Raw genomic sequence first — 233,748 nt, 5'->3', positions numbered from 1 at the left:
CGCACACGCATTAACTATTGATGTACCTGCCAAAGCTGATATCAAACTTGCGTCCCTGAACTGTTGTATAGTGGGTTAAGCAAGGGGAGTTTCTATAGCCTAGTAGTGCATTGTGCGCCGCAAGCTTGAAAGAAAAAAAAGGGATATGAATAGGGGCCTGTGCCGCAGTAGAGCTTTATGTCTAACAACTCTGCATTGAATACTTAACCCTCGTGCTGCCTTCGGGTCACATGACCCAAAGGTTCATAACGAACCATCATTGTGTTTACCCAATTTTACCCAATACAAAACCAAATAAAAATACTTTTCTTTTAACCTTCGCAATGTGGGGGGTCTGAGACAGCCCGACGGTTAAAAGAAAATGCTTCACTTTGTTTTTGTATGCGGTAAAGTTGTCGCAATACGACGGTGGGTCACAATGACTGATGGGTCAGAACGACCCGAGGAGAACACAAGGGTTAATATTGAAATTTAGACAAGACCAAATTCTCATATGAATATATTTCAATGTAAATTAAAATTCAGGTTGCTCAAATTCGAGTCAAAAAATGTGATCTTAAAAAATTCCAGCCAAAAGAATTGAGCCTATCAAATTCGAGCCGAAAAAAATCGATCCAAAATAATTCGAGCCTATCAAATTCGAGCCGGAAAATGTAGATCTTAAAAAATTCAGATTGTAACATCCGGGATACCAAGGATAGGTAGAGCAATCGAGCTTTAATGCAATATTTGATCACATCAGACTCACCGAAGCATGGTGGTTTTCCCTGGTAGTGATCATGCGTTTTCTCTTCTCTATTACTCCATTGCTCTACCTATCCTTGGTATCCCGGATGTTACAATCTGAATTTTTTAAGCTCTAAATTTTTCGTCTCGAATTTGATAGGCTCAAATTATTTTGGATCGATTTTTTTTCAGCACCCACAGCCTTCGGAGTACTATACATTCAACGAATCCGTCCGACTCCGTTTGTCTGTCTGTCTGTAATGGAATCGGAGTAGTAGCGTATAGGCTATTTCTGCCTTTTAACCATCGATAGGTAGGCCTACCCTTGCATCTGTCAATTTCTAGCTAGCTATTTTAATTTGCAGGAATTCGGCCACCTCTTCCAACTTCGTGTGGTTTCTCCTTCTGAACAGGCGACATTTTCGTCACAATCTCTTCAATACTTATCACCATACTGTGTTTGCGCTAAAATAGAATTCGTATGGAACGCCGAGTTAGTCAAAATTAAATAAATAAATAGGTAAATAAATAGATAAATACATACATAAATAAATATGGCTATGAAATCAATTCTGAAATTATTGTTCTGTAGAGCACTTATCTGCCCAAGTACCTCTACAAAATCTACAATGTGTGCCAGAATAATACATCCTGACAAGCCATGCTGATCAATTTGATCTATAAGGCCAGCATGCGATCTCTGACACGACTAATGTCTTCCATCATCTATCGAATCTAGGTGTCCCTATCTGCCTTCGATCTTGTGTGCAGCTGCGTTGGTCTGAAGATAACCACGCCCCTCTCGTTTGCATGTGAGATCGGAAATAAATACAGCACAGAAATAAATGTGGTGTAGCAATATATGTGGAAATAAATGTGGTGTGGAAAAGTCTCATAAAATAAATAAATGTGGCATTAGGAAATAAAAGTCCCATGAAATAAATACATTTTGTCTTTACAAAAACGTCATTTTGAAATAAATAAATGTATTTATTTATTGATGTCGGTAAATGGATTTAGCTATATAATTATATAATGCTATATTTATATATTTATTGCCATCTTTTTTTTTTTTTCAGAATTGTTTTCATAGCCATATTTATTTATGTATTTATTTATTTATTTACATATTTAATTTTGACTAACTCGGCGTTCCATACTTCACAAGGCATTTTGTAGAAGAATAGGTAAAGCTAGTTTGGTTTATTCTCAAAAGTCCGATTTATTCTTGAAATGTCAAGTTTTTCTCAACATGTCGACTTTGTTCTCGAAATGGTATTTTCAACTTTATTCTCGAAATGGTATTTTCAACTTTATTCTCGAAAAAGTATTTCAACTTTATTCTCGTCATGTTGACTTTATTTTCGACATTTCGACTTTATTCTCGAAAAAGTATTTCGACTTTATTCTCGAAAAAGTATTTCAACTTTATTCTCGTCATTGACTTTATTCTCGACATGCAAAAAATAAATATTTTTTTTTCCTCCTTAATCTTTTTCCCCTTATTGTCTCCCAATTGTCAATTGTCCCCCTCTTCTCTCCCTAATGCTCCGTCGTACCACGCACTCCTTTATTGGGTTTACAAACTTTGTGTCCCTGCGGATTAGCCCAACAGTTTCCCATCAATTGCCTCCTTCTTAATTCCAAAGGCATTAAAACAAATCTGAATCCATTACAGTAACTGTTATATTACGATAAAATGTTATAGTTACAACATAAGTATAAAAAAGTTAAAACAACAACACGTGAAACAAAGAATGCTTGGGAAGTTGGTGTACCCCACTATTACCTCTCGACCACTAATTGTAAAACTGCTTGCCATACACTATCATAACGGTGGCGATGTTGAGCTACTAGTAGCACATCCCTGAGCGCTTACACAAGTGTAAAGAGCTACGAAGAAGAACCGAAAGCGGTGTGGTAGCGAGTTTAGAGCGCTGGTAAGGGTTTTGGATCTTCGAGAGCCTTGGCAAACTCATAGGGAGTAGAAAACATGGCGTTTAATCTTACCGTAAACTCTAGCAACCCTCCTATAGGTGAGTATGGTTATTAGACTGTATAGTGTACAGTACTGGTCGATTTAATGTCTATGCATGTAAAAACGTTTCAATCTCAATTCAATAACATCACCTACTGACTGTCATTAGCCTAGCTTGCCATCGTGGCACATTTGCTGTAAGTCAGAACTGCTGAAGCTTGCTCGCAGGCAGTAAAAAAATCATGCAATTTCAGCACTCACTTGGGTGGATGCTGTCTATTAACGGATGAATTAGTTACTTAAAATGGTGGGTATCAAAACACAGGAATCAATGTTTAACGACAAGGCTTGCCGGCTAACCCGATAGCTCCAACATTGCGTGTGGCTAGCTTAATTAGCGAGTCAAACAGCACCATCGTGTGTATCTGCCTGGTATAACTGGCTGATGCAAGCAACGTGAAAGTAGCAGTTAGCGTATGACTACCTAGGTGTTTTTACCTTAGTACTTTATGTTCTGTGCCAGCTATTACAAAAAGCTAAACGAAACCCTTCTTCAACAACAACAACAGTTATTTACTCGCCCAACACGTTTTATCAGTTTTCATAAAGTCCTACATAAGTTTTCTACTTTCACTTTGAACCTATTGAAAACGTTGGTCCATTTCACGTGTAGATATCCTTAAATTAGGTTTTGTTATTATTGAAGTCAAATATAACCCTATGTCTTTTTTATTTACTGGTACACCCCCCCCCCCCCCCCCCCCCCAATGGCGCTGCCTAGAAGGCATGACACTTGATAGAGGTGTTGCTTCCCTCCTACCCTGCAGGGGCACTGTTGACAGCTGAGCACGTCAAAGGCATCATGAACGTGTCTGTGACAGAGGGCAAAGAGACCAAACTCCACATTTCAGAGTGAGTGGGTTCATAAAAAAATTACAAAATAATAATGTTTCTCCTGGTAGTGTGATCCTCTGTAGGTAGCATCTTCCAATTGATTAGCAGCTGGCTGAGGGTTTGCTTTGAGAGGGCTAATGGAACCCCCCCAACCCCCTCTCCTTCTCTCCCCTCCATCTCTCCAGTTTAGTCCAGTTCAGTGATGCTAACTCCATCATGCGCTACCTGGCCCGTGCAGCCCCCAGCATGGGCCTGTATGGCTCCAACGTAATGGAGCACACTGAGGTAACTGTCTACTGTAGACTATCAGAAACTTACTTCTCTACCATCAAGTTCAAGGGTTATGGCTTACATGCCTAGTAGCCTATCTCTATAAAAGCACCATATAAGCATAGTACAGTATTAGGATTTCCACAAATTTCCGTGCACGTGTGTTCTAATGCCTGCCTGTTTGTGTCTGTGTGTGTTTTCAGGTGGACCACTGGCTGGAGTTCGGTGCCAGCCGTGTGTGTGGTCAGTCTAGTCTAGCAGTAGCCCTAGCTGAGCTGGACAAGGCCTTGGCACTGCGGACCTTCCTGGTGGGGCACAGCCTCACTCTGGCAGACCTGAGTGTGTGGGCATCACTTAAAGGTCTGTGTAGATGAGTTTGCGTTTCTATATTTACGCAGTGCTGCATCACGACGGCGAAAGGGCTGTCTCGACTGCTCATGCTCTCTATTGTCTTCTCTCTCTCTCCTTTTCTCTTTCTGCGCCCTCCCTCTTCCAGGTAATGCTGAGTGGCAGAGCCAGGTTAAGTCGTTCTCTCATGTGAGACGCTGGTTCTACTTCCTGGGATCTCAGGAGCCTTTTTCCTCTGTGGGAAACAAGTGGGCCAGCAGCAAGCTCCCCACATGCTGCTCTGTGAGTACACTATTCGCCCCCCCCCCCTGAGTTAATTGAGGTAAAGATCCATTTAGCTGGAGAAAGAAAGGACATCTCCCTAGATAGAGATACAAATCCCTGATTTGAGAGTTTAGTTGGGACAGGGCTTTCATTTTTTCATGTTGAAAAACGAGGAGGGAACGAGTCTGACAGACTTGGCCAACGTGTGTGAGGGGGGAGGGTCCGCAAGTGATTATTCAACTGCGTGGGTAACGTCATCTACACTCGTGTGTCTAGCTCGGGTGTTTCACAAAGGGAGTGATTGACTGCTAATATTAATTTATTATTATCTAAAATCTGCATTAAAGTTAAGAATCTAACGATTAAGTTTAATTGGCAGTCGTTGGATAGAACAATGGACCAGTCACTGTATCAGCTCCACAGCAGATAAATACTACTGTGCAATTAGCAAGCATTTTGTAGACAAATGAAAAGTTATTTGCAGTTGCACAAATGCTCCTGTAGGAGTTGGAAAGACGGTAGGTTGGCACATTTCTCCCTTTTAGCAAACAGCTTTGTTTTTTACAACCCCAATTCCCAAAAAGTTGGGACGTTGTGTAAAAAAACAAAACAAAAAACCCAGAATACAATGATTTGCAAATCTCATAAACCCATATGTTATTTACAATAGAACATAGAAAACATATCAAATGTTTAAACTGATGAAGTGTACCATTTTAAGGAAGAAATAAGGTAATTTTGAATTTGATGGCAGCAACATGTCTCAAAAAGGTTGGGACAAGGCCATGTTTACCACTCTGTAGCATCCCCTCTTCTTTTATTAACGGTCTGTATCTGTATGGGAACTGAGGAGACCAGTTGCGGGAGAGGATTATATGTTATATGTATTGTTGTCAGGATATGAGATTTTGGTCATATCACACAGCCCTACTGTGAACTAAAATAGAATCAGAATCAGAAAATAAAACTGCACATTATCAGTAATACATTTAAAATTGGGAAAATGTGAAAAATTGCGTTGCAGGTTGATTTAAGGTGTGCGCCCCAACATTTTCTGCCTGTGCCCCAATTTTTTTTAGTTAGGGGCTAAAGTGCTCCTAGTAAAATGTTAGTCTGGAGCCCTGTGGGACATAACTTTTTAGTTCCACTTAGAAGAACTAAAAAGTACTCATGTAGTTCAGGACTAGTTGTAATCTCCTACTTGTTGTAGGAGTTCTGTTGATGCAGAGTACCCCCCCCCCCCCCCCCCCCCCCTGACCTCCTTGCTGTGTGTTGCCCAGTCGGAGGAGAGGGAGAAAAAGCAGGACCTGGGGAAGTTTGTGGAGCTGCCTGGAGCTGAGATGGGCAAGGTGGTGGTTCGTTTCCCCCCAGAGGCCAGTGGGTGAGGCGCTACTGCAGTTTGCATGTGTACACTCACACTCAGAGTAAAAAAAACAACAACTAAAAATATAATTTTCTTTATATAATATGTATGAAAATCTTTTCAGTCTGCTACATATTATGTTCTCCACCCTATGTTCTGTCGCAGATACCTGCACATTGGCCATGCTAAGGCAGCCCTGCTCAACCAGCACTACCAGGTCACCTTCAAAGGCAAACTCATCATGCGCTTTGACGATACCAACCCCGAGAAGGAGAAGGAAGACTTTGAGAAGGTGGTGCATGGAGAGGAATGCTGACACACTAGATTGCTTGTAGATGTTTATCACGACTAACGATACCAGTTTTACTCATGCAATACTTTGTTCGTCCAGGGTCTAAATGTGTCTTTCTTCCTCCTTTCATTCTTTCATTCTTTCTGTCCTTCTCTCCCCTCCCTCCCTCCCTCCCTCCCTCCCTCCCTCCCTCCCTCCGTCTCTCTCTCTGTCTCTCTCTCTCCCCCTTCCTTCCTTCCTTCCTTCCTTCCAGGTAATCCTGGAGGATGTGTCCCAGCTCCAGATCAAGCCAGACCAGTTCACCTACACCAGTGACCATTTCCCAAAGATCCAGAACATGGCCGAGAAGCTGCTGAAGGAGGGCAAGGCCTACATAGATGACACGCCCCCAGAGCAGATGAAGCAGGAGAGGGAGCAGCGTGTGGAGTCCAAACACCGCAGCAACTGTAAGCAGGGGGGGGCGATGGCGTGTGTCTGTTTGTGAGGGCGAGAGAACTGTGTTTGCAGGAGATAGAATAAGAAAGTGTGTGTGAGAGAGAGGGAGGAACCGATCGAGGTATTTGAGAGAGGTGGGGCAGGGTATGTATAGAATCCCGTGGCGCAAAATGACTGTCTAAAGCATGGATCTTAAACTGGTGGCCCACAGGCCACTTCCGGTCCGCGGAATATATATATATATATATATATATATATTTTTTTACAAATATAAATCTTTAAAAATTTATATTATAATTTTATATTATATTTTCGGCATTATGTAGTGGGGAGGGGGGCCGGAAGTGGCCCGCAGGCTGGAAGTTTGGGATGGCTGGTCTAAAGGATCCATCCCCCACACACACCTTCCTCTCTCCTCGTCCCCAACCCTCACACCTATCTCCCCCCTCTCCCCCAGCGGTGGAGCAGAACCTGAAGATGTGGGAGGAGATGAAGGCAGGTACAGAGTACGGACAGAGATGCTGCATGAGGGCCAAGATCGACATGTCCTCCAACAATGGCTGCATGAGGGACCCCACTCTGTACCGCTGCAAGAACACCCCCCACCCCCGTACAGGAAGCACCTACAGGTGAGGTGGGGAGGTGAGTGTGGGGTGGGGGGATAGGGAATGGGTGAGGGTGGAGGAGGGGTTAGGAGGTAGATAATCAGAATAAAAGAATAAAAATAAAAAGTACAAAAATATAAAATTTACAATAAGATACAAAACCAAATTCTAAGAGCGTCTGCGTCTAATAGCGTCTGCGTCTAATAGCGTCTGCTAAATGACTACATGTAAATTCTAAATATAGCTGCAAGCAGCAATGGCGGATTCCTCCTTCAAAATGGCAAAATGTTGTCAAATTGACATAATAGATAGTTACACTGGGATTACCCAGAAGACTTGAAAATGTAATTTCTGTCAGAATAAAAAAAATTAAAATGTTTATACCTCTGACTGGATTAGAACCCACCACCCTTCGCACATCAGCACTGCGTCTCATCCTACTAAGCCATTCACAGACTTAAACATTTATTAGTTCAGTTTTTGTATCAGAAAATAAGACATCTCTCCAATGGAAAGCATTGTCAGATTTGGTTAAAGTTCAAACAGCTGTAATTTAGTCCTATTTATATATGGGACAAAAAAAACGGGACAACGGGATGACTGGGTTGCTGCTGTAAAGGATAAATTACTCGTACTGCTTTTAAAAAGGTTGTTTGGGGTGCCATAACTTGTCATGGAAGGGGATTTCAAGGTCATCCACTCAAAACGTAACGTTAGCCTACTACTCTTTAGCCGGCCCAAACAAGTGTGTGCGGCGTGCCTGTTGTTTTGTTTCCGGTCTAGCTAGATCCGGTGTGGTGTTGTAGTTTTTCTAACGTCAGTAGTTGTTGCAACCTTTGCAACAGCATGTGAAAAAAACAACCAAGTTTGCTAGGCCAAAAAGAATGTTAATCTCGCGATAAAAAATTTTACGCCGTTAAAATGGGTTTGCGTTAACGGCGGTTAAAAAGCTTGCGTACGCAGGTTTTCACGCACACTTTGTGATGTATAAAGATTTACTTGACGTGAGAATGTGCGGGCTGTCACAGAAAGTTTTGAGCAGACGTGAGAATGTGCGGACCGTCCGCAAAGTCTTGTCTGGCTCTGTAACGTGGCGAATTCTAACTGAAAAGTGCCGAAACTCACCAAACATTACAAAATAAAGTTTCCACTACTACGTTTATGACGTTGACTATTCAAAAAACATAAAAATAAAAGTTTGATCATTAATGTGGATGATCACATCAAAATGCCAAAACCCAAAACGGGAAATGCTATGTAGCCTTCTGTTTAATCCGCCACCACTTAATAACATGTTAAACTTGAGGGTGTCAAACGAACGACAAAATCACTCAGGAAATGCATGTCACGCTAACCCTATAGCTGCCATGCTGTTACGATGCGCCACCACTCGTTTCTTCATTAAAAGTTTTACATCGGACCATTTCTTCTTAATTTCTGCCATGGTCCGGTTTTCTTAAGTAAGTAAAATGTATTTATAAAGCACACTCACAACACAGCAAGGCTGACCGAGGTGCCGAACAAAAGCACAAAAACAGTCATCCAAATACATTTTAAAAAACACTATAAAATACACAGTAAAACTAAATACAAAACAGTCAACAACAGAAAAACAAGGAACAGCACAACTCAAGTGGTGGGAACCCACATCATTTATGGCCCTATAATAATAATAATAATGATTTTATTTGTAATGCACTTTACATTTAGCTAAATCTCAAAGTGCTACAGGTTAAAAACAAGAAAGGGCGCAAATAGTGACAGTTTTCCACTCCGCAGACTTTCTTTTGTCGCTAATACCTGATGACAGACCGACAAACAGGACACATTTTCTCGCCTCCACCTCTGTTGTCAGAACCTCGATCTCACAGTCACCGTATTTCTTCGAATAAACGCTGCAGCGTTTATTAAATAACGTTCATTTTTGGGGCAGCGTTTATTTTAGGGTGGCGTTTATTCGAAGAAATACGGTAATTCAGACAAAGAAATTACCTCAGGAGCGCATTTATAGTCCATCTGCATATTCATTTATGGGAGGAGGCAAGGCGGGGTCAGTGGCTCGTTCACGTGCGGTCAATCTCACGTTGATTGTGATTTATAAAGGAAAGGTGCGCAGGACCTGGTGTACGACCGGTTTTATACATGTGAATATTTCTGTGCGTAGGTACTTTTCGAGTTTTGGCCGTACGCCATCTTCTGGTATGAAAGCTGCGCAATCCTTTATACATGAGGCCCCAGAACTGGGAATGTCTCAATTGGATGAGATGTTGTGCTGGTAAACAAAGGGTTTAACCAGTCAAAGGCAAACATTTTTTTGACAGAACGGTTTCTAGTCTTCCGGTCAAACCTCCAATTGTAAAACATAGCAATGAGTGTTTATTTGAGCCCATAACAACACTCCGATCATCTATTTAGAGTCAGGTGGCTGAGCGGTGAGGGAATCGGGCTAGTAATGTGTCCTTGGGCAAGGCACTTCACCCTACTTGCCTCGGGGGAATGTCCCTGTACTTACTGTAAGTCGCTTTGGATAAGAGCGTCTGCTAAATGTAAATGTTTAGCGAGACTGTGTAAACCACTGCAAAACAAGCCAGGTTCACCACAGTAGCTAGCTACTTGTAGTCTACGCATGGTAGAGATAACTCTAATGGTTAACTCTAATGAAGTATATTGATTGTTCAGGTGGATCCCTTTCCTGTTGCGCAAATTCATTTCAGTAACCTAAGCCAGGACACATCGCCACTGATGCTAGGCATGATTTAAAATTCCCTTCCATGACAAGTTATGGCACCCCAAACAACCTTTTAAAAAAAACTATGAGTAAGCTATTCTTTACAGCAGCAACCCAGTCATCCCGTTGTCCCATTTTTATAGGAAAAGTACAAGACAATATGGCTATTCATAAAACTCTCAACAGTTGATGTGTAGCAGAGGCTGACTTGCAACCTCATGCTCTTGAGTTTGAATCTCCATTCAGCCTGTCGTTGGTCAACATGAAGTAATTTTGCTCTCTTGTTGTCCAACTCTTGATCTTCTACAATGTACATTTTTATAATATTTTTCAATTTTGCGGAGGAACCCGCATCGCTGCTTGCAGCTATATTTTAGATTATAACCCCCCTCCCCTGTCTCTAGAGTGTACCCCACCTACGACTTTGCGTGCCCCATTGTGGACAGCGTGGAGGGGGTGACCCATGCCCTGAGGACCACGGAGTATCACGACAGAGACGACCAGTTCTACTGGATGATCGAAGCCCTGGGCATCAGGAAACCCTACATCTGGGAGTACGCCAGGCTCAACCTCAACAACACCGTGCTCTCCAAGAGGAAGCTCACCTGGTTCGTGGACCAGGGCTACGTGGACGGATGGTGAGGAAAGCATGGAAGCTGCTGGGGGCGGAGGGAGGGATGGAATGAGAGGAGAGGGAGGGGGCGATGGGATGGTGAAGTGGATGGATACATTTAGAGAGGGAGGGTAGGTCAGTAAGAACTCATAGGGGAGGGAGGCAGGGATGCCTGGATGGAAATAGAAGGAAATGGCTGGATGGAGGGAAGAAAAGAGAATTGGATGGAGGAAGAAGGGATGGATGGAGGGAATAAATAACACAGTAAACATGTAGTTATTATTTTTGAGGATGATAATGATGAAGGGTGATGCTGACCTTGTGTGATCTCTAGGGACGACCCCCGGTTCCCCACCGTTAGAGGAGTCCTCCGCAGGGGCATGACCGTCGAGGGCCTCAAACAGTTCATTGCAGCCCAGGTGTGTGTGTGTGCCTGACTGTGATCTTTACACCCATTTGAAGTTCCATAGTAGTAAAGTGTGTATGTTTTCTACTCTTTTCCCTCCCTCCAGGGTGGATCCAGATCAGTAGTCAACATGGAGTGGGATAAGATCTGGGCTTTCAACAAAAAGGTAATGTTCTCATCTCCTCTTTCATTTCTTCCTTCCTTATGGTTAGTGTAGAGTGAAAATCTACAGACTTTCTGCATCCTGTTTATACAAAGAGGCAGGGAGTAAGATGTACAGCTTGCATGGTTTCCCCCCTTCTCTCTTTCTCTCTGCCCCTCCGTCTAACCACTAACTTTTCTAGCTCTTGCTATTCCTCTTTCGTCTGCTTTCTCTAAATTCTCTTTTGTAGTTGGCTCCAGCACCATTTTCTATCCCTTCCAGCACTAATCGATTCTCATGTGCATTTGATTGCCCTTAGCTGAGTTCTTGGGGAAAAACACAGACACATACATACATACATACATACATACATACATACATACATACATACATGCAGAAAATACACACACATAAGCTGTAAGTTGCCACAGAGACTGCCCTCCTTTCAGTCACCACTGCCCTCCAGTCTGCCAGAGCGGCTTCTAGGTCATCCGTCATCATTCTGCTGGACCTTTCTGCAGCGTTTGATACGGTTAACCACCAGATCCTGCTCTCCAGACTTTCTGAGATGGGCATCACTGGCACTGCACTCCAGTGGATCTCATCCTACCTGTCGGGAAGATCCTACCAGGTTTCCTGGGGAGGCAAACTGTCAGGCCCTCGCCAGCTCTCCACTGGTGTCCCACAGGGCTCCGTCCTTGGACCCCTCCTCTTCTCTCTGTACACCACCTCACTTGGACCAATCATCACCTCCCATGGCTTCTCCTACCACTGCTACGCTGACGACACGCAGCTGTACCTGTCGTTCCCCCCGACCGATCTGGGGATCTCAGCTAGGATTGAGGCCTGCCTCACAGACATCTCCGCCTGGATGACCGAGCACCACCTCCAGCTGAACCTCGCCAAAACAGAACTTCTCATCATCCCGGCTAAACCCTCCATCTCCCACGATCTCTCAATCACCCTGGGATCTGCGACGGTGACCCCTTCATCCTCTGCCAGGAACCTTGGGGTTACCATGGACGACGAGCTCTCCCTCACGGCCCACATTGCTGCAGTCTCCCGGTTGTGTAGATTCACCCTCTACAACATCCGGAAGATCAGGAGGTACCTGTCTGAGCACTCCACCCAGCTGCTAGTCCAAGCACTTGTCCTCTCCAAGTTGGACTATTGCAACTCGCTGCTCGCTGGTCTCCCAGCATGTGCAACCCGCCCCCTTCAGAGGATTCAGAACGCAGCGGCCCGCCTGGTCTACAATCTACCCAGACGCTCCTATGTTACCCCGCTCCTCATCTCTCTCCACTAGCTACCTATCATGGCCCGTATCAGATTCAAGACCCTGGTATTGACCTTCCGAGCAGTGAACGGGACTGCACCCGTCTACATCAAGTCTCTCCTGCAGCCTTACACCCCCACCCGTCACCTACGGTCTTCTTCAGACAACCGCCTGGTGGTCCCACCGCTCAAGACCGCCCGGTCCCAACACAAGCTCTTCTCCTGTCTGGCCCCCCAGTGGTGGAATCAACTCCCCACCTCCATCAGAGACACTGACTGTCTCTCCACCTTCAAGAAAAGTCTCAAGACGCACTTGTTCCGGGAGTACAACGGTACTTAGGAATGGTTCGCTTGACCCGATGTTAGTTTCCTCAAGGATCACAATGACTCTTGCTTAGAGACTTGTTGCTCTTGTGGTTAGTGGTAACTGACTTAAATTTTTGTACTCGCTGTGATATATTGTTTTTATTATTGTTGCTTGCTTTTTTCCACAGGTACACTTGCACTTATAGCAGTTCATGTTGTTTAATTGTAACTTGTTTAACTACATGCTCTTATGGTTCTTCCCTTTGGCACTTATTTTGGTTGTTCACAATGTGTGCTTCATGTTTTGGCTACTCGCAATGTTTTGTGGCTATCTCGTTGTTATGATCAGTGACCTATGCACTTTGTAAAGCTCTCTCTTGGAAGTCGCTTTGGATAAAAGCGTCTGCTAAATGAATAAATGTAAATGTAAATAAGCAAGCCTAGAAACACACACACAAAATTCACTGACACAGCTTTCATCCCTCTATTTGTCATGCTGTTCATGCTCCTGTAGGGCTGAATTAGACATGCTGTTCACCCAGTGCTTTGCTTTCACCACCATCCCTAACAGTGCACAATCATTTTAGTTAACCTCCACATACCACTATTAGGGATGCACCTAAATAAATTCTGGGCCAGAAACGAAACAAAAAATTCTGGATGCACTTAACCGAAAGTGACTTTATAAAAGAATAATACTCTTTTTATAAATGTATTAATATAAGACTTTTTAATATTACCGTACCCCCTCTTGAAATTTCCCCTGAGCTCGTTGAAGTTTTTCCACACCGCTGACATGATCGCCTTTGTTTGAAATATTTATGCTCAATCACCTGAGATGAAAATTGATCTAATGGGTGTGTATTATATAAGGCTCATTCACTGATAGTCTGAAAATAGTTTGAGATTAGTCGGTCACATGACCTAGGAGCTATGGAAATTAAAATGTTAAAAATATTGACATAAAAATATGTGAGATGAAAATGGACAAACCAAAGGGACATGTGTCATTGTAATTGGGTCATGTAGAAAGTTAACTTTTGAGTTAGTTTTTATTTTATTTTGATAAAGAGCTATTGATATTTTAATAAAACAACTTGTAACTTGATGGTCCAAACTGCCGTTAGCGGACGTAAGGAAAACTAATAGGGAATATCTGTCAAATATCCAAAATGAAACTAACTTTACTTCAGTCCTGTGATAATGGCAGATCAAACGAGAGTGAAATCTGAGCAGATATTCATGGTCAGGGGCGGATCTAGAAAAATATTCATGGCGTGGCAAGAGGGTGGCAGGAGATTTTGAGGGGTGGCACCCCGTGGCAGAAGTGTCTGAGATAATATTTAATATATATTTTTTTTATAACCTGAGATGAAAATGAACAAAATAAAGGCTGTGTAGCATGCATACGTCTTCAACAGTTTAACATTATTTTTACGATCCTAGTTCATGTTGTTGAAAAGCTATTGACTTTTGAAATTTGTTGATGGTCCCTAAACATACGCATTGTTTAGGCAGCCAAAAGCATTGGCTAAGCGGCCGGTCGTAGCGGTGCTAAACACTGTTTAAAATAACACAATACTGGGCGTCCGAATATCTGTTGAATATCGAACTTCAAACCAACTTTATCACGGTCATCTTTGTTGTTGCTTTCCCAAAGGATTCACGAGTTAACGTTATTAACCTCAATTCAACAGGAAAACTAACGTTGCAACTCCGTTAGCCCTGCACTTTTCTAATTATTCTTAGTCATTACAGTAATAGATAATTGCTTATTCCTCCGGTGTGGTCTGCTGCCTCTCCGTGCCGACGATTGCTTCCTTGAGTTGGAGCCTTCTATGGTCAGTTTGCGCCTTCCTTGTGTCCAAATGAAAGCAACTTCGGTCGGAGGTGTGGGGAGGGTGGATTGAGTTGTCTCGTGCTGCATTTACTTGCTTTCGGATATTAGAAATTCGCTCTCGCAAATGTCCGACTCGGCGGAGTGGGGAGGGTGGTTGGAGTCGTCTAGTGCTGCATTCGCTTGCAGTGGGATATTAGAAATTTGCTCTCACAAATGTCCAATGAGCCACAACTTTGTTTTCAAAGGTGTCAACTGGGGTGGCAAGGCTATTTTTAGGGTGGCAGTTGCCACCCCATGCCACCCTGGTAGATCCGCCCCTGTTCATGGTTCACATTTTCTGCCTATTTTCGACCTCTCTCGGCCAAATTATTTGGTGCATCCCTATGCACCATCCTTCCCTGCTTCCCCTCCAACTGTAATTCCTCTACCTTCCTCCCTTTATTTCCTTTCCTTCCTCCCTCCCACCTTCTTTCTCCTTCCCACCCTTCTTTGCAGTTTCATGTCAACCCCTTTTGTCTGTCAGTGCCATTCATTAATCCCTCCACACATCTGGCTGTATCTGGCTTGGTGATGTCATCAAAAAGCACCGCCCTAGTCAGGGGGTGGGACGACCTATATGTAGGGGAGGAAGTGTTGTAGATGTTCTTCCATCCTGTCTGATCTTGTGTGTCTTGGCTCCTGACCTCTCCTGTGTTTGACATTAAACTGCATCTCACTTTTCTGTTTCCAAGCTGCCAATTAGCTGTATCAAGGTACTCCTCCTCCTCTTTCCCTTCCCTCTCTCATCCTGTCCTCCCTTCATCCTTACTTCAGTGTGCTTCCAATTCTCTTCTCCTTCTCTCTACCTGTCTTACTCCTCCTCTTCTTCTCCTCATACAGCCTACAGTCATTTACCTGCAGTGTCAATGAGGAATCCTTCACTGTTCTCTCTCGTTCTGTCTCTTTCTCTTTGTGTCTGTCTCCTTTTTTATTTCTATCTCTTTCTCTCTTGTCACCTCTCTTTCTCTCTTGTCACCTCTCTTTATCTTCAACATCTCTATCCATCTTCTCTACCTCAGTTTGTCATCCCACCTCCACTCTCACCCCCGGCAGTGTGTACTTCTCTAACTTAAGGAAAGCAGAACGTACAATGTTACAGGCTCTAGACAAGCTTGGACAACTAGAGTTGGAGAGAGGGAGGAGGGAACCGTAAGCCTTTAGCTGTGGATTGTCATTAGAGCAGATTTTTTATGCATGGCTGTAAGTAACAATAATTAAATTGTCTTCGCTCTCTGACCGTCTGTCTGTGTGTCCCTGTGTGTGTGTCCCTTTGTGTCGCTGTGTGTAGGTAATTGATCCAGTGGCCCCCAGATACACGGCACTATCAGGGTCCTATGTGGTTCCTGTCTCCATCCCAGAGGCCCAGGAAGAGATGAAGGAAGTGGCAAAACACCCCAAGGTACCCATCTCTGATAAATATTTAACAATTATTAAATGTTATTATATAGCTGTTGTTATTATAATTATTTTCTTTATCCAAAAATGTTGAAGGTTGGATTGTGACATTAAAGGGGTCATTGAATGCAAAACAGAGTTTACCTTGTCATAGTTGAATAACGACAGTTCCGTGGGTAAAATGGACATACAGTGAACCTCAAAGTCCATTAACACCTCTTTCCTATGCAAATCTCACAATTTGAAACTGCTGCTGTAAAATAGTTGGTTTAAAAAAATCCACCGAGTTGATGTCAACTCGGTGGCTCCACCTTATTTGGCTCTGGTCTGTACCTTTGTCACGCCCCAAAATGTACATACAGCAAATTAATAAGTTATGTTGCTTACAATGCTAATACAAATGTATGTTTAGGCTACGACACTGAAGTGCGAGTATTACAGCTAACAGGTGCTGTTACCTATGTTGTGTCTTTGCTCCGCAGCTTCGCTCGTTGTAAACCAACCAATCAGCCATCAGCTTATCTAAATATTCATGAACATACCATAAAAGGGAGAAAACCTATAGTTTCATTATAGGGCTATTTCACAGGGTTGCATTAGGGCGCATAGAACAGCACCCGGGCCATTTTCAGCCCAACCAATGTTACATACCCTATTCGGAGACCTTAAGGAACAGTGTGAATTACCCTATAAAATCAGTTAGGGGTGGAACGGTACATGTATTCGTATTGAACCGAAACGGTACGGGCGTCACGGTTCGGTGCATGAAATTACACGGAGAATACACTGTATAAAAAATAGAGGTGTTGAAATTAATCGATGCATCGCGATGCGGACATGGACGATGCTGCATCGCGATGCGGACATGGACGATGCTGAATCGCGATGCGGACATGGACGATGCTGCATCGCGATGCGGACATGGACGATGCTGCATCGCGATGCGGACATGGACGATGCTGCATCGCTGCAGTGGCCGACCATAATCGATTATAACGCAATGATGTCGCTTGTTAATTTTCCGGCCGCGGCATAAACATTCAAATGAAACATAACATTCTCAGTAGCCTAGACCTGAGATAGACTCTAGTCTCATCTGGGTCTCATTTACCTGACGTCATTCGTCGCGATTCGCATACGTGCCACAGCAAAATGGCTGAGGGTGGTTGTGAGATTGTCCTTAAAAATGCTCAAAGTTTTAAAAGCTGAGATATGGAACTTCATTTCGGATTTTACCAACAGGCTGGGAAGCACGAACTGGAAACATCGCATGCGATATGGAAAGCCTGTCACACAAATTAAATACGTTGGCAACACTACCAACTTTAGGAATAACGTTAGCCGTTTCCATTCTGAGTTGCTAGCAACAACATCTGCTGCGGAAAATGCAGTCTGTTGTGTTCAGACGTTGTTAAATAAAAAAGATTGTTTATATCTTGTATTTTTGGATGAAAACATAACCATATGAAGTAATATAGACAACTGTATTACAACCCCAATTCCAAAAAAGTTGGGACGTTGTGTGAAATAAAATAAAAAAACTGAATACAATGATTTACAATTCTCATAAACCCATTGTTATTCACAATAGAACATATAAAACATGTAAAATGTTTAAACTGATGAAATGTACCATTTTAAGGAAAAAAATAAGGTAATTTTGAATTTGATGGCAGCAACAAGTCTCAAAAAAGTTGGGACAAGGCCATGTTCACCACTGTGTAGCATCCCCTCTTCTTTTAACAACAGTCTGTATTTGTCTGGGAACTGAGGAGACCAGTTGCTGGAGTTGTGGGAGAGGAATGTTGTCCCTTTTGTGTCTGATACAGGATTATTGCTGCCTAAACGGTCCTGGGTCTTTGTCATATTTTTCGTTTCATGATTCACCAAATGTTTTTAACTGGTGACATTTCTGAACTCCAGGCAGGCCAGTTCAGCACCCGGACTCTTCTATAACGAAGCCATGCAGTTGTAACAGATGCAGGATGTGGTTTAACATTGTCTTCCTAAAATATGCAAGGCCTTCCATGAAAAAGATGTCGCCTGGATGCAAGCAAAGGTTGCTATAAAACCTGTATATACCTTTTGAAGGATTCTAAATCTATGTGTCTATTCCAAAATGTAATGATGGTATCCAATGACACAAATCTGTGTTCTAGAAAGAGTGGTCTGGAGTCGCAGAGGTCCGATAATATCAGCTTTAATGCAGCAGTTGGAAATCAACAAGTACAGAGCTCTGGAGTTGTCTAAGTTTCCCTACCCGCAACAGAGTTTGGGCTGGTTCACGAAGTCCAACTGGCTATCTGTCCCTCCCCAGCATATATTTATACAGTGCAATTGAAACACAAGTATTAAAAAAGGGTTGAGCTTGTTCTCTCGTGCATCAGGGAGTTGTTCTTGCCTACGCGTCCCACCTGCTCGGGTGCCGTCTCCACCCGGTTTCAAGGTTGTTTCTGAAAATGAAGAGATAGAGACACAAAGAACAGCCTGCTTCCCACACCCAGTGTGAGACCCAATGTTTAAGCCTGGGCACACTTCTAAGTTCATAACTTTAATAAGCACAATGCATAACTTTAATAAGCACAATGTATTCTTTACTTTCAGCATTGATGTTGCCTTTCCAGATGTGCAAGCTGACCATTCTATAGGCACTAATGCACCCCCATACCATCAGAAATGCAGGCTTTTGAACTGAGCGCTGATAACAAGCCAGTTGGTCCCTCCTCTTTAGTCCGGAGGATGCAGTGTCCAAGGTTTCCAAAAATTATTTCAAATTTAAATTTGTCTTACCACAGAACAGTTTTCCCACTTTGCCTCAGTCCATTTTAAATTAGCTTTAGTCCAGAGAAGATGGCAGTGATTCTGGGTCATGTTCACGTGTGGGTTCTTCTTTGCATGATAGAGCTTTAACCTGCATTTGTGGATGGCACAGCAAACTGTGTTTACAGACAATGAGTTCTGGAGGTGTTTCTGAGCCCATGCAATGATTTTCATTACAGAATCATGCCTGTTTTTTTATGCAGTGCCTCCTGAGTGCATGCAGATCACAGGCATGCAGAATTTATTTTCCCCCTTGTCCCTTACACATAGAGATTTCTCCAGATTCTCAGAATAATTGTATTATATTATGTACTGTAGATAATGATATATTCAAAGTCTGCAATTTTACGTTGAGGAACATTATTCTGAAATGGTTCCACAATATGTAGATGCAGGTTTTTGCAGATTGGTGAACCTCTGCTCATCTTCTACTTCTGAGAGACTCTGCCTCTCTAAGATGCTCTTTTTATACCCAATCATGTTACTGACCTGGTTGAAATTAACCTAGTTAGTTGCAAAATGTTCCTCCAGCTGTTTATTTTTAGTAACACTTACATTTTCCAGCCTTTTATTGCCCCAGTCCCAACTTTTTTGAGACGTGTTGCTGCCATCAAATTCAAAATTACCTTATTTTTTCCTTAAAATTTTACATTTCATCAGTTTAAACATTTGACATGTTTTATATGTTCTATTGTGAATAACATAATGGGTTTGAGATTTGTAAATCATTGTATTCTATTTTTTATTTTATTTTACACACCGTCCCAACTTTTTGGGAATTGGGGTTGTATATTGTATAACTATGTGTATATTGTATAACTATACAGTATCATAATGCATTCTGTCAAGTCAAATATCCTATATGGCTTTAATAGAAAAATGTATTAGACACATCGTGATGCATCGAGGAATCGAATCGAATCACTGCCATGATAATCGTAATCGAATCGGGAGATCAGTGAAGATTCACACCTTTTAATAAAAAAATAAAAGAAACTTGCGTGCAAATTAATTAATGTAATGCGGAGCTACCGTTAGATACTCGTGTTCTTTAGGGACACCTTATCTGTAGCCCCACCTTAGCTCTGAAGCTCTGAGTCAGAGATGGCTAGCAGCACTAAGGCGACCCACGAGAGATAGAGGACCCGCCGGCCTCTTTAAGATCGCAAGTTTGGGAAATTTCGGTTTCCCATTCAGTTACAGTAGTACAGGCGGGAGAGTGGTGGATAAGACCAGCACTGTGTGTCGGCGTTGTTCAGCAGTTGTGGGGTATGTGAGTGGAAATACATCTAACATGCTAACGCATCTGGCGTGTGCTAAATGACTAAAAATATCCGGCGCCATCACCAAGGTGTGCCAATCACTGGAACGAGACAAAAAAAACTGTCCAACTTCTCCTCCCTACAATGCTTAACCAGCCATTAGATACACATACAAATAGGGCCAAAAAAATCACTGACGCAATCGGAATTTACATGTCATCTTCAATGCTCCCGTATTCACTTGTAGAGGAAACTGGTTTGTTTTGCTTTTCCCTCCGTTGTACCGAACTCTTACCGAACCGTGATGTCTGAACCACGGTATGAACCGAACCGTGACTTCAGTGTACCATTCCATCCCTAAAATCAGTATATGACCCCTTTAAACTAAATTACATTTTTGGGTGACAACACTTTTTTACTAATCTTTACCAGGGGTGCCAATCATCTGTACATAATGACATTCTTCTGTATGTGTGTCTCTCTTTCTCTGTCCTGTGTGTGTGTCCCAGAATACTGAGGTGGGGATGAAGGAGGTGTGGTATGGGCCCAGGGTGCTGGTGGAGGGGGCAGACGCCGAGACCTTCCACGAGGGGGAGACGGTCACCTTCATCAACTGGGGCAACATTGTCATCACCAAGATCCACAAGTAAGACTGTGAAATCAAACTGTCAACTGCATGTCTGCTGATGGGCTATATATACAGATTAGGGTACAAACAATTTGTGATTGAAGGTGATCAGGGGTTAAAGGGGGGGGGATAAGAATAGTTGGGGAGACTGAATTTGTTGAACTGCTCTCCAGAGACGCGAGTGCTAAGGTGTCGTCCATGGAGGCCCGTTTGGACCTGGAAAACCGGGACTACAAGAAGACCACCAAGATCACCTGGCTGGCCGAGGCAGACCGTGCCCCTCTACTGCCCACCGTGTGTGTCAACTACCAACACCTCATCACCAAGCCTGTCCTGGGGAAGGATGATGACTTCAAGGCCTACATTAACCACCAGAGCAAGGTAAGGGGTGTGAATTGATGGGTGTTGATTCAATGTCTCCCCCAATATCTGGATCATGATTTGATCGTGAGAGATGATTTGATGACCTTGTGCTCCACTCCTTTTTTACTCCCCCCTTCCCCCTCTCCTCCTCCCATTCCTCCATCCCAGCTGGAGGAGAAGATGCTGGGAGATCCCTGCCTGAAGAGCCTGAAGAAGGGAGACATCATTCAGCTACAGAGGCGGGGCTTTTACATCTGTGACCAGCCCTATGAACAAGTCAGGTTAGTCCGTCACTTAAGAATGCTCAGCTTGAGTGTGCGCACACACATGGAAGAGACGTTAACTAGACAGAATAGGAATACGTACAAAATCTATGTTATATATTTGACGCGATGGATTGAATTAGAGCAGGACTGGTCAAAGTGAAGTAGAATGAAGATTACGTTTTATAACATTGCAAATTTATTTAATCAACATGTTACAAAATGGATTGTGTCATGTAAGCATGGATATTGTAAATGAAAGGGAAGCCAGAGTTTATGGCCAAAGGTGTAATGACGCAGGAAAATATAAGAAGATGAAGTGTGAAGAGAGAGAACAATGGTCCACATTCCCTTTAATACCCAACCATCATCCGTGAAAAAATTGAAAAAACTTCAAACACAATGAAGTGTGTGAAACCTAAAGTAAAACTTAATTTAGGATATAAGAGGTGGGGACAAGGTGTCTTCCAAGCTACACTTTCGTAGGATAGATAAGAAAATAGATGTGATCTACAACCCCAATTCCCAAAAAGTTGGGACACTGTGCAAAATTTAAATATAAACAGAATGCAATGATTTGAAAATCTCACAAACTCATGTCATTCACAATAGATCATTGAAAACATAAATAGCAATTGTTAATTGCAAACAGGTCAGTAACATGATTGGGTATGTAAAGAGTATGCGTTTTGGGTGCTGGTTCGGAGCCGGGTGCTTAATCTCGAACCAGTTCTTTCTCTTTCGACAGCCTGAGAACCGGCTCCGAACCAGGGAAAATGGTTTGCAAGTAGCACCACATCGGAGCTGGGCTAGAGTGGGAACCAAGTAAAGGCCGATTTTATACTACTCCGTTTTCACGGAGACAGACACAGGGAACGCCCTCTCCAATGTGGAACGCCCTCTCCAAGCCTCTCGGAGAGCTCTACGTGCACCTCCTGATTTTCCTGACTGTCCGTCCGTCATTTTACGGACACCCCTTGGCTGTGATTGGTCCGTATTAAGAACCGCTTGCGTCAGGGGCGGGGTTACCGTGACCAACAAGACGAACAGAATCCTTTGACCACCATTGCTGTACTATTGAGCCTATATTTAACACAAATGTAATAGAGCACTATACAGCAAAAGTTTATAAAATGTTGCGCTGATAATGCCAGTGTTGTCATACTGCTGCGAGTCCAGGGTATTGCGCAATAGCCAAGAACACACGCATCTCAACCTCACGTTCTTATTGTTCTTCGGATTGATAAACAGCCTTTGGACCATATATATATATATATATATAAAGGCCTTTATATATCTATGCTTTAGACCAGGGGTCACTAATTGGCGGACCGCGGTCCGGGTCCGGACCCAGGCGGTTCCCTATCCGGACCCGGACCTATAACCGATATATTATTATGGAATTAATTCATTTTGACTGAACGTTTCCATTTTAACCGGCACATCTTTTTGTTCCAACTAAATGTGGTTTCTATCTTACTTGTCCACGACAAAGGTCCTATCAGGAACTTTAATAACGGTAATCACCATGACAACTCACTCACTGAAAGTTGGTCGCAACCTCTGTGGGTCAGGTTGTGTGTGTCATTCGCAACAACGCAGGCTAATCGATTTCCTAACAGTACCTGTTTCTTCCTTAGCGAAAAACATGGCGTGCTCTAAACCCGGCGAAAAGTTGATTCCAAAAATACCTAATTTCAGACAAGTATGCATTTGTGATGCCGGTGAGGAGCACAAAACCGATGTGTTTAATGAGACGGTTGCCCTTGTCAATAGTGGTAGCTAATGGCTAATGTGAAACGTCACTATCATGGCCGTGGGAACTAGGAGTCCTGTAGCACCCCCTGACAGCACGAGAATTTCCAATGATATGACTTGAAAATTCACCACCGCGGCACAGCCCAGCCCCGCAGTAGCGGACTGGCCATCGGGAGCACCGGGAGAAGAATAACAATGGAAAACCAGGCTAAGAAACGTAAGGGTGGGGCTGAAAAATTGAGACAAAATTGGTCTCGCATGCTACGTGCGCTTGCATTAAGTATCCTAGCGTTCTCACGAACTAGCATCACATCAAACAGAATGTGCATGACCTATTTTTACTCCCAGTCCGTCCCTACCGCCCTGCAACATTAAGAACCCCCCCCCCCCCCCCCCCCCCATGGACACTTTGAACTAAATTACCCCCAGAACTCTGAGGTAAGGGCCAGAAAAATAAACCATAATTGTTCCGGACCCTGGACTGAATGGACATTTGGTTGGTGGACCTTTTGGGTTTCTAATTGAGTACCCCTGCTTTAGACGGTCTCTGCTTTGTGTTTGGCACTGCCGCGCTAGCGTTGCTGGGAAAGATGAGACGTATACAGTGACGTTATGATGTGGCTCTGTGGTAGCTCTCTAGTATAGCCCGTGGAAAAGCAAACCGGTTCATAGAAGGCTCGCAAATTGAACCGGCTCTAGCACCAGCTCCAAACTAGCTCCCGGTTCACTTTGGTGGAAAGGGGGTATTAGAAAGGCAGTCTCTCAGAAGTAGGGATGGGCAGACTTTGAATATCTCACCATCTACAGTCCATAATATAATAAAAAACTATTTAGGAGATTCTGATAATCTGGAGAAATCTCTGTAAGACAAGGGAGAAAATAAATTCTGCAGGCCTGTGATCTTCAGGCACTGCATAAAAAAACAGGCATGATTCTGTAATGGAAATCATTGCATGGGCTCAGAAACGCCATAACTCATTGTCTGTGAACACAGTTTGCCGTGCCATCCACAAATGCAGGTTAATGCTCCATCATGCAAAGAAGAAGCCATATGTGAACATGATCCAGAAACACAGACACTGGGCTAAGCTCATTTAAAATGGACTGAGGCAAAGTGGGAAAACTGTTCTGTGGTCAGATGAATGGAAATTTGAAATTATTTTTGGAAACCATGGACGCTGCATCCTCTGGACCAGTGGTTCCCCACCCTGGTACTCAGGGCACCCTGTCCTGCCTATTTTAGATGTTTCCCTGCTCCAACATACCTGATTCAAATGAATGGGTCGTTATCCAGCTCTGCAGAAGCCTGCTTATGACCATTCATTTGAATCAGGTGTGTTGGAGCAGGGACACATCTAAAAATGGCAGGACAGGGTGCCCTGAGTACCAGGGTTGGGAACCACTGCTCTGGACTAAAGAGGAGTAGGACGGCTTGTTATCAGCGCTCAGTTCAAAAGCCTACATTTCTGATGGTATGGGGGTGCATTAGTGCTTGTAGAATGGGCAACTTGCACATCTGGAAAGGCACCATCAATGCTGAAAGGTAAATACAGGTTTTAGAGCAACATTTGCTTGCGTCCAGGCAACATATTTTTCAGGGAAGGCCTTGTATATTTCTAGCCTGGGTGCCAGCCGAACTTAGCCCCGCCCACAAAAAATGTTGGTTGGGAAGTTGGGTCTGTTGGGGAAAAACTATGTCCGAACGAGCTGTTCGGACCAATCAAAATGTCAGGGCGGGCTTTATACAATGACGGATAGATGATCAACAGTAACGTAATCAACCACGTCACCAAAGAGCACTTGGGTTGAATTCGTTTTCAACAAACATCATACTACGTTGCTCTGATTGGTTGTAGGTCTATCCAATTGAGCGAAGAGGCATTTTTTTCCGGGTTCGGTTGAAACACGCCCCATACTCACAGCCCAACGGAGCGGTATCAGACTCATATTCTGACTAGAATTATGAGTATGACAACGTCAGGCTAGCATATTTCAGGAAGACCATATTAAACCACACCCTGCATCTTTTACAACTGCATGGCTTTGTAATAGAAGAGTCCGGGTGCTGAACTGGCCTGCCTGCAGTCCAGACTTTTCACCAGTTAAAAACATTTGGTGGATCATGAAACAAAAAATATGAAGACCCAGGACCGTTGAGCAGCAAGAATCCTGTATAAGACACAAAAGGGACAACATTGTCTCCCACTGGTCTCCTCAGTACCCAGACATATACAGACTGTTGTTAAAAGAAGAGGAAAAGCCACACAGTGGTAAACATGGCCTTGTCCCAACTTTTTTGAGACCTGTTGCTGCCATCAAATTCTAAATTACCGTACTTTTTCCTTAAAATTGTACATTTCATCATTTGATGTTTTCTATGTTCTATAGTGAATAACACATGGGTTTATGAGATTTGCAAATCATTGTATTCTTTTATTTTATTTTACACAATGTCCCAACTTCTTTGGAATTGGGGTTGTAATACAGAATGTCTGCTGTGTGTCTGTTTTTTCTGTTGGTTGTTGCTCGCTTCAGTCCCCACAGCTGTAAGGAGAGCCCCTGTGTGCTATTCTACATTCCTGATGGACACACCAAGGAGATGCCCACGGCTGGTTCCAAGGACAAGACCAAGGGCCAGGTCTCCTCCACAGTACGTTCCAGAACCCTGTCACTAATACTACACACTGGAGACATCTATCTGGGACAGGACCTCTTGCTGCTAATTGTTTAGGAATAAAACATTTTATGGTTAAAATGTTTGTCTTTCTCAATTTCTATAATATAATATTTGTATAGTCTCTTTCCACATTGGTCTGTATGCTTGTCTTCATATACAGATCCATATCTCTCTCATCTCCATATCTATTTTTATTTCTATATCTCCTCCCATAGCCTGTTTCCAAATCCAAGGCAGCCTCAGCCCCAGCCTCGACCCCGGCCCCAGCCCCAGCCCCAGGGGGAGATGTGTTTTCCAGCATTGTGGCCCAGGGCGAGGCCGTTCGCCTCCTCAAGGCTGCCAAGGCCCCCAAGGAGGAGGTGGACAAGGCCGTACAGCAGCTTCTCACTCTCAAGGTCAACAGATGAACGGATTTCAATACTGCTGTTTTATCTTGATTTGTAAATATTATGTAGACTGGTTAATTAAATTCTTGATAGGTTTTCCTTTGTTTCAGTTCTCATCTTAAGTGACCTTCAGTACAATAAAATCTCTGTCTCCATCTCTTCTACTTTTTCTCTACTCTCCATGAACAGGCCAAGTTCAAGCAGCAGACAGGCCAGGACTACAAGCCTGGCATGGCTGCTCCTCCCAGCTCCAGCCCCGCCCCACCCACCCCTTCCTCAGACTCAGTCTCTTGTCCATTTGCTTGTGTGGTCGAGCAGGCGGAGCTAGTCAGGAAGCTGAAGGCTGAGAAGGCTCCTAAGGTAGCACTTTCTTTGATTGTGTGGATTATTTTGAACCTTACCAGAGGTAAACTGGTGTTACTCTAATTTATATATTATAACTAACCATTCCAACATGACCATTCCCACCCCCATAGGACCAAGTGGATGCCGCAGTCAAGCAGTTGCTAGCTCTCAAAGCCGAGTTCAAACAGCTGACTGGCCAGGAGTACAAACCAGGGATGGCCCCCCCAGCCCCAGCCCCCAGCCCAGCCCCCGCGCAGGCCGTCCCAGTCTCAGGGTCCACAGACCTGTATGAGAGGGTGACTCAGCAAGGGGATCTGGTCAGGAAGCTGAAGACTGAGAAAGCCCAAAAGGTGAGGAAAGGCAGGCAGGCAGGCTATGGTAGCATGGGGGTAGAATAGTCTGCCACCCTATGATCTGTACATCCCATCCATGTTCCTTAGTACTTTTCTATGACCCCCCCCCCCCATCCTTCCTCTTGTCTCTTCTGTTTCCTTCTCTTTATGTTCCTTTCTTCATAAATTGCTACCTTGCTCAATATTTCACAGTTATACAGTTATATAAATACTCACTTTGTCAATGCAATTCTTCCCTATGCTACTTCTGCACTGTACATTTTCTCTGCTTTTTTTATCCTCTTTCCAACATTTTTCATCCTCATCTTTCATTCTCTCTCCATCTTCCTCTTCTCGTTCTTCCCCTCCATTCCCCTCCTCTCTCTCCACCCAGGATCAGGTTGATGCAGCAGTAAAGTTGCTGCTGGCCCTGAAGGCAGAGTACAAGCAGTCCACTGGCCAGGACTACAAGCCTGGAGCTGCCCTTACTTCTGCCCCTAAATCTGCCCCTGTCCAAACTTCCCCTGTCCCTGCAGCAGGCCTGGACGTCTATGAACGTGTGTCTCACCAGGGCGAGCTAGTGAGGAAGCTGAAGGCAGAGAAAGCTCCCAAAGTGAGGCCCCAGTCTATGGCTTTAGAATCCAAATTCTTAATTGTTCTCTGATATTCGTAACTGTATTTTCTTCTTCTCTGGCCTCCTACTCCTCCATCCATACTCCTCTCGTTCTATTTACATCCTCCTTTTTTCCTTACATTTCCCCTTTCATCTTCTCTTTTTGTCTTCCTCTCCTCTTCCTTTCATTCTCCCTCCTCTCCTTTCCTTCCCTCCATCCCCCTCCTCTCTCTCTCTACCCAGGACCAGGTTGATGCAGCAGTAAAGTTGCTGCTGGCTCTGAAGGCAGAGTACAAGCAGGCCACTGGCCAGGACTACAAGCCTGGAGCTGCCCCTACTTCTGCCCCTAAATCTGCCCCTGACCAAACTGCCCCGGCCTCTGCAGCAGGCTTGGGCATCTATGAGCTTGTGTCTCAACAGGGGGAGTTAGTGAGGAAGCTGAAGGCAGAGAAAGCTCCCAAAGTGAGGCCCCAGTACAGCCCAGTATACTACCTTTATACAACCCTGTCCCTGGAGACATTCAGTCCTGCTGTTATCAGCTCCAACTATAATCTAGCCAACTTGATTCTAATAGTTAGGTGTTTTGACAAGCTTAAATAGGTTAGTTATAAGTGGCATCTGAGTAAAAGCTTCAGAAGGATAGCTCTTCAGGAACAGGATTGAAGTGTAAACATACCAGAGAGCAGAAAGGGAACACATTTTTAACACATCGCCTTTCTGGTTATACAGGTCTGTCCCATATGACTTATCCTTTCTATCTCTCGCCTTTTCTCACTTCCTCCCTTCTTCTCTCAGGACCAGGCGGAGGCTGCAGTGAAACAGCTTCTGGCTCTCAAAGCAGAGTACAAACAGCAAACAGGACATGACTACAAACCTGGACTACAAGCTCCAGCAGCCCCTGCTGAGGCTAGTCTCACCCAGTCCGCACAAGGCCCCTCTCCCCAGTGCAAGGAGTTGTTCTCCCAGGTTGCCCAACAGGGGGAGCTAGTGAGGAAGCTGAAATCAGAGAAGGCTCCCAAGGTACAGTGGAGGGCTATGTTGCAAGCTGACCTTTACCGGGGGTGAAAATGTAAATTAAAACAAATAACTGTTCTGATAACGTGACTGAAAATGAATTATTGACAGCCTTTGCCCTCCCCCACACACACTCACAAACACACACATACACAGGACCAGGTGGATGAGGCGGTGAAGACCCTTCTGTCCTTAAAGAACCAGTACAAAGCCCTTACTGGTGAGGACTACAAACCACTGTCGACCACTGGCACACCTGGTGCCGAGGACAAGAACCGCAAAGAGCGTGAAAACAAGACCGAGAAGCAGGGAGGAGGAGGAGGAGGGAAGAAGGGGAAGGGAGACAAGCCCAGTCAGGGGAAGGAGGCATTAATAGGAGGAGGAGCAGGAGAGGGCCAGGCACCCAAGAAACAAACCAGGTGAGACACTAGTGAATGTGAGGAAATCGAGGAAGGGATAGGACCATGGGTTATAAATGCTATTCTAGACTAACATTGTGCTTGCTCTCTCTCTTTCTATAGGTTGGGTCTGGAGGCTAAGAAGGAAGAGAACTTGGCGGACTGGTACTCTCAGGTAAGTGTGTATCTCACTTACGGCCTCACTTTTCAGATCTCCTTGGTGTTTCAACCAAGCCCCTGACCTTTTACCCTTCATCCAATCCCTGAACCATCTCCTTCTCACCTGTCATCTACTTCTTGACCTTTCACCCCTGACCTCTCCGCCCCATCTGACCCCTCACTGTGCTGCAGGTGATCACCAAGGCTGAGATGATCGAGTACTATGACGTGTCTGGCTGCTACGTGCTGAGACCCTGGTCCTTCTCCATCTGGGAGGCCATTAAAGAGTTCTTTGATCGTGAGATCAAGAAGCTGGGTGTGGAGAACTGCTACTTCCCCATGTTTGTCTCCCAGGCCGCTCTTGAGAAGGAGAAGTCCCACATCGAGGACTTTGCACCTGAGGTGAGGAGGATGTTGTGAGAGAATGTGAGTGTGTTTAGAACTTTACTCAACGCTTTCTCTTAATGTTCTTTGTTTTTTAACACTATTTACAGGTTGCCTGGGTAACACGGTCAGGAAAAACCGAGCTAGCTGAGCCCATCGCTGTCCGACCTACCAGCGAGACAGGTCAGACTCTCTCTCTCTCTCTGACACACACACCACTCTTGATTACAGACCCTCATCCAGTCTTTGTCCCCTGCAGCCATGTACCCAGCCTATGCCAAGTGGGTCCAGTCCCACAGAGACCTGCCCATCAAGCTGAATCAGTGGTGCAACGTGGTGGTCAGTACCTGCTCTACTTCCTGCCTGCTCTCTCTACACTCAACGTCTTACGGAGGACACGATGTTTGAAGCAAGCTGTGATTAATGCAAGGGTTCATATTACGCCCACATTCTGACTTATTTTCTCCTTTCTCCAGAGGTGGGAGTTCAAACATCCCCAACCCTTCCTGAGGACCAGGGAGTTCTTGTGGCAGGAGGGACACACAGCGTTCGCCACCAAAGAGGAGGCAGCCGAGGAGGTACAGCTGGCTAGCTGGATGCTAATTACCCTACCACTTCGTGTTTGCCTCTGTTCTTGTATATCTTTACCTTGCTGCTTCTGTGTGTGCGCACCCTATACTCACTTCACCTAATGTTTCCCTCCCTCCCAGGTGTTACAGATCCTGGACCTGTATGCACGGGTGTACGAGGAGCTGATGGCCATCCCAGTAGTGAAAGGCAGAAAAACGGAGAAGGAGAAGTTTGCAGGCGGAGACTATACCACCACTGTGGAGGCCTTTATTTCAGCAAGCGGCAGAGCCATCCAGGTAACATCCCCAGTAGGGACAGCGGGTCGAATCCCACAGCTATACTGTACATGTGACATGCTCTGTGACCTGGAGGGCAGAAAGCTGCTGGCGATAGCGGCTCACACCGTTGAGACGCAGCAAAAGCCGGCAAATTGACCTTCCCACGTTTCTTTGGATCACCTCTCAGCTAAAGTAAAGGAAAGATATGGACACAAACTGCAAGTGTTGGCGTCTAACACAACAACCCAACTATTTAGCTAACTAGCTAACTTTATCTCACTGCGACCAACTGCAAGTGTTGGCGTCTAACACAACAACCCAACTATTTAGCTAACTAGCTAACTTTATCTCACTGCGACCACTGCAGTTGGTCACCTCGATACACAACAAACTATGTCAAACCGATTACATAAAGATGTGTTTTATGGCAGAAAATACCATAATTAATATACATGTGTTTAACTTTACTTGTGCTTAGCTTTGATGAAGTGTTCGCTCCAATATACGTGTATATTTGGACGGCTGCCATTGTATGCCCTCCCCGGAGACAGAGGTAGCATTACATTTAAAGGCACAAATCCACAATCTTCTTCTCTCTATATTTTCTTTATCGGACGGAATTCTGTAGAAACCCAGCCCAGGCTTGTCTCCTCTGCAATTAGTGCATCCGATAGCACAACAACTATCCGGAATTATTCCTAAACAAAAGCAGCAGACTCAACGTAAATGTAGGACTTTATAATGGGTGGCGGGCAACGGAAAGTCTTTTTTGCCCTCCAGGGGGGCGTGTCCCTTGGAATGTGACGTCACGTGAAAACTATGAATAGTCTCCCAATTCATTCTTAACAACGCATGATTTTTCTCCTCCTTGCTTGTCATCTTCTCTTCCTCCTCTCAGGGTGCCACCTCCCATCACCTGGGTCAGAACTTTTCCCGCATGTTTGACATTGTGTTTGAAGATCCTAAGAAGCCCGGGGAGAAGCAGCTGGCCTTCCAGAACTCCTGGGGGATCACCACAAGGACCATCGGCGTTCTTACCATGGTCCACGGAGACAACATGGGTCTGGTGCTGCCACCAAGGGTAGCATGTCTGCAGGTACCCCCTCCCTACACAAACACACGTGGCCTTTTCAACTGAGACTTCAGCCTGATGCTGGGGACAGATCTCACATACAAGAAAACATGCATATGCACCGACACACACACATCCTTTTATGGTGTTGTACACGTTTTCTCTCCCACCTCTTCCAGGTCATCATTATCCCGTGTGGCCTCACAGCCTCCCTCCCCGAGGCAGAGAAGGAGGCTCTCCTGGCCCAGTGTTCCAAGTACCTGGCTCGCCTACAGCAGGCCCAAATCCGCGTCAAGGCCGATCTCAGGGATAACTACTCCCCTGGTTGGAAGTTCAATCACTGGGAGCTCAAGGTAAAAAAAAACGTGGGCTAGAAAGGCACCACACTCAGCTGGTAACTTGGCTCAGGCCTGGTTTAAAATACTTTGAGTAACCTTCTGAAAAATATCAGAACAGATATCAGATAGGAAGAGTACTACTTGGCTCTAGGTCTCTTCCGTAATTCATTTCCCCCTTCATCGTTCATCCTTAAATATGTTTTTCCGTCCATCCATGTTTCTCCCTCTCTCAATGCATTTATACCTTCACTCTACTCCCATCTCTCCCTCTCTCCACTCCTCCTTCCCTCTACTACACCTCGCTCCCTTCCTCTTCTTTCTCCCTCTCTCTCTCACTCCTTCGTTCCTTCCTTCTACGGTCTCAGGGTGTGCCTATCCGACTTGAGGTGGGTCCTAAGGACATGAAGCAGCAGCAGTGTGTGGCGGTGAGGAGAGACACTGGGGACAAGATCACCCTGCCTGAGTCCGAGACGGAGAAGAGGCTCCCCCTGCTGCTGGAGGAGATCCAGAACAACCTGTACACTCGGTAGGGCACACCACACACAAGAAGCTTTTATGTGAATTCACAACACCCATGGGTGCATGTAATGCTGTCCCCTCCACACTGCCAAGCTGCCTGTTGCAGCTGAGATGGAACTGAGCTCTGTCATATTTATTTTTTACCAGTATTTAGCAGGTCATGTCTGAATACTGTCATGTACCAGCCTGCCAAACTTAAGCACGGGGGAGTACTTGTAATGTAGATGTCTAGTCCACTACTACTTTTGCACCTTTCTGACCTGACAAAACACTGTCAGGGGTATTTGGTACATCAGAAAATGCATCAAAAGCATTCATATTTAACTATCTCGCCAGTACACGAGTGTTTGTACATACATTATCAAGTGGGTTGGCAACACTTGTCTTACCCCAAAGGACACCAACGCAGTCATGCCCGGCAATGTACAACCCTTTTTAGGTATTACACCTATTCATTACATGTGCTGTAGATTCTAGCTGTTGCTCAAACTTTGAATGCTTGATACAGTTTGGACAATGGCTGTTTGGGTACTAGGTGGTCAGATTGTACTTATCTGGTAGAACCTCTGGATTTGACAGTGAAAATAAGACTATCTTCACCCACAGCAGCACTTTTGTCAATGGAATATGACACGTTGGTCAGCAGAATTGAGGGCAACAAGTATTTTCTAGTCTCATTCTTGTCCAGTGTTGCCTTTTCCCTTCCTCACACTGAATATCATTTTTCTGTTTTGTTTGTTGTGGTGTTAATAATACATTTGACTTGTGTAAAGCATTTCTAAATACTAGACGCTTCACAGAGTGAACACAAGGTAAAATAATTTAATAAGTACATGTAAAAGCGAGAGGAATGATGAAAATGGAAGGAAGGGATGTTGGATATGATTGGGGAGGGTGTTCCAGAGGGAGGGTGCAGCAACTCGGAAGGCCCTGTCGTGTAGGCCCTGTAGTGTAATTGCATCTGCAGAACTGGTGCATTGGGTAGGGCGTGGTGGAGGAGGAGATGGGAGAGGAAGGGAGGCTGTTTTTGACTTGACAGGTGGTGAGAAGTGTTTTAAAGTGTATCCTATATCTAACTAAGACAGTGGAGGTTGTGGAGGACGGGTGATGTGAGATGATGGAGATTTTAGATGTATTGCAGTTGAGTTTGAGAGACTTCCGTTGCATCTATGAATTCATGTCTGCAAGGTTTTGGAGGAAGGGTAAGTGTCCTTGGGTTTCTTGAAAGGTGCTGTCGAATTAAAGAGTATTTTAATCATTAGCCTAGCTGTGGAAACGGAGGCCATGACGGCAGAGGATTTGTCCAGGATGAAAAGGAGGGGACCAAGAGCTGAACCCCAGGGGACACCATGGGTGACTGGGGTGGTGGGGGATTTGCAGTTGTTTATGGAGATGTATTGATGACTGTCAGAGACATTTTAATTAAGCCAGGAGAAGGGGTTGCTGGTAATGCCAAGGGAGTACTGCATGCTTGTGAGGAGGATGGAATGGTCGATGGTAGCAAATGCAGTGCTAAGATCGGAGCAATTAGAAGTATGAGGATGCTTAGGAAGCCAGAGCCAACATTGTTCTTGGTGATTTTCAGCAGGGAGGTTTCTATGTTGTGTTTGGAGCAGAAGCCGGATTGGAAAGGTTAACTAGAGTAGGGTGTGCAGGGCTCAACATTAACATTTTTTGGCACTGGCCCCACCGGGCCAGTGGGTTTGAAACTTACTGGCCCCAAGACCATTTTTACTGGCCCCCCCTCCAAAAGTTGTAATTTATCATTGTTACAACAAAACCAAAGACTTATAAGTTGTGTTATTCTGTTAACATGTTTAACCATTTATTAAACACATCCTGGATATAAAAAGAACAAAAATGAAATCACATTTCTAGTGATAAAAAATAAAAAGGTAATAGTCAGCAAAACAATTGACTTTTAACCTCAAACGTGACGTGCTCTCTTCCCTGCTGACAGCCATCTCTCTGCACAACTGAAACCTCTGGTCCCTCAATGCTAATATATAAAAGCTTCCATAGCATTTCATCAGTATGATACTAAGTACCCAAGTCGACACCATTCTTCTGCTGCAGTTCAATAGCCTGGGGGAACGAGGCGAACGGCTGGCCCGTCTTAATTACGTGATATGCCGTTGTTATAAGTCGTGCAATAACACGATGGGCATCTACATTTAAATTCCCGACCAGCATAGTCAACGGCCTGGAAGATGGATTGTCAACCATCCGCTTAGCTGTCACGCAAACCAGGTGCTGTCTGCTACTGCTAGCATGGCTGGTCAGGTATTGTTTTCGAAAATTGTCGGTGCCTCTGTAAAATGTAAAAATATCCACTTTTGTCTGCTTTAGACGGGAACATACGACAAACGACAAAGTGCATCTTCGTTCCATAAAAAAGTTGCTTCCGTTTGAGCTCGTAGCTCTACTTTGCTGCCATCTTCACTTTATTGTCTCGCGCCAGTTGTTAAAAAATGTATCGAGATTAGAGAATTACAATTTGACAACCACTCGTCACTCCTCAACTTGATTTGCCAACTGTGCGCCCCACGAGCTGCAAAGTTATTTATGCATTTAGCAGATAGCAAAACATATGAAGGATGTTAACTTTTACAATGCAATTTTTTTTTCCAATCAATAATTTGCAGTGGCCCGATCGGGCCAGTGAGTTGCTAGTTTAACTGTCCCGACGTTACTTTTTACTGGCCCCGGGCCATCGGGCCATCGTTATTGTCGAGCCCTGGTGTGCTTGCTTGCGTCGGTTGCAGACGGGTCCGTTTATTAACTGTAATTTTTACAACTGATATTTCCGTATGTTTTATATAAAAATGCATACTTATTATTTATGAAGATTGCATAGATTTAAAAGCACACATTTGTTGCTGCTCATTTACAATTCAAAATACAAAGTGAAGTGTAGAATGAAACGGTTGTCTTTTCATTTCCCCTGCAAGAGGGAATAGTGATAAGCTATAGCAGCCTCAGTTGAAAAGTTGGATCAAACAAAGATATTGGGCAATCCGGTGTAAAAATGGTCTTAACCTCTATGACACGTCACCTTAGGTTTTTCCCTTCTAGTGATATTTTCAAGCATTTAGCCTACTCATATTGCATTCATTCATTAAGAACCCCCTTTGAAACAAGCTGAACAACCTTTGAAACAAGCAATTGTGTTGTCACCGGCAGTATTTCACATGGAATCGCGATTCAAACAGTACCATCTGCTAACTGAAAATATGCCCCCAATGACGAAAATAAGCTTGACATTTATTAGGGGGAAATGGCTAATTCAAATGAAGTTTGCTGGAAGCGATCATTGTCAGTAACAATGCCAAATGCGACCATTTGGTCTCAGTCTAGAGCCCTGCGTGGAGAAGCTAACCCCGGTAAATTGTGCTACGAGCAAGCTAGCCTAGCTGCTGCTGCTATTTCAATTTCAAGTTTTATTGTCAGGTACACAGAACAACACAAGGTCAGACTGGCCACTGAAATTCTTGGGACAAGACAACGCACGCAACCTAACATAACATAAGTACTAGGAACATAATTACATCTATGATAAGCTCCAATAAAATAGAATAAGATCAAAATAAAATAATAGTAATAAACATCCTAATATACAAAAAAACTTGCTCAAGGAGGTTTGCGGTTAATTACACCCACACACCATATACATTCAATCACAAACACACTCATCGAATGTACTATATACACACACGTTACCTGTTAAACACAAATGTGTGTCTTTCTGTGAAACAGTGCATCTCTTGTGTCTGTGTCCCAGGGCATCAGCTGACCTGAATCAGCACATGGTGGTAGCAGACACAATGGAACAGTTCCAGAAGGACCTGGACCAGGGCAGGGTGAGTGGAGAGAGGAAAGGAGGAACACGCGCTATACATGCTGTAACTCATTTAGCTAATAATGGATTTGACTAATTGATTAATTTTGGGGGTAGGATGTGGCTGTATACTGTGTTAACTAGTTAATTACTAGTTTTAGTTGGTTGATATTATTGCTGATTATCTCTCTTGAAGTACTCCAGAACAAGTAGTCTATGAGACGGGGTTGAAATGTTCTTTCCATCTCTGTAGATTGTCCAAATCCCCTTCTGTGGAGGTATTGAGTGTGAGGACTGGATTAAGAAGACCACAGCTAAGTAAGTCACAGAGAACAACACCAAGTATACCTGTATGTGCAGTATATGCCCCTAAAAAGGTTTAAATCCCCTACTTGCTCAAGGCCTGTTTTCATCTTTACTTTTAATCGCGACGTAGTTAAGGCGACAACGTAGTTAAGGCGGCAGGCGTGTGTTGCTTAGGCGGCCACCTTAACTGAAAAGTGCTGTGGTAAACCCTGAGATAAGATCATGTGTACTGACCACCTGCCTGTCTCTCATCCATCCTCCACGATCCTCTATCTGCCCCAACTTCCTCCCCTTCTCTTTCCTCCTCTGTCTCTTGCCCCCCACATTCCTCCAGGGACCAAGACCTTGAACCCGGGGCCCCCTCAATGGGAGCTAAGAGCCTGTGTATCCCCTTCAATCCCCTGAGGACCCTGCAGCCTGGACAGACCTGCGTCAGCGGCAAGGAGCCCGCAAAGTACTACACCCTTTTTGGACGCAGCTACTGAGGTGGAGGAGAGAGGATTAATGGATGGATGATCTCAATAGGCTCTTGTGGTGTACTTTCCACTTCTATTCTCTTGGTTAAGTTATTTTATATGGATATTGATACAGAAGGGAGTCAGTGTCGGGGTGTCTTGTTTTTTAATCAGCACAAGATTTATGGGGAAATAAAAGTAAATATTAGATTTTTGTTTTCTGTTTCTGGTGAATGAGAGGAAGCAAGGGAAGAAATCCACTAGAGGCTATTGAGACTCACCAATGAGAAAAAAATTATTGTTGCACTCTAGTATTTACTTTTCCCTATGTGTTCGTTAGTCACTTCAATTAAATAATCACCCGGTCTGTCTAGCAAGCAGTAAATGTTTACAGCTTGCCAGAGAGACTGGGGTAACTTACTGTCCTCAATTTTTATAACTGGTGATCTGACCTGTAGCCTCAACCACTTTCACCCTATCCCCTTCTAAATATCTCAGGACCTTCAGAAGGACACAGACACAAAGTTTCCCTGGTGCAAATAAGGTAGAGCCCTAGGCCCTGGTCATATTCAACCATTTCTGTCCTTTCTCTTTTCCATTCAGTCTTCCTTGGGGAAATTACTGCTCCAGGGTAGGTGGATTGGTGATTGGAGTGTCACGGGATGTTTTTATTTTTTGCCTTTTTAGTCAAGGTTTGATCAGACAAATGGTTGGAAGGTGTCTGCGTTATTTAGATTGGGACCTAAACAGAGAATTGTACATCAAGGGAGATTATCCATTGATTTTGGGCCCTTGGCTAGGCTTTATCTGTGTATGAAACTTGATGTTCTCAGTGCCTGTTGTAACAACCCCTTTAGTTTACTGACAACCCTTTGACTGATGTGGGTGGTGTGCACTGGGTAATAGGGACTGTATCTACTTCATCTGAATCCACTTTACTCATAGGAATTCTCCAAACATGTAATTATGTAATATCATAAATTACTGTATATGTTAATATGCTGGACTGTTGAATTCCTCATGGCTTTTCCCTGTGAATTGCAGAACTTGTCTACAAATAAAGGGTATTTGAAAATGCCACTTGTGTGATTGGTAAAGTATGGTTGATTTATATCTAGTGTTAAGAAAAATGTGGAACGTGGATTAAATCGTCAATACAAGCAAATGTTTTCCAAATGGAGCTAATAAATTCAAATTATTTGTGGAATGATTCTTGAAATGGGACCAAACGGGGTGAAATATTAAAAAAATAAAACCTTGTGCTGAGACACATTTAACTTATTTAAACGTAATAAGCTAATCTTTTGGTAACTTTTTTCCCAGTGCCTTTTTCACTTTGCCTTTTGATTTTTAATGCTAAGTAGGCGTACAAGTTGGTAGAACTTGCTAAATTGGCTAAAACAATTTATGTCCGGTTTGATTGTGGTGATCGTGTTAATTGTTGTTTTGTCCTACTTTGTTGGGCTGTAACTGTGCTGTAGGTCTCAATAATCATTATATTCAGGGTTGCCACGGGTCTGGAAAGTAGCTACTTGAAAGTGCTTGAATATACCGAGCAATGAAGAGGTCCTTAAAAGTGCTTGAATTTAGCCTTTTTTTCCGCCAGATTTATCACGCGCTCCCCCAGCTCCTACTGACTAAATCCAAAAATGTTACATAAAAATTATCTTTAATTAGCCAATGGATAGTAAATTGTTCGAGGCAAATAATACGTTTAGCGCAGATTTCAGTGACGCACCGTCGCTTGACTACGAGTTAACATGACTTGCTGCTATGACAATTATACAATTAGTTATTTTGCTGCTGCTCAACAACACAAACGGAGATTTTAAGATTTGTTCAGATTATTCTTGCTCTTCTAATCAGCTCTGCCAACTGCGAAAAAGCCTTCAGAACCCAAAAGAGAATAAAATCAGATGCCCGCAGCAGTCTCACATCCTCACGCCTTTCAGACCTGATCTTCATTTCAACAGAAGGCCCAGAGCTTCAGCAGTATGATCCATCATCAGCTGTGGAGAGGTGGCTGTAGTCAAGTGGCAGAAATACATTTGCTAAATATTACATCCATATGCAACATAAATAATAATTCAGACAGATAATGTAGTCTTGGGAGGAGTTGGAACTTTGAAGTGAAACCCAGAATACGGCTAACAAACAATTTATAAAATAATAATAGAAATAATTAATCTTTGAAAAGTGCTTGAAATGTATCAAAAGAGTGGCAACCCAATATTGCAGTTTATCATGGTACATCGACTTGCACAGACCTCCGACCCTGCTTGCAAATAATCGTCACACAATCCTACCCAACTCCTCCCACTGCAAGTTCAAGCCTCTCTAGCACAGACAGCCGTAGGCCGACGCCACTCAATATCTGAGCGTACTGTCAAAATTTGTTTGGTCGTTCCTCCCTTGCTGCACCTTGGTGTTGTGCCTACCTAGCCGCATAGACGGGACATACCTTGTCTCTCTGTTAGCCCCCGCAAAATGACCGATCAGGGATTGTCAGACGAAGCGGTTGCTGCAGCTTGCAAAGATGGAAACGCCATTACTAAAGTGAGTCATTGGATTTTTTTTTAGCTAACTACTAGACTAGCTAACTTCTCATGAACGAGTCGGCTGCCGAGCAATGGGCCTGCTACTGACACGCTAGCCAAACTTCGAATTCCAGTTGTACTTCAGTGTCCGTTCATAAGTGCATCGTTAAAAGCAAGCTAGCTGACTAGCCCGAGTAGCTAAACCAGAGCAGCTAAATATTAGCTAGCCAGGTAAGAATAGCAAAAGTGAGACCATAGTGAGTTTTTTTACCGCTACCAGCTGTTAGCTGTTATATGTCACGATTAATGCAAACGTTGGGGATGTAGGCAGGGACTCTACTGTATACGAACTAGTTGCTCTGCTTGTTAGTAACTCAACACAAGTGACATTTAGTTTGGACTTCGGTAGGAGGCTCTCCTGATAAGCCCTGCCAACTCTGAAGTTGGAGAGGAAAGGACGGAAGAAATTACTCCTCTCACAGACATAGATGATAGATAACTCCACAGTCACCGTCAGGGACGTCTATTTTCTTTCTTAATATCATGCACTTACTCACCCCTCCCGCTGCACACCCTCTGTGACACAGACAGAGAGTCTGTGTGTGTGTTAAACTACATGGCCAGTAGGCCAGAGGGCAACTCTTTCGCATTATCCCTATATTACTGATGCTTGCCTGAGTATTTAGCCTTGACCAGATGCGTTTCCACTCAACAATACAGTGGTACCTTCAAGTTGGAGCAAAAAAACTCATGGACATTTTAAACATAAACAATGTCCTGCTCTAGATCTGGTCTGAATGAAGAAATGCGAAATATTGATTCACATGATTAGAAATGGCTATTTTGGTGACCTGATCTGGAAGGATCTGTGTGGTTCCAGGATTTTATGATGCAGCAGACCATGCTGAGGGTGAAAGATCCGGTCAAATCCCTGGACTTCTACACCCGGATCCTGGGGATGACGTAAGTAGCACACTGTGGAGTTGGGGATGAAAACGGCAACCTACGTTTACCATTAAACCAAAGGCAAATACCCTGAATAAGTGAAACAATACAAAAGTATATTAGTATAACATAAACAATTATTAATAATTATTGGTGACGTCGTTCAATCTTCCTGTTACTTCCTGTCTCCAGGCTACTGCAGAAGTTTGATTTCCCTTCCATGCGCTTCTCTCTGTTCTTTCTGGGCTATGAGGATAAGAAAGAGATCCCTGCGGATGTGAAGGAGAAGACTGCTTGGACCTTCTCCAGAAGAGCCACCATCGAGCTCACACAGTAAGGGATGGGATTGGTTTAACAATATTATTATTTATGCTGGTTGATGCATCAAAAACTCTGGTTTACAGACTTGTAAATCAGGCCATCAAGACACATTCTTACTCAGGACTTGAAATTAACTTTTTTACTTGGTGGCACTTTGTGCTCCAAACCTTAAAAAGTTAGCAGCACCCACTGAATATTAACCCTCGTGCTGCCTTCGGGTCACATGACCCAAAGGTTCATAACGAACCATCGTTGTGTTTACCCAATTTTACCCAATACAAAAACAAATTAAAATTATTTTCTTTTAACCTTTGCAATGTGGGGGGTCTGAGACAGCCCAACGGTTAAAAGAAAATGCTTCACTTTGTCTTTGTATGCGGTAAATCTGTCGCAATACGACGGTGGGTCACAATGACTGATGGGTCAGAATGACCCGAAGATAACACAAGGGTTAAGGAGCACCACAACAAAAAAAATAATGTTATAGTTGTATTTTGCGCGCTAGTTAACTCCCTGTCACTTGACAACGGAGCGCAGTTACAAGGTGTGACGACGGCTAATATTAACCAGAGCCATTGAAAAAGAGAGTTGCGACACTCCTTGATCTTACCGACACACAATCACGTGGTTCATGTACAGTGAGGGATTTTTTTTGTTGATCCCCTGCTGATTTTGTAAGTTTTCCCACTGACAAAGATATTCAGTCTATCATTTTAATGGTAGGTTTATTTGAACAGTGAGAGACAGAATAACAACTAAAACATATGGAAAAATGCATGTCAAAATTGTTATAAATTGATTTGCATTTTAATGACTGAAATCAATATTTGACCCCTCTGCAAAACATGACTATTGGTGGCAAAACCCTTGTTGGCAATCACAGAGGTCAGACGTTTCTTGTAGTTGCCCACCAGGTTTGCACACATCTCAGGAGGGTTTTTGTCCCAGTCCTCTTTGCAGATCTTCTCCAAGTCATTAAGGTTTCGAGGCTGACGTTTGGCAACTCGAACCTTCAGCTCCCTCCACATATTTTCTATGGGATTAAGGTCTGGAGACTGGCTAGGCCACGCAGTAACTTTCGTGGATGTTTGCATGCGCCACTACCCGGGAACAGTCAGGTAGTAGCGCGTGCCAACATTTATTTTTGTTTCAAAATAAAAATATTATAGGGAAGGCAAAACTTATTTAAATTACATTTCAATGATATCATGGTTACGGTATTTAAATATTTCAGAGATTCCTCTGCATACTACTAGAAGGGGGCACGCGTACCATAGTTTGAGAAGATGTCTGTTGTCTGATGTCTGTTGTTCACAAACCTCAGACTAGACATACACACACAAACATCATTATAGTGGTTGAAATACAGTATCAAATGTACAATTATTAAGCTTCTGCACTTCATTTGATCCCAGAAGACAACAGGGAGATAGCGAATAATGGTTGGCTGCAGCATTTGGATGCACCAATCGGTCTGAGAAGGGAAAGTGGGGGAAGAGAGGACAAGACTGTGAGGAGATTGAGAGTGGCATACCAGGAGCCAATGAGCCAATTCAGTGTCCAAGTGAGCCAAGAGTCAGTGTCGATGTGAGCCAGTGATGAAGACCTGAGGGAGGAGTTAAGAAAACTTGTAGCTCAGACAAGAAGGTTTCAGGCAGCCCTAAAACGTCAGAAAATAATGAATGTGGTCCTATGGGAAAATAAAATGTACCGTATTTTTCAGAAATAAAAATATTTAGAATTCGCGTCTAAAGGTAAATATTATTTAAATCCCGGGCAATAGAAAACATACATTACGCACTTACATACTTTCGTTTTCAAAGTGTGTTACACAACGGCATGCCTATAATCGTGCATTGCTTGGTATCATTGTTCCCTTATCAAGTGCGGCATATATTCCAGTGCGGTTTATACTCAGATTTACAAACACAAACCTCCCATTCTGGTGGGGTGAGGTTAATAGAAAATGTGGCTTATTTTCCGGAAAATACCGTAATGGAAAATACATTTACTGCAATTTTATCAAAAGATCAGATAAAAGCGATCGATATGAAGAGTAAGAGGGGCATGACATGGGGAAGTTACATCCTTCTGTTTTGCTACTGGCTCAAAAGCCTACAAACTGCTTCAGGACATGGAGATATTAGGGGAGGAGTTTGACATGCCAAAGATAGATGGCCTGACCGAGATAGAGGGGCGTGTACGTACTCTGGATGAGATGGCAATCACACCAAGTGTGGAGCTGCACCTGGGAACAGGGTAGCTTTATGGGGACATGACGTTACCTGGCCACACAGGAGAGGCAACACATAGACAAGGTGGAAACAAGTAGTGGCAATTCCAAAAACCTGTGAAGTAAGCATGAGCATTAAAGTTATTAGCTAGCTGCAGTTCTTTTTACTGTGATCATCCACACTTGTGCTGCTGATCTTATCACCTTGTCATTGATCATTTGCATTGATGCAGTACAGTACCTAACAAACTGTGTATGACTGAATTAACCAAGGAACAACCTTGATAAACACAAACTAGCCATGTTATCTAGTTGAAATGGCTACCGTTCATTGTAATCAGATGTATTACCCTATTAAGAGAATTTTAACTTTGTATGCCTAAACTAATTTGACAGTCTAAATGTAAGGCTGCTGACATCTGGTTATGGTACGAGTACTCTAGCTACTGTACAGTGATGGCGTTGCTTATATTAGCTACTGGTACTAGTCTAACAAGCTATTATCTTACAATAAACGTACACTAAAGCTGGATATATGAAATACCACTATTTACTAAATTGATAAGGGGTCCACTAATGTGTTGAAATATTAAAGTGATTTGATAAATTTACCAGCTAACGTGCTTCGGTAACACTGAAAATTAATGCGGTTAAACTTTGGAACTAAGCAACGTTTGCTACTATGGGTCGGCCCTTGACTTGCATTACTTCCACATACCTCGATTACAATGGAAGTGTATGGGAGTGTCGCAACTCTCTTTTTCAATGGCTCTGATATTAACCAAATTATCTCAAATCTGCATTAAAGTTTAGAACTTAAAGATGAAGTTGACGTGGTTATGTAATGTTGGATAGAATGGTGGATCAGTCACTGTATCAGCTCACAGCAAGCTGTGTTAAGAAATTAAAATAGGTTGCACCATACCAATTATCTTCACTTGCACAAATGCTCTCAAATATATTTTGAGATCACACAGACGCAATTTGGGGAGCATCTCAAGCCCTCTAACTAATCTGCTGTCTTATTTTTCTTCTCTCTCCCCTTCCTCTTTCCTTTCTCTAGTAACTGGGGCTCTGAGAATGACGACGGACAGTCGTACCACAACGGTAATTCGGACCCCCGTGGTTTTGGACACATTGGAATTGCCGTGCCCGACGTGTACGCTGCCTGCAAGCTGTTCCAGGAGCAGGGAGTCACCTTCGTAAAGAAGCCTGACGATGGTAATTCGGACGTCTTTGTCAGTCCTGAACCACAAACTAACATTTTCATTCACTGACTTGATGCTTTTATCCAAAGCAGAATAGTGCATATAGAAAGTACAGAAGAAAAGTTATTAGAATTCTGGGGCACAGTTAGAAGTGAGACACTTCGTATCCTAGAATTCAGGAACATACATACAGCATGAGTCTACAAGATTAGACTAGTTATTTTCAGATTCTTTGTTGCAAAAAATCAAATAAAAACACAGATCAACCATATTGAGTAGAATACTTTTTGTAATTGATCATTTGCATTGCAATATTATTTAGTCAAATACTAGGCTTTATCTCTAGCTGCAAAACAAGTTCAATGTATAGTTCAACCAGGTAGCAGAAAGTATCACTATTAGTTGACTAATGCAGTACACAACATGCATCATTACAGGTTGCTTGATGCTAAGCATTTCTCAATAGGTTCATAGTATGACCTGTTGTCAACAAAGGAGGGAATCCTTCAGTCTGAGCATTGTTTACGCTCTCTTTGTCTCTCTTACTCTTGTCTAATCCATTTCTCTCTGCCAGGTAAAATGAAAGGCTTGGCTTTCATTCAGGACCCTGACGGTTACTGGATTGAGATCCTCAGCCCCAACAACATGGTGTCCATCACCTCCTAGACAAACCAGCTCACCAGACCTCTTTACCTCACACAGCCCGACAGATCGAGAGACTGTCACATGGCCTACTAGACAATTCAAGGCAATTGCAAAGAGATCATGAAAACGGCAAGCCTGCTATGGTGAATAACGGAATAACAGAGCTGCATGACACTTGGACTGTGGCCTGGCAGTAAATGGCTATGGAATTGGACAATTAAAAAGCGGTGGGGTAAATAAATAGATACCTATCTGAGTTATAACCCTGGCATTGCATATGTATAGAATGTCTATTTTGTTCTATTTGTACCTTTTCAAAGGTCATCATGCGGTGCCATTAAAGATGGATACCACTGTTAACCTGCCACTTGTATCCATACCTTTTGTGTCTGACAGGTAGTCATAATTATAGACTTTGCTTGCTGGCTGTGAAGGCACAAACGTGTGTGTATGTCAGAGAAAGTAAATTACAACCAAATAGATGATCTTTGAAAGAATGAACCTGAGTGGACTTAAAGCTCGGATGTGTAATCGGTTCCAGATTTATTTGTGTTATACTAGTTGGTCTCTTCACATCCTGATAGAAATCAACATCATTACATTCGGCCCAAATGTAACGATAGGATGTCCTTCCTTGTCTATCAATCTATATTTGCACACCGCCATGCAACATGTTTGCGCGGACAATCACTCGTCATTAATGCGGGTTCCTTGTTATTGTGCAGAGCAAATGTGACAATGGAGGGTGAACCACAGCAACCTTTTGTCCTGAACCACAAATAAATGCAAATACTGTATTAGAAACATCAACAAATATAAAACACGTCTGGATCAACAGCGGTCTAAAAACATAATCAACATAGGCGTTAATTTTCCACGTTGGAGGCAACTGCGGGAGTCAAAGGATATAAAAACCGACGCCATGGTTGCTGCTTTTATTTTGGACAGGTAATTGCATTTGTTTATTTGGACCCAAGAACACTGTTTTGCTAAAATTGACATTTTAATCTATGCTAGATGTTATGTTTGTGTACCTCTCATCTATCAAGAGGCAGGATTGTTAACCTATATCCTTATTTCCTCTAATGTTTTAGGACACTTTCACCAAGTTCCATTTGTATCCAATCTGACTCAGGTAGACTCCAGACCACTCCAAACGTTACAATTTTCATTGTTAACCAAGTGCTGTGTTTCAAGTGTGTTCTGCAAAAGGACAATGACTTAAGTAGAAGGAAAATGTTAACCAAGGGCACATCTGCATGCCAATTCAGACAATGGTTCTTCCAAGTGATCCTCTGAGCAAACAGCCATGATCAATAGAGTCTCAATGCTGACCTGTCTGCAATCAAGTTCCTCTCCTGTGGGTGCAAGTTATCACACTATGAACACTGCAGATTTTGCTTTCTGTCCAGAGGGAGGATTGTAAGGCTGGTTGTCACCCTGCCGCCACCACTCATATGCTAAAAATCTGGAAATGCTGTACGGAATCTCTTTACTTGATTTACATTACATTTTACATTTATTCATTTAGCAGACGCTTTTATCCAAAGCGACTTCCAAGAGAGCTTTACAAAGTGCATAGGTCACTGATCATAACAACGAGATAGCCACAAAAACATTGCGAGTAACCAAAACATGAAGCACACATTGTGAACAACCAAAATAAGTGCCAAAGAGAAGAACCATAAGAGCATGTAGTTAAACATGTTACAATTAAACAACATGAACTGCTATAAGTGCAAGTGTACCTGTGAAAAAAGCAAGCAACAATAATAAAAACAATATATCACAGCGAGTACAAAAATTTAAGTCAGTTACCACTAACCACAAGAGCAACAAGTCTCTAAGCAAGAGTCATTGTGATCCTTGAGGAAACTAACATCGGGTCAAGCGAACCATTCCTGAGTACCGTTGTACTCCCGGAACAAGTGCGTCTTGAGCCTTTTCTTGAAGGTGGAGAGACAGTCAGTGTCTCTGATGGAGGTGGGGAGTTGATTCCACCACTGGGGGGCCAGACAGGAGAAGAGCTTGTGTTGGGACCGGGCGGTCTTGAGCGGTGGGACCACCAGGCGGTTGTCTGAAGAAGACCGTAGGTGACGGGTGGGGGTGTAAGGCTGCAGGAGAGACTTGATGTAGACGGGTGCAGTCCCGTTCACTGCTCGGAAGGTCAATACCAGGGTCTTGAATCTGATACGGGCCATGATAGGTAGCCAGTGGAGAGAGATGAGGAGCGGGGTAACATGGGAGCGTCTGGGTAGATTGTAGACCAGGCGGGCCGCTGCGTTCTGAATCCTCTGAAGAGGGCGGGGAGACCAGCGAGCAGCGAGTTGCAATAGTCCAACTTGGAGAGGACAAGTGCTTGGACTAGCAGCTGGGTGGAGTGCTCAGACAGGTATCTCCTGATCTTCCGGATGTTGTAGAGGGTGAATCTACACGACCGGGAGACCGCAGCAATGTGGGCCGTGAGGGAGAGCTTGTCGTCCATGGTAACCCCAAGGTTCCTGGCAGAGGATGAAGGGGTCACCGTCGCAGATCCCAGGGTGATTGAGAGATCGTGGGAGATGGAGGGTTTAGCCGGGATGATGAGAAGTTCTGTTTTGGCGAGGTTCAGCTGGAGGTGGTGCTCGGTCTGTGGTGGTAAAATTCTAGTGGCACTGTAAATTTGAATAGTCAAGAGATGGCGGTTACAATAAATTTATTTTGCTTGTACAAATCATGAATCAACAAAGTACTTTGTGATCAGTCTAACGAAGGAGGTGCTAGCCACAGGTCGTTCGCCAGAGTGATACAGAACAACCCTAAAACCCTGCCTTATATAAACTTTAGATCAAATGATTCCTCTGAACTCTGTTGATTGGTCAGCACTGCTCAGTGACAGTTTGACTTTATACCAAGTTCCCACAGTTCTTTAATGTGGCCTCTCTCCCCAAACCAGTAGATAGTAAAACCACAGGAGTTCACCAGTCAAATGGTCAACTGTCCTTTGTGTGGGCACTTCAAACAAGTATTTGATTAACCCCACCCAATGCAACAGGAAGGGTCAGAGCAGCAGATCACAATAACAATACAGTTGAATCCACATTGTCTCCAGACCAGCTGTCTCTTCCCCCCAGGTGTCATAAACTGCAAATGGCATCTCTACCAAATGGAGTTGACTCTTCTTAATCAACTTTAGACTTCCGTTCCTCATATATGAAACACACACATTATAACTGTATTCCAAAATTTCCACGACAATTCCACAATTTTTGTTTTTTTTGTTTTACAATAGCATAAACCCAAACAATTAATCAAGAAAAATTAAATTCAAACATTAACATAAGAAATGCTAGTCTCAAGACAAAACCCATTGTACCCCGTACACCACAAAGTCCAGGTTGTCGGAACGGATGCCATCTTCAGTTGGCTTGTAGACAAGCTTCTTTCAGTCAGTGTAGTCGAGTCCAACCAATTTCAAACGACGATCAAATTGCTCAGGGCAACTTTCAACGACACTGCACTTCGCGTACAGCTCGGAAATTTCCTTGGTACTACGCAGAACGCGTATCCTCTGCTTCCGTCTCCAGACAAGGTGCACGCTTGCAATGGTTAGCGTGTATCCACGTTGCTCTCCCCTCCGATCTTAACCGCCGGATCAGTCGTCAGGAGAATCTGGTATGGCCCCGTCCACCTTGGGTTTTACCAGGCGTTTCAGGTCCTTCACCACGATCCAGTCATCTGGTATCAAATCATGCAGCGGCCCAGTCATAGGAATAGCCTCCTTCACCTGCCTGTGAATCTCACACAAAATAGACTCCAAAAAGGTTGCACAGTGATAAACAAGCACATTCTCACAGAGGTCAGTTAAAGGTAACTGACTTCTTGTCGTCTGACTTAGTCTTCAAAGTTCTGTTCTCTCATTCAACTGAAGTGATTAACACAATGTTGAATCCTATCAACACCAAAATAACTTCCATAAACAAGTGTGACCCATTATCATTACATAACCTCAAAGAAAAATCCCATCGAAAAGAATCTAAATTAACAAAAGCTTGATCACTGAGCCCCTGAGAAGTCTAAAACTTCTTCCCATAAACAATCATTAAACAGTATCACTTCTCCAAAAATTGAACTCTACAAAATCCATCTATCAATACCCAAATAGTTTCTCTAACCTTAACTGTGAAGCTTATCGTGTTTAAATTCCTTTTCTCATAATACTTGTCCCACATATGAAGAACTGACAAAAAAATGACTATGCATCCATTACAAATCCTCTTGTATGCTAAAATAATGCATTCTTCTTGATATCACACAAACTGTAGAGGCATGATCTTTCCATGTGTTAACTTAGCAAAATCTCAAGATAAATGTTTTATGCAGACCATACAACCTCCATTTTTATTCTCATATCCTTCCTTTTTCCAAAACGCATTTTCTTGTGGATTAGTCCAAGTTCGAATCTCCATTCCACCATTCCTTTCTCCATCTGTCCGCTGTATTCTGTAATTCTTATCAAATATACTCAAACAAAACAAAATTCTCACTCTGGGTTAAATACAGTCCAATATTTTCAACTCAGCAATATCATATCAAACCCTCACAATCCTATCACAAATCCAAACTACTGAAGCTAAATTCATAAAACCATAAAACCCCATAGTCACTCTCTGTTTGGATCAGTCAGTCATCAGTCAGTCATAAATTCCTAAACGTCATCTCTTCCTCTCTAAGAAGCCTGCGCTCCCCTTAAAGAATCTGTAACAAATGTTGTATCAAGGTCACACAACAATTTTCCTCAAAAGAGTCCTGTAAGCCCAAATTTGTCAAGTTAGGCTCATCCGGACATAGCAACATCATCTCATCACTTCCTGTAAACATACGTATCAAAAACATATTCTAGTTAGTTCATCAATGCATTCAGGCAATCTAGAAACTGCTCCAGCTAGTATCAGCACTAGCATTTTCCCTGTGGAATAATCATAATTGTTAGAGTGAATTCCACATTTGCATACAGCAAGTTGTGTCCCAGATCAAACTAAGAAACTTCCTGTTTCCATACCTTTCCCCAAATCATATGTAACACCAATGATGTATTTAACTATCAGTAAATATTTTAACTCTTTTCCCTTTTATGAATTAACAAGCTTACACTGAAGCAACCAACTTTTGAACCAATTTGTATAAAATAAAACTATTTTAGAAAACAGCCAACTTACGAATAACCTCAACTTTTAGTCTCTTATTATCTTTTCTTCAAAAACCTTTAGGAACAGTTCAAATGAATACCTTTACATTTCAGATTCCCTTTTAATTTTTTTTCTGTATTTAAATTCACCAAATCAACTCTCTCTTTTTCCAAGACATGTAGAAAACCAGCATCACTACCCTAAACCAGAATTTAATCTGTATGATTCCAAAATAAAACATAGACCATAAAATGTTCTTAATGTAACCATTAGCCAAACTTATACCCCATCTATATTTCTATATAGGTTAGATAGGTAGAACTTCATAACTTGCTTTGGCTGCAGTCCAGAACAAGCTACTTCGTTCCAACCATCACACCACAATTTATCAGACTTAATGAGTCTTCCCAAATTATTTCAAAACCAAATTATCATAACCCTCTTTATCAACCAATACCATAATAAAACAACCTCATCACAGCCTAACTGTTTATCCCAAAACATTGTACCATGCCCTTAAGACAAAAGAAAATATAAACTCTCCCTTTTTCTTTTTAATCTTTAAATTCACAATTTAACATAAACCCGTAAAACAAAACCTTATACTTTAACTCCTCAAAAGTTTTATCAAAGCATGTAATGTATACACCTTTGAATATTCCTATATTTACCAGCTATCTCAATTACTCTTTGTTAGTGAATCAACTCAAATAAACCATCGCGCATTTCAAAACTCGAATCAAACAAACAGCGCCCTCTGGAACAAAGCAAAAATTCTCAACCTTTTTTCATTTCTTTTAAACAACACAGATGGTTGGCGTTTACCATCTATTCACTTAATTTTGCTAAAGTATAACTTTTCCAATCCAATTAGAACTAATTTATGAACCAGGGGTCCAATTTCTGCATTTTACTGAGTACCATCACACATCACAGATTTTCCGCTCGTAAATACAAGTTCTGGTCTGAAAGGCTTCTACCTCCCAGTTTGGCTAGAAATTTAGAACAAATGTTAAATCATACATTCGTAAACCACCAAACTTCGAATTCATCTAAACGGACACATCTTTCACCATTAATACTCACATAAGTATGCAGAATTACACCCTCTGGGATCACCTTTGTAAAACTCATCGTAACGGGACTTTTTTTTTGTAGCCCCCACCTTTCCTCGGAATTTCTGAAACTCATTTAACCCTTGTGTTATCTTCGGGTCATTCTGACCCATCAGTCATTGTGACCCACCGTCGTATTGCGACAAATTTACCTCCTACAAAAACAAAGTGAAGCATTTTCTTTTAACTGTCGGGCTGTCTCAGACCCCCCACATTGCAATGGTTAAAAGAAAATAATTGTTATTTGTTTTTGTATTGGGTAAAATTGGGTAAACACAACGGTGGTTTGTTATGAACCTTTGGGTCATGTGACCCAAAGGCAGCACAAGGGTTAAAATGTCCTCAAACAAACAAAAACCTTGTTAGCAAATGTCTCAAAATACTCATCACCCAACATATTTCAAAAATACCCAAATTAATATGTAAATTTGCTTCAAATTTATCTATTTCTCTAAATTTTCGTCTTAGTCAATTTCTCAATTTCCATCTGCGCATGCGTCATGCGGTTACTCATCCTGCATCTCAAATATCAAGCTGCAATTCCTTTACTAGCCTGTACCCGCCTGTCGGTCTGTTAGTTTGTTAGCCAATGTCGTTGCCATAGTTGCAAATTCAACTTCCTGGACTCTCCTTTGTCTCAGGACAGAACAAAATGCACTTCCTCCACGTTTTCACCATTAGCCATTAACCAACAGTCACAGCCTGGATTTTCTTTACAAGTCTATCAACCATTAGTACTATTTCAATTTCCACATAAAAATTAGGCTCCGAAATCTACATATGCACATAATATCACTCGTCAGAGAATGACAGTTTACCCATGTATTAGCATTCTGGTTGGACAAAGCTTCAACTTCAAGTCCATTTAAATAGGTAAATATGAATACCACCAAATCCAACACATTTCAACAAATCATCTCAGCAGCAATAAACACACATATGTAGCACCTTTGCTCTTAACAACAATCGCAATTCAGTCTCTCGAACTAGTTCCCCTTGTATACACTTCAGTCCCTCGGACTGGCTCAATCTTTCTAATCACTTCTTCATAACCCTTTACATATTTCTTTAAACAACAGTAACATCTGTGAACTCCCACAAAATTTAAAATTAAAACCATCGAACATTTCCAGACATAAACAAAAATATTCCTTAAACAACATAACATTTCCGTTTGAACACATAACTTTCTATAAAAGTTTCAATAACCCCGGGATTGTAATTCTTCAAATGAATATCGCTTTTGTTGCCAAAACTGGCCTTTTACCAATTATCCTACCCAAAAACTAAATTTCCAGCGCGTTATTCAATAACGAATCAAGCTCATAATATAGAAAATCGGTCTGTACATAATTTCCAAATCAAGAGTATGGCAACTCACAATATTTTCTTAAGTTTGACAAAGAAACAGAAACACACATCTGTTTTCCAACCAATATACTTCTCAATTCAACGTCAAATTCTCAATAAAATTAGTGATTTTTTGTTTTTGTTTTTTTGCACTCATGTTTGGGCCACTGCACGCAGAATGAGCTTCACTGAAAGAATCAACTTCCGCTAGGCTCAAGCGCATGCACCTCTTTTCAAGTGGAGAATTCAGTCAAAGAATTAACATTAGCATTTTCAAAACAGAATGTCTCCGTCTTCAAAAACAAATGCCTTCTGGCGGTAATCAGACCGATGTAAAGTCTAACATCAAATATATAACGGTTAACACAGAGTTGTAAAACAATATAACAAGTCAATCGTCTCTCCTCTACCAACAGTGTCATAACCGATAAACATTGTACGTCACCATTTCGGAACTCAACTTCCGGTCACGAACCCCTCTGATTTTGCGAGAGTTCGCTCACAATTTCCAGAAAACTTTCAAGTGATGACACATCTCCGGACATTCACGTACATTTTGCTCAAATTCCCACAATTAAAGCACGCATTTTGGATTGACCTAGCAATTCGTGTTGGCCTACATGTTTTTCAACAGCATGTCAACACGCTCTGCATCAGCTTTGACCATAGCCCACAACACCACTTATTCCAAACACAACAGGGACTCAAACCCTTTGTTCCGGAGAGGACTTTAACCTCTCCTTCTTTGAAACGCAGTATATGCAATTGCAAGTCCAAGCACAAGCCTCAATCTTTGCGGGAATCCAAAGCAAATCTATAAAAAACATTCCAGGATCCTACTTTCTTGACTTTTCCTAGATATAACCGGCTGTCAGAAGACATCGGAGTCATAGAGAAATGGCAAATGTCTGACCTCATGTTCATATTCTGTTCTCGCATTCCCGCAAAACCTCATGCGCCTGCGCATCCTGCCGCAACACCCCTGGCTGCGGATGAGGCGAAATTTGTTTGCGGAACAGCCAGAAAATCTCAATCGTGAATCTGTGGGGAAATAGATGAAAAATTCCCCACACTATTCTGTCCTAATATTTCTTTATCCCTCTACCTATCTCCATCCAATCAGAAACAGCTCTCCAATCAGGATAAAATCTATTCTTTTCTCCACTTAAAAAAAAATCGTGTATCTATTTCTCCCCACGAACCTATTTCACAATACAATAAGGTCCTTAAAACAAAACGACCCCACAATCGAAAATCCACATTTATCAATCCATATTTGCATTTGCAATAAACTATCGTTACCATACTTTTGTTTCATGTAATCGATGTTTGGACAGGTCAATTCTGCCTCCAGACCATTCATTTTTTAGAATTACAATCCATAAACGATAACCAACGACGGAAAATAAAGACACAATTACCCCTTTTCTTATCTAAAAACAATTAAATTCCGACTTCACAACTTTCAATGAAAATAACTGCACAATCATAAATTACAAATATTCAAACCGAAAATTAATTAAAATTTTGATTTTTGTAATTTGTATATAGCTTGAATAGTAGACACCATTAGTTACTCATACTTCTTTTAACCTCAAAAAAACATAACTTGCAATTAAAACAAAAAATGAACACGCGTGTTGCAAACTTAAAACCTCTACTTTGAAATTTCACAGGCCTATACTTCCTAACCTTTTTTTTTTCTTAAACACACAGCTGGTTACCAATTTTAATCTTTACCAATTTACTCTTTACCAATTTAATCTTTACCAATCCTCTAAAGTATACTTTTTACCATTTTACTCTTGGGACTCAGAAATCAATACATTTCCTGACCCAATTTCCCAGGGCCTTAAAGACACACAGCACGATATCACGTGTGAATTATTACCCTTTATGCGCTCGTCAGCACATTTCCTGCATGCTTTTTTTGTACGACTCTAACGTAACGGGACCAACGTTCCAACGTTCCCCCAATTTGTACGACTCTAACGTAACGGGACCAACGTTCCAACGTTCTCCCAATTTGTACGACTTGCACGCACAGGACACAGCTCTCCTCCGGTCTCTGCCCTATTACTAACTAAACCGAATTATTGACCATAGTCTAAACAACACACATTTAGACAACTCAAATTACACAGAAGCCAAAAAAGAATATTTACCGGTTCTTTCAGAATCCCGCGTCAGCAAAAGCGCAACCAGTCAAGCACCCCCTCGTATCGGTCCCGCTTTCTCTGAAAATTTTGGATAGAGGTAAAGGCGGCTATGCCGGATTGATCAGATCACCTTTTCTAAGGGAGTCCTTGTCCGTGATACGCTGAGCAGACGAGGATGCCGGATTTCGGCACCAAGTGTGGTGGTAAAATTCTAGTGGCACTGTGTAAATTTGAATAGTCAAGAGATGGCGGTTACAATAAATGTCTTTTGCTTGTACAAATCATGAATCAACAAAGTACTTTGTGATCAGTCTAACGAAGGAGGTGCTAGCCACAGGTCGTTCGCCAGAGTGATACAGAACAACCCTAAAACCCTGCCTTATATAAACTTTAGATCAAATGATTCCTCTGAACTCTGTTGATTGGTCAGCACTGCTCAGTGACAGTTTGACTTTATACCAAGTTCCCACAGTTCTTTAATGTGGCCTCTCTCCCCAAACCAGTAGATAGTAAAACCACAGGAGTTCACCAGTCAAACGGTCAACTGTCCTTTGTGTGGGCACTTCAAACAAGTATTTGATTAACCCCACCCAATGCAACAGGAAGGGTCAGAGCAGCAGATCACAATAACAATACAGTTGAATCCACATTGTCTCCAGACCAGCTGTCTCTTCCCCCCAGGTGTCATAAACTGCAAATGGCATCTCTACCAAATGGAGTTGACTCTTCTTAATCAACTTTAGACTTCCGTTCCTCATATATGAAACACACACATTATAACTGTATTCCAAAATTTCCACGACAGGTCATCCAGGCGGAGATGTCTGTGAGGCATGCCTCAATCCTAGCTGAGATCCCCGGATCGGTCGGGGGGAACGACAGGTACAGCTGCGTGTCGTCAGCGTAGCAGTGGTAGGAGAAGCCATGGGAGGTGATGATTGGTCCAAGTGAGGTGGTGTACAGAGAGAAGAGGAGGGGTCCAAGGACGGAGCCCTGTGGGACACCAGTGGAGATCTGGCGAGGGCCTGACAGTTTGCCTCCCCAGGAAACCTGGTAGGATCTTCCCGACAGGTAGGATGAGATCCACTGGAGTGCAGTGCCAGTGATGCCCATCTCAGAAAGTCTGGCGAGCAGGATCTGGTGGTTAACCGTATCAAACGCTGCAGAAAGGTCCAGCAGAATGATGACGGATGACCTGGAAGCCGCTCTGGCAGACTGGAGGGCAGTGGTGACTGAAAGGAGGGCAGTCTCTGTGGAGTGGCCAGTCTTGAAGCCCGATTGGTTGGGGTCAAGCAGGTTGTTCTGAGAGAGAAAGTTAGACAGTTGGTTAGATACAGAACGTTCAAATGTTTTCGAAAGGAAGGGTAACAGTGATACCGGTCTGTAGTTCTTGATGGGTCTCATACCTCATCGTGTAATTTACTGTAGCATTGCTAGTCATATGTTGATCAGAGTAAGGGTCAAGATGTGGTCTTATTGGTTGTTCATGGGTATAAAGGAAATTGTGAAGCGTAGTTCAGTGGATTCTTCATCTCCTCAGGGCTTCTCCTCAGTACAGTACTACTGTCAGTAGCTGCCTGTCACGAACGTCGAAGTCATCACATTTTTCCTGAAATAACTTGCTCCTTCAAACAAATGCTTCGTAAGTAAAACGTTTAGACTTTTAATTGACAGTATTGACAACACATTAAGAAACGTGTCTTTACTCGAAATATCGTCTCAGTTTTCAATTTGAAGCAGTAAATCTAACACTGTAGAATATCTCCCATGGTATCCTCTCTGGCTCCGCTTAGGCTAAAGACGGATGACGATGATGACGATACATGTATTATTCACCCCAGTAACCCCTTAATCAATTAGATGTGCTTTTAGCTTATGTTGTCATGAATATCTGGCAGTTTTGCAGAAATAAAATCAGTGATTGGAGGCGAAGATATTAAGGCAGGCTTGCTCTGATTGAACCCATAGACTCAAATAACTATAATTCCATTGGTATTGGCACAATTTGGTTAATGTTAATACACTGTTCAGTTTCCCCTCTTCCTTTAAACCATAAGGGAATAGTTTTGGTTGTTTGGCCAATAATGAAACCCCCTACAATGATGTGTCTGGCAGTTTGCACAACCCTTTGTAGGGCTTTGTAGTTGAGGGCAGAGCTGTTGCCGTACCAGGCAACAGCTGCAGCCAGTCAGGATGCTCTCCACAGTGCTGGTGTAGAACCGTGTAAGGATGTGACGGTTCATTCCATACTTCCTCCACCGTCTCAGGAAGAAAAGGCGCTGGTGTGCCTTCTTCACAATGGCCTCGGTGTGAAACGACCTTGTGAGTTCCTCATGGACGTGGACAGCAAGGAACTTGAAGATGTTGACTCTCCACTGATGCCCCATTGATGATGATGAGTCTGTGTTTTCTGTCTTTTCTCCTGAAGTCCACCGCAAGCCCTTTGGTCTTACTGGTGTTGAGGGAGAGGATGTGCTCCTGACACCAGTGTGTCAGAGTGTGCACCTCCTCTCTGTAGGCGGATTCATTGTTGTCGGTGATCAGACCTACCACTGTCGTATCATCAGCAAACTTAACGTTGGTACTGGAGCTACTTGTTGCCACACCAACATGTGTGTACAGGGAGTACAGGGGTGGGCTGAGAACACTGTGTCTCTTAAGTACATGTTAGTACATGTTTATGTTAATGTATTAGGGGTAAACTAAATAAAACATGCTCTGTAAGAAATAATATGAATTAAGCAAGTATAATTGTTTATATCATTTGCCATATGCATCTGCGTACACAAACATCATTAGATGACTCTGGATTACTTTCATAATGTACATTGATCCTCCTTATTGAGCATAGAAAGATACACTGATGAGAGGGCTTCACATATGCTCACAGAACTGCCCCTCAGCCAAGCTAAACCCTCAAGGAAGACAAAGAAAGACTCCCAGGAAAAGTAATTGAGAAAAAAACAGGAAGAAACCCTTGGGAGGAGCAATTCGGTGAGGGATCCCCTCCTCCAGAGACGGTTGGTGACCGAGAGGTGCAGAGTGTAGACCATAGGCTCAACATAGTCATAGATCAAGAGTTTAGAATAAAATGTGCAAATAGATGAAACTCAGATATTCAAGAGTTCCAACTCGGTGCTCTGTAATGTTAGGTTGTACAATGTGGTCCTTTTCTGGTAACACTTTACAGTAACATTACATGGATAATCATGCATTAAAACTTGCATTAATACTTACTTATATATGAACTAATGATGCGTGCTAATCACAAACTAATGAAGGGCAAACCTGAACTATGACTTCATGTGAGAATGATTACCATCTTAATCAAAATCAAATCCGTTTATTGTCACTCAACCATATACTGCGGTTCCAGGCAACATAGCACTATAACAATTATCCTAGATTATCATTTACACATAACGCAAGTTACACAATTGTTACACAACACAATGTACATTATACAGGAGATAAATAAAAGTGGCGTAGTGACATTTAGCTGTCGGTCTATAGTCAGTTACCACTGTTATTAGAGCAGTATAGAATGTGAACTCAGCCTGAGGCAGATAAATACCTGCACCGTATTTATCAGCCTCAGGCTGAGTGTAGGCTATGTATCGTGAGCGATCAAGAGTTCAGAAGTTTGATTGCTTGGAGGAAGAAACTGTCATGTAATCGGCTGATGAGGGTCCTGATGCTGCGATACCACCAACCTGATGGTATATTATTTGTGACAGAAGCCCATGGCTCGGGTGGCTGGAGTCTCTTATGACTTGTCTCCTCCAAACTTTTTTCACACACCGCCAGATGTCCTGAAGGGAGGGAAGTTCACGAACTTAAAGATGAAGTTGACGTTATTTGTTATTTGTTGATTGTCCATTTTGTAATCTTTTAATTGAAACCAGCATGGTTAGACCGTAACAGCCTTAGAGATCGTATTTTTTAAATGAGATCTACTTTCTTTTGAATCCTTCAAAATGTGTCATTAAAATAGCTTGATCACAAAGTTTGTGTTTGTACATGTTGAAATCTTTTCTGACGTTAATATATAGTGTATTCATGAAATACACTGTAGATTTAAAAATGTTGCTGGGCTTAATTTATTACATATTGTACCTGAATTGACCTATAGACATTTCCTGACAGATTACCTTAATTTATTTCTTTATATCACAATATATTATCTCACTCCAACGGCACCCCCCGCCCCCCCTGGAAGGTCAAGTAAAAAATGTTTTTAATATAGTGCCAGATCACAAAATAAGTAATTTAAGGTTACCTTTCCTATAAAACAGGTCTATAGCTTGCTCTTTTATTAAACAAACTAAATGGCCTTATGTTATTTATCTTATTTACACAACGGCATGTCATTTATGTCGTCCCCCCCTGTCGTCGTCCCCAAAGCTGTAAACCTAGGGGAAACACTGAAAATTGTATTGATCTGTTTGCTAACAATATGATAGTTTATTGATGTTTTTTAATTAATCTTCATTGATTAAGGTGTCAACATTAAGCAGCTCTAGCAATAACTTATACTATTTTGTTGGTTGAAATAGAAGAAGTCCATCTCTGCCATCAAAGATGATCTCTTAAACTGCGGTGTGTTTGTGGAATCTGACATATTTTGTTTGTCACCAGGTAATCATGCCCCCACCCTGACGGTGCTGCCCCCCTCCAGTGAGGAACTGTCCAGTAAGAGTACGGCCACGCTGATGTGTCTGGCCAACAAGGGCTTCCCCTCAGACTGGACACTCAGCTGGCAGGTGGACGGGAGCAGCAAGAAGGGCCAGGAGGCCAGCAGGGGGCTCCTGGAGAAGGACGGCCAGTACAGCTGGAGCAGCACCCTGACTCTCACTGCCCAGGAGTGGGCTGGGGGTGACCTGTGAGGCCCACCAGAGCTCCCTGCCTACGGTCACTCACACCCTGAAGAGAGAGCAGTGTTCTGATTAGCCCCAGGCTCACACAGCCCTGTGGAGAGGGGCTGCTTCCTCTGCTGGGACTCTGTTCTGTGCTCAGCCATTCTCTGTCTCCCTGATGGCTCACATGCAGACTAACAGGGAGCTTTGCTAGAGTCCACGTGTCGCTGCTGTTTGTAGACTGAGGTGTTATCAGTGCTAAAGTTGATGTGTTCTGATTTTGGTCACTATTCACTCTCTTAGTTGGCTTTGCTTTGATGCTGGAATGTTGTTATTTTAGTGGACAATAAATATTTCTTGTTGAACTTAAAACTGCTGAATTTTGACTTTATTCATACAAATATTGATTGCAGTAATACAAAAATGGGATTGTACATTGAAAATATCTCATTACAACACACTATTGTTGTCAGATAATGAAAGTAACAACGAATGATAGATTATCAAACATTACTGTTTACTGAAACTACAACTGTAACTGAATGTAGATAGATCCAGATCAAACACCAGTCGGGTTCCATTCATCACTTATATTTATCTTTCATCATGACACAACATACATCTTTACAGGAGAGTTTACCTTTTACCACCATGATAACATGAGATTGTGGTGTTCAAACAGTATGGACATACTCAACCAAAAAAATCTGTAGAACCCTGATGATAATCTATCTTAATCTCCTGGGGCCAAGTGAGCATCTGGTGACAGTGCTGCTCTATTCTGGGAGTATCAGAACCAGCCACCCTGACTATGCAAATCTCAGTTTCACTCCCACAGCTCCCAATGTACAGTTGAACAGTTGAGTCTAAAATACCCTAGACTGGGCCAGGTGTGAGGGGGGCTGGTTTCATTAATATGGGGGGAGAGGAGGGGGGGCTTGTGAGTCATCTAACTCCTGTCTGAGATAAATGTAACACAGGAAGTGGTGACTTCCTCTCAAGTCTTTATGTTAGAGTTCTGACAAGGACCATGTGATCTGATGGGGGGTGGGCTATTAATGGCTGAGTGGTTAGGGGTTCGGGCTATTAATCAGAAGGTTGTTGGTTCGATTCCCGGCCGTGCAAAACGTTGTGTTTGGCCAGACGTTGTGCCAGACGTTGTGTCCTTGGGCAAGGCACTTCATCCTACTTGCCTTGGGGGGAATGTCCCTGTACTTACTGTAAGTCACTCTGGGTAAGAGCATCTGCTAAATGACTAAATGTAAATGTAGAAAACGTGATGACAGCAGTGAAGTGTGTGGTGGTGCCAGATATTAGGTTTCAGTGAGACAGATGACAGAGGTAGAAAGGTATTTGATCATGGTGGGAATAATGATGATAATTAGTGAAGTCACTATGTGATCCTGTACCACTGAATCTAGATGAAGTCCCAGACTGAAGTGTTTTAGCGTCGTAACTGAGGAGTTTAGGAGCTTCTCCAGGTCTCTGGAGGTACCAGGCTAGACGGGGATAATAGCCTCCTGCACCATACACATCATCACTGGTTTTACACTGCAGAGAGACGGTCTGTGCTGGGAGAACAGCTTTCACTGCAGGAGTCTGAGTCACAGTGATCTGTCCTCTGGACTCTGGGTGTGAAAAGAGAACATGAAAGAGAAACCCACAGAGAAACTGTAGTTGAAGAGATGTGTGAACTGAGGCTTGATGTCTCAAAAACCACAGTATGTCTCTCTCTAGTGGTCAGTATGGGTACTTCAGTGTGTGAGTGATTCCAGAACAGTGTAACTCAGACTCCTGCAGTGAAAGCTGTTCTCCTTTAAATCATTAAATCAATGTCTCAAAGACTCCTTATACCACACTCCACAAATGAATGTAGAACAAGTATTTTTCAGGTTCCACTATTGACAGTGACAAGGGGACTCTAGCAAAGCTTCCTGTTAGTCTACATCAGGGGTGGGGAACCTTTTTTCTGCCAAGGGCCATTTGGATATTTATAAAATCATTCAGCATCCTCACAACCTGATGTGTGAATCTGTTCAGCGGTCAGGTGGAGCTGGCCCGGAGGCTCCGGTACATTCTCCCAGATGGCAGGAGGCTGAACAGGACCCTTTCGACAGTAGCGCAGTTGAGGATCAGTGGTGGGTGCTTGGTGGGACCTCTACTGAAGTTGATGACCATCTCCTTCGTTTTTTCCACATAAAGAGAGAGGTTGTTATTCTTACATCACTTGGCCAGTAGGCTCACCTCCTTCCTATAGTTTGTCTCGTAATTGTTGCTGATGAGTCCCACTACAGTTGTGTCATCTGCAAACTTGATGAGGTGATTGGTGCTGTACCTCGGCATGCATTAGCAGGATGAAGAGCAGGGGTCTGAGCACACATCCTTGATGGACCCCTGTGGTCAGCATGATGGTGCTGGATGTGTTGGTGCCGACCCGTACCGCTTGTGGTCTCCCAGTGAAGAAGTCCAGCAGCCAAATGCAGACAAATGTGCACTCCAAGCCGGTCCAGTTTCCAGATAAGCTGCTGAGGGATGATGGTGTTGAATGCTGAACGAAAATCTATGAACAGCATTCTCACATACGACCCCTTAAGGTCCAGGTGTGTGGGGCTGGGTGGAGGGCAGATGATGGTGCATCATCAGTAGAGCGGTTTGTCCCATATGCAAATTGAAGAGGGTCCAGGCAGGGTGGGAGGATGGATTTGATGTGTTGCATGACTAGCCGCTCAAAGCATTTCATGATAATGGAGGTCAGTAAAACCACCTTCACTGACCTCCTGGTCATTGAAGCATGATGGAGGTGACTTCTTTGGCACAGGAATAATGGTGGTGGCTTTGAAGCACGTGGGAACAACAGCCTGACTCAGAGAGGTGTTGAAGATGTCTGTGAGGACATCTTTGAGCTCCTCTGCTCAGTACACAACCAGGTATGTTGTCTGGACCAGCTGACTTGCGGGCATCGATCGTGGAGAGAGATCTTTTCACGCTGTCCGTAGACAGACAAACAATCTGGTGTGTTGTTTTGTGCTTCAATGCGACCAAAGAAGTTATTGAGGTTGTTTAGTGATGTTACCGGGTCTGTGGTGGAGATTTGTAGTCTATGATGGCCTGGATACCCTGCAACAGACTCTGTGTATCTCTGCTGTCTCAGAAATGTCTGGTAATCATTTTAGCGTATTGCTGTTTGGTCTTCCTGAAGTTTCCTGTCAGTCATGGCTTCGGGTTAGCACGGGTGGTGATGGTTTTGTCGTGTGTGATGTGTGACATCATCAGTGTACTTGGTGATGAATGCAGTGACGGTCTCTGTGTACTCCTGGATGTCTGTGTGTTCATTGTAAGTGGCTACCTGCTTGAACATATTCCAGTCTGTGGTGTCAAAACACACACGTACCTGCTTCTGAACCAGTTTGATGACTTTCACCTGTGGTCTGAGAGCCGGTTTCAGCATGACGGTGATGTTGTCAGAGGCAGAAAGGTAGTTGATCATGATAGTGTTGATGATGATGATTAGGAAGGCTGACTAGGATCATTGTGGTATTTTTAAAACATGTTACACTTCTTTAATTACTGTCCAGTAATCTTTCACTATAAAGGATGTTGATCAGCCTGATGAATGTATAAGTCTCTGATGAACACTTAATGTGAATGACAGTCAGTGAAGACATGTTTCAAACATATATATAAAGTTAATGTTTTGTTCTTCAATAAGTCATTTTATAGCTAAACGTTATGAGCTGAAATGTTTTCAAGACTGCTTTGACATGAGGGTGGGATGGTTGACATAATTGGCATCACTGATATATTCAGCTTATTGTAACAAAGACCAGTCAGTGTTCCATGTCACTGTCTCTTCCCTCTCAGCACCTGCAGTAGGTCTCAGCTGTAGCAGTGCAGTCACTGTGCAGTCTGACTGAGGGAGGTTTCTGTACGGCTCTGTATCACTGTGTGAACACCCAGACACTGTTAGGGTAGTGTAAACTCTGACAGTAGTAATCTCCTGCATCTTCAGCCTGGACTCCACTGATGGTCAGAGTGAAGTCACTACGTGATCCTGTACCACTGAATCTAGATGGAGTCCCAGACTGAAGTGTTGTAGCGTAGTAAACAAGGAGTTTGGGAGCTTCTCCAGGTCTCTGGAGGTACCAGGCTAGATGATTATTACCGTGCACAGGACTACTAACTCTACAGGCTATGGAGACTGTTTCTTCTGCAGGAACAGCTTTCACTGTAGGACTCTGAGTCAGAGTGTACTGCCCTCTGGACTCTGGATATGAAAAAGGAAAAACAAATATTAAGGATACATCTTGATAATACAAAGCATACGCATTGCAGAAAACGGTTAACATTAGAGGTAATACTGAAATTGATAAAATTCTGTTACATGACAGAACTTTCTTACCCTGTATGTAGACAGCTAGAGTCCAGATGAAGATGGTGATCAGAGTCATGGTTCTGTTCATAGTTCATGAGTTCTGTTGTCATGAAGGACAGCTCTCAGTCATGAAGTGTTAAACTCACAGGACTATAAACACTCCCAGACCACTGAAGCATGTGCTGCCTATGCAAAATGTCCGCTCTGTACAGACAGACCTTCTTGGACCCACAGAGAAACTGTAGTTCAACAGACTGGTTCATTACTACACTCATTTTACCACAAACCACTCATTATATCACAAACGCAAACACTCATTATGCCACATTCCACAAATGAATGTAAAACAAGTATAAGTGCTTTTCAGGTTCCACTATTGATAGTGACAAGGGCAAAGCTTCCTGTTAGTCTACATGTTATAAATGAGCAGGATAGAGAACAGCTGAGCACAGAACAATTCCTGTAAGTAAAGAGGCTTTAAAGAAAAACTGGCAGAATTAACAAATCATATACTGTAGAAAGTAAATGACAAAATCTGTGTCAGTACTCCTTAAGAACTTCAAGTCATTTTGAAAAGAGTATCCTGAAGCTTGTTAAATATATTGATACAATGATAGTAAGATGTTTTGGTTAGGCTTGTTTCCTGTATCAACAAGGTCATAGATCATGTGTGAGCATTTGTATGGTAATAGTTTACATCCCACTATATTACGGCACAACAGTGACGGCATATTAATAAAGGAAACCAGAGACAAGGCAAGAACAAACTATATTGTGGTGCTCCTTGTATTCTTCGTTCAAAACACACATCAATTCCTGGGGATACATATCTCCGTTCTTCTCTTCCTCCTTTTGTAGCCTCAATCTGGACCTTCAGGGTACAAAAACAGTGATTAGTGCAATCCTTTTCAGCTGGTCACCCTGGCCTTTACTCTGCCTTGCCCCCCAGTAGAGGGCTCAGTAGGCCTGTATAAGTCCTCTGCCCTCTTACATAACCCCCCCACACCTAAAGGGTCTAGCGCCAGCCCCTAACGGTCACAGCGAGACAGCGCGTCCGCATTCCCATGCAACTTGGTTTACAGTACTGTGTCCAAACTTTTGACTGGTACTGTATGCACAACGTCAAACTTGTCAAAAGGCCTGTAATCGCCAGAAACCACCTTGTAACCCTACTGTTGGAGTCCCTCTGTCCCACCACCCACTTTAGGGGGGCGTGGTCCGTGACTAGGCGGAAACTCCTTCCTAAAAGTATTCCAGTGCCCATTTAATAGCTTAAAGGCTTCCCTTTCCACGGCGGCATACTTCCGTTCTCTGTTGGAAAGCATGCGACTGATATACACGACGGGATGCGCCTCCTCTCCCTCACCCTGCGACAGCACTGCCCCTATCCCAGTGTCTGAGGCATCTGGAAACACGGTAAAAAGGCCGTTAAAGTCAGGCATTCTCAACACAGGGTTTGTACACAACAAGGATTTCAGGCTAGTAAAAGCCCATTCCGTAGCGTCTGTCCATACCGCCCATACTGGCTTATAGTCCTTGGTCAGGTCTGTTAGTGGGGTTGCTATGGTAGCATAATTAGGGATGAAGCGCCTGTAATACCCTGTCAGTCCTAGGAAGGCGCGCACTGCCTTCTTTGTGGTTGGTCTCGGCCACTGTCTCACCGCCTCCGTCTTTGCCTTCTGTGGCTGGCGGTCCTCTCGCTGGCCTCTCTCGCCTCCCAGCATTCACCAAAGCTTCGGTGGCACCACATGCGTCAATAGCCTTTACAAGGTTGTCCATGCACTGTGGGTCACTCTGGCTCACCGTTCTGAGCAAACTCGTTGGTAGCTCCCTCAAACACTTTGGCTCACTTTCGATTGCAATAGTCTCGAACACTTTGGCTACTGATTGGGCCAACCCCAACCAGCCTTTAACTAGCTGTGCCAACTGGAAGAGTTGCCCTCGCCGGAGACTCACCCTCTGTATAGGTTCACCCGTGGAATATTTGTGCTGTTCCCGGGGTGTTAGGTGATACCGGGCTAAGATCTCAGTTTTCAGGCGGTGGTAGCCCACCTCAGCGTCCTCACTTCAATCATAATATGCAGCCTGTGCTGGTCCTGTTAGTAAAGGCGCAATCAGCCCTACCCATTCATCACCTGGCCATCCCTCTCTTCGAGCTGTCCTCTTGAACGCTGTGAGGTATGCTTCGATGTCATCCTCACTGGACAGTCTGGGGATGAGGGTGTTCACCCTTGTGGGGGCCCTCCGCGGTTCTGGCCTTTCTCTAGCCATATCATGTTGGATTGTCTCTAATAACAGCGTCTGTTTGGCCGCACACGCCGCCAGCTGGGCCAGGATTGCCTCGCTCATGTTGGTCGGTCTTTCTTCGACCTTATCCGGGGGAACTTGGTTAAAGGCTCAAGACGCACTTGTTCCGGGAGTACAACGGTACTTAGGAATGGTTTGCTGGACCCCATGTTAGGATCACAATGACTCTTGCTTAGAGCCTTGCTGCTCTTGTTGGTTAGTGGTAACTGATTTAAATTGTTGAAATATGTTTTACTGTTGCTTGCTTTTCTACAGGTACACTTGCACTTATAGCGATTCATGTTGTTTAATTGTAACTTGTTTAACTACATGCTCTTGTGGTTCTTCCCTTTGGCACTTATTTTGGTTGTTCACAATATGTGCTTCATGTTTTGGCTACCCGCAATGTTTTTTTGGGGCTATCTTGTTGTTATCAGTGACCTATGCACTTTGTAAAGCTCTCTCTTGGAAGTCGCATTGGATAAAAGCGTCTGCTAAATGAATAAATGTAAATGTAATGTAAATGTAAACACTCGCATTCTCCACCAATGTGAGCGTTTGTATGGTAATAGTTTTCATCCCACTATATTACGGCACAACAGTGACCGCATATTAATAAAGAAAACCAGAGACAAGGCAAAAACGATATTGTGGTGCTCCTTGTATTCTTCATTCAATACACACATCAATTCCTGGGGATGCATATATTAACAGTTCCATCCCCTCGCCCCCTTCTACGTTCTTCTCTTCCTCCTTTTGTAGCCTCAATCCGCACCTTCAGGGTACAAACACAGTGATTAGATCAATCCTTTTCAGCTAGTCACCCTGGCGATGCCTTTACTCCGCAGAGTACACTGACAAGAACAGGTCAGTTCAGGGTCTTTGTTCCTTCTCCCTCTGTCTTGCTGTGTATCTGCTTTTGTAGGCAGAGAGGCTGTTAAGGGAATGAGGTGCAGCGTTGCTGTTCCTCATTGAGCTGAGGAGAGGGAAACTTAGTGGTGGAGGTGGTGTGTCTGGTGCTGAACATGGAGAGCTTGGGTGCTGGGTGGAGGTGGTGTGTCTGGTGCTGAAGGCACCAAGGGAGCTCAGTCTCAGTGAGGTTGCCGCACATATCAACATCTTAACTCATCATGTACTGTCAGTCTCTACTGTCTCCTCACTGTATCAAGCTGGAAGCCTTGTGTCATTTAAATAGAACTAAGTCAAATCTGAAACATGTGTAAGAGGGCAGAGGACTTACACAGGCCTACTACGCCCTCTACTGGGGGATACACTGCAGAGAGACTGTCTGTCCTGGGAGAACAACTGTCACTGCAGGAGTCTGAGTCACAGTGATCTGTCCTCTGGACTCAACAAAAGAGACAACGTAGAGCTTGTTAAACACAATGTTGAACATGACAACATTTGAAATGTTTTGACTTTGAAAAGACATGCATCTGTACATTATACTTAAACACCTTTTTTAGGAATGTCATTGACTTCTTACCCTGAATGAAAAGAGTTAGGATCCACACAACGCTGATAATCAAAGTCATGATTGTTGTGGGTTCTGATGATATGAAGAACAGCTCTCAGTCATGAGCGTAGCGTTGAACTCAGATATAAACACTCCCAGACTACTGAAGCTCATACATTCAGTATGCAAATAAGTCCTGTATCTATTTCAGTTACTGGGGATGTTCCCTGGAGATCTGAACATAATTATGTCCTTCTCCTCAATAGTGTTAAGTATGTCTATACGGATATTAAATGTAACCATGAAAACATTTGTACAAATTAATATATTTGAATAAGAATACAAAGAGTGCTTTGTAATTCATGTCTAATGTATTATAAGTGGATCATTCCTAAATGTGTTGAGAAGTTGAAAGACAGTCAGACATTCAAATTCAAGTCTTTTATTGTCAGATGCACAGAACAACACAAGGTCAGACTGGGCACTGAAATTCTTAGGACAAGACAACGCAAAGCAACCTGGCATAACATAACATATTCCGTATTTTCCGGATTATAAGTCACACTTTTTTTCATAATTTGGCTGGTCCTGCGATTTATAGTCAGGTGCGACTTACATATAAAAATATATTTAAAATGTAAAATGTTTTTAAATGTTAATTCATACTGACTGACATGAACCAACGGATAAGCATTACCGTCTACAGCCGCATTCAATGGATTCAGTGATGTGGAATGAGATCGGGAGCTTGGTGAACTAGCTTACCGGTACCTTGTTGGACTCGCTGGCTGTAGCTGAACAACTGTTAATGTGTTATGTTAACATACCGGACACCTATTCATCCTGTTGTTCTGTGTGCTATTGTGTAGTTGAATAACTTGCCTTTCCAGATTAAATGTCTGTTCTTGGTCTTGGATTTTGTGAAATACATTTATAAATAAATGCAACTTATAGTCCAGTGTGATTTATATATGTTTTCTTCTGAAAATACGGTAAGTACACAGAACATAGTTTGTTAAATATACAAATAATATACAATATTCAATACAGTATACTAAACCTCTAATACACATAATAACCTATACTAACCTTATAAACCTATACTAACCTAAGACAAGTACAATTAGTGCAATATTGTTGATAGTGCAACCAGTAGCTGAAAGTGACAGTATGTAAAGTGACTAGTGAGAAGTGTATCAATGTCCATATCAATGTCCATTCAGAAGCCTGATGACCCTTGGAAAGAAACAGTTGTCCAATCTGCGTGTGCGAGACCGAATGCTGCGGTATCGCCTGCCAGAAAGCAACGGGGTAAAAAGACTGAAGGATGGGTGGTAACAGTCTCTTAGAATCCTGGCAGCTTTTGTGAGGCATCGTGTGTGGTAGGTGTCCTGTAGGGCTGGGAGCTTCCTGCCGATGATGAACTCAGCAGACCGGACCACACTACGTAGGGCCTTGCGGCCCCTGTCTGTGCAGCTCCCATACCACACTGTGATGCGACCAGTCAGTATGCTCTCTATAGTGCATCTGTAAAAGTTAGTGAGGATGACTGAGTCCATGCCAAACTTCTTCAGTCTCCTCAAGAAGAAGAGGCGTTTCCGAGCTGCTTTGACCACCTTGTCCGTGTGAGCAGACCAGGTGAGATCATTGCTGATGTTCACCCCGAGGAACCTGAAGCAGCTCCTCCTGCCGTCTCCTATATTCCACATTTACATTTAGTCATTTAGCAGACACTCTTATCCAAAGCGACTTAAGGCCGATTTATACTACTCCGTTTTCACGGAGACGGACACAGGGAACGCCCTCTCCGATGTGTAACGCCCTCGGAGAGCCCCTCGGAGAGCTCTACGTTGTGGAAGAAATTGCGATTTCCGGTGTGCTTACATTATTCACTAATCAATATAACTAGTCATTGGATACTAGTTAGTATGTTCTCATGTAAGCTTGCTATTAATAAGAGTAGATTGTGTCTATGTGTCAGGGTTAATAGATGTTCGTGATCAGGAGAAAGTACTGGGTAAACGTCCTTTGTCATGACTACAAGGAGAGCGCCAACTATGATCTCTCTAGTCTGAGTGGTCATGTGTTGGGAGCTGTGAATCTCTTCCTCTGAGACTGTTGTAACGTCATTACTGCCTGACTGTCACTATCTATGTTTACATTCCTGTGCCCTATAAAAGATGTTCCTCCGGCTTTCAGAGCTGAGAGAGACATGATTGAGACCTAAGCCTGGTGTTGTGTTGTCATTTATTGTCAGAGGTCTGGTTTTCTCTCCCAATCTGCAGATTGATAAATACGTCTTAAAATCCAGAACTCAACTGAACTTAGTCACTCCGTTTATAAAGAGACGGACAAAAAATTTTCTTCATCATTTAGCGTTGTCGAGCAGGAGGATTACAGAACCAGATCCAGGAGAGACCCACGGCGGCACCAGTATAAAGCAGAACCCGTGGTGGTGGTCCTTTTCCAAAACCCCATTCACGGACTGCTTTATGCTTGGTGCGCCTGCTGTCCCTCTGCGATGCTGGTAACGTGAACAATTTAAGAACTTTTTATTGTGACGTTCAGTTGGGAGCCTGGTCTTAGCAGACCAGAGTCTGCTAGGGCTCAACAGGAGGGAAGATAATATTAGAGTTTTGGTTTAGTAAATTTGGGTCATTAATTGACTTGCTATTTTTACTTTGTCTAGGTCAGAGTTGGCGAACTCTGATAGCGTACAAGAACTCTGGTCAGGTGAAGTATTTAAACAAATATGTAAAACAATCTGTATTCTTGATCTGAGGCAAAGGATCTGTTGACAGAGAATACGGCCCATACTCTTGACCTGGGGAAAGGATCTGTTAACAGAGTGTATGGTTTTATATATACAGACCAGGGGTGAACCAAATGTATGTGTGTTACTTGTAAAAATAATAATAAATAATAAAATAAGAATAATATATATTAGAATCTTGGTTTAGTAAATTTGGGTCATTATTTGACTTGCTATTTTTACTTTGTCTAGGTCAGAGTTGGCGAACTCTGATAGCGTACAAGAACTCTGGTCGCGTGAAGTATTTAAACAAAGATGTAAAACAATCTGTATTCTTGATCTGAGGCAAAGGATCTGTTAACAGAGAATATGGCCCATACTCTTGACCTGGGGAAAGGATCTGTTATTAGAGTGTATGGTTTTATATATACAGACCAGGGGTGAACCAAATGTATATGTTACTTTTAAGATGCATGTTTAAAGTTGTTTTTCTCTTTTAACCAGAGATCTTGTTGGGATTTTTATTTTTGTTTGAATTGTAACTGTATTAAGTGTTGTTTTGAGTTTTACTTAAGACCAGTTGGGTTAGCACAGTTGGTGGGCGGTCATAATGTATTAGGGTCAAAGGCTTTATGCGAGAGACCAACTTTTAAGGGTAAAGTGTTTTAAACGGTACTCTCAGCGCACTTTGCGGCAAAACGGTTGCACATCAAACGCCAGGTCAGAACGTTGCCTCTTGAGCTCACAACTAGGCCTCGTGGCACAACGGTAGCGCGTCTGATTTGGTAGCGTCTTTTACTTACCTGGCAAAATCGAGCTCTGATTGCTTCCTCAGAGTGAGGCATGCCACCAACGCACCTCACCCAAACAGGGACCTGATGCTGCCAGGGTTGAAAAGGTAGACGTCAAGCGGTTAAATCGTCGGGGGCTCTGTGGCGGAATGGATAGCGCATTGGACTTCTAGACAGGGGGAGGAAAAGCCATTAAAAGGGTGTGGGTTCGAGTCCCACCAGAGTCGTTCTCTTTATTCCCCAAACTCCCCGTCGACGGCTCACGGGAAGAGTTATTTGTACGGCCGCTCCTCCTCTTCTTCGTGGGAGTTTTGGCACTCGTCTCCCAGCCTTTCCTTTCATTATCCGGTCCTATTTCTGTAAAGACAGGGTCTCTGTGGCGCAATTGGCTAGCGCGTTCGGCTGTTAACCGAAAGGATGGTGGTTCGAGCCCACCCAGGGACGAGTGTGTTCTTGTTTTCCCCTGTTGTGGGTCTTGCCAGTGTGACAATGAGCTGTACCGCCGTCGGAGCTGGAAAATCTCGGAGAAATACAGTCCTCCGCTCCACCAACTGAGCTGTCAAAAGGTGAGCGAGTGGGAGGCTTTATTTGCGAGGAAGGCCTGCGATGCCCCATTCTCACCCCCGTTCAGATACAAAAGAAGAAAGCCTTTGCTGACGCACCACTCTTTTAAGTCTCTCCCTGGTGGTCTAGTGGCTGGGATTCGGCGCTCTCGCCGCAGGCGGCCTGGTTTCGATTCCCGGTCAGGGAACTTTAAGGTCCAGTGGAAACCTTTGACTAGCTGCGTCCTGCAACGTGGTCCTCATCTTTGACAGCGAGCAGAGGAAGCCAAGCTCTGCCTGGTGGTCTAGTGGCTAGGATTCGGCGCTCTCACCGCTGCGGCCTGGGTTCGATTCCCGGTCAGGGAATCTGTTTTTAGACCGCCATCAGAGTCCAAGAAGCTGGAAAATCTCTTCATTCTGGTGCCTTGAGAGCCTTTGCTGCATGTTGGGCATACCTTTCTAAGGTGGCTTTCGACCCCACCTTAAAGCACCTACTCGAAGAGAAAACAGAAGCCTGAGCCCGTCTGGTCCGATGAAGCAAGGTGCCGTGGCTTAGTTGGTCAAAGCGCCTGTCTAGTAAACAGGCGATCCTGAGTTCAAATCTCAGCGGTGCCTTTTTAGGCGCAGGTGTCAGCTCAATTTTGCATCCTTTGTCTCAAAGTCAGGCGTGCAACGGAGACAAAGGTTGCGCGCCACAAGTCACGCTCTGTGGTTTGAACACACAGCTCACACAGGGACTTGAACGCTGGACCCTTGCTCCTTCCATTGTTTCCTCAAAGTCAGGTACATAAGAGAGACTAATTTGGCCCGCTGCCACGCGGTTTGAACAGCCTTCGCCCGAACAGGGACTTGAACCCCGGACCCTCAGATTAAAAGTCTGATGCTCTGCCGACTGAGCTATCCGGGCTCAGGAGTGGCAGGAAACGCTGAGCTTTTCGTGGAACATCTGCACGTACATCTCCTTCGCCACACAAACCCCGAGGGATCGTATGGCGAATCCCTCGCAAGCATGCCGGTGCACCTTCGACACAAAGAGCCTCTTTGAACAAGTTAGGGATACTTTGACAATGTAAAGGGACAGTTAGGTTTTTACTGACAAACTTGGCATTAAATGATCAGCGAGAGACACAATCAAATACTGAGGGAAAGATAGACTGGCAGCTTATGGATTAACTCGTCTCTCTTAAGCACGAATTGTGATTTTTTTGTTACTTATGAGGTAACGGAGTTGAGGAAATTATTGTATGCGCATTCCCAAAAGAGTAGGGTCTTTGTAGGCGCGTCCCATGATCGAGCGCCGGAGGGCGAGGATAGTTTGGCTTGAAAAAGGCCATATTTGTAGTTCACTACCACATGATATTGTAGTTCTTTTATTCTTCTTTTCTTCGTGCTATGTGATTTTGTGACTATATTCTAAAGTGCTGTGTGATTCTTGCTGCAGTAAATCATAAGAGTTGGCTACATAGCCTACCGTTATGAGATTTGTTACAGATACTTTGTATTCAGATACATTGTAATTCAGTATGGGTAATTTAGCTTCCACTACGAGAACGATAGAGACGTTGTTACCTGCAAACAGTCCAGCCAGATATATGTTTGAGCTACATGGAATTCAAGCAGTGTCAAGCATTGAGAAATGGCATGCGTGGACTAATAATGACCCGACACATTGTTTTCCGTTGGAGGGAACGTTTGACGTAAAAATATTGGAGAGTCTAAAAGCGGTTTTGAAAGACAAGGAAACAAGTGGGAAGTGTAAACAATTTGTCAGCTGGCCAATGTTTATGATATGGTTAACTGAAGCTACTAGACGACGTGGCATTGTCTATCTAGAGAAAATACGGTCAGATCAAGCTAAAACTGATTCTGATAGAGAAGCTAGGAATGAGCCAAAGCGTCTTGAGAGACAGAGACAAGATGAACAGAAAAGTGAGCTAGAACGTTTTGAGCAAGACAAACAAGAGGCTGCTACAATTGAACTAGAGCAGTTTGAGAGACAGAGCATCCGGGAGTCATTGTTAAAACGTGATCAGATTGTTGCTATAGCTGTGGCTATGCAGAGAGCCAGAGATAGGGAAAATGCAGTGTTAGTGGAAGCAGCGGGTCAGGTGCAACCAGCACAGAACCTACAAGAGAAGGTTGAGGTTCATACCACAGAAAATATGATTGGTGAGGTTAGTCAGGAAGGCCTAAGAACAGAAGAAGCACTACTGCTTATGAGGTTGAGGAAAGGGTTCAGGTCAATCAAGCAGAGAGAGCCCCAACCATGAAAGGTCTGTAACTATCAGTTGAACCCCCAGGTATCAATGAACCCTATGTGTGCATATCCACGTCCTGATGTATGACAGCCTATGTACCTTATTGCCCATGGTCAGTGACTGAGCTGAGGGAGCTAAGAAAGGGATTTCCTGACATGAGAGGACTCAGCAACATTTCAAAAAGATTAGCAAATAGTTATCAATGCTATACATACTTTTATTGATTTGAATCAAGGGTTAGAGGTTGCACTCCAGCCCGGTGTGTTGAGAAATAGATTCCTGATGGTGTTTAATGGCAGTAATACCGGAGGGGTGTTGCTTGACTGGAGCAAAGTGTATGATTGCAAACAGAGAAAAGATGAGGATCCTACAGATTATCTGGAAAGACTTACTAGGATTTTTGAAAAACATTCTGGTTTTACAGCAGCTGCATGCCCATGCCCCTTTGTCATGTGTTCATATGTGGATTGCTTCCTGAACTCCAGGTAGAAGTGTGGTTGACTTTTGGTGGAGGCACCAGACTGGATGTTGGAAGTAAGTATCTGAAAACGATTGAATATTCTCTTTGTTTGTGTTAATATATCTTTACATCACCTGGCACTTCTCAGAATATATTTTTTTTCAACAATTATGAAAATTCTGAATCATTGCGTTTCAGAATTTTTGATTGAAAATAAATGTGAAACTCAAAGGTTTTTTCATTATTCACTAAAGTAGCTATTAAAAGGGATCACTCAGGAAGTATTCTTGCTTTTTAAACAACTTAACTAAAGTCTAAAGAAGCTGTGAATTCAGCAGCAATAGGAGGGAGGTTTTTGTACGGGCAGTGATAGGGATTGTTTTACTGTGGTACACATTTGGTGGCGGTACCAGACTGGATGTTGGAAGTAAGTAAACTTGACTTAAATGGATGTAACTTTTTGAGTGTCTGCTTTTTTATAGAAATGTCGAGATTTATTTTTTTTCAGTGTTCACTTCTATTTAGTATTTTATTTTATTGAAACCAGTATGGTTAGACCATTCCAACCTTAGAGATCATACTTTTTTTTTTCTTCATTGATCTACTTTCTATTGAATCCTTTAAAACAGCTTGATCACAAAGTTTCTTGTGTTCTTGCTTTATGTTAAAGCCGTTTGTTCATGGGTGGATTTTCTCATCATTTAACACAATTTGACATGTGGTTTTTGGTTATGTAAGCCCTTTCATTCTTATGTTAATATCTATTTTGTCAATTCATGAAATACACTGTAGATGTAGACATTTTGCCAGGCTCAATTTGTTACATCCTATACCTGAAATGACATTGTCATTTCCTGAAAGAACACCTTCATTTGTTTCCTTATATATCAATATACTAACTCATGTTCATGTATTAAATTGCATTAATCGGTTTGATGACACTATGAAAACTTATTGATGTTTTCAAACTGATCCTAAGGTTCGAGTCGTTGGTTGAAATAGCAGAAGTCCATCTCTGCCGTCAAAGACAATCTCTTAAACTGCTGTGTAGTTGTGGAATCTGACGTATTGTGTTTGTCTCCAGGCAACCGTGCCCTCACCCTCACGGTGCTGCCCCCCTCCAGTGAGGAACTGTCCAGTAAGAGTACGGCCACGCTGATGTGTCTGGCCAACAAGGGCTTCCCCTCAGACTGGACACTCAGCTGGAAGGTGGACGGGAGCAGCAAGAAGGGCCAGGAGGCCAGCAGGGGGCTCCTGGAGAAGGACGGCCAGTACAGCTGGAGCAGCACCCTGACTCTCACTGCCCAGGAGTGGGCCAAGGTGCTGGAGGTGACCTGTGAGGCCCACCAAAGCTCCCAGCCTACGGTCACTCACACCCTGAAGAGAGAGCAGTGTTCTGAGTAGCCCCAGGCTCACACAGCCCTGTGGAGAGGGGCTGCTTCCTCTGCTGCGACTCTGTTCTGTGCTCAGCCATTCTCTGTCCTCCTGATGGCTCACATGCAGACTAACAGGGAGCTTTGTTAGAGTCCACTTGTCGCTGCTGTTTGTAGACTGAGGTGTTATCAGTGCTAAAGTTGACGTGTTCTGCTTTTGGTCTGATGCTGGAATGTTGTTATTTTATTGGATAATAAAGATTTCTTGTTGAACTTGAAACTGCTGAATTTTGACTTTATTCATACGAATATTGATTGCAGTAATCCAAAAATAGGATTGTACATTGAAAATATCTCATTACAACACACTATTGTTGTCAGATAATGAAAGTAATAAAAAAGAATGATAGATTATCAACCATTACTGTTTCACTGAAACTAAAACTGTAACTGAATGTAGATATATCCATCCAATATATTATCACTTATATTTACCTGTCATCATGACAAAACATATAGCTTTACAGGAGAGCTTACATTTTACCACCATGATAACATGAGATTGTGGTGTTCACACAGTATGGACAGACTCAAACAAATCAGATTCAGTCTGAATAACGTTTGATTTCAAATATTAAAGACATTAATTCATTCTGCTGTGATACAAAGGGTCCGTAATCTGTAGGACCCTTATAATCTTATAATTAAGTGATAATCTTTCTTAATCCCCTGGGGTCAGGTGAGCATCTGGTGAGAGTGCTGCTCTTTTCTGGGAGTAGTTAGAACCAGCCACCCTGACTATGCAAATCTCAGTTTCACTCCCACAGCTCCAATCTACAGTTGAACAGTTGAGTCTAAAATACCCCGGCCTGGGCCAGGTGTGAGGGGGGCTGGTTTCATTAATATGGGGGAAGAGGAGGGGGGGCTTGTGAGTCATCCAACTAAGATGAATGTAACACAGGAATGGAAGTGGTGACTTCCTCTCAAGTCTTCCTGTCAGAGTTCTGACAGGAACTGTGATCTGATGTAGAAAACTTGATAACAGAAGAGAAATGTATGGTGATGTCAGATATTAGGTTTCAGTGAGACAGATGAAAGAAGTAGAAAGGTAGTTGATCATGATGGGGATGAACATGATGATGATAATTAGGAAGGCTGACTAGGATGATTGTGGTATTTTTAAAACAGGTTACACTTCTTAAATTACTGTCCAGTAAATATTCAGTATCAGGGATGTTGACCAGCCTGATGAATTTATAACAGTCTCTGATGAACACTAAGTCTGAATGAGAGAGTCAGTGGAGACATGTTTTAAAAAAGATATATAAAGATAATGTTTTGTTCTTCTATAAGTCATTTCATATCTAAACGTTATGAGCCTAAATGTTTTCAGGACTGCTGTGACATGAGAGTGGGTGAGTTGACATATGAATGTAATATCTGTTAACTACATCTGTTTATATTAGTTACTATACTGTTGCTAAGCAGTAATATAGTACAGCAGTGTTATGTTACAATACCTAATACATTTACATTACATTTACATTTATGCATTTAGCAGACGCTTTTATCCATAGCGACTTCCAAGAGAGAGCTTTACAAAAGTGCATAGAACACTGATCATAACAACGAGATAGCCCCAAACATTGCGGGTAGCCAAAACATATTCATTTAGTGCAGCAGTTTAGAAGACAAAAGGGTATTTGATGCTTTAATCGGAACACTGCTCCTAACTCACGCCTCACTTCTCGACCTCCCTCTTCCCCCAGTTCAGTGGTCACCACATTTCCCCTGCCCTCATTGTTGGTAGGGAAACCACAGAAGTGAGGAGTCATATTAACTCTGGACTATGATAGTTGGGGTTGGTGTTAGGGTCTATTTTAATAAGGTGTGTTTAGTTGGGCTGGATGGTTAGGGGTCAGGACTTTTATACGGACAGCACTATCTCTTGTACTTTAATAAAGCTATTTATTTTTTGCAATTTGGAGTCTGCATTGCTCTGTTCACCTCTCCCTCATCCTGTACAATGTACGGTCCGCTATATGACTTAGTTCTATTTAAATGACTTGAGGCTTGAGACATGAGACAGTGAGGAGACAGTAGTGATTCCTCAAGGGTTGGGGAGGTTTTTGTATGGATGTATTTCACTGTGTGAACGGGAAAGCTACAGTAGTAATCTGCTGACAGTAGTAATTTCTTGCATCTTCAGCCTGGACGTTGATATAATGATACCTGCCTGATATAATGTATCAGGATACAGTCGCTCTGGATAAGAGCGTCTTCTAAAAATGACTAAATGTAAATATAAAGGCCTCATTAAAGCTGATTTGGGAGCTTGTCCGGGTTTGTGATGGTACCAGGCTAGGTCATCATTGATGTTACTGCTGGCTTTGTAGCTGAGAGTGGCAGGATCTCCAGGCTAGACTGACACCGCTGCAGAACTCTGGGTCATCAGGATGTCACCTGCACACTCTGAGATGAACAAGCATCAGATTATTATTGAGGAAGAAGAAGTAGTGTTCACAGGGTTTTGTGGTTTGACTAAACGACACAAACCGTACTCCCGTCTCCTGCCTGGTTATTTACACAAATATTACAATGAACACCACTGATATATTCTGCTCAGTGTGACAAAGACCAGTCAGTGTTCCATGTCACTTTCTCTTCCCTCTCAGCACCTGCAGTAGGTCTCAGCTGTAGCAGTGCAGTCACTGTGCAGTCTGACTGAGGGAGGTTTTTGTACGGCTCTGTATCACTGTGTGAACACGTCACCACTGTGGTAACTCTGACAGTAGTAATCTCCTGCATCTTCAGCCTGGACTCCACTGATGGTCAGAGTGAAGTCACTATGTGATCCTGTACCACTGAATCTAGATGGAGTCCCAGACTGAAGTGTTTTAGCGTAGTAAATGAGGAGTTTAGGAGCTTCTCCAGGTCTCTGGAGGTACCAGGCTAGACGGGGAGTAGAGCCTGCTGCATCATACACATCACTACTGGTTTTACACTGCAGAGAGACGGTCTGTCCTGGGAGAACAGCTTTCACTGCAGGAGTCTGAGTCACAGTGATCTGTCCTCTGGACTCTGGGTGTGAAAAGAGAACATGAAAGGAAAAATAAATATTAAGGTTATATATTGATAATACAAAGCATACACATTGCAAAAAACAGTTAACATCAGAGGTAATACTGAAATTGATCAAATTCTTTATCTCCTACATGACAGAAGTCTCTTACCCTGTATGTAGACAGCTAGAGTCCAGATGAAGATTGTGATCAGAGTCATGGTTGTTGTGGGTTCTGTTGTTATGAAGGACAGCTCTCAGTCATGAGGTGTTAAACTCACAGGACTATAAACACTCCCAGACCACTGAAGCATGTGCTGCCTATGCAAAGTGTCCTCTCTGTACAGACAAACTTTTTTGGACCCACAAAGAAACTGTAGTTGAAGAGATGTGTGAACTGAGGCTTGATGTCTCAAAAACCACAGTATGTCTCTGTCTAGTGGTCAGTATGGGTACTTCAGTGTGTGAGTGTGTCCAGAACACTGTAACTCAGACTCCTGCAGTGAAAGCTGTTCTCCTTTAAATCATTAAATCAATGTCTCAAAGACTCCTTATACCACACTCCACAAATGAATGTAGAACAAGTATAAGTGTTTTTCAGATTCCACTATTGACAGTGACAAGGGGACTCTAGCAAAGCTTCCTGTTAGTCTACATCAGGGGTGGGGAACCTTTTTTCTGCCAAGGGCCATTTGGATATTTATAAAATCATTCGGGGTCCGTACAGAATTATCAACTTCAAAATGTGCCTGCTATATTTGGTCAAAGGGGGGGTAGGAGAGCAGGGATAGAGTTCAGCATCCTCACAACCTGATGTGTGAATCTGTTCAGCGGTCAGGTGGAGCTGGCCCGGAGGCTCCGGTACATTCTCCCAGATGGCAGGAGGCTGAACAGGGTGTGGGAGGGATGGGTTGCATCAGCAGTGATGCTGATTGCTATAGGGTGAAACGGGTGTTGTAGATGTCCGAGAGTGGGGGGAATGGGGCACCAGTGATCCTGCTGGCTGCATTCACTATACATTGCAGGGTCTTCCTGTTGCATGCAGTGCAGCTTCAGTGCCATACAGTGATGCAGCTGGTCAGGATGCTTTCAATGGTGCCCTGGTAGAATGTGCACATGATACTGTAGGTGCCTGGGCTCTCGCTCTCTTCGGCGGAGGAAGTAAAGTCGTTGGTGATTCTTCCTAGCCAGCAATGTGGTGTTGGTTGTCCAGGGGAGGTCCTCAGTGATGTGCTCTCCCAGAAATGTTGCACTGCTGACCCTCTCGACAGCAGCGCAGTTGATGATCAGTGGTGGGTGCTTGGTGGGACCTCTACTGAAGTTGATGACCATCTCCTTCGTTTTCTCCTCATAAAGAGAGAGGTTGTTATTCTTACACCACTTGGCCAGTAGGCTCGCCTCCTTCCTGTAGTTTGTCTCATAGTTGTTGCTGATGAGTCCCACTACATTTGTGTCATCTGCAAACTTGATGAGGTGATTGGTGCTGTACCTCAGCATGCAGTCATGTGTCAGCAGGGTGAAGAGCAGGGGTCTGAGCACACATCCTTGGTAGACCCCTGTGGTCAGCATGATGGTGCTGGATGTGTTGGTGCTGACCCGTACCGCTTGTGGTCTCCCAGTGAAGAAGTCCAGCAGCCAAATGCAGACAAATGTGCACTCCAAGCCGGTCCAGTTTCCAGATAAGCTGCTGAGGGATGATGGTGTTGAATGCTGAATGAAAATCTATGAACAGCATTCTCACATACGACCCCTTAAGGTCCAGGTGTGTAGGGATGGGTGGAGGGCAGATGATGTTGCATCATCAGTAGAGCGGTTTGTCCGATATGCAAATTGAAGAGGGTCCAGGCAGGGTGGGAGGATGGATTTGATGTGCTGCATGACTAGCCGCTCAAAGCATTTCATGATAATGGAGGTCAGTAAAACCACCTTCACTGACCTCCTGGTCATTGAAGCATGATGGAGGTGACTTCTTTGGCACAGGAATAATGGTGGTGGCTTTGAAGCACGTGGGAACAACAGCCTGACTCAGAGAGGTGTTGAAGATGTCTGTGAGGACATCTTTGAGCTCCTCTGCACAGTCCTTCAGTAAACAACCAGGTATGTTGTCTGGACCAGCTGACTTGCGGGCATCGATCGTGGAGAGAGATCTTTTCACGCTGGCCGTAGACAGATAAACAAGCTGGTGTGTTGTTTTGTGCTTCAATGCGACCAAAGAAGTTATTGAGGTTGTTTAGTGATGTTACTGGGTCTGTGGTGGAGATTTGTAGTCTATGATGGCCTGGATACCATGCAACAGACTCTGTGTATCTCTGCTGTCTCTGAATTGTCTGGTAATCATTTTAGCGTGTTGCTGTTTGGTCTTCCTGATGCCACGGGACAAGTTTCCTGTCAGTCATGGCTTCGGGTTAGCACGGGTGGTGATGGTTTTGTCGTGTGTGATGTGTGACATCATCAGTGTACTTGGTGATGAATGCAGTGACGGTCTCTGTGTACTCCTGGATGTCTGTGTGTTCATTGTAAGTGGCTACCTGCTTGAACATATTCCAGTCTGTGGTGTCAAAACACACACGTACCTGCTTCTGAACCAGTTTGATGACTTTCACCTGTGGTCTGAGAGCCGGTTTCAGCATGACGGTGATGTTGTCAGAGGCAGAAAGGTAGTTGATCATGATAGTGTTGATGATGATGATTAGGAAGGCTGACTAGGATGATTGTGGTATTTTTAAAACATGTTACACTTCTTTAATTACTGTCCTGTAATTTTTCACTATAAAGGATGTTGATCAGCCTGATGAATGTATAAGTCTCTGATGAACACTTAATGTGAATGACAGTCAGTGAAGACATGTTTCAAACATATATATAAAGTTAATGTTTTGTTCTTCAATAAGTCATTTTATATCTAAACGTTATGAGCTGAAATGTTTTCAAGACTGCTTTGACATGAGGGTGGGATGGTTGACATATAGGCATCACTGATATATTCAGGTCAGTGTTACAAAGACCAGTCAGTGTTCCAGTTCACTTTCTCTTCCCTCTCAGCACTTAGTAGGCAGTAGGTCTCAGCTGTAGCAGTGCAGTCACTGTGCAGTCTGACTGAGGGAGGTTTTTGTACGGCTCTGTATCACTGTGTGAACACCCAGACACTGTTAGGGTAGTGTAGGGTCCTGCGATTTATAGTCAGGTGCGACTTACATATAAAAATATATATAATTTAAAATGTTTTTAAATGTTAATTCATACTGACTGACATGAACCAACGGATAAACATTACCGTCTACAGCCGCATTCAATTGATTCAGTGATGTGGAATGAGATCGGGAGCTTGGTGAACTAGCTTACCGGTACCTTGTTGGACTCGCTGGCTGTAGCTGAACAACTGTTAATGTGTTATGTTAACATACCGGACACCTATTCATCCTGTTGTTCTGTGTGCTATTGTGTAGTTGAATAACTTGCCTTTCCAGATTAAATGTCTGTTCTTGGTCTTGGATTTTGTGAAATACATTTCTAAATAAATGCAACTTATAGTCCAGTGTGATTTATATATGTTTTCTTCTGAAAATACGGTAAGTACACAGAACATAGTTTGTTAAATATACAAATAATATACAATATTCAATACAGTATACTAAACCTCTAATACACATAATAACCTATACTAACCTTATAAACCTATACTAACCTAAGACAAGTACAATTAGTGCAATATTGTTGATAGTGCAACCAGTAGCTGAAAGTGACAGTATGTAAAGTGACTAGTGAGAAGTGTATCAATGTCCATATCAATGTCCATTCAGAAGCCTGATGGCCCTTGGAAAGAAACTGTTGTCCAGTCTGCGTGTGCGAGACCGAATGCTGCGGTATCGCCTGCCAGAAGGCAACGGGGTAAAAAGACTGAAGGATGGGTGGTAACAGTCTCTTAGAATCCTGGCAGCTTTCGTGAGGCATCGTGTGTGGTAGGTGTCCTGTAGGGCTGGGAGCTTCCTGCCGATGATGAACTCAGCAGACCTTGCGGCCCGTGTCTGTGCAGCTCCCACACCACACTGTGATGGGACCAGTCAGTATGCTCTCTATAGTGCATCTGTAAAAGTTAGTGAGGATGACTGAGTCCATGCCAAACTTCTTCAGTCTCCTCAAGAAGAAGAGGCGTTTCCGAGCTGCTTTGACCACCTTGTCCGTGTGAGCAGACCAGGTGAGATCATTGCTGATGTTCACCCCGAGGAACCTGAAGCAGCTGACCTTTTCCACTTCGGATCCATTGATGTGAAGGGGTGCGTGCTCCTCCTCCTGCCGCCTCCTATATTCCACATTTACATTTAGTCATTTAGCAGACACTCTTATCCAAAGCGACTTAAGGCCGATTTATACTACTCCGTTTTCACGGAGACGGACACAGGGAACGCCCTCTCCGATGTGTAACGCCCTCGGAGAGCCCCTCGGAGAGCTCTACGTTGTGGAAGAAATTGCGATTTCCGGTGTGCTTACATTATTCACTAATCAATATAACTAGTCATTGGATACTAGTTAGTATGTTCTCATGTAAGCTTGCTATTAATAAGAGTAGATTGTGTCTATGTGTCAGGGTTAATAGATGTTCGTGATCAGGAGAAAGTACTGGGTAAACGTCCTTTTTCATGACTACAAGGAGAGCGCCAACTATGATCTCTCTAGTCTGAGTGGTCATGTGTTGGGAGCTGTGAATTTCTTCCTCTGAGACTGTTGTAACGTCATTACTGCCTGACTGTCACTATCTATGTTTACATTCCTGTGCCCTATAAAAGATGGTCCTCCGGCTTTCAGAGCTGAGAGAGACATGATTGAGACCTAAGCCTGGTGTTGTGTTGTCATTTATTGTCAGAGGTCTGGTTTTCTCTCCCAATCTGCAGATTGATAAATACGTCTTAAAATCCAGAACTCAACTGAACTTAGTCACTCCGTTTATAAAGAGACGGACAAAACATTTTCTTCATCATTTGGCGTTGTCGAGCAGCAGGATTACAGAACCAGATCCAGGAGAGACCCACGGCGGCACCAGTATAAAGCAGAACCCGTGGTGCACAAAACTAAAAGGTAAGGGGATCCTTTTCCAAAACCCCATTCACGGACTGCTTTATGCTTGGTGCGCCTGCTGTCCCTCTGCGATGCTGGTAACGTGAACAATTTAAGAACTTTTTATTGTGACGTTCAGTTGGGAGCCTGGTCTTAGCAGACCAGAGTCTGCTAGGGCTCAACAGGAGGAAGATAATATTAGAGTTTTGGTTTAGTAAATTTGGGTCATTAATTGACTTGCTATTTTTACTTTGTCTAGGTCAGAGTTGGCGAACTCTGATAGCGTACAAGAACTCTGGTCACGTGAAGTATTTAAACAAATATGTAAAACAATCTGTATTCTTGATCTGAGGCAAAGGATCTGTTGACAGAGAATACGGCCCATACTCTTGACCTGGGGAAAGGATCTGTTAACAGAGTGTATGGTTTTATATATACAGACCAGGGGTGAACCAAATGTATGTGTGTTACTTGTAAAAATAATAATAAATAATAAAATAATAATAATATATATTAGAATCTTGGTTTAGTAAATTTGGGTCATTATTTGACTTGCTATTTTTACTTTGTCTAGGTCAGAGTTGGCGAACTCTAATAGCGTACAAGAACTCTGGTCGCGTGAAGTATTTAAACAAATATGTAAAACAATCTGTATTCTTGATCTGAGGCAAAGGATCTGTTAACAGAGAATATGGCCCATACTCTTGACCTGGGGAAAGGATCTGTTAATAGAGTGTATGGTTTTATATATACAGACCAGGGGTGAACCAAATGTATATGTTACTTTTAAGATGCATGTTTAAAGTTGTTTTTCTCTTTTAACAAGAGATCTTGTTGGGATTTTTATTTTTGTTTGAATTGTAACTGTATTAAGTGTTGTTTTGAGTTTTACTTGAGACCAAGCACAGTTGGTGGGCGGTCATAATGTATTAGGGTCAAAGGCTTTATGCGAGAGACCGACTTTTAAGGGTAAAGTGTTTTAAACGGTACTCTCAGCGCACTTTGCGGCAAAACGGTCAAACCAGCATGGCAACGCCCCTTTTAGGGAGTGAACCAGGAAGTGAGTGCTGAGAGCAGGTGGAGAGTGTTTGGTGTGGAGTAAGTTTTTGTCGTCTTACGTTGTTATTTTTGTTTCTTTTTTTCGGTTTTTGTTCATAAATAGTTTTGGGGTGTGTTAGTTGTCTTTCCCCCAGCAGCTGTTGCTGTTTGGGGGACTTTGGTTTTCTGTGTTTCATGTTACGGACGGCTATCATGGCAACAAACAACGGACTGGATTTGACAATGGAAAAGCACACGGACGAAAGGAGTGAAGGGGAAAGAAACCAAGGAGAATCGGACAGACAAAATGAGAAAGAAACGAGGTATGGCAAAGAATTGACAGTGGAGGTGGTGGTTGAAGGTACAGAGAACGTTTCTGTGATGGATTTACTGAGGGGTGTGAAGAAGGAGTGTGGAGTGGTGTTGGGCTGCAGGGTGAAAGGGCCCAGGACGTACGACCATGAAGGAAGAGGAAGGGAAGGAGAAATTGATGGACGGCATTAGAGTGCAAGGAGCGCTAGTGCATGCTAGCTGCATTGTGCAATGAAATGGTGGTGTCGTTTCTGAACCTGCCAGTATATTTGGAGGATGGGAAAATACTGGCCAAACTGGAGGACTGGGGAGTTCGGGCCATTTCGGCTATTAAGCGCCGCGTATGGCCTGGAACGGAGGTTGTTGATGGGACTCGGTTTTTAAAAGTACGTTTCAATGAACAGGTGCGGTCACGCATCTGGAGGACAGCAGCGAGGTCGGAGGGGCCAAAAACGACGGGGAGGACGATCTGGAACTGGGCGGCGACATGGAGCAGGCGGGAGGTGGAGAGAAGAGAGCGGAGGGAAGGAACGGAGGGAGAGGAGCACGGCGGGAGCTGAGAGCAGGCCCGGCCGTGGTGAAGAAGTATCGGAAAGTGGTGGTGAAGAGGGTGGAGGGTGAGTCGCGGGAATTTACAAAGGGAATATATATTGCCCAGTATATAAGTGACTTAAAAAAGGGGGACAAGGTGCGGACCAGCTTCCTGAAGAAGGACCTGCCTACGGACTGATAGTGAATGGGGTTCGGGTGTGTTGACAGTATGGGGGCTATTATGAGAACTGGTGTGGGTGATGGGTATCTTGTGATGTTGGTGTGTGGTGTAACCATATGGACAATGTTTGTTTGAAAATTTGTGAAATGTAAAAACATTAATAAAAAGAAAAAAAAAAAAATGGCTAGCGCGTTCGGCTGTTAACCGAAAGGATGGTGGTTCGAGCCCACCCAGGGACGAATGTGTTCTTGTTTGCCCCTGTTGTGGGTCTTGCCAGTGTGACAATGAGCTGTACTGCCGTCGGAGCTGGAAAATCTTGGAGAAATACAGTCCTCCGCTCCACCAACTGAGCTGTCAAAGGGTGAGCGAGTGGGAGGCTTTATTTGCGAGGAAGGCCTGCGATGCCCCATTCTCACTCCCGTTCAGATACAAAAGAAGAAAGCCTTTGCTGACGCACCACTCTTTTAAGTCTCTCCCTGGTGGTCTAGTGGCTGGGATTCGGCGCTCTCGCCGCAGGCGGCCCGGTTTCGATTCCCGGTCAGGGAACTTTAAGGTCCAGTGGAAACCTTTGACTATCTGCGTCCTGCAACGTGGTCCTCATCTTTGACAGCGAGCAGAGGAAGCCAAGCTCTCCCTGGTGGTCTAGTGGCTAGGATTTGGTGCTCTCACCGCCGCGGCCCGGGTTCGATTCCCGGTCAGGGAATCTGTTTTTAGACCGCCATCAGAGTCCAAGAAGCTGGAAAATCTCTTCATTCTGGTGCCTTGAGAGCCTTTGCTGCATGTTGAGCATACCTTTCTAAGGTGGCTTTCGACCCCACCTTAAAGCACCTACTCGAAGAGAAAACAGAAGCCTGAGCCCGTCTGGTCCGATGAAGCCAGGCGCCGTGGCTTAGTTGGTCAAAGCGCCTGTCTAGTAAACAGGAGATCCTGAGTTCAAATCTCAGCGGTGCCTTTTTAGGCGCAGGTGTCAGCTCAATTTTGCATCCTTTGTCTCAAAGTCAGGCGTGCAACGGAGACAAAGGTTGCGCGCCACAAGTCACGCTCTGTGGTTTGAACACACAGCTCACACAGGGACTTGAACGCTGGACCCTTGCTCCTTCCATTGTTTCCTCAAAGTCAGGTACATAAGAGAGACCAATTTGGCCCGCTTCATCCCACGCTGCCACGCGGTTTGAACAGCCTTCGCCCGAATAGGGACTTGAACCCCGGACCCTCAGATTAAAAGTCTGATGCTCTGCCTACTGAGCTATCCGGGCTCTGGAGTGGCAGGAAACGCTGAGCTTTTCGTGGAACATCTGCACGTACATCTCCTTCGCCACACAAACCCCGAGGGATCGTATGGCGAATCCCTCGCAAGCATGCCGGTGCACCTTCGACACAAAGAGCCTCTTTAACCCTTGTGCTGCCTTCGGGTCACATGACCCAAAGGTTCATAACGAACCATCGTTGTGTTTACCCAATTTTACCCAATACAAAAACAAATAAAAATAATTTTCTTTTAACCTTCGCAATGTGGGGGGTCTGAGACAGCCCAACGGTTAAAAGAAAATGCTTCACTTTGTTTTTGTATGCGGTAAAGTTGTCGCAATACGACGGTGGGTCACAATGACTGATGGGTCAGAACGACCCGAAGATAACACAAGGGTTAAACGGTACTCTCAGCGCACTTTGCGGCACAACGGTTGCACATCAGACGCCAGGTCAGAACGTTGCCTCTTGAGCTCACAACTAGGCCTTGTGGCACAACGGTAGCGCGTCTGACTTGGTAGCGTCTTTTACTTACCTGGCAAAATCGAGCTCTGATTGCTTCCTCAGAGTGAGGCATGCCACCAACGCACCTCGCCCAAACAGGGAACTGATGCTGCCAGGGTTGAAAAGGTAGACGTCAAGCAGATAAATCGTCGGGGGCTCTGTGGCGCAATGGATAGTGCATTGGACTTCTAGGCAGGGGGAGGAAAAGCCATTCAAAGGTTGTGGGTTCGAGTCCCACCAGAGTCGTTCTCTTTTTTCCCCAAACTCCCCGTCGACGGCTCACGGGAAGAGTTATTTGTACGGCCGCTCCTCCTCTTCTTCGTGGGAGTTTTGGCACTCGTCTCCCAGCCTTTCCTTCCATTATCCGGTCCTACTTCTGTAAAGACAGGGTCTCTGTGGCGCAATTGGCTAGCGCGTTCGGCTGTTAACCGAAAGGATGGTGGTTCGAGCCCACCCAGGGACGAATGTGTTCTTGTTTGCCCCTGTTGTGGGTCTTGCCAGTGTGACCTTGAGCTGTACTGCCGTCGGAGCTGGAAAATCTTGGAGAAATACAGTCCTCCGCTCCACCAACTGAGCTGTCCAAGGGTGAGCGAGTGGGAGGCTTTATTTGCGAGGAAGGCCTGCGATGCCCCATTCTCACTCCCGTTCAGATACAAAAGAAGAAAGCCTTTGCTGACGCACCACTCTTTTAAGTCTCTCCCTGGTGGTCTAGTGGCTGGGATTCGGCGCTCCCGCCGCAGGCGGCCCGGTTTCGATTCCCGGTCAGGGAACTTTAAGGTCCAGTGGAAACCTTTGACTAGCTGCGTCCTGCAACGTGGTCCTCATCTTTGACAGCGAGCAGAGGAAGCCAAGCTCTCCCTGGTGGTCTAGTGGCTAGGATTTGGTGCTCTCACCGCCGTGGCCCAGGTTCGATTCCCGGTCAGGGAATCTGTTTTTAGACCGCCATCAGAGTCCAAGAAGCTGGAAAATCTCTTCATTCTGGTGCCTTGAGAGCCTTTGCTGCATGTTGGGCATACCTTTCTAAGGTGGCTTTCGACCCCACCTTAAAGCACCTACTCGAAGAGTAAACAGAAGCCTGAGCCCGTCTGGTCCGATGAAGCAAGGCGCCGTGGCTTAGTTGGTGAAAGCGCCTGTCTAGTAAACAGGAGATCCTGAGTTCAAATCTCAGCTGTGCCTTTTTAGGCACAGGTGTCAGCTCAATTTTGCATCCTTTGTCTCAAAGTCAGGCGTGCAACGGAGACAAAGGTTGCGCGCCACAAGTAACGCTCTGTGGTTTGAACACACACCTCACACAGGGACTTGAACGCTGGACCTTTGCTCCTTCCATTGTTTCCTCAAAGTCAGGTACATAAGAGAGACCAATTTGGCCCGCTTCATCCCACGCTGCCATGCGGTTTGAACAGCCTTCGCCCGAACAGGGACTTGAACCCCGGACCCTCAGATTAAAAGTCTGATGCTCTGCCGACTGAGCTATCCGGGCTCTGGAGTGGCAGGAAACGCTGAGCTTTTCGTGGAACATCTGCACGTACATCTCCTTCGCCACACAAACCCCGAGGGATCGTATGGCGAATCCCTCGCAAGCATGCCGGTGCACCTTCGACACAAAGAGCCTCTTTAAACAAGTTAGGGATACTTTGACAATGTAAAGGGACAGTTAGGTTTTTACTGACAAACTTGGCATTAAATGATCAGCGAGAGACACAATCAAATACTGAGGGAAAGATAGACTGGCAGTTTATGGATTAACTCGTCTCTCTTAAGCACGAATTGTGATTATTTTGTTACTTATGAGGTAACGGAGTTGAGGAAATTATTGAATGCACGTTCCCAAAAGAGTTGGGTCTTTGTAGGCGCGTCCCATGATCGAGCGCCGGAGGGCGAGGATAGTTTGGCTTGAAAAAGGCCATATTTGTAGTTCACTACCACATGATATTGTAGTTCTTTTATTCTTCAATATTGTGACCATTTTACAGTGCTATGAGATTGTGCGACTGTTTAATAGTGCTATGTGATTTTGTGACTATATTCTAAAGTGCTGTGTGATTCTTGCTGCAGTAAATCATAAGAGTTGGCTACATAGCCTACCGTTATGAGATTTGTTACAGATACTTTGTATTCAGATACATTGTAATTCAGTATGGGTAATTTAGCTTCCACTACGAGAACGATAGAGACGTTGTTACCTGTGAACAGTCCAGCCAGATATATGTTTGAGCTACATGGAATTCAAGCAGTGTCAAGCATTGAGAAATGGCATGCGTGGACTAATCATGACCCGACACATTGTTTTCCGTTGGAGGGAACGTTTGACGTAAAAATATTGGAGAGTCTAAAAGCGGTTTTGAAAGACAAGGAAACAAGTGGGAAGTGTAAACAATTTGTCAGCTGGCCAATGTTTATGATATGGTTAACTGAAGCTACTAGACGACGTGGAATTGTCTATCTTGAGAAAATACGGTCAGATCAAGCTAAAACTGATTCTGATAGAGAACCTAGGAATGAGCCAAAGCGTCTTGAGAGACAGAGACAAGATGAACAGAAAAGTGAGCTAGAACTTTTTGAGCAAGACAAACAAGAGGCTGCTACAATTGAACTAGAGCAGTTTGAGAGACAGAGCGTCCGGGAGTCATTGTTAAAACGTGATCAGATTGTTGCTATAGCTGTGGCTATGCAGAGGAGAGCCAGAGATAGGGAAAATGCAGTGTTAGTGGAAGCAGCGGGTCAGGTGCAACCAGCACAGAACCTACAAGAGAAGGTTGAGGTTCATACCACAGAAAATATGATTGGTGAGGTTAGTCAGGAAGGCCTAAGAACAGAAGAAGCACTACTGCTTATGAGGTTGAGGAAAGGGTTCAGGTCAATCAAGCAGAGAGAGCCCCAACCATGAAAGGCCTGTAACTATCAGTTGAACCCCCAGGTATCAATGAACCCTATGTGTGCATATCCACGTCCTGATGTATGACAGCCTATGTACCTTATTGCCCATGGTCAGTGACTGAGCTGAGGGAGCTAAGAAAGGAATTTCCTGACATGAGAGGACTCAGCAACATTTCTAAGAGATTTGCAAATAGTTATCAATGCCATACATACTTTTATTGATTTGAATCAAGGGTTAGAGGTTGCACTCCAGCCCGGTGTGTTGAGAAATAGATTCCTGATGGTGTTTAATGGCAGTAATACCGGAGGGGTGTTGCTTGACTGGAGCAAAGTGTATGATTGCAAACAGAGAAAAGATGAGGATCCTACAGATTATCTGGAAAGACTTACTAGGATTTTTGAAAAACATTCTGGTTTTACAGCAGCTGCATCCCCATGCCACTTTGTCATGTGTTCATATGTGGATTGCTTCCTGAACTCCAGGTAGAAGTTAAGAAACAGGTTCTACATTGGGAGAACAAAACTGTTGATACAATTAGAGAATGCAGAAAAGAAAGTTGAGAAATTAATGACATTGCAAATGAATGTCTTACAGAAAGAAAATAATATGTTTAAAGGAAAAAGGAGAGCCAGGGGCAGGCAGCAAGGGGAGTAAGAGATAGACAGGGATATGTGCATACTCTGTAAACAGATACGCCACAGGGCAGGCTATTGTCACAGTATACAGAAATAGTCAGTACCCTTCAGTCATATACTCCATACTACTGCACTCAACCCTCCCGTTTTCTTCAGAACGAAGAGCTTGCTGTGGCCTGCTCAAGGACACTCAGACAGTAAACAGCCACCATCAAAAATAATAATACTCAAGAATAGGGGAGGCAGAGAGCTCCTCTTTTTCAAGTAAGACACAGAGCTACTAGGTTAGCCAGTTCAACAGTACACAGTACCCAAATCAATGAGATGATAGTGATAGTTTCTGGGGTTCCTGTGGACACAACTGTCAGTTAGCTCTTATGGGTGGATAGATGGATCTTTGAAAGATGAACATGTATTTCTTTCAACTATGTAAAAGTAAGTAACAAGTCAATCTGTTGGAAAGGAATTTGTTGTGCAAACTGAACCGAAATGAAATGCACTACTGACTTTTTCTTATCTATTCCTTAGGATAAAGAACACTTGGCCTAGCAATCCCATACACATCCCCCAGCAGTGGAATGTAGAGATTTTAGCGACCGCAGATGTGGCCTTGCTAGAAGCTGGGCCTGAGCTACTGTGGTCCACACATGCTAATCATATTGGGCGCATTAAGAATGCTACTGTGGAAGAAATTGCGATTTCTGGTGTGCTTACATTATTCACTAATCAATAGAACTAGTCATTGGATACTAGTTGTTCTAGTATGTTCTCATGTAAGCTTGCTATTAATAAGAGTAGATTGTGTCTATGTGTCAGGGTTAATAGATGTTCGGGATCAGGAGAAAGTACTGGGTAAACGTCCTTTGTCATGACTACAAGGAGAGCGCCAACTATGATCTCTCTAGTCTGAGTGGTCATTTGTTGGGAGCTGTGAATCTCTTCCTCTGAGACTGTTGTAACGTCATTACTGCCTGACTGTCACTATCTATGTTTACATTCCTGTGCCCTATAAAAGATGGTCCTCCGGCCTTCAGAGCGGAGAGAGACCTGGTTGAGACCTAAGCTTGGTGTTGTGTTGTCATTTACGGTCAGAAGACTGGTTTTCTCTCCCAATCTGCAGATTGATAAATACTTATTAAAATCCAGAACTCAACTGAACTTAGTCACTCTGTTTATGAACAGACAGACAAAACACTTTCTTCATCACTACCCAAGTTGTTATTATCATTGATTGTAGTACAACTCTTGAGAACCGTACCTCAGTATGATAGTAATAGAGAAGTAGGGAAAGGTATTGTCCCAGTTATTGATGCTTTGTTGAAACAAGGAGTCATAGGTAGATTTAAGGTCAATTTGATCCTTTAAGGCTAATAAAATACTTGGAAGTTTATTATGGGTTTATAAGCAGGTAATGCCTGTGTTATACATCCTGTTGTGCCTAACCCTGTTACAATACTTAGCAAGTAACCCTGTTACTTTCTTGCTCTGTGAATGACTATTGTTTGCTTTCTTCTCTGTTCCCATTGCAGAAGAGAGCCAGTATCTGCTTGCATTCACGTTTCGCCAGGTCCACTATACATTTCAGTTCTACCACAGGGATACACCAAATCACCTACGTTGTTTAGTCAAGCATTACGAGAGGACCTCCAGGATGTCACTTTAGCACCCGGCTCTACTCTGGTGCAGTATATTGATTACCTTTTTTATATGTTCTAAGAATCTTGCCTCCTGCCAACAGGACACTATTGCTGTATTACATGCACTGGCTGAGAGGGCCACGAGGCCTCAAAGGCAAAACTGCAGTTATGGTCTGAGGAGGTCAAGTATCTGGGCCATACACTCAAAGGTACAGAGTGTCTATTGACGCCTGATAGAGAGGAGGCCATCCGATGGATACCGAAGCCTAGAACACCAAAACAACTCAAGTCTTTCCAAGTTCAGCCGGGTAGTGTCGTCAGTGGATCCTTGATTATGCCGTGTTGGCATAAACCTCTCTTTGATTTAATGAAGGGCCAGACTGATACTCACTTGTTGTGGAACACTGAAGCTGATAAATCATTTGTATCTCTCAAGCAGGCCTGGGCCCAGGCGCCAGCTCTCGATCTGCCAGACTACAGCAAGCCATTCACACTGTACTGCCACGAGGCCAAAGGGTTTGCCCAGGGTGTACTGACCCAGCAGCATGGTAATCTTAGGAGGCCTATCGCCTATGTGAGTTCTTCTTTAAATACTGTGGCAGCAGGTTTCCCCCCGTGCTTACGAGCAGGCTGTGTTGCGGAAACATGTGTGGAGGCAACTGCAGATATAGTGCTGGGCTCACCCTTGGCAGTGATGGTTCCTCCCGCAGTAAGTGCTCTTCTGTTACGCACCAAAACTCAACACCTGTCAGCCACTAGAGCTACAAAGTATGAACTGATTTTGTTGACTCAAAGTAACATTACGATCCATAGATGCTCCCCATTGAATCCAGCTTCATTGTTGCCCACCCCTGATGATGGTGAACCACATGACTGTGAGATGGTTGTCGATAAAGTGCTAACACCCAGACCTGATTTGTTTGACAAACAGATGGATAATGCTGAAATTGTGTTGTACGTAGATGGATCTTTGTCCCGAGCATGGGATGGCTCCCTAAACTCCGGATATGCGGTCTGCACGGACAGTGAGACATTCGAATCTGGTAAACTGTCTCCACAATGCACTGCACAGCCGGCAGGGTTGTTTGCTTTGACAAGGGCATGTTGTTTGTCAGAAGGCAAGGTTGTAAATATTCACACTGACTCGAGGTATGGATTTGGAGTTACTCACGATTTTGGTGCCATATGGCGAGAAAGAGGTTTCATTAACTCCTCAGGTGGAGGAATCAAGAATGGAAAGATGATTGATAATTTGTTGTCTGCAATACTACTAGCGAGAAAGCTAGCTATTGTTAGGTGTGAGGCTCATACTAACAATACAGATGATGTTTCAAGAGGAAATGCTTGAGCTGATTTAGCAGCAAAGGCTGCAGCCAAATCCTCTGATGTGTCCCAGGTCTCTATATTTGTTTGTGTCTCCGCAACCTGAAACACGCACTCCCTCTCTTCATGTTGTGGCGGACCTTCAAGCCGCTGCTGATAACACTGAGAGGGATGGTTGGTTATCTGTTGGCTGTGTGAAAGATTCCATGTGCATTGTTCCCCTTGGTTGGCTCGCATGGCGCACGGCTGTGCCCATACGAGCAAGGGGGGTATGGTCTTAATAGTAAATATAGATGGGTTTGCACCTGGTTTTTCCACAAAGGCTGAGCAACATTGTGCTTAGTGTCATACCTGCCAGCAGCATAATCCCAGAAAGGGACCAAAGAGAAGAGACGCAGCCCACCCGCTACCAAGTGGTCCTTTTATTCAATTACAAATTGATTTTATGCAGATGAACAAGTGTTGTAATTTTGAATATGTACTTGTAATTGTTGACATGTTCTCGAAATGGGTAGAAGCCTACCCATGTCGGAAAGTTGATGCTACCACGATAGCCAAGATTCTCATTCGAGATGTGATCTGTAGATATGGGACATTTCACAGATCAAATTGTTCAGGAACTTTGTAAAGCGCTCCAGATCAACCAGCATTTCCACTGTCCCTACCACCCACAGTCTGCAGGGGCAGTGGAGAGGCAAAATGGAACTTTGAAAAACAAACTAGCCAAGATATGTGAAGAGACTGGCCTAAAATGGCCTGATGCACTCCCACTAGCACTTATGGCCATGAGGTCCACTCCCCAGAGGAGGAATGGACTTTCCCCACATGAGATTGTTTTAGGGAGACCAATGAGATTGCCTGTCTCTCCCCCACTATCATTGAAACAGATGGATATCCACCAGATGGATGATACAATGTTAAACTTTTGTTTTGCCCTAACTAGAGCAGCCAGGGTTGTGCATTCACAGGTGAAAGCTGCCCGCTGGGGAGCCAATGTCATCCCTATCAACCGGGAGACTACGTGTACGTGAAAGTGCACAAACAGAGGACTGCCTTCTCACCGAGATGGACCGGTCCATACCTGGTTTCTCTTGTTGACTCACACAGCTGTGAAAGTGGAGGGTCGTCCGACATGGATCCATGCGACACACTGCAAAACGGCCCCTCCACCGAACAACACAGTGGAGGGTCCCAACGGAGAGCCAGGTGCCTGTGGAGGAGCAGGTGCACCTCCACATGGTGCCTGCTCCAACTTGTCATTTGTCTCATTCCCACTGGGTTACTCCTCCGGGAGTACACCAAGGGGGGTGGAGACCCGTTTGCAGCGGCTGATCCGGGAGCAGGTTCCAGTCCAGCGGACTGATTTGAGTCAGAACCAGGACCCCGCCATCCAGCACTCCAATCCAGGGGCACTGAGAAGGAGGTCTCAAAGAGCACCCACCCGGAGGTGTTGAAGACGTCGAAAGGTGAGTCACATGAGGAGAAAGCCAGAGAGGGGCTGCTGTTGCTACCATGCCTCTCTTCCCCATGTGTGATTCATGAAGCAGATGACAGCACCCAGATGGGAAACCAGAGAGAGGAGCCTGGAGAGGGGAAGACACTTTCAGTCTTCCTCCGGCCTCTACATGAAGCAGATGACAGCACCCAGAACGGGGACGAGAGGATACTGTGTTTCAAGGAAACCGTGGCCACTGCCTGAGCTACGATGAGAGATGAGATCCAGACATACTGACGCACACACCTGACAGACCTTTACTGATACTGGACGCACAAGTCCACAGACATCGCATACATGAGCCACACCGAGAGTCACTATTGCACGCTCCCAATTATACTGATGTGAACATTGAGATTCATCATAAAGCACACATGAAGAACAATCTGTGCAACAACACCTTTCCTTGGACGGGAAAAATGACTGGACGCAGCATTAGAGGGGACAGACCTTGCAGGGTTTGTGGTTAGAGTCCCAAGCATTCTGGAGGTTATCCAGGGATATCTGTCCCTCTGTCAATGGCTGATATGTGTAAGGTCAAGAAGTGGCCTTGTGTAGGGTTGGATGTAACAAATGTGACTGTTCTGTCGAACAAGTCAGTCATCTCTTGAATATGCCCCACCTGCATTGTTTTGTGTATGGCATAGTGGTACAGTGAGAGTGAAAAAATACATGCAAGGATACGGTTTCTATGTATGCTCACACTCTACTGGATGATTTGTAAGTTCAGTTGTATCTGAGTTCAATGTTACTTGTCCTGTATACCATTTGGGCGGGTGACATAAATTCCTGATGTTGCTAACTATGTTATTCCTACACCTTTAGCATACTACAGAAGAATACATGTAACCACACTGTGGTATGTATGCTAACAGCCTGTTGCATGATTTGCCTGTTGCAGATGGACCTGTAAGTATAAGGGCCAAAATCACAATTTTGGGTTCCTCGTGCAGCTAACAATGGCACCATGTGGGTATGTGGTAAGAGTGCTTATTATTTCCTGCCGGCCGACTGGTCAGGAACGTATTACCTTGGGTTTATTGTAGGAGCCCTCAGACCTGTAGATGGGTTGCCCCTGCACCCCTTTCCCAAATATTGGTGGCACCGCCACAAGAGAAGTATTATTAATGCAGATGCTAAGAAGCTGGGATCACATCACGTGGATTCAATAGTACACAGTCACTTTTCACGGTTTCAGCTGCCATTGTCCCTGTGTATGGTGCTATCACTGCCTTTACAGATATTAGGAGCTTAGCACTCGGGTTGGAGTCCATTGGTAATGAGACAGCTGACGCCTTAACTGCGGTTGCTTCTGAGATGTAGGCCATGAGGCAGGTAGTGCTACAGAACCGTATGGCACTGGATTATCTGTTGTCAGCTCAGGGAGGTACCTGTGCTGTGATAGGTCATGACTGTTGTACTTTTATCAAAGATTAATCTACTAATATCACAAGTATGGCTGCTCACATTAAAGAGTTAATTTCAGTTTTGGGGGAACCTGAAGCTTGGAATTGTGCTGACTGACCTCCTCTATTGGGGGTTTCTTTTTCGACTATTATTCAAATGGAAATCACTGAATTGGGCATGTTAATCGTTGTTGTGATGATTGTGGTTTGTGCTTGGAAGATGTGTACTGCCTGCTGTGTACAGTGCTGTGCAGTGGGCTCTCGGAAGGCTGCCAGTAAGATTATGGTAGCCCAAATCAAGCCACAGATAAAAGTAAGCAAGACTGATGATTACTTTATTGCCCTGGGAATGATTGATATGTCGGATATGTAATCAATATAACTAGTCATTGGATACTAGTTAGTATGTTCTCATGTAAGCTTGCTATTAATAAGAGTAGATTGTGTCTATGTGTCGGTTAATAGATGTTCGGGATCAGGAGAAAGTACTGGGTAAACGTCCTTTGTCATGACTACAAGGAGAGTGCCAAATATGATCTCTCTAGTTTGAGTGGTCATGTGTTGGGAGCTGTGAATATCTTTCTCTGAGACTGTTGTAACGTCATTACTGCCTGACTGTCACTATCTATGTTTACATTCCTGTGCCCTATAAAAGATGGTCCTCCGGCTTTCAGAGCTGAGAGAGACATGATTGAGACCTAAGCCTGGTGTTGTGTTGTCATTTATTGTCAGAGGTCTGGTTTTCTCTCCCAATCTGCAGATTGATAATACTTATTAAAATCCAGAACTCAACTGAACTTAGTCACTCCGTTTATGAAGAGACGGACAAAACACTTTCTTCATCACGCCTCACTTCTCCACCTCCCTCTTCCCCCAGTTCAGTGGTCACCACATTTCTCCTGCCCTCATTGTTGGTAGGGAAACCACAGAAGTGAGGAGTCATATTAACTCTGGACTATGATAGTTGGGGTTGGTGTTAGGGTCTATTTTAATAAGGTGTGTTTAGTTGGGCTGGATGGTTAGGGGTCAGGACTTTTATACGGACAGCACTATCTCTTGTACTTTAATAAAGCTATTTATTTTTTGCAATTTGGAGTCTGCATAGCTCTGTTCACCTCTCCCTCATCCTGTACAATGTACAGTCCGCTCCATGACTTAGTTCTATTTAAATGACTTGAGGCTTGAGACATGAGACAGTGAGGAGACAGTAGTGATTCCTCAAGGGTTGGGGAGGTTTTTGTATGGATGTATTTCACTGTGTGAACGGGAAAGCTACAGTAGTAATCTGCTGACAGTAGGAATTTCTTGCATCTTCAGCCTGGACATTATTGATGGTCGATGTAAAATCAATGGCATATCCGGTGCCATGATACCTGCCTGATATAAAGGCCTCATTAAAGCTGATTTGGGAGCTTGTCCAGGTTTGTGATGGTACCAGGCTTGGTCATCATTGATGTTACTGCTGGCTTTGTAGCTGAGAGTGGCAGGATCTCCAGGCTAGACTGACACCGCTGCAGACCTCTGGGTCATCAGGATGTCACCTGCACACTCTGAGATGAACAAGCATCAGATTATTATTGAGGAAGAAGAAGTAGTGTTCACAGGGTTTTGTGGTTTGACTAAACGACACAAACCGTACTCCCATCTCCTGCCTGGTTATTTACACAAATATTACAATGAACACCACTGCTATAATCTGCTCAGTGTGACAAAGACCAGTCAGTGTTCCATGTCACTTTCTCTTCCCTCTCAGCAGCTGCAGTAGGTCTCAGCTGTAGCAGTGCAGTCACTGTGCAGTATGACTGAGGGAGGTTTTTGTACGGCTCTGTATCACTGTGTGCACACCCAGACACTGTTAGGGTAGTGCCAACTCTGACAGTAGTAATCTGCTGCATCTTCAGCCTGGACTCCACTGATGGTCAGAGTGAAGTCACTATGTGATCCTGTACCACTGAATCTAGATGGAGTCCCAGACTGAAGTGTTGTAGTGTAGTAAATGAGGAGTTTAGGAGCTTCTCCAGGTCTCTGGAGGTACCAGGCTAGATGGGGAGTAGAGCCTCCTGCACCATACACATCACTGCTGGTTTTACACTGCAGAGAGACGGTCTGTCCTGGGAGAACAGCTTTCACTGCAGGAGTCTGAGTCACAGTGATCTGTCCTCTGGACTCTGGGTGTGAAAAGAGAAACAAAACATACACATAGCAAAAAAACAGTTAACATCAGAGGTAATACTGAAATTGATTGACAAATTCTGTATCTCTTACATGACAGAACTCTCTTACCCTGTATGTAGACAGCTAGAGTCCAGATGAAGATGGTGATCAGAGTCATGGTTGTTGTGAGTTCTGTTGTCATGAAGGACAGTCATGAAGTGTTAAACTCACAGGACTATAAACACTCCCAGACCACTGAAGCATGTACTGCCTATGCAAAGTGTCCTCTCTGTAGTTCAACAGACTGGCTCATTACTACACTCATTATATCACAAACGCAAACACTCATTATGCCACATTCCACAAATGAATGCAGAACAAGTATAAGTGCTTTTCAGGTTCCACTATGGACAGTGACAAGGGCAAAGCTTCCTGTTTACATTTACACATTTACATTTATTCATTTAGCAGACGCTTTTATCCAAAGCGACTTCCAAGAGAGAGCTTTACAAAGTGCATAGGTCACTGATCATAACAACGAGATAGCCACAAAAACATTGCGAGTAGCCAAAACATGAAGCACACATTGTGAACAACCAAAATAAGTGCCAAAGGGAAGAACCATAAGAGCATGTAGTTAAACAAGTTACAATTAAACAAAATGAACTGCTATAAGTGCAAGTGTACCTGTGGAAAAAGCAAGCAACAATAATAAAAACAATATATCACAGCGAGTACAAAAATTTAAGTCAGTTACCACTAACCACAAGAGCAACAAGTCTCTAAGCAAGAGTCATTGTGATCCTTGAGGAAACTAACATCGGGTCAAACGAACCATTCCTAAGTACCGTTGTACTCCCGGAACAAGTGCGTCTTGAGCCTTTTCTTGAAGGTGGAGAGACAGTCAGTGTCTCTGATGGGGGTGGGGAGTTGATTCCACCACTGGGGGGCCAGACAGGAGAAGAGCTTGTGTTGGGACCGGGCGGCCTTGAGCGGTGGGACCACCAGGCGGTTGTCTGAAGAAGACCGTAGGTGACGGGTGGGGGTGTAAGGCTGCAGGAGAGACTTGATGTAGATGGGTGCAGTCCCGTTCACTGCTCGGAAGGTCAATACCAGGGTCTTGAATCTGATACGGGCCATGATAGGTAGCCAGTGGAGAGAGATGAGGAGCGGGGTAACATGGGAGCGTCTGGGTAGATTGTAGACCAGGCGGGCCGCTGCGTTCTGAATCCTCTGAAGAAGGCGGGTTGCACATGCTGGGAGACCAACGAGCAGCGAGTTGCAATAGTCCAACTTGGAGAGGACAAGTGCTTGGACTAGCAGCTGGGTGGAGTGCTCAGACAGGTATCTCCTGATCTTCCGGATGTTGTAGAGGGTGAATCTACCCGACCGGGAGACCGCAGCAATGTGGGCCGTGAGGGAGAGCTCGTCGTCCATGGTAACCCCAAGGTTCCTGGCAGAGGATGAAGGGGTCACCGTCGCAGATCCCAGGGTGATTGAGAGATCGTGGGAGATGGAGGGTTTAGCCGGGATGATGAGAAGTTCTGTTTTGGCGAGGTTCAGCTGGAGGTGGTGCTCGGTCATCCAGGCGGAGATGTCTGTGAGGCAGGCCTCAATCCTAGCTGAGATCCCCGGATCGGTCGGGGGGAACGACAGGTACAGCTGCGTGTCGTCAGCGTAGCAGTGGTAGGAGAAGCCATGGGAGGTGATGATTGGTCCAAGTGAGGTGGTGTACAGAGAGAAGAGGAGGGGTCCAAGGACGGAGCTGTTAGTCCTGTTAGTCTACATGTTATAAATGAGCAGGATAGAGAGCAGCTGAGCACAGAACAATTCCTGTAAGTAAAGAGGCTTTAAAGAAAACTTGAAAACTGGCAGAATTAACAAATCATATACTGTACAAAGTAAATTACAAACTCTGTGTCAGTACTCCTTAAGAACTTCAAGTAAGTCATTTTGAAAAGAGTATCCTGAAGCTTGTTAATCATATTGATACAATGATAGTAAGATGTTTTGGTTAGGCTTCTTTCCTGTATCAACAAGGTCATAGATAATGTGTGAGCATTTGTATGGTAATAGTTTTCATCCCACTATATTACGGCACAACAGTGACGGCATATTAATAAAGGAAACCAGAGACAAGGCAAGAAAAAACGATATTGTGGTGCTCCTTGTATTCTTCATTCAAAACACACATCAATTCCTGGGGATACATATCTCCGTTCTTCTCTTCCTCCTTTTGTAGCCTCAATCCGGACCTTCAGGGTACAAAAACAGTGATTAGTGCAATCCTTTTCAGCTGGTCACCCTGGCCTTTACTCTGCCTTGCCCCCCAGTAGAGGGCTCAGTAGGCCTGTATAAGTCCTCTGCCCTCTTACATAACCCCCCCACACCTAAAGGGTCTAGCGCCAGCCCCTAACGGTCACAGCGAGACAGCGCGTCCGCATTCCCATGCAACTTCCCTGGTTTACAGTACCAGTCAAAAGTTTGGACACATTTGACTGGTACTGTATGCACAACGTCAAACTTGTCAAAAGGCCTGTAACGCCAGAAACCACCTTGTAACCCTACTGTTGGAGTCCGTCTGTCCCGCCACCCACTTTAGGGGGGCGTGGTCCGTGACTAGGCGGAAACTTCTTCCTAAAAGGTAGTACCTCAAGTATTCCAGTGCCCATTTAATAGCTTAAAGGCTTCCCTTTCCACGGCGGCATACTTCCGTTCTCTGTTGGAAAGCATGCGACTGATATACACGACGGGATGCGCCTCCTCTCCCTCACCCTGCGACAGCACCGCCCCTATCCCAGTGTCTGAGGCATCTGGAAACACGGAAAAAGGCTGTTAAAGTCAGGCATTCTCAACACAGGGTTTGTACACAACAAGGATTTCAGGCTAGTAAAAGCCCATTCCGTAGCGTCCGTCCATACCGCCCATACTGGCTTATAGTCCTTGGTCAGGTCTGTTAGTGGGGTTGCTATGGTAGCATAATTAGGGATGAAGCGCCTGTAATACCCTGTCAGTCCTAGGAAGGCGCGCACTGCCTTCTTTGTGGTTGGTCTCGGCCACTGTCTCACCGCCTCCGTCTTTGCCTTCTGTGGCTGGCGGTCCTCTCGCTGGCCTCTCTCGCCTCCCAGCATTCACCAAAGCTTCGGTGGCACCACATGCGTCAATAGCCTTTACAAGGTTGTCCATGCACTGTGGGTCACTCTGGCTCACCGTTCTGAGCAAACTCGTTGGTAGCTCCCTCAAACACTTGTCGATTGCAATAGTCTCTAACACTTTGGCTACTGATTGGGCCAACCCCAACCAGCCTTTAACTAGCCGTGCCAACTGGAAGAGTTGCCCTCGCCGGAGACTCACCCTCTGTATAGGTTCACCCGTGGAATATTTGTACTGTTCCCAGGGTGTTAGGTGATACCGGGCTAAGATCTCAGTTTTCAGGCTGAGATGAGGGTTATGTAGTTAGCCTCAATCCGCACCTTCAGGGTACAAACACAGTGATTAGATACATTATTTTCAGCTAGTCACCCTGGCGATGCCTTTACTCCGCAGAGTACACTGACAAGAACAGGTCAGTTCGGGGTCTTCGTTCCTTGGTGCCCAATCCACCTGTCACCTGTCTTTCCTCTCTCAGGTAGTGCTTTCTCCCTCTGTCTTGCTGTGTATCTGCTTTTGTAGGCAGAGAGGCTGTTAAGGGAATGAGGTGCAGCGTTGCTGTTCCTCAATGAGCTGAGGAGAGGGAAACTTAGTGGTGGAGGTGGTGTGTCTGGTGCTGAACATGGAGAGCTTGGGTGCTGGGTGGAGGTGGTGTGTCTGGTGCTGAAGGCACCAAGGGAGCTCAGTCTCAGTGAGGTTGCCGCACATATCAACATCTTAACTCATCATGTACTGTCAGTCTCTACTGTCTCCTCACTGTATCAAGCTGGAAGCCTTGTGTCATTTAAATAGAACTAAGTCAAATCTGAAACATGTGTAAGAGGGCAGAGGACTTACACAGGCCTACTACGCCCTCTACTGGGGGATACACTGCAGAGAGACTGTCTGTCCTGGGAGAACAACTGTCACTGCAGGAGTCTGAGTCACAGTGATCTGTCCTCTGGACTCAACAAAAGAGACAACGTAGAGCTTGTTAAACACAATGTTGAACATGACAACATTTGAAATGTTTTGACTTTGAAAAGACATGCATCTGTACAGTATACTTAAACACCTTTTTTAGGAATGTCATTGACTTCTTACCCTGAATGAAAAGAGTTAGGATCCACACAATGCTGATAATCAAAGTCATGATTGTTGTGGGTTCTGATGATATGAAGAACAGCTCTCAGTCATGAAGTGTTGTACTCACATATAAACACTCCCAGACTACTGAAGCTCATACATTCAGTATGCAAATAAGTCCTGTATCTATTTCAGTTACTGGGGATGTTCCCTGGAGATCTGAACATAATTATGTCCTTCTCCTCAATAGTGTTAAGTATGTCTATACGGATATTAAATGTAACCATGAAAACATTTGTACAAATTAATATCTTTGAATAAGAATACAAAGAGTGCTTTGTAATTCATGTCTAATGTATTATAAGTGGATCATTCCTAAATGTGTTGAGAAGTTGAAAGACAGTCAGACATTCAAGTTCAAGTCTTTTATTGTCAGATGCACAGAACAACACAAGGTCAGACTGGGAACTGAAATTATTAGGACAAGACAACGAAAAGCAACCTGGCATAACATAACATATACCGTATTTTCCGGATTATAAATCACACTTTTTTTCATAATTTGGCTGGTCCTGCGATTTATAGTCAGGTGCGACTTACATATAAAAATATATATAATTTAACATGTTTTAAAATGTTAATTCATACTGACTGACATGAACCAACGGATAAACATTACCGTCTACAGCCGCATTCAATGGATTCAGTGATGTGGAATGAGATCGGGAGCTTGGTGAACTAGCTTACCGGTACCTTGTTGGACTCGCTGGCTGTAGCTGAACAACTGTTAATGTGTTACGTTAACATACCGGACACCTATTCATCCTGTTGTTCTGTGTGCTATTGTGTAGTTGAATAACTTGCCTTTCCAGATTAAATGTCTGTTCTTGGTCTTGGATTTTGTGAAATACATTTCTAAATAAATGCAACTTATAGTCCAGTGTGATTTATATATGTTTTCTTCTGAAAATACGGTAAGTACAGAGAACATAGTTTGCTTTACTGTTGCTAAGCAGTAATGTAGTACAGCAGTGTTATGTTACAACACCTAATACATTTACATTTATGCATTTAGCAGACGTTTTTATCCAAAGCGACTTCCAAGAGAGAGCTTTACAAAAGTGCATAGGTCACTGATCATAACAACGAGATAGCCCCAAACATTGCGGGTAGCCAAAACATATTCATTTAGTGCAGCAGTTTAGCAGACAAAAGGGTATTTGATGCTTTAATCGGAACACTGCTCCTAACTCACGCCTCACTTCTCGACCTCCCTCTTCCCCCAGTTCAGTGGTCCCCACATTTCCCCTGCCCTCATTGTTGGTAGGGAAACCACAGAAGTGAGGAGTCATATTAACTCTGGACTATGATAGTTGGGGTTGGTGTTAGGGTCTATTTTAATAAGGTGTGTTTAGTTGGGCTGGATGGTTAGGGGTCAGGACTTTTATACGGACAGCACTATCTCTTGTACTTTAATAAAGCTATTTATTTTTTGCAATTTGGAGTCTGCATAGCTCTGTTCACCTCTCCCTCATCCTGTACAATGTACAGTCCGCTCCATGACTTAGTTCTATTTAAATGACTTGAGGCTTGAGACATGAGACAGTGAGGAGACAGTAGTGATTCCTCAAGGGTTGGGGAGGTTTTTGTATGGATGTATTTCACTGTGTGAACGGGAAAGCTACAGTAGTAATCTGCTGACAGTAGGAATTTCTTGCATCTTCAGCCTGGACATTATTGATGGTCGATGTAAAATCAATGGCATATCCGGTGCCATGATACCTGCCTGATATAAAGGCCTCATTAAAGCTGATTTGGGAGCTTGTCCAGGTTTGTGATGGTACCAGGCTAGGTCATCATTGATGTTACTGCTGGCTTTGCAGCTGAGAGTGGCAGGATCTCCAGGCTTGACTGACACCGCTGCAGACCTCTGGGTCATCAGGATGTCACCTGCACACTCTGAGATGAACAAGCATCAGATTATTATTGAGGAAGAAGAAGTAGTGTTCACAGGGTTTTGTGGTTTGACTAAACGACACAAACCGTACTCCCGTCTCCTGCCTGGTTATTTACACAAATATTACAATGAACACCACTGATATATTCTGCTCAGTGTGACAAAGACCAGTCAGTGTTCCATGTCACTTTCTCTTCCCTCTCAGCAGCTGCAGTAGGTCTCAGCTGTAGCAGTGCAGTCACTGTGCAGTCTGATCGAGGGAGGTTTTTGTATGGCTCTGTATCACTGTGTGCACACCCAGACACTGTTAGTGTAGTGTTCACTCTGACAGTAGTAATCTCCTGCATCTTCAGCCTGGACTCCACTGATGGTCAGAGTGAAGTCACTATGTGATCCTGTACCACTGAATCTAGATGGAGTCCCAGACTGAAGTGTTTTAGCGTAGTAAATGAGGAGTTTAGGAGCTTCTCCAGGTCTCTGGAGGTACCAGGCTAGACGGGGAGTAGAGCCTGCTGCATCATACACATCACTACTGGTTTTACACTGCAGAGAGACGGTCTGTCCTGGGAGAACAGCTTTCACTGCAGGAGTCTGAGTCACAGTGATCTGTCCTCTGGACTCTGGGTGTGAAAAGAGAACATGAAAGGAAAAATAAATATTAAGGTTATATATTGATAATACAAAGCATACACATTGCAAAAAACAGTTAACATCAGAGGTAATACTGAAATTGATCAAATTCTTTATCTCCTACATGACAGAAGTCTCTTACCCTGTATGTAGACAGCTAGAGTCCAGATGAAGATTGTGATCAGAGTCATGGTTGTTGTGGGTTCTGTTGTTATGAAGGACAGCTCTCAGTCATGAGGTGTTAAACTCACAGGACTATAAACACTCCCAGACCACTGAAGCATGTGCTGCCTATGCAAAGTGTCCTCTCTGTACAGACAAACTTTTTTGGACCCACAAAGAAACTGTAGTTGAAGAGATGTGTGAACTGAGGCTTGATGTCTCAAAAACCACAGTATGTCTCTGTCTAGTGGTCAGTATGGGTACTTCAGTGTGTGAGTGTGTCCAGAACACTGTAACTCAGACTCCTGCAGTGAAAGCTGTTCTCCTTTAAATCATTAAATCAATGTCTCAAAGACTCCTTATACCACACTCCACAAATGAATGTAGAACAAGTATAAGTGTTTTTCAGATTCCACTATTGACAGTGACAAGGGGACTCTAGCAAAGCTTCCTGTTAGTCTACATCAGGGGTGGGGAACCTTTTTTCTGCCAAGGGCCATTTGGATATTTATAAAATCATTCGGGGTCCGTACAGAATTATCAACTTCAAAATGTGCCTGCTATATTTGGTCAAAGGGGGGGTAGGAGAGCAGGGATAGAGTTCAGCATCCTCACAACCTGATGTGTGAATCTGTTCAGCGGTCAGGTGGAGCTGGCCCGGAGGCTCCGGTACATTCTCCCAGATGGCAGGAGGCTGAACAGGGTGTGGGAGGGATGGGTTGCATCAGCAGTGATGCTGATTGCTATAGGGTGAAACGGGTGTTGTAGATGTCCGAGAGTGGGGGGAATGGGGCACCAGTGATCCTGCTGGCTGCATTCACTATACATTGCAGGGTCTTCCTGTTGCATGCAGTGCAGCTTCAGTGCCATACAGTGATGCAGCTGGTCAGGATGCTTTCAATGGTGCCCTGGTAGAATGTGCACATGATACTGTAGGTGCCTGGGCTCTCGCTCTCTTCGGCGGAGGAAGTAAAGTCGTTGGTGATTCTTCCTAGCCAGCAATGTGGTGTTGGTTGTCCAGGGGAGGTCCTCAGTGATGTGCTCTCCCAGAAATGTTGCACTGCTGACCCTCTCGACAGCAGCGCAGTTGATGATCAGTGGTGGGTGCTTGGTGGGACCTCTACTGAAGTTGATGACCATCTCCTTCGTTTTCTCCTCATAAAGAGAGAGGTTGTTATTCTTACACCACTTGGCCAGTAGGCTCGCCTCCTTCCTGTAGTTTGTCTCATAGTTGTTGCTGATGAGTCCCACTACATTTGTGTCATCTGCAAACTTGATGAGGTGATTGGTGCTGTACCTCAGCATGCAGTCATGTGTCAGCAGGGTGAAGAGCAGGGGTCTGAGCACACATCCTTGGTAGACCCCTGTGGTCAGCATGATGGTGCTGGATGTGTTGGTGCTGACCCGTACCGCTTGTGGTCTCCCAGTGAAGAAGTCCAGCAGCCAAATGCAGACAAATGTGCACTCCAAGCCGGTCCAGTTTCCAGATAAGCTGCTGAGGGATGATGGTGTTGAATGCTGAATGAAAATCTATGAACAGCATTCTCACATACGACCCCTTAAGGTCCAGGTGTGTAGGGATGGGTGGAGGGCAGATGATGTTGCATCATCAGTAGAGCGGTTTGTCCGATATGCAAATTGAAGAGGGTCCAGGCAGGGTGGGAGGATGGATTTGATGTGCTGCATGACTAGCCGCTCAAAGCATTTCATGATAATGGAGGTCAGTAAAACCACCTTCACTGACCTCCTGGTCATTGAAGCATGATGGAGGTGACTTCTTTGGCACAGGAATAATGGTGGTGGCTTTGAAGCACGTGGGAACAACAGCCTGACTCAGAGAGGTGTTGAAGATGTCTGTGAGGACATCTTTGAGCTCCTCTGCACAGTCCTTCAGTAAACAACCAGGTATGTTGTCTGGACCAGCTGACTTGCGGGCATCGATCGTGGAGAGAGATCTTTTCACGCTGGCCGTAGACAGATAAACAAGCTGGTTTGTTGTTTTGTGCTTCAATGCGACCAAAGAAGTTATTGAGGTTGTTTAGTGATGATACCATGCAACAGACTCTGTGTATCTCTGCTGTCTCTGAATTGTCTGGTAATCATTTTAGCGTGTTGCTGTTTGGTCTTCCTGATGCCACGAGACAAGTTTCCTGTCAGTCATGGCTTCGGGTTAGCACGGGTGGTGATGGTTTTGTCGTGTGTGATGTGTGACATCATCAGTGTACTTGTTGATGAATGCAGTGACGGTCTCTGTGTACTCCTGGATGTCTGTGTGTTCATTGTAAGTGGCTACCTGCTTGAACATATTCCAGTCTGTGGTGTCAAAACACACACGTACCTGCTTCTGAACCAGTTTGATGACTTTCACCTGTGGTCTGAGAGCCGGTTTCAGCATGACGGTGATGTTGTCAGAGGCAGAAAGGTAGTTGATCATGATAGTGTTGATGATGATTAGGAAGGCTGACAAGGATGATTGTGGTATTTTTAAAACATGTTACACTTCTTTAATTACTGTCCTGTAATTTTTCACTATAAAGGATGTTGATCAGCCTGATGAATGTATAAGTCTCTGATGAACACTTAATGTGAATGACAGTCAGTGAAGACATGTTTCAAACATATATATAAAGTTAATGTTTTGTTCTTCAATAAGTCATTTTATATCTAAACGTTATGAGCTGAAATGTTTTCAAGACTGCTTTGACATGAGGGTGGGATGGTTGACATATAGGCATCACTGATATATTCAGGTCAGTGTTACAAAGACCAGTCAGTGTTCCAGTTCACTTTCTCTTCCCTCTCAGCACCTGCAGTAGGTCTCAGCTGTAGCAGTGCAGTCACTGTGCAGTCTGACTGAGGGAGGTTTTTGTACGGCTCTGTATCACTGTGTGAACACCCAGACACTGTTAGGGTAGTGTAGGGTCCTGCGATTTATAGTCAGGTGCGACTTACATATAAAAATATATATAATTTAAAATGTTTTAAAATGTTAATTCATACTGACTGACATGAACCAACGGATAAACATTACCGTCTACAGCCGCATTCAATTGATTCAGTGATGTGGAATGAGATCGGGAGCTTGGTGAACTAGCTTACCGGTACCTTGTTGGACTCGCTGGCTGTAGCTGAACAACTGTTAATGTGTTATGTTAACATACCGGACACCTATTCATCCTGTTGTTCTGTGTGCTATTGTGTAGTTGAATAACTTGCCTTTCCAGATTAAATGTCTGTTCTTGGTCTTGGATTTTGTGAAATACATTTCTAAATAAATGCAACTTATAGTCCAGTGTGATTTATATATGTTTTCTTCTGAAAATACGGTAAGTACACAAAACATAGTTTGTTAAATATACAAATAATATACAATATTCAATACAGTATACTAAACCTCTAATACACATAATAACCTATACTAACCTTATAAACCTATACTAACCTAAGACAAGTACAATTAGTGCAATATTGTTGATAGTGCAACCAGTAGCTGAAAGTGACAGTATGTAAAGTGACTAGTGAGAAGTGTATCAATGTCCATATCAATGTCCATTCAGAAGCCTGATGGCCCTTGGAAAGAAACTGTTGTCCAGTCTGCGTGTGCGAGACCGAATGCTGCGGTATCGCCTGCCAGAAGGCAACGGAGTAAAAAGACTGAAGGAAGGGTGGTAACAGTCTCTTGGCAGCTTTCGTGAGGCATCGTGTGTGGTAGGTGTCCTGTAGGGCTGGGAGCTTCCTGTCGATGATGAACTCAGCAGACCGGGCCACACTACGTAGGGCCTTGCGGCCCCTGTCTGTGCTGCTCCCATACCACACTGTGATGCGACCAGTCAGTATGCTCTCTATAGTGCATCTGTAAAAGTTAGTGAGGATGACTGAGTCCATGCCAAACTTCTTCAGTCTCCTCAAGAAGAAGAGGCGTTTCCGAGCTGCTTTGACCACCTTGTCCGTGTGGGCAGACCATGTGAGATCATTGCTGATGTTCACCCCGAGGAACCTGAAGCAGCTGACCTTTTCCACTTCGGATCCATTGATGTGAAGGGGTGCGTGCTCCTCCTCCTGCCGCCTCCTATATTCCACATTTACATTTAGTCATTTAGCAGACATTCTTATCCAAAGCGACTTAAGGCAGATTTATACTACTCCGTTTTCACGGAGACGGACACAGGGAACGCCCTCTCCGATGTGTAACGCCCTCGGAGAGCCCCTCGGAGAGCTCTACGTTGTGGAAGAAATTGCGATTTCCGGTGTGCTTACATTATTCACTAATCAATATAACTATGTGTCAGGGTTAATAGATGTTCATGATCCTCCGGCTTTCAGAGCTGAGAGAGACATGATTGAGACCTAAGCCTGGTGTTGTGTTGTCATTTATTGTCAGAGGTCTGGTTTTCTCTCCCAATCTGCAGATTGATAAATACGTCTTAAAATCCAGAACTCAACTGAACTTAGTCACTCCGTTTATAAAGAGACGGACAAAACATTTTCTTCATCATTTGGCGTTGTCGAGCAGCAGGATTACAGAACCAGATCCAGGAGAGACCCACGGCGGCACCAGTATAAAGCAGAACCCGTGGTGCACAAAACTAAAAGGTAAGGGGATCCTTTTCCAAAACCCCATTCACGGACTGCTTTATGCTTGGTGCGCCTGCTGTCCCTCTGCGATGCTGGTAACGTGAACAATTTAAGAACTTTTTATTGTGACGTTCAGTTGGGAGCCTGGTCTTAGCAGACCAGAGTCTGCTAGGGCTCAACAGGAGGAAGATAATATTAGAGTTTTGGTTTAGTAAATTTGGGTCATTAATTGACTTGCTATTTTTACTTTGTCTAGGTCAGAGTTGGCGAACTCTGATAGCGTACAAGAACTCTGGTCGCGTGAAGTATTTAAACAAATATGTAAAACAATCTGTATTCTTGATCTGAGGCAAAGGATCTGTTGACAGAGAATACGGCCCATACTCTTGACCTGGGGAAAGGATCTGTTAACAGAGTGTATGGTTTTATATATACAGACCAGGGGTGAACCAAATGTATGTGTGTTACTTGTAAAAATAATAATAAATACTAAAATAATAATAATATATATTAGAATCTTGTTTTAGTAAATTTGGGTCATTATTTGACTTGCTATTTTTACTTTGTCTAGGTCAGATTTGGCGAACTCTGATAGCGTACAAGAACTCTGGTCGCGTGAAGTATTTAAACAAATATGTAAAACAATCTGTATTCTTGATCTGAGGCAAAGGATCTGTTAACAGAGAATACGGCCCATACTCTTGACCTGGGGAAAGGATCTGTTAATAGAGTGTATGGTTTTATATATACAGACCAGGGGTGAACCAAATGTATATGTTACTTTTAAGATGCATGTTTAAAGTTGTTTTTCTCCTTTAAACAGAGATCTTGTTGGGATTTTTATTTTTGTTTGAATTGTAACTGTATTAAGTGTTGTTTAGAGTTTTTCTTAAGACCAAGCACAGTTGGTGGGCGGTCATAATGTATTAGGGTCAAAGGCTTCATGCGAGAGACTGACTTTTAAGGGTAAAGTGTTTTAAACGTCGGGGGCTCTGTGGTGCAATGGATAGCGCATTGGACTTCTAGGCAGGGGGAGGAAAAGCCATTCAAAGGTTGTGGGTTCGAGTCCCACCGAGTCGTTTTCTTTTTTCCCCAAACTCCCCGTCGACGGCTCACGGGAAGAGTTATTTGTACGGCCGCTCCTCCTCTTCTTCGTGGGAGTTTTGGCACTCGTCTCCCAGCCTTTCCTTTTATCCGGTCCTATTTCTGTAAAGACAGGGTCTCTGTGGCGCAATTGGCTAGCGCGTTCGGCTGTTAACTGAAAGGATGGTGGTTCTAGCCCACCCAGGGACAAATGTGTTCTTGATTGCCCCTGTTGTGGGTCTTGCCAGTGTGACAATGAGCTGTACCGCCGTCGGAGCTGGAAAATCTCGGAGAAATACAGTCCTCCGCTCCACCAACTGAGCTGTCAAAGGGTGAGCGAGTGGGCGGTTTTATTTGCGAGGAAGGCATGCGATGCCCCATTCTCACTCCCGTTCAGATACAAAAGAAGAAAGCCTTTGCTGACGCACCACTCTTTTAAGTCTCTACCTGGTGGTCTAGTGGCTTTCGATTCCCGGTCAGGGAACTTTAAGGTCCAGTGGAAACCTTTGACTAGCTGCGTCCTGCAACGTGGTCCTCATCTTTGACAGCGAGCAGAGGAAGCCAAGCTCTCCCTGGTGGTCTAGTGGCTAGGATTTGGCGCTCTCACTGCCGTGGCCCGGGTTCAATTCCCGGTCAGGGAATCTGTTTTTAGACCGCCATCAGAGTCCAAGAAGCTGGAAAATCTCTTCATTCTGGTGCCTTGAGAGCCTTTGCTGCATGTTGGGCATACCTTTCTAAGGTGCCTTTCGACCCCACCTTAAAGCACCTACTCGAAGAGAAAACAGAAGCCTGAGGCCGTCTGGTCCGATGAAGCAAGGCGCCGTGGCTTAGTTGGTCAAAGCAGCTGTCTAGTAAACAGGAGATCCTGAGTTCAAATCTCAGCGGTGCCTTTTTAGGCGCAGGTGTCAGCTCAATTTTGCATCCTTTGTCTCAAAGTCAGGCGTGCAACGGAGACAAAGGTTGCGCGCCACAAGTCACGCTCTGTGGTTTGAACACACAGCTCACACAGGGACTTGAACGCTGGACCCTTGCTCCTTCCATTGTTTCCTCAAAGTCAGGTACATAAGAGAGACCAATTTGGCCTGCTTCATCCCACGCTGCCTGAACAGCCTTCGCCCGAACAGGGACTTGAACCCTGGACCCTCAGATTAAAAGTCTGATGCTCTGCCGACTGAGCTATCCGGGCTCTGGAGTGGCAGGAAACGCTGAGCTTTTCGTGGAACATCTGCACGTACATCTCCTTCGCCACACAAACCCCGAGGGATCGTATGGCGAATCCCTCGCAAGCATGCCGGTGCACCTTCGACACAAAGAGCCTCTTTAAACGGTACTCTCAGCGCACTTTGCGGCACAACGGTTGCACATCAGACGCCAGGTCAGAACGTTGCCTCTTGAGCTCACAACTAGGCCTCGTGGCACAACGGTAGCGCGTCTGACTTGGTAGCGTCTTTTACTTACCTGGCAAAATCAAGGAAAAGCTATTCAAAGGTTGTGGGTTCGAGTCCCACCGAGTCGTTCCCTTTTTTCCACAAACTCCCCGTCGACGGCTCACGGGAAGAGTTATTTGTACGGCCGCTCCTCCTCTTCTTCGTGGGAGTTTTGGCACTCGTCTCCCAGCCTTTCCTTCAATTATCCGGTCCTATTTCTGTAAAGACAGGGTCTCTGTGGCGCAATTGGCTAGCGCGTTCGGCTGTTAACCGAAAGGATGGTGGTTCGTGCCCACCCAGGGACGAATGTGTTCTTGTTTGCCCCTGTTGTGGGTCTTGCCAGTGTGACAATGAGCTGTACCGCCGTCGGAGCTGGAAAATCTCGGAGAAATACAGTCCTCCGCTCCACCAACTGAGCTGTCAAAGGGTGAGCGAGTGGGCGGCTTTATTTGCGAGGAAGGCATGCGATGCCCCATTCTCACTCCCGTTCAGATACAAAAGAAGAAAGCCTTTGCTGACGCACCACTCTTCTAAGTCTCTCGCTGGTGGTCTAGTGGCTGGGATTCGGCGCTCTCGCCGCAGGCGGCCCGGTTTCGATTCCCAGTCAGCCAATTTGGCCCGCTTCATCCCACGCTGCCACGCGGTTTGAACAGCCTTCCCCCGAACAGGGACTTGAACCCTGGACCCTCAGATTAAAAGTCTGATGCTCTGCCGACTGAGCTATCCGGGCTCTGGAGTGGCAGGAAACGCTGAGCTTTTCGTGGAACATCTGCACGTACGTCTCCTTCGCCACACAAACCCCCAGGGATCGTATGGCGAATCCCTCGCAAGCATGCCGGTGCACCTTCGACACAAAGAGCCTCTTTAAACAAGTTAGGGATACTTTGACAATGTAAAGGGACAGTTAGGTTTTTACTGACAAACTTGGCATTAAATGATCAGCGAGAGACACAATCAAATACTGAGGGAAAGATAGACTGGCAGTTTATGGATTAACTCGTCTCTCTTAAGCTCGAATTGTGATTATTTTGTTACTTATGAGGTAACGGAGTTGAGGAAATTATTGTATGCGCGTTCCCAAAAGAGTTGGGTCTTTGTAGGCGCGTCCCATGATCGACTGCGGAGGGCGAGGATAGTTTGGCTTGAAAAAGGCCATATTTGTAGTTCACTACCACATGATATTGTAGTTCTTTTATTCTTCAATATTGTGACCATTTTACAGTGCTATGAGATTGTGCGACTGTTTAATAGTGCTATGTGATTTTGTGACTATATTCTAAAGTGCTGTGTGATTCTTGCTGCAGTAAATCATAAGAGTTGGCTACATAGCCTACCGTTATGAGATTTGTTACAGATACTTTGTATTCAGATACATTGTAATTCAGTATGGGTAATTTAGCTTCCACTACGAGAACGATAGAGACGTTGTTACCTGCGAACAGTCCAGCCAGATATATGTTTGAGCTACATGGAATTCAAGCAGTGTCAAGCATTGAGAAATGGCATGCGTGGACTAATAATGACCCGACACATTGTTTTCCGTTGGAGGGAACGTTTGATGTAAAAATATTGGAGAGTCTAAAAGCGGTTTTGAAAGACAAGGAAACAAGTGGGAAGTGTAAACAATTTGTCAGCTGGCCAATGTTTATGATATGGTTAACTGAAGCTTCTAGACGACGTGGCATTGTCTATCTAGAGAAAATACGGTCAGATCAAGCTAAAACTGATTCTGATAGAGAAGCTAGGAATGAGCAAAGGCGTCTTGGGAGACAGAGACAAGATGAACAGAAAAGTGAGCTAGAACGTTTTGAGCAAGACAAACAAGAGGCTGCTACAATTGAACTAGAGCAGTTTGAGAGACAGAGCATCCGGGAGTCATTGTTAAAACGTGATCAGATTGTTGCTATAGCTGTGGCTATGCAGAGAGCCAGAGATAGGGAAAATGCAGTTTTAGTGGAAGCAGCGGGTCAGGTGCAACCAGCACAGAACCTACAAGAGAAGGTTGAGGTTCATACCACAGAAAATATGATTGGTGAGGTTAGTCAGGAAGGCCTAAGAACAGAAGAAGCACTACTGCTTATGAGGTTGAGGAAAGGGTTCAGGTCAATCAAGCAGAGAGAGCCCCAACCATGAAAGGCCTGTAACTATCAGTTGAACCCCCAGGTATCAATGAACCCTATGTGTGCATATCCACGTCCTGATGTATGACAGCCTATGTACCTTATTGCCCATGGTCAGTGACTGAGCTGAGGGAGCTAAGAAAGGGATTTCCTGACATGAGAGGACTCAGCAACATTTCTAAGAGATTTGCAAATAGTTATCAATGCCATACATACTTTTATTGATTTGAATCAAGGGTTAGAGGTTGCACTCCAGCCCGGTGTGTTGAGAAATAGATTCCTGATGGTGTTTAATGGCAGTAATACCGGAGGGGTGTTGCTTGACTGGAGCAAAGTGTATGATTGCAAACAGAGAAAAGATGAGGATCCTACAGATTATCTGGAAAGACTTACTAGGATTTTTGAAAAACATTCTGGTTTTACAGCAGCTGCATCCCCATGCCACTTTGTCATGTGTTCATATGTGGATTGCTTCCTGAACTCAGGTAGAAGTTAAGAAACAGGTTCTACATTGGGAGAACAAAACTGTTGATATAATTATGGATTATGTCAAACATAATTGTACATTGATGCAGGAGAATGCAGAAAAGAAAGTTGAGAAATTAATGACATTGCAAATGAATGTCTTACAGAAAGAAAATAATATGTTTAAAGCAAAAAGGAGAGCCAGGGGCAGGCAGCAAGGGGAGTAAGAGATAGACAGGGATATGTGCATACTCTGTAAACAGATACGCCACAGGGCAGGCTATTGTCACAGTATACAGAAATAGTCAGTACCCTTCAGTCATATACTCCATACTACTGCACTCAACCCCTCCCGTTTTCTTCAGAACGAAGAGCTTGCTGTGGCCTGCTCAAGGACACTCAGACAGTAAACAGCCACCATCAAAAATAATAATACTCAAGAATAGGGGAGGCAGAGAGCTCCTCTTTTTCAAGTAAGACACAGAGCTACTAGGTTAGCCAGTTCAACAGTACACAGTACCCAAATCAATGAAATGATAGTGGTAGTTTCTGGGGTTCCTGTGGACACAACTGTCAGTTAGCTCTTATGGGTGGATAGATGGATCTTTGAAAGATGAACATGTATTTCTTTCAACTATGTAAAAGTAAGTAACAAGTAAATCTGTTGGAAAGGAATTTGTTGTGCAAACTGAACCGAAATGAAATGCACTACTGACTTTTTCTTATCTATTCCTTAGGATAAAGAACACTTGGCCTAGCAATCCCATACACATCCCCCAGCAGTGGAATGCAGAGATTTTAGCGACCGCAGATGTGGCCTTGCTAGAAGCTGGGCCTGAGCTTCTGTGGTCCACACACGCTAATCATATTGGGCGCATTAAGAATGCTACTGTGGAAGAAATTGCGATTTCCGGTGTGCTTACATTATTCACTAATCAATATAACTAGTCATTGGAAACTAGTTAGTATGTTCTCATGTAAGCTTGCTATTAATAAGAGTAGATTGTGTCTATGTGTCAGGGTTAATAGATGTTCGTGATCAGGAGAAAGTACTGGGTAAACGTCCTTTGTCATGACTACAAGGAGAGCGCCAACTATGATCTCTCTAGTCTGAGTGGTCATGTGTTGGGAGCTGTGAATCTCTTCCTCTGAGACTGTTGTAACGTCATTATTGCCTGACTGTCACTATCTATGTTTACATTCCTGTGCCCTATAAAAGATGGTCCTCCGGCTTTCAGAGCTGAGAGAGACATGATTGAGACCTAAGCCTGGTGTTGTCATTTATTGTCAGAGGTCTGGTTTTCTCTCCCAATCTGCAGATTGATAATACTTATTAAAATCCAGAACTCAACTCAACTTAGTCACTCCGTTTATGAAGTGACGGACAAAACACTTTCTTCATCAACTTGCACCTCCTGATTTTCCTGACTATCCGTCCGTCATTTTACGGATACCCCTTGGCTGTGATTGGTCCGTATTAAGAACCGCTTGCGTCAGGGGCGGGGTTGCCGTGACCAACAAGACGAACAGAATCCTTTGACCACCATTGCAAGTTTTTACAATTCATATTTCAGCTAAACAGTACATGTAAATCAGCATCTGAATTCAAATGTGACGAGAAATGGGCAGTATAGTTGCTGAAAATGTGCTTATTTATTGATATAACGGCTAATTTGTAAATTTGCTCCAACTTTTCCATAACCTAGCTAGCATCGCAGTGCAGCGCCACCTACTCTTCTGGCGGTGAATTGTTTTCAGCACCCATAGCCTTCGGAGTACTAATAGTCGATGAACAGCATCCTCACATTCAAGATGTCAATAACCTTCTGCCTAAAATATTGTTGACATTTCTGTCATTCTGACAAGACTATAAGCAGAGTTCATCTTCCTCATGTTGTGATGTATGCTATCAGCAGCCTGTTCACTCATGCTTGGACTAAGTTCCTCAAATCAGTCAGTGAACACTTGTGTCAACTACAGCTGCTGGGATTCTCTGCTAGTCGAGTCTGTCCTCTGTGACTTCAACCCCACTGTTAAGTCTGGGATCAGCATGTAGAATAAAGGAATATACAACATGGATCACTGTCCCAGCTGCTCTCTAGCCTGTGGACAATATGGAGGAATACTAACAGTGGATCTAAGGCTGGAGACTGGCTCTTCTGTTGTCATGGACTCTGATGAGGACGACACATGAGAGGTTCACCAGAGTAGGTCCTGAAACATGGAATAGGAATACAAGAAGGACCCAACTCACACGATGTTGGAGACAGAACCTCAGCTGTTGTTGAAGAGAGTGTAGTGCAGGATTGTGTAGTATGCTGTACTACAGTGCAGTGTTTTGTGAGTCCAGATTGTAGCAGACAGCAGCTGTGTGCTCTGGTAGAGCTGCAGCATCACAACACACAGAGGTTTTTGTACGGCGACTTAACCAGAGTCAATCACTGTGGTTGACTTTTGGTGGAGGCACCAGACTGGATGTTGGAAGTAAGTATCTGAAAACGATTGAATATTCTCTTTGTTTGTGTTAATATATCTTTACATCACCTGGCACTTCTCAGAATATATTTTTTTTCAACAATTATTGAAAATTATTAATATTATTATTAACAATTATTTTAGAATTTTTGATTGAAAATAAATGTGAAACTCAAAGGTTTTTTCATTATTCACTAAAGTAGCTATTAAAAGGGATCACTCAGGAAGTATTCTTGCTTTTTGAACAACTTAACTAAAGTCTAAAGAAGCTGTGAATTCAGCAGCAATAGGAGGGAGGTTTTTGTACGGGCAGTGATAGGGATTGTATTACTGTGGTACACATTTGGTGGCGGTACCAGACTGGATGTTGGAAGTAAGTGAAAAACTTGACTTAAATGGATGTAACTTTTTGAGTGTCTGCTTTTTTATAGAAATGTCGAGATTTTTTTTTTTTCAGTGTTCACTTCTATTTAGTATTTTATTTTATTGAAACCAGTATGGTTAGACCATTCCAACCTTAGAGATCATACTTTTTTTTTTCTTCATTGATCTACTTTCTATTGAATCCTTTAAAACAGCTTGATCACAAAGTTTCTTGTGTTCTTGCTTTATGTTAAAGCCGTTTGTTCATGGGTGGATTTTCTCATCATTTAACACAATTTGACATGTGGTTTTTGGTTATGTAAGCCCTTTCATTTTGATATCTATACTTATGTTAATATCTATTTTGTCAATTCATGAAATACACTGTAGATTTAGACATTTTGCCAGGCTCAATTTGTTACATCCTATACCTGAAATGACATTGTCATTTCCTGAAAGAACACCTTCATTTGTTTCCTTATATATCAATATACTAACTCATGTTCATGTATTAAATCGCATTAATCGGTTTGATGACACTATGAAAACTTATTGATGTTTTCAAACTGATCCTAAGGTTCGAGTCGTTGGTTGAAATAGCAGAAGTCCATCTCTGCCGTCAAAGACAATCTCTTAAACTGCTGTGTAGTTGTGGAATCTGACGTATTGTGTTTGTCTCCAGGCAACCGTGCCCCCACCCTGACGGTGCTGCCCCCCTCCAGTGAGGAACTGTCCAGTAAGAGTAGGGCCACGCTGATGTGTCTGGCCAACAAGGGCTTCCCCTCAGACTGGACACTCAGCTGGAAGGTGGACGGGAGCAGCAAGAAGGGCCAGGAGGCCAGCAGGGGGCTCCTGGAGAAGGACGGCCAGTACAGCTGGAGCAGCACCCTGACTCTCACTGCCCAGGAGTGGGCCAAGGTGCTGGAGGTGACCTGTGAGGCCCACCAAAGCTCCCAGCCTACGGTCACTCACACCCTGAAGAGAGAGCAGTGTTCTGAGTAGCCCCAGGCTCACACAGCCCTGTGGAGAGGGGCTGCTTCCTCTGCTGGGACTCTGTTCTGTGCTCAGCCATTCTCTGTCCCCCTGATGGCTCACATGCAGACTAACAGGGAGCTTTGTTAGAGTCCACTTGTCGCTGCTGTTTGTAGACTGAGGTGTTATCAGTGCTAAAGTTGACGTGTTCTGCTTTTGGTCACTATTCACTCTGTTAGTTGGCTTTGCTTTGATGCTGGAATGTTGTTATTTTATTGGACAATAAAGATTTCTTGTTGAACTTGAAACTGCTGAATTTTGACTTTATTCATATGAATATTGATTGCAGTAATCCAAAAATAGGATTGTACATTGAAAATATCTCATTACAACACACTATTGTTGTCAGATAACAAAAGTAATAAAAAATAATGATAGATTATCAACCATTACTGTTTCACTGAAACTACAACTGTAACTGAATGTAGATATATCCATCCAATATATTATCACTTATATTTTACCTGTCATCATGACAAAACATATAGCTTTACAGGAGAGCTTACATTTTACCACCATGATAACATGAGATTGTGGTGTTCACACAGTATGGACAGACTCAACCAAATCAGATTCAGTCTGAATAACGTTTGATTTCAATTATTAAATTATTATTATTAAATTTATTAAATTTATTTATTCTGCTGTGATACAAAGGGTCCTTAATCTGTAGGACCTTTAATCTTATAATTAAGTGATAATCTTTCTTAATCCCCTGGGGCCAAGTGAGCATCTGGTGACAGTGCTGCTCTATTCTGGGAGTAGCAAAACCAGCCACCCTGACTATGCAAATCTCAGTTTCACTCCCACAGCTCCAATGTACAGTTGAACAGTTGAGTATAAAATACCCCGGCCTGGGCCAGGTGTGAGGGGGGCTGGTTTCATTAATATGGGGGAAGAGGAGGGGGGGCTTGTGAGTCATCTAACTCCTGTCTGAGATGAATGTAACACAGGAATGGAAGTGGTGACTTCCTCTCAAGTCTTCATGTCAGAGTTCTGACAGGAACTGTGATCTGATGTATAAAACGTGATGACAGAAGTAAAGTGTATGGTGATGTCAGATATTAGGTTTCAGTGAGACAGATGACAGAGGTAGAAAGGTAGTTGATCGTCATGGGGATGAAGATGATAATTAGGAAGGCTGACTAGGATGATTGTGGTATTTTGAAAAAACATGTTATACCTTTTAAATTACTGTCCAGTAATTATTCAGTATCAGGGATGTCGACCAGCCTGATGAATGTATAACAGTTTCTGATGAACACTAAGTCTGAATGAGAGAGTCAGTGAAGACATGTTTCATACATATATATATATAAAGATAATGTTTTGTACTTCTATAAGTGATTTCATATCTAAACGTCATGAGCCTAAACGTTTTCAGGACTGCTTTGACATGAGTGTGGGTTGGTTGACATATGAATGTAGTATCTGTTAACTACATCTGTTTAGTTACTATGCTGTTGCTAAGCAGTAATGTATCAAGGCAGTGTTATGTTATGACACCTAATAGGAAATGCACCTGCGCACTATTTGTGGGGTTGTAGTGTTCACTGGGTTTTGTGGTTTGACTAAACGACACAAACCGTACTCCTGTCTCCTGCCTTGTTATTTACACAAATATTACATTGAACACCACTGATATATTTAGCTCAGTGTGACAAAGTCCAGTCAGTGTTCCATGTCACTTTCTCTTCCCTCTCAGCACCTGCAGTAGGTCTCAGCTGTAGCAGTGCTACAGCAGTGCAGTCTGACGAGGGGAGGTTTTTGTACGACTCTGTATCACTGTGTGAACACGTACACACTGTTAGTGTAGTGTTCACTCTGACAGTAGTAATCTCCTGCATCTTCAGCCTGGACTCCACTGATGGTCAGAGTGAAGTCACTATGTGATCCTGTACCACCGAATCTAGATGGAGTCCCAGACTGAAGTGTTGTAGTGTAGTAAATGAGGAGTTTAGGAGCTTCTCCAGGTCTCTGGAGGTACCAGGCTAGATGGGGAGTAGAGCCTCCTGCACCATACACATCACTGCTGGTTTTACACTGCAGAGAGACGGTCTGTCCTGGGAGAACAGCTTTCACTGCAGGAGTCTGAGTCACAGTGATCTGTCCTCTGGACTCTGGGTGTGAAAAGAGAAACAAAACATACACATAGCAAAAAACAGTTAACATCAGAGGTAATACTGATTGACAAATTCTGTATCTCTTACATGACAGAACTCTCTTACCCTGTATGTAGACAGCTAGAGTCCAGATGAAGATGGTGATCAGAGTCATGGTTGTTGTGAGTTCTGTTGTCATGAAGGACAGCTCTCAGTCATGAAGTGTTAAACTCACAGGACTATAAACACTCCCAGACCACTGAAGCATGTGCTGCCTATGCAAAGTGTCCTCTCTGTAGTTCAACAGACTGGCTCATTACTACACTCATTATATCACAAACGCAAACACTCATTATGCCACATTCCACAAATGAATGCAGAACAAGTATAAGTGCTTTTCAGGTTCCACTATGGACAGTGACAAGGGCAAAGCTTCCTGTTTACATTTACATTTACACATTTACATTTATTCATTTAGCAGACGCTTTTATCCAAAGCGACTTCCAAGAGAGAGCTTTACAAAGTGCATAGGTCACTGATCATAACAACGAGATAGCCACAAAAACATTGCGAGTAGCCAAAACATGAAGCACACATTGTGAACAACCAAAATAAGTGCCAAAGGGAAGAACCATAAGAGCATGTAGTTAAACAAGTTACAATTAAACAAAATGAACTGCTATAAGTGCAAGTGTACCTGTGGAAAAAGCAAGCAACAATAATAAAAACAATATATCACAGCGAGTACAAAAATTTAAGTCAGTTACCACTAACCACAAGAGCAACAAGTCTCTAAGCAAGAGTCATTGTGATCCTTGAGGAAACTAACATCGGGTCAAGCGAACCATTCCTAAGTACCGTTGTACTCCCGGAACAAGTGTGTCTTGAGCCTTTTCTTGAAGGTGGAGAGACAGTCAGTGTCTCTGATGGGGGTGGGGAGTTGATTCCACCACTGGGGGGCCAGACAGGAGAAGAGCTTGTGTTGGGACCGGGCGGCCTTGAGCGGTGGGACCACCAGGCGGTTGTCTGAAGAAGACCGTAGGTGACGGGTGGGGGTGTAAGGCTTCAGGAGAGACTTGATGTAGACGGGTGCAGTCCCGTTCACTGCTCGGAAGGTCAATACCAGGGTCTTGAATCTGATACGGGCCATGATAGGTAGCCAGTGGAGAGAGATGAGGAGCGGGGTAACATGGGAGCGTCTGGGTAGATTGTAGACCAGGCGGGCCGCTGCGTTCTGAATCCTCTGAAGAAGGCGGGTTGCACATGCTGGGAGACCAGCGAGCAGCGAGTTGCAATAGTCCAACTTGGAGAGGACAAGTGCTTGGACTAGCAGCTGGGTGGAGTGCTCAGACAGGTATCTCCTGATCTTCCGGATGTTGTAGAGGGTGAATCTACCCGACCGGGAGACCGCAGCAATGTGGGCCGTGAGGGAGAGCTCGTCGTCCATGGTAACCCCAAGGTTCCTGGCAGAGGATGAAGGGGTCACCGTCGCAGATCCCAGGGTGATTGAGAGATCGTGGGAGATGGAGGGTTTAGCCGGGATGATGAGAAGTTCTGTTTTGGCGAGGTTCAGCTGGAGGTGGTGCTCGGTCATCCAGGCGGAGATGTCTGTGAGGCAGGCCTCAATCCTAGCTGAGATACCCGGATCGGTCGGGGGGAACGACAGGTACAGCTGCGTGTCGTCAGCGTAGCAGTGGTAGGAGAAGCCATGGGAGGTGATGATTGGTCCAAGTGAGGTGGTGTACAGAGAGAAGAGGAGGGGTCCAAGGACGGAGCTGTTAGTCCTGTTAGTCTACATGTTATAAATGAGCAGGATAGAGAGCAGCTGAGCACAGAACAATTCCTGTAAGTAAAGAGGCTTTAAAGAAAACTTGAAAACTGGCAGAATTAACAAATCATATACTGTACAAAGTAAATTACAAAATCTGTGTCAGTACTCCTTAAGAACTTCAAGTAAGTCATTTTGAAAAGAGTATCCTGAAGCTTGTTAATCATATTGATACAATGATAGTAAGATGTTTTGGTTAGGCTTCTTTCCTGTATCAACAAGGTCATAGATCATGTGTGAGCATTTGTATGGTAATAGTTTACATCCCACTATATTACGGCACAACAGTGACGGCATATTAATAAAGGAAACCAGAGACAAGGCAAGAACAAACTATATTGTGGTGCTCCTTGTATTCTTCGTTCAAAACACACATCAATTCCTGGGGATACATATCTCCGTTCTTCTCTTCCTCCTTTTGTAGCCTCAATCTGGACCTTCAGGGTACAAAAACAGTGATTAGTGCAATCCTTTTCAGCTGGTCACCCTGGCCTTTACTCTGCCTTGCCCCCCAGTAGAGGGCTCAGTAGGCCTGTATAAGTCCTCTGCCCTCTTACATAACCCCCCCACACCTAAAGGGTCTAGCGCCAGCCCCTAACGGTCACAGCGAGACAGCGCGTCCGCATTCCCATGCAACTTCCCTGGTTTACAGTACCAGTCAAAAGTTTGGACACATTTGACTGGTACTGTATGCACAACGTCAAACTTGTCAAAAGGCCTGTAACGCCAGAAACCACCTTGTAACCCTACTGTTGGAGTCCGTCTGTCCCGCCACCCACTTTAGGGGGGCGTGGTCCGTGACTAGGCGGAAACTTCTTCCTAAAAGGTAGTACCTCAAGTATTCCAGTGCCCATTTAATATCTTAAAGGCTTCCCTTTCCACGGCGGCATACTTCCGTTCTCTGTTGGAAAGCATGCGACTGATATACACGACGGGATGCGCCTCCTCTCCCTCACCCTGCGACAGCACCGCCCCTATCCCAGTGTCTGAGGCATCTGGAAACACGGAAAAAGGCTGTTAAAGTCAGGCATTCTCAACACAGGGTTTGTACACAACAAGGATTTCAGGCTAGTAAAAGCCCATTCCGTAGCGTCCGTCCATACCGCCCATACTGGCTTATAGTCCTTGGTCAGGTCTGTTAGTGGGGTTGCTATGGTAGCATAATTAGGGATGAAGCGCCTGTAATACCCTGTCAGTCCTAGGAAGGCGCGCACTGCCTTCTTTGTGGTTGGTCTCGGCCACTGTCTCACCGCCTCCGTCTTTGCCTTCTGTGGCTGGCGGTCCTCTCGCTGGCCTCTCTCGCCTCCCAGCATTCACCAAAGCTTCGGTGGCACCACATGCGTCAATAGCCTTTACAAGGTTGTCCATGCACTGTGGGTCACTCTGGCTCACCGTTCTGAGCAAACTCGTTGGTAGCTTCCTCAAACACTTGTCGATTGCAATAGTCTCGAACACTTTGGCTACTGATTGGGCCAACCCCAACCAGCCTTTAACTAGCCGTGCCAACTGGAAGAGTTGCCCTCGCCGGAGACTCACCCTCTGTATAGGTTCACCCGTGGAATATTTGTGCTGTTCCCGGGGTGTTAGGTGATACCGGGCTAAGATCTCAGTTTTCAGGCGGTGGTAGCCCACCTCAGCGTCCTCACTTCAATCATAATATGCAGCCTGTGCTGGTCCTGTTAGTAAAGGCGCAATCAGCCCTACCCATTCATCACCTGGCCATCCCTCTCTTCTAGCTGTCCTCTTGAACGCTGTGAGGTATGCTTCGATGTCATCCTCACTGGACAGTCTGGGGATGAGGGTGTTCACCCTTGGGGGGGCCTTCCGCGGTTCTGGCCTTTCTCTAGCCATATCATGTTGGATTGTCTCTAATAACAGCGTCTGTTTGGCCGCACACGCCGCCAGCTGGGCCAGGATTGCCTAGCTCATGTTGGTCGGTCTTTCTTCGACCTTATCCGGGGGAACTTGGTTAAAGGCTCAAGACGCACTAGTTCCGGGAGTACAACGGTACTTAGGAATGGTTTGCTGGACCCCATGTTAGTTTCCTCAAGGATCACAATGACTCTTGCTTAGAGCCTTGCTGCTCTTGTTGGTTAGTGGTAACTGATTTAAATTGTTGAAATATGTTTTACTGTTGCTTGCTTTTCTACAGGTACACTTGCACTTATAGCGATTCATGTTGTTTAATTGTAACTTGTTTAACTACATGCTCTTGTGGTTCTTCCCTTTGGCACTTATTTTGGTTGTTCACAATATGTGCTTCATGTTTTGGCTATCCGCAAGTTTTTTTGGGGCTATCTTGTTGTTATCAGTGACCTATGCACTTTGTAAAGCTCTCTCTTGGAAGTCGCATTGGATAAAAGCGTCTGCTAAATGAATAAATGTAAATGTAATGTAAATGTAAACACTCGCATTCTCCACCAATGTGAGCGTTTGTATGGTAATAGTTTTCATCCCACTATATTACGGCACAACAGTGACGGCATATTAATAAAGAAAACCAGAGACACGGCAAAAACGATATTGTGGTGCTAGGGAGTCAGGTGGCTGAGCGGTGAGGGAATCGGGCTAGTAATCCGAAGGTTGCCAGTTCGATTCCCGGTCATGCCAACTGACGTTGTGTCCTTGGGCAAGGCACTTCACCCTACTTGCCTCGGGGGAATGTCCCTGTACTTACTGTAAGTCGCTCTGGATAAGAGCGTCTGCTAAATGACTAAATGTAAATGTAAATGCTCCTTGTATTCTTCATTCAATACACACATCAATTCCTGGGGATACATATATTAACAGTTCCATCCCCTCGCCCCCTTCTACGTTCTTCTCTTCCTCCTTTTGTAGCCTCAATCCGCACCTTCAGGGTACAAACACAGTGATTAGATAAATTATTTTCAGCTAGTCACCCTGGCGATGCCTTTACTCCGCAGAGTACACTGACAAGAACAGGTCAGTTCGGGGTCTTCGTTCCTTGGTGCCCAATCCACCTGTCACCTGTCTTTCCTCTCTCAGGTAGTGCTTTCTCCCTCTGTCTTGCTGTGTATCTGCTTTTGTAGGCAGAGAGGCTGTTAAGGGAATGAGGTGCAGCGTTGCTGTTCCTCAATGAGCTGAGGAGAGGGAAACTTAGTGGTGGAGGTGGTGTGTCTGGTGCTGAACATGGAGAGCTTGGGTGCTGGGTGGAGGTGGTGTGTCTGGTGCTGAAGGCACCAAGGGAGCTCAGTCTCAGTGAGGTTGCCGCACATATCAACATCTTAACTCATCATGTACTGTCAGTCTCTACTGTCTCCTCACTGTATCAAGCTGGAAGCCTTGTGTCATTTAAATAGAACTAAGTCAAATCTGAAACATGTGTAAGAGGGCAGAGGACTTACACAGGCCTACTACGCCCTCTACTGGGGGATACACTGCAGAGAGACTGTCTGTCCTGGGAGAACAACTGTCACTGCAGGAGTCTGAGTCACAGTGATCTGTCCTCTGGACTCAACAAAAGAGACAACGTAGAGCTTGTTAAACACAATGTTGAACATGACAACATTTGAAATGTTTTGACTTTGAAAAGACATGCATCTGTACAGTATACTTAAACACCTTTTTTAGGAATGTCATTGACTTCTTACCCTGAATGAAAAGAGTTAGGATCCACACAACGCTGATAATCAAAGTCATGATTGTTGTGGGTTCTGATGATATGAAGAACAGCTCTCAGTCATGAAGTGTTGTACTCACATATAAACACTCCCAGACTACTGAAGCTCATACATTCAGTATGCAAATAAGTCCTGTATCTATTTCAGTTACTGGGGATGTTCCCTGGAGATCTGAACATGATTATGTCCTTCTCCTCAATAGTGTTAAGTATGTCTATACGGATATTAAATGTAACCATGAAAACATTTGTACAAATTAATATCTTTGAATAAGAATACAAAGAGTGCTTTGTAATTCATGTCTAATGTATTATAAGTGGATCATTCCTAAATGTGTTGAGAAGTTGAAAGACAGTCAGACATTCAAGTTCAAGTCTTTTATTGTCAGATGCACAGAACAACACAAGGTCAGACTGGGAACTGAAATTATTAGGACAAGACAACGAAAAGCAACCTGGCATAACATAACATATACCGTATTTTCCGGATTATAAATCGCACTTTTTTTTCATAATTTGGCTGGTCCTGCGATTTATAGTCAGGTGCGACTTACATATAAAAATATATATAATTTAACATGTTTTAAAATGTTAATTCATACTGACTGACATGAACCAACGGATAAACATTACCGTCTACAGCCGCATTCAATGGATTCAGTGATGTGGAATGAGATCGGGAGCTTGGTGAACTAGCTTACCGGTACCTTGTTGGACTCGCTGGCTGTAGCTGAACAACTGTTAATGTGTTACGTTAACATACCGGACACCTATTCATCCTGTTGTTCTGTGTGCTATTGTGTAGTTGAATAACTTGCCTTTCCAGATTAAATGTCTGTTCTTGGTCTGTTCTGGTTCATCATCGGCTTCCCGATGATGAACTCAGCAGACCGGGCCACACTACGTAGGGCCTTGCGGCCCCTGTCTGTGCAGCTCCCATACCACACTGTGATGCAACCAGTCAGTATGCTCTCTATAGTGCATCTGTAAAAGTTAGTGAGGATGACTGAGTCCATGCCAAACTTCTTCAGTCTCCTCAAGAAGAAGAGGCGTTTCCGAGCTGCTTTGACCACCTTGTCCGTGTGAGCAGACCAGGTGAGATCATTGCTGATGTTCACCCCGAGGAACCTGAAGCAGCTGACCTTTTCCACTTCGGATCCATTGATGTGAAGGGGTGCGTGCTCCTCCTCCTGCCGCCTCCTATATTCCACATTTACATTTAGTCATTTAGCAGACACTCTTATCCAAAGCGACTTAAGGCCGATTTATACTACTCCGTTTTCACGGAGACGGACACAGGGAACGCCCTCTCCGATGTGTAACGCCCTCGGAGAGCCCCTCGGAGAGCTCTACGTTGTGGAAGAAATTGCGATTTCCGGTGTGCTTACATTATTCACTAATCAATATAACTAGTCATTGGATACTAGTTAGTATGTTCTCATGTAAGCTTGCTATTAATAAGAGTAGATTGTGTCTATGTGTCAGGGTTAATAGATGTTTGTGATCAGGAGAAAGTACTGGGTAAACGTCCTTTGTCATGACTACAAGGAGAGCGCCAACTATGATCTCTCTAGTCTGAGTGGTCATGTGTTGGGAGCTGTGAATCTCTTCCTCTGAGACTGTTGTAACGTCATTACTGCCTGACTGTCACTATCTATGTTTACATTCCTGTGCCCTATAAAAGATGGTCCTCCGGCTTTCAGAGCTGAGAGAGACATGATTGAGACCTAAGCCTGGTGTTGTGTTGTCATTTATTGTCAGAGGTCTGGTTTTCTCTCCCAATCTGCAGATTGATAATACTTATTAAAATCCAGAACTCAACTCAACTTAGTCACTCCGTTTATGAAGAGACGGAAAAAACACTTTTTTCATCAACGTGCACCTCCTGATTTTCCCAACTATCCGTCCGTCCGTCATTTTACGGATACCCCTTGGCTGTGATTGGTCCGTATTAAGAACCGCTTGCGTCAGGGGCGGGGGCGGGGTTGCCGTGACCAACAAGACAAACAGAATCCTTTGACCGCCATTGCAAGTTTTTACAATTCATATTTCAGCTAAACAGTACATGTAAATCAGCATCTGAATTAAAATGTGACGAGAAATGGGCAGTGTAGTTGCTGAAAATGTGCTTATTTATTGATGAAACGGCTCATTTGTAAATTTGCTCCGACTTTTCCATAACCTAGCTAGCATCGCAGTGCAGCGCCACCTACTCTTCTGGCGGTGAATTGTTTTCAGCACCCATAGCCTTCGGAGTACTAATAGTCGATGAACAGCATCCTCACATTCAGGATGTCAATAACCTTCTGCCTAAAATATTGTTGACATTTCTGTCATTCTGACAAGACTATAAGCAGAGTTCATCTTCTTCATGTGGTGATGTATGCTATCAGCAGCCTGTTCACTCATGCTTGGACTAAGTTCCTCAAATCAGTCAGTGAACACTTGTGTCAAATACAGCTGCTGGGATTCTCTGCTAGTGGAGTCTGTCCTCTGTGACTTCACCCCCACTGTTAAGTCTGGGATCAGCATGTAGAATAAAGGAATATACAACATGGATCACTGTCCCAGCTGCTCTCTAGCCTGTGGACAATATGGAGGAATACTAACAGAGGATCTAAGGCTGGAGACTGGCTCTTCTGTTGTCATGGACTCTGATGAGGACGACACATGAGAGGTTCACCAGAGTAGGTCCTGAAACATGGAATAGGAATACAAGAAGGACCCAACTCACATGATGTTGCAGACAGAACCTCAGCTGCTGTTGAAGAGAGTGTAGTGCAGGATTGTGTAGTATGCTGTACTACAGTGCAGTGTTTTGTGAGTCCAGGTTGTAGCAGACAGCAGCTGTGTGCTCTGGTAGAGCTGCAGCATCACAACACACAGAGGTTTTTGTACGGCGACTTAACCAGAGTCAATCACTGTGGTGGACTTTTGGTGGAGGCACCAGACTGGATGTTGGAAGTAAGTATCTGAAAAAGATTGAATATTCTCTTTGTTTGTGTTAATAGATCTTTACATCAACTGGCACTTCTCCGAAAATTTTTTTTTTCAACAATTATGAAAATTCTGAATCATTGCGTTTCAGAATTTTTGATTGAAAATAAATGTGAAACTTAAAGGTTTTTTCATTATTCACTAAAGTAGCTATTAAAAGGGATCACTCAGGAAGTATTCTTGCTTTTTAAACAACTTAACTAAAGTCTAAAGAAGCCGTGAATTAAGCAGCAATAGGAGGGAGGTTTTTGTACGGGCAGTGATAGGGATTGTATCACTGTGGTACACATTTGGTGGCGGTACCAGACTTGATGTTGGAAGTAAGTGAAAAACTTGACTTAAATGGATGTAACTTTTTGAGTGTCTGCTTTTTTATAGAAATGTCGAGATTTTTTTTTCTTTCAGTGTTCACTTCTATTTAGTATTTAATTTTATTGAAACCAGTATGGTTAGACCCTTCCAAGCTTAGAGATCATACTTTTTTTTTTTCTTCATTGATCTACTTTCTATTGAATCCTTTAAAACAGCTTGATCACAAAGTTTCTTGTGTTCTTGCTTTATGTTAAAGTCATTTGTTCATGGGTGGATTTTCTCATCATTTAACACGATTTGACATGTGGTTTTTGGTTATGTAAGCCCTTTCATTTTGATATCTATACTTATGTTAATATCTATTTTGTCAATTCATGAAATACACTGTAGATTTAGACATTTTGCCAGGCTCAATTTATTACATCCTATACCTGAAATGACATTGTCATTTCCTGAAAGAACACCTTCATTTGATTCCTTATATATCAATATACTAACTCATGTTCATGTATTAAATTGCATTACTCGGTTTGATGACACTATGAAAACTTATTGATGTTTTCAAACTGATCCTAAGATTCGAGTCGTTGGTTGAAATAGCAGAAGTCCATCTCTGCCATCAAAGACAATCTCTTAAACTGCTGTGTAGTTGTGGAATCTGACGTATTGTGTTTGTCTCCAGGCAACCGTGCCCCCACCCTGACGGTGCTGCCCCCCTCCAGTGAGGAACTGTCCAGTAAGAGTACGGCCACGCTGATGTGTCTGGCCAACAAGGGCTTCCCCTCAGACTGGACACTCAGCTGGCAGGTGGACGGGAGCAGCAAGAAGGGCCAGGAGGCCAGCAGGGGGCTCCTGGAGAAGGACGGCCAGTACAGCTGGAGCAGCACCCTGACTCTCACTGCCCAGGAGTGGGCCAAGGTGCTGGAGGTGACCTGTGAGGCCCACCAGAGCTCCCAGCCTACGGTCACTCACACCCTGAAGAGAGAGCAGTGTTCTGAGTAGCCCCAGGCTCACACAGCCCTGTGGAGAGGGGCTGCTTCCTCTGCTGGGACTCTGTTCTGTGCTCAGCCATTCTCTGTCCTCCTGATGGCTCACATGCAGACTAACAGGGAGCTTTGTTAGAGTCCACGTGTCGCTGCTGTTTGTAGACTGAGGTGTTATCAGTGCTAAAGTTGACGTGTTCTGCTTTTGGTCACTATTCACTCTGTTAGTTGGCTTTGCTTTGATGCTGGAATGTTGTTATTTTATTGGACAATAAAGATTTCTTGTTGAACTTGAAACTGCGGAATTTTGACTTTATTCATACGAATATTGATTGCAGTAATCCAAAAATAGGATTGTACATTGAAAATATCTCATTACAACACACTATTGTTGTCAGATAATGAAAGTAATAAAAAAGAATGATAGATTATCATTAACTGAATGTAGATATATCCATCCAATATATTGTCACTTATTTTTACCTGTCATCATGACAAAACATATAGCTTTACAGGAGAGCTTACATTTTACCACCATGATAACATGAGATTGTGGTGTTCACACACTATGGACAGACTCAACCAAATCTGATTCAGTCTGAATAACGTTTGATTTAATTTTTTAAAGACATTAATTAATTCTGCTGTGATACAAAGGGTCCGTAATCTGTAGGACCCTTATAATCTTATAATTAAGTGATAATCTTTCTTAATCCCCTGGGGCCAGGTGAGCATCTGGTGAGAGTGCTGCTCTTTTCTGGGAGTAGCAGAACCAGCCACCCTGACTATGCAAATCTCAGTTTCACTCCCACAGCTCCAATCTACAGTTGAAGAGTTGAGTCTAAAATACCCCGGCCTGGGCCAGGTGTGAGGGGGGCTGGTTTCATTAATATGGGGGAAGAGGAGGGGGGGCTTGTGAGTCATCTCACAAGCTCCCTGGCACACTCTGAGATGAACAAGCATCAGATTATTATTGAGGAAGAAGAAGTAGTGTTCACAGGGTTTTGTGGTTTGACTAAACGACACTCTCCCCAGTGGTCAGTGTCGGTACTTCAGTCTGTGAGTGGGTTAACGTAGAGTCCAGAGTCCTGTAACTCAAGACTCCTCCAGTGAAAGCTGTTCTCCTTTAAATCATTAAATCAATGTCTCAAACACTCATTATATTGGACCACATTCCCCATATGAACGTAGAACAAGTAGAAGTGCTTTCAGATGCAACCAATGACTGTGACAAGTTTATCTACGTTAGAAATGTGCATGATAGATAATGGCTGGGCACAGAACAATTCCTATAAGTAAAGACGCTTGAAAACTTAACAAATCATATGTGTCAAAGGCCATATAGTTTTTGCAGCTGTTGTGTAGTTTACGGCTACAACCGAGTGGCCCATTTGAAGACTGCAAAGCTTGGTGCTGTGGAGCAGAGGTGGGCGGCCCAGATGACCTCATTTGACTTTGAAGTAAAATGTTGTCCTGGCAAGGAAAATTCCAATGCAGATGCACTTTCTATGTTCCCCACAGCCCGGAAGAGGATCAGAGCCTCTGCCTCGGAGAAGACTGGAGGTTTGCCCAGCAGGGTGACTTAGACAGCCAAGCCCTGATTTAGAGATGGGGATCATGCTGAGCGTTCTGGAAAGAAAATCAATGACCCTGAAAGCTAAGCGGCTACTTCAACAGAGAAATAAATGAACCTTACATGATGGTGTTTTGTGCCGCAAAGTAATTGACTTTAATACTGGTGAGCAGCGCTTCTAGGTTGTGTGCCCTGTTTCCAAGTGCAGAGAGGTCTGGGAAAAGTAACATTCGGCTGCTGCGCATGGTGGAACGGAGAGGACCCTATCCCTCCCACGGCAACACTCCTTCTAGACATGAATGGAGGAGGAAGTACGACAGTTCCAATCTGGGTGTGTAGTCTGCAGTTTACAGAAGGATAGGGCAGAGCCAAGAACCCCTTTGAACCCCATTGCTGTATCCTACCCCCTAGAAGTGATTGCCCTTAACTTCCTTCCATTGAGTAGACCCAACGATGCCTACCAAAATATATTGTGAAGAGGCTTTAAAGAAAACTGGCAGACTTAACAAATCATAAACTGTACAAAGTGAGTTACAAAGTCTGCTTCACTCCTTAAGAACTTCAAGTCAATCATTTGAGAAGAATATCCTGTAGCTTAGTTAGTTATATTGAGTTTCAGTTTGGCTTGTTTCCTGTATCAACAATCCTGTTGTTGGAGCTGGGGGGGGGATGTAGACAGCGACCAGCAAGATGGCTGAAAATTCTCTCGGCAGATAGAAAGGCCATTACTCTCATGAAAACACTAGCAACTTGGTGGTGCCATTGACGGTCTGACGCTACCGTGAGTGAATAATAGTGACTAGACTCCCTGCAGTGCATCCTGTTGGACTAGTCATTGCTCATGAGGTGTTGATTAGGATTAGGATCATTCTTCACTTTGACGAACTATAGGGAAGTTTGTTTAGAGATCTGACTATGGAGCTGTATCTGAACAAATGGACGAGGCAAAGAGTTTATATTTACTACTTTGAATTGATAAAGTGTGCATTTAGTAGATTTGTGAATGTTTACCACTCTCAGCTGGATACTACACTAAGAAGTACCAATGTAGATCACAGGTCACCTAATCAGTTTAATCTAAAATACCCTGGACTGGGCCAGGTAGGGGGGCTGGTTTCATTACTATGGGGGAGTGGAGGGGGCTCTAACTCCTGTCTGAGATGAATGTAACACAGGAATGGAAGTGGTGACTTCCTCTCATGTCTTCATGTGAGAGTTCTGACAAGGACCATGTGATCTGATGTCGAAAACACAAGAGTTTATGACTGGTTAATATGATGACAGAGTGTGGATTAGTGTGTGGTGAGGCCAGATTTGAGGTTTCAGTGAGACAGATGACAGAGGCAGAAAGGTAGTTGATCATGATAGGTATGATGAAGATAATTAGGAAGGCTGACTAGGATGATTGTGGTATTTTTAAAACAGGTTACACTTTTTAAATTACTGTCCAGTTATTATTCAGTATCAGGGATGTTTACCAGCCTGATGAATGTATAACAGTCTCTGATGAACACTAAGTCTGAATGAGAGAGTCAGTGGAGACATGTTTTAAAAAAGATATATAAAGATAATGTTTTGTTCTTCTATAAGTCATTTCATATCTAAACGTTATGAGCCTAAAAGTTTTCAGGACTGCTGTGACATGAGAGTGGGTGAGTTGACATATGAATGTAATATCTGTTAACTACATCTGTTTATATTAGTTACTATACTGTTGCTAAGCAGTAATGTAGTACAGCAGTGTTATGTTACCTAACACCTAATACATTTACATTACATTTATGCATTTAGCAGACGCTTTTATCCAAAGCGACTTCCAAGAGAGAGCTTTACAAAAGTGCATAGGTCACTGATCATAACAATGAGATAGCCCCAAACATTGCGTGCAGCCAAAACATGAAACATAGATTGGGAAAACCAAATAAGTCCCAAAGGGAAGAACCATAAGAGCATGTAGTTCAACAAGTTACAATTAAACAACATGAACCTCAAAAGTGCAAGGGTGTACCTGTGGAAAAAAGCAAGCAACAAAAATATATTTCACAGCGAGTACAATAGTTTTAAGTCAGTTACAACTAACCAACAAGAGCAACAAGTCTCTCAATAAGAGTCAGTGTGATACTGGAGGAAACATCAGGTCCGGCCAATCATTCCTAAGTAGCGTTGTACTCCCTAATAGGACTAATAGGACGTGCACCTGCGCACTATTGGCCAGGTTGTAGTGTTCAATGGGTTTTGTGGTTTGACTAAACGACACAAACCGTTTCTCCACACACAAATACACACATTTGACAATGAACACCACTGATATATTCAGCTCAGTTTAACAAAGACCAGTCAGTGTTCCATGTCACTTTCTCTTCCCTCTCAGCACCTGCAGTAGGTCTCAGCTGTAGCAGTGCAGTCACTGTGCAGTCTGACTGAGGGAGGTTTTTGTACGGCTCTGTATCACTGTGTGAACACGTACACACTGTTAGGGTAGTGTAAACTCTGACAGTAGTAATCTCCTGCATCTTCAGCCTGGACTCCACTGATGGTCAGAGTGAAGTCACTCCCAGAGCCACCACCACTGAATCTAGATGGAGTCCCAGTCTGGAGGGTTTTAACAGTGTGGATCAGGAGTCTGGGTTGTTCTCCAGGTTTCTGGAGGTACCACGCTAGACACTGGTGACTCCATGATTGACCATTGTAACAATCTCCATACACATCACTGCTGGTTTTACACTGCAGAGAGACTGTCTGTTCTGGGAGAACAGCTTTCACTGCAGGAGTCTGAGTCACAGTGATCTGTCCTCTGGACTCTATGGGTGAAAAGAGAATGTTATTACCATACAAAAGCATCTATTTTAACTCAATTAACAGGAGGACATCATTTAATCATCCGTCGTTTGAGCTGTTTGAATAAATTGTGTTTCATAGATCTCTCTTACCCTGTATGTAGACAGCTAGAGTCCAGATGAAGATGGTGATCAGAGTCATGGTTGTTGTGGGTTCTGTTGTCATGAAGGACAGCTCTCAGTCATGAGGTGTTAAACTCACAGGACTATAAACACTCCCAGACCATTGAAGCATGTGCTGCCTATGCAAAGTGTCCTCTCTGTACAGACAGACTTTCTTGGACCCACAGAGAAACTGTAGTTGAAGAGATGTGTGAACTGAGGCTTGATGCTGTGTTGCAATAATGACAGTCTCTGTCTCTCTCTAGTGGTCAGTGTTGGTACTGTGACAATCATGAGGGCTGATTACGATTGTGATTTATTTTAAACTTACAATAATTTGTATGTCACGTCACAGTTGACCTCCTTTAGTCTCCAGTGTCATATTCAGTATGAGTTACCTGTTGTTTAGTAATAACAGCAATGATAATATTCTGCTCTGTGTCCTGTTGAATTTATAACAGCCTCACAGTCAGTGAGAACAGGTTTCAAACCAATCAATTAAGATTACTTTGTTTTTTTATATGTAATTTGATAGTATGTGCAACTTAACATGCTGAAGTGTCTTAAAGAATGCTTTGACATGAGGGTGGGATGGTTGACATTATGAGCATGTATTCAACTCAATGTTACAAAGGCCAGTCAGTGTTCCATGTCACTGTCTCTTCCCAGTCACTGTGCAGTCTGACTGAGGGAGGCTTTTGTATTCATTATACCACAAACACAAACTAATCATTATACCACAAACTCAAACACTCATTATACCACACTCCACAAATGAATGTAGAACAAGTATAAGTGCTTTTCAGATTCCACTCTTGACAGTGACAAGGGGACTCTAGCAAAGCTTCCTGTTACATGTTATAAATGAGCAGGATAGAGATAAGCTGAGCACAGAACAATTCCTGTAAGTAAAGAGGCTTTAAAGAAAACTGGCAGACTTTACAAATCATATACTATAAAAAATGAATTACAAAATCTGTGTAGTACTCCTTAAGAACTTCAAGTAAGTAATTTTGAAAAGAGTATCCTGTAGCTTGTTAATTATATTGATACAATGATAGTGAGATGTTTCAGTTAGGCTTATATCCCTTTATCAAAAAGGTCATAGATCATGTATCAGACTTTACTTAGTTCTATTTAAATGACACAAGGCTTCCAGCTTGATCCAGTGAGGAGACAGTAGAGACTTATAGTACATGATGAGTTAAGATGTTGACATGTGCAGCAACCCCACTGAGACTGAGCTCCCTTGGTGCCTTCAGCACCAGACACACCACCTCCACCCAGCACCCAAGCTCTCCAAGTTCAGCACCCCTCAAGTTTCCCTCTCCTCAGCTCAGGAATAGTAAAGCTGCACCTCATTCCCTCAACAGCCTCTCTGCCTACAAAAGCGGAGACACAGCAGGTCAGAGGGAGAGAGTAATACCTGAGGACAGATGGGTGACAGGTGGAGTGTGGCACCAAGGAACGAAGACCCTGAACTGACCTGTTATTTCTATGTCACTGTGCAAGAGTAAGCCGATACATCCCAGAGAAGCAAGGCTTCCTGAGGCAGAGGAAAACAACCTCCAATGACAACGATTCTACTAAAGACGGAGACCTGAGTATTCCTTGTGTTTTTCATTATTCATTAAATGCACAGCTGTGCAAACTTGATTTCCTTCGTCCAACTCCTCTGATCTGGCTACGCTACACTTAAGGGTCTCAGTTTGATTGCCACGCATGGTACACCCTTTCAAGGATAGAAGTACACTGTAAAAACAATCTTAAGCTGTACCCTAAAAGGACATATTCTATGGAAACTGTGTATTTGTTACTTCAGTGTATATAAATCAATCTGTAACCTATCTGTAAACCTTTTATTCTGTTACCTTTTACTTAATGCTTGCACCCTCTACAGGCCTGGAGGGTAATACTCTTCTAGAGTATTTGTCTAGAAGAGAGCCAGGTGTGGCTGATTGGAGGCAACAGCTTCTTGCGTCTGTTTTGCTATGCTGTAGTGTACACTGTTAACAAAGCCTTTATCTTTTTATTTTAAGACCTGCTTGACATTTTCTTTACTATGGAAGTAAAAAGTTGAGTTTATCCTACTCCACTTCAAGACATTCATATTTTATTGCTGTATGGCGAGGATGGTCAGTAATTGAACAGAATTTCAAGTCGGTCACCAGAAGGAAGAGACAAAAGGTCACTACACCTGTACTAATAAACATCTGTAATTCTTTACATGAGCATGCAAGTTTATTCTTGGCTACTGGTGATGGTTTCCTATGAGTTATCATACATATACCGTACATATCCTCATTCTACCTTTTTATTAAGTTCCCTTAATGGAAAACACACAAACAGAAAACCTTCAGTGGTCATCTTGTAGCATTTTTGTTATTGAAGATAATGGTACAGTAATTGTTGTTTAAACAGGTGAGCTACACTCCAGAAAGCAGATGTGATGCAGGGAGAGTACTTCCTCATAGCTTGGGAAGGTTGTTGTACGGCTGTATTTCACTGTGTGAACGGGTTGGTTTTGTTCTGCTGACAGTAGTAATCTCCTGCATCCTCAGCCTGGATGTTATTGATCATCAATCAACAATCAATATTTTATCCGGTGCCATGATACCTGCCTGATGTAAAGGTATCAGCAAAGTTGATGATCAATTTAGGAGCTTGTACCAGGCTAGGTCATCATCGATGTTACTGCTGGCTTTGCAGCTGAGAGTGGCAGAATCTCCAGACTGGGCCGACACCGCTGCAGGACTCTGGGTCATCAGGATGTCACCTGCACACCCTGAGATGAACAAGCATCAGATTATTATTGAGGAAGAAGAAAGAATACAAATCAACAGAAACAGCCTTCGTGTTAATTGTAAACTTCCTGATCTTTAAGGTCCTGAATGCAGATTTAGTTTTTTTGCAGAGTGAATATAAGTTCAGTAAGATCCCATTCAAAATATCTTACCCTTGGAGAGCATGGCCAGTACTACGATGGACAGGGAACTTAATGACATGGCTGTCTTGAGGTTCTGATCCAGTGAGTGACGAGTGTTGGACAGGCATGGCTATAAACACTGCTGACTACGCAAACAACACAACCTTTATATGCAAATGTTCCAGAGACTCTCACCAGTGTTACAATGTTGTGTTGCCTGATTAACGGTCTGATGCTACCGTGAGTGAATAATAGTGACTAGACTCCCTGCAGTGCATCCTGTTGGACTAGTCATCACTGAGGTGCTGATAAGGATTAGGATCATTCTTCACTTTGATGCACTGTAGGGAAGTTTGTTTTGAAGTCTGGGTTTGGAGCCGTGTCTTATACAGACAAGGCAAATAGTTTCCACGTATTACTCTGAATTGAGAAAGTATGCATTTAGTACATTCGTGAATGTTTATCACTCTCAGCTGGATACTACCCTTGTAGATCACAGGTCAGTAAAGATCAACTGTGATGTGATGAAACCCCTGACAATCATGGAATGTACATTAATATCATGTTGATTATGATGACTATCACCATTATCATTACAATTGTCGACATCATCATCTTTGTTTTCAGGGAGAGACAGAGGGATGTGTACAGTATGTGATTTGATGTTTCATGAGACCTCTACTGACCAGTGTTCCATGTCACTGTCTCTTCCCCTTCAGCACCTGCAGTAGGTCTCAGCTGTAGCAGTGCAGTCACTGTGCAGTCTGACTGAGGGAGGTTTTTGTACGGCTCTGTATCACTGTGTGAACACGTCACCACTGTGGTAACTCTGACAGTAGTAATCTCCTGCATCTTCAGCCTGGACTCCACTGATGGTCAGAGTGAAGTCACTATGTGATCCTGTACCACTGAATCTAGATGGAGTCCCAGACTGAAGTGGTGTAGCGTAGTAAATGAGGAGTTTAGGAGCTTCTCCAGGTCTCTGGAGGTACCAGGCTAGATTATTACCGTACACAGGACTACTAACTCTACAGGCTATGGAGACTGTTTCTTCTGCAGGAACAGCTTTCACTGCAGGACTCTGAGTGAGAGTGTACTGCCCTCTGGACTCTGGATATGAAAAAGGAAAAACAAATATTAAGGATACATCTTGATAATACAAAGCATATGCATTGCAGAAAACGGTTAACATTAGAGATAATACTGAAATTGATCAAATTCTGTTACATGACAGAACTTTCTTACCCTGTATGTAGACAGCTAGAGTCCAGATGAAGATGGTGATCAGAGTCATGGTTGTTGTGGGTTCTGTTGTCATGAAGGACAGCTCTCAGTCATGAGGTGTTAAACTCACAGGACTATAAACACTCCCAGACCACTGAAGCATGTGCTGTCTATGCAAAGTGTCCTCTCTGTACAGACAGACTTTCTTGGACCCACAGAGAAACTGTAGTTGAAGAGATGTGTGAACTGAGGCTTGATGCTGTTTCTCAATAATGACAGTGTTTGTCTCTAGTGGTCAATGTCGGTACTTCAGTCTGTGAGTGGGTTAACATAGTTGAGTCCAGAAGACAGAACACTGTAACTCAAACTCCTCCAGTGAAAGCTGTTCTCCTTTAAATCATTAAATTAATGTCTCGCTAATTATATCATACCACACTCCACAAATGAATGTAGAACAAGGAGAAGTGCTTTTCAGATCGCACTATTGACAGTGACAGGGGGACTCTTGTCAGCAAACAGCAGATCTTCCTGTTAGTCTGTATGTTAACTATCAGCAGGATAGAGAATGTCTGATTACAGGACAATTACTATAAGTAAAGAGGCTTTAAAGAAAACGTGAAAACACACCGAAGGAATGAAATGCTGTGCAAAGTAAATTCACAAAGTATTTGTCAATCCTCATTAAGAACTTAAGGTAAATCATTTGAGAAGAATGATGAAGAAAGTTTTCTCTTCATTAACGGAGTACCTAAGAGAGAGATAAAAGATGGTGCCCTCCCCGCAGTCATATCAAGGGACGTTTACCCAGTAATTTCTCCTGACCCTGGACATATATTCAACCTGACAAATAGACACAATCTACTCTTATCAATAGTAAACATACATGAGAACATATTAACTAGTATACAATGACTAGTTCTATTGATTTGTGAATAACATAAGTACATAGGAAATCCAATTTCTTTCACAAGAAGATAGCTTGTTATACTGTATTATATTGATACATAGATAGTAAGATTTTTCATTTAGGCTTGGCTCCTGTTGCACCAAGGTCATAGGTCATGTTGCAGACTTTTCTGTGATGAACGGAGTCTATCTGCCCAAATAAAGACAATTGGCTCATAGATGATTGAGGACTACGAGAGGTGCGTAGGAGAGGTAGAATATGAGGAGGGAGTGAGAGGGAGAAAAAGAGAGTTTTGTGTGAGTCGTGGAGAGAGGAGGTTGATTGTGGCCAGCGATTTGACAACCGGATCCCAAAAATGTAATATATTTCTTTTTACAAGCAATGTCACAGAGGGCTTCACATTTGCCCATAGAACTGCCCCTCAACCAACCTAAACTCTCAAGGAAGACAAAAAAAACTCCCAGTAAAACTCACTGAGAAAAATGGAAGAAACCTTGGGAGGAACAATTTGGTGAGGGATCCCCTCCTCCAGAGATTGTTGGTGAAAGAGAGGTGCAGAACGCTAAACATAGTCATGCATCAGGAGTACAGACATCCAAAGTTCAACTCAGTGCTCAGAGTTTGCAAATGTTTTCACATGGCTTTACAGGACAGCCAGGTAGATGGACAGGTAGGGGCCAAAAACTCCCTGTTGTCCGTCAAAGGAGACCGATGTCCACTTGGTGACTAACTCCAACATTGGCAGACCGGCGACCAGGCAGATGTTGACAGCTCAGGGGTGACAGAGAGAAGATATCAGGATTAGAGAATACAAAGGAACAACTAACAGTTACAATAACAGTGAGGGTGAGGTCTCCACCGGTCAAGTGTTAACTAGTGCAGCAGTTTAGCAGACAAAAGGGTATTTGATGCTTTAATCGGAACACTGCTCCTAACTCACGCCTCACTTCTCGACCTCCCTCTTCCCCCAGTTCAGTGGTCACCACATTTCCCCTGCCCTCATTGTTGGTAGGGAAACCACAGAAGTGAGGAGTCATATTAACTCTGGACTATGATAGTTGGGGTTGGTGTTAGGGTCTATTTTAATGAGGTGTGTTTAGTTGGGCTGGATGGTTAGGGGTCAGGACTTTTATAAGGACAGCACTATCTTTTGTACTTTAATAAAGCTATTTATTTTTTGCAATTTGGAGTCTGCATTGCTCTGTTCACCTCTCCCTCATCCTGTACAATGTACGGTCCGCTACATGACTTAGTTCTATTTAAATGACTTTAGGCTTGAGACATGAGACAGTGAGGAGACAGTAGTGATTCCTCAAGGGTTGGGGAGGTTTTTGTATGGATGTATTTCACTGTGTGAACGGGAAAGCTACAGTAGTAATCTGCTGACAGTAGTAATTTCTTGCATCTTCAGCCTGGATGTTGATATAATGATACCTGCCTGATATAAAGGCCTCATTAAAGCTGATTTGGGAGCTTGTCCAGGTTTGTGATGGTACCAGGCTAGGTCATCATTGATGTTACTGCTGGCTTTGCAGCTGAGAGTGGCAGGATCTCCAGGCTAGACTGACACCGCTGCAGAACTCTGGGTCATCAGGATGTCACCTGCACACTCTGAGATGAACAAGCATCAGATTATTATTGAGGAAGAAGAAGTAGTGTTCACGGGGTTTTGTGGTTTGACTAAACGACACAAACCGTACTCCCGTCTCCTGCCTGGTTATTTACACAAATATTACAATGAACACCACTGATATATTCAGCTCAGTGTGACAAAGACCAGTCAGTGTTCCATGTCACTTTCTCTTCCCTCTCAGCAGCTGCAGTAGGTCTCAGCTGTAGCAGTGCAGTCACTGTGCAGTCTGATCGAGGGAGGTTTTTGTACGGCTCTGTATCACTGTGTGAACACGTACACACTGTTAGTGTAGTGTTCACTCTGACAGTAGTAATCTCCTCCATCTTCAGCCTGGACTCCACTGATGGCCAGAGTGAAGTCACTATGTGATCCTGTACCACTGAATCTAGATGGAGTCCCAGACTGAAGTGTTTTAGCGTAGTAAACAAGGAGTTTGGGAGCTTCTCCAGGTCTCTGGAGGTACCAGGCTAGACAGGGATTAGAGGTTCCTGCTTGATACACATCACTGCTGGTTTTACACTGCAGAGAGACGGTCTGTCCTGGGAGACCAGCTTTCACTGCAGGAGTCTTGTGTGTAAAGAGAGAGGTTGTCATTCTTACATCACTTGGCCAGTAGGCTCACCTCCTTCCTGTAGTTTGTCTCATAGTTGTTGCTGATGAGTCCCACTACATTTGTGTCATCTGCAAACTTGATGAGGTGATTGGTGCTGTACCTCAGCATGCAGTCATGTGTCAGCAGGGTGAAGAGCAGGGGTCTGAGCACACATCCTTGGTAGACCCCTGTGGTCAGCATGATGGTGCTGGATGTGTTGGTGCTGACCCGTACCGCTTGTGGTCTCCCAGTGAAGAAGTCCAGCAGCCAAATGCAGACATATGTGCACTCCAAGCCGGTCCAGTTTCCAGAAAAGCTGCTGAGGGATAATGGTGTTGAATGCTGAACGAAAATCTATGAACAGCATTCTCACATACAACCCCTTAAGGTCCAGGTGTGTGGGGCTGGGTGGAGGGCAGATGATGTTGCATCATCAGTAGAGCAGTTTGTCCCATATGCAAATTGAAGACGGTCCGGGCAGGGTGGGAGGATGGATTTGATGTGCTGCATGACTAGCCGCTCAAAGCATTTCATGATAATGGAGGTCAGTGCAACCACCATTGCACTGACCTCCTGGTCATTGAAGCATGATGGAGGTGACTTCTTTGGCACAGGAATAATGGTGGTGGCTTTGAAGCACGTGGGAACAACAGCCTGACTCAGAGAGGTGTTGAAGATGTCTGTGAGGACATCTTTGAGCTCCTCTGCACAGTACTTCAGTACACAACCAGGTATGTTGTCTGGACCAGCTGACTTGCGGGCATCGATCGTGGAGAGAGATCTTTTCACTCTGGCCGTAGACAGACAAACAATCTGGTGTGTTGTTTTGTGCTTCAATGCGACCAAAGAAGTTATTGAGGTTGTTTAGTGATGTTACTGGGTCTGTGGTGGAGATTTGTAGTCTGTGATGGCCTGGATACCCTGCAACAGACTCTGTGTATCTCTGCTGTCTCTGAAATGTCTGGTAATCATTTTAGCGTATTGCTGTTTGGTCTTCCTGATGCCACGGGACAAGTTTCCTGTCAGTCATGGCTTCGGGTTAGCACGGGTGGTGATGGTTTTGTCGTGTGTGACATCATCAGTGTACTTGGTGATGAATGCAGTGACGGTCTCTGTGTACTCCTGGATGTCTGTGTGTTCATTGTAAGTGGCTACCTGCTTGAACATATTCCAGTCTGTGGTGTCAAAACACACACGTACCTGCTTCTGAACCAGTTTGATGACTTTCACCTGTGGTCTGAGAGCCGGTTTCAGCATGACGGTGATGTTGTCAGAGGCAGAAAGGTAGTTGATCATGATAGTGTTGATGATGATGATTAGGAAGGCTGACTAGGATGATTGTGGTATTTTTAAAACATGTTACACTTCTTTAATTACTGTCCAGTAATTTTTCACTATAAAGGATGTTGATCAGCCTGATGAATGTATAAGTCTCTGATGAACACTTAATGTGAATGACAGTCAGTGAAGATATGTTTCAAACATATATATAAAGTTAATGTTTTGTTCTTCAATAAGTCATTTTATAGCTAAACGTTATGAGCTGAAATGTTTTCAAGACTGCTTTGACATGAGGGTGGGATGGTTGACATAATTGGCATCACTGATATATTCAGCTTATTGTAACAAAGACCAGTCAGTGTTCCATGTCACTGTCTCTTCCCTCTCAGCACCTGCAGTAGGTCTCAGCTGTAGCAGTGCAGTCACTGTGCAGTCTGACGAGGGGAGGTTTTTGTACGACTCTGTATCACTGTGTGAACACGTACACACTGTTAGGGTAGTGAAAACTCTGACAGTAGTAATCTCCTGCATCTTCAGCCTGGACTCCACTGATGGTCAGAGTGAAGTCACTATGTGATCCTGTACCACCGAATCTAGATGGAGTCCCAGACTGAAGTGTTTTAGCGTTGTAAATGAGGAGTTTAGGAGCTTCTCCAGGTCTCTGGAGGTACCAGGCTAGACGGGGGGTAGAGGTTCCTGCTTGATACACATCACTGCTGGTTTTACACTGCAGAGAGACGGTCTGTCCTGGGAGAACAGCTTTCACTGCAGGAGTCTGAGTCACAGTGATCTGTCCTCTGGACTCTGGGTGTGAAAAGAGAACATGAAAGGAAAAATACATATTAAGGTTATATATTGATAATACAAAGCATACACATTGCAAAAAACAGTTCACATTAGAGGTAATACTGAAATTGATCAAATTCTTTATCTCCTACATGACAGAAGTCTCTTACCCTGTATGTAGACAGCTAGAGTCCAGATGAAGATGGTGATCAGAGTCATGGTTGTTGTGGGTTCTGTTGTCATGAAGGACAGCTCTCAGTCATGAGGTGTTAAACTCACAGGACTATAAACACTCCCAGACCACTGAAGCATGTGCTGCCTATGCAAAGTGTCCTCTCTGTACAGACAGCCTTTTAGGACCCACAGAGAAACTGTAGTTGAAGAGATGTGTGAACTGAGGCTTGATGTCTCAAAAACCACAGTATGTCTCTCTCTAGTGGTCAGTATGGGTACTTCAGTGTGTGAGTCCAGAACACTGTAACTCAGACTCCTGCAGTGAAAGCTGTTCTCCTTTAAATCATTAAATCAATGTCTCAAAGACTCCTTATACCACACTCCACAAATGAATGTAGAACAAGTATAAGTGTTTTTCAGATTCCACTATTGACAGTGACAAGGGGACTCTAGCAAAGCTTCCTGTTAGTCTACATCAGGGGTGGGGAACCTTTTTTCTGCCAAGGGCCATTTGGATATTTATAAAATCATTCGGGGTCCGTACAGAATTATCAACTTCAAAATGTGCCTGCTATATTTGGTCAAAGGGGGGGTAGGAGAGCAGGGATAGAGTTCAGCATCCTCACAACCTGATGTGTGAATCTGTTCAGCGGTCAGGTGGAGCTGGCCCGGAGGCTCCGGTACATTCTCCCAGATGGCAGGAGGCTGAACAGGGTGTGGGAGGGATGGGTTGCATCAGCAGTGATGCTGATTGCTATAGGGTGAAACGGGTGTTGTAGATGTCCGAGAGTGGGGGGAATGGGGCACCAGTGATCCTGCTGGCTGCATTCACTATACGTTGCAGGGTCTTCCTGTTGCATGCAGTGCAGCTTCAGTGCCATACAGTGATGCAGCTGGTCAGGATGCTTTCAATGGTGCCCTGGTAGAATGTGCACATGATACTGTAGGTGCCTGGGCTCTCGCTCTCTTCGGCGGAGGAAGTAAAGTCGTTGGTGATTCTTCCTAGCCAGCAATGTGGTGTTGGTTGTCCAGGGGAGGTCCTCAGTGATGTGCTCTCCCAGAAATGTTGCACTGCTGACCCTCACGACAGCAGCGCAGTTGATGATCAGTGGTGGGTGCTTGGTGGGACCTCTACTGAAGTTGATGACCATCTCCTTCGTTTTCTCCACATAAAGAGAGAGGTTGTTATTCTTACATCACTTGGCCAGTAGGCTTGCCTCCTTCCTGTAGTTTGTCTCGTAGTTGTTGCTGATGAGTCCAACTACAGTTGTGTCATCTGCAAACTTGATGAGGTGATTGGTGCTGTACCTCAGCATGCAGTCATGTGTCAGCAGGGTGAAGAGCAGGGGTCTGAGCACACATCCTTGGTAGACCCCTGTGGTCAGCATGATGGTGCTGGATGTGTTGGTGCTGACCCGTACCGCTTGTGGTCTCCCAGTGAAGAAGTCCAGCAGCCAAATGCAGACAAATGTGCACTCCAAGCCGGTCCAGTTTCCAGATAAGCTGCTGAGGGATGATGGTGTTGAATGCTGAACGAAAATCTATGAACAGCATTCTCACATACGACCCCTTAAGGTCCAGGTGTGTGGGGCTGGGTGGAGGGCAGATGATGTTGCATCATCAGTAGAGCAGTTTGTCCCATATGCAAATTGAAGAGGGTCCAGGCAGGGTGGGAGGATGGATTTGATGTGCTGCATGACTAGCCGCTCAAAGCATTTCATGATAATGGAGGTCAGTGCAACCACCATTGCACTGACCTCCTGGTCATTGAAGCATGATGGAGGTGACTTCTTTGGCACAGGAATAATGGTGGTGGCTTTGAAGCATGTGGGAACAACAGCCTGACTCAGAGAGGTGTTGAAGATGTCTGTGAGGACATCTTTGAGCTCCTCTGCACAGTCCTTCAGTACACAACCAGGTATGTTGTCTGGACCAGCTGACTTGTGGGCATCGATCGTGGAGAGAGATCTTTTCACGCTGGCCGTATACAGACAAACAATCTGGTGTGTTGTTTTGTGCTTCAAAGCGACCAAATAAGTTATTGAGGTTGTTTAGTGATGTTACTGGGCCTGTGGTGGAGATTTGTAGTCTATGATGGCCTGGATACCCTGCAACAGACTCTGTGTATCTCTGCTGTCTCAGAAATGTCAGGTAATCATTTTAGCGTATTGCTGTTTGGTCTTCCTGATGCCACGGGACAAGTTTCCTGTCAGTCATGGCTTCGGGTTAGCACGGGTGGTGATGGTTTTGTCGTATGTGACATCATCAGTGTACTTGGTGATGTAATGGTACAAATTCAAGTGGCACTGTGTAGATCTGAGTAGTCAAGAGATGTGGGTTTAATACAATTTATTTAGATTATACACTTACGTAATATTAAACAAAGCTTTGCTGATCAGTCATAACGAAGGACGTGCTAACCACAGTTCGTTCGCCAGAGTGATCAAGAACAATCATAAAGCTTGTGCTTTTATACACTTAAAACAGATCCCCTAATAAATGTTCAATTCATCAATGTAGTGGTCTCTGTGATTGGTTAACACTGGTCAGTGACAGTTAAGACAATATAACCCCCCAGGTCAAGTGACCAAAGTCTTTTGATGTCACGGCTCTTTCTCTAAATGAGGACAGTAAAGATACCCTTAATGAAACACAAACAGGACACAGGACACAATCTCCTTGGCCAAAAGGTCAGGGCTGCTAGATCAACTGAATCCATCTATCCATCTCCCTTTAGGCCACAGAACTCAAACATCCCCCAACCTCTGTGCCCCTAGCTCCTCAATCAGGCATCATAAACCAATACCATAAATACCTTAAGACCAACTGCAACATCCATTTGTTTAAACACAACCTCAGTCTATTAAAAATGCATTCTTAGTAACTATATCAAAAAATGCCATTACAGGTGATGAATGCAGTGACGGTCTCTGTGTACTCCTGGATGTCTGTGTGTTCATTGTAAGTGGCTACCTGCTTGAACATATTCCAGTCTGTGGTGTCAAAACACACACGTACCTGCTTCTGAACCAGTTTGATGACTTTCACCTGTAGTCTGAGAGCCGGTTTCAGCATGACGGTGCCTATGCAAAGTGTCCTCTCTGTAGTTCAACAGACTGGCTCATTACTACACTCATTATATCACAAACGCAAACACTCATTATGCCACATTCCACAAATGAATGCAGAACAAGTATAAGTGCTTTTCAGGTTCCACTATGGACAGTGACAAGGGCAAAGCTTCCTGTTTACATTTACATTTACACATTTACATTTATTCATTTAGCAGACGCTTTTATCCAAAGCGACTTCCAAGAGAGAGCTTTACAAAGTGCATAGGTCACTGATCATAACAACGAGATAGCCACAAAAACATTGCGAGTAGCCAAAACATGAAGCACACATTGTGAACAACCAAAATAAGTGCCAAAGGGAAGAACCATAAGAGCATGTAGTTAAACAAGTTACAATTAAACAAAATGAACTGCTATAAGTGCAAGTGTACCTGTGGAAAAAGCAAGCAACAATAATAAAAACAATATATCACAGCGAGTACAAAAATTTAAGTCAGTTACCACTAACCACAAGAGCAACAAGTCTCTAAGCAAGAGTCATTGTGATCCTTGAGGAAACTAACATCGGGTCAAGCGAACCATTCCTAAGTACCGTTGTACTCCCGGAACAAGTGCGTCTTGAGCCTTTTCTTGAAGGTGGAGAGACAGTCAGTGTCTCTGATGGGGGTGGGGAGTTGATTCCACCACTGGGGGGCCAGACAGGAGAAGAGCTTGTGTTGGGACCGGGCGGCCTTGAGCGGTGGGACCACCAGGCGGTTGTCTGAAGAAGACCGTAGGTGACGGGTGGGGGTGTAAGGCTGCAGGAGAGACTTGATGTAGACGGGTGCAGTCCCGTTCACTGCTCGGAAGGTCAATACCAGGGTCTTGAATCTGATACGGGCCATGATAGGTAGCCAGTGGAGAGAGATGAGGAGCGGGGTAACATGGGAGCGTCTGGGTAGATTGTAGACCAGGCGGGCCGCTGCGTTCTGAATCCTCTGAAGAAGGCGGGTTGCACATGCTGGGAGACCAGCGAGCAGCGAGTTGCAATAGTCCAACTTGGAGAGGACAAGTGCTTGGACTAGCAGCTGGGTGGAGTGCTCAGACAGGTATCTCCTGATCTTCCGGATGTTGTAGAGGGTGAATCTACCCGACCGGGAGACCGCAGCAATGTGGGCCGTGAGGGAGAGCTCGTCGTCCATGGTAACCCCAAGGTTCCTGGCAGAGGATGAAGGGGTCACCGTCGCAGATCCCAGGGTGATTGAGAGATCGTGGGAGATGGAGGGTTTAGCCGGGATGATGAGAAGTTCTGTTTTGGCGAGGTTCAGCTGGAGGTGGTGCTCGGTCATCCAGGCGGAGATGTCTGTGAGGCAGGCCTCAATCCTAGCTGAGATCCCCGGATCGGTCGGGGGGAACGACAGGTACAGCTGCGTGTCGTCAGCGTAGCAGTGGTAGGAGAAGCCATGGGAGGTGATGATTGGTCCAAGTGAGGTGGTGTACAGAGAGAAGAGGAGGGGTCCAAGGACGGAGCTGTTAGTCCTGTTAGTCTACATGTTATAAATGAGCAGGATAGAGAGCAGCTGAGCACAGAACAATTCCTGTAAGTAAAGAGGCTTTAAAGAAAACTTGAAAACTGGCAGAATTAACAAATCATATACTGTACAAAGTAAATTACAAAATCTGTGTCAGTACTCCTTAAGAACTTCAAGTAAGTCATTTTGAAAAGAGTATCCTGAAGCTTGTTAATCATATTGATACAATGATAGTAAGATGTTTTGGTTAGGCTTCTTTCCTGTATCAACAAGGTCATAGATAATGTGTGAGCATTTGTATGGTAATAGTTTTCATCCCACTATATTACGGCACAACAGTGACGGCATATTAATAAAGGAAACCAGAGGCAAGAAGGCAAGAAAAAACGATATTGTGGTGCTCCTTGTATTCTTCATTCAAAACACACATCAATTCCTGGGGATACATATCTCCGTTCTTCTCTTCCTCCTTTTGTAGCCTCAATCCGGACCTTCAGGGTACAAAAACAGTGATTAGTGCAATCCTTTTCAGCTGGTCACCCTGGCCTTTACTCTGCCTTGCCCCCCAGTAGAGGGCTCAGTAGGCCTGTATAAGTCCTCTGCCCTCTTACATAACCCCCCCACACCTAAAGGGTCTAGCGCCAGCCCCTAACGGTCACAGCGAGACAGCGCGTCCGCATTCCCATGCAACTTCCCTGGTTTACAGTACCAGTCAAAAGTTTGGACACATTTGACTGGTACTGTATGCACAACGTCAAACTTGTCAAAAGGCCTGTAACGCCAGAAACCACCTTGTAACCCTACTGTTGGAGTCCGTCTGTCCCGCCACCCACTTTAGGGGGGCGTGGTCCGTGACTAGGCGGAAACTTCTTCCTAAAAGGTAGTACCTCAAGTATTCCAGTGCCCATTTAATATCTTAAAGGCTTCCCTTTCCACGGCGGCATACTTCCGTTCTCTGTTGGAAAGCATGCGACTGATATACACGACGGGATGCGCCTCCTCTCCCTCGCCCTGCGACAGCACCGCCCCTATCCCAGTGTCTGAGGCATCTGGAAACACGGAAAAAGGCTGTTAAAGTCAGGCATTCTCAACACAGGGTTTGTACACAACAAGGATTTCAGGCTAGTAAAAGCCCATTCCGTAGCGTCCGTCCATACCGCCCATACTGGCTTATAGTCCTTGGTCAGGTCTGTTAGTGGGGTTGCTATGGTAGCATAATTAGGGATGAAGCGCCTGTAATACCCTGTCAGTCCTAGGAAGGCGCGCACTGCCTTCTTTGTGGTTGGTCTCGGCCACTGTCTCACCGCCTCCGTCTTTGCCTTCTGTGGCTGGCTGTCCTCTCGCTGGCCTCTCTCGCCTCCCAGCATTCACCAAAGCTTCGGTGGCACCACATGCGTCAATAGCCTTTACAAGGTTGTCCATGCACTGTGGGTCACTCTGGCTCACCGTTCTGAGCAAACTCGTTGGTAGCTTCCTCAAACACTTGTCGATTGCAATAGTCTCGAACACTTTGGCTACTGATTGGGCCAACCCCAACCAGCCTTTAACTAGCTGTGCCAACTGGAAGAGTTGCCCTCGCCGGAGACTCACCCTCTGTATAGGTTCACCCGTGGAATATTTGTGCTGTTCCCGGGGTGTTAGGTGATACCGGGCTAAGATCTCAGTTTTCAGGCGGTGGTAGCCCACCTCAGCGTCCTCACTTCAATCATAATATGCAGCCTGTGCTGGTCCTGTTAGTAAAGGCGCAATCAGCCCTACCCATTCATCACCTGGCCATCCCTCTCTTCTAGCTGTCCTCTTGAACGCTGTGAGGTATGCTTCGATGTCATCCTCACTGGACAGTCTGGGGATGAGGGTGTTCACCCTTGGGGGGGCCCTCCGCGGTTCTGGCCTTTCTCTAGCCATATCATGTTGGATTGTCTCTAATAACAGCGTCTGTTTGGCCGCACACGCCGCCAGCTGGGCCAGGATTGCCTCGCTCATGTTGGTCGGTCTTTCTTCGACCTTATCCGGGGGAACTTGGTTAAAGGCTCAAGACGCACTTGTTCCGGGAGTACAACGGTACTTAGGAATGGTTTGCTGGACCCCATGTTAGTTTCCTCAAGGATCACAATGACTCTTGCTTAGAGCCTTGCTGCTCTTGTTGGTTAGTGGTAACTGATTTAAATTGTTGAAATATGTTTTACTGTTGCTTGCTTTTCTACAGGTACACTTGCACTTATAGCGATTCATGTTGTTTAATTGTAACTTGTTTAACTACATGCTCTTGTGGTTCTTCCCTTTGGCACTTATTTTGGTTGTTCACAATATGTGCTTCATGTTTTGGCTACCCGCAATGTTTTTTTGGGGCTATCTTGTTGTTATCAGTGACCTATGCACTTTGTAAAGCTCTCTCTTGGAAGTCGCATTGGATAAAAGCGTCTGCTAAATGAATAAATGTAAATGTAATGTAAATGTAAACACTCGCATTCTCCACCAATGTGAGCGTTTGTATGGTAATAGTTTACATCCCACTATATTACGGCACAACAGTGACGGCATATTAATAAAGAAAACCAGAGACACGGCAAAAACGATGTTGTGGTGCTAGGGAGTCAGGTGGCTGAGCGGTGAGGGAATCGGGCTAGTAATCCGAAGGTTGCCAGTTCGATTCCCGGTCATGCCAACTGACGTTGTGTCCTTGGGCAAGGCACTTCACCCTACTTGCCTCGGGGGAATGTCCCTGTACTTACTGTAAGTCGCTCTGGATAAGAGCGTCTGCTAAATGACTAAATGTAAATGTAAATGCTCCTTGTATTCTTCATTCAATACACACATCAATTCCTGGGGATACATATATTAACAGTTCCATCCCCTCGCCCCCTTCTACGTTCTTCTCTTCCTCCTTTTGTAGCCTCAATCCGCACCTTCAGGGTACAAACACAGTGATTAGATAAATTATTTTCAGCTAGTCACCCTGGCGATGCCTTTACTCCGCAGAGTACACTGACAAGAACAGGTCAGTTCGGGGTCTTCGTTCCTTGGTGCCCAATCCACCTGTCACCTGTCTTTCCTCTCTCAGGTAGTGCTTTCTCCCTCTGTCTTGCTGTGTATCTGCTTTTGTAGGCAGAGAGGCTGTTAAGGGAATGAGGTGCAGCGTTGCTGTTCCTCAATGAGCTGAGGAGAGGGAAACTTAGTGGTGGAGGTGGTGTGTCTGGTGCTGAACATGGAGAGCTTGGGTGCTGGGTGGAGGTGGTGTGTCTGGTGCTGAAGGCACCAAGGGAGCTCAGTCTCAGTGAGGTTGCCGCACATATCAACATCTTAACTCATCATGTACTGTCAGTCTCTACTGTCTCCTCACTGTATCAAGCTGGAAGCCTTGTGTCATTTAAATAGAACTAAGTCAAATCTGAAACATGTGTAAGAGGGCAGAGGACTTACACAGGCCTACTACGCCCTCTACTGGGGGATACACTGCAGAGAGACTGTCTGTCCTGGGAGAACAACTGTCACTGCAGGAGTCTGAGTCACAGTGATCTGTCCTCTGGACTCAACAAAAGAGACAACGTAGAGCTTGTTAAACACAATGTTGAACATGACAACATTTGAAATGTTTTGACTTTGAAAAGACATGCATCTGTACAGTATACTTAAACACCTTTTTTAGGAATGTCATTGACTTCTTACCCTGAATGAAAAGAGTTAGGATCCACACAACGCTGATAATCAAAGTCATGATTGTTGTGGGTTCTGATGATATGAAGAACAGCTCTCAGTCATGAAGTGTTGTACTCACATATAAACACTCCCAGACTACTGAAGCTCATACATTCAGTATGCAAATAAGTCCTGTATCTATTTCAGTTACTGGGGATGTTCCCTGGAGATCTGAACATGATTATGTCCTTCTCCTCAATAGTGTTAAGTATGTCTATACGGATATTAAATGTAACCATGAAAACATTTGTACAAATTAATATCTTTGAATAAGAATACAAAGAGTGCTTTGTAATTCATGTCTAATGTATTATAAGTGGATCATTCCTAAATGTGTTGAGAAGTTGAAAGACAGTCAGACATTCAAGTTCAAGTCTTTTATTGTCAGATGCACAGAACAACACAAGGTCAGACTGGGAACTGAAATTATTAGGACAAGACAACGAAAAGCAACCTGGCATAACATAACATATACCGTATTTTCCGGATTATAAATCGCACTTTTTTTTCATAATTTGGCTGGTCCTGCGATTTATAGTCAGGTGCGACTTACATATAAAAATATATATAATTTAACATGTTTTAAAATGTTAATTCATACTGACTGACATGAACCAACGGATAAACATTACCGTCTACAGCCGCATTCAATGGATTCAGTGATGTGGAATGAGATCGGGAGCTTGGTGAACTAGCTTACCGGTACCTTGTTGGACTCGCTGGCTGTAGCTGAACAACTGTTAATGTGTTACGTTAACATACCGGACACCTATTCATCCTGTTGTTCTGTGTGCTATTGTGTAGTTGAATAACTTGCCTTTCCAGATTAAATGTCTGTTCTTGGTCTGTTCTGGTTCATCATCGGCTTCCCGATGATGAACTCAGCAGACCGGGCCACACTACGTAGGGCCTTGCGGCCCCTGTCTGTGCAGCTCCCATACCACACTGTGATGCAACCAGTCAGTATGCTCTCTATAGTGCATCTGTAAAAGTTAGTGAGGATGACTGAGTCCATGCCAAACTTCTTCAGTCTCCTCAAGAAGAAGAGGCGTTTCCGAGCTGCTTTGACCACCTTGTCCGTGTGAGCAGACCAGGTGAGATCATTGCTGATGTTCACCCCGAGGAACCTGAAGCAGCTGACCTTTTCCACTTCGGATCCATTGATGTGAAGGGGTGCGTGCTCCTCCTCCTGCCGCCTCCTATATTCCACATTTACATTTAGTCATTTAGCAGACACTCTTATCCAAAGCGACTTAAGGCCGATTTATACTACTCCGTTTTCACGGAGACGGACACAGGGAACGCCCTCTCCGATGTGTAACGCCCTCGGAGAGCCCCTCGGAGAGCCCCTCGGAGAGCTCTACGTTGTGGAAGAAATTGCGATTTCCGGTGTGCTTACATTATTCACTAATCAATATAACTAGTCATTGGATACTAGTTAGTATGTTCTCATGTAAGCTTGCTATTAATAAGAGTAGATTGTGTCTATGTGTCAGGGTTAATAGATGTTTGTGATCAGGAGAAAGTACTGGGTAAACGTCCTTTGTCATGACTACAAGGAGAGCGCCAACTATGATCTCTCTAGTCTGAGTGGTCATGTGTTGGGAGCTGTGAATCTCTTCCTCTGAGACTGTTGTAACGTCATTACTGCCTGACTGTCACTATCTATGTTTACATTCCTGTGCCCTATAAAAGATGGTCCTCCGGCTTTCAGAGCTGAGAGAGACATGATTGAGACCTAAGCCTGGTGTTGTGTTGTCATTTATTGTCAGAGGTCTGGTTTTCTCTCCCAATCTGCAGATTGATAATACTTCTTAAAATCCAGAACTCAACTGAACTTAGTCACTCCGTTTATGAAGAGACGGAAAAAACACTTTTTTCATCAACGTGCACCTCCTGATTTTCCCGACTATCCGTCCGTCCGTCATTTTACGGATACCCCTTGGCTGTGATTGGTCCGTATTAAGAACCGCTTGCGTCAGGGGCGGGGGCGGGGTTGCCGTGACCAACAAGACAAACAGAATCCTTTGACCGCCATTGCAAGTTTTTACAATTCATATTTCAGCTAAACAGTACATGTAAATCAGCATCTGAATTAAAATGTGACGAGAAATGGGCAGTGTAGTTGCTGAAAATGTGCTTATTTATTGATGAAACGGCTCATTTGTAAATTTGCTCCGACTTTTCCATAACCTAGCTAGCATCGCAGTGCAGCGCCACCTACTCTTCTGGCGGTGAATTGTTTTCAGCACCCATAGCCTTCGGAGTACTAATAGTCGATGAACAGCATCCTCACATTCAGGATGTCAATAACCTTCTGCCTAAAATATTGTTGACATTTCTGTCATTCTGACAAGACTATAAGCAGAGTTCATCTTCTTCATGTGGTGATGTATGCTATCAGCAGCCTGTTCACTCATGCTTGGACTAAGTTCCTCAAATCAGTCAGTGAACACTTGTGTCAAATACAGCTGCTGGGATTCTCTGCTAGTGGAGTCTGTCCTCTGTGACTTCACCCCCACTGTTAAGTCTGGGATCAGCATGTAGAATAAAGGAATATACAACATGGATCACTGTCCCAGCTGCTCTCTAGCCTGTGGACAATATGGAGGAATACTAACAGAGGATCTAAGGCTGGAGACTGGCTCTTCTGTTGTCATGGACTCTGATGAGGACGACACATGAGAGGTTCACCAGAGTAGGTCCTGAAACATGGAATAGGAATACAAGAAGGACACAACTCACATGATATTGCAGACAGAACCTCAGCTGCTGTTGAAGAGAGTGTAGTGCAGGATTGTGTAGTATGCTGTACTACAGTGCAGTGTTTTGTGAGTCCAGCTTGTAGCAGACAGCAACTGTGTGCTCTGGTAGAGCTGCAGCATCACAACACACAGAGGTTTTTGTACGGCGACTTAACCAGAGTCAATCACTGTGGTGGACTTTTGGTGGAGGCACCAGACTGGATGTTGGAAGTAAGTATCTGAAAAAGATTGAATATTCTCTTTGTTTGTGTTAATAGATCTTTACATCAACTGGCACTTCTCCGAAAAAAATTTTTTTCAACAATTATGAAAATTCTGAATCATTGCGTTTCAGAATTTTTGATTGAAAATAAATGTGAAACTTAAAGGTTTTTTCATTATTCACTAAAGTAGCTATTAAAAGGGATCACTCAGGAAGTATTCTTGCTTTTTAAACAACTTAACTAAAGTCTAAAGAAGCCGTGAATTAAGCAGCAATAGGAGGGAGGTTTTTGTACGGGCAGTGATAGGGATTGTATCACTGTGGTACACATTTGGTGGCGGTACCAGACTGGATGTTGGAAGTAAGTGAAAAACTTGACTTAAATGGATGTAACTTTTTGAGTGTCTGCTTTTTTATAGAAATGTCGAGATTTTTTTTTCTTTCAGTGTTCACTTCTATTTAGTATTTAATTTTATTGAAACCAGTATGGTTAGACCCTTCCAACCTTAGAGATCATACTTTTTTTTTTTCTTCATTGATCTACTTTCTATTGAATCCTTTAAAACAGCTTGATCACAAAGTTTCTTGTGTTCTTGCTTTATGTTAAAGTCATTTGTTCATGGGTGGATTTTCTCATCATTTAACACGATTTGACATGTGGTTTTTGGTTATGTAAGCCCTTTCATTTTGATATCTATACTTATGTTAATATCTATTTTGTCAATTCATGAAATACACTGTAGATTTAGACATTTTGCCAGGCTCAATTTATTACATCCTATACCTGAAATGACATTGTCATTTCCTGAAAGAACACCTTCATTTGATTCCTTATATATCAATATACTAACTCATGTTCATGTATTAAATTGCATTACTCGGTTTGATGACACTATGAAAACTTATTGATGTTTTCAAACTGATCCTAAGATTCGAGTCGTTGGTTGAAATAGCAGAAGTCCATCTCTGCCATCAAAGACAATCTCTTAAACTGCTGTGTAGTTGTGGAATCTGACGTATTGTGTTTGTCTCCAGGCAACCGTGCCCCCACCCTGACGGTGCTGCCCCCCTCCAGTGAGGAACTGTCCAGTAAGAGTACGGCCACGCTGATGTGTCTGGCCAACAAGGGCTTCCCCTCAGACTGGACACTCAGCTGGCAGGTGGACGGGAGCAGCAAGAAGGGCCAGGAGGCCAGCAGGGGGCTCCTGGAGAAGGACGGCCAGTACAGCTGGAGCAGCACCCTGACTCTCACTGCCCAGGAGTGGGCCAAGGTGCTGGAGGTGACCTGTGAGGCCCACCAGAGCTCCCAGCCTACGGTCACTCACACCCTGAAGAGAGAGCAGTGTTCTGAGTAGCCCCAGGCTCACACAGCCCTGTGGAGAGGGGCTGCTTCCTCTGCTGGGACTCTGTTCTGTGCTCAGCCATTCTCTGTCCTCCTGATGGCTCACATGCAGACTAACAGGGAGCTTTGTTAGAGTCCACGTGTCGCTGCTGTTTGTAGACTGAGGTGTTATCAGTGCTAAAGTTGACGTGTTCTGCTTTTGGTCACTATTCACTCTGTTAGTTGGCTTTGCTTTGATGCTGGAATGTTGTTATTTTATTGGACAATAAAGATTTCTTGTTGAACTTGAAACTGCGGAATTTTGACTTTATTCATACGAATATTGATTGCAGTAATCCAAAAATAGGATTGTACATTGAAAATATCTCATTACAACACACTATTGTTGTCAGATAATGAAAGTAATAAAAAAGAATGATAGATTATCATTAACTGAATGTAGATATATCCATCCAATATATTGTCACTTATTTTTACCTGTCATCATGACAAAACATATAGCTTTACAGGAGAGCTTACATTTTACCACCATGATAACATGAGATTGTGGTGTTCACACACTATGGACAGACTCAACCAAATCTGATTCAGTCTGAATAACGTTTGATTTAATTTTTTAAAGACATTAATTAATTCTGCTGTGATACAAAGGGTCCGTAATCTGTAGGACCCTTATAATCTTATAATTAAGTGATAATCTTTCTTAATCCCCTGGGGCCAGGTGAGCATCTGGTGAGAGTGCTGCTCTTTTCTGGGAGTAGCAGAACCAGCCACCCTGACTATGCAAATCTCAGTTTCACTCCCACAGCTCCAATCTACAGTTGAACAGTTGAGTCTAAAATACCCCGGCCTGGGCCAGGTGTGAGGGGGGCTGGTTTCATTAATATGGGGGAAGAGGAGGGGGGGCTTGTGAGTCATCTCACAAGCCCCCTGGCACACTCTGAGATGAACAAGCATCAGATTATTATTGAGGAAGAAGAAGTAGTGTTCACAGGGTTTTGTGGTTTGACTAAACGACACTCTCCCCAGTGGTCAGTGTCGGTACTTCAGTCTGTGAGTGGGTTAACGTAGAGTCCAGAGTCCTGTAACTCAAGACTCCTCCAGTGAAAGCTGTTCTCCTTTAAATCATTAAATCAATGTCTCAAACACTCATTATATTGGACCACATTCCCCATATGAACGTAGAACAAGTAGAAGTGCTTTCAGATGCAACCAATGACTGTGACAAGTTTATCTACGTTAGAAATGTGCATGATAGATAATGGCTGGGCACAGAACAATTCCTATAAGTAAAGACGCTTGAAAACTTAACAAATCATATGTGTCAAAGGCCATATAGTTTTTGCAGCTGTTGTGTAGTTTACGGCTACAACCGAGTGGCCCATTTGAAGACTGAAAAGCTTGGTGCTGTGGAGCAGAGGTGGGCGGCCCAGATGACCTCATTTGACTTTGAAGTAAAATGTTGTCCTGGCAAGGAAAATTCCAATGCAGATGCACTTTCTATGTTCCCCACAGCCCGGAAGAGGATCAGAGCCTCTGCCTCGGAGAAGACTGGAGGTTTGCCCAGCAGGGTGACTTAGACAGCCAAGCCCTGATTTAGAGATGGGGATCATGCTGAGCGTTCTGGAAAGAAAATCAATGACCCTGAAAGCTAAGCGGCTACTTCAACAGAGAAATAAATGAACCTTACATGATGGTGTTTTGTGCCGCAAAGTAATTGACTTTAATACTGGTGAGCAGCGCTTCTAGGTTGTGTGCCCTGTTTCCAAGTGCAGAGAGGTCTGGGAAAAGTAACATTCGGCTGCTGCGCATGGTGGAACGGAGAGGACCCTATCCCTCCCACGGCAACACTCCTTCTAGACATGAATGGAGGAGGAAGTACGACAGTTCCAATCTGGGTGTGTAGTCTGCAGTTTACAGAAGGATAGGGCAGAGCCAAGAACCCCTTTGAACCCCATTGCTGTATCCTACCCCCTAGAAGTGATTGCCCTTAACTTCCTTCCATTGAGTAGACCCAACGATGCCTACCAAAATATATTGTGAAGAGGCTTTAAAGAAAACTGGCAGACTTAACAAATCATAAACTGTACAAAGTGAGTTACAAAGTCTGCTTCACTCCTTAAGAACTTCAAGTCAATCATTTGAGAAGAATATCCTGTAGCTTAGTTAGTTATATTGAGTTTCAGTTTGGCTTGTTTCCTGTATCAACAATCCTGTTGTTGGAGCTGGGGGGGGGATGTAGACAGCGACCAGCAAGATGGCTGAAAATTCTCTCTGCAGATAGAAAGGCCATTACTCTCATGAAAACACTAGCAACTTGGTGGTGCCATTGACGGTCTGACGCTACCGTGAGTGAATAATAGTGACTAGACTCCCTGCAGTGCATCCTGTTGGACTAGTCATTGCTCATGAGGTGTTGATTAGGATTAGGATCATTCTTCACTTTGACGAACTATAGGGAAGTTTGTTTAGAGATCTGACTATGGAGCTGTATCTGAACAAATGGACGAGGCAAAGAGTTTATATTTACTACTTTGAATTGATAAAGTGTGCATTTAGTAGATTTGTGAATGTTTACCACTCTCAGCTGGATACTACACTAAGAAGTACCAATGTAGATCACAGGTCACCTAATCAGTTTAATCTAAAATACCCTGGACTGGGCCAGGTAGGGGGGCTGGTTTCATTACTATGGGGGAGTGGAGGGGGCTCTAACTCCTGTCTGAGATGAATGTAACACAGGAATGAAAGTGGTGACTTCCTCTCATGTCTTCATGTTAGAGTTCTGACAAGGACCATGTGATCTGATGTAGAAAACACAAGAGTTTATGACTGGTTAATATGATGACAGAGTGTGGATTAGTGTGTGGTGAGGCCAGATTTGAGGTTTCAGTGAGACAGATGACAGAGGCAGAAAGGTAGTTGATCATGATAGGTATGATGAAGATAATTAGGAAGGCTGACTAGGATGATTGTGGTATTTTTAAAACAGGTTACACTTTTTAAATTACTGTCCAGTTATTATTCAGTATCAGGGATGTTTACCAGCCTGATGAATGTATAACAGTCTCTGATGAACACTAAGTCTGAATGAGAGAGTCAGTGGAGACATGTTTTAAAAAAGATATATAAAGATAATGTTTTGTTCTTCTATAAGTCATTTCATATCTAAACGTTATGAGCCTAAAAGTTTTCAGGACTGCTGTGACATGAGAGTGGGTGAGTTGACATATGAATGTAATATCTGTTAACTACATCTGTTTATATTAGTTACTATACTGTTGCTAAGCAGTAATGTAGTACAGCAGTGTTATGTTACCTAACACCTAATACATTTACATTACATTTATGCATTTAGCAGACGCTTTTATCCAAAGCGACTTCCAAGAGAGAGCTTTACAAAAGTGCATAGGTCACTGATCATAACAATGAGATAGCCCCAAACATTGCGTGCAGCCAAAACATGAAACATACATTGGGAAAACCAAATAAGTCCCAAAGGGAAGAACCATAAGAGCATGTAGTTCAACAAGTTACAATTAAACAACATGAACCTCAAAAGTGCAAGGGTGTACCTGTGGAAAAAAGCAAGCAACAAAAATATATTTCACAGCGAGTACAATAGTTTTAAGTCAGTTACAACTAACCAACAAGAGCAACAAGTCTCTCAATAAGAGTCAGTGTGATACTGGAGGAAACATCAGGTCCAGCCAATCATTCCTAAGTAGCGTTGTACTCCCTAATAGGACTAATAGGACGTGCACCTGCGCACTATTGGCCAGGTTGTAGTGTTCAATGGGTTTTGTGGTTTGACTAAACGACACAAACCGTTTCTCCACACACAAATACACACATTTGACAATGAACACCACTGATATATTCAGCTCAGTTTAACAAAGACCAGTCAGTGTTCCATGTCACTTTCTCTTCCCTCTCAGCACCTGCAGTAGGTCTCAGCTGTAGCAGTGCAGTCACTGTGCAGTCTGACTGAGGGAGGTTTTTGTACGGCTCTGTATCACTGTGTGAACACGTACACACTGTTAGGGTAGTGTAAACTCTGACAGTAGTAATCTCCTGCATCTTCAGCCTGGACTCCACTGATGGTCAGAGTGAAGTCACTCCCAGATCCACCACCACTGAATCTAGATGGAGTCCCAGTGTGGAGGGTTTTAACAGTGTGGATCAGGAGTCTGGGTTGTTCTCCAGGTTTCTGGAGGTACCACGCTAGACACTGGTGACCTGATGATTGACCATTGTAACAATCTCCATACACATCACTGCTGGTTTTACACTGCAGAGAGACTGTCTGTTCTGGGAGAACAGCTTTCACTGCAGGAGTCTGAGTCACAGTGATCTGTCCTCTGGACTCTATGGGTGAAAAGAGAATGTTATTACCATACAAAAGCATCTATTTTAACTCAATTAACAGGAGGACATCATTTAATCATCCGTCGTTTGAGCTGTTTGAATAAATTGTGTTTCATAGATCTCTCTTACCCTGTATGTAGACAGCTAGAGTCCAGATGAAGATGGTGATCAGAGTCATGGTTGTTGTGGGTTCTGTTGTCATGAAGGACAGCTCTCAGTCATGAGGTGTTAAACTCACAGGACTATAAACACTCCCAGACCATTGAAGCATGTGCTGCCTATGCAAAGTGTCCTCTCTGTACAGACAGACTTTCTTGGACCCACAGAGAAACTGTAGTTGAAGAGATGTGTGAACTGAGGCTTGATGCTGTGTTGCAATAATGACAGTCTCTGTCTCTCTCTAGTGGTCAGTGTTGGTACTGTGACAATCATGAGGGCTGATTACGATTGTGATTTATTTTAAACTTACAATAATTTGTATGTCACGTCACAGTTGACCTCCTTTAGTCTCCAGTGTCATATTCAGTATGAGTTACCTGTTGTTTAGTAATAACAGCAATGATAATATTCTGCTCTGTGTCCTGTTGAATTTATAACAGCCTCACAGTCAGTGAGAACAGGTTTCAAACCAATCAATTAAGATTACTTTGTTTTTTTATATGTAATTTGATAGTATGTGCAACTTAACATGCTGAAGTGTCTTAAAGAATGCTTTGACATGAGGGTGGGATGGTTGACATTATGAGCATGTATTCAACTCAATGTTACAAAGGCCAGTCAGTGTTCCATGTCACTGTCTCTTCCCAGTCACTGTGCAGTCTGACTGAGGGAGGCTTTTGTATTCATTATACCACAAACACAAACTAATCATTATACCACAAACTCAAACACTCATTATACCACACTCCACAAATGAATGTAGAACAAGTATAAGTGCTTTTCAGATTCCACTCTTGACAGTGACAAGGGGACTCTAGCAAAGCTTCCTGTTACATGTTATAAATGAGCAGGATAGAGATAAGCTGAGCACAGAACAATTCCTGTAAGTAAAGAGGCTTTAAAGAAAACTGGCAGACTTTACAAATCATATACTATAAAAAATGAATTACAAAATCTGTGTAGTACTCCTTAAGAACTTCAAGTAAGTAATTTTGAAAAGAGTATCCTGTAGCTTGTTAATTATATTGATACAATGATAGTGAGATGTTTCAGTTAGGCTTATATCCCTTTATCAAAAAGGTCATAGATCATGTTTCAGACTTTACTTAGTTCTATTTAAATGACACAAGGCTTCCAGCTTGATCCAGTGAGGAGACAGTAGAGACTTATAGTACATGATGAGTTAAGATGTTGACATGTGCAGCAACCCCACTGAGACTGAGCTCCCTTGGTGCCTTCAGCACCAGACACACCACCTCCACCCAGCACCCAAGCTCTCCAAGTTCAGCACCCCTCAAGTTTCCCTCTCCTCAGCTCAGGAATAGTAAAGCTGCACCTCATTCCCTCAACAGCCTCTCTGCCTACAAAAGCGGAGACACAGCAGGTCAGAGGGAGAGAGTAATACCTGAGGACAGATGGGTGACAGGTGGAGTGTGGCACCAAGGAACGAAGACCCTGAACTGACCTGTTATTTCTATGTCACTGTGCAAGAGTAAGCCGATACATCCCAGAGAAGCAAGGCTTCCTGAGGCAGAGGAAAACAACCTCCAATGACAACGATTCTACTAAAGACGGAGACCTGAGTATTCCTTGTGTTTTTCATTATTCATTAAATGCACAGCTGTGCAAACTTGATTTCCTTCGTCCAACTCCTCTGATCTGGCTACGCTACACTTAAGGGTCTCAGTTTGATTGCCACGCATGGTACACCCTTTCAAGGATAGAAGTACACTGTAAAAACAATCTTAAGCTGTACCCTAAAAGGACATATTCTATGGAAACTGTGTATTTGTTACTTCAGTGTATATAAATCAATCTGTAACCTATCTGTAAACCTTTTATTCTGTTACCTTTTACTTAATGCTTGCACCCTCTACAGGCCTGGAGGGTAATACTCTTCTAGAGTATTTGTCTAGAAGAGAGCCAGGTGTGGCTGATTGGAGGCAACAGCTTCTTGCGTCTGTTTTGCTATGCTGTAGTGTACACTGTTAACAAAGCCTTTATCTTTTTATTTTAAGACCTGCTTGACATTTTCTTTACTATGGAAGTAAAAAGTTGAGTTTATCCTACTCCACTTCAAGACATTCATATTTTATTGCTGTATGGCGAGGATGGTCAGTAATTGAACAGAATTTCAAGTCGGTCACCAGAAGGAAGAGACAAAAGGTCACTACACCTGTACTAATAAACATCTGTAATTCTTTACATGAGCATGCAAGTTTATTCTTGGCTACTGGTGATGGTTTCCTATGAGTTATCATACATATACCGTACATATCCTCATTCTACCTTTTTATTAAGTTCCCTTAATGGAAAACACACAAACAGAAAACCTTCAGTGGTCATCTTGTAGCATTTTTGTTATTGAAGATAATGGTACAGTAATTGTTGTTTAAACAGGTGAGCTACACTCCAGAAAGCAGATGTGATGCAGGGAGAGTACTTCCTCATAGCTTGGGAAGGTTGTTGTACGGCTGTATTTCACTGTGTGAACGGGTTGGTTTTGTTCTGCTGACAGTAGTAATCTCCTGCATCCTCAGCCTGGATGTTATTGATCATCAATCAACAATCAATATTTTATCCGGTGCCATGATACCTGCCTGATGTAAAGGTATCAGCAAAGTTGATGATCAATTTAGGAGCTTGTACCAGGCTAGGTCATCATCGATGTTACTGCTGGCTTTGCAGCTGAGAGTGGCAGAATCTCCAGACTGGGCCGACACCGCTGCAGGACTCTGGGTCATCAGGATGTCACCTGCACACCCTGAGATGAACAAGCATCAGATTATTATTGAGGAAGAAGAAAGAATACAAATCAACAGAAACAGCCTTCGTGTTAATTGTAAACTTCCTGATCTTTAAGGTCCTGAATGCAGATTTAGTTTTTTTGCAGAGTGAATATAAGTTCAGTAAGATCCCATTCAAAATATCTTACCCTTGGAGAGCATGGCCAGTACTACGATGGACAGGGAACTTAATGACATGGCTGTCTTGAGGTACTGATCCAGTGAGTGACGAGTGTTGGACAGGCATGGCTATAAACACTGCTGACTACGCAAACAACACAACCTTTATATGCAAATGTTCCAGAGACTCTCATGAAAACACCAGTGTTACAATGTTGTGTTGCCTGATTAACGGTCTGATGCTACCGTGAGTGAATAATAGTGACTAGACTCCCTGCAGTGCATCCTGTTGGACTAGTCATCACTGAGGTGCTGATAAGGATTAGGATCATTCTTCACTTTGATGGACTGTAGGGAAGTTTGTTTTGAAGTCTGGGTTTGGAGCCGTGTCTTATACAGACAAGGCAAATAGTTTCCACGTATTACTCTGAATTGAGAAAGTATGCATTTAGTACATTCGTGAATGTTTATCACTCTCAGCTGGATACTACCCTTGTAGATCACAGGTCAGTAAAGATCAACTGTGATGTGATGAAACCCCTGACAATCATGGAATGTACATTAATATCATGTTGATTATGATGACTATCACCATTATCATTACAATTGTCGACATCATCATCTTTGTTTTCAGGGAGAGACAGAGGGATGTGTACATTATGTGATTTGATGTTTCATGAGACCTCTACTGACCAGTGTTCCATGTCACTGTCTCTTCCCCTTCAGCACCTGCAGTAGGTCTCAGCTGTATCAGTGCAGTCACTGTGCAGTCTGACTGAGGGAGGTTTTTGTACGGCTCTGTATCACTGTGTGAACACGTCACCACTGTGGTAACTCTGACAGTAGTAATCTCCTGCATCTTCAGCCTGGACTCCACTGATGGTCAGAGTGAAGTCACTATGTGATCCTGTACCACTGAATCTAGATGGAGTCCAAGACTGAAGTGTTGTAGCGTAGTAAATGAGGAGTTTAGGAGCTTCTCCAGGTCTCTGGAGGTACCAGGCTAGATTATTACCGTACACAGGACTACTAACTCTACAGGCTATGGAGACTGTTTCTTCTGCAGGAACAGCTTTCACTGCAGGACTCTGAGTCAGAGTGTACTGCCCTCTGGACTCTGGATATGAAAAAGGAAAAACAAATATTAAGGATACATCTTGATAATACAAAGCATATGCATTGCAGAAAACGGTTAACATTAGAGATAATACTGAAATTGATCAAATTCTGTTACATGACAGAACTTTCTTACCCTGTATGTAGACAGCTAGAGTCCAGATGAAGATGGTGATCAGAGTCATGGTTGTTGTGGGTTCTGTTGTCATGAAGGACAGCTCTCAGTCATGAGGTGTTAAACTCACAGGACTATAAACACTCCCAGACCACTGAAGCATGTGCTGTCTATGCAAAGTGTCCTCTCTGTACAGACAGACTTTCTTGGACCCACAGAGAAACTGTAGTTGAAGAGATGTGTGAACTGAGGCTTGATGCTGTTTCTCAATAATGACAGTGTTTGTCTCTAGTGGTCAATGTCGGTACTTCAGTCTGTGAGTGGGTTAACATAGTTGAGTCCAGAAGACAGAACACTGTAACTCAAACTCCTCCAGTGAAAGCTGTTCTCCTTTAAATCATTAAATTAATGTCTCGCTAATTATATCATACCACACTCCACAAATGAATGTAGAACAAGGAGAAGTGCTTTTCAGATCGCACTATTGACAGTGACAGGGGGACTCTTGTCAGCAAACAGCAGATCTTCCTGTTAGTCTGTATGTTAACTATCAGCAGGATAGAGAATGTCTGATTACAGAACAATTACTATAAGTAAAGAGGCTTTAAAGAAAACGTGAAAACACACCGAAGGAATGAAATGCTGTGCAAAGTAAATTCACAAAGTATTTGTCAATCCTCATTAAGAACTTAAGGTAAATCATTTGAGAAGAATGATGAAGAAAGTTTTCTCTTCATTAACGGAGTACCTAAGAGAGAGATAAAAGATGGTGCCCTCCCCGCAGTCATATCAAGGGACGTTTACCCAGTAATTTCTCCTGACCCTGGACATATATTCAACCTGACAAATAGACACAATCTACTCTTATCAATAGTAAACATACATGAGAACATATTAACTAGTATACAATGACTAGTTCTATTGATTTGTGAATAACATAAGTACATAGGAAATCCAATTTCTTTCACAAGAAGATAGCTTGTTATACTGTATTATATTGATACATAGATAGTAAGATTTTTCATTTAGGCTTGGCTCCTGTTGCACCAAGGTCATAGGTCATGTTGCAGACTTTTCTGTGATGAACGGAGTCTATCTGCCCAAATAAAGACAATTGGCTCATAGATGATTGAGGACTACGAGAGGTGCGTAGGAGAGGTAGAATATGAGGAGGGAGTGAGAGGGAGAAAAAGAGAGTTTTGTGTGAGTCGTGGAGAGAGGAGGTTGATTGTGGCCAGCGATTTGACAACCGGATCCCAAAAATGTAATATATTTCTTTTTACAAGCAATGTCACAGAGGGCTTCACATTTGCCCATAGAACTGCCCCTCAACCAACCTAAACTCTCAAGGAAGACAAAAAAAACTCCCAGTAAAACTCACTGAGAAAAATGGAAGAAACCTTGGGAGGAACAATTTGGTGAGGGATCCCCTCCTCCAGAGATTGTTGGTGAAAGAGAGGTGCAGAACGCTAAACATAGTCATGCATCAGGAGTACAGACATCCAAAGTTCAACTCAGTGCTCAGAGTTTGCAAATGTTTTCACATGGCTTTACAGGACAGCCAGGTAGATGGACAGGTAGGGGCCAAAAACTCCCTGTTGTCCGTCAAAGGAGACCAATGTCCACTTGGTGACTAACTCCAACATTGGCAGACCGGCGACCAGGCAGATGTTGACAGCTCAGGGGTGACAGAGAGAAGATATCAGGATTAGAGAATACAAAGGAACAACTAACAGTTACAATAACAGTGAGGGTGAGGTCTCCACCGGTCAAGTGTTAACTAGTGCAGCAGTTTAGCAGACAAAAGGGTATTTGATGCTTTAATCGGAACACTGCTCCTAACTCACGCCTCACTTCTCGACCTCCCTCTTCCCCCAGTTCAGTGGTCACCACATTTCCCCTGCCCTCATTGTTGGTAGGGAAACCACAGAAGTGAGGAGTCATATTAACTCTGGACTATGATAGTTGGGGTTGGTGTTAGGGTCTATTTTAATGAGGTGTGTTTAGTTGGGCTGGATGGTTAGGGGTCAGGACTTTTATAAGGACAGCACTATCTTTTGTACTTTAATAAAGCTATTTATTTTTTGCAATTTGGAGTCTGCATTGCTCTGTTCACCTCTCCCTCATCCTGTACAATGTACGGTCCGCTACATGACTTAGTTCTATTTAAATGACTTTAGGCTTGAGACATGAGACAGTGAGGAGACAGTAGTGATTCCTCAAGGGTTGGGGAGGTTTTTGTATGGATGTATTTCACTGTGTGAACGGGAAAGCTACAGTAGTAATCTGCTGACAGTAGTAATTTCTTGCATCTTCAGCCTGGATGTTGATATAATGATACCTGCCTGATATAAAGGCCTCATTAAAGCTGATTTGGGAGCTTGTCCAGGTTTGTGATGGTACCAGGCTAGGTCATCATTGATGTTACTGCTGGCTTTGCAGCTGAGAGTGGCAGGATCTCCAGGCTAGACTGACACCGCTGCAGAACTCTGGGTCATCAGGATGTCACCTGCACACTCTGAGATGAACAAGCATCAGATTATTATTGAGGAAGAAGAAGTAGTGTTCACGGGGTTTTGTGGTTTGACTAAACGACACAAACCGTACTCCCGTCTCCTGCCTGGTTATTTACACAAATATTACAATGAACACCACTGATATATTCAGCTCAGTGTAACAAAGACCAGTCAGTGTTCCATGTCACTGTCTCTTCCCTCTCAGCACCTGCAGTAGGTCTCAGCTGTAGCAGTGCAGTCACTGTGCAGTCTGACGAGGGGAGGTTTTTGTACGACTCTGTATCACTGTGTGAACACGTACACACTGTTAGGGTAGTGAAAACTCTGACAGTAGTAATCTCCTGCATCTTCAGCCTGGACTCCACTGATGGTCAGAGTGAAGTCACTATGTGATCCTGTACCACCGAATCTAGATGGAGTCCCAGACTGAAGTGTTTTAGCGTTGTAAATGAGGAGTTTAGGAGCTTCTCCAGGTCTCTGGAGGTACCAGGCTAGACGGGGGGTAGAGGTTCCTGCTTGATACACATCACTGCTGGTTTTACACTGCAGAGAGACGGTCTGTCCTGGGAGAACAGCTTTCACTGCAGGAGTCTGAGTCACAGTGATCTGTCCTCTGGACTCTGGGTGTGAAAAGAGAAACAAAACATACACATAGCAAAAAACAGTTAACATCAGAGGTAATACTGAAATTGATTGACAAATTCTGTATCTCTTACATGACAGAACTCTCTTACCCTGTATGTAGACAGCTAGAGTCCAGATGAAGATGGTGATCAGAGTCATGGTTGTTGTGAGTTCTGTTGTCATGAAGGACAGCTCTCAGTCATGAAGTGTTAAACTCACAGGACTATAAACACTCCCAGACCACTGAAGCATGTGCTGCCTATGCAAAGTGTCCTCTCTGTAGTTCAACAGACTGGCTCATTACTACACTCATTATATCACAAACGCAAACACTCATTATGCCACATTCCACAAATGAATGCAGAACAAGTATAAGTGCTTTTCAGGTTCCACTATGGACAGTGACAAGGGCAAAGCTTCCTGTTTACATTTACAGATTTACATTTATTCATTTAGCAGACGCTTTTATCCAAAGCGACTTCCAAGAGAGCTTTACAAAGTGCATAGGTCACTGATCATAACAACGAGATAGCCACAAAAACATTGCGAGTAGCCAAAACATGAAGCACACATTGTGAACAACCAAAATAAGTGCCAAAGGGAAGAACCATAAGAGCATGTAGTTAAACAAGTTACAATTAAACAAAATGAACTGCTATAAGTGCAAGTGTACCTGTGGAAAAAGCAAGCAACAATAATAAAAACAATATATCACAGCGAGTACAAAAATTTAAGTCAGTTACCACTAACCACAAGAGCAACAAGTCTCTAAGCAAGAGTCATTGTGATCCTTGAGGAAACTAACATTGGGTCAAGCGAACCATTCCTAAGTACCGTTGTACTCCCGGAACAAGTGCGTCTTGAGCCTTTTCTTGAAGGTGGAGAGACAGTCAGTGTCTCTGATGGGGGTGGGGAGTTGATTCCACCACTGGGGGGCCAGACAGGAGAAGAGCTTGTGTTGGGACCGGGCGGCCTTGAGTGGTGGGACCACCAGGCGGTTGTCTGAAGAAGACCGTAGGTGACGGGTGGGGGTGTAAGGCTGCAGGAGAGACTTGATGTAGACGGGTGCAGTCCCGTTCACTGCTCGGAAGGTCAATACCAGGGTCTTGAATCTGATACGGGCTATGATAGGTAGCCAGTGGAGAGAGATGAGGAGCGGGGTAACATGGGAGCGTCTGGGTAGATTGTAGACCAGGCGGGCCGCTGCGTTCTGAATCCTCTGAAGAAGGCGGGTTGCACATGCTGGGAGACCAGCGAGCAGCGAGTTGCAATAGTCCAACTTGGAGAGGACAAGTGCTTGGACTAGCAGCTGGGTGGAGTGCTCAGACAGGTATCTCCTGATCTTCCGGATGTTGTAGAGGGTGAATCTACCCGACCGGGAGACCGCAGCAATGTGGGCCGTGAGGGAGAGCTCGTCGTCCATGGTAACCCCAAGGTTCCTGGCAGAGGATGAAGGGGTCACCGTCGCAGATCCCAGGGTGATTGAGAGATCGTGGGAGATGGAGGGTTTAGCCGGGATGATGAGAAGTTCTGTTTTGGCGAGGTTCAGCTGGAGGTGGTGCTCGGTCATCCAGGCGGAGATGTCTGTGAGGCAGGCCTCAATCCTAGCTGAGATCCCCGGATCGGTCGGGGGGAACGACAGGTACAGCTGCGTGTCGTCAGCGTAGCAGTGGTAGGAGAAGCCATGGGAGGTGATGATTGGTCCAAGTGAGGTGGTGTACAGAGAGAAGAGGAGGGGTCCAAGGACGGAGCTGTTAGTCCTGTTAGTCTACATGTTATAAATGAGCAGGATAGAGAGCAGCTGAGCACAGAACAATTCCTGTAAGTAAAGAGGCTTTAAAGAAAACTTGAAAACTGGCAGAATTAACAAATCATATACTGTACAAAGTAAATTACAAAATCTGTGTCAGTACTCCTTAAGAACTTCAAGTAAGTCATTTTGAAAAGAGTATCCTGAAGCTTGTTAATCATATTGATACAATGATAGTAAGATGTTTTGGTTAGGCTTCTTTCCTGTATCAACAAGGTCATAGATAATGTGTGAGCATTTGTATGGTAATAGTTTTCATCCCACTATATTACGGCACAACAGTGACGGCATATTAATAAAGGAAACCAGAGACAAGGCAAGAAAAAACGATATTGTGGTGCTCCTTGTATTCTTCATTCAAAACACACATCAATTCCTGGGGATACATATCTCCGTTCTTCTCTTCCTCCTTTTGTAGCCTCAATCCGGACCTTCAGGGTACAAAAACAGTGATTAGTGCAATCCTTTTCAGCTGGTCACCCTGGCCTTTACTCTGCCTTGCCCCCCAGTAGAGGGCTCAGTAGGCCTGTATAAGTCCTCTGCCCTCTTACATAACCCCCCCACACCTAAAGGGTCTAGCGCCAGCCCCTAACGGTCACAGCGAGACAGCGCGTCCGCATTCCCATGCAACTTCCCTGGTTTACAGTACCAGTCAAAAGTTTGGACACATTTGACTGGTACTGTATGCACAACGTCAAACTTGTCAAAAGGCCTGTAACGCCAGAAACCACCTTGTAACCCTACTGTTGGAGTCCGTCTGTCCCGCCACCCACTTTAGGGGGGCGTGGTCCGTGACTAGGCGGAAACTTCTTCCTAAAAGGTAGTACCTCAAGTATTCCAGTGCCCATTTAATATCTTAAAGGCTTCCCTTTCCACGGCGGCATACTTCCGTTCTCTGTTGGAAAGCATGCGACTGATATACACGACGGGATGCGCCTCCTCTCCCTCACCCTGCGACAGCACCGCCCCTATCCCAGTGTCTGAGGCATCTGGAAACACGGAAAAAGGCTGTTAAAGTCAGGCATTCTCAACACAGGGTTTGTACACAACAAGGATTTCAGGCTAGTAAAAGCCCATTCCGTAGCGTCCGTCCATACCGCCCATACTGGCTTATAGTCCTTGGTCAGGTCTGTTAGTGGGGTTGCTATGGTAGCATAATTAGGGATGAAGCGCCTGTAATACCCTGTCAGTCCTAGGAAGGCGCGCACTGCCTTCTTTGTGGTTGGTCTCGGCCACTGTCTCACCGCCTCCGTCTTTGCCTTCTGTGGCTGGCGGTCCTCTCGCTGGCCTCTCTCGCCTCCCAGCATTCACCAAAGCTTCGGTGGCACCACATGCGTCAATAGCCTTTACAAGGTTGTCCATGCACTGTGGGTCACTCTGGCTCACCGTTCTGAGCAAAGTCGTTGGTAGCTCCCTCAAACACTTGTCGATTGCAATAGTCTCTAACACTTTGGCTACTGATTGGGCCAACCCCAACCAGCCTTTAACTAGCCGTGCCAACTGGAAGAGTTGCCCTCGCCGGAGACTCACCCTCTGTATAGGTTCACCCGTGGAATATTTGTACTGTTCCCAGGGTGTTAGGTGATACCGGGCTAAGATCTCAGTTTTCAGGCGGTGGTAGCCCACCTCAGCGTCCTCACTTCAATCATAATATGCAGCCTGTGCTGGTCCTGTTAGTAAAGGCGCAATCAGCCCTACCCATTCATCACCTGGCCATCCCTCTCTTCTAGCTGTCCTCTTGAACGCTGTGAGGTATGCTTCGATGTCATCCTCACTGGACAGTCTGGGGATGAGGGTGTTCACCCTTGGGGGGGCCCTCCGCGGTTCTGGCCTTTCTCTAGCCATATCATGTTGGATTGTCTCTAATAACAGCGTCTGTTTGGCCGCACACGCCGCCAGCTGGGCCAGGATTGCCTCGCTCATGTTGGTCGGTCTTTCTTCGACCTTATCCGGGGGAACTTGGTTAAAGGCTCAAGACGCACTTGTTCCGGGAGTACAACGGTACTTAGGAATGGTTTGCTGGACCCCATGTTAGGATCACAATGACTCTTGCTTAGAGCCTTGCTGCTCTTGTTGGTTAGTGGTAACTGATTTAAATTGTTGAAATATGTTTTACTGTTGCTTGCTTTTCTACAGGTACACTTGCACTTATAGCGATTCATGTTGTTTAATTGTAACTTGTTTAACTACATGCTCTTGTGGTTCTTCCCTTTGGCACTTATTTTGGTTGTTCACAATATGTGCTTCATGTTTTGGCTACCCGCAATGTTTTTTTGGGGCTATCTTGTTGTTATCAGTGACCTATGCACTTTGTAAAGCTCTTTCTTGGAAGTCGCATTGGATAAAAGCGTCTGCTAAATGAATAAATGTAAATGTAATGTAAATGTAAACACTCGCATTCTCCACCAATGTGAGCGTTTGTATGGTAATAGTTTTCATCCCACTATATTACGGCACAACAGTGACGGCATATTAATAAAGAAAACCAGAGACACGGCAAAAACGATATTGTGGTGCTAGGGAGTCAGGTGGCTGAGCGGTGAGGGAATCGGGCTAGTAATCCGAAGGTTGCCAGTTCGATTCCCGGTCATGCCAACTGACGTTGTGTCCTTGGGCAAGGCACTTCACCCTACTTGCCTCGGGGGAATGTCTCTGTACTTACTGTAAGTCGCTCTGGATAAGAGCGTCTGCTAAATGTAAATGCTCCTTGTATTCTTCATTCAATACACACATCAATTCCTGGGGATACATATATTAACAGTTCCATCCCCTCGCCCCCTTCTACGTTCTTCTCTTCCTCCTTTTGTAGCCTCAATCCGCACCTTCAGGGTACAAACACAGTGATTAGATAAATTATTTTCAGCTAGTCACCCTGGCGATGCCTTTACTCCGCAGAGTACACTGACAAGAACAGGTCAGTTCGGGGTCTTCGTTCCTTGGTGCCCAATCCACCTGTCACCTGTCTTTCCTCTCTCAGGTAGTGCTTTCTCCCTCTGTCTTGCTGTGTATCTGCTTTTGTAGGCAGAGAGGCTGTTAAGGGAATGAGGTGCAGCGTTGCTGTTCCTCAATGAGCTGAGGAGAGGGAAACTTAGTGGTGGAGGTGGTGTGTCTGGTGCTGAACATGGAGAGCTTGGGTGCTGGGTGGAGGTGGTGTGTCTGGTGCTGAAGGCACCAAGGGAGCTCAGTCTCAGTGAGGTTGCCGCACATATCAACATCTTAACTCATCATGTACTGTCAGTCTCTACTGTCTCCTCACTGTATCAAGCTGGAAGCCTTGTGTCATTTAAATAGAACTAAGTCAAATCTGAAACATGTGTAAGAGGGCAGAGGACTTACACAGGCCTACTACGCCCTCTACTGGGGGATACACTGCAGAGAGACGGTCTGTCCTGGGAGAACAACTGTCACTGCAGGAGTCTGAGTCACAGTGATCTGTCCTCTGGACTCAACAAAAGAGACAACGTAGAGCTTGTTAAACACAATGTTGAACATGACAACATTTGAAATGTTTTGACTTTGAAAAGACATGCATCTGTACAGTATACTTAAACACCTTTTTTAGGAATGTCATTGACTTCTTACCCTGAATGAAAAGAGTTAGGATCCACACAACGCTGATAATCAAAGTCATGATTGTTGTGGGTTCTGATGATATGAAGAACATCTCTCAGTCATGAAGCGTTGTACTCACATAAAAACACTTCCAGACTACTGAAGCTCATACATTCAGTATGCAAATAAGTCCTGTATCTATTTCAGTTACTGGGGATGTTCCCTGGAGATCTGAACATAATTATGTCCTTCTCCTCAATAGTGTTAAGTATGTCTATACGGATATTAAATGTAACCATGAAAACATTTGTACAAATTAATATCTTTGAATAAGAATACAAAGAGTGCTTTGTAATTCATGTCTAATGTATTATAAGTGGATCATTCCTAAATGTGTTGAGAAGTTGAAAGACAGTCAGACATTCAAGTTCAAGTCTTTTATTGTCAGATGCACAGAACAACACAAGGTCAGACTGGGAACTGAAATTATTAGGACAAGACAACGAAAAGCAACCTGGCATAACATAACATATACCGTATTTTCCGGATTATAAATCACACTTTTTTTCATAATTTGGCTGGTCCTGCGATTTATAGTCAGGTGCGACTTACATATAAAAATATATATAATTTAACATGTTTTAAAATGTTAATTCATACTGACTGACATGAACCAACGGATAAACATTACCGTCTACAGCCGCATTCAATGGATTCAGTGATGTGGAATGAGATCGGGAGCTTGGTGAACTAGCTTACCGGTACCTTGTTGGACTCGCTGGCTGTAGCTGAACAACTGTTAACATACCGGACACCTATTCATCCTGTTGTTCTGTGTGCTATTGTGTAGTTGAATAACTTGCCTTTCCAGATTAAATGTCTGTTCTTGGTCTTGGATTTTGTGAAATACATTTCTAAATAAATGCAACTTATAGTCCAGTGTGATTTATATATGTTTTCTTCTGAAAATACGGTACGTACAGAGAACATAGTTTGTTAAATATACAAATAATATACAATATTCAATACAGTATACTAAACCTCTAATACACATAATAACCTATACTAACCTTATAAACCTATACTAACCTAAGACAAGTACAATTAGTGCAATATTGTTGATAGTGCAACCAGTAGCTGAAAGTGACAGTATGTAAAGTGACTAGTGAGAAGTGTATCAATGTCCATATCAATGTCCATTCAGAAGCCTGATGGCCCTTGGAAAGAAACTGTTGTCCAGTCTGCGTGTGCGAGACCGAATGCTGCGGTATCGCCTGCCAGAAGGCAACGGAGTAAAAAGACTGAAGGATGGGTGGTAACAGTCTCTTGGCAGCTTTCGTGAGGCATCGTGTGTGGTAGGTGTCCTGTAGGGCTGGGAGCTTCCTGCCGATGATGAACTCAGCAGACCGGGCCACACTACGTAGGGCCTTGCGGCCCCTGTCTGTGCAGCTCCCATACCACACTGTGATGCGACCAGTCAGTATGCTCTCTATAGTGCATCTGTAAAAGTTAGTGAGGATGACTGAGTCCATGCCAAACTTCTTCAGTCTCCTCAAGAAGAAGAGGCGTTTCCGAGCTGCTTTGACCACCTTGTCCGTGTGGGCAGACCATGTGAGATCATTGCTGATGTTCACCCCGAGGAACCTGAAGCAGCTGACCTTTTCCACTTCGGATCCATTGATGTGAAGGGGTGCGTGCTCCTCCTCCTGCCGCCTCCTATATTCCACATTTACATTTAGTCATTTAGCAGACATTCTTATCCAAAGCGACTTAAGGCAGATTTATACTACTCCGTTTTCACGGAGACGGACACAGGGAACGCCCTCTCCGATGTGTAACGCCCTCGGAGAGCCCCTCGGAGAGCTCTACGTTGTGGAAGAAATTGCGATTTCCGGTGTGCTTACATTATTCACTAATCAATATAACTATGTGTCAGGGTTAATAGATGTTCGTGATCCTCCGGCTTTCAGAGCTGAGAGAGACATGATTGAGACCTAAGCCTGGTGTTGTGTTGTCATTTATTGTCAGAGGTCTGGTTTTCTCTCCCAATCTGCAGATTGATAAATACGTCTTAAAATCCAGAACTCAACTGAACTTAGTCACTCCGTTTATAAAGAGACGGACAAAACATTTTCTTCATCATTTGGCGTTGTCGAGCAGCAGGATTACAGAACCAGATCCAGGAGAGACCCACGGCGGCACCAGTATAAAGCAGAACCCGTGGTGCACAAAACTAAAAGGTAAGGGGATCCTTTTCCAAAACCCCATTCACGGACTGCTTTATGCTTGGTGCGCCTGCTGTCCCTCTGCGATGCTGGTAATGTGAACAATTTAAGAACTTTTTATTGTGACGTTCAGTTGGGAGCCTGGTCTTAGCAGACCAGAGTCTGCTAGGGCTCAACAGGAGGAAGATAATATTAGAGTTTTGGTTTAGTAAATTTGGGTCATTAATTGACTTGCTATTTTTACTTTGTCTAGGTCAGAGTTGGCGAACTCTGATAGCGTACAAGAACTCTGGTCGCGTGAAGTATTTAAACAAATATGTAAAACAATCTGTATTCTTGATCTGAGGCAAAGGATCTGTTGACAGAGAATACGGCCCATACTCTTGACCTGGGGAAAGGATCTGTTAACAGAGTGTATGGTTTTATATATACAGACCAGGGGTGAACCAAATGTATGTGTGTTACTTGTAAAAATAATAATAAATACTAAAATAATAATAATATATATTAGAATCTTGTTTTAGTAAATTTGGGTCATTATTTGACTTGCTATTTTTACTTTGTCTAGGTCAGATTTGGCGAACTCTGATAGCGTACAAGAACTCTGGTCGCGTGAAGTATTTAAACAAATATGTAAAACAATCTGTATTCTTGATCTGAGGCAAAGGATCTGTTAACAGAGAATACGGCCCATACTCTTGACCTGGGGAAAGGATCTGTTAATAGAGTGTATGGTTTTATATATACAGACCAGGGGTGAACCAAATGTATATGTTACTTTTAAGATGCATGTTTAAAGTTGTTTTTCTCTTTTAAACAGAGATCTTGTTGGGATTTTTATTTTTGTTTGAATTGTAACTGTATTAAGTGTTGTTTTGAGTTTTTCTTAAGACCAAGCACAGTTGGTGGGCGGTCATAATGTATTAGGGTCAAAGGCTTCATGCGAGAGACTGACTTTTAAGGGTAAAGTGTTTTAAACGTCGGGGGCTCTGTGGTGCAATGGATAGCGCATTGGACTTCTAGGCAGGGGGAGGAAAAGCCATTCAAAGGTTGTGGGTTCGAGTCCCACCGAGTCGTTTTCTTTTTTCCCCAAACTCCCCGTCGACGGCTCACGGGAAGAGTTATTTGTACGGCCGCTCCTCCTCTTCTTCGTGGGAGTTTTGGCACTCGTCTCCCAGCCTTTCCTTTTATCCGGTCCTATTTCTGTAAAGACAGGGTCTCTGTGGCGCAATTGGCTAGCGCGTTCGGCTGTTAACTGAAAGGATGGTGGTTCTAGCCCACCCAGGGACAAATGTGTTCTTGTTTGCCCCTGTTGTGGGTCTTGCCAGTGTGACAATGAGCTGTACCGCAGTCGGAGCTGGAAAATCTCGGAGAAATACAGTCCTCCGCTCCACCAACTGAGCTGTCAAAGGGTGAGCGAGTGGGCGGTTTTATTTGCGAGGAAGGCATGCGATGCCCCATTCTCACTCCCGTTCAGATACAAAAGAAGAAAGCCTTTGCTGACGCACCACTCTTTTACGTCTCTACCTGGTGGTCTAGTGGCTTTCGATTCCCGGTCAGGGAACTTTAAGGTCCAGTGGAAACCTTTGACTAGCTGCGTCCTGCAACGTGGTCCTCATCTTTGACAGCGAGCAGAGGAAGCCAAGCTCTCCCTGGTGGTCTAGTGGCTAGGATTTGGCGCTCTCACTGCCGTGGCCCGGGTTCAATTCCCGGTCAGGGAATCTGTTTTTAGACCGCCATCAGAGTCCAAGAAGCTGGAAAATCTCTTCATTCTGGTGCCTTGAGAGCCTTTGCTGCATGTTGGGCATACCTTTCTAAGGTGGCTTTCGACCCCACCTTAAAGCACCTACTCGAAGAGAAAACAGAAGCCTGAGGCCGTCTGGTCCGATGAAGCAAGGCGCCGTGGCTTAGTTGGTCAAAGCGGCTGTCTAGTAAACAGGAGATCCTGAGTTCAAATCTCAGCGGTGCCTTTTTAGGCGCAGGTGTCAGCTCAATTTTGCATCCTTTGTCTCAAAGTCAGGCGTGCAACGGAGACAAAGGTTGCGCGCCACAAGTCACGCTCTGTGGTTTGAACACACAGCTCACACAGGGACTTGAACGCTGGACCCTTGCTCCTTCCATTGTTTCCTCAAAGTCAGGTACATAAGAGAGACCAATTTGGCCCGCTTCATCCCACGCTGCCACGCGGTTTGAACAGCCTTCGCCCGAACAGGGACTTGAACCCCGGACCCTCAGATTAAAAGTCTGATGCTCTGCCTACTGAGCTATCCGGGCTCTGGAGTGGCAGGAAACGCTGAGCTTTTCGTGGAACATCTGCACGTACATCTCCTTCGCCACACAAACCCCGAGGGATCGTATGGCGAATCCCTCGCAAGCATGCCGGTGCACCTTCGACACTCTCAGCGCACTTTGCGGCACAACGGTTGCACATCAGACGCCAGGTCAGAACGTTGCCTCTTGAGCTCACAACTAGGCCTCGTGGCACAACGGTAGCGCGTCTGACTTGGTAGCGTCTTTTACTTACCTGGCAAAATCGAGCTCTGATTGCTTCCTCAGAGTGAGGCATGCCACCAACGCACCTCGCCCAAACAGGGAACTGATGCTGCCAGGGTTGAAAAGGTAGACGTCAAGCAGATAAATCGTCGGGGGCTCTGTGGCGCAATGGATAGTGCATTGGACTTCTAGGCAGGGGGAGGAAAAGCCATTCAAAGGTTGTGGGTTCGAGTCCCACCAGAGTCGTTCTCTTTTTTCCCCAAACTCCCCGTCGACGGCTCACGGGAAGAGTTATTTGTACGGCCGCTCCTCCTCTTCTTCGTGGGAGTTTTGGCACTCGTCTCCCAGCCTTTCCTTCCATTATCCGGTCCTATTTCTGTAAAGACAGGGTCTCTGTGGCGCAATTGGCTAGCGCGTTCGGCTGTTAACCGAAAGGATGGTGGTTCGAGCCCACCCAGGGACGAATGTGTTCTTGTTTGCCCCTGTTGTGGGTCTTGCCAGTGTGACCTTGAGCTGTACTGCCGTCGGAGCTGGAAAATCTTGGAGAAATACAGTCCTCCGCTCCACCAACTGAGCTGTCAAAGGGTGAGCGAGTGGGGGGCTTTATTTGCGAGGAAGGCCTGCGATGCCCCATTCTCACTCCCGTTCAGATACAAAAGAAGAAAGCCTTTGCTGACGCACCACTCTTTTAAGTCTCTCCCTGGTGGTCTAGTGGCTGGGATTCGGCGCTCTCGCCGCAGGCGGCCCGGTTTCATTTCCCGTTCAGGGAACTTTAAGGTCCAGTGGAAACCTTTGACTAGCTGCGTCCTGCAACGTGGTCCTCATCTTTGACAGCGAGCAGAGGAAGCCAAGCTCTCCCTGGTGGTCTAGTGGCTAGGATTTGGTGCTCTCACCTCCGTGGCCTGGGTTCGATTCCCGGTCAGGGAATCTGTTTTTAGACCGCCATCAGAGTCCAAGAAGCTGGAAAATCTCTTCATTCTGGTGCCTTGAGAGCCTTTGCTGCATGTTGGGCGTGGCTTTCGACCCCACCTTAAAGCACCTACTCGAAGAGAAAACAGAAGCCTGAGCCCGTCTGGTCCGATGAAGCAAGGCGCCGTGGCTTAGTTGGTGAAAGCGCCTGTCTAGTAAACAGGAGATCCTGAGTTCAAATCTCAGCTGTGCCTTTTTAGGCACAGGTGTCAGCTCAATTTTGCATCCTTTGTCTCAAAGTCAGGCGTGCAACGGAGACAAAGGTTGCGCGCCACAAGTAACGCTCTGTGGTTTGAACACACACCTCACACAGGGACTTGAACGCTGGACCTTTGCTCCTTCCATTGTTTCCTCAAAGTCAGGTACATAAGAGAGACCAATTTGGCCCGCTTCATCCCACGCTGCCATGCGGTTTGAACAGCCTTCGCCCGAACAGGGACTTGAACCCCGGACCCTCAGATTAAAAGTCTGATGCTCTGCCGACTGAGCTATCCGGGCTCTGGAGTGGCAGGAAACGCTGAGCTTTTCGTGGAACATCTGCACGTACATCTCCTTCGCCACACAAACCCCGAGGGATCGTATGGCGAATCCCTCGCAAGCATGCCGGTGCACCTTCGACACAAAGAGCCTCTTTAAACAAGTTAGGGATACTTTGACAATGTAAAGGGACAGTTAGGTTTTTACTGACAAACTTGGCATTAAATGATCAGCGAGAGACACAATCAAATACTGAGGGAAAGATAGACTGGCAGTTTATGGATTAACTCGTCTCTCTTAAGCACGAATTGTGATTATTTTGTTACTTATGAGGTAACGGAGTTGAGGAAATTATTGAATGCACGTTCCCAAAAGAGTTGGGTCTTTGTAGGCGCGTCCCATGATCGAGCGCCGGAGGGCGAGGATAGTTTGGCTTGAAAAAGGCCATATTTGTAGTTCACTACCACATGATATTGTAGTTCTTTTATTCTTCAATATTGTGACCATTTTACAGTGCTATGAGATTGTGCGACTGTTTAATAGTGCTATGTGATTTTGTGACTATATTCTAAAGTGCTGTGTGATTCTTGCTGCAGTAAATCATAAGAGTTGGCTACATAGCCTACCGTTATGAGATTTGTTACAGATACTTTGTATTCAGATACATTGTAATTCAGTATGGGTAATTTAGCTTCCACTACGAGAACGATAGAGACGTTGTTACCTGTGAACAGTCCAGCCAGATATATGTTTGAGCTACATGGAATTCAAGCAGTGTCAAGCATTGAGAAATGGCATGCGTGGACTAATCATGACCCGACACATTGTTTTCCGTTGGAGGGAACGTTTGACGTAAAAATATTGGAGAGTCTAAAAGCGGTTTTGAAAGACAAGGAAACAAGTGGGAAGTGTAAACAATTTGTCAGCTGGCCAATGTTTATGATATGGTTAACTGAAGCTACTAGACGACGTGGAATTGTCTATCTTGAGAAAATACGGTCAGATCAAGCTAAAACTGATTCTGATAGAGAACCTAGGAATGAGCCAAAGCGTCTTGAGAGACAGAGACAAGATGAACAGAAAAGTGAGCTAGAACGTTTTGAGCAAGACAAACAAGAGGCTGCTACAATTGAACTAGAGCAGTTTGAGAGACAGAGCGTCCGGGAGTCATTGTTAAAACGTGATCAGATTGTTGCTATAGCTGTGGCTATGCAGAGGAGAGCCAGAGATAGGGAAAATGCAGTGTTAGTGGAAGCAGCGGGTCAGGTGCAACCAGCACAGAACCTACAAGAGAAGGTTGAGGTTCATACCACAGAAAATATGATTGGTGAGGTTAGTCAGGAAGGCCTAAGAACAGAAGAAGCACTACTGCTTATGAGGTTGAGGAAAGGGTTCAGGTCAATCAAGCAGAGAGAGCCCCAACCATGAAAGGCCTGTAACTATCAGTTGAACCCCCAGGTATCAATGAACCCTATGTGTGCATATCCACGTCCTGATGTATGACAGCCTATGTACCTTATTGCCCATGGTCAGTGACTGAGCTGAGGGAGCTAAGAAAGGGATTTCCTGACATGAGAGGACTCAGCAACATTTCTAAGAGATTTGCAAATAGTTATCAATGCCATACATACTTTTATTGATTTGAATCAAGGGTTAGAGGTTGCACTCCAGCCCGGTGTGTTGAGAAATAGATTCCTGATGGTGTTTAATGGCAGTAATACCGGAGGGGTGTTGCTTGACTGGAGCAAAGTGTATGATTGCAAACAGAGAAAAGATGAGGATCCTACAGATTATCTGGAAAGACTTACTAGGATTTTTGAAAAACATTCTGGTTTTACAGCAGCTGCATCCCCATGCCACTTTGTCATGTGTTCATATGTGGATTGCTTCCTGAACTCCAGGTAGAAGTTAAGAAACAGGTTCTACATTGGGAGAACAAAACTGTTGATACAATTAGAGAATGCAGAAAAGAAAGTTGAGAAATTAATGACATTGCAAATGAATGTCTTACAGAAAGAAAATAATATGTTTAAAGGAAAAAGGAGAGCCAGGGGCAGGCAGCAAGGGGAGTAAGAGATAGACAGGGATATGTGCATACTCTGTAAACAGATACGCCACAGGGCAGGCTATTGTCACAGTATACAGAAATAGTCAGTACCCTTCAGTCATATACTTCATACTACTGCACTCAACCCCTCCCGTTTTCTTCAGAACGAAGAGCTTGCTGTGGCCTGCTCAAGGACACTCAGACAGTAAACAGCCACCATCAAAAATAATAATACTCAAGAATAGGGGAGGCAGAGAGCTCCTCTTTTTCAAGTAAGACACAGAGCTACTAGGTTAGCCAGTTCAACAGTACACAGTACCCAAATCAATGAGATGATAGTGGTAGTTTCTGGGGTTCCTGTGGACACAACTGTCAGTTAGCTCTTATGGGTGGATAGATGGATCTTTGAAAGATGAACATGTATTTCTTTCAACTATGTAAAAGTAAGTAACAAGTAAATCTGTTGGAAAGGAATTTGTTGTGCAAACTGAACCGAAATGAAATGCACTACTGACTTTTTCTTATCTATTCCTTAGGATAAAGAACACTTGGCCTAGCAATCCCATACACATCCCCCAGCAGTGGAATGTAGAGATTTTAGCGACCGCAGATGTGGCCTTGCTAGAAGCTGGGCCTGAGCTATTGTGGTCCACACACGCTAATCATATTGGGCGCATTAAGAATGCTACTGTGGAAGAAATTGCGATTTCTGGTGTGCTTACATTATTCACTAATCAATAGAACTAGTCATTGGATACTAGTTGTTCTAGTATGTTCTCATGTAAGCTTGCTATTAATAAGAGTAGATTGTGTCTATGTGTCAGGGTTAATAGATGTTCGGGATCAGGAGAAAGTACTGGGTAAACGTCCTTTGTCATGACTACAAGGAGAGCGCCAACTATGATCTCTCTAGTCTGAGTGGTCATGTGTTGGGAGCTGTGAATCTCTTCCTCTGAGACTGTTGTAACGTCATTACTGCCTGACTGTCACTATCTATGTTTACATTCCTGTGCCCTATAAAAGATGGTCCTCCGGCCTTCAGAGCGGAGAGAGACCTGGTTGAGACCTAAGCTTGGTGTTGTGTTGTCATTTACGGTCAGAAGACTGGTTTTCTCTCCCAATCTGCAGATTGATAAATACTTATTAAAATCCAGAACTCAACTGAACTTAGTCACTCTGTTTATGAACAGACAGACAAAACACTTTCTTCATCAACGTGCACCTCCTGATTTTCCTGACTATCCGTCCGTCCGTCATTTTAGGATACCCCTTGGCTGTGATTGGTCCGTATTAAGAACCGCTTGCGTCAGGGGTGGGGTTGCCGTGACCAACAAGACAAACAGAATCCTTTGACCGCCATTGCAAGTTTTTACAATTCATATTTCAGCTAAACAGTACATGTAAATCAGCATCTGAATTAAAATGTGACGAGAAATGGGCAGTGTAGTTGCTGAAAATGTGCTTATTTATTGATGAAACGGCTCATTTGTAAATTTGCTCCGACTTTTCCATAACCTAGCTAGCATCGCAGTGCAGCGCCACATACTCTTCTGGCGGTGAATTGTTTTCAGCACCCATAGCCTTCGGAGTACTAATAGTCGATGAACAGCATCCTCACATTCAGGATGTCAATAACCTTCTGCCTAAAATATTGTTGACATTTCTGTCATTCTGACAAGACTATAAGCAGAGTTCATCTTCTTCATGTGGTGATGTATGCTATCAGCAGCCTGTTCACTCATGCTTGGACTAAGTTCCTCAAATCAGTCAGTGAACACTTGTGTCAACTACAGCTGCTGGGATTCTCTGCTAGTGGAGTCTGTCCTCTGTGACTTCACCCCCACTGTTAAGTCTGGGATCAGCATGTAGAATAAAGGAATATACAACATGGATCACTGTCCCAGCTGCTCTCTAGCCTGTGGACAATATGGAGGAATACTAACAGAGGATCTAAGGCTGCAGACTGGCTCTTCTGTTGTCATGGACTCTGATGAGGACGACACATGAGAGGTTCACCAGAGTAGGTCCTGAAACATGGAATAGGAATACAAGAAGGACCCAACTCACATGATGTTGCAGACAGAACCTCAGCTGCTGTTGAAGAGAGTGTAGTGCAGGATTGTGTAGTATGCTGTACTACAGTGCAGTGTTTTGTGAGTCCAGCTTGTAGCAGACAGCAGCTGTGTGCTCTGGTAGAGCTGCAGCATCACAACACACAGAGGTTTTTGTACGGCGACTTAACCAGAGTCAATCACTGTGGTGGACTTTTGGTGGAGGCACCAGACTGGATGTTGGAAGTAAGTATCTGAAAACGATTGAATATTCTCTTTGTTTGTGTTAATAGATCTTTACATCAACTGGCACTTCTCCGAATATTTTTTTTTTCAACAATTATGAAAATTCTGAATCATTGCGTTTCAGAATTTTTGATTGAAAATAAATGTGAAACTCAAAGGTTTTTTCATTATTCACTAAAGTAGCTATTAAAAGGGATCACTCAGGAAGTATTCTTGCTTTTTAAACAACTTAACTAAAGTCTAAAGAAGCTGTGAATTCAGCAGCAATAGGAGGGAGGTTTTTGTACGGGCAGTGATAGGGATTGTATCACTGTGGTACACATTTGGTGGCGGTACCAGACTGGATGTTGGAAGTAAGTGAAAAACTTGACTTAAATGGATGTAACCTTTTGAGTGTCTGCTTTTTTATAGAAATGTCAAGATTTTTTTTTTTCAGTGTTCACTTCTATTTAGTATTTAATTTTATTGAAACCAGTATGGTTAGACCATTCCAACCTTAGAGATCATACTTTTTTTTTTCTTCATTGATCTACTTTCTATTGAATCCTTTAAAACAGCTTGATCACAAAGTTTCTTGTGTTCTTGCTTTATGTTAAAGCCGTTTGTTCATGGGTGGATTTTCTCATCATTTAACACGATTTGACATGTGGTTTTTGGTTATGTAAGCCCTTTCATTTTGATATCTATACTTATGTTAATATCTATTTTGTCAATTCATGAAATACACTGTAGATTTAGACATTTTGCCAGGCTCAATTTATTACATCCTATACCTGAAATGACATTGTCATTTCCTGATAGAACACCTTCATTTGTTTCCTTATATATCAATATACTAACTCATGTTCATGTATTAAATTGCATTAATCGGTTTGATGACACTATGAAAACGTATTGATGTTTTCAAACTGATCCTAAGGTTCGAGTCGTTGGTTGAAATAGCAGAAGTCCATCTCTGCCATCAAAGACAATCTCTTAAACTGCTGTGTAGTTGTGGAATCTGACGTATTGTGTTTGTCTCCAGGCAACCGTGCCCCCACCCTGACGGTGCTGCCCCCCTCCAGTGAGGAACTGTCCATTAAGAGTACGGCCACGCTGATGTGTCTGGCCAACAAGGGCTTCCCCTCAGACTGGACACTCAGCTGGCAGGTGGACGGGAACAGCAAGAAGGGCCAGGAGGCCAGCAGAGGGCTCCTGGAGAAGGACGGCCAGTACAGCTGGAGCAGCACCCTGACTCTCACTGCCCAGGAGTGGGCCAAGGTGCTGGAGGTGACCTGTGAGGCCCACCAAAGCTCCCAGCCTACGGTCACTCACACCCTGAAGAGAGAGCAGTGTTCTGAGTAGCCCCAGGCTCACACAGCCCTGTGGAGAGGGGCTGCTTCCTCTGCTGGGACTCTGTTCTGTGCTCAGCCATTCTCTGTCCTCCTGATGGCTCACATGCAGACTAACAGGGAGCTTTTTTAGAGTCCACTTGTCGCTGCTGTTTGTAGACTGAGGTGTTATCAGTGCTAAAGTTGACGTGTTCTGCTTTTGGTCACTATTCACTCTGTTAGTTGGCTTTGCTTTGATGCTGGAATGTTGTTATTTTATTGGACAATAAAGATTTCTTGTTGAACTTGAAACTGCTGAATTTTGACTTTATTCATACGAATATTGATTGCAGTAATCCAAAAATAGGATTGTACATTGAAAATATCTCATTACAACACACTATTGTTGTCAGATAATGAAAGTAATAAAAAAGAATGATAGATTATCAACCATTACTGTTTCACTGAAACTAAAACTGTAACTGAATGTAGATATATCCATCCAATATATTATCACTTATATTTACCTGTCATCATGACAAAACATACAGCTTTACAGGAGAGCTTACATTTTACCACCATGATAACATGAGATTGTGGTGTTCACACACTATGGACAGACTCAACCAAATCTGATTCAGTCTGAATAACGTTTGATTTAATTTTTTAAAGACATTAATTAATTCTGCTGTGATACAAAGGGTCCGTAATCTGTAGGACCCTTATAATCTTATAATTAAGTTATAATCTTTCTTAATCCCCTGGGGCCAGGTGAGCATCTGGTGAGAGTGCTGCTCTTTTCTGGGAGTAGCAGAACCAGCCACCCTGACTATGCAAATCTCAGTTTCACTCCCACAGCTCCAATCTACAGTTGAACAGTTGAGTCTAAAATACCCCGGCCTGGGCCAGGTGTGAGGGGCGCTGGTTTCATTAATATGGGGGAAGAGGAGGGCGGGCTTGTGAGTCATCTAACTCCTGTCTGAGATGAATGTAACACAGGAATGGAAGTGGTGACTTCCTCTCAAGTCTTCATGTCAGAGTTCTGACAGGCACTGTGATCTGATGTAGAAAACTTGATGACAGAAGAGAAATGTATGGTGATGTCAGATATTAGGTTTCAGTGAGACAGATGACAGAGGTAGAAAGGTAGTTGATCGTGATGGGGATGGATATGATGATGATAATTAGGAAGGCTGACTAGGATGATTGTGGTATTTTTAAAACAGGTTACACTTCTTAACCCTTGTGCTGCCTTCGGGTCACATGACCCAAAGGTTCATAACGAACCATCGTTGTGTTTACCCAATTGTACCCAATACAAAAACAAATAAAAATAATTTTCTTTTAACCTTCGCAATGTGGGGGGTCTGAGACAGCCCAACGGGTAAAAGAAAATGCTTCACTTTGTTTTTGTAAGCGGTAAATTTGTCGCAATACGACGGTGGGTCACAATGACTGATGGGTCAGAATGACCCGAAGATAACACAAGGGTTAAATTACTGTCCAGTAATTATTCAGTATCAGGGATGTCGACCAGCCTGATGAATGTATAACAGTCTCTGATGAACACTAAGTCTGAATGAGAGAGTCAGTGGAGACATGTTTCAAAAAAGATATATAAAGATAATGTTTTGTTCTTCTATAAGTCTTTTCATATCTAAACGTTATGAGCCTAAATGTTTTCAGGACTGCTGTGACATGAGAGTGGGTGAGTTGACATATGAATGTAATATCTGTTAACTACATCTGTTTATATTAGTTACTATACTGTTTCTAAGCAGTAATGTAGTACAGCAGTGTTATGTTACAACACCTAATACATGTACATTTACATTTATGCATTTAGCAGACGTTTTTATCCAAAGCGACTTCCAAGAGAGAGCTTTACAAAAGTGCATAGGTAACTGATCATAACAACGAGATAGCCACAAACATTGCAGGTAGCCAAAACATATTCATTTAGTGCAGCAGTTTAGCAGACAAAAAGGTGTTTGATGCTTTAATCGGAACACTGCTCCTAACTCACGCCTGTGGAAGAAATTGCGATTTTCGGTGTGCTTACATTATTCACTAATCAATATAACTAGTCATTGGATACTAGTTAGTATGTTCTCATGTAAGCTTGCTATTAATAAGAGTAGATGGTGTCTATGTGTCAGGGTTAATAGATGTTCGTGATCAGGAGAAAGTACTGGGTAAACGTCCTTGGTCATGACTACAAGGAGAGCACCAACTATGATCTCTCTAGTCTGAGTGGTCATGTGTTGGGAGCTGTGAATCTCTTCCTCTGAGACTGTTGTAACGTCATTGCTGCCTGACTGTCACTATCTATGTTTACATTCCTCTGCCCTATAAAAGATGGTCCTCCGGCTTTCAGAGCTGAGAGAGACATGATTGAGACCTAAGCCTGGTGTTGTGTGGTCATTTATTGTCAGAGGTCTGGTTTTCTCTCCCAATCTGCAGATTGATAATACTTATTAAAATCCAGAACTCAACTGAACTTAGTCACTCCGTTTATGAAGAGACGGACAAAACACTTTCTTCATCAATTGGCGTTGTTGAGCAGCAGGATTGCAGAACCAGATCCAGGAGAGACCCACGGCAGCATCAGTATAAAGCAGAACCCGTGGTGCACAAAACTAAATGGTAAGGGGATCCTTTTCCAAAACCCCATTCACGGACTGCTTTATGCTGGGTGCGCCTGCTGTCCCTCTGCGATGCTGGTAACGTAAACAATTTAAGAACCTTTTATTGTGACGTTCAGTTGGGAGCCTGGTCTTAGCAGACCAGAGTCTGCTAGGCCTCAACAGGAGGAAGATAATATTAGAGTTTTGGTTTAGTAAATTTGGGTCATTAATTGACTTGCTATGTTTACTTTGTCTTGGTCAGAGTTGGCAAACTCTGATAGCGTACAAGAACTCTGGTCGTGTGAAGTATTGAAAAAGTATGTAAAACAATCTGTGTTCTTGATCTGAGGCAAAGGATCTGTTAAGAGAATACGTCCCATACTCTTGATCTGGGGAAAAGGATCTGATAACAGAGAGTATGGTTTTACAGATGCAGACCAGGGGTGAACCAAACAAGGAAAGGTATGTGTTTCTTTTAAAATGCACGTTTACAGCTGAAAACTTTAGTTGAACAGACATCTTATGTTGGTTTGAATTGTATTAAGTTGAATTGTAACTGTATTAAGTTTTGTGTTGGGCTTTTCTCTTTTGAACAGAGATCTTAGTGGGACTTTTATTTTGGTTTGAATTGTAACTGTATTAAGTTTTGTTTTGGGCTTTTCTTAAGACCAAGCACAGTAGGTGGGCGGTCATAATGTATCAGGGTCACAGGCTTTATGCGAGAGACCAACTTTTAAGGGTAAAGTGGTTTTAAACAAGTTAGGGATACTTTGACAATGTAAAGGGGCAGTTAGGCTTTTAACTGACAAGGCATTTAATTATCAGCGAGGGACACAATCAAATACTAAGGGAAAGATATAGACTGGCAGTTTATGAATTAACTCGTCCCTTTTAAGCACGAATTGTCGTTATTTTGTTACTTATGGAGTTGAGGAAATTATTGTATGCGCGTTCCCAAAGAGTTGGGTCTTTGTAGGCGCGTCCCATGATCGAGCGCCGGAGGGCGAGGATAGTTTGGCTTGAAAAAAGGCCATATTTGTAGTTCACTACCACATGATATTGTAGTTCTTTTATTCTTCAATATTGTGACCGTTTTACAGTGCTATGAGATTGTGCGACTGTTTTATAGTGCCATGTGATTTTGTGACTATATTCTAAAGTGCTGTGTGATTCTTGCTGCAGTAAATCATAAGAGCCTACCGTTATGAGATTTGTTACAGATACTTTGTAATTCAGTATGGGTAATCTAGCTTCCAGTACAGGAGCGATAGAGATGTTGTTAGTCCAGCCCGATATATGATTTGATTTACATGGAATTCAAGCAGTGTCAAGCATTGAGAGATGGCATGCATGGATTAATCATGACCCGAGACATTGTTTTCCGCTGGAGTGAACGTTTGATGTAAAAAAAAAAAAATATTTATAGGAGAGTTTAAAAGCGGTTTTGAAAGACAAGGAAACAAGTCGGACGTGTAAAAAATTTGTCAGCTGGCCAATGTTTATGATATGGTTAACTGAAGCTACGAGACGACGTGGCATTGTCTATCTTGAGAAAATACAATCAGATCAAGCTAAAACGGATTCTGATAGAGAAGCAAGAAATGACCCGGAGCGTCTTGAGACAGAGAAAAGATGATCAGACTGAACAAAGTCATAAAGTGAGGGAACTCAAGACATTGCTCGAACATGTTAACATGAAGTTGCTTGAACAGACTAACAGTGCCAAAACTAATTGTGAGAAGTCAGTAGTTGTGAAACAGGCTGAAGGTAGCGCTAATTCTCAAGGGAAACAAGAGAGTCTACCAAAGATTTGTAGCCTATTTACCTACAATGAAGATGATGTTGTTGCTATAGCTGTGGCTATGCAGAGGAGAGCCAGAGACAGGGAAAATGCATTATTAGGGGAAGCAGCGGGTCAGGTGCAGCCAGAACAGAACCTACAAGAGAAGGTTTATATCACAGCAAAACATGATGGGTGAGGTTAACCAGGAAGGCCTGTCAGTTGAACCCCCAGGTATCAATGAACCCTATGTGTGCATATCCAGGTCCTGATGTATGACAGCCTATGTACCTTTATCGCCCATGGTCAGTGACTGAGCTGAGGGAGCTAGGAAAGGGATTTCCTGACATGAGAGGACTCAGCAACATTTCTAAGAGATTTGCAAATATAGCTATCAATGCCAACATACCTACTTTTATTGATTTGAATCAAGGCTTAGAGGGTGAACTCCAGACCGGTATGTTGAGAAAACTTAAAGCATAGGTTTCTGATGGTGTTTAATGGCAGTAATACTGGAGGGGTGTTGCTTGACTGGAGCAAAGTGTATGATCGCAAACAGAAAAGATGAGGATCCTACAGATGATCTGGAAAGACTTACTAGGATTTTTTTTGTTGAAAAAAAAACAAAAAAACACTCTGGTTTTACAGCAGCTGCATCCCAATGCCACTTTATCATGTGTTCATATGTGGATTGCTTCCTGAACTCCAGGTAGAAGTTAAGAAACAGGTTCTAAATTGGGAGAACAAAAACTGTTGATATGATTATAGATTATGTCAAACATAATTGTACATTGATGCAGGAGAATGCAAGAAAGAAAGTTGAGAAATTAATGACATTGCAAATGAATGTCTTACGGAGAATAATATATGTAAAAAAAAAAAAAAATTAAAAAAAAATAGGTTCAAATCATTGAGGTTAGAGTCCTCTAAAAAATAGGGTTAGAGTCCCTGAGGTTAGAGTCCTCTAAAGTAAAGAAAAAAATAGGTTCAAATCCTTGAGGTTAGAGTCCTCTAAAAATAATAATAATAATAATCAAGAATACGGGAGGCAGAGAGCTTCTCTTTTTCAAGTAAGACCCAGAGCTACTAGGTTAGCCAGTTCAACAGTATACAGTACCCAAATCAATGAGATGATAGTGGTAGTTTCTGGGGTTCCTGTGGACACAACTGTCAGTTAGCTCTTATGGGTGGATAGATGGATCTTTGAAAGATGAACATGTATTTCTTTCAACTATGTAAAAGTAAGTAACAAGTAAATCTGTTGGAAAGGAATTTGTTGTGCAAACTGAACCGAAATGAAATGCACTACTGACTTTTTCTTATCTATTCCTTAGGATAAAGAACACTTGGCCTAGCAATCCCATACACATCCCCCAGCAGTGGAATGCAGAGATTTTAGCGACCGCAGATGTGGCCTTGCTAGAAGCTGGGCCTGAGCTACTGTGGTCCACACACGCTTATCATATTGGGCACATTAAGAATGCTACCCCAGTTGTTATCATTGTTTGTAGTACGACTCTTGAGAACCGTACCTCAGTATGCTAGTAATAGAGAAGTAGGGAAAGGTATTGTCCCAGTTATTAATGCTTTGTTGAAACAAGGAGTCATAGGTAGACTTTAGGTCAATTTGATCCTTTAATGCTAATAAAATACTTGGAAGTTTATTATGGGTTTATAAGAGGTAATGCCTGTGTTATACATCCTGTTGTGCCTAACCCTGTTACGATACTTAGCAAGTAACCCTGTTACTTTCTAGCTCTGTGAATGACTATTGTTTGCTTTCTTTTCTGTTACCATTGCAGAAGAGAGCCAGTATCTGTTTGCATTCACGTTTCGCCAGGTCCACTATACATTTCAGTTCTACCACAGGGGTACACCGAATCACCTACGTTGTTTAGTCAAGCATTACGAGAGGACCTCCAGGATGTCACCTTAGCAGCCGGCTCTACTCTGGTGCAGTATATTAATGACCTTTTTGATATGTTCTAAGAATCTTGCCTCCTGCCAACAGGACACTATTGCTGTGCTACAGGCAATAGTGGCTGAGAAGGGCCACAGGGCCTCAAAGGCAAAACTGCAGTTATGGTCTTAGGAGGTCAAGTATCTGGGCCATACACTCAAAGGTACAGAGCATCTATTGACGCCTGATAGAGTGGAGGCCATCCGATGGATACCGAAGCCTAGAACACCAAAACAACTCAAGTCTTTTTCTAGGTTCAGCCGGGTATTGTCGTTAGTAGATCCTTGATTATGCTGTGCTGGCTAGACCTATCCTTGACTTAAGGAAGGAGACTGATACTCATTTGTTGTGGAAAACTGAAGCTGATAAATCATTTGTATCTCTCAAGCAGGCCTGGGCCCAGGCGCCAGCTCTCGGTCTGCCAGACTACAACAGGGTGTACTGACCCAGCAGTATGGTAATCTTAAGAGGCCTATTGCCTATGTGAGTTCTTCTTTAGATACTGTGGCAGCAGGTTTCCCCCCGTGCTTACGAGCAGTCTGTGCTGCGGCAACATGTGTGTAAGCAACTTCAGATATAGTGCTGGGGTCGCCCTTGGCAGTGATGGTTCCTCATGCAGTAAGTGCTTTTCTGTTACGCACCAAAACTCAACACCTGTCAGCCACTAGAGCTACAAAGTATGAACTGTAATTGTTGACTAAAAGTAACATTACAATCCATAGATGCTCCCCATTGAATCCAGCTTCATTGTTGCCCAACCCTGATGATGGTGAACCACATGACTGTGAGATGGTTGTCGATAAAGTGCTAACACCCAGACCTGATATGTTTGACAAACCTATAGATAATGCTGAACTTGTGTTGTACGTAGATGGATCTTTGTCCCAAGAATGGGATGGCTCTTTAAACTCCGGATATGCGGTCTGCACGGACAGTGAGACATTCAAATCTGGTAAACTGTCTCCACAATGCACTGCACAGCAGGCAGAGTTTTGCTTTGACAAGGGCATGTTGTTTGTCAGAAGGCAAGGTCGTAAATATTCACACTGACTCAAGGTATGGATTTGGAGTTACTTACGATTTTGGTGCCATATGGCGAGAAAGAGGTTTCATTAACTCCTCAGGTGGAGCAATCAAGAATGGAAAGATGATTGATAATTTGTTGTCTGCAATACTACTACAGAGAAAGCTAGCTATTGTTACTAAGTGTGAGGCTCATACTAACAATACAGATGATGTTTCAAGAGGAAATGCTAGAGCTGATTTAGCAGCAAAGGCTGCGGCCAACTCCTCTGATGTGTCCCAGGTCTCTATTTGTTTGTGTCTCAGCAACCGGAAACACGCACTCCCTCTCTTCATGTTGTGGCGGACCTTTGAGCCGCTGCTGATAACACTGAGAGGGATGATTGGTTATCTGTTGGCTGTGCGAAAGATTCCATGTGTATTGTTCCCTTGGTTGGCTCGCATGGCGCACGGATGTGCCCATACGAGCAGGGGGGGTATGGTCTCAATAGTAAATACAGATTGGTTTGCACCTGTTTTTTTCCACAAAGGCTTAGCAACATTGTGCTCAGTGTCATATTTACCAGCAGCATAATCCCGAAAAGGGACCAAAGAGAAGATCCCACCCACCACCAAGTGGTCCTTTTATTAATTTACAAAATGTTGTACAACAACAAGTGTTGTAATTTTGAGTATGTACTTGTAATTGTTGACATGATCTCGAAATGGGTAGAAGCCTACCCATGTCGGAAAGTTGATGCTACCACGATAGCCAAGATTCTTATTATTAGAGATGTGATCTGTAGATATGGGATCCTCACAAGACTGTCCAGTGATAGAGGTTCACATTTCACGGGTCAAATTGTTCAGGAACTTTGTAAAGCGCTCCAGATCAACCAGCATTTTCACTGTCCCTACCACCCACAGTCTGCAGGGGCAGTGGAGAGGCAAAATGGAACTTTGAAAAACAAACTAGCCAAGATATGTGAAGAGACTGGCCTAAAATGGCCTGATGCACTCCCACTAGCTCATATGGCCATGAGCCCAGAGGAGGAATGGACTTTCCCCACACAAGATAGTTTTAGGGAGACCAATGAAATTGCCTGTCTCTCCCCCACTATCATTGAAACAGATGGATATCCACCAGATGGATGATACAATGTTAAACTTTTGTTTTGCCCTAACTAGAGCAACCAGGGTTGTGCATTCACAGGTGAAAGCTGCCCGCTGGGGAGCCATGTCATCCCTATCAACCGGGAGACTATGTGAAAGTGCACAAACGGAGGACTGCCCTCTCACCAAGATGGACCGGTCCATACCTGGTTTTCTCTTGGTGACTCACACAGCTGTAAAAGTGGAAGGTCGTCCGACATGGATTCATGCAACGGAGTGCAAAATGGCCCCTCCACCGAACAACACGGTGGAGGGTCCCAACGGAGAGCCAGGGGCCGGTGGAGGAGCAGGTGCACCTCCAAATGGTGCCTGCTCCAACTTGTCATTTGTCTCATCCCCACTGGGTTACTCCTCCAGGAGTACACCAAGGGGGGTGGAGACCCATTTGCAGCGGCTGATCCGGGAGCAGGCTCCAGTCCAGCGGACTGATTTGAGTCAGAACCAGGATCCCGCCATCCAGCACTCCAATCCAGGAGCGCTGAGAAGGAGGTCCCAAAGAGCACCCACCCGGAGGTGTTGAAGACGTCGAAAGGTGAGTCACATGAGGAGAAAGCCAGAGAGGGGCTGCTGTTGCTACCATGCCTCTCTCCCCCATGTGTGATTCATGAAGCAGATGACAGCACCCAGACGGGAAACCAGAGAGAGGAGCCTGGAGAGGGGAAGACACTTTCAGTCTTCCTCCGGCCTCTACATGAAGCAGATGACAGCACCCAGAATGGGGACGAGAGGATACTGTGGCGGAGGCCCTCGGTTGTTTCAAGGAAACCGAGGCCGCTGCCGGAGCTACGATGAGAGATGAGATCCAGACATACTGACGCACACACCTGACAGACATATACTGATACTGGACGCACGAGTCCACAGACATCGCATACATGAGCCACACCGAGAGTCACTATTGCACGCTCCCAATTATACTGATGTGAACATTAAGATTCATCATAAAGCACACATGAAGAACAATCTGTGCAACAACACCTTTCCGTGGACGGGAAAAAATGACTGGACGCAGCATTAGAGGGGACAGACCTTGCAGGGTTTGTGGTTAGAGTCCCAAGCATTCTGGAGGTTATCCAGGGATATCTGTCCCTCTGTCAATGGCTGATATGTGTAAGGTCAAGAAGTGGCCTTGTGTAGGGTTGGATGTAACAAATGTGACTGTTCTGTCGAACAAGTCAGTCATCTCTTGAATATGCCCCACCTGCATTGTTTTGTGTATGGCATAGTGGTACAGTGAGAGTGAAAAAATACATGCAAGGATACGGTTTCTATGTATGCTCACACTCTACTGGATGATTTGTAAGTTCAATTGTATCTGAGTTCAATGTTACTTGTCCTGTATACCATTTGGGCGGGTGACATAAATTCCTGATGTTGCTGACTATGCTATTCCTACACTTTTAGCATACTACAGAAGATGTAGTATATGGTTGATTAAATGTTTAAATAATTATGGGAAGGTATTTGGTAAAAATACATGTAACCACACTGTGGTATGTATGCTAACAGCCTGTTGCATGATTTGCCTGTTGCAGATGGACCTGTAAGTATAAGGGCATCACCATTTTGGTCTCGTCGTGCAGCTAACAATGGCACCATGTGGGTATGTGTTAAGAGTGCTTATTATTTCCTGCCGGCCGTCTGGTCAGGAACGTGTTACCTTGGGTTTATTGTAGGAGCCCTCAGACCTGTAGATGGGTTGCCCCTGCACCCCTTTCCCAAACATTGGTGGCACCGCCACAAGAGAAGTATTATTAATGCAGATGCTAAGAAGCTGGGATCACATCACGTGGATTCAATAGTACTCAGTCACTTTTCACGTTTTCAGTTGCCATTCTCCCTGTGTATGGTGTTATCACTGCCTTTAGAGATATTAGGAGCTTAGCAGTAGGGTTGGAGTCCATTGGTAATGAGACAGCCGACGCCTTAACTGCAGTTGCGTCTGAGATGAAGGCCATGAGGCAGGTAGTGCTCCAGAACCGTATGGCACTGGATTATCTGTTGTCAGCTCAGGGAGGTAGCTGTGCTGTGATAGGTCATGACTGTTGTACTTTTATCCACGATGAATCTGCTAATATCACAAGTATGGCTGCTTACATTAAAACATAATGTCAGCTTTGGGGGAACCTGAAGCTAGGAATTGTGCTGACTGACCTCCTCTGTTCGGGGTTTCTTTTTCGACTATCATTCAAATAGGAATCACTGGATTGGGCATGTTAATCGTTGTTGTGCTGATTGTGGTTTGCGCTTGGAAGATGTGTACTGCCTGCTGTGTACAGTGCTGTGCAGTAGGTTTTCGTAAGGCTGCCAGTAAGATTATGGTAGCCCAAATCAAGCCACAGACAAAAGCAAGCAAGACTGATGATAACTTTATTGCCCTGGGAATGACTGAAATGTCTGATATGTAATCTCAAGTACCAAGTGACTATTTTGCCAATGTAATAAAGATGGCCATTTGCCTCCTTCTATTTTCCAACTGATATACAATGCTGTATGCAATGTGAATAGATCTGTCCTTGACCACAGATCAGTTAACAATAATTAAAGATGGTTACTTTATTACTTTTATACTGTTTGAAATACTCTGAATTTAATGAACAGTGTTTGACCTATATCCTGATGTGTTGAGCTCACGAGAGCATGACCAGTGGGTATGTCCAGCAGAGAAATATGACTATGTTTCTAGAACTATTGATAAACTAAGCAAAAAGCTATTCACTTCAATGACTTTGTACCTTTTCATCTGTGATTGGGTACTACCTAATATTTCTTCAAATCCTATAATCATGTATGCTGTGCTGAGTAGTTACAGATACTGTATTGTTTGATTGTTAAGGTTTTTAAATGGTATGAAACTTGTGAAATGTAAGGCACTACAGCAGGCCCCAGATTAACAGTTGATGAATGGTTGTTGTGTTGACGTTAAACGTCAAAAGGGGGGGACTGTGGAAGAAATTGCGATTTCCGGTGTTCTTACATTATTCACTAATCAATATAACTAGTCATTGGATACTAGTTAGTATGTTCTCATGTAAGCTTGCTATTAATAAGAGTAGATGGTGTCTATGTGTCAGGGTTAATAGATGTTCGTGATCAGGAGAAAGTACTGGGTAAACATCCTTGGTCATGACTACAAGGAGAGCGCCAACTATGATCTCTCTAGTCTGAGTGGTCATGTGTTGGGAGCTGTGAATCTCTTCCCCTGAGACTGTTGTAACGTCATTACTGCCTGACTGTCACTATCTATGTTTACATTCCTGTGCCCTATAAAAGATGGTCCTCCGGCTTTCAGAGCTGAGAGAGACATGATTGAGACCTAAGCCTGGTGTTGTGTGGTCATTTATTGTCAGAGGTCTGGTTTTCTCTCCCAATCTGCAGATTGATAATACTTATTAAAATCCAGAACTCAACTGAACTTAGTCACTCCGTTTATGAAGAGACGGACAAAACACTTTCTTCATCACGCCTCACTTCTCGACCTCCCTCTTCCCCCAGTTCAGTGGTCACCACATTTCTCCTGCCCTCATTGTTGGTAGGGAAACCACAGAAGTGAGGAGTCATATTAACTCTGGACTATGATAGTTGGGGTTGGTGTTAGGGTCTATTTTAATAAGGTGTGTTTAGTTGGGCTGGATGGTTAGGGGTCAGGACTTTTATACGGACAGCACTATCTCTTGTACTTTAATAAAGCTATTTATTTTTTGCAATTTGGAGTCTGCATAGCTCTGTTCACCTCTCCCTCATCCTGTACAATGTACAGTCCGCTCCATGACTTATTTCTATTTAAATGACTTGAGGCTTGAGACATGAGACAGTGAGGAGACAGTAGTGATTCCTCAAGGGTTGGGGAGGTTTTTGTATGGATGTATTTCACTGTGTGAACGGGAAAGCTACAGTAGTAATCTGCTGACAGTAGGAATTTCTTGCATCTTCAGCCTGGACATTATTGATGGTCGATGTAAAATCAATGGCATATCCGGTGCCATGATACCTGCCTGATATAAAGGCCTCATTAAAGCTGATTTGGGAGCTTGTCCAGGTTTGTGATGGTACCAGGCTTGGTCATCATTGATGTTACTGCTGGCTTTGTAGCTGAGAGTGGCAGGATCTCCAGGCTAGACTAACACCGCTGCAGACCTCTGGGTCATCAGGATGTCACCTGCACACTCTGAGATGAACAAGCATCAGATTATTATTGAGGAAGAAGAAGTAGTGTTCACAGGGTTTTGTGGTTTGACTAAACGACACAAACCGTACTCCCATCTCCTGCCTGGTTATTTACACAAATATTACAATGAACACCACTGCTATAATCTGCTCAGTGTGACAAAGACCAGTCAGTGTTCCATGTCACTTTCTCTTCCCTCTCAGCAGCTGCAGTAGGTCTCAGCTGTAGCAGTGCAGTCACTGTGCAGTATGACTGAGGGAGGTTTTTGTACGGCTCTGTATCACTGTGTGCACACCCAGACACTGTTAGGGTAGTGCCAACTCTGACAGTAGTAATCTGCTGCATCTTCAGCCTGGACTCCACTGATGGTCAGAGTGAAGTCACTATGTGATCCTGTACCACTGAATCTAGATGGAGTCCCAGACTGAAGTGTTTTAGCGTAGTAAACAAGGAGTTTGGGAGCTTCTCCAGGTCTCTGGAGGTACCAGGCTAGACAGGGATTAGAGGTTCCTGCTTGATACACATCACTGCTGGTTTTACACTGCAGAGAGACGGTCTGTCCTGGGAGAACAGCTTTCACTGCAGGAGTCTGAGTCACAGTGATCTGTCCTCTGGACTCTGGGTGTGAAAAGAGAACATGAAAGGAAAAATAAATATTAAGGTTATATATTGATAATACAAAGCATACACATTGCAAAAAACAGTTAACATCAGAGGTAATACTGAAATTGATCAAATTCTTTATCTCCTACATGACAGAAGTCTCTTACCCTGTATGTAGACAGCTAGAGTCCAGATGAAGATGGTGATCAGAGTCATGGTTGTTGTGGGTTCTGTTGTCATGAAGGACAGCTCTCAGTCATGAGGTGTTAAACTCACAGGACTATAAACACTCCCAGACCACTGAAGCATGTGCTGCCTATGCAAAGTGTCCTCTCTGTACAGACAAACTTTTTTGGACCCACAAAGAAACTGTAGTTGAAGAGATGTGTGAACTGAGGCTTGATGTCTCAAAAACCACAGTATGTCTCTGTCTAGTGGTCAGTATGGGTACTTCAGTGTGTGAGTGTGTCCAGAACACTGTAACTCAGACTCCTGCAGTGAAAGCTGTTCTCCTTTAAATCATTAAATCAATGTCTCAAAGACTCCTTATACCACACTCCACAAATGAATGTAGAACAAGTATAAGTGTTTTTCAGATTCCACTATTGACAGTGACAAGGGGACTCTAGCAAAGCTTCCTGTTAGTCTACATCAGGGGTGGGGAACCTTTTTTCTGCCAAGGGCCATTTGGATATTTATAAAATCATTCGGGGTCCGTACAGAATTATCAACTTCAAAATGTGCCTGCTATATTTGGTCAAAGGGGGGGTAGGAGAGCAGGGATAGAGTTCAGCATCCTCACAACCTGATGTGTGAATCTGTTCAGCGGTCAGGTGGAGCTGGCCCGGAGGCTCCGGTACATTCTCCCAGATGGCAGGAGGCTGAACAGGGTGTGGGAGGGATGGGTTGCATCAGCAGTGATGCTGATTGCTATAGGGTGAAACGGGTGTTGTAGATGTCCGAGAGTGGGGGGAATGGGGCACCAGTGATCCTGCTGGCTGCATTCACTATACGTTTCAGGGTCTTCCTGTTGCATGCAGTGCAGCTTCAGTGCCATACAGTGATGCAGCTGGTCAGGATGCTTTCAATGGTGCCCTGGTAGAATGTGCACATGATACTGTAGGTGCCTGGGCTCTCGCTCTCTTCGGCGGAGGAAGTAAAGTCGTTGGTGAGCCTTCCTAGCCAGCGATGTGGTGTTGGTTGTCCAGGGGAGGTCCTCAGTGATGTGCTCTCCCAGAAATGTTGCACTGCTGACCCTCTCGACAGCAGCGCAGTTGATGATCAGTGGTGGGTGCTTGGTGGGACCTCTACTGAAGTTGATGACCATCTCCTTCGTTTTCTCCTCATAAAGAGAGAGGTTGTTATTCTTACACCACTTGGCCAGTAGGCTCGCCTCCTTCCTGTAGTTTGTCTCATAGTTGTTGCTGATGAGTCCCACTACATTTGTGTCATCTGCAAACTTGATGAGGTGATTGGTGCTGTACCTCAGCATGCAGTCATGTGTCAGCAGGGTGAAGAGCAGGGGTCTGAGCACACATCCTTGGTGGACCCCTGTGGTCAGCATGATGGTGCTGGATGTGTTGGTGCTGACCCGTACCGCTTGTGGTCTCCCAGTGAAGAAGTCCAGCAGCCAAATGCAGACAAATGTGCACTCCAAGCCGGTCCAGTTTCCAGATAAGCTGCTGAGGGATGATGGTGTTGAATGCTGAATGAAAATCTATGAACAGCATTCTCACATACGACCCCTTAAGGTCCAGGTGTGTAGGGATGGGTGGAGGGCAGATGATGTTGCATCATCAGTAGAGCGGTTTGTCCGATATGCAAATTGAAGAGGGTCCAGGCAGGGTGGGAGGATGGATTTGATGTGCTGCATGACTAGCCGCTCAAAGCATTTCATGATAATGGAGGTCAGTAAAACCACCTTCACTGACCTCCTGGTCATTGAAGCATGATGGAGGTGACTTCTTTGGCACAGGAATAATGGTGGTGGCTTTGAAGCATGTGGGAACAACAGCCTGACTCAGAGAGGTGTTGAAGATGTCTGTGAGGACATCTTTGAGCTCCTCTGCACAGTCCTTCAGTAAACAACCAGGTATGTTGTCTGGACCAGCTGACTTGCGGGCATCGATCGTGGAGAGAGATCTTTTCACGCTGGCCGTAGACAGATAAACAAGCTGGTGTGTTGTTTTGTGCTTCAATGCGACCAAAGAAGTTATTGAGGTTGTTTAGTGATGTTACTGGGTCTGTGGTGGAGATTTGTAGTCTATGATGGCCTGGATACCATGCAACAGACTCTGTGTATCTCTGCTGTCTCTGAATTGTCTGGTAATCATTTTAGCGTGTTGCTGTTTGGTCTTCCTGATGCCACGAGACAAGTTTCCTGTCAGTCATGGCTTCGGGTTAGCACGGGTGGTGATGGTTTTGTCGTGTGTCATGTGTGACATCATCAGTGTACTTGTTGATGAATGCAGTGACGGTCTCTGTGTACTCCTGGATGTCTGTGTGTTCATTGTAAGTGGCTACCTGCTTGAACATATTCCAGTCTGTGGTGTCAAAACACACACGTACCTGCTTCTGAACCAGTTTGATGACTTTCACCTGTGGTCTGAGAGCCGGTTTCAGCATGACGGTGATGTTGTCAGAGGCAGAAAGGTAGTTGATCATGATAGTGTTGATGATGATTAGGAAGGCTGACAAGGATGATTGTGGTATTTTTAAAACATGTTACACTTCTTTAATTACTGTCCTGTAATTTTTCACTATAAAGGATGTTGATCAGCCTGATGAATGTATAAGTCTCTGATGAACACTTAATGTGAATGACAGTCAGTGAAGACATGTTTCAAACATATATATAAAGTTAATGTTTTGTTCTTCAATAAGTCATTTTATATCTAAACGTTATGAGCTGAAATGTTTTCAAGACTGCTTTGACATGAGGGTGGGATGGTTGACATATAGGCATCACTGATATATTCAGGTCAGTGTTACAAAGACCAGTCAGTGTTCCAGTTCACTTTCTCTTCCCTCTCAGCACCTGCAGTAGGTCTCAGCTGTAGCAGTGCAGTCACTGTGCAGTCTGACTGAGGGAGGTTTTTGTACGGCTCTGTATCACTGTGTGAACACCCAGACACTGTTAGGGTAGTGTAGGGTCCTGCGATTTATAGTCAGGTGCGACTTACATATAAAAATATATATAATTTAAAATGTTTTAAAATGTTAATTCATACTGACTGACATGAACCAACGGATAAACATTACCGTCTACAGCCGCATTCAATTGATTCAGTGATGTGGAATGAGATCGGGAGCTTGGTGAACTAGCTTACCGGTACCTTGTTGGACTCGCTGGCTGTAGCTGAACAACTGTTAATGTGTTATGTTAACATACCGGACACCTATTCATCCTGTTGTTCTGTGTGCTATTGTGTAGTTGAATAACTTGCCTTTCCAGATTAAATGTCTGTTCTTGGTCTTGGATTTTGTGAAATACATTTCTAAATAAATGCAACTTATAGTCCAGTGTGATTTATATATGTTTTCTTCTGAAAATACGGTAAGTACACAAAACATAGTTTGTTAAATATACAAATAATATACAATATTCAATACAGTATACTAAACCTCTAATACACATAATAACCTATACTAACCTTATAAACCTATACTAACCTAAGACAAGTACAATTAGTGCAATATTGTTGATAGTGCAACCAGTAGCTGAAAGTGACAGTATGTAAAGTGACTAGTGAGAAGTGTATCAATGTCCATATCAATGTCCATTCAGAAGCCTGATGGCCCTTGGAAAGAAACTGTTGTCCAGTCTGCGTGTGCGAGACCGAATGCTGCGGTATCGCCTGCCAGAAGGCAACGGAGTAAAAAGACTGAAGGATGGGTGGTAACAGTCTCTTGGCAGCTTTCGTGAGGCATCGTGTGTGGTAGGTGTCCTGTAGGGCTGGGAGCTTCCTGCCGATGATGAACTCAGCAGACCGGGCCACACTACGTAGGGCCTTGCGGCCCCTGTCTGTGCAGCTCCCATACCACACTGTGATGCGACCAGTCAGTATGCTCTCTATAGTGCATCTGTAAAAGTTAGTGAGGATGACTGAGTCCATGCCAAACTTCTTCAGTCTCCTCAAGAAGAAGAGGCGTTTCCGAGCTGCTTTGACCACCTTGTCCGTGTGGGCAGACCATGTGAGATCATTGCTGATGTTCACCCCGAGGAACCTGAAGCAGCTGACCTTTTCCACTTCGGATCCATTGATGTGAAGGGGTGCGTGCTCCTCCTCCTGCCGCCTCCTATATTCCACATTTACATTTAGTCATTTAGCAGACATTCTTATCCAAAGCGACTTAAGGCAGATTTATACTACTCCGTTTTCACGGAGACGGACACAGGGAACGCCCTCTCCGATGTGTAACGCCCTCGGAGAGCCCCTCGGAGAGCTCTACGTTGTGGAAGAAATTGCGATTTCCGGTGTGCTTACATTATTCACTAATCAATATAACTATGTGTCAGGGTTAATAGATGTTCGTGATCCTCCGGCTTTCAGAGCTGAGAGAGACATGATTGAGACCTAAGCCTGGTGTTGTGTTGTCATTTATTGTCAGAGGTCTGGTTTTCTCTCCCAATCTGCAGATTGATAAATACGTCTTAAAATCCAGAACTCAACTGAACTTAGTCACTCCGTTTATAAAGAGACGGACAAAACATTTTCTTCATCATTTGGCGTTGTCGAGCAGCAGGATTACAGAACCAGATCCAGGAGAGACCCACGGCGGCACCAGTATAAAGCAGAACCCGTGGTGCACAAAACTAAAAGGTAAGGGGATCCTTTTCCAAAACCCCATTCACGGACTGCTTTATGCTTGGTGCGCCTGCTGTCCCTCTGCGATGCTGGTAATGTGAACAATTTAAGAACTTTTTATTGTGACGTTCAGTTGGGAGCCTGGTCTTAGCAGACCAGAGTCTGCTAGGGCTCAACAGGAGGAAGATAATATTAGAGTTTTGGTTTAGTAAATTTGGGTCATTAATTGACTTGCTATTTTTACTTTGTCTAGGTCAGAGTTGGCGAACTCTGATAGCGTACAAGAACTCTGGTCGCGTGAAGTATTTAAACAAATATGTAAAACAATCTGTATTCTTGATCTGAGGCAAAGGATCTGTTGACAGAGAATACGGCCCATACTCTTGACCTGGGGAAAGGATCTGTTAACAGAGTGTATGGTTTTATATATACAGACCAGGGGTGAACCAAATGTATGTGTGTTACTTGTAAAAATAATAATAAATACTAAAATAATAATAATATATATTAGAATCTTGTTTTAGTAAATTTGGGTCATTATTTGACTTGCTATTTTTACTTTGTCTAGGTCAGATTTGGCGAACTCTGATAGCGTACAAGAACTCTGGTCGCGTGAAGTATTTAAACAAATATGTAAAACAATCTGTATTCTTGATCTGAGGCAAAGGATCTGTTAACAGAGAATACGGCCCATACTCTTGACCTGGGGAAAGGATCTGTTAATAGAGTGTATGGTTTTATATATACAGACCAGGGGTGAACCAAATGTATATGTTACTTTTAAGATGCATGTTTAAAGTTGTTTTTCTCTTTTAAACAGAGATCTTGTTGGGATTTTTATTTTTGTTTGAATTGTAACTGTATTAAGTGTTGTTTTGAGTTTTTCTTAAGACCAAGCACAGTTGGTGGGCGGTCATAATGTATTAGGGTCAAAGGCTTCATGCGAGAGACTGACTTTTAAGGGTAAAGTGTTTTAAACGTCGGGGGCTCTGTGGTGCAATGGATAGCGCATTGGACTTCTAGGCAGGGGGAGGAAAAGCCATTCAAAGGTTGTGGGTTCGAGTCCCACCGAGTCGTTTTCTTTTTTCCCCAAACTCCCCGTCGACGGCTCACGGGAAGAGTTATTTGTACGGCCGCTCCTCCTCTTCTTCGTGGGAGTTTTGGCACTCGTCTCCCAGCCTTTCCTTTTATCCGGTCCTATTTCTGTAAAGACAGGGTCTCTGTGGCGCAATTGGCTAGCGCGTTCGGCTGTTAACTGAAAGGATGGTGGTTCTAGCCCACCCAGGGACAAATGTGTTCTTGTTTGCCCCTGTTGTGGGTCTTGCCAGTGTGACAATGAGCTGTACCGCAGTCGGAGCTGGAAAATCTCGGAGAAATACAGTCCTCCGCTCCACCAACTGAGCTGTCAAAGGGTGAGCGAGTGGGCGGCTTTATTTGCGAGGAAGGCATGCGATGCCCCATTCTCACTCCCGTTCAGATACAAAAGAAGAAAGCCTTTGCTGACGCACCACTCTTCTAAGTCTCTCTCTGGTGGTCTAGTGGCTGGGATTCGGCGCTCTCGCCGCAGGCGGCCCGGTTTCGATTCCCAGTCAGCCAATTTGGCCCGCTTCATCCCACGCTGCCACGCGGTTTGAACAGCCTTCCCCCGAACAGGGACTTGAACCCTGGACCCTCAGATTAAAAGTCTGATGCTCTGCCGACTGAGCTATCCGGGCTCTGGAGTGGCAGGAAACGCTGAGCTTTTCGTGGAACATCTGCACGTACGTCTCCTTCACCACACAAACCCCCAGGGATCGTATGGCGAATCCCTCGCAAGCATGCCGGTGCACCTTCGACACAAAGAGCCTCTTTAAACAAGTTAGGGATACTTTGACAATGTAAAGGGACAGTTAGGTTTTTACTGACAAACTGATAGAGAAGCTAGGAATGAGCAAAGGCGTCTTGAGAGACAGAGACAAGATGAACAGAAAAGTGAGCTAGAACGTTTTGAGCAAGACAAACAAGAGGCTGCTACAATTGAACTAGAGCAGTTTGAGAGACAGAGCATCCGGGAGTCATTGTTAAAACGTGATCAGATTGTTGCTATAGCTGTGGCTATGCAGAGAGCCAGAGATAGGGAAAATGCAGTTTTAGTGGAAGCAGCGGGTCAGGTGCAACCAGCACAGAACCTACAAGAGAAGGTTGAGGTTCATACCACAGAAAATATGATTGGTGAGGTTAGTCAGGAAGGCCTAAGAACAGAAGAAGCACTACTGCTTATGAGGTTGAGGAAAGGGTTCAGGTCAATCAAGCAGAGAGAGCCCCAACCATGAAAGGCCTGTAACTATCAGTTGAACCCCCAGGTATCAATGAACCCTATGTGTGCATATCCACGTCCTGATGTATGACAGCCTATGTACCTTATTGCCCATGGTCAGTGACTGAGCTGAGGGAGCTAAGAAAGGGATTTCCTGACATGAGAGGACTCAGCAACATTTCTAAGAGATTTGCAAATAGTTATCAATGCCATACATACTTTTATTGATTTGAATCAAGGGTTAGAGGTTGCACTCCAGCCCGGTGTGTTGAGAAATAGATTCCTGATGGTGTTTAATGGCAGTAATACCGGAGGGGTGTTGCTTGACTGGAGCAAAGTGTATGATTGCAAACAGAGAAAAGATGAGGATCCTACAGATTATCTGGAAAGACTTACTAGGATTTTTGAAAAACATTCTGGTTTTACAGCAGCTGCATCCCCATGCCACTTTGTCATGTGTTCATATGTGGATTGCTTCCTGAACTCCAGGTAGAAGTTAAGAAACAGGTTCTACATTGGGAGAACAAAACTGTTGATATAATTATGGATTATGTCAAACATAATTGTACATTGATGCAGGAGAATGCAGAAAAGAAAGTTGAGAAATTAATGACATTGCAAATGAATGTCTTACAGAAAGAAAATAATATGTTTAAAGCAAAAAGGAGAGCCAGGGGCAGGCAGCAAGGGGAGTAAGAGATAGACAGGGATATGTGCATACTCTGTAAACAGATACGCCACAGGGCAGGCTATTGTCACAGTATACAGAAATAGTCAGTACCCTTCAGTCATATACTCCATACTACTGCACTCAACCCCTCCCGTTTTCTTCAGAACGAAGAGCTTGCTGTGGCCTGCTCAAGGACACTCAGACAGTAAACAGCCACCATCAAAAATAATAATACTCAAGAATAGGGGAGGCAGAGAGCTCCTCTTTTTCAAGTAAGACACAGAGCTACTAGGTTAGCCAGTTCAACAGTACACAGTACCCAAATCAATGAGATGATAGTGGTAGTTTCTGGGGTTCCTGTGGACACAACTGTCAGTTAGCTCTTATGGGTGGATAGATGGATCTTTGAAAGATGAACATGTATTTCTTTCAACTATGTAAAAGTAAGTAACAAGTAAATCTGTTGGAAAGGAATTTGTTGTGCAAACTGAACCGAAATGAAATGCACTACTGACTTTTTCTTATCTATTCCTTAGGATAAAGAACACTTGGCCTAGCAATCCCATACACATCCCCCAGCAGTGGAATGCAGAGATTTTAGCGACCGCAGATGTGGCCTTGCTAGAAGCTGGGCCTGAGCTTCTGTGGTCCACACACGCTAATCATATTGGGCGCATTAAGAATGCTACTGTGCAAGAAATTGCGATTTCCGGTGTGCTTACATTATTCACTAATCAATATAACTAGTCATTGGAAACTAGTTAGTATGTTCTCATGTAAGCTTGCTATTAATAAGAGTAGATTGTGTCTATGTGTCAGGGTTAATAGATGTTCGTGATCAGGAGAAAGTACTGGGTAAACGTCCTTTGTCATGACTACAAGGAGAGCGCCAACTATGATCTCTCTAGTCTGAGTGGTCATGTGTTGGGAGCTGTGAATCTCTTCCTTTGAGACTGTTGTAACGTCATTATTGCCTGACTGTCACTATCTATGTTTACATTCCTGTGCCCTATAAAAGATGGTCCTCCGGCTTTCAGAGCTGAGAGAGACATGATTGAGACCTAAGCCTGGTGTTGTCATTTATTGTCAGAGGTCTGGTTTTCTCTCCCAATCTGCAGATTGATAATACTTTTTAAAATCCAGAACTCAACTCAACTTAGTCACTCCGTTTATGAAGTGACGGACAAAACACTTTCTTCATCAACTTGCACCTCCTGATTTTCCTGACTATCCGTCCGTCATTTTACGTATACCCCTTGGCTGTGATTGGTCCGTATTAAGAACCGCTTGCGTCAGGGGCGGGGTTGCCGTGACCAACAAGACGAACAGAATCCTTTGACCACCATTGCAAGTTTTTACAATTCATATTTCAGCTAAACAGTACATGTAAATCAGCATCTGAATTCAAATGTGACGAGAAATGGGCAGTATAGTTGCTGAAAATGTGCTTATTTATTGATATAACGGCTAAAATTTCATAATTCAGGCCTTTCTTCACTTTTTCCCTTTTCTTTACTTTTTTTTTTTTTTTAAACACTCAGCTGATTACCAATTTAATCTTTACCAATCCTCTAAAGTATACTTTTTACTCTTGGGACTCAGAAATCAATACATTTCCTGACCCAATTTCCCAGGGCCTTAAAGACACACAGCACGATATCACGTGTGAATTATTACCCTTTATGCGCTCGTCAGCACATTTCCTGCATGCGTTTTTTGTACGACTCTAACGTAACGGGACCAACGTTCCAACGTTCCCCCAATTTGTACGACTCTAACGTAACGGGACCAACGTTCCAACGTTCTCCCAATTTGTACGACTTGCACGCACAGGACAAAGCTCTTCTCCAGTCTCCGCCCTATTACTAACTAAACCGAATTATTGACCATAGTCTAAACAACACACATTTAGACAACTCAAATTACACAGTAACCAAAAGAATATCTCACCGGTTCTTTTGAAGACCCCGCGTCAGCCACAAAACGTCCAACGGGCGCCCCCCCTGGCCCTGCTGTCTCACGCATGGCGGAAGGAAAGGCGGCTTTTTGCCGGAAGATCAATTCGCCGAGGGGAGCCGCCTGCTGAACGCCGTAGACCAATGAGGATCCCCGTACTGGCCACCAAGTGATATGGAAAAATTCTAGTGGCACTGTGTAGATTTGAATAGTCAAGAGATGGCGGTTACAATAAATGTATTTTGCTTGTACAAATCAAGATTGAACAAAGTACTTTGTGATCAGTCTAACGAAGGAGGTGCTAGCCACAGGTCGTTCGCCAGAGTGATACAGAACAACCCCAAAACCCTGCCTTATATAAACTTTAGATCAAATGGTTATTCTGAACTCTGTGATTGGTCAGCACTGCTCAGTGACAGTGACTTCATATCAAGTTCCCACGGTTCTTTATTGTGGCCTCTCTCCCCAAACCAGTAGATAGTAAAACCACAGGGGTTCACCAGTCAAATGGTCAACTGTCCTTTGTGTGGGCCACTTCAAACAAGTCTACAGGAAGGGTCAGAGCAGCAGATCACAATAACAATACAGTTGAATCCACATTTGTCTCCAGACCAACTGTCTCTTCCTCCCCAGGTGACAAGAACTCTCTCAGGTAACCCAGACTTCCCGTCTCCTAGTTATAAAACTGCAAATGGCATCTCTACGAAATGTAGTTGACTCTTAATCAACTTTAGACTTCCGTTAAAACACATTCCTCATATATGAAACACACACATTATAACTGTATTCCAAAATTTCCATGACACGGACAAAACACTTTCTTCATCAACTTGCACCTCCTGATTTTCCTGACTATCCGTCCGTCATTTTACGGATACCCCTTGGCTGTGATTGGTCCGTATTAAGAACCGCTTGCGTCAGGGGCGGGGGCGGGGTTGCCGTGACCAACAAGACGAACAGAATCCTTTGACCACCATTGCAAGTTTTTACAATTCATATTTCAGCTAAACAGTACATGTAAATCAGCATCTGAATTCAAATGTGACGAGAAATGGGCAGTATAGTTGCTGAAAATGTGCTTATTTATTGACATAACGGCTAATTTGTAAATTTGCTCCGACTTTTCCATAACCTAGCTAGCATCGCAGTGCAGCGCCACCTACTCTTCTGGCGGTGAATTGTTTTCAGCACCCATAGCCTTCGGAGTACTAATAGTCGATGAACAGCATCCTCACATTCAAGATGTCAATAACCTTCTGCCTAAAATATTGTTGACATTTCTGTCATTCTGACAAGACTATAAGCAGAGTTCATCTTCCTCATGTTGTGATGTATGCTATCAGCAGCCTGTTCACTCATGCTTGGACTAAGTTCCTCAAATCAGTCAGTGAACACTTGTGTCAACTACAGCTGCTGGGATTCTCTGCTAGTAGAGTCTGTCCTCTGTGACTTCACCCCCACTGTTAAGTCTGGGATCAGCATGTAGAATAAAGGAATATACAACATGGATCACTGTCCCAGCTGCTCTCTAGCCTGTGGACAATATGGAGGAATACTAACAGTGGATCTAAGGCTGGAGACTGGCTCTTCTGTTGTCATGGACTCTGATGAGGACGACACATGAGAGGTTCACCAGAGTAGGTCCTGAAACATGGAATAGGAATACAAGAAGGACCCAACTCACACGATGTTGGAGACAGAACCTCAGCTGCTGTTGAAGAGAGTGTAGTGCAGGATTGTGTAGTATGCTGTACTACAGTGCAGTGTTTTGTGAGTCCAGATTGTAGCAGACAGCAGCTGTGTGCTCTGGTAGAGCTGCAGCATCACAACACACAGAGGTTTTTGTACGGCGACTTAACCAGAGTCAATCACTGTGGTTGACTTTTGGTGGAGGCACCAGACTGGATGTTGGAAGTAAGTATCTGAAAACGATTGAATATTCTCTTTGTTTGTGTTAATATATCTTTACATCACCTGGCACTTCTCAGAATATATTTTTTTTCAACAATTATTGAAAATTATTAATATTATTATTAACAATTATTTTAGAATTTTTGATTGAAAATAAATGTGAAACTCAAAGGTTTTTTCATTATTCACTAAAGTAGCTATTAAAAGCGATCACTCAGGAAGTATTCTTGCTTTTTGAACAACTTAACTAAAGTCTAAAGAAGCTGTGAATTCAGCAGCAATAGGAGGGAGGTTTTTGTACGGGCAGTGATAGGGATTGTATTACTGTGGTACACATTTGGTGGCGGTACCAGACTGGATGTTGGAAGTAAGTGAAAAACTTGACTTAAATGGATGTAACTTTTTGAGTGTCTGCTTTTTTATAGAAATGTCTAGATTTTTTTTTTTTCAGTGTTCACTTCTATTTAGTATTTTATTTTATTGAAACCAGTATGGTTAGACCATTCCAACCTTAGAGATCATACTTTTTTTTTTCTTCATTGATCTACTTTCTATTGAATCCTTTAAAACAGCTTGATCACAAAGTTTCTTGTGTTCTTGCTTTATGTTAAAGCCGTTTGTTCATGGGTGGATTTTCTCATCATTTAACACAATTTGACATGTGGTTTTTGGTTATGTAAGCCCTTTCATTTTGATATCTATACTTATGTTAATATCTATTTTGTCAATTCATGAAATACACTGTAGATTTAGACATTTTGCCAGGCTCAATTTGTTACATCCTATACCTGAAATGACATTGTCATTTCCTGAAAGAACACCTTCATTTGTTTCCTTATATATCAATATACTAACTCATGTTCATGTATTAAATTGCATTAATCGGTTTGATGACACTATGAAAACTTATTGATGTTTTCAAACTGATCCTAAGGTTCGAGTCGTTGGTTGAAATAGCAGAAGTCCATCTCTGCCGTCAAAGACAATCTCTTAAACTGCTGTGTAGTTGTGGAATCTGACGTATTGTGTTTGTCTCCAGGCAACCGTGCCCCCACCCTGACGGTGCTGCCCCCCTCCAGTGAGGAACTGTCCATTAAGAGTACGGCCACGCTGATGTGTCTGGCCAACAAGGGCTTCCCCTCAGACTGGACACTCAGCTGGCAGGTGGACGGGAGCAGCAAGAAGGGCCAGGAGGCCAGCAGGGGGCTCCTGGAGAAGGACGGCCAGTACAGCTGGAGCAGCACCCTGACTCTCACTGCCCAGGAGTGGGCCAAGGTGCTGGAGGTGACCTGTGAGGCCCACCAAAGCTCCCAGCCTACGGTCACTCACACCCTGAAGAGAGAGCAGTGTTCTGAGTAGCCCCAGGCTCACACAGCCCTGTGGAGAGGGGCTGCTTCCTCTGCTGGGACTCTGTTCTGTGCTCAGCCATTCTCTGTCCTCCTGATGGCTCACATGCAGACTAACAGGGAGCTTTGTTAGAGTCCACTTGTCGCTGCTGTTTGTAGACTGAGGTGTTATCAGTGCTAAAGTTGACGTGTTCTGCTTTTGGTCACTATTCACTCTGTTAGTTGGCTTTGCTTTGATGCTGGAATGTTGTTATTTTATTGGACAATAAAGATTTCTTGTTGAACTTGAAACTGCTGAATTTTGACTTTATTCATACGAATATTGATTGCAGTAATCCAAAAATAGGATTGTACATTGAAAATATCTCATTACAACACACTATTGTTGTCAGATAATGAAAGTAATGAAAAAGAATGATAGATTATCAACCATTACTGTTTCACTGAAACTAAAACTGTAACTGAATGTAGATATATCCATACAATATATTATCACTTATATTTACCTGTCATCATGACAAAACATATAGCTTTACAGGAGAGCTTACATTTTACCACCATGATAACATGAGATTGTGGTGTTCACACAGTATGGACAGACTCAAACAAATCAGATTCAGTCTGAATAACGTTTGATTTCAAATATTAAAGACATTAATTCATTCTGCTGTGATACAAAGGGTCCGTAATCTGTAGGACCCTTATAATCTTATAATTAAGTGATAATCTTTCTTAATCCCCTGGGGTCAGGTGAGCATCTGGTGAGAGTGCTGCTCTTTTCTGGGAGTAGTTAGAACCAGCCACCCTGACTATGCAAATCTCAGTTTCACTCCCACAGCTCCAATCTACGGTTGAACAGTTGAGTCTAAAATACCCCGGCCTGGGCCAGGTGTGAGGGGGGCTGGTTTCATTAATATGGGGGAAGAGGAGGGGGGGCTTGTGAGTCATCTAACTCCTGTCTGAGATGAATGTAACACAGGAATGGAAGTGGTGACTTCCTCTCAAGTCTTCATGTCAGAGTTCTGACAGGAACTGTGATCTGATGTAGAAAACTTGATGACAGAAGAGAAATGTATGGTGATGTCAGATATTAGGTTTCAGTGAGACAGATGAAAGAAGTAGAAAGGTAGTTGATCATGATGGGGATGAACATGATGATGATAATTAGGAAGGCTGACTAGGATGATTGTGGTATTTTTAAAACAGGTTACACTTCTTAAATTACTGTCCAGTAATAATTCAGTATCAGGGATGTTGACCAGCCTGATGAATGTTTAACAGTCTCTGATGAACACTAAGTCTGAATGAGTGAGTCAGTGGAGACATGTTTTAAAAAAGATATATAAAGATAATGTTTTGTTCTTCTATAAGTCATTTCATATCTAAACGTTATGAGCCTAAATGTTTTCAGGACTGCTGTGACATGAGAGTGGGTGAGTTGACATATGAATGTAATATCTGTTAACTACATCTGTTTATATTAGTTACTATACTGTTGCTAAGCAGTAATATAGTACAGCAGTGTTATGTTACAATACCTAATACATTTACATTACATTTACATTTATGCATTTAGCAGACGTTTTTATCCAAAGCGACTTCCAAGAGAGAGCTTTACAAAAGTGCATAGGTCACTGATCATAACAACGAGATAGCCCCAAACATTGCGGGTAGCCAAAACATATTCATTTAGTGCAGCAGTTTAGCAGACAAAAGGGTATTTGATGCTTTAATCGGAACACTGCTCCTAACTCACGCCTCACTTCTCGACCTCCCTCTTCCCCCAGTTCAGTGGTCACCACATTTCCCCTGCCCTCATTGTTGGTAGGGAAACCACAGAAGTGAGGAGTCATATTAACTCTGGACTATGATAGTTGGGGTTGGTGTTAGGGTCTATTTTAATAAGGTGTGTTTAGTTGGGCTGGATGGTTAGGGGTCAGGACTTTTATAAGGACAGCACTATCTTTTGTACTTTAATAAAGCTATTTATTTTTTGCAATTTGGAGTCTGCATTGCTCTGTTCACCTCTCCCTCATCCTGTACAATGTACGGTCCGCTACATGACTTAGTTCTATTTAAATGACTTGAGGCTTGAGACATGAGACAGTGAGGAGACAGTAGTGATTCCTCAAGGGTTGGGGAGGTTTTTGTATGGATGTATTTCACTGTGTGAACGGGAAAGCTACAGTAGTAATCTGCTGACAGTAGTAATTTCTTGCATCTTCAGCCTGGACGTTGATATAATGATACCTGCCTGATATAATGTATCAGGATACAGTCGCTCTGGATAAGAGCGTCTTCTAAAAATGACTAAATGTAAATATAAAGGCCTCATTAAAGCTGATTTGGGAGCTTGTCCAGGTTTGTGATGGTACCAGGCTAGGTCATCATTGATGTTACTGCTGGCTTTGCAGCTGAGAGTGGCAGGATCTCCAGGCTAGACTGACACCGCTGCAGAACTCTGGGTCATCAGGATGTCACCTGCACACTCTGAGATGAACAAGCATCATATTATTATTGAGGAAGAAGAAGTAGTGTTCACAGGGTTTTGTGGTTTGACTAAACGACACAAACCGTACTCCCGTCTCCTGCCTGGTTATTTACACAAATATTACAATGAACACCACTGATATATTCTGCTAAGTGTGACAAAGGCCAGTCAGTGTTCCATGTCACTTTCTCTTCCCTCTCAGCACCTGCAGTAGGTCTCAGCTGTAGCAGTGCAGTCACTGTGCAGTCTGACTGAGGGAGGTTTTTGTACGGCTCTGTATCACTGTGTGAACACGTCACCACTGTGGTAACTCTGACAGTAGTAATCTCCTGCATCTTCAGCCTGGACTCCACTGATGGTCAGAGTGAAGTCACTATGTGATCCTGTACCACTGAATCTAGATGAGGTCCCAGACTGAAGTGTTTTAGCGTAGTAAATGAGGAGTTTAGGAGCTTCTCCAGGTCTCTGGAGGTACCAGGCTAGACGGGGAATAGATTCATGCACAAACACATCACTGCTGGTTTTACACTGCAGAGAGACAGTCTGTCTTGGGAGAACAGCTTTCACTGCAGGAGTCTGAGTCACAGTGATCTGTCCTCTGGACTCTGGGTGTGAAAAGAGAAACAAAACATACACATTGCAAAAAACAGTTAACATCAGAGGTAATACTGACATTGATCAAATTCTGTATCTCCTACATGACAGAAGTCTCTTACCCTGTATGTAGACAGCTAGAGTCCAGATGAAGATGGTGATCAGAGTCATGGTTGTTGTGGGTTCTGTTGTCATGAAGGACAGCTCTCAGTCATGAAGTGTTAAACTCACAGGACTATAAACACTCCTAGACCACTGAAGCATGTGCTGCCTATGCAAAGTGTCCTCTCTGTACAGACAGACTTTCCTGGACCCACAGAGAAACTGTAGTTGAAGAGATGCATGAACATGACTTGATGCTGTGTCTCTATAACCACAGTCTCTGTCACTCTCTAGTGGTCAGTGTCAGTACTGTGACTATTATGAGGACTGATTACGATTGTGGTATTTTTGAAACTTAAAATAATTTGTATATCACATCACAGTTGGCCCTCCTTTAATCCTTTAATGTTATATTCAGTATGAGTTACCTGTTGTTCAGTAATAACAGCAGTTTTTAACAGCAATATAGACATTGTTTAGTTTTTAAAGTAATTTTATGGTATTTGTAACTTAATGTCCTGGTGTTTTCAGCAGTTTTTTGACATGAGGGTGGGTTAGTTGACATTTTGACAACACTGATGTACTCATTGTAACTCATTGTAACAAAGGCCAGTCAGTGTTCCAGTTCACTGTCTCTTTCCCCTCAGCACCTGCAGTATGTCTCAGCTGTAGCAGTGCAGTCACTGTGCAGTCTGACTGAGGGAGGTTGTTGTACGGCTCTGTATCACTGTGTGAACACCCAGACACTGTTAAGGTAGAGCCAACTCTGACAGTAGTAATCTCCTACATCTTCAGGTCTTCTACAAGTCTCTGGACATACCAGAATAGACAAGGGTTACCTGATCCCGAACTGTGGGTAGTGACCGAAAGAACGAGATCGCGAATACAAGCGGCCGAAATGAGTTTTCCCCGCAGGGTGTCCGGGCTCTCCCTTAGACATAGGGTGAGATGCTCGGTCATCCGGGAGGGGCTCAGAGTAGAACCGCTGCTCCTCCGCGTCGAGAGGGGCCAGTTGAGGTGGCTCGGGCATCTGATCAGGATGCCTCCTGGACGCCTCCCTGGTGAGGTGTTCTGGGCACGTCCCACTGGGAAGAGGCCCCGGGGAAGACCCAGGACACGCTGGAGGGACTATGTCTCTCGGCTGGCCTGGGATCGCCTCGGGGTCCCCCAGGAAGAGCTGGTGGAAGTGGCCGGGGAGAGGAAAGTCTGGGCCTCCCTGCTTAGGTTGCTGCCCCCGCGACCCGACCCCCGGAAAAGCGATGCATGGATGGATGGATGGTACCGAAACATTTTAATTATATGACAGGATTACATAATTTAATCATCTGTTATTTGAGATGATAATTCATTGCATATCATAGATCTCTCTTACCCTGTATGTAGACAGCTAGAGTCCAGATGAAGATGGTGATCAGAGTCATGGTTGTTGTGGGTTCTGTTGTCATGAAGGACAGCTCTCAGTCATGAGGTGTTAAGTTCACAAGACTATAAACACTCCCAGACCACTGAAGGAAGAGATAGGATGAAAGACAGAAAGAGGATCTAAAAGGAACCTTGAAAGACAGAAGAATATAGACAGTAGTGCCAAACGTGATGGAGGGTGCAAAAGAAAAAGAAGCACTGAAAAGGGAAGTTGAGAGTATCTGAGTGAGAAAGTTGAAAAGACTGCAAGAACAGGAACGCCAAGAGAAGGAGAGGGAGGTAGCAAAATAAATAGAAAATAAACGACAGAAAGACCACAAGAGGACCTTCAGCGGGTAATTGAAAGACTTGAAAGAGAACTGCCGTGGGAACTTGAATAAAGGGAGGGACAGAAAGACGGCACAAGCAGGAGAGACAGGAGACGGATAAGAGGCAGATAGAACGGGAGAGCAAGGAAGCAAGAAGGCCTGCAGAAAGAATCTGAAAGAGAAAATGATAGAGAGAGCGACATTAAAAGACTGCTCGAACATGAATAGGACCAGTCCAGACAGACAGTCCCTGCAGAGAGAGAGAGCACTTGAACGCTGCTTAAAAGCTGCTGGACAGAGGCTCGTTGAGGAAGAGATGGATGATCCAATGCATGCAGAGGAGGGGGACAGATCAGAGAAGGAGAGCGTAACGGAGGAGAGACACGGGGAGGAAATGCAAATGGAGGAAAGGAGGCTAAGAGAAGAGAAAAGCGATGGAGTTGAGAGGGAGACCAAAAGGAGCCGGGCGATGGAAGGAGACGGAAACGATGATACCGGAAGAGCTCGAGGAAAAAGGTAGCGGAAGAAAGAAGAAAAATGAGAAAGAGAGGGACGAGGAGGACGAGGAGCGAGTGAGAGTGATGAATTAAACCCAGCTGGTCAAGTTGTATGACATGACAGTAAAAGCTGCGTACAACTATCGTCTCCAAAAAGCATTTCCTTCACAGTTAGATTTCATTAAAGAGAGGGAACGAAGAGAGGGTCAGAAAATGAAAGCGTTGGAGAAGAAACGGGAGGAGGAAGACAGACAATGACAGGCTTGTGAACAACCATCAGATGCAATGACAAAGCAGGAGTGGCAGGAGAAGCAGCGACTGGCAGTCGCGAGGAGAACGGAGAGAAAAGAAAGAGTCCCGGAGCTGCAGAGACAGCAGAACATACAAGAGGAGCAAAGACACACAAGGGCAGGAAAAGGATGGAGAAACAAGACACAATGTCACAGAGGAGAAGGTTAATAACAGCAGTGATGATGTTGTGCACTGAGTTCGGATAAAAGTGTAACAACACTGAGTCTGAATGAATGAGTGTCAATAAGAACAGGTTTTATAACAGCTAAATAATGAATATTGGATCATCATAAACAACATCATAAACAACTTTACATGTTGAAGTGTTCTCAGGAGTGCTTTGACATGAGGGTGGGTTAGATAACATATGAGCATCACTGATATATTCAGCTCAGGGTGACAAAGGCCAGTCAGTGTTCCATGTCACTTTCTCTTCCCTCAGCTGTAGCAATGCAGTCACTGTGCAGTCGGACTGTGGGAGGTTTTTGTGCGGCTTTTTGAGAGAAACGAGTTGTCACGCGTTGCACACAACACACGCGCGTGCAGACATAGCCTACCGAGAGAGAACCCCCAAGTCGATTTTGAAAATAAGCTCGAAATTCAAGGAAATAGACGACATCAAATTCATTCTCGAAGTTGAAAAGCACAGGGAGTTGTATGACCGCCAGCACCAATTTTACAAGGACAACGTAGAGAAGGATCAATGCTGGGATGCTGTTGCATATAGCCTATGCCATGTTTATGTACCATGTCAGCGTGGAAGCCGTGCATCTAATGTCACAACACCTTGCTATAGGCGACATAGGGTGCCTAGGGGGCATGAAGAGGGGGGCGGGGCGGCAATTTCCCGAGTGCATCCAAATAAATGAACCCTCCCGCTGTTTCAAACGCATGATGCAGTCGATGATTAAGATGCCAGTGAAACACACATATATAGATAGGGCACAGTACCTGCAATAATATCGATGACACACAGATTTCTGGAACTAAAGATAGATTGTGCAGTGCCCGTGATGCAGCTAATTGACAGTGTCAATTGTCAATTTCTCATTATTTTAAACTAATTGTCAATGCTCTGGTATATTCATGCAAATGATTATGTAGCCTAAGGGGTGTTTGCTATGTTTATATTACATTTACATTTTACATTTACATGTATTCATTTAGCAGACGCTTTTATCCAAAGCGACTTCCAAGAGAAAGCTTTACAAAGTGCATAGGTCACTGATCATAACAACGAGATAGCCACAAAACATTGCGAGTAGCCAAAACATGAAGCACACATTGTGAACAACCAAAATAAGTGCCAAAGGGAAGAACCATAAGAGCATGCAGTTAAACAGGTTACAATTAAACAACATGAACTGCTATAAGTGCAAGTGTACCTGTGGAAAAAGCAAGCAACAATAATAAAAAACAATATATCACAGCGAGTACAAAAATGTAAGTCAGTTACCACTAACCACAAGAGCAACAAGTCTCTAAGCAAGAGTCATTGTGATCCTTGAGGAAGCTAACATCGGGTCAAGCGAACCATTCCTAAGTACCGTTGTACTCCCGGAACAAGTGCGTCTTGAGCCTTTTCTTGAAGGTGGAGAGACAGTCAGTGTCTCTGATGGAGGTGGGGAGTTGATTCCACCACTGGGGGGCCAGACAGGAGAAGAGCTTGTGTTGGGACCGGGCGGTCTTGAGCGGTGGGACCACCAGGCGGTTGTCTGAAGAAGACCGTAGGTGACGGGTGGGGGTGTAAGGCTGCAGGAGAGACTTGATGTAGACGGGTGCAGTCCCGTTCACTGCTCGGAAGGTCAATGAATCTGATACGGGCCATGATAGGTAGCCAGTGGAGAGAGATGAGGAGCGGGGTAACATGGGAGCGTCTGGGTAGATTGTAGACCAGGCGGGCCGCTGCGTTCTGAATCCTCGGGTTGCACATGCTGGGAGACCAGCGAGCAGCGAGTTGCAATAGTCCAACTTGGAGAGGACAAGTGCTTGGACTAGCAGCTGGGTGGAGTGCTCAGACAGGTATCTCCTGATCTTCCGGATGTTGTAGAGGGTGAATCTACACGACCGGGAGACCGCAGCAATGTGGGCCGTGAGGGAGAGCTCGTCGTCCATGGTAACCCCAAGGTTCCTGCCAGAGGATGAAGGGGTCACCGTCGCAGATCCCAGGGTGCCGCTCTTCCCAGGGTGCCGCTCTTCATTCCTTTGTGCTATGCAATGCTGTAAAATAGTTTCGCGTTTTCTCCATGTATTTAGAGGTCATTCATTTATTCCAAGATGTAAACTATTGTGAAGCGAGGCAGACTGTGTACATGGAACATGTAGGCTAAAGGCTATCATCATCTAAAACAATGTTATAATTTTCTTATTATGCCAACTAGATTTTGAAGTTCAGCTGTGTAATTGCCATGCAAGTAACTAAGCTATGCAATTAGTAATATTATGTAAAGTAAACTAGGTGGTGGGCTGTGCAGTCTGTGATGATAAAGACACTCAAGACCATTGAAGTGAGATTAGCCAATGAACGTGAGAACTCTGACGGTCTGTGGTGCCATCTGCTGGAAACATAAATGGAGCAAACAAATTATTCACTTTTCATGAAACCAAAAAGTGATGTAGCAAAGAATTAACTTAAGTCACCTGTCAGTCAACTAAATTAACTATGAAAACGAGAGTGAAGCATGAACACATGGAAACAAAATTAAACAGGAAGAGAAACCTACACGTCAAATTGGGACACAAAACAAGAGAAAATTGCGGCTGAAGAGCGGTCCTGTGTTTCGCGGAGCGGAAACGCCCACAAAACCCGAGAAGGGAGTTTGTTGAGCATCATATAGTAGTTGGTTACCGAAAGGTGGTTGAGTTAAACCAGTCAATTAACGGGAAAGCTTTAACGGGCGAGCACGAACGTTTTTTTCTCTCCAAGTTTTCCCGGTGAACCTTGCAGTTACAGGTGAGCTGTGTCATTTGTTGAGAATAATAGCCTGCCATAATAATTTTTGCCGTTGTGTTGGCAACATTGTTTGTAGAGGGGTTAAAGCGTGGAGAGGCCGTGTAGTTATCTGGTAAACCATTCATCAAATCAAATCAGCTGTATGCTATGTTTTAAGTCGTTATTTAACGACACATTTTGTTTGTCTTTCAGGCACCTTGGCGGATTTCTGATGGAGTGGCGTGAGCACACCACCGTAAGCTGCGAAGATGCCTATAGCGAGGCGCAGCGGTGGCTGGAGGTCAGTCTCGTTACAACATCTAACTACTATTCTAAACTATTTGCTGCTCTATTCCAAAGACTGTGCTTGATTCCTTCTTATTAACCTTTTTACTAATTGACACAGTCTAGAACATGTTTAGTCAGTCAGTTAAGTCAATAATAAATTGGCCAGTTTTTGTAGCAAACACATTATTTTACCCACACACACACACACACTTGGCTATAGTGAGTCCATGCTATACTTGATAGCCCTTACATCATCACAGGCAAACAATGTGGTAAGGGTGTTTTGAGAACATGATAATACTTAAATGGCTGGTAGTGCCAATAAAGTAAGCGTTTGCTTAGTTTTACAGCTCATGTACTGATACAAGTATTTTTTGCATTAGCAAATGAGCTCAGATAGACATTGTAGATTCAAAGTCCTGTAGGCCTACTGTGTTTTTCAGGCATGCTCGCACGAAAACTCTGTTTTGCATAGTCGTTCAGTTATGAATCGGCTGCTGTTCATTGCAGTCTCAGAGCTGGGGTAGTTGGTCGCACTATTCTGGTGGACAAAGGGGAGAAGGGAACCTGCAGAGCCTCACAGAGAACACAGAGAGTGTATGGGAGTTGTGCAAGGGGTCTAATTAGGGTGAGCCAGTGATAAGTGGAGAGGTAAATTGTGAGACTAGGGGAACATCAAAGAATGAGAGGAGCGCACTGATGAGGGACCCATCCCCTTTCACCCCACATTCTCTCTAGCCCCCCCCACCCCCCTACACACACACTGGACCACCTCACTATGAATGAACAATGGGGGCCTGCTCAACCCCCCATGTGTCCCTCCTCTTGGTTACTGAAGTGACCCCGTCACGTACCTGCTCAGCTGACCGTGTGAATCGCCCTCAATCAGGAAGCAGCTTTCGGGGTCATTAGTACCCCTGGCTGTTATGGAACCGCAGTGCAAAGTTAACCTACCAAGACCTGGCATTCCGGTTGGCACCCGGCCCATGTCATGCTCTCTTAACTAGCTGCCCCCCCCCCCCCCCAAATGATCTTTCTCTCCAGTTAACATTGGATGAAGGAATGGATAGTAGGAGTGTCTGTTCCTGTAGAAGTCAATAGTGTGTGTGTCCATGTTTCTGTGGACGCTATGGTTTGTGTGTTCCTGCGAAAGACGAGATGGTATGCTAATTGGAGGTCATTATAGTGAGGGTCAGGTCTAACAAATCGTTAGCCAGGTGTGTGGGGCTGATGGACCCCATAGAGGGTGTGAGAACTGGGATCTGATTTGAGCAGACAACTATGAATGCCGTTTCCCTGTCTCCACAGGAAGTGACACATAAATCATTTCGAAGTAGCAACTTCCGCCGTGCACTAGAAGATGGGGTCCTGCTCTGCGAGTGAGTACTATACGATACTAGACCTGATACTAGGGACACTAAAGCGGGTGTAGTGACGTGCTGCCCAAGTATTCTACCCTTACTTGGCAAACGAAAACATCTTAAAGCCAAACTACTAATAACAAACGCAACATACTGTCTCTTTACACCTTTCTTATTTCTCAGTCTGATCAACCAGTTGAAACCTGGGGTCATAAAGAGAGTCAACAGACTGTCTACTCCCATTGCTGGACTGGTAAGAGTGTGTTTGTGTGCAAGCTCACAAAGTACCTGTGTCTGCCAGGAAGTCGGGCTCTGTTGTGGTTTCCTGACAGGCTGATTTTTCTGCTGCATGACTGATCTAAACCTCTCCTATCCTCCTCCTTGCAGGACAACGTAAACGTGTTTCTGAGGGCTTGTGGGAAACTTGGTCTGAACGAGGCTCAGCTGTTTCATCCTGGTGACCTGCAGGACCTGTCCACTCGTGTCAACCTTCGGTACACACACACACACACACACCATTCTCCCTTTGACCCAGTATTAATAACAACGGGACATCCCACACACACACCATTCTCCCTTTGACCCAGTATTAATAACAACGGGACATCCCACTTGTCCTCTGTGTACATTTATCATCAGTCATTTGAATTTCCATGTCAAGTGAATCTGTGGTTTTGCAAATGGAACTGAAAACTCAAACACAGGTCATCTTGTGACTTAACCAAACAGAAAAACGAAACCTAGAACAGGCATGCACACACACCTCGTTCCCTTTTATAACTATATACAGTAACCAGAGCCTAGACACACACACACACAGTACACATGCTAAGTCACTAAGAACAGTTGGACCATAGTTTTGGGGTTCAGTCTGGTACTTCACTACTGACTGAACTGGGAGGATGTCAAAGCAAGGAGAGTTGGGACTGGGAAGGTTATTTATAGGAAGACTACCTAGTAGGGCTGCACAATTAATCAAATTGTAATCACGATCCCGACTTTGGCTTCCCACAATCAAATTAGCGTGATCGAGCGATATTTAAAATGCATCATTCCGTATACGTTTTTTTTCTTTCTTTTTTGCAAAGCCAATCTAGCGCTCCGTAAACCAATAGGTGCGTTCAACATTCGCTGTGGCTGCATGAAAGGACCAGCGAGAGTTGCCGCTTGCAGTCGGGGAGGAATTGTGAACGGCTCCGTAAAGTCGGACATTCCTGCCTCTCGTGGTTTGCTGCATTGACGTCAGTCATGGCCAATCAAGCGACAATAACATTTGTTTTGGTTAAAATTAACAAATAATCGTGATAATTAATCGTGATCTCAATATTGATCAAAATAATCGTGATTATCATTTTGGCCATAATCGTGCAGCCCTACTACCTGCTGTGTGTGTGTGTGTGTTGATGTGTGTGAGAGAGAGACTTTGGCTGCTGACTGCTATATACACACTGTCATGTTGACATTCTAGTGCATAGTGTGTGGTACCAGTCTGTGCCTCAGTATGCTATATCTTAACCGGGCCACGATGAGAAGTGTGTAGTTCCTAATATCTCTTTTTCTTTCAGACGTGACGAAAGCAACAGAAGGTCGAAGAACGTGAGCACTCTTTAGTGTTTCTATGCTATGTGAAAGTATGCATATGTTCACATGACATCCTTACCCCTTTTCCTCCTTCCCCCCCCTCCTCTCTCTCTCTCAGGTTCTGATCACCATCTATTGGCTTGGTAGGAAGGCCCAGGTGGACCCCTGCTACAGTGGGCCTCAACTCAACCTCAGGGCCTTCGAGGGCCTGCTGGGCATCGCTCTGTCCAAGGTAACCGCTGTATGTCGTTTTGTCACGGCTCTGTCCAATCGCAGCGTCCGTGTACGGCTGATGTGCTGTATGTATGTGGCTTAGTCACAGCTGTCAGTCCAGGATTGCTCTCAATCCTCTACCCTCAACAGTCATTTTCTATTCAGTTCACTTGATCTACAGTCTTTCCCTTTCTCTCTCTGTCTCCATCTCTGTCTCTTCCCGTCTGTCTGTCCCTCCCTCCCTCCCTCCCTCCCTCCTGCCTTCCTCCTCAGGCTCTGGAGGAATCGTCATGTCCCAGGGTGGGGGCAGGTTTGAGGGACAGTGGTTACAGTGAGGCCTGGTATCCAGAAAAGGAGCAGCTCCAACACCCAGCCTACTGGAGGGAGGAGTCTTTGGATGGCCTGGACTCCCTGGAGACATGCACCATCAGGGCCAGCAGTCAGGGTGAGAACGCTCAACGTCTCAACGCACCTCTCGGTACCCAAGAACCCTGATGCCTTACACTGCAACGCTCTTGGTCCTGCCTATGCTCTTTTAGCCATCTGACATATTTTGAATGTTTTCTTTTCTGAACGCACCCCTGCCCTGCATGCTCTGCTTTCGTCAGTGAGACATTCCGGCATGTTCCACATGGGGGTGTGGAGGGTAAGAGGGGGGTGTGGAGGGATGGGCCCAGGACTGGAGCTGGGCCCTGGGGCAGGGTGCGTCACACTCCTCCTCTGGATCTCCGCAGGTTCTCTTCCTGTTGCCTTTCGTTCTTCATTCCGTTATTTGGATCTCTTTGACTTTTCTGTCTCCCTTCATCTCCCCCCATCTTCTCTCTCCTTCCACCTGCCCTCTTACTCACTGGGCTTCTGCCCCTGTCTCTCCTCCCCACTCCCTTTGTGTCTCTCCAGGTTGTGGGAGCGAAGCAGAACAGGGCTTCAGGATGGAGAGCATCTCCAGACCCACTGACCCAGCGGCCCAGCGAGATCGGGGTTACATCCCAGCGCCCCTGCGCAGGAAACGGCTGGGGCAGGAGGAGGACCGGAGAGGGGCGGGGGCGGCCCCCCCTAGCCCTCTCATCAGGTATGGACCCCACTTTCCCAGCACAGCCTGCCATTGGCTTTTACACACCCCAGCTTGAGGCGCTCTTTAAAATATTGTTCTAGAAGCTTAACTAATTGCACAGAAACCCTAATACGTCTGTATAAGCTTCATATATATTTACAAATTGTTGTCAAGGTCATTTAAACATCAAAGGTTATACATACTTTTTAAGGAAGCTTAAAATGCTCTTACATAGTTTGTATTTTTATGCTATGCTGGACAGCAAGCAAGTTACTTTTGAACTTGTTTGTGATGATGGAAAGTGCTGGATCTTGGGGCCCTGCCTCTCTCACAGTATAGTTGTTAATGAACAGCTCTGTAGCTTAGCTTGGCTGAGCTAGACTCTAGGCTACCAGGGCATCGTGTGAGCATCAGTATTCAGCATGTTGGTGTGATGAAATGTGCTGTGGCTTTGCTGTGACTTACTTACATGGTGAGATATTAGCTTAATTTTTTTTTTCTCGCAGATTTGGCATTTCTATATACATTTGTCATAATGCTGTGTTGCTTGTACACAAAAAAACATGACCAATAAGAATGTACACATAAAGTAGTTGTGTTAGATTCCAATTGCTGATTATCTCCACGGTGACCAAAACCCAGACAGGACCACACCCCTCTGAGCCAGCCCCTTTCCCATCTCCCACCTGTCAACGAGTTCCTCCAATGGGCTTACGATCACCATAGCGACAGTGACTCTGACAATGCTGATAGGCCGGAACCAGACCTGGTGACTGATGATTGGGCCAGCCGCAGGTTTCACTTCCCCACTCCCGCCCCTCCCACAAACTTTGCCATTCCCATGAGCGTGCGGGCCAGCCGGTTGACCTTGGGGAGCCCTCAGAGGTGGGCGAAGGTCGCGATCCCCCTCAGACGAGCCTTGGTCTCTCCCAGTTCAGACTGGAGGTCAGTGCTTTTGGTGCTCTGCAGTGTTGATGACCTACTTACCCGCTAGAGCTAACCCTGTTAGGTATAAGAGAGGAGAAAGCTTGATCCCTGAACATCATTAACGCTACTGTGGTGGCCACTGATTGGAACTGCACTGTGTGGAACTGCACTGTGTGTGTGTGTGTGGTGATTGGATGTCTTCCATCCTTAAACGTTACCTACGTGTATTTGAGGTGTATTTGATTTACTTTACAGAGGTTGCACTCTGGGACCGTTTCATAGGTTTCAATGCACTGGGTAATGGAAATCAAGCACACCTCAAGTAGTTTATCGCAAATAACGCTTGACTCCAAGTGTGGTGTGTACCTGTCTCCGGGGCAGAAGCTCCTCCACCTCACTGTCCTGTATCCCCACGCCACGCTCCGACACGGACCGAACCTTGGACAAGGAGATCCTCCTACGGGCTCTCTGTGAGAGAGACTCTGAGGACGAAGACTCCGAAGGTGAGCTGGGGGAGGCGGACCCCGTCCTAGATGACCTGTACACCAGGAGGCTGGAGCAAAGCCTGCACCAGACCTCCATCAACCCAGCTTCCGACCGCTTCCTGCCCCAGTACTGGACCCCCGAAGAGGAGACTCGGGTGGGCCGCATCAAGCTGGGCTCCCAGAGGAGACCCTGGTACCGCAAGATGGTTGGCCTCAGGTTAGGCCTGGGTGGGGGAAGGCAGGATATCGTGGGTTAAGGTGTTGGCTCCAGGGTAGCTGGATTTGAAGTTTGGGAACTGGAGCATAGGGCTGACTTGAAGTTATTTGGCACTGGGGTTGCAGTGCTCTCAGCTCGAGTTGGGTGGTGAGGGTGGTGGTGCGACTTGGAGGCAGGCTTCTCAGAGAAGACCCTGTAGGGCCTCGTGGCAGTGTTGTTGGTTGGCTGGACTTGGGGCTTAAGAATGAGGCTTGGTGTCTCATAGGAGACCCAGGTACACCATGGTACAAGACCCTTTGGCCAAGCCTGAGGTTCTGACGGGGCTTGGGGGGGCAGGTGGGGCTGAGAGTGTTGGGGAGGCTGGAGATGAGAGAAGCTGGGGATCCCATCACGCTTTTCCTTAGCGTTTCCCCCTCATGTGGTAACTTATTTTTATTTCTCCTTTCCCTTTCTTTCTTTCCGTTCATTCTCACTCTTTCTCTCCCACTCCCCTACCTCCATGTCTGTAGCAGGAAGATGTTGGGCTCGTATGAGGATGACTATGATGGTGACGTCACCCCCCGGCTCCGCTCTCCTGTGTCCCACCCCCCCTCCATTGCTTCCTCCGCCCTCCCACACCGCACCTGAACTACCTTTTTGAAACGGTCACAATCTCCTATCCCGTGCCGCGTTTCTGTGAATCATGCAAACCAGACGCAGCTCTCTCCCTGTAGATCTGTTCTCTCTGTGTGTGTGTGTGTTCTAAACTTTATCTCCAGCCTCTCCTTGGTTCTGCACGCGTTTTATCTGCTTTTGAAACGCCTCGGATGAAGGCTTCTTGACAAAGAGATGCTTGTTGTTCTACTGATAGACTAAAATGACATGCGCACTTCTAGAGCAGGCTCAGTTCGCTGTGTGCCACAGTGCGAAAGAGACCTCGAAATACTGCAACTTGCTGTGTGTTTGCTAAGGATGGACCAAAGCATCTGTCTAACTGAATCTGCAATAATAAAATACTCGTCACAAGAAGTAGCTGTTTGTGTAATGAATGTGTGTGTGTGTGTGGGACAGAGATGGAGAAGACTGATTTATGTCTATCACACCCTTGTGTGATCAGGGTCATCACACGTCAACCACACTCTTCTGTGAGGGACAGTGTCAGGGACAATTCTGTCCCCTACTAGGTGTTTGGTATCATTTGCTATGGAACAGCGTCACAGCATGTTTTCTAATTCGTTGGCATCTGCATGAGGTTAATGTTCTGGACTCTGGTTCTTTCAATAATTGTTAGTGCTATTGACAGTTATTTTTGTTTCATTATTAGTTGATGAGTAGTTCAGTGACTTTGGGTTGGTTTTTCTGGTTCTCTAGGCCCCCCCAGGTCAACCCTGGTTGGATATGGTAAGTTGACATTCCCTATACCCCCCCGCCACCCTTTCCCTGAATGTGATTGGCTGTTGCATGGTTGTGGTTGCTTGGTTGTTTTCCAGTCTTCGGGACGCGATTCGCAGATCTCACAGAAGTCGTTTTCAACAGCTAATCAATATGACATTTGTTGACGTTTGTCGCATGATTACCTGGAATGCATCTGTAAGTGTATGTTTGGGAATGGTCTACTTTTTGCCTCTGACTGTGTGGAAGAGAATGGTGCCCTGCCTTTAGCCTCCATGACTCCCCCTCCCCAGTTACTCTGGCTGGCTTTGTCCCAGCATGACGCTTGCTCTCCCTCCCAGCCTGATGTGATGCTCCAAGTATGAATGCTATGTGGCCCTGCTGTGTACTGTGCTTTCACGTTCTTGCCTTCATGGTGATCATAAGGTTGATGATAACGTCTGCTGTTCATCTCGTGTCTTCTGCAGCCTGCTCACTCATCGAAAGGTCTTGTTGCTGTGTGTCCATGCCCTATGCTTGCTGTGCTGTTTACAGCATGTTTGACTCCTGACTTCAGTGTTTGTCATGCCCTGACCAGAAGAGGGCGATGTTTCTCTATGCATTTTTCTATTAAGCATAACGACGTTGCAGTGAAGATAAAGGGGGCTCTCGTCTGTCATAACACTGCCATGTGTGATCAGCAAGTCGCCCTATAAGCAGATAACCAGTGTTATGATGGTGATCAATCTCTCCTCGCCTAATCAGGAGCAAGTCTCTGAGTGACATTGCCGTGAGCCAGTGGACCCAGCAGCCTGTTCGCCAGGGGTCCGAGGGGCGTGTTGGCATGGCAACAGATATCAGAGTGAAGGACAGCGAGGCAAAGTGGCAGGATGTGAGGCCCAACCCTATCTTTTCTGCTCTTCAATATTATAATGATATACTTACTATATTCCAGTAATATACTTACTAAGTTCCATTTTACTCAGCTGTTAAGCCATAAGGTAAACAATGACTGTGTATTGGTGTGTGGTTGTGTTTGTGTGTTAGGCTCTGACCAAGTGGAAGAATCGTCGCAGGAGCACCACCTCTGACCTGCGCAGAAAGGTACAGGAGAGGGAGGTGACTGGCGAGCTGGCTAATGGGAGTGGTGCAAGCCCCACAGACACAAGGTCACTAGGCGGACTGCAGGAGAAAAGGTGTGAATACACACTCGCATAACATAAACAAACTCGATTGCATGCTTTGTGAAGAAATAATTCATCTTCAGTGTGATTGTGACTTCATTACCAGGCTTGTTTGACACCTTATCTTTGTGTGTGTGTGTGTGTGTGTGTGTGTGTGTGTGTGTGTCTCAACCCAGACTGAGTACCTGCTGCTGTTGTTCATGCATGATGATAGCACCGTAATCTGACCCCCATCCCTCTTCCTCCCCTCTCCTTTCTTATCTTTCCTCCTACTCCTCCCTTTTCCTTTCATCCTTCCATCCTCCAGGGACCAGCAGCCTCCACGCCGTCAGGAATCCTCCTCCTCTCCCATTGATTCCCCCACAGGCAAGGAGCCCTCTGCTGTGCTCAGACCCCAGACACGAGCTCTGCTGTCCCGTGGCTACGCCACCGAGAGCCCCTTCTCCCTCCAGGCCCAGGGGCCTCCCAGCCCGACCATGCTTCCCTCCGATGCCTCTCCTCTGGAAGAGAGTCACGCCGTCTCCCTGGCAGCAGACCGAGCTGGAGGAGCTCCCGTGTCCACAGTGGACTTCCCGTTGTCCTCCCTGACTGTGAAACAGGACCGGGCTCTAGTGGTGGACAGAACCACATCTGTGCCGGGTTGGAGCGGACCCACTCTCCCAGAACAGACCAGAACCACAACAAAGCTCTCCAATGGGACCAGCTCTACCCCTGCCAACAGTGCTGTCCCACAGTCGTCTTTCTCCACTATGGACCCCCCAGCTGATGCCCAGCTGCTTGTGTCAGTGGACCTCACCACTAGGGACTCTGTACCAAACCTCCATCTCCAAAACCATCCACCCCAGGGTGGATCCAGACCCTGGGAAGAGGCTAGGCTCAATGGCCACCATCCCATGGATAAGCAGCCTGAACGGGGCATGGCTGAGCCAGACGCTGGCCTGTACAGATACAGCTCCAGGACCGGGTCCTGGTCTGGGGGGTCTGGGGCGGCCAAGGGCAAGCTTGGCGGGGCCAGAGTATCTGCCACTCTCCCCCGGGGGTTTAGAAGGTCAGAGGGTAGCTGCCGTCTCTCTGTGGTCGTCACACCGAGGCCTTTCGGAACCAAACCCTCTTTAGTGTCCACCCTACCCAGGCTCTTCAAGGTGAGTGAGGTGTCTTTGAGAAATTTGGCATGTGTATGGTGTGTTTTGAAGCCTTAATTGCTTAAGTCGTGACCTCAGCTGACTTCCGCAACACTGGACCTCCACAGTGGCCACTTCCGTGAACACTAACTACTTACCTACCTGGCTTCAGTCAGTCATCCACAATTGTATTGGCCCACTAACTACTATGCACACTGTGTGTGTGCTTGTGCAAGGGCTTGTGTTACCCAGTGTTCTCTGCTCGCCTTGCATCTCTTATGAATCATTTAACATGCTCTTGGTGACCGCTGCTAAACACACACGCACACACACACTTTTGTTCGAGTGATTTAACCTTTCATTCTTTCTGTGCAGGTAGTCAACCGTAAGTCGGTCACTTTCAATGCAGAGAAAGACCAACCACCAACCCAGACCAGCCCCTCCTCCCTCAGACAGGTTAAAAGTCAATCCTGGCCGGGGGACAATCAGACTAACAACAGCAAGGAAGATGGAGAGTATGACGAGGAGGAGAGAAGAAGTTTGGCCTCTCTTCAGACCAAAGCTTCATGTACTGAATCACAGACCCCCGTCCAGGCTCAAGCTTACCCCAAGACCCACTTCCAGACCCAGGCACGTGGTGGTAGTGCTGCTCTCCCTTGCCCAGACACCCCCATACCTGGACACAGGCAGCACATCCCACAGGTGAGTGGGATTGTGTGGCTTTGTTGATTTTGGTTACATGCCAAAGATGTATGAGAGAGCGCATGTGAGAGTGTATGCGTGAGAGAGCGTGTCAAACATTTTTTTGGTGTGATTCTCACCTCGTCCTAGTCCATCATAATGTCAGAGGGTTTTAGTTACCGTCAGGAAGCACAGGATACCAGATATGCGTGTGTGTGTGTCTCCCAGCGTCGTCACAGTGACATGAGAGTGAGCTTGAGCCTGAAACCCAACAGCAGACCAGACTTTGGTTTCCAGACACAGTGGGACTCTACAGGAGCGCACGTTCAACTGGTCCATCCAGGTGAGTTGGACCCCTCCTCTCCACCCCCAGGCCTGTGACAGAGTGAACGCTTTCTTCTCCTCATCCAGAGGTCAAAGATGGTGACTGAGAGAGTTTACTCATTCGATTAGAAATTGAGTTGGCTGCTAAACGTTCGTGTCGTTTGCGAAGCATCAGAGGGTATTTAAAGGCGTGCTTGTGATATTGTTTTGTTGCTCCTACTGTTCAATGAGTAATTTAGGTTCTGTAAGTCGTACTGTTTGTGGCCTGTTGAACAGTGAGTCTAAACTCTGTGCCTGACTATAGTTCATCATTGGTAAAGTTTCAATATGATTTTGTTGTTTGTTAGCGAAGGGCTAGTGTTGCAGATTCATTTGGAACCAAGGCAAGTCTTGTTGGAGAGAGTGGAATTAAGCTCAGGCTGGGAATGTTTTGTCTGGAAGTGATCCATCCAATGTTCAGGGGACGTTCTAGACCATTTCAACGGGGGGGGGGGGCAGGCAGGCAGGCAGGCAATCTGGGGTCAGTTGTACTGTTAGAGGGGCCAGTTACATTAAACATTATTGTTGTCATATAGTTTCCTTCACTGCATTGCAGGCATCAACAGGCAAAAGACCATGTTTATGATTATTCAGACTCTACATTTAGGGGGTCTACAAAGGGGTACAAGCTTGTTGTCACAGGGGCACTGCCCCTGTCCCATAACCCCCCATGCAAACATTCCAAAGGGAGAGCTGTCACTACCTATGTTTCTGAGCGTGTGTCAGTGGGGTATGTTTGTGTCTGCCTGTGTGTGTGTGTTCTGCGAAGGTGTGTGTGTGTGGCCACGAAGCATGAGGTTCATGAATGTTTGACGAGGGAGATGTGAGAAGTGTGTCTTCCCAGGGCGCATCACACTCAACACCAGAGTACCTCTCACTGGATCTATGACCAAAACTGGGGTCAGGGATCTGGTCTGGAGATCTCTGACCAAAACTGGGGTCAGGGATCTGGTCTGGAGATCTCTTACCAAAACTGGGGTCAGGGATCTGGTCTGGAGATCTCTTACCAAAACTGGGGTCAGGGATCTGGTCTGG

The 233,748-nt window shown here is 44.1% G+C and overlaps 4 protein-coding genes, 28 non-coding genes, 1 pseudogene and 17 gene segments (V, D, J or C); 30 read left to right on the top strand and 20 right to left on the bottom strand.

Moving 5' to 3' along the window:
• Positions 1–2,604: 2,604 nt before the first annotated feature.
• On the top strand, positions 2,605–37,897 carry eprs1 (glutamyl-prolyl-tRNA synthetase 1). Of its 4 annotated transcripts, XM_062447693.1 has the most exons (37): positions 2,605–2,762; positions 3,532–3,616; positions 3,784–3,883; positions 4,072–4,228; positions 4,365–4,498; positions 5,761–5,861; positions 6,009–6,135; positions 6,389–6,581; positions 7,028–7,199; positions 10,308–10,541; positions 10,851–10,935; positions 11,029–11,088; positions 15,217–15,237; positions 15,813–15,923; positions 20,511–20,647; positions 20,803–21,010; positions 21,161–21,273; positions 25,549–25,663; positions 25,906–26,085; positions 26,266–26,436; positions 26,553–26,771; positions 27,148–27,366; positions 27,610–27,828; positions 28,162–28,386; positions 28,537–28,799; positions 28,902–28,953; positions 29,130–29,339; positions 29,432–29,504; positions 29,581–29,660; positions 29,798–29,899; positions 30,032–30,187; positions 31,068–31,265; positions 31,421–31,594; positions 31,945–32,105; positions 35,880–35,958; positions 36,190–36,254; positions 36,577–37,897. In XM_062447693.1, exons 1-37 carry the CDS (start codon positions 2,720–2,722, stop codon positions 36,725–36,727), a joined length of 5,193 nt encoding a protein of 1,730 aa, XP_062303677.1. In that variant the 5' UTR covers positions 2,605–2,719; the 3' UTR covers positions 36,728–37,897. The 4 variants fall into 4 exon arrangements, with proteins under 4 accessions (XP_062303677.1, XP_062303678.1, XP_062303679.1 ...); XM_062447694.1 differs by lacking the exon at positions 15,217–15,237; XM_062447695.1 differs by lacking the exon at positions 27,148–27,366.
• A 1,117-nt stretch (positions 37,898–39,014) lies between these two features.
• Positions 39,015–44,946, top strand: LOC134007935 (lactoylglutathione lyase-like). The gene is made up of 5 exons (XM_062447697.1): positions 39,015–39,253; positions 40,115–40,197; positions 40,372–40,512; positions 43,797–43,954; positions 44,516–44,946. Exons 1-5 carry the CDS (start codon positions 39,185–39,187, stop codon positions 44,605–44,607), a joined length of 543 nt encoding a protein of 180 aa, XP_062303681.1. The 5' UTR covers positions 39,015–39,184; the 3' UTR covers positions 44,608–44,946.
• Positions 44,947–54,553: 9,607 nt separating this feature from the next.
• Positions 54,554–59,578, top strand: LOC134007906 (Ig lambda chain C region-like; annotated as a pseudogene).
• Positions 59,579–63,172: 3,594 nt separating this feature from the next.
• Positions 63,173–63,708, bottom strand: LOC134007420 (Ig kappa chain V region K29-213-like). The segment is given in 2 exon segments: positions 63,173–63,498; positions 63,634–63,708. Coding segments are annotated over 2 exon segments (387 nt in total).
• A 7,553-nt stretch (positions 63,709–71,261) lies between these two features.
• Positions 71,262–71,335, top strand: trnan-guu (transfer RNA asparagine (anticodon GUU)). Its single transcript has one exon. It is a non-coding gene; the product is annotated as a tRNA-Asn (tRNA).
• Positions 71,336–71,974: 639 nt separating this feature from the next.
• On the top strand, positions 71,975–72,048 carry trnat-agu (transfer RNA threonine (anticodon AGU)). Its single transcript has one exon. It is a non-coding gene; the product is annotated as a tRNA-Thr (tRNA).
• A 219-nt stretch (positions 72,049–72,267) lies between these two features.
• Positions 72,268–72,340, bottom strand: trnak-uuu (transfer RNA lysine (anticodon UUU)). The gene has a single exon. It is a non-coding gene; the product is annotated as a tRNA-Lys (tRNA).
• A 1,833-nt stretch (positions 72,341–74,173) lies between these two features.
• Positions 74,174–75,740, top strand: LOC134007155 (Ig kappa-b4 chain C region-like). The segment is given in 2 exon segments: positions 74,174–74,225; positions 75,236–75,740. A coding segment is annotated over 1 exon segment (246 nt).
• A 2,536-nt stretch (positions 75,741–78,276) lies between these two features.
• LOC134007156 (immunoglobulin kappa variable 4-1-like) lies at positions 78,277–78,829 on the bottom strand. The segment is given in 2 exon segments: positions 78,277–78,605; positions 78,758–78,829. Coding segments are annotated over 2 exon segments (378 nt in total).
• A 7,501-nt stretch (positions 78,830–86,330) lies between these two features.
• Positions 86,331–86,402, top strand: trnae-cuc (transfer RNA glutamic acid (anticodon CUC)). The gene has a single exon. It is a non-coding gene; the product is annotated as a tRNA-Glu (tRNA).
• Positions 86,403–86,577: 175 nt separating this feature from the next.
• On the top strand, positions 86,578–86,651 carry trnat-agu (transfer RNA threonine (anticodon AGU)). The gene has a single exon. It is a non-coding gene; the product is annotated as a tRNA-Thr (tRNA).
• Positions 86,652–86,882: 231 nt separating this feature from the next.
• trnak-uuu (transfer RNA lysine (anticodon UUU)) lies at positions 86,883–86,955 on the bottom strand. Its single transcript has one exon. It is a non-coding gene; the product is annotated as a tRNA-Lys (tRNA).
• Positions 86,956–87,605: 650 nt separating this feature from the next.
• trnar-ucu (transfer RNA arginine (anticodon UCU)) lies at positions 87,606–87,697 on the top strand. Its single transcript is given in 2 exon segments — positions 87,606–87,642; positions 87,662–87,697. It is a non-coding gene; the product is annotated as a tRNA-Arg (tRNA).
• Positions 87,698–87,840: 143 nt separating this feature from the next.
• On the top strand, positions 87,841–87,914 carry trnan-guu (transfer RNA asparagine (anticodon GUU)). The gene has a single exon. It is a non-coding gene; the product is annotated as a tRNA-Asn (tRNA).
• Positions 87,915–88,306: 392 nt separating this feature from the next.
• Positions 88,307–88,378, top strand: trnae-cuc (transfer RNA glutamic acid (anticodon CUC)). The gene has a single exon. It is a non-coding gene; the product is annotated as a tRNA-Glu (tRNA).
• A 175-nt stretch (positions 88,379–88,553) lies between these two features.
• trnat-agu (transfer RNA threonine (anticodon AGU)) lies at positions 88,554–88,627 on the top strand. The gene has a single exon. It is a non-coding gene; the product is annotated as a tRNA-Thr (tRNA).
• Positions 88,628–88,858: 231 nt separating this feature from the next.
• Positions 88,859–88,931, bottom strand: trnak-uuu (transfer RNA lysine (anticodon UUU)). Its single transcript has one exon. It is a non-coding gene; the product is annotated as a tRNA-Lys (tRNA).
• A 9,724-nt stretch (positions 88,932–98,655) lies between these two features.
• On the bottom strand, positions 98,656–103,295 carry LOC134007152 (Ig kappa chain V-VI region NQ2-6.1-like). The segment is given in 2 exon segments: positions 98,656–98,993; positions 103,213–103,295. Coding segments are annotated over 2 exon segments (387 nt in total).
• Positions 103,296–105,433: 2,138 nt separating this feature from the next.
• LOC134007153 (Ig kappa chain V region BS-5-like) lies at positions 105,434–105,995 on the bottom strand. The segment is given in 2 exon segments: positions 105,434–105,771; positions 105,924–105,995. Coding segments are annotated over 2 exon segments (387 nt in total).
• A 5,742-nt stretch (positions 105,996–111,737) lies between these two features.
• Positions 111,738–111,811, top strand: trnan-guu (transfer RNA asparagine (anticodon GUU)). Its single transcript has one exon. It is a non-coding gene; the product is annotated as a tRNA-Asn (tRNA).
• Positions 111,812–112,170: 359 nt separating this feature from the next.
• On the top strand, positions 112,171–112,242 carry trnae-cuc (transfer RNA glutamic acid (anticodon CUC)). Its single transcript has one exon. It is a non-coding gene; the product is annotated as a tRNA-Glu (tRNA).
• A 175-nt stretch (positions 112,243–112,417) lies between these two features.
• On the top strand, positions 112,418–112,491 carry trnat-agu (transfer RNA threonine (anticodon AGU)). The gene has a single exon. It is a non-coding gene; the product is annotated as a tRNA-Thr (tRNA).
• A 223-nt stretch (positions 112,492–112,714) lies between these two features.
• trnak-uuu (transfer RNA lysine (anticodon UUU)) lies at positions 112,715–112,787 on the bottom strand. The gene has a single exon. It is a non-coding gene; the product is annotated as a tRNA-Lys (tRNA).
• Positions 112,788–113,259: 472 nt separating this feature from the next.
• trnan-guu (transfer RNA asparagine (anticodon GUU)) lies at positions 113,260–113,333 on the top strand. The gene has a single exon. It is a non-coding gene; the product is annotated as a tRNA-Asn (tRNA).
• Positions 113,334–113,685: 352 nt separating this feature from the next.
• trnak-uuu (transfer RNA lysine (anticodon UUU)) lies at positions 113,686–113,758 on the bottom strand. The gene has a single exon. It is a non-coding gene; the product is annotated as a tRNA-Lys (tRNA).
• A 4,201-nt stretch (positions 113,759–117,959) lies between these two features.
• Positions 117,960–119,724, top strand: LOC134007154 (Ig kappa-b4 chain C region-like). The segment is given in 2 exon segments: positions 117,960–118,097; positions 119,134–119,724. A coding segment is annotated over 1 exon segment (246 nt).
• A 1,541-nt stretch (positions 119,725–121,265) lies between these two features.
• LOC134007151 (Ig kappa chain V region BS-5-like) lies at positions 121,266–121,784 on the bottom strand. The segment is given in 2 exon segments: positions 121,266–121,603; positions 121,712–121,784. Coding segments are annotated over 2 exon segments (411 nt in total).
• Positions 121,785–129,613: 7,829 nt separating this feature from the next.
• Positions 129,614–131,636, top strand: LOC134007484 (Ig kappa-b4 chain C region-like). The segment is given in 2 exon segments: positions 129,614–130,017; positions 131,045–131,636. A coding segment is annotated over 1 exon segment (246 nt).
• Positions 131,637–135,366: 3,730 nt separating this feature from the next.
• On the bottom strand, positions 135,367–135,927 carry LOC134007290 (Ig kappa chain V region BS-5-like). The segment is given in 2 exon segments: positions 135,367–135,719; positions 135,849–135,927. Coding segments are annotated over 2 exon segments (426 nt in total).
• Positions 135,928–139,124: 3,197 nt separating this feature from the next.
• Positions 139,125–145,455, bottom strand: LOC134007905 (uncharacterized). The gene is made up of 7 exons (XM_062447622.1): positions 145,377–145,455; positions 144,891–145,224; positions 144,340–144,376; positions 143,710–143,853; positions 143,170–143,493; positions 140,029–140,110; positions 139,125–139,893 (listed from the first exon to the last, which is right to left on the bottom strand). The coding sequence occupies exons 1-7, from the start codon at positions 145,447–145,449 to the stop codon at positions 139,580–139,582; spliced, it is 1,308 nt and encodes a 435-aa protein (XP_062303606.1). The 5' UTR covers positions 145,450–145,455; the 3' UTR covers positions 139,125–139,579.
• An 11,067-nt stretch (positions 145,456–156,522) lies between these two features.
• On the top strand, positions 156,523–158,255 carry LOC134007499 (Ig kappa-b4 chain C region-like). The segment is given in 2 exon segments: positions 156,523–156,636; positions 157,664–158,255. A coding segment is annotated over 1 exon segment (246 nt).
• A 3,730-nt stretch (positions 158,256–161,985) lies between these two features.
• LOC134007766 (Ig kappa chain V region 3547-like) lies at positions 161,986–162,546 on the bottom strand. The segment is given in 2 exon segments: positions 161,986–162,338; positions 162,468–162,546. Coding segments are annotated over 2 exon segments (426 nt in total).
• A 3,660-nt stretch (positions 162,547–166,206) lies between these two features.
• Positions 166,207–166,734, bottom strand: LOC134007534 (Ig kappa chain V region K16-167-like). The segment is given in 2 exon segments: positions 166,207–166,520; positions 166,656–166,734. Coding segments are annotated over 2 exon segments (387 nt in total).
• Positions 166,735–169,432: 2,698 nt separating this feature from the next.
• On the bottom strand, positions 169,433–169,958 carry LOC134007533 (Ig kappa chain V region K29-213-like). The segment is given in 2 exon segments: positions 169,433–169,770; positions 169,885–169,958. Coding segments are annotated over 2 exon segments (411 nt in total).
• Positions 169,959–178,577: 8,619 nt separating this feature from the next.
• trnan-guu (transfer RNA asparagine (anticodon GUU)) lies at positions 178,578–178,651 on the top strand. The gene has a single exon. It is a non-coding gene; the product is annotated as a tRNA-Asn (tRNA).
• Positions 178,652–179,010: 359 nt separating this feature from the next.
• Positions 179,011–179,082, top strand: trnae-cuc (transfer RNA glutamic acid (anticodon CUC)). Its single transcript has one exon. It is a non-coding gene; the product is annotated as a tRNA-Glu (tRNA).
• Positions 179,083–179,257: 175 nt separating this feature from the next.
• On the top strand, positions 179,258–179,331 carry trnat-agu (transfer RNA threonine (anticodon AGU)). Its single transcript has one exon. It is a non-coding gene; the product is annotated as a tRNA-Thr (tRNA).
• Positions 179,332–179,562: 231 nt separating this feature from the next.
• trnak-uuu (transfer RNA lysine (anticodon UUU)) lies at positions 179,563–179,635 on the bottom strand. Its single transcript has one exon. It is a non-coding gene; the product is annotated as a tRNA-Lys (tRNA).
• A 373-nt stretch (positions 179,636–180,008) lies between these two features.
• Positions 180,009–180,100, top strand: trnar-ucu (transfer RNA arginine (anticodon UCU)). The gene is given in 2 exon segments: positions 180,009–180,045; positions 180,065–180,100. It is a non-coding gene; the product is annotated as a tRNA-Arg (tRNA).
• A 143-nt stretch (positions 180,101–180,243) lies between these two features.
• trnan-guu (transfer RNA asparagine (anticodon GUU)) lies at positions 180,244–180,317 on the top strand. The gene has a single exon. It is a non-coding gene; the product is annotated as a tRNA-Asn (tRNA).
• A 392-nt stretch (positions 180,318–180,709) lies between these two features.
• Positions 180,710–180,781, top strand: trnae-cuc (transfer RNA glutamic acid (anticodon CUC)). The gene has a single exon. It is a non-coding gene; the product is annotated as a tRNA-Glu (tRNA).
• A 162-nt stretch (positions 180,782–180,943) lies between these two features.
• trnat-agu (transfer RNA threonine (anticodon AGU)) lies at positions 180,944–181,017 on the top strand. The gene has a single exon. It is a non-coding gene; the product is annotated as a tRNA-Thr (tRNA).
• Positions 181,018–181,248: 231 nt separating this feature from the next.
• Positions 181,249–181,321, bottom strand: trnak-uuu (transfer RNA lysine (anticodon UUU)). Its single transcript has one exon. It is a non-coding gene; the product is annotated as a tRNA-Lys (tRNA).
• Positions 181,322–185,965: 4,644 nt separating this feature from the next.
• Positions 185,966–187,234, top strand: LOC134007531 (Ig kappa-b4 chain C region-like). The segment is given in 2 exon segments: positions 185,966–185,997; positions 186,669–187,234. A coding segment is annotated over 1 exon segment (246 nt).
• Positions 187,235–199,944: 12,710 nt separating this feature from the next.
• On the bottom strand, positions 199,945–200,513 carry LOC134007564 (Ig kappa chain V region K29-213-like). The segment is given in 2 exon segments: positions 199,945–200,282; positions 200,435–200,513. Coding segments are annotated over 2 exon segments (411 nt in total).
• Positions 200,514–206,291: 5,778 nt separating this feature from the next.
• On the top strand, positions 206,292–206,365 carry trnan-guu (transfer RNA asparagine (anticodon GUU)). Its single transcript has one exon. It is a non-coding gene; the product is annotated as a tRNA-Asn (tRNA).
• Positions 206,366–206,717: 352 nt separating this feature from the next.
• trnak-uuu (transfer RNA lysine (anticodon UUU)) lies at positions 206,718–206,790 on the bottom strand. The gene has a single exon. It is a non-coding gene; the product is annotated as a tRNA-Lys (tRNA).
• A 4,894-nt stretch (positions 206,791–211,684) lies between these two features.
• Positions 211,685–213,533, top strand: LOC134007903 (Ig lambda chain C region-like). The segment is given in 3 exon segments: positions 211,685–211,722; positions 212,187–212,275; positions 212,948–213,533. Coding segments are annotated over 3 exon segments (447 nt in total).
• Positions 213,534–216,024: 2,491 nt separating this feature from the next.
• LOC134007340 (Ig kappa chain V region K-25-like) lies at positions 216,025–216,587 on the bottom strand. The segment is given in 2 exon segments: positions 216,025–216,350; positions 216,462–216,587. Coding segments are annotated over 2 exon segments (399 nt in total).
• A 4,978-nt stretch (positions 216,588–221,565) lies between these two features.
• The window catches only part of LOC134007690 (LIM domain only protein 7-like), a 17,604-nt gene continuing 5,421 nt past the window's right edge, over positions 221,566–233,748 (top strand). Inside the window, exons 1-15 of one of the 2 annotated variants that reach the window (XM_062447314.1) lie at positions 221,566–221,912; positions 222,097–222,192; positions 223,488–223,558; positions 223,724–223,793; positions 223,928–224,034; positions 225,106–225,136; positions 225,240–225,353; positions 225,608–225,779; positions 226,232–226,403; positions 229,365–229,394; positions 230,130–230,256; positions 230,412–230,560; positions 230,856–231,690; positions 232,045–232,371; positions 232,579–232,693. In XM_062447314.1, the coding sequence (XP_062303298.1) occupies positions 222,124–222,192; positions 223,488–223,558; positions 223,724–223,793; positions 223,928–224,034; positions 225,106–225,136; positions 225,240–225,353; positions 225,608–225,779; positions 226,232–226,403; positions 229,365–229,394; positions 230,130–230,256; positions 230,412–230,560; positions 230,856–231,690; positions 232,045–232,371; positions 232,579–232,693 (2,389 nt within the window). In that variant the 5' untranslated portion in view covers positions 221,566–221,912; positions 222,097–222,123. The remainder of the gene's footprint in view (positions 221,913–222,096; positions 222,193–223,487; positions 223,559–223,723; positions 223,794–223,927; positions 224,035–225,105; positions 225,137–225,239; positions 225,354–225,607; positions 225,780–226,231; positions 226,404–229,364; positions 229,395–230,129; positions 230,257–230,411; positions 230,561–230,855; positions 231,691–232,044; positions 232,372–232,578; positions 232,694–233,748) is intronic. The other variant, XM_062447315.1, reaches the window with a different exon arrangement.

Source organism: Osmerus eperlanus, chromosome 21, assembly GCF_963692335.1.
Source record: "Osmerus eperlanus chromosome 21, fOsmEpe2.1, whole genome shotgun sequence".
NCBI classification, from domain to species: domain Eukaryota; kingdom Metazoa; phylum Chordata; class Actinopteri; order Osmeriformes; family Osmeridae; genus Osmerus; species Osmerus eperlanus.
Note: the sequence above shows the minus strand (reverse complement) of the source record. Positions and strands in the feature narration are given on the sequence as shown.

What these genes read in the sequence shown, in the direction of transcription:
- LOC134007935 (XM_062447697.1), top strand. Translation starts at nt 39,185, where the DNA reads ATGACCGATCAGGGATTGTCAGACGAAGCGGTTGCTGCAGCTTGCAAA. An exon ending in ACCCGGATCCTGGGGATGAC is followed by an intron (nt 40,198 to 40,371) that starts GTAAGTAGCACA and finishes TCCTGTCTCCAG; the next exon opens with GCTACTGCAGAAGTTTGATT. An exon ending in CGTAAAGAAGCCTGACGATG is followed by an intron (nt 43,955 to 44,515) that starts GTAATTCGGACG and finishes TCTCTCTGCCAG; the next exon opens with GTAAAATGAAAGGCTTGGCT.
- eprs1 (XM_062447693.1), top strand. Translation starts at nt 2,720, where the DNA reads ATGGCGTTTAATCTTACCGTAAACTCTAGCAACCCTCCTATAG. An exon ending in AGGCAGAGAAAGCTCCCAAA is followed by an intron (nt 27,367 to 27,609) that starts GTGAGGCCCCAG and finishes CTCTCTACCCAG; the next exon opens with GACCAGGTTGATGCAGCAGT. An exon ending in AAGAGGAGGCAGCCGAGGAG is followed by an intron (nt 29,900 to 30,031) that starts GTACAGCTGGCT and finishes CCTCCCTCCCAG; the next exon opens with GTGTTACAGATCCTGGACCT.
- LOC134007905 (XM_062447622.1), bottom strand. Translation starts at nt 145,449, where the DNA reads ATGACAACAGAACCCACAACAACCATGACTCTGATCACCATCTTCATC. An exon ending in AGTGTGTACGTGTTCACACA is followed by an intron (nt 144,377 to 144,890) that starts GTGATACAGAGT and finishes ACCGGCTCTCAG; the next exon opens with ACCACAGGTGAAAGTCATCA. An exon ending in AGACAAACTACAGGAAGGAG is followed by an intron (nt 140,111 to 143,169) that starts GTGAGCCTACTG and finishes CATGACTGAGAG; the next exon opens with CTGTCCTTCATGACAACAGA.